Raw genomic sequence first — 288,358 nt, 5'->3', positions numbered from 1 at the left:
AAAAACAAACAGAACAAACAAAACTGACTGATATGTTACAAATCCAGAATCATAACAAACAGACTGCAAACACAGAAAGAAAAGGATACAAGACAGCAAGGTAAGGAAGGACTGCTGAAATGCAAATACCATTGCTAACTAAAATAAAATGTGAAGAAACAATGTCTATATCTTTCTGTTTGGTAAAAGTGATTTAATATCAACATCCTACAGGGTTTTTTCCTTTTCACATTTGATTTAAGTTAGTGACAGAGTCCTACCTGTTCAACAGAATTTTTTTAAAGAAAATTAAGAATTTTTCTAGAGGGATATTAATGATTTTACATTTTAAGGCACAGCTCTTGATGTTTGCATTTCTAGAGCCAATGGCCAACACCAACTTAATTGCTCTCTCTTTAATAAATGTGTATGTTCAAATGGCTGGAAACCAAAACTAAAGGGAAAGAGACAATGGTGACCAAGCATGTATAATTCAATTAAGTGCAAAATAAAGTGAACTATCTCATTTGTCAAGTGAACTGCTTAATTGTGGCTACTTGCATCAATGAACACAAATACTATTATTTTATAGTGCTTCAGAGCACTGAACTCTGATTGTAGAATTTTTTAGCTTGATTAATAGCTCGGTATTGGTCAATAACTCAATACCTTACAATTTTAATTATTTACATATGAAAATCTAACTGCTTTCCAACAAGTTTGAAAGAAATATATAAAAGCTGTGGGAAGGTTACTTAACCTAGATGATGTGGCCCTTAAAAAAATACATGAATACATGTAAAATAATATTTTAATAAAAAAAATAATTACTGAATATCTGTTTCTCTTATTGAAAGACAAGTTATAGTGTGCCCAGTCTTCTCCCTTGAAGTGCATAATTAATTTGCACAGAAAATATTTATCAAACTCACCATGAAAATTCAAGTGCTGGTAAAACAAAGATGATTTGTGAATGCAGACTTATTTATTTGGGTATTTTCAAATCAAACACTTTTAAGTGAAAAGAACATATTAAGATATTCTGGATCCCAGAAACATTGATTTTTTTTAATAGTGAAAGGGACCATTAACATCTGTTAGCCTCTGGTTATCTATTTTTAACAGCTACCACAATAAATGATACAACACTACATAAAACCAATTAATCTTTTATTTTTTTAACAGTCAATGTGATTAATTTCATATAGTGAAAAATCACACTGTAACTTGTCTGTAAATAGTCAAAATTTCAAACCAGTTATAACTGAACATTGTGATGCCAAGCAAAATATTTTTACCCCCTACACTGGCTCAAAACAAATTTCTTGTTTACAAAGGATATAAATATATATATTCAGAATATATTTCACTGGCTGATGCTCAACAAAAAGAGCCCTGTAAAAAATCACCTACTGTTAGATCACTTTGACTGTATTTTTTCCATTCATCTATATCTTGGGAGAACTATTAAAGAAGTTACCTTCCTCTTTGCAGGGGATGCATTTCTCCAGCTTATATACAGGTGATTCCGACTAATACTAAAATGGGCAGAACAAGTAATTTTTTCTAGATACATGGTACACATTAAACAAAGCTAGCTCATTTTAAAAAGAGCCTATAAATGCATTGAAATACTATAACAATTTTAAAATGCTGTATCTAGTTTGTATAACTGCAGATTCAAATATGCTAAATTTTGACAACTTTTGGATACTACTATTTTTTCCAAGAGCAAAAAAAGTCATTCAATAAGTATTAAAGTTATCATTTTGTTCTCTGGTATCCATTTTACTGTGCTCAGAAATTTTTCTTGGCAGAAAATAAAATCAATATGTTATTTTGAAAAAAAATGAAAGTGGTGCAGAAGGACTGAACACAAGCAGTACTCGGTTCAGTGAGTAAATTAACACAGGCAGAGCAGCCTTGTCTTTGATGTAGCCATTATGTCTTCTGCCGTCACTTTGGTCTGCACTGGGATAATGAATTAAGATGGTGACCTCTTTATAGCAGAGGTTTGTAGACAGAAGGAACAGGTACGTAGTGACAAAAACAGTGGTCTTCATAGGCTGTGTTTTCAAAGATGTGCTACTAGACTGAATGTAGTCCCGGCCCAGAAAAACTCATTTCCCCTGGAATAACTGAGGACATATTGTACCTCCTTGAGCTCCAAGGTATCTATGTGAATATAAGCATAGCTGTGTCACTGCCCAGATGTGTACTGATGCTCCAGAAAATTAATGTTCAAAAAAAATGGATGTCAGTCACTTCATAAAAGGCCTACATAACTAAACTATTCCTTTGCAGATGTACAGGCAGATTTGCAAGCACAAAAATAATCAGTTTGAAGAAACAGGGGCCTCAAAGTACATGCTGACTATCTGAAGAAATACTTTTTTCTATAAAAATTTGTTCTCCAGCTCTCATGTAACAGAAACAACATAGTTTTGAATGTCTTCATCATTGCATTTTCTACAAAGGATCTTGTAGACCCTTCTAGATGTAAATCAAGCCTGATCAAAATATTCTCATATAGTATTTTTAGGTTACATTTAATAACAGCTAAACTGATGTATAGCAATGTGCAGATGAGAATGATGTACTGACAGCCATCAAAAGCAGTTCTAATGCTCTCCATTAAACACCTAGCTACATATTTTTAGTTGTCTGTCTTCCTGTCTGAGCTTAAAGAAAGGAAGTTTACTTATCTAGAGGCAAACTCTTCTATTAGAAAAATTATGTTGTTGTCATTAACCCCATGCATCATCAATCAGCTATATAGGTTTACTAACTTGTAGAGTCTACCAGCTTTTTCTAGAGACTCTAATTTTACAGTCCCTGACTATATCATGTCCCATTATAGGAATACAGGCCATTTAAAGTGAAATTCAAAGAGGAGTGACTGTAATGTAATAGCTGCAGGTTTTGTAGTTATTTAGATTTTGAGCTTTTCCAAGTTTTTAAATTAATTTTCAAAAAAAAACCAGCCAAGAATACTTTATTCCTAATTTAGACAACCTCATGAATGATTTTGCTGTTTGGTGATGTTTTTTCATGTTACAGTTTTCTCACTTTTGTAGCTGACTTTTTCTGTGTGAAACTACATCACATATAGGACCAGTACAAAACCAGTGTCCTCTGTGAGGCTTACTGAACCTCACCAAAGCTCATGCTTTGTGCAGGGGAAGGGGAACCCTTAAACATGCACAAAGCATATTAAGGGATAACAATAGAAAAATCCGTATCTTTGCACCTGGAATAGCTGCTGACAGACAACTGTACGTTTAGATTGATTGGTTTTAGATTTTAATTTAGCAAAAGTGACATAGCCTTTCATTATTTATCTTGTACTGTTCCTTTGCTAGAACAATATATGTTCCAACTCCTGAATCCTAAGTTCATCCAGACAATACAAACTTATTTTCTACATCCTAAATAATTCGTGGTCAGAATTATTAGAATCCTGAAAAATCTTACAATTATTTTGCACTGAATTTTCAAATTCTTTCCTTTATGATGGACAGGTTTCTTAGTGAGGCCTCTTCAGAAGTGAACTTGCTGTTTTCAAGGGTCATGTGGAATCCCAGAGCAATCCTTAGAAGAGGAATTGCTTGTAATTGTCTGCTCCTGAATACCTGTACCCCTATCATTTAAATACTGTCAGATCAGATAGACAAAATAGCACATTGCTGTAATTTTTTCCCCTTAGAAAAACCTGGAAAAGCTGAAAGAAGAGAGACTGGCATGCGGTTGAAAGTGCATTTCTCCTTGTTGAGGACTAAGAAGGGAAAAAACAACTTGATTGATGTCAGGATCTCAAAATGTGGGTTTCACGGTGTGACAGGGGGAAAGCTGTCATACCACAGCCTCTGAAAAAAAATGAAATCAGGGCACGTTGAAATGGGGCCAGAATCAGCTTTCAGGGTGAGGCCTTCATACAACACACAGCATTAAGAGTGCAGCTGCAGTCAGAGGAGTTAGGTCAGAGCTGTCCTTAAGTAAAGGTATTTTGGAGGGATGGCACCTTCTAACAAGTTGAACTAAGAGGCTGGAGAACAAAGTGACACCTAAGGATACTGGTGACTTGTACAGAGAAGCATTCACTACCTCTGGACTCATCATCCCCTACAGTCTTAGTGTTCCCCTTCTGCAACACAGCTACTGCCCCAAGCACTTCAGGCACCATGCAGCAGCAGGGATGACAGAGCTGGACCCACTGGGAGTTCTGGGATTGTATCTTACAAATATTTGTGGAGAAACTAGCCAAAGCAGAAAGTTAGAGCACTTGAAACATTTTCAAACTTCTGAAGCTGTCGGGGAGAGGTGCTGCTCTGTACACCCTTATTTAGTATCAAGTGAGTACTGAAAGTTTGTAAATTTTTGTGAAAAGATTATGCAGGAACAAGCATTAAATTCAGCATGATATTTATTTTAATTGAACAATATTGCATAGCCACTCTATAAACAGAAATAGACAACTCTTGCCTACAACATTTACTTTTTTTAGGTCTGGTTTGGGAGATGTTTAAATTAATTAATGGACTTGGGGAGAACATCAAGGTCAAAGACACAGAACTGATAAAGATAAACTCAAAATGGGCTGAGTCACGATTTTAGAGAAAAGGATCTATTAAATTGGCAACTTTAAACTCCAAGCTCCTGTTTTTAAAAAAACCTCACAATTTAATATTGAAATGCTACAGCAAAACATGAGTACAGTATCTTTTGAGTAAACAAGAATTGTGAGGCCAGATAACACCCACAATCTATCAGTCACAGACACACTTACAGAGTGGGTTTTCCCTCAGATTATCAGTTTAAATACATGGCAATCAATGAGAATATATATAGCACAGAGATATACATATTATATATGAAAATGTGCCACAGACAGGTTTTAGGAACTACAGCCATCAACACGAATACATCCTGAATCTAGTGATCATAGTGAGAAAGACGAAAGTTGTCTTGAAAAGAAACTGCATCATCATCAGAAAAATGGTTGCTGTTAAAAAAATAAAAAATTTTAAAATATTGCTCTAAAAATGTTTCACCGTGATCAAAGGCTTTTGCTTAACCCTTTTTGAAGCCCCCCCAAATAGGATTGTTAGGAACTTCTGTAGCAGGGGGAAGAAAAAAACAAAACAAGACAAATCCCAAAAACAAAAAATGGAAGACAAAATAAATAGTTCCTCAAAGAGCTGCTGCCTGGGCAAGGCTTAAAAAAAGTCCCAAAGGCTCAGAAAGTCCCAGAATTCAAATCTTGATAGATTTAAATCTTCACCTACCATACCAAATCCAGCTCTAATTACAATTAAGTTCAAAGAGGAGACCTACAAAATATAACAAGGTAAAAAAAGCTCGGTGGAAAGGGAGAAGTAAACTCTAAGTAAACCAGATTTAAATTTCATTTTAATTTAAATTAAAATAATAAACTTAATCTAACATAAAAACCACAGCAGATTATTTTAACAATTCTCCCTATTATGGATTTATCACTTTTTAAAAATTATTTTTAATTATTAAATCATCTGCTTGTTAAATAGGACCATTTCTTTCCTACTGCATGATGGAATTAAGTGTATTTTGGCCTTTTTTTTATGTCTGCTGTCATCCAGATATTTTCTGAGCCTAAGTGGCTTTAAAGTAATTTTATTTTTTTAATTTCTCAAGCCCCAAGTAGTCTACTTTTCTCAAAATTCAGTCCATGAATTGGACTCCTGTAGAGATTCAAAGATGTTTTCTCTGCCTCATGCTGTAGGTAATCAGCATTGTTGAAAAACAAATACCAAGTCAGAACAGATAGTCTAAGTCATTTCCTAGAGAAGACAGGCCTTGCTGCTTCAGTCACATCAAAGATACAGTGGCTGGTGTGCTCACAAATTGCTGACAATAAACGGGGAGCTGTTTATCAGCTGGAGCAATGCTGCAGATATCATTGAGAAAATACAAACCAGAGTTGCACCCAGTACTTAAGTCTGGCAAGCAGGTACTCTTTCACAAGTCATACCCTATTTTCTTCTCTCCAGGAAATTTTGTACAACACTTTAGGAATATTTTATCTGGAGAAATCCAATATGTTTACGAAACCAAAGACAACCCTTTTCTAGTCACTGTATCTCTAAATAGCTGATATACCGGTACCTGCTAAAAGACAAAAAGCTGCCTGTGATATAAGCTCAACCTGTAATGATTCTAACCAGGGATATAAGAACCCAGATCCTAGGGCAGTTATGACCTGCAGTAACTACTGGTTTGGTAATTTCAAACAGTGAATGAATTACAGTGAGATTAAACCGATTCATGTGACTGACGTCCCACATAATGCTGTAAAGAAAACCTATTGGGAAATGCTTTTACAGCAGTTATGTTGATGACACACCTCACAGGAACAAAGAAGGCTTTACAAAACTGGCCTCCACAAGGAGTCTGCACAATTTATTTTATGAAAACAGATGTAAGCCATTTTTCAGTACAGAGGGAACACAGGTGTCACAGAACAGAGCACTTCAGTACCTAGTATTTATGCAACAGATTGATCCTAAGTGTATATTGCAACCTCATTTAGGTTCTATTCTCTCTATTTAAGAAAAAGTTTCTTAAGAACGGGATCCACAACAAGCCAAAGAGGAAATCAGCTAAATTAGCAAGTACCAATATTGAGAAAAAGGCATTAGCTATTATGTTTTAAATCTTCCTAAAAGCTTCTGGGATTCAACACTTACAACTCAGAGTCTTTACTTACCTCCTCTCCACCCTGCTGAGTCCTTTCTTTAATCACCCTTTGCTTTCTTTGCTCCTGGGAGAGCCAACTTGTCTTCTGATCTAGATAATTTTCCAACTATGCTAAGAAAACTCTACACTTGTTGTTGAAGCTGTTCTGCATGAACAAATTAGGTAGGCACAAGAGAGACAAAACAGTAAGACATCATGCATCAGTAACCTGCTAATGAGGGTGTTCACTTCTAAGGGGGAAGACTTCAAATCCAGCTTGTGTTGCAGGCAATATCTGACACAACATACTTAGGAGAAAATAAATAAAAATAAATTTAAAAAAAAACCAAATCTCTCACCTCCAAGATGACAGACCTAATTGTAGGATAGTCTTTTCCTCATTTCTCTGGCAAAATGAATCTTTAACTATACCTTAGAGCGCAGAACAGCCCCATTAGGGGAGACTTTTCTTGCATTAGCTATTATCTGAAGCTTGGTTCTTCATAAAGGAAGACACAGGTTCAAGTGAAGGAAAGGGTGAAATGTAGGTGTCACACCTTGTTGGATGAATCACTCAAAAAAGTATGTGGGGGAGCCTCACAACATACCTCTTCTAGACTCCCTGACACAGCATTTTATGTTTTACAGTATGCTTAGGATTCTTTAATAAGGGAAACATAAGACTCCATGAAACTTAGGAAAGTGGACCTTTCAGGACCTACATTCTACTTTGTGGCATTTAACTTGGCAGTTGTGTCATACAGCTTCCTTAGCATGGTGTTTGTTTCTGTTAAGGCCAACATAAAATTCAGAAAATGCTGAAAGGGCTTATTTGCATTCATGGTATTATCAACTCTTTAAAATCTATGAAGATTTGCATGGAATCTAGTTTGCCCCTAGGATGCTTGACATTTCTTCCTGAAAAACTGGATTTATGTTCCAGTATCTTCACACCCACAAAATCACACAAGCGGATGTGTACACATAGATAACCATGTACACAAAGAGACATAGACATGCATACAAACACATGCACAGAATCACTGTTGACTCTTTTTCGGTAGTGTTTTGGTTAAATATAATTAACAATTAAATGCTGTTTTTTGGAACATCTTTCCAGGGATTCAGTTGTTCTGCTCAAACTTTCTTCACAGCTGAAGAAGACAAAATTGCAGCCTTTTTTATTGAATTAATTTGATTTTTGTCTTTTGTCCTGCCAGCTATCAAAATTGTCAAATAAACCAGCTTTGATTCATAAATAATGGTTCCATTATATTTACTGTGCCACCGGTCAGAGTACCTGAAATTTTAATTCACTTGTTCAGCTAAATTTCATCCTCAGTTCACGGCCATAAAATTCTGTATTGACAAACTTTCAAACCAACTTTGACTCTGAGGTATCTAGTCAACATTTTTCTTCTGTGTGGATATTAGTTTATTGAATAAGTGGCATCTGTTTTCCTCCACATCACTAGTGGAGTAGGTATTTCCTTTTGACAGCTTTGCACGATTTATGGGTTTGTATGCTCTGAAGAAAAATAGTACTAAGCAAAAAATTCCAATTCATTACCTCTTAGTACTTAATTAAGTTCATACACATTGCACACTATAGGTGAACCCTGAAATGACTGTGACAGCCACTGAGCTGCAAGTTAGATTATCTTTGGAAGACATAGAGACTTTTAATTATCTTGAACTCATTTTTCCATCTATGATATTCATATATTTTCCTTCTATTTTGTTGTCTCCATCAGATGTACCAAACCATTCCAAAACCAAGATTATATCCTTAGCTATTTCCTTTTATCTGCACATTTAGGCACCAAGTGTTTTTACAAATAGTGAAGTCAAGCAATGGTTTTTATCGGCTTACTTCACACAGCTGAAGATGAATTATGTCGTACAGGCCTCTCCTAATAATGGTTTGGTTTTGGAAATGATAACAGCTTGATAAAAGAAGAAAGCAGTGGATCTGGCTATCAGTAGATACAGAAATAAAGAGAGCCTGGGCTTTACCTGTCAGGGTTCTGCGTACACACATGCATCTGTAAGAGGATCCGCTGGGTGAAAGTCTTAAAGCATTGCCCACATTTCCAAAGATGCCAGTCACTGAACTCAGAATTTAGTTGGCTTGTTGAAGTTGGGCTTGCAAGAACTCGTTGGTTTTTGACACTGATCTGGTTAAATCCTGACTCGATGGACCCAGACTTATCCAGGAGAGAAAAATTTCTGCTACACGGAGTCTGTGGAAATACTATGGATCGCTGTGGAGTGGCAGGGGATAGTTTGCTACTTTTATTAAATGGCTGTAGGGTGTCTTGTCTGGACATGGCCTCCATTACAGTCGAAGGGACATTCACTGGGAGAAAACAAGAAAAGTAAATAAGATCCTTTTTATGCCTTTTTAAAACTAATACAGTGTTGGGAGATACCAAAAAAAAATACCAACATCCATTTTCTTGACACTAGAATTAAACAACTTTATTTTAACAATGCACAAAAAATGGGCTTGAATGAGACAATGATCTGAATGGATGATGTTGATTCTGTGACACTGAAATGAAAATTCATGTAAAGGGGCGTCTGAAACTGAAAGGACTCAGAGAAGCCTGACCGTGATATACATTTATTGCACATGGGATTTCCATCTGAAAGAAAGTGCTGCTGCACTTCTGATACCCTGACTCTGCATGTTGCAGTCAACATGTCCGATTGTTATATCACAGACAAGCATGAATTTTGAGAGCATGGGAAAAAAATCCTTGCTCCAACACTCCTTGAGATACAACAGGGCTTAAATATCTACTGCAGCAATAGTTCTCTATCCTTTTAAAGGGCAGCCACTAAGTATATTATACTATTATATCTCACAAATGGTCACACAGCCAATACAGTACAAAGCCAGTGACTTCACTATGTCTTGTATGATTAAGGCTAATAATAACAGTTGGATCACCACAAGACAACACAAAGTATAGGCAGAGATATCTTTGTGCATCAATTTTCCACCTACAAAATAGGAACAAAAATTGTTTCTAGTCCCATGAAGGTCTGACAATTATCAATTAACTATGGCTTATGAGGCACTCAGATATTTCAGCAACAAATGCAATATACTGTTCTCACAAAGAAGTGATTTAGTGCTGAATTTGAATGTTGCATGATAAAGAAGGCAGAAGGCCAAACATATAGAAGAAAGTTGAACAGCTGCCTTGCTCCTTGAGTACCATCTAGATAATGCAGTGAATGAAGCAAGGGTCCTATGGAAAAATGGGGTCAGCTAATGAAAGATTGTACCACAATGCAAAAAGAAATGTAATTTAGGTCACCTGGGTCCAGTATCTTCTCATGCTTTCTAATGTTGTCATGCTCAACCTCATGAGATAATCTTTTAATCAGGATTTTAAAATTAAATATTGTATGCATATGTCTATGTCTACATATGTTCACACATTTAGTTACTGTCACAAAGTATTTGTATGTACATATCCACATATAGGTACATAACACCTACTAAACAGGTGGTTAGAAACTGCGACTCTTTTAAGGTAAATCATGATGAAATATGAGAATTAAATTTCAGTTGTGAGCTGGAATCATCCAACAGTATTTAATATACAATAAAAAAGTAATACATACTAATATTTTGGTAATATGTTAAATAATGAAAGTTACTTCACAGAGTTATGTTCTAATATCTTCCATCAATCATAATGACTCCAATATTGTAATATCACATGCTATGTAATTTACTTATTGTTGAGGTCCTTTCTAGGCTATTCTTTTCTGGAGTATCTGAGGACCTGATTTCCAAGTATAGTTACATTGATGGGACTGCCCATCACAAGTTTCCAGACCTATAATGCATCATCTATGTCTCTTCAGTACAATGGACAATTTGTATACTTTCAATTTGCCCCAACATTCCCACACAAGAAGCAGATCACCTTTTTTTGTAATTGTGTTCATAAAAGTCCAGAGAAGCAATAAGATCAGGATATTAAAGACCTAAGTAACAAAAGCAGAGTTTGTACTGGGTGAAAATACCTCTATGCAGAAGGTCTACTCTGAGGGCTTAAGTGGCACTTAACCCAGTCTGCAGTTGGCTCAATGCTCAGAGATAATTTTCATCTACTCGTGTCAGTCTCTCTGTGAATGAAACTGTGGTTTCTCTCACAACAAAATAGCAAATGACAATATTTAGAGATTTTAGCCATAAGGTTTTGCTTTTCAAATAAAGGTTTTGTAAACTTCAGCTCATAAAAGAAAGAACAATATTTCTATATCGTACACTGCAAAGCATGAGTTTTATCAGCAAACATTATTGTCAGTAATTAAATTTCTTTTAAACTTTTCTCAAGACCAACAGATTTGAAAACTTAAGATGAGAAAGGATGTTTATTTTTGACAGTTTAATCCCTGCTATCTTGCTGTTTTATTGCTGCATGGTTCAGTATTTAAGTTGTTACAAGACACGAGTTCATCCTAGCACTGCTGTTTAAGTATCCAAGTACCTGACCAAAAGAATACATTGATTAAATTGATTAAGCATGGTCAGCCACAAGGTTACTTTAGACCAAAATCAATCAGGCATCCATTATTGGTTTCTTCCACCACGTAGATACACATAGCTGTCAAAATGGAAGAGAGGTCTTTGATGCAAGCTCTAATCAAGTTCCATACACAAACAGTGAAACTGAAGGGCATGCTTGGATCACCCATTCCCGTTACAGACAAAGGTATCCAGCACTAGATTGCACTGGGTCTGTGTTATGATACATGTTTAATTTTGTGATGATTCCTAGCAAACTAAAAATAAAATATTGAGAAAGGATAGAAGAATGGATGGAAATGGGGATGGCCAGGATGGAATGGAGGTTCATTGTAATTTCAGGCTACTTACACTCAGTTTATATTTAGAAGAGATGGCTTTTACCTTTTAACCACAAGGATCTCATCTCTACAATCAGTCAGACAAAGTTTTTCTCTGCATACTCAGTGGTAATAGAATGACGAATCACTAACAGAGGCCTCGTGGACCTGCAATACATTACTGGTTTGGCAAGACAGTGTTCTGTGATAGATCTGATAACAATGGAGAGGGCAAAGCAAATTGGTTAAGAATAGACTAGGAATGAATCCCTTATAAGGAGGAGTGATTCTACACACTACCAAGCTATGTGGGGCTGCCGTGGTGGGAAATCTGCTATTTATTTGCACATATCTGCACACTTCCAAACACCTCAATTTATTAGATAACCATACGATGATTTTGCACAACTTAAGTGTATCAGCTTCAGGTTTTATTTTGTACACATCAAGCTTACCTTAAACATATAATACTTTCATTTAGTATGTCTTAAAATACTCTAGGAAAATAGCTGATTGGATATGAAACAGGAATTCTGTTTTACACAGGTAGAAATGCAAGGAAGAACTTACAATTTTCATCTTGTGCAATACACTGGAGAGGGATTCCAAAGAAAGATGTGTAGCTGTCATTGTACCACACCAACAGTTCGGTGCCCCTGGGGATATCTATACAAGCACGATAGAATATATTTGACCTAATCAAGAGAAAAATAAAAAATTGCCTAATTTAGGAATAGAATGTTCTCCTCTTATCATACACAGTATTGCAGTATAAATCCATTGTTTTGGAAGCATTTCTGCAGATAACTAAATGAAAAACTTACTGATTTAAAACCAAGTCTATCATTAAGGAAGGACTTTGCTCCTGTAGCACAGTCTAACAAAGGGCTTACAGGCACTTTGTACCTAACATAATTTAAACACTAAGATTTTAAAAGCACCAAGATTTTATGACAAGACAGATATTTTCTTGCAATGTGCCTTTTAAAGTGATTTTAGAAATGCTACATTTTTTCACACAGTACAAACATCAGAGTGGTACACAGAGTTCACTAAGTTCAGCCATTTAAACAGCTTAGCATTTGTCATCTAAGCTAAAGTTAACATATTTTAGGGGTAAATAGACAACAGTTCTTTCATTTGAATAAGTTCTTTTAGCAAGAAATTTGTAGTAGCATGATGTGGCCTTTCATTACAGCAATATACCACCAGAGAGAGAGATATCTTGGGTTGTTGAGTAGAATAGACTTTGGCTTAGGGAAATAAAAAAACGGGGTTAATCTGCGCATGCCACCATAAGATCTTCCCCTGTATGGCATCAATGTAACATCAATGATCCTTCAGTAAGTATAAATTACTTTTACCATAAATGTGATATCTTACCACATTGCTCTGTGGGAAAAGACTGTGGATATTCCTAGACCACTGAACTGGGAGTTGAGGGAAAAAATAGGAAAAATCCTAGATTCTCTAGCATAAAAACAAGAACCTTACTCTGATCTTGCACTGATGTAAATAGCTTCAGAGTGATACTTCTACAGTGAACAGATTTACATGCAGGCAAAAACTGTGTAAGGTTAGAATCAGGCACAAGATAAAAGAAAAATGTTATCAGTTTGTAGCGGCTTTCCCTTAGGCTTCACATGGGACAGTAAAAACACACTCCTGTGAGATGGATAGAAATTCAATATATACAAGAAGAACACTCCAGTCTCACTGAAGAATTACATACCAAAATGATACAGTCAAAGTACCAAGAAATGACCATTTTTTATAACAGCTTATGTAAGGCAGAAAACCATCTATAGACCAAAAAAAAATGTTAGGCCTCAACCGGTTTTCTGAGTGAAGAATTGCTACAAACGTTAGCCTGAAGTTCAAGATAAAAGTGTTTAGGGTTGGTAGGCCTTAAATTTAGACTTTCTATAAAGAATTGGCTGTAGCGATGCAATTTGTTCCTTGTATAACACTGCAGACATAAGGAGAATCTTTTACCACATTTTTCATGGCAGTGAGATATGCACTTGTCAACATATTTTGTCACCGCAAAGTGGCTCTTGGCAACAGGATCATAAAGATCAATAAAAAAGTGCAGATTCTCAATATTTTACTAGCAGCTGCAAAAATTTCATTTATCTTGTTATTTTCCTCGCTTACTGCCACCCTGTCTCAGGAGGGCACTGCTAGCTAAGCAGAACGGTTTTCCTACCCTTCTATGAATATCTGACAAAAACTCTCCCCTTTGTGCCTCCCCCTCTCCTTTTCTCCTCCTTCTCCTCTCCTCTTCTCCCTCTCTTTCTTCCCAGAGCTGTGCATTTCATTAATTCTTTCCACTGTTACACAAAAATGAAAATTGGAGCCATGCTATAAATTACCAGCATCTCCTAACTTGAGAAAAATTGAGTCTACTTTGTACTTCACCCTTGTAACATTTCATCTCTCAGTTTGGCTTCCCTTAACATAAACACAGCAGCCCGGCAAATGAATGTGCTAAAACCAAATGACACACTTTGCCGCTGAAAGAGCAGAACTGTTTTTGAGCAATGGGTGGTCTGTGAGGCTTGGAGTAGGCAGGGAAAAAAGAAGTGTAAGCGTACACCATCCCTTACAAGCGTGCAGAGCTTCCAAAACTCGCAGAAATCTCTGCATGCTGAAGTACATCAAAGGGATTTTTCCCTTTTCGGATAATATTTCCTTTGCTGACATGTATTTAGTATTGTGGTTGGATGACTCATAAAGATAGCTTCATGGCGTCCCAACGCAGTTGAAGCAGAACACATGCCAACAAACATTATTGTCAGCCTCAAAATAAAAACAAAACGTTCAGCTAAGGGTCAATCAATCAAGAGCACTTTGAAGAAAATTCCATTTAGATATTACAAATCATAACAGAATGAATTTAAACCAGCTGACTTTCTGTGAGGAGGACGTCCATGTACAATAAAAATTAGGCTGGTTTTTCAGTATCCAACTTTTCTATTTTCTTACACTTGGATGCAGTCACTGGTGATGGATGCCAGTTTTTTAAATTGTGTTTTTGTAGTTCATTTTATAAAGATCTGAAGTAATCGAAAACAGATCAACAGAGGGAACTCTAAGTAGAAACTCCATCATGAAAGGAGAGTTGTAAAATCCACTTAATATTGACAGATGTGTAATGGCTTTCTCATGCTCACTTTTCATTTAGGTTTGTCATCTATATATGTGTACTCATTTTTTTTTTCTTATTTTTATATATATATGTGTGTGCACACACCACCACACTGAGGAATAGTTCACAAGATACCTACAAAAATACTCTTTCATCGCGGCAATCTTTATTCATTATCCAGCATGTTTATTTAAAATCCAATGGGATTTTAGCTATAGATATCAGATATTTAAGGGTATAATAAAAGATTTGTAATGTATAAATAGTATTGTTAATTTTTAACTGAAGCATTATTCAGTCAACTGGCCAGAGAATAAAAAAGCTGAAAATGCAATTGAACAATTTCACCATTGTTAAATTGGAACACTATGGGATAATCAAACTTTATATATATTTCATTTTAGCTGGCTTTTGTATGTTTTATTTTTAATTTTAAAGGTACCTGAAATAAGTTTTCTTCCTAAAGAAAAGAAACTCCACTCTCTAAAGCAACCAGCAAAAATCAGGACTGCTCACTGCAACTGGCAAGCCCGGGGCATTCTTTGATGTGCTTCCTACCACATTTAATAAAGCCAAGCAGTTGCTTCTGATTCTGAGGCAAAAGGTTTGTTTATAGCTGAGATCATGTATTTATGTAATGCATTGTCTGGGTTTTCTGGATTTGTTTGTGAGTACAAAGTAAAATGCACCATAATTTCTTCACATTTTTCTTCACATTTTGACCTTCTCTAGCCAGCGACATAAGGAGGAACAAGCACTAGCAATCTTGGCTAGCAGGTGCACTCAGTGTATAAGCTTTAGGTGTATACATGTCTCATGACGGACTCCCAGAAAGCCTTTGGGTTCAAAACTCCTGCCATTTTTACCCTTCCTCTAGCACATGGCACCTTTAAGGGCAGAAGATTGCTTGTGTTGGCCTGCTTCTTATCAGACGGTTTGAAAATATGCAGAGGGCTCTGTGCAGTGTGGAAGTCACACGAGTAGCCTAGGGCCATACTTGTTCCCAGAAGCTCCGGGTCCAGCATGCTTACTACAATGGCTTCAGCTCAGGGCAACAAAACTTAAACTCATCTTCGCTACACTCTGTAGCTTTTGTATTGCCCCAACCACATTCACAAAAGCTCTGCTACTGTCTTTGCAACCAAAGGCAATAGTACTGGTGACAACTACAGCCTGCCTTTTCACTAAAAATATTTCCGGTTTGTTGCATTGAGTAAATCAAAATGTACCTTACCTGTACTGAACGACTGTTAAGTTCTGTTCCCCGCAGTGCCTTGCACATCGGATATACCTCATCCAGCTTGACTTACTGGGTTCTCCACCATCAATAAAGTGCTGCAGTGTCCCATCTTGGTCATATATCTGGGGGAGATGTCACAAGGTCAAGTAGTTAGAACAAATCATCAGCAATCATTTTCACTGCTCTGCTGATGTCTCTCTGTGCCTTTTCCAGGAATTTATTGCCATGAGATTTGTCATTATGTACTGAGGCTCTTAAAAATCTACACGGAACAGCAGAAGAGTATTTTGAGTGATGCAAGTTTATCATGCTTCTTTTATCAAGCCAATCTTTTTGTATTAAACATATTTGTGGTGTCTCAAAGATGTGACTATGTTTCCCAAAGAATATTTAACCTATTTTGACAGGCTGGCCTTAAATAATGAACTGCCAGACAAACAAGAAAATCTGGATGTAAAGCCTGTATTGAAATGGCTGAAACATCTGAGCAAGGGGCAGTAGTAACCCCTAAACAAGTATCCTTTTCCTCACATCTCAGTTGCAGCAAGAGCATGTACTTCAGCAACCTCACATGATACATTAGGGAGTTATACGATTCATAATACCAAAACAAATGAGACTAGAAGGAAAAACAGAGTTGAAGATGCCTTTAGAAGCTCCCCTAAGACATATAATTTTTGAAGTAGTAAATGAGAAATCAGTCCTGAGGGAATCAAGGTCTTTCTAAACATTATATCCCTGCTAAGGACATGAGAACCAGTTACAGTGATTTTAAAAAAAGACAGAAGTAGTATGTCGCTATTCATGGATGGTCTCTCTGAAGTCAAAGAATAAAATTGCTCTGATGGCTCTGAAATTAAAAGATACATGTTTCATGCATACCTGCTCTTCTGACTGCTTAAAAAATATTATCTAGGAAGTGTTATTCCTAGTAAAAGCACATGGTCTAACAAGATATTTACCTGTTATGCAACTACTTTGTTCAACTTCAGAAATGCATCTGAACAATTAGGTGCTTATCTGATGCAAAGCTGTTCTTCAGATCTTTTGCCCCTCCACAGACACCATCTGCTTTAATGATCTTACCCCCAAAATGTTATCCCTTTTGAAATTGCATAAGCCTAAACCAATGTCTTCTTGAAAGTACTAATTCTGCTAATTAAAAAGGAAGCACATTTATTACATTGAATTGAACATTTCTAGAGCAAGCAAATTAAAAATCTTGCATTTTTATTTCAATATCAAGAGAATAATCACAGAAATTATGTGACTATATTCAATATTTCTGATTTATTAAAAGAATGTTTCCTACAATGCACACAAGAACGTACACAGGAATCGAAATCCAGTTCTTTACTCCACCACATAACAGTCTCAAATTCAGAAGACAGCCTCGCTTTTGCTTTTGACCAAGAGAGACTGGGAGTAATCAGGAGCAATATATCCATTGTTAAAGAATGAGAGACACGGAAGTGTCCACAGAGATACTTATCGTTTGTTCCTGAGTGACTGTGACAAGGACCAGGTGGAGCCTGGCCAGATGCTCCTGTGTTGGAGAAGCAAGATGCTACACCAACATGCACTGACTGATGGAATAAAGTCAGAGAAATCAGAAGGGGTCCTCAGAGGCAAACAAATGTTGCAGTATGAGGGATTTAATTTACTTTTTATATATAGTAGCTTGTTGATTATCAACAAGGACTTATTCTTACGTAAACATGTTAATGTATGTTGAATATACGAGCAACATATGTTAAACAATAAAAATTTATAATGGAAATGAAAAAGTTTTACAGGAAATCAGCCTACAGAAAGGAAGAGAAGGAAAAATTAATGACTAACAGTGCTTGCTTGGCTGGGACCATTTTGGCAATATCTATCCAAACAGTCTCAGCACAGTGTTTATTATCTATTCATTTACATGGTGCTTACTAACATAACAATATATGGCTTAACGTGAGGCAAACACAATTCCCATAAATAAAGAGCTGATAGCTTCCTAATCCCCAGATGATATGAAACAGGAAAGACAAAGAAGACTGCCATAATCAGTACTGACAGTCATATCTAGACACAGGGACCTACTCAGAACTTTGTGTATATGGACGGTCATGAGCTGACAACAGAAATTAAAACCTGCCATGAAAATGCAGGACTGGAACCTTCTCAGGCCTTGGCCTGGAGTAGGAAGGACTGCTCTACAAGCAAGACTAAATATTTTCAAATGCTTTATTCTTGCAAGTACTGATGGTTAGATCAGTGACACTATGCTTTCCTTCCCTGGGGGGCATATTACTGACATTGCAAATTAAACTGCATAGTCAGAATCCATCCCACAGCGTTCTCATCCCTGCTCTTACAGGAATGAAAACCAGCTGTAAGGAAGCAGAAACCCTAACCTTAGAAGGGAAATAGCAACACTACATTGATTCTGTTAATTTGTCAAATTGCATAATACAGGTTAAAATCTGAAAAAACTTAACCGATGTGGTTATTATTATTCATATTACCATCGTGCACCATTTCTTATTCATTTTACAGTTGCCTAAATCTGGCAACCACTGTATAATTGCCTGAAGAAACTATCATGAGGGAGCAAACCATGACCTACCATAAGAGAGGAAAAGCAAACCTGTAGCATAAATTGTGAAACCAGGCATTATAACAAACTATATGGATATACATATTTGCCTGCATCTGTGTTACTTAAACACTCACAGTATTATTTAAAAAAACTACTGCAGAATCTTGTGATAAACTAATGTAACTGAAAATCTCTGACTACCTCACTAGATCACTACATCCATCTAAAGTGGCATAACTTTTAACACATTGCAAGAGCCTCATGGCAAAGTAAAATACCATTTCTCCAAATCCCTATGGAGAATGTGTGCATTTTTTTCTGTATCTCACAACAGTAATTGGTCTAAGCAGTGGAAACAAAACTTTTTATTTCATTTTTCTACTTTGGTTACCATGGAAGTGTTACCTAAACTGCTCACTGGATCTTTTCCCTCTTCTGACCCAAAATACTTGTTAACTGTTTTTTTGCTGAGTTTTAAGGGGCTTTTTGTTTTTCTTTAAGTGTTTCAAAGCTTTAAGTGGTTTTTTTTTTATGGTCTGTTCCAATTTTGAGGAATGCACCAGACTGCTTGCAGAGACCAGAGTCTGATAAAAGAGGACCACACTCACCTTCTCATTTAACATGACTTGCGTTCCTCCTTAGCAGTTCCTATATAATTAATTAACTTCTTAACAGGTTCTTGACTATTTACAAGTAGTTCACTGGTATGTTACATATCAAGAGACTCAGAATGTGAAGCATATTATTATTCTGCAAATGTCATCCTTTGATTTCAGAATACAACAGAAACAGTTTCATTTTCCAAGAAAGTAATTCCAAAGTATAACCAGCACAATTCAAGTCCTGTCTTTTCCTTTTTTTATATTTCTTTCCTTACAAACACCCAAGACATAAATACAGAAAGGCATGAGGTATATGATGAAATTTCTTACAGGGTACCACCAATACTCATGACCTACACATGCATTCCAACTGGGAAATATGAGAAAAAGCAGGTAGGATACGAATGTACTAATACTGATCAGGTTCATCTTGTAACAGTGTGCAAATATAAATTAAATATGAAGGACTGGATTTATTACCTGTTGGATTGGTTATTGATAATTATTTGGAGGCTCTAGATACTGAAACTTATCATGACAATGATAATAACAACACATAGTGGCAATAATAATATAATTTCTAAAGCACACAACATCTCATATAAGTGATGCTCTATGAACAACCATTACTAAGTAAAATAAACAACAGTTGCTGGAACATCTGTCACTCTGGCAACATACCAAGTCTAGGTAGGACCATGTAAGATTTAAGTAGTATTAACAGATAAGACAGAGCGCTAAAGAGCCTTCTGAGAACTCTCAATTACTTCAGTACTGACATAGTCAGTCTTGCTCCCTTGGATAGATGGGGGCAAAGGTAATTCCAGTAATAAAGACTGTTGTTCCAGTTTCTGGTACAGAAGCCACAGAATTTTAGAATAGAGGAGCCCAAATGTAATAGCACAGCTGCAGAGAAAGCCAAGATATGAAGCTATTAAAAACAATTTCACAGAAGAGACAGGGAGAGCAAAAATGGTTAGTTTGTTGGAGTTCCTTCCTCTCTATCTGTTGCTTTCCTTTGTTCTCTTTCCATGGCCTGCTAAAGGATTGTGTCTTTAGAAATTCTGCCTGCATTCTATTTTTCCATTTAGTCAAATAAAAAAGGTATTAGCATACAATTTAATTGACCTCTCATTCTCCTTCCAGACAGAGGGAGAAAAGTCTGGTCCTGAAAGTGGAATTTTTCTTTGCATGTACATTTGTATTGTAAAAGTAGTTATTAGAACCATTTTTTATGTTGCAAGACATCAAAAGAGATGTGAAGAAAACCACAAAACATGCATGAATTAATTCTTACCATTAGTAGACAATCTTGCTTTTTGCTGTTCACTGCTATTCTCATTAACGTCACATACATAAGGTCATAGGATTTTCAAATCACTCAGCATTAGCTTTCTCCTCCCACAAGAAGTTCTACCCTTGACTTCAGTGGGAAGAGTCAAGATAGCAAGGAGTACTTCTGATGAGTACAAACATTTCATAAATCACCAACTGTGCATTTAAAAAACACAGATGTACTCTAAACTACTGAAAATACAGAGAAAACGGTTGTAACAGTCTGATGAAACAGACTGAATTGTCAGATGTGGTAGGATCCATACAAGTTATATTCTTTCTATAACAATGTATGACCCTACAAGACTCAGCAACACTGAAAGCTTCTTCCTTCACTGGCTTGTATATCAGAACTGAATAATCTCTACATTAGGCAAATCTCACTACTGTGAAACCTTGCTTTTGACATAACAACACTACATCCTCTACAGGTGACTGTATCCTAAACAGAAGTTGAAAACAATTCCAGAAAGAGCAATGGTTATAAACCTGGGTACTTAGCTGACAGTCTGTAAAAGGTGTGCAGTTATGGAAGATTACAGTCTAGACTAGACCTATAAAGCCTATTCTTGAAGCTAGAGAGAGCATCCCTGCTTTGTCAGAGCCAGCGAGACCCACTGCCTGACAGAATCTTTCTGATGCATCCTAAACATTGGGGTCCAGTTTCCTCCCTATGGCCCATAACTCTTCAGCCTCTCAGGCTGTGTTTCTCTGTCTATTTGTTCATTTGGATATGTGGAGAAGAAAGCTTCAGGCAAAAAGGCCCAGGATCTGTGTGTCTGCTATAGTCCTCTTTAGACTGGTTCCACTATTTGATTATTTCCTTTGAAGGAAACTGACATTTCTTTATCTTCCCCCCCCCCCCCCCCTTTTTTTTTTAATTTGCTTTACAGCATTGTATTCATCCCCTGGAATAAACTAGTACTGTAAGTAAAGTTGAATACATATATGCTTTGATAGACTGGGAGAGACTGTTCAGTGGCAGTGCTGGTAGAACAGAGCTCTACAGCCATCTTAATAAATGTCAAGGAAGGTTAGTTCCTTGGTAAAGCAGAAGAAATAGCAAACATTCACTTTTCTGAAAAGGTCTGAGACTCACACAGGTAAGTGCACAGTAAAATTCAGTGATTCAACTTGCCTAAGGCAGTGATTGTTAAGCAAAATGCCAATGGATTCTAGTGTTTACTATGACATGTGTACATTATTTATTTGTTAGCATTTCTAATCTTGTCAAACTGAAAGCAAACTGGATTGTATGCATGACTTGATAACTTACTCATTTAAGTTGGATTCTGTGTAGTACATTGGTGCCTAGCTCCCTCTGAATCAACACACTGCCAAAGGACCTCATTATCTAGAAAGTTTGAAACGTTCAGAAGATGCTGCAGGAACTGAAAGAGAGGAGACAACTGACAAAATACCCTGAATAGATTACATTTAAGGAGCATAATTTAGGCTCAAAATCAAGCTACAGCTGGGTTCGTATTTGATAATAACAACTGTTTGAAGAATGAATGCTTTTAGACTTCAATTGTCTTTAATATTAGGAGCTGGGCATCTGGTTTAGAGGAGGAGGGCCCTTCTGAATATGCATCTTCTCCCTCTTACACATTGAATGAGAAAGCTGTGTAGAAACAATCATGCATTTAGCCATCACATCTTTCTGCTTTCATTCACTACCTTGGTGACCAAGTCAGGCTGTTCAGAATCCATTTTAAGAAGTCTTAGTGTCCCTATATAATAGAAATTATGAAATATAATGAAACTCTCAAACAAACTGCAATGTATGGAAAAGTCTCCAAATATAGCTTAACTAAAAAGAAACACTGACGTTGATAGATAATTATAACATTATATAATCACATCCTTTACAAAGACCACATCTCAAACACTGAAATACTTTGTAAATGGCATACTATCCTTTAGGTTACCTATACAGTAAAGAGGCAAATTATTCTTAACCAGTATAAAGAAATGTGTATTTATCACATTGTGATACCTCTAACTTTGATGTCTAATAAATATTACTGAATCTGTAATAACCAACTACACACATAAAACTGATATAAAAAAATAATAGTATACATGTCAGCAATCTCATTTTACTATAAGCTGAAACATTTGGACAAGTTCCCTATTCATCTGTATGGACATTATTTCTGAAAGACATTCATTATAAATGCTTCTCATATATTCCACTGTTGCTTGATAAGACTAGCGGATTTGTTTTGCCACTTAAAATATGTCTTCAGATTTTATATGGACAGATATCAGAATCAGAATTATAAATACAGATAACATCTAAGCTTGTTGGTGCATGATGAAATAAGAATGCTTTATTTTTATTATTATGTAAATAATGAAGGCTAGTTACTACAGTTTTTACATGTATGTGAAATAAATCTATGTTAATAACTAGTTATTTACTTCAAAGTGCTTCCATTTTTTAAATAACTGGATAATATTTTGTTGCCATGTATGAAATGCAACAGTTCATTTAAAGAATGATTTTTGGTTTTGCAATTTTTGTAGTACATGCAAATGGTGTCAATTTCTTTATACTTTGAATTAGCATGAACTTTTCCAAATGTTTTTAAATGCACTGAAGCATTATGAACTGTTATAAACTATTAACAGGATAGAAATCTGAAATAAATGAGCAAGGAGGAAATGCCAGAAGGTCTCACTGGTTAAAATCAGACTGAAATGTTCTCCAACATTTGTTGGCAATAATCTCCCTGGGATGCAACACCTCTGTGAAAATGCACAGAAATATATCCTGACAGCCAATGGTCTTTAACTGCTCACACTATTCAAAGCAATTTTCTACAATTAGCCATATCTGATATGGAGTGTACATCTTATAATATCTGCTTAATGTTTCTTCTCTTTAATCTAGCAGGCATCATCTAGCAAATTTTATAAAAGAGAATACTTGCCAACTAATATTAAAAGCTATTTAGTTTTAATGTTTCTCAAAGGATTATAGCATATGAAACTATAAACATTGTTTTGAACTGTCTGTGCTAGGTGAAAGGCTTCATCTCTCACTTAGACCCCAGTCCAGCAAACACTTACGCACATGTTGTAGTCCCATTGATCTCAATGGGACTACTCGTGTCTGAAATCAAGCATCTGTGTAAGCGGTTGGAGGACTGGGGCCTTATTCCATAAAGTGTCATGAGAGCAATGCCCTGCTGATTATGTGGACTTCATTAAATTATTTTTTTTTTAAGTCAAGTCTCAATGGTTTGTTTTGACACTAGCCCATGGAGGTCCTGGAATAGGGAAGAATTACACATAACACAAACCAGTGTTACTCAACACAGGGCAAGAAGGGGAAGACACAGAGCAGAAAAAACACACATGAAGGAACTTTGCACACATGCAAACAGGTCTGTAAAGGACCGGTGCTCTTCCAGTATGCACTGGCATAACATGGTCCCCTCAGTGTGAGCTTTTGCACTCTACTGACAGGTCCAGTGATAGGGCAGAAAAAGCGGTGGTGCTCTGGCCATAGGCCATTATGCAATGGAGACATGTTTGCTTGGTGTTGATATTTCCACCCTGCTCACCGCAGTGCATTCCCATGCAGCCTTAGCAGCAGAAGATCATGGGGAGGCAACAGACTGAAGTTATTCTCTGCAGTATCATTTATGTGGGACATAGAGCATGAAGAGAAAAATTGTTGCCAATGTATGCTCAGTATCCAGAGACCAGGAAAAAAACAGACTAAAAAGGAAAAGATTGTTTAAAAACAGGGAGGCAAATGATCAAAGCTGAAATAACCCAAACAGAAGACTCTCACACTAGTTGGCTGGTAGATGTATATCCCAGTATGCATATCAGGGAGGGAGTTACAAGAAGACTATAAGGGTCTGATGCTGAAAACTCTCACTCATCTGGAAAGCCTCACTGAACTTACTCAGTAACAAAGCTCCTAAAATGATATTCTGAGCCAGAGAATCAAGACAGTTGTGACCTTTGTTGCCCCCAGTGCCTCTGAAAACATGACTGATTCTTTTGCAAGGTAATGAAAGAGCTTTGGCCATTTTCTTGCAGCTTCTCAAAACCTTTACACATTACAAAGTAAAATTAAAAAGTGTTTGCTTCGTATTTTTTAAAGCAACCAAATATTCCAGAAGGGTCCTCTGTCATTCAGCTGAGATGTTCTCTCAGCCTATTTCCATATAGTCAATACACCCAACCAGTTGGGCAAAGAATTAAAAGGGTGAAATAGCTAACCATAAACATAATGTGACAGAGCACAGCACTCCAAAGCAGCATGTACAAAAACAAGTTTTGGCAGATTTCATCACTCAGCATCAAGCTAGGCAATGCAGCTGAAACAAGTGAGTGGGTACATAGCTCCTAAGGTGACTTACTGATAACTCGATGACCTTAGAGAAATCATTCAGGACCAAAAGTCACTAATAAATGGAAATAATTCTAAAGTGCCCTGATTTAATATGTGAGAAGGAAGGAAATTGCAGGAAGAGTAAGGAAGGTCTGTTGTTCCAATGTGACTCGGGGCTTACCTTACTACTGATCAAGAGGAAGTTGATGGCACAAGGAGAGAAGAGTTTTTTTATCCCTCACTCCTGTAATTTCTGTTGAGTACATTTTCAAAACATGTTTTCTACCTGTGTTTTCACAGCTTTGTGCATAAAACTGCATCTGTGTGTGGATTAGCACTTCCGGGAAGGTAGCAGGTTTTAGATTTACAAATCCCAGCCTCAATGCTTAGCGATACTTTCAGACATGTTAAAGTAGGGCACACAGAATATATGGCACAGTTATTCTGTAAATGAAGCTTGCTAGATCAGGGCTTTTGTTTGTTTTCACTTTGAAGCACTTGAGTCTTCTCATTCTTTTCTTTAGGATTTTTTAAAGCTCCAATACCATATCAACATGAGCATTTTGAGAACCGGTTTAGAAATGTACGTATCTTCTCAAGCACAGAGCTTCTAGAGACACTCCCAATCCTGTACTAAAACAGGCAAAAATCCTTCAGCAAGTTAGACTTAAAACTGCCACTGAAGCCAATAGGACTTACCTGGACACTTTGGAGCCCTACATCCCTGTCTGCTTTTTAGGCAGGTAAAAGCATATATAATTTGCTCTAACTTTCTAAGCAAGACTTTTTGCCTTGAGAAGGGGAATTCTTATATTTCCTTCGCATGTGCCATGAGAGACTATGGTCTCATTTAGTGTCAGGGGCACTTCAGGGAACTGTGGGATCACAGGGGTTGGAAGGAACGTCTGGAGATCATTTTGTCAGCTAACAAGATAGTAATGACCTCCACCACCTTCACTCTGAAATTCCTGACTCACAGTCCATGGACATTCTATGAGAAAAAAGGAACTGAAAAAACCCCCATAATTCAGAAACAAGTTACATGTAAAAAAGCCCTCTGAAATGAAAGCCTGTCCACAAGTAACCTCACTTTCAAGCAATGTCAAGAACACTGACAAAACCATTTCTGCCTAGCACAATGGTTGTGACCCACTGATAAGGCTTGACACTGGACTAGGGTGCAAATTTATATTCAGGTGTCTAAACTTCAGTTTCCCCTGGCCCTGAATATCCTGCTGAGCCTCCAGTGACTGCTCCAAAAGGAAGGCATATCTCCTTAAGTTCTGTGCTTTACCTGTCAGCCCTGTCTGTGTTTTAGATACTTTCCAGGATTTAAAATGGCATTAGAGCATCTCTATTCAGACACTGGAATTCACCTGGGTTCAGCCCCAAAAAAGGTTTGTCACATGACTTACAGCAAGCACTTAAACTGTGTATCTTGATCCTGCGGCTGTAGAAAACAGGGGTTTTGATACTTTTTTTTTGTGCACCATTTGTTTATCTTTACTCTGAGTTCATAAGTAAATATGGGCAGGGAATGTCTTTACAGTGTATGTGTAGAACATCTATCTCAGCAGAGCGTTCATTTACTACTACAGTATGGACTCCACAGACAATTCTTTCAATACTTTTTTAAATGTGTCATTAAGGCTCGCCATAAATGAGGCATTTCGGTAAAAATGACATATTTTAGAAAATATACTTAATTTCTTTGTGAGTGTTAAATAATGAGGCACACTGATCTTCGTTTGGAATATTTTGGAATGTCTGGAATGTTAAGTTCCCCAGATGATGATTAAAAGGTCAAGTAATAAAGTATATGATAAACTATGCCTGAGATTCCTCATAAAACAAGTGAGTAATGGCTGTACAAACTGTGTCACCATGTTTTTATATTGGAAAAATGCTTATGCTCTATTATTCCTTCAAATCTGTTAGATCATAGGATTGTCAGGAAACCAGCATGGTGATGGTTAGTTTGCAATTGCTTTGGGGCTGAAGTCAGAGTAAAGAAGCAGATGAAAAGGGTGCATTAAGGACTAGTACTGGTGTTGCTAGTGGATGCATAGTGGAGAATGTGAAGTGTTTTCTTTTCTTGCCAGAGTGCAGGTCTGGTATTGGTAAGTATCATGTTAAGTTTCTTTGGAAGAGAGTTTGTTTCTGTGAGGATTATAACATTAGATTAGAACATTGCTTGAGTCACAATCACAGGAGCCCTCCAGAGCTGTTAAGCATTTGGCATATCTCACTTATCTCTAAGGGTGGCAGGGGCCATCAATACAAAGTGGACCATCAATCAATCTGGGGTCTTCTTCAGACATTGCCTGTCAGCTGATCAGAGGAAGACTTTAGGGAATCAGCTTTCCATTATCAGGATTTGGTCTGTGATCAGAACAAGCCACTGAACCTTTTACTTTTCACTTGGCAAAAACATACACACTGGAAAAAAGTCCTGACAGTTCATTCATTTTGCTCCATCACTGGAGCCAGATGATGTTTGACTGGGGAGACCCACCCTCTTTGATGTTCTGCTCTTTTGAGAGTGCCCTGCTGTGAAAAAAATTTTCTCCTTCCAAATTAAAGAGAAATATTTCTGCGTCCAGCTGTTAAATGTGACATTTGCCATTTTTCAGTGTGTTGGCTTTATGCCATCTTGCAGGCTGTGTTTCAAGCCTATCTTTTTCCCTTCTCCTCAGCAGCAATATCCACAATATGTTAGTGTCTCCAACTTCTACATAACATCAACACCAAATGGGAAAATACAAGTAATGCTCTGAACTACAGCAGCAATATTTGCGCACGTTTCTTCTGATTTTTTTTAATTAAACCCAGGAATCATTTTATTACATGAAATGAAGGATAAAACCCCTAAATACAATCTACCTATGAAAAGTCAACTTCAGTTTCATTCTGGTTGCAGCAGGCAAACCATGCTGAAGCAAAGCCTGTGCAGAATACATTTACTGGTTAAATGAGTGTGGATGTTATTAAAACTTGTTTCATGTGTACTGAGTCCACATCAAAAAAATGGCATCCGTTCAGCAGCCCTAGCTCTGTTTAAATTAAGACAAACTTCTCATGAACACTTGAATAAACATTTAGGCTTAAGTAATCAAGAAAACCTGTATCTTCTCATATTTATTAAGTGTAATTTTTAGTTATAAAAGCCACTGTCACGAATTGTGTATACTGTAAATAAAGGGTGGACTCATCATTACAGTGTTTTGCCTATCTATTGAGGTGGATGAAACACAAGAGGTTCCAACTGCTCTTCAGCTCAAGCTTTCCTTCATCCTTTTCATTTCCATATTTGCTGACATGCAAAAAGATCAATGTTTGATAGAGTCCATTGTTGTAAACCTATGTTTTGCAATTAATGTCAGACTATGACCAGCAAATCTGAGTAACTGCCTATGTACTCATCACATCTTCACTCTGTGAAAATTAAAACCTGACTGAGAGCCTCAATGGATGAGAATAGAAGCACTTATTTTGGAAAATTATGTGAATGATAACAAAAATAAAGCATTTCCCCTTTAGGTATCCACCTTCTAGATTCATAACAATAAAAAGAACAGTCCAGACAAATTTGATCTAGAAATAAGCAGTAAAGCTGTAGCCTGCTCTTTATTTGAACTACATGTAACTCATGAACTCAGTTTTAAAAATTGTAGAATGATACAGATTTACAAATAAATATAAATTAACCTCTCTCCAAGAAAGGAGAGCATGGAGCCAAGCTACATTCTGCAGGGCTTCAGTCAGTTCTCAGAAGCTATCTGGTATCTAAAAAAGACAGTACTGGGACTGGAGATGTCCAAGCAACACGGACATGCTGACAGTAACAGTGTTGGCAATTCAACAGGAGGCATTTTTCCTTGTTCCTGGAATGAATCAAACACTGCCACTCCTAAAATTATATACAACACATATATATGCTCTATAAATGATTACATTTGGATCTATGTGTTATGCTGTTCCATGACTGTATAGCACCTTGTTACAAAAATATCATTTATGCTATTATGGTTCTCCTCTGCCATTGTTTCTAAATAGATTAAGAAACATTTTTCTTACTATTAATTCCAACGTTCTTTTCTATATCTAACCACTGTGACTCAAAATTCTCTTTACTTGACTCTAGTCTCCCATCAGCCACTGTCTTATCATGTTCCTTTTTTCTGTCCCTGATTTTATTAAGGCAGCAGAAAAACACTCAAGAATGCCTCATTAGAGTGAAAACCAAGGACTGACTGCAAAGGTTTGTGTTCATCTTTTTCTCTATTTCATTCTGCATTTTTCTGTTTCATCTTTAACACTATGCATCTTACCTTTATCCTTCCAGCCTTTGCAACTCTGTTCTCCGTGCCAAAATAATTTTAGGTAAAAGGGCATTTTTTTTGTCCCAAACATTTTTAAGTGAAAATATTTAGACAGCTTATGTAGGCTAACACAGATGCAGTGGGTATATCTCAGAAATAAGAGAGTAGTTTGAGCAACAAGTGCTGCCTTAAATGCTGACTTTTTTACAAAGGAACTCAAAGCTGATGAATTAATTAGAAACCAATAAAATCAGTGATTACAACCCATATCAAAAATTTTAACAGTAAAATTATTCATCAAAAATGAGTTTTATTTTTTCCCCAAGTCTAAATTCTAAAAACAAAGCAAAATAAACCAGTTCTTACTTTGATTATTTTTCCCACTATCCTCAAAGTCTAACACAAAGAGGAAATTAATCACTATTTAGCAGAACCGCATACAAAATTATTTTACTGGATATAGCCAAAATCTCACAATGTTTGTAAAGCAATAACAATAACAAAATGTTTTGGAGGAAGGTGGTTTTTTAAAAAAAAGTCATTTGGATTATTTCAAGATTTTATAAACCACAACAAAATGTTTCATTATAAGCTTCCTGAACTTTAAGTCTGAAAGTTCTGAACTGAGAAATGAACTTTCTGTTTAGAAAATATAAGAACAACATGTTTAGATGATTTTAAACCATTTTCCCCAAAGTTTTATTCATCAGAACTTTCTCTGAAACTGACATTTTTATGCAAACAGTTTCAGTTTCTCAGCATTCTCTGGAAAAAAACCTGTTTCCTTGGAAAACCCCAACAATTTGTAACTAGTTATCTGTTGTACACCAGTGATAGTCTATTAAAGGCATACATAAAAACAGTCATGGCACCTAAGAACGTGCAATCTAAAAGACACAGATAAGACTAAATGAATTGGGAGACCCAGAAAATGTGACGAAAGCGTAACTTTTCCCCACTCCTTTCTTGTCTCTTCTCCCTCATGCATAATCACAAAAATTCTCTGCTTAAATACAAAGAGATTAATAGAGAGTGCAACTTCACAGTTTTCCCAAGCTACACACGAACTGCTGCACTTCCCCTCTGCCAGAAGAGAAAAGCCTTGGGTTTCCCAGAGGGGTACAGAGCTCTACCAGCTCTCTCCCATTCATGGAGAAATTAAACCCTGAATCTACATGCAGACAAATTACAATCTAAGCCCTTTCTTGGCCTGTTAGTATCCTCTGGCTGCCAGTCCATAGGGAAGGTAGGTAAGCCATATATATTAGCCCATACATTTAAGCGCAAAGGGAAAGGGGAAGGCATACTAAAGAAAGGGCAGGAGAACCTAAGCAATGTGTGAAATAAAAGAGTACATTTGTATATTTTGTGTAAGAGGTTTCTCAAGAGGAATATATTCCTGCTAAGCAAGCAAATGAGCCCTTGTTCAGCTTCTTTTTTATGCCTCACAGACTGCATACTTACTGTATGGTGCTGACTTTCTTAACTGGCTTGACCACTACACTTGTAAAATGAGATAATATTAAAAATAAGTGTGTGTTGACTCTTAACTATCCACTCAGATTAACTATTTTCAAAGAATTTGACGAAGCTCTATTAAAAATCAATTTATCCATAGAAAGAAGCACTTCTTGTTCTCAAATGGCAGATTTATGATTTCATGCAAACATGAGTGTCCTAGAGCTCACCCTTTTTAATAAGGAGTCTTTTAAAAGACATAAAATATTTGTCCTAATGAAGTAATGGTTTTCTGAGGTTTTGCTTCTTTTCTGAACTGCCTACAGTTTTATGTCTTTGTTGAAATGTGTCACTTCTTAAGTTATGATGTTTTCCTAAGTCTACTATATTCTTTTTCTAACCCACACTAAGAAAGCACAATTGTCAGACATTATGTTTTGAGGGCAAACTGACCTCCAATGTATTGTGGATAACATAAATTTAATATTTTATAGTTATTTTGAAAACATTCCTAAACTCAAACTCTTCGGTTGCTTAATATCTTGAACTCACTCCACCTAACAACAGTAAACTAAAGAGGCCAATGTTTTCAGCCAAAAATTACAGTAAAAGGTGAGAGAAGAAGATGAAAAAGTACCTTAGCATTAGGGAGTCACTGCTATTAGAGAGTCATGGCCAACTTCAGATAAGACACTGTACTGAGACAGCCCAAACAGCTGCTGCAATCCCAGGACTGTCATCTTAGCCTGTTCAAATTTGTCTAAAATCTCTCCAAGAAACTGGGAGTATGGGAAGAGTGAGACGGGAGAGGTTAATGCACTATGTTTCTAGCCTCTGCTGAGTCATCCTGTCAAAAAATACCCAGGATCATCCACCGGAATATCATAATATGTCACTGTGGAAGATTTTGCTTCTTTTTCTCAAAGACTTTTCAGCCTTCAGTAGAAAGAAGAGAAGGATGTGAGTTACTCCAGGCTTCAAAAGAAAGACATTTATTTTGTCCAGATAAGTAAATTGTCTAGTAATCCCATGTGGCATCTGGGTAGGAAATATATTATACTTACTAGAAAATTGAGCAAATTCTTGGAATCAAGGATGAATAAACAAACTGACTGAGAGGAAAAGACACTTACCAGAGGCTTAATAATGAGGTACATTCAGGAGCATTCCATAATTTAAAGGCTAGTTGCTCAGTGAGCAGGACTAATGAAGCCTGGATTTAGTATAGATGTGTGTCTTTTGTCCCCAAAACTTTGACTGCTATAATAATCTCCAATTCTACAGTGATGTCAGTATATAACACAGATATCTAAATATTTTTCAGTTATTACATACTTAACACTGCTGCTGATAGCACTGCAAGTTCAGCACATGGAAGAGCAAAATGTACAGTGGAGTCTTTCACCGCAGATGCAGGAGAAATGGTGTCCTGGGATAGCTGGCCCTGTGATGTGTAAGTAGAGAAGAAGTATGGTGGTGACAAAAAATGGTCACAAAAAACCCAGTAACTTTTGCTCGACAGTGAGATATAGATTGGGTCAGTGACCTTAGCTGATCCCCATTAATATCCATCTGCATATCCAATAATCTTCTCAACAGCATTCCAAAAGCATATAACTACTTTTAGAATTCACATCATGAAATGTGAAGTAGCAAGAAGTTGAAATCTGGAACAATGCTGGACAGAAAAGTCATGGTTCACAGTCTGCTCACACTCAACAAACCTCATGTGTTGGACAAACTGCACAGAGAATAGGTCCAGATGCAGTTGATGTTTTCCTGAATCTCTGGAAATTTAAGCTGCTGCACCTTTGGAAAAGCACAGTTGTCATGACAGTACAGAAAAGAGTGTGCCCTGTATGCTTTTCATTTTCACACCTCGATGACTGGGTTCAGTTTTGGGCCCCTCACTACAAAAAGGACATTGAATGACTCGAGCGTGTCCAGAGAAGGGCAACGAAGCTGGTGAAGGGTCTGGAGCACAGGTCGTACAAGGAGCGGCTGAGGGAACTGGGGTTGTTTAGTCTGGAGAAGAGGAGGCTGAGGGGAGACCTCATCGCCCTGTACAGCTACCTGAAAGGAGGTTGCAGAGAGCAGGGGATGAGCCTCTTTAATCAAGTAACAAGCGATAGGACAAGAGGGAATGGCCTCAAGTTGTACCAGGGAAGGTTTAGACTGGATATTAGGAAGCATTTCTTTCCAGAAGGGGTTGTTAGGCGTTGGAATGGGCTGCCCAGGGAGGTGGTGGAGTCCCCATCCCTGGAGGTGTTTAAGAGTAGGGTCAACATAGTGCTGAGGGATATGGTGTAGTTGGGAACTGTCAGTGTTAGGTCAATGGTTGGACTGGATGATCTTCAAGGTCTTTTCCAACCTAGACAATTCTGTGGTTCTGTGATTCATATTTGATTTCACTGTGTATACAGGATATCCTGTATTATACAAAATGTCTGACAGTCCTGAAAGAAAAAAATAACATTTCCTGTTGTCATTTACTTTTTTGCTACTTCTTCCAAATTCCAGGAGATTTAACTTACATACCTATTACATCAAATTTAGTGAAAATGAAGGAGGGATCAGTGTCTTCCTAGCACTATAGTTATGACTATGAATTAGATCAATTCCAGTCACTACAGGCAAATAATTAGTAATAACATAGTTCAACTGTAGATACATGTCATATTTATCAAATTTAAATGTCATTTTGGTGACATTTTATCAATCTAAAATGTGATTTCCCTAAAAATGTTCAAAATCATCAAATACTAAAAAAACCCCCTTGGCTTCTAATACAATTTTTAACATTGTAAATAAGATCTGAATCAGACTCAAAATCATACTGACATGAGAAATTCTTAACACAAAAAATTCCATGCAAGGACTATAAATAATGTCAAAAGGCATCATGTTCCACAATGCAGAGCGTCGGTGCTTCAGACTCTTAATTACGGTGTAAGTCCTCTAAAAGTCAGTACAATAGGAACCAGCAGCAAAACAGACAGCTTGCAGATTTTTAAATGATTGTGGTGATGGTAGAGAAAGAGCAGGAAGTCCATACCTCACTTAAAACAAATGATTGCAGTACTTTTCACCTGTAATATTACAAAAGGTACGTATTGCAATTCACATTTTACACCTGAGATAAACCATGCCATTAACATTGTAACTCGGCTTAAACCTCTGTCAACTTTAATGGTACATCTGCATATACTACACACATAAATGAGAAAAAAATCCAAACCTCATCAAATACATCATTCACATATTGCATACAGTCAGTCCTGAGATTTGTATTGATTTAATATCTTTGGGAGCAGAAATAAACAGGACTCAAAAGATCCATCATGATGCAATTATCCAAAGTTTTTCCTTTAAAATTCATCTGTGTTTGGTCCCAGACAAAATAATTTTAACTGTAAATTTGAAAATGTCTCAGTTATAAAACTGCATGGATATGAACTACAATAGTTAAAGCTCAACTGTTTTATAAATACATTTAAAATATGACATTAATATAAAAATCCTATAACACACAACCAAAACAATTTAATATAACTTGCTATGGCAATAACCAGATCATTTTTTCAAATAGATAAACTCCACCATGTCATTTTGAACTTCTTCTGACCTTCTGATGGCTACAGTTTGGAATAAATGTTATGCAAGAAAAATATTGGTGGCTCTGCGTTTGCAAAACAGAGAAGGTTTAAATTAAGCAGCCTTTGCTTTATTAGATGTATCAGATGCATTGCACAGGAAAAGACACCAGCCCAGTTCTGCTTTCATAAATATGAAGTGTAATCACAGATTAAATTAAATTAAATCTACTGATTTAGAGCATGTCTACACTGCAATCAAAGTGACTGGAACCGATGCAGACAAATCTGTTCTCTAGGTGTAAATTAGCTATCTGGGTCACAACAGCAGGGCAATCACAGCACTGTGGGATATACTTAAGGCTATTTACAATGCTTTACTGTGAGTTTTGCATCCCATGGTAAGCTCAGTATTGCTGGAGTTACATTATTTATAAGGCTGAAATAATTACCTTGATTAAAGCTAGTTGGCTTGTATCTGCCCAGAGGTGCAGACACATCTTTGGCTGCAATGTAACATGTCCTTTGTGAATTTACAATAAGGGAAACTGATGATAAATACTGGGGCACTATTGATTATTTCTTTGTTTACATGCAGTGTAAAATGAAGTTTGTTAGTCATTTGAAGGTAGGATTCATTTCACATAACATTTACCAACTAAGGTTAAGTATTTAACCTAACCCTATTATGCAACGTCCTTGTAGAGACAATGGAGAGAAACAGGCACCATCAGATAGCAATACATCATAAGCAAGGTTAACTGACTTAGACCAGATATTTGCTGGTATTGAATATCCAGACTGAGAGTGCAAATATGATCTGCTATAAATTACCACACCCTGGATGGAGTTCACTGAGGCTAGTGCTCAAAAAAGTCAGACATTTTTGTATTCCTTTTATATTTATCACTTTCTCATGCTCTTTAAGCAAAAAAAAATAATTGTACAAACAATTTTTATGATCTTAACATTTGAGTGTGACTGTTGTAGTGTAGTTTTGACTAACAAAACAAGAATAGCTTCTTTATATAAATACATTTATAAGTAAATGTATAGCATCATATCAGTCTTAAAAATTCTTAGCCTCCATTATGACTGAACTATGAAAGCATGCTGTCAACCAACCAGGAGAAATGATGCAAGGAATATAAATATTTTTTCCTTTTTTTTTTGGTACAATGAACAGCAGCAACAGCAGCTTTTAGGAGAGCTGTGGTTGTAATGTTGCTGAAAGCTGCTTCCCTAAAATGACCTTTCCTACCCAGTAAATGATTCCAGCAGGGCAACTCAAAAGTAAAAGAAAAAAAAAAAAAAAAAAAAAAACAGAACCATTTTTGCCATATTGCCCACAAAACTACTGTGTTGTGAAAGCTTTTCAGACACATGTTTAAAAGTGAAAAAAACCCCAAACACCTAAAAGCATGACACTTCCACTCAATTTTAATTTCAAGATTTGGCTGGCTGGGATGCCTTGAGATAATATGCAAGTGGCAAGAATATGGATATGTCTGGAGCCTGACAATAATTGCATACCACTGCTTGCATTGCAGCAAAATCCTGAAGTTGCAAATGACAGCATAAAATAATAGAGCCTGGTGAGCCTATTTCTACCTTATCAGATGGCAGAGAAAAAAGGCTTTACTTAAGACCAGAGCCTCTTATCCCCCCACCAGGTGAAGTGTCAAGGGAAAGCATAGTTTCCACATGAAAGATGATAGTGGCTCCAAACAGTCCATCACTCCACAGCAGAACCAGGTTGAACTGGGAGGGCAGGTGGGCTTCCAGTAAAGCAGCTGTGGCTCCCCTTGCTGACCTGCTCTCTCCAAAGGCACCAGACCAGATCACCCAGAAGACCCTTTGACACCATAGCCTTGTCCCATGGTGGACATGAGTATCTTCTGAGTTCTCCGAAGGCAGAAGTCTTTGAAGATCTCTTTCTTAACAAAGGAAAAATCATTGCTGTCAAAATCAGGTCTTTGGGATACAAATTATGTTCAGTCTTGTCCAAAATAAAGGACCAAATCTGCCCCTCATCAAAGTTTAGTCAGAAAGACTTAATCAGACAGAAAATAGTCCTGGTACTAGCAGCAGTATGAACAGGAACTGAAACACAGGAGACAGTACAGTGTACCTTCAAAGACTGAACACAAGCACTAAGAAAAAATATTGCATGAAACTATGTAACAGTGTCATCTAGTGACTCTTGCCATAATATTGTTATTCAGACAGTGCAACCAGCTGCAAGAAAGGCCAGTTTTGACCCTGATGAATAAGGTGTGCCCATACTCTATATTGACACTTGGTGTTCAGCTGTGACAAGATTTCACGGGCAAACTGAGTGCCCACATAAGCAAATATGACATTTGCAAACAAGTGTCTGATGAGCACATGGACATCCTTAACTGCATATGTGGAAATCCTAGTGGAATGCCAGGGCATGGTGCAGGTCCTGTCTTGTGTCAGGGAAAGCATCTGTCATGATGGTGCTGAAATACAGCTCATGATTATACCACCTAGTGAGACTCCTTTGAACTCAGTCTTCCATGTAATCTGCAGAACATTTTGCAAGGGCCTGCAGACCACCAGAGAGCCATGGACAACAGCTTAGTAACCTCTGGTGGAAGCAATCACAGGTACGAGTAGGCAACTTGGCCATTTTCTTTTTTTTAACGTCTGACCCTAACACCAAGGATTATGTATCTATGACCAGTGACTAAATCCTGTACCATACTTCCTTATTTCTAAGCACACTCACTGAATGGGAGCTAATCTGTTCATAAGGCTCATGAGAGCCCATTAACATGACACTGAACGAGACATTTCTTTGGTTCTTGTTTTTATTCTTCTTGCCTGAAAGTCTGTTTCCACATAAGAAAGCACATAATAAAAAACATTAATAAAAATTTAAAAACTTAACTAATATATTACATTCTTTCCTTTTTGGAGTTATGAAGTTCTTCATAAAGTGTAATACTTGCCAAAGAATACAGCTAAAGCATGAGCATTTTGTTATATTTCCATTATAATTAATTAAAGTGTCAGAAACATTGTCCAAAGAGCATTTAGTCTGACAAACTTGGAAACTCTGGAAAATGTAATGCAAGTGTGACACTTGTCTGTAATTCATGTACCAGTACAGGGGGAAAAAACACACTGCAACATTTATTAGCTGTTTATAAATAAAAATAAAATAGAATAAAATAAAGTTTAACAGAATTAGATTTTTTAGCATATACCTTCAGTTTCAAATCATATTCACCTCCTTCCTTTGCTTTACACTGCAATGCTTAAGTGCTTTAAAAGTTACACATCAAAACTTAACATAAGCTTCCAGAAAATTAAGCACAAGTTTTGTCACTGGTTTGATAATGAATTTTTATAATTCTGCTGTGAGCTTAACACTCAAAATTAAGCTTAAAAAAAAAAAAAAGCAATCCAGTTTCAGATTTTCTTCTTTGAAGTTTGCACATACCATGTGCCTGAAAGATCTGTGGCATCTAATTAGAGGCCATCATAATAAACAGCTCAGCACAACAAGCAAATTGGGATACTTTTTTTCCTTCCTAGAACACTAATGTCTTGTATTCACTCAAATCACTGAGCGCTACTCAGAACATCGATCACTGATTTGGGTAGCACCAGGAGCAGAATCTCAAACCTCACTAACATTATGAAATGCAGCCTAATGGCTGGACACACTGCAATGATGCATCCAGGCTAACAATATTGAACATTTACCTGTATTGTGCTATGCAGGTGCAATAGCTCGTTAAAAAACAACTCAGGCCAACACTTGATTGTAGAGGGTAGATATATCCTGTGTGACCAAAGGGCACTAACATCTGATGACCGTGACTTTGCTTTTGCTGGTATTGGCTCACCTCCATCTGGGCAAGTGTCTGTAGACTGCAATCTCACAACTAGTTCTAACTGATTCATTGTTGGCAGTCCCAACAGAAAAGTCAAAAAAAGAAAAAAAAGGTGTGTGTGGGAATATTTAAAGTAATGCTTTTGGAGCAAGGTTATGGCCAGTTAAAGGAATAAAAAGGAAGAGACAAGTTCCCAAATATGTGAAGGAGGCTCTTGACTTAAGCACTTTACTTTGCCAGAACAGTCTTAGAAATAATATAAGCACATATAAGCACTTTGCTTTGCCAGAACAGTCTTAGAAATATATAACAAAAGAAGAAGGAAAAAAAAACCAACAATCTAGCAGTGTTTCATCTCAGAAAAGCCCTGAATATCCTTTCTGTATGAATAAAAGAACAGGCTGCTCTGCTTCCTTTCCCAGACCTGATCCAAGGAGCAGCTTTCTGAGGGACCCCAGGGCCCAGGAATAAGCTTTCATCAGAGCTGAACCAGCACAGCCTGTTCTCTTTAGGAGGAGGTAATCTGAAGGTAACATGAGCTGTTCTCAGGTCCCTCTTCTCAACGGGAACATGAGAGCCAGCACTACCATTTCTTCAGCACAACATCTCAGGACAGCTCATGTCTAGTAGTCTCCTTGTGTTCCTCACCCACAACACTCTTGATTCCTCCTTTCTCACACTGCCTAGATCCAGTTCTTCCTTTCCCCTACTTTATCCTCCCATTCTTTCTTTTTCACCTTCACACACCCTTCTTCTCTCTCAGGCTTTTCATCCTAGCTCCACTCCGCATTCCAAATGCACCCAAATGCACTTTCTAAAACAGTGAAGCATTTGGATACCTCAACAATTTGACAACATGCACATAACAAATCCATGAAAACTGTGTAAATTTTGTTCCCTGAAAACTCATCTTCTTTATCTGCTCTCTTCCATGATTTCTTTTATGGCACCGAAATGACCATGTGCTAGCTTTATGTTGGGACAGGAATTATTTATTTCTGAGGCACATGACTTCAAGGTGCTGAAAAAAAACAATAAAAATGTGAGATTGAAAGAGATTTTTCTACAATAAGTTGTCTTAGCTCTTAGCCCAATTCATGAGAATATAATCTAATAACAATACAATGAAGCTGGGAGAATTGTCTGGAATCCTTCAGCATACGAGTTTGGGGTCCAGTTTTACACAGGTAACACCCTTGATATAGCCACATTTGGATTTACAAGGCATATCTGTGAGGACAAGTAGATTGACATAATTTAATTTCAGACAGTATTTTTTCTTCATAACTGCAAAGAAAAATCACATATGAATGATGTTCAAAGATATATATATGATATCCTCATGAAGCTAATTCTGACTTAGAATTTGTATAGCAAAATAGTGCAAGATTTTGTATGTGCTGTGTAGCCTCATTTGTTAAAAAAATACATTTAATAAGTGACAATCCCAAGTGAAAAATTTTATATGGTACTGGATAAACCACCCAAGTAGTTAAATCAATTCTTTTCTGTTTAATTTTGCTATTTGTTTTTCTATCTGAGCTGCCAATTTTCTAACATATTAGAGAAGAAGTAGGAAAGTCTTTTTGATTGATAACAAGCTCAGATTTTTGTGTCAGATCAGTAGAGTTTTTTTTCAAAGTAAGAATTCTTTATGTTGCTCTTACATTCTTAGACAACTATTCTAAAAAAATTATTTAAATGCTCTTTTTTTAGCTGCTTTGACAAGAACACCAAAACAGTTCACATCACCCTTGACCTGCAGGGTGTACATCATCTTGTCAACATATAAACAAACACATGATGGGCTGTATTTTAATAGATTCTGTAAATATCAAGATCCAATTTATCAAAAGGTTTGCCAAAGTGACAGCTGTGGGGGTTGTGGTATATGATTGCATGTCCATTCAGTGTTGTTGCAATAGAATCATTGCAAGAAAATTCAGTTACTGTTGCTCTTTTTTCCATATTACTATTTCTCTGGAGCTCTGGGTTAAGCTGCAGTCTGTATATGCCACTTCATGTATAAGGGAAATATGCAGACTTCCGGGCAGAAGCCACATGGCTGGCTTTTATAATAATCCCTCTCCTCTCTCCCCATCTTTATCAGACAATTCCTCTGATGTGCTGCACTCTGTCAGAATAGGAGGCTGAGAGGAATTTGTAAGCACAGAAACTCTTACTTGGGAGAATGAGCAGAGCTCAGTTTTGATAAGATTTACACAGACACAGTAATTTTTCTTGGTTGGCTTCATAGCTTCATGGATTTTAAAGCCAGAAGGGACTGTTCAATCATCTGCTCCAGACTATACTTCATAGGCCATTAGCTTCCATCCAGGAAAAGGTACAGAAAAAAGGGAGAGGACCAGTGTGCCATGAGAACCTGATGGTTCCATAATGGCAGGGAATTGCTAAGGGAAGAAATGCACAGAGGAACCAGCAAGCCAGGATGGCCACTTCTGAAGCTGCAAAGATCATGACAAACCTGAAAGGTCAGTGGCAGGAAATGCCCAGGGCACAAATATGCTATTGTGAAATAAAAGACTACCACATCAAACCATTGCCCCTGGCCCCAGTCCCTGTAGCAATTCTCTGGCCCCACAAAAAAAAAGGCAAAGAGAAAGCAGAATCTATCTGGACAGCCGAGGGAATAAATTCCCAGTAAGTGCCCCACTAAAGATGAGACCCTTACACAAAGTGCTACAAGGAAGATGCAGGCAGTCTTGCTCTCCTCGTGTACGGCCCAGCTGGTAAAGCAAAGGGTTTGGAGTTTCACAGACCATGAAGGCAAAGGCTCAGATCATCCAACCCAAAGATGCAGAACTCAACACATATAATCACCTTTTAAAGAGTCAGAGTAAGGTACCTGCCTCTTTTAGTAAGATATTATTATGTTTAACTACTGCAAAACATAATTACCACTTTCTTTTGAGAGGCATTTTATCTAACTTCAGCTTCTAGCCATGGTATTTTGTCCATCCTGTTTCATCCATTTGAATAGAAATATCCATCTGCCAAGTTTTTGTTTTTTTCCATATGTAAGTGTCCATACAAAGAAGTCAAATAAATTCTAAACTCTTCTGTAATTAAGACAATATATTAAGCTCTATTAAGAATTCCATGCAAAGGTGCTTTTTTCCAGAAGGTGATCACCTCCACAGTCACCTTGCACTTTCTTTTCTTTTCCCACAGTTCTTTGATTGTCAGCTCTATACACGAGGTAACTCTTCACAGATATTTCAGTCACATGATACTATTCATTTTATACAACTTATAGCTACAGTAACCCTTCTGCTGGAGAGATAAATGCTATAATGCCCATGGGCCTTTCCAACAGACTCCTCCAGGATAGAAAATTTAAGAGACTGATCTATGAATTTAGAATATTTGTCCTCTTTGAAACTCCTACCATTTTTGTTTTGCTGGAATGGGGAGTAACGTTGGAGTCTTCTTATTCACTAGCAAGTACAATCACCATGAAACATAGAATGAAAAGACCTAAAAAATCATGCAACCTGACACTGGGACAAAGCTCAGGAGTCCTGATCTTGGAAGCCACTCCATGCTTTCTGTAAGGTCTTTGACACCACCTGTTCCCAACAAAGTTGAAGGGAGTAAATGAAAGCTCAGAATCATGCAGTGACATTGTGGTATAAGCTTACAGCACCCAGGCCTCCATTTGTACTATTTATAGCTGTCATGCACACAAGAGATTACCCAGCTGATCATAGTTAAGCATAGCAGTTGTTTGTTTTGTTTTGTTTTGTTTAAATAGTGAAGTTTACTAGGAGTTTTAAAGTCATTAATATGAAACTATTCAATCATATGATTTGTGAGCAGTTTTAGCAAATGTTAGTACTGACTTGGCTTGTGTGTATGCGCAAAACTGCCCTATTATAAAGCACATGTATGTAAGACCTTCTCTGGCATTCGCAATTGTACCATTTGCTCATGACTGACTTGGAGCCGCTAAGAAGCCCTGTCAGTATTACTGCTAGGATAAATCACCTGGAGCCAAAGTGGAAGTCTATCTTGTCTTTATGTTTTCAGAAAATCTAGTAAGGTGTTGGTCAAATAGTCACAAAAATCTTCCCCAGCAGGCACAGGATAAAGCCATGTCAGAAGGCACAGATATCCAGCTCATGCTAATCATAACAAACACTGTCTCGGCACAATCCAATTTCAGCCCATAAGACAATTAACCTTGCTAGGACTTGTTCCCTTGCTAGCAGACACACTCCCACATGGCTTCCAGTCCACAGCGGGCTTCTGTCTGGTCAGCTTAGACCACAGACATAGCAAGCTTGTGCCCAGTTGTGCCTGTCCATGGTCCCTCCTTGTAGACACTAGGAAATATGATATGCGATATCATATTTCCTAGTGCAGTGCTAAGGACACACTAAGAGATCTCTAAGAAAAGCTTTGCAAGCTCAAGGATATTCACAAAGCTACTTTTTGTAGCACTTGCAAGTTTTTGAAACCTTAAACTAGATAAAATATTTAAATTAATCAACAAAAGATTGGGAAAAATCCAGAGCAGAAAACCATAAAAACATGAGGGAGAAAATTATTAATTCCAAATGCTATCATTTCTTAATGTTTTGCTTGTGAATTTCCGTGGGATATCCACAACTCATCATTAGATAGTGTCAGCTCAAAAACTGAATAATAGATAGATCAGCACTGTAATGCTCATGAGACAAATCTAGGCTGGTTTGTGAGAGAGTGGTAAAATTACCTGTAATCTTTGAGAACAAAGAGAAAGAATGGCAGTAATCTTCTGCAAGACTCATAGTCTGAGAGAGCCTTGGCTCTTTCTACAAACTCATTGGCACTATATTGCCTCACTGTCCTATTCTCCATCTCCTTCAAACACATTGTTTTAGCAGCCTGCATCTGTCTGTTGCCCCAATTTTCCCTATGATCTAAAGGTCTGCTTTTTCAGACTCCACAGATACATGAATTTGCTGAGGAAAAGTGGAAGATAAGATATCCGGCTCTCTGATTTTTATGGTGAGACCTTCAAAGAGTATAAAGGAGGGAGAAATTAAGTCAGACTTTCAATCTGTGACAATCTGATCCTTGGATGCTGCACTCCATAGTCTTTCTTACATAGAAATTTCTCAACATTACTCCATTTAGAGATTTACCAGGTAAGTTAATATCAAGTTGCAATGACTAACTGTAGCATTATTTAAATAAAGCAATGGAATTAACTATCAAAATATTAACGTACATCCAGTCCAGCTTTGCCTATAAAAAAGAAAATGTTTTTTCCACAGTTAATGTGGGATGACAGCTAGAACTAGAAATGAATGCTCCCAACAGCAAACTTACTGCTAATTCTCCAAATAAATTAAATCACCTTCCACACAGAAAGGAAATGCCAGAATGTTTGCCCTCTTTGTAGAAAGCACTGAGACAAATCCATATCTTTTCAGAAATCACAAAAAGCAATTTTTACAGTAATAAATAATAAAATAAATAAGAATTAAATAAAAATTAAAAATAATTTTAAAAAACATAATAAAAAAGTAATAAAAAAGAAAAAATATACAAATAATAAAACAAAAGTAAGAAAAGGTAAATAATAGTAAAACAAACATCACGGTGGTCCGTACCTTCACTAGGTTGGCTCTAGTCATAAATTATTGCCAAGACATGGAATTGCCTTGGCTTAACTCTCACGGTAGCTGGCTTTTTTCTCCATGGATGCAGCAGCAATTTTAAATTCTTGATGTTTTTCATCCCTTAAAACAGATGATCTGAAAGTCAAATGTGACAGAGAAAGGAGCATTTTTCCTGAACTACCCACCAACCAGCGTCTGGGTGCAGTATGGGAGCAGTGTGCTGCTCAGCTTCAGAAAGGGGAGAAGGCCTTGTGCAAATTTCTTCAGTGGCTATCGTTGTTATTTCAAATTGTGATTGATAGCATCCTGAGAGACATTGTTAGCTATTTCTGGTTATAAATACAGCCACCACAACATGCAGGCCATAGAGTGGGAATGAATAGCATAAAGTATATAGTATGTGGATCTGTAAGATTTCAGAAGAGATAAGTATGGAATACTTATGGATAGAAACTCAGAATGAAGGATTAAACAGATTAAGACACTACAAAGTCCTTAAAGTGATCCAACATGACAGTTGCTATATCTTTAAAAAAGAAGCCATCTGATTTGGCTTGGCAACAAACAATGAAATTGTACACAAATTAGCCTTTCAAAAGTAAAGGGAAAATCTATTTCAAACAATGAAGTAAAACTTCTGCAACACTACTGCCTCTGGGACATGTCACTCTTAGGTAATTAGGGCATAAAAATTAACTTTTTATTAAATAAACAAAAACCCACAAAGGTTAAGAAAAGAGACAGACAAATGTAGTCTTTGGAAGAAAGGGAGGCTGCAGACCTCAGCCTGACCCTCAGCCATCTTTTGTTGGGAATGGCAGACCCCAAGGTCAGATAGCTACTCAGCCAGAGTTACTGTCTGAGCCCACCCAAGCTCAGATACATAGCCTACTCTAACGTATGTTCCACCATATGGTGGGCTAGAGATACCCCTGAGCCCAGACCATGCTGTTTCTGCTGGAGAACTCTCACTGTTGGAAATTCACCAAATCCCTAGACTGGGGACACAATAGGTACTATTCTGAACAAACAAGCAAGTAAGTTAATATTTCTGAAAAACTACCTTTTATTATAAGTAACTTGCTTATGATCCTGGTTTGATCAGAAAAGAAAAGAGAATGAAATTCAGATGACACAACATTGATGAAAATATTTGAACATCAATATGGTACCCATTTTCTTCCTAAATGTCTTCAAAATTATTGTGTAGTCTAAGGAAATGTCAACGTTCATCTTCCCTTTGGTTATCTTTGTGATAAAACTGCATCAGAAATTGAGCTTCCTAAAGTCCTTACCTGACTTTTAAATGTGTTGTAAGATTCATAGCAAATTAAACTCTACTGTGTTGGTATATGAACAATAGAAGAGGTTCAGTTGGGGGAAAAGTTTTGGTCCCAACACAGAAATAAGACCTCATTTTCTCAGGACACACCTCTCACCAGCAAAATGCCAGACCCAGAGTACAGTACTTAGCAATTTGCAGGTTTGGGACCATGAAAAGAGAACACTACGGAAAACACAGCTGAGGTCTTAGCTTGGTACACTTTGACAACTGCCCCAAAGGGTTACAGAAGCTTTAAGTGAAATCTGTAAGTCTGTGTAACTTTTTGCACATTTCTGTGAGAGGTCATCAGAAACTAATCTGCAACCTCCACTTTTCTGCACGAAAAAACATCTTGTTAAAAATCATATCAGTTTTGCTTAAGTATTCCAATTATATTTTTACATTAGTTGCAAAGAAACATTTATGTTGATTAAATGTTAGTGACCATTCCTGAACTTTCCAAATGCATGCCATCTAGAGGCACCTAACCAATCTATACACATTTTCCTGCTCTAAAATGGAGAATGGCCCTGTGTCATGAATGAGAATCAAAATTTTTTTTAAAGTTGGGGTTTTTTTCCAGCAAATGTCAAATCCTTCTCAGAATGTTTGCTCTGAAAGACAACTCATTTTTTTTTAGAGGTGGACAAATGTCACTTTGCTACCACAGCTGTCACTGAAATCTTGCTGGTCACAATAAAATTAATTAACACAAACCTAGGGCTCAGCAAAACTTCACATCTCCAATTGGAAATGAACATGTACTTTATTAGTAACTATCAAAAGAATATACCCGAGTCCTTCCCATTTTTCTCTGAGTAAATGTGCATCTCTTTCATCTCCTTTTACTGGAGCAATAGAAATGGGGAGAGAATTTGAGCCAACTTAAAATAGAAACAGAAATAGAACAAAATATAGAAAATAGAACACTTTTTTAAAAATTCTTTTTACTTCAGTCGTGAGCTCTTTTTGTAAAATGGTGGTCTAAAAATAGTATCAGTCACCAATCTGTACTCCTATAAAAGTTCTTTTGACTGATAAAAACTAATACCCTGCTTTCTTTGGTGAATGCTGACATGGCATCAGGCAAAAAGTACATACAAACCATTTTTTAAAAAAATACTGACCTTTACACAACTGGAAGATAAGCCTAAGTAAAAACAGTGAACCCTAGATTTGCTTATTTCATTTGCTTTATACATGACACTTCACTTAATGCAGGATTTTTTTTCCAGTTTAGGACTGTAACAAATACTGACCTTTACTTCCAAATTCAGGGCTCTGCTACAGGTGAACAATATGAAGAACAGAGCCTTCATATGACCTCTATTTCAGTAGGAGGTTTTTGTACTCATCAAAAAACCACTTTTCTCTACTTTGTAGTTCCACAGATGAAATCAAAACATCTTTAGAAATGCCCTGGGGTCACTAAATTTGCTTGCTTATACACCAGTAGGTCTCTACACAGAAAGTACCAGGTTGAATTACTGTTAAAATATGGAATTGTTTATATACCTCTTGCTAAATCCATGCAACAAATATGCAATGTAGTACAAACAATAAATTTATGAGTTACAGATTTTTTATAAGATACCAAAAAAAATGTTTTTCTTTGATGCTAATATTTATCTAATGAAATACAATGCAACACTACACAGTCACTGGCAATGCAATCCTCCCTTTCTTCACAGTAAAATATTATCTTTAGGTCAAATGAATGCATTTATACAAGGGTACCTTTATGTTAACTGCATGTTACTCTTGTTGTATGACAGCGGCAGACAATATACAGGTGGCTCTGTGGTTCTGAAAGAATGATTGGTCTATCTTGGAAAAAAATGGATTTAAGAATTGTGATTAAAGTGATACTGTGCTATTCAGTCATGCCTGAAGACCTCATTAAATCAAAGTTCCTAGTGACATCAATGGCTATCTTGTCTGAGCAAAGACTGATTAACAACTGCAGGACATTAGTCCTGGAAGCTCATGAACTCCATGAGGCCTATCACAATTAGCTTGTTGCCAGTTATAACTGGACCTCATCTACAGTTTGCAAAAAGAATCTCCTGTAATCACCTGCATTTTAAGGTTTAGCATTTATAGGTTTTTACTGTATATATTGTTTATTTTCACACAAGTAGAAAGCACTGTAGTTTTGTGGTTGGTGGCTAGCATTTTGTGGCTTTATTGTATTTGTTTTAATATAGGAAAACTTCTAGAGCATATTTGCTTTGTGACATAATGTCTTTATTATGTCTTGCAGAAATAATTGACCCAAATCTACTTAATATACACTATATCTATTGGTTAATTAGAACTTTAAGATGCAACAAATAAAACACATTATTGACTTTTAAATCCTCAATCAAATAAATATTCACAGCTGCAATTTGCCAAAATTATTTACCTTTCAATAATGGATCACAAAGAGAATATGCACTACAGACTCAAGTGAATGCCTTGGCCGCCACAAACAAATTACGAACACAAGAAAAAATAAGTGTTCTGGCTATCATTACAGTCTATAAATAGCTGATGTGGTCCTCCTTTAAAGATGTGTGATCTTCTACTTTAGTAGACTTTTTCAGTGCATAATTGACCTTGAGATGGAGAATAACCTCATAGTAGAGTGGCTTTTCTTTTAGGGAACAATGAATATAGATATTAAAGGATGTGCCTGTTGTCAATGATCATTGCTGAAATCTGCCTATACCACACTGGGACAATCAATTTTGTAAATGATTGCAATAATCAAGGAAATTGCCTAATTTATAAATCCTGGCATACAGCATTTTAATGGATTCCTACATTTTAATGCTGATGCTTTCAAAGCCAAATGAATTGTTGTCCAAGCTGTCACTACACAAAATGATAAAAACATTCAGTCTTGTGGGTAACTACATCTCATGGATATTCAGACCATCAGGCACATAATCACTCATTAGTGAATTCTGTGATAGTTTCCAGTTACAAGTCAACAGCAAAAAGCCACAGTTTCCTTATGAAAAAGCCTCTGGCACCAAGGACTAAAAATAATTGAGTATTACTGAACTAATACATCAAAAAAATTTCCTAGCCTTCCTGGTCCAGGCAAGACAGCATACTGTTTCACTTTTATTTTTTCCCCAGATATATAAAAAGAATAATCTGATTTCTATAACTAAGAGGCAGGTGCAACAACTTTTTGACCATGAATCACATCAGTGCAGGCACCATTCATATGGAAGGAGAACAAATGCAGTGTTTGGTTCCATTGCTGTTGCTGGTGGGTAATTCTGCCTAATCCTCTCTCCAACTTGCTCTCCACAGTTAAGCTGGTTCTACAGACATAGTTATACATGGATTGCTATTCTCAGTTAAACCTTAAGCAATTGATTTCAGCCAATAGTGGGCTGCCAGTACTTTACTTACTGCTCAATCTCACTAACCTGACATTTATGGTGTACTGATTGGCCTCTGTCAGTGGTGGTGGTTGTAAATTCACTTTGAAATGCTTTGTGTTAACAGCCTTCAACCAGGCTCTGAGACGAGTACGAGCAGGCAAGCTGACAATTGCTCGACCTCCTGCCCTTATTACAGTGAGTGAATCAGGCTTTGAGCCATTAGGCTGGAGCCCGAGGCCTACACAAAAAGGATTGACATGACTAAAGGTCAACCTCTGTCACACATGTGTAACAATTTGGATAATGGAATTCTGTAACTTATCTGAAAAAGGTGCCAAATGAGTGTAAAGAAAGTATACCCTGGGCTGAATTTTCCAGCTTTTATGTTAAGGGATTACTTAAAAGTCTGCATTTTAAAGTCCATGCATGTTTGATGCCATGAAACCTTGGGGACCAAAGTGCATAAAGCAGTGATTGAGACAGCTCTGCAAAATATTGTACATCACTGCCACCCTGAAAAGTGTATGCTGCAGTTTCAGCTTATCAAATCTATAACCAATGTATTATGGGCATCAGGTACGCAACACATTTTGGATATCCATCTATCTCATTAAAATACTGCCTTTATCCACCCACTTTTTATCAAAAGTCAATAGAAATAATTCACTGTTAATGGTATCATAAATTAAGAGTAACTTCAGGCCTTACAAACTAGATTTCATCCAACAATGGAAATTGCTTTTACTAACTAATAAAAAAGAAAGGTCAAGAGTTTCTGTAATATCGGTGATTGGATCAGTTTTGAGCAATACGGAAAGGTAGTCGTCAAATGAGGACAGAAATGAGCTTTTATATTATTGTGTTCCATTTCAGTAATTTTTGCATATTATATAATAGAATCTCCAAGGTGAGATTACATGCCATGGAAAAACAGACAGTCCCTGCATGATCTGGCAATTTAGAAATACTTTTTTTCTGGGAATAACGTGTGTCCGGACACATGCATGTTCTGTGCAGTCCATAGAATTATTGTTTTCAGTAGCATTGTTGAGATTCTGGGGCCGTATCCAACTCCCCACCAAAGTTTATTCTAAACTTCACTTCGTTAAATAAGCAGAGAATCAGTCCCCATCCCAAATTAGATTTATTTTGTTGCATGTGTGCTTAGGCTTATTTATCTGCTCAGACATAAAATCGATACCTGGTGTACATGGAATAAACATACCAAAGACTCAGAGATACATGAAGATAAGGTGTGAAGAAGTCTTATAAAAATCACAGAGTTTCTAAAAGAAAGATCCAATTTTAGTTTAGCTTTTCTAAGAATAAGAATTACCAAACACAAAGTGCCTTTTATATTTGAGATGAAACTAAGTTTATATTGACCCTAAGGAATCTATAACTTACAAAAGTTATCTGGAAAAATGTGATACTAAGTGATACAGAAATACTAATAAAGCAAGTTGCTTTATAGCACCTTAGCGCAATTTTCTTCTAAGGTACATAATTAAAGGAGCTGTGGTGCTCAGTGTGCTCTTACTGAACTTTCAGCTTAGCAAGCTACTGAAGAGAACATTAGGGATATTTCCGGTAGGCAGTCTGTGAACTTAAAATTCATATAAAAATAAAAATTATTGTGCTTTTTTATAGAAAATAAATCCAAGGGTGGTACACCACACAAACTCCTCAGAAAAGGCAAAACAAAACAACAGAATGGTACTAGCTGTTACTCTGCATAATTTAAGATATAATAGTAATATAACTAAGGGGTTTTTTCAAGACAAAATTATTTGAATTTCATGAACATGACATATTTGAAACAGGGCTGTCAAGCAGTCTAGAATACTAGATGATGGATTGCTGAGAAACATAATTTTCACTTTAATAGAACTATAGCATGCACATAATTCTATCCCCCAGTGTTTTGCTATAACAGCGAATTTAGTCCAAAACTACAGCCTTGAGAATCTGAATACAAATCTATCACCATAACTGGAATGAGTGTTTCATTTGAAAGGTAAGGATTCTCTTTGCATATTAATTTGTACAGAAATGTACAGCACTGCTGCATAGACTCTGGCCAGCATGTGTCCCAGCAAAATGCCTGTTCTTGGTCCAGATGAAGTCAAAGATGGTGTTTTCTTTGACTTCAGTTGAGGCACGAAAAAGCCAATAAGGACCCAAATGGTACTTTATTAAAGTGACATGAACGCTTCCTAGTAGTGCCAGTTAATCCTGTCCATTTAAGGGGAAAATCAGTAACACAGGTTTAACATTTTGTAATTACTAATGGATGCCCTACTATATGTATATTTTGCTCATCCCTGTAAAAAAAACTAACATATGAAAAAACATTTCTTCCAGAAAAGCAAAACTTAAATTAAGTCAAGTTAGAATAAAGTGAGATAATATATTTGACATTCTTGGGCCATTCAAAGAAAGAAAAATCTATTTGACCTCTGATGAAAAAAAATCAGGAAAGACAGCAATCTGTTTTTCAGGCAAATGAAGAAAAGGAAACTGTAAGATTCTATCCTTTGACATATCTGTCAGTAAAAGTTTTTTCATCTAAACTGCATTTGCAGAGGAAAAGGCCATTTAAAATTTAGTTGTTTCCAGAATCACACAGAACCAATGTTCGGAGCCTGAAAAACTTTGACTACTAAAATCCATAAGCCTTTCTAAACTTCTGTATTTTATTCTAATAGAATTTAAGAGTATATCGTATACATTCCGTAAGTCGACTCTTATTAAATTTTGATGTTAAACAGAAAGGGGAAACCATGTGGAACCAGATTAATTTATCTCCAGGGAGTAAGGACACATTAATAATTGAGATAATGTTTTCATATACGTTGGAATCAAATGTGCCTTTTCACTTCTTCATTAGAAAACACATTAGGGGAAAATTATCTCATTCTCATCAGTAAGACCTAATTGCTGAGAAAGTCTCTGTTTTCTTTGTAATAACAAAAGGATTGTTCTCATTACTTCAAAATGGAAAAAAAAAAAAAAAAAAAGGAGAAAAAAGATCTGAAATATTATCAAGCAGTGCTGGAATAAATGCCTGTATTACCAAAGAGAGTGTTTACTTAATACACCCAGTCCTGTTTTTGTTTTAAACAAATCAGAGTTTATTGTATTTTTATAAAATACAAGCAAACTCTGGATTGGATAGAAGTGGGCCAAAGGGGGGAAAAAAAAGAACTACAGCTGAAAATGACTAATATTTTTGGCTTTCTGAAGGGCTGATCTTTCTGTAAGTTATAAAAAATTATCTTGGCTGATTGTGAGAGAACTCTATAATTTCTCATGAACACCCATAGGTGTCAAGGCCTGTTGTGAGGTAATGGAATGGTATGTAATTTACTCTGAATCGCTCTGCATTATGCTGTATGGATTACATACAAAGCAAACATTGAGTGCATGGTGGGAACACTTGTGCAGACAGACTGAAGCATATTTCCATAGCGTTGAACTATACATCAAATGCAGTGCTTCTGATGTTTCCCACAACAAAGACAATTAAAAAAGCGCCACCAAATCAGTAACTATGCTGAAGTCTTTGCAACAGCCCTTCTATTTAGCTGATGTACACTGAAAACAAAGAACAGTAAGTATCAACTTTACTTTGCAGTGCTGAGAGAAAAAAAATGTTAGAATGTAATTTACAGTACTAAGAAAAAGAAGTTCTCTCTGTAAGGTCCATCAAGACCTGATGCTGAATAAGTGATCTGTGGACATACTTGTATTCACAGCTATTTGAAAAGAGCAGTGGGAGAATTGACTAAAGCCACAACTTTATAAAGGGACAATGATGAGACATTCCTTTAAGGTTAACAGTGATTTAATCCACACTCCTGTACCATATAGACTAAAATACAGACTGTTCAGATACATACTTTCGATTGATTTATTGTCATAGGTCAGCTTTGTAAAATCACACACACATTCTAATTACTTTCTTTTGCTATACTTTTTCTTTATCAAATATTAGTTTTCTGATAGATAAAACATACCAAATTGAAAGACAGAACAAATGAGAAACGGCCAAAACTTTTCTCTAGAGCTTAGACTATGCGATTCTTAGCTAACAATTTTTGCCATTAACAAAAATAATCCAAGACCATGAGCTGCCCACAATACCTCCCCCCAAAAAACCTAAGTTTACTTATTATTTTTAAGATAATTCACTTAAAATACACACACTCATTTTGCTAGCCAACAGGAAATCTGTGTTGTGTGTTAAGAACAGAAGAGCAAACCCACACAAAAACTCAGCTGACAGCCATCAATGGCTTGAATCTGGAACTTACATCTGTACTATTTCTAATTTTTACTTAACATGTTTTGGTTCTTTGCTTTTGGCTTTCCCCCCAACAACTTCATTGCTGCAAACCAATGTTTATGTTCATCTGAAATTAGACTAAAAAATTCTTGTCTATTTAAAAAAGATACTATCAATATTTACAACTTAACTTACATAAAACTGATTCATAATAATAATAAAAATAATTAATATAGTAAATATTTAAGAATAATGTAAAATTCTCTAACTCCATTTATTTTAGCTAAATTTTAATGTTTTATGTAATTTGACAATCTGGAAATCTTATTTATTTCATTATTTTATATTCTGTTAATTAGCACAATCTAAACCACAAAACACCTCTTAACAATGCAAATAAAGCCTCCAACATCATTATAGAATGTTCCGTAAAAAAATATTTTATTAATAACATATCCCAAAATGATCTCATTATAATCACTGGGCTTTGGTAGGCACAGATTTAAGTCTGATTTATTAATATCTGCTATACAAGAGAAATTCCATCCGCACTGAAGGCAGCAACAAAACTCCGAATGATTGCAAGTCATCCAGTTGTACTGAGTACATTTAGGTGTGTTCTGAGGCTGATCTTTTACTCTTTAATTTGAAATTCTCCCACCTGCCACGTTGACTCTTTGGGGTAAATACTTTGAGACAAAATTTCTTTGAGACAAAAATGTGTTATTTACTATTTGTTTGCATATAGGAAATGCATAGGAGCTCCTACTCATAGAAAGAAATCACACATATTAGGTAGTATGCGAAAATAGAACATACTGATTAAAAGACCCGAGGATCTGACAACCTAAATATTCACAGGTTTTCTGTGAACAAGTGCTATACACCACATCCTGGCTCCATAACACCAAATATCTTTTAAAAATTCATTCACTTTTACTATATACCCACTCAAGACAGCAAAAGCACTCTTTGCACCATCATGGACTCGTCAGGTTTCTAACCAGCAAGCACACCCCCTTATATTCTAAAGATTTGGATTTGGTCTAGATGAGTAAATGTCACTTGCAGATGTGCGGGCACATTTCTACCGACTCTCCTGACCAGTTAGTCTTGAGGTGAGAAGAAGCTGCAGCTACTGAGGACTAAGCAGAGTTAAGAAATGACACCTTTCAGCACAAAGCCAGTAAGAAATGATCGGCAAAATCTGTTTCTGTAGGCTGTTTCTGTAGATAAGAAGTACTGACACACACAGCGATTATATGTGTTCCTTATTAATTATCAGGTCTGTGTGTAAAATGAGCATATACTGTCTTTTCCTTCTAAATCAACACAAGATGCTGTTGTTAGCATCTGCGTACAAACTATACCTAAGCACAAAACTCCAGTGCTTCACTGGAGAAAATGTACATGGTCATGAACAGTAACAGCCATGGATGTCCCTGTACAGCCAAAGGAATACAATGGCGGGTTTATGATCCGTTCTGCCAAACCAGAGTCAGTGTTCATCGCAAAATAAACCACTATCACAGTCTGAATGTTTTCATATCAATTATCACCATTACCCTTTCTAAGATGGTGACAAATACAAAAAAATAACATCTTCAGAGAGCTGAAAGTGGCTTTCACACAAAAGCACTGAAAGCATCGTTAGGGGAATGCATGGTCGGTGCAGGACCAGAGTCGAACTAAATTGTGAACAAGCACTAATAGCTTCACTGTGCAAATAGCAGGGCTGTAGAATAGCCTCCTGCACTTGGTTTAGCAGCTTTTGTGGACTGTCTGTAGGCCACAGCGATGGTGAATACGCAATCTCAGCCCACATATTCTGCTCAGACTAAGATGATACAGCTGGTACTGTGCCCTGAGAGCTCTGTCAGCTCTTGTTACTCAGGTCAAAATGTAAAGAGCACCTTGTGTTGTAGCCTTCAGTCTTCTCTGGCCATGTCTCTCAATTCTGCATTACAGCACCTGTAACAATCTGCTCTTCCTATTGAAAACAATTGGAGCTTTGAGGTGTCCACTGGTTTTCTGGCTGCCTCCAGTGCAGCTAGGCTTTTGCTTGCACTGGCTACATTTTCAAATCTGCTGGGTCAGCTTACTGAAATTGTGGGGTTTTTTTCACAGCTAGTGAACCGTGCTAGTACTACCTACAATCACACTCAATGTCTACTTCAAAAGAATGAAATTTGACAAGGAAAGAAAGATGGTAACTTACTTCCCAGAGATGCTGAGTGTTCCTGATGGCTCCCGCCTGAACCTTCTCCGGCAAGAGCAGGATTCCCTGGAAGGGCCCAATCCAGGTGCCCTGCTGGATCCGCTGCGCCGCACAAATGCCGTAGGCCAGGCCAGGCACTGTGCTGGTGCACAGGCACACCTCCCGGGGCAGGTCCCGGAGCCACTCCGGGATCTCAGGTGGCGGGGCTGCTGCGGCAGCACTGCTGGTGCCCACCAGACGGCGCAGGGAGTGGAGGGGCCCGTGCATGGGGCACTCGCCGTTGCGATTATCGGCACACATGTCACATCCTGTGGGGCAAAGGGGGAAAAACACTATCAATGCGGTGCTGCTGGCCACCACCATGACCACTGCCACGGGCAAGATCATGCAGATCCCTCTACCCCTCCTATTACTTCATGGCAGCTCAGCACTCATACCCACCGTGTGCTTTTGCATGTTGCTGAGGATGGTTTTCCTAATCTCACCAAAGAAATCCCAAAGGCTGAGCAGAAACCCTGCAGATGTTTTGCAAGCCTGGTGTGTTCACAGACCTGCCAAGACTCATTTATTTTAACACAGTTTTTAAGGTTCATTTTTTTGCTAGTATAAATAGCACATTTAAACCGTTTCAGTGAGACATTTTAAAACACAGTCATAACGCCTTAGAAGTCCCCCTCATTTGCCTTACCACAGCTCAGCCTAAGGATTTAATTGAAACAGGATTTAACTTCATCCTTATTTTAAATGAATATTTGCTCTACTTTTCACATTAATGTGTGTTCATGCCTGCCTGTTTAGAAAATAAAATAGCAGAACCTCATGAATGACAGATGGGAGCATGCATGGACATTTACTTTCTTATAGCTGAATCGAATTTTTATATTGAAATTATGCAGCAAATATTACTGATTCATAGCACACATTTGAAATTTTTTTATTGAATGGGAATGCATGTTCTTTGCCTGCTACGTGTAGCTGAGGCTAATAACAAAACCATCATGTCTGGTTTTGTGACTAACTGCCATGAAAAAGACCAGTTTGTAAAAATGTTAATTTCCCTAACAGCTCTTAATAACCAATTATGCTTCTCTATTTTGGGAAGAGCCTACTGTGATTTTTCTTTTTTGAGCAAAGAAAATTTTGGTTGAATGTTTCCGCTGCACACTATTGCACATGCCATGAGCGTACAACTTCCAGGAAACTATTTCATGCTTTAGAAAATCCATTTCTCTGGAGGTATGCTGAGTTAACATAACAATGAATCTATTGAAATAGGTTACCGTCTTCTGCACATTTCACTTTTGTAGCACAGTAAAATTTTTCATATAAATTTATTCCAGAAATACAAAGAAAAAACCATAACTATGCCATAGTACTCAGGTAGCAGTCCTAGATCTTTCCCCTAATACTTTTCTACAACCTACACCCATTCTTAGAAAAATAAAGCACAGTATTCACTATAGAAGCTGGAGCTTCTTGGTCTAAGCCACAGATTTAGACTTGCTAGATTGCCTGTAACCACAGTTTCAATCCTCAGGGGGACTGACTCAGCTGTTCTTCTTTCCGAGGTGGTTATAGTATGTATTATGCAGGCCTCTTTCCTACAGAGCCTTCAAAGGAAAACGTTCAGTAAAAGCTGCTACAGGATAACAAAAGCTGCATTTTCAATACGGCCTCTATTTGCATTCTCCAACTTTAGACACACTGTTTCCTGTTGTCCTCTTTTAAATTGTACCGTACAAAAATGATGCATTCAGCAATATGAAAATATTTGAAAGTTACACGTGAAAGCTAATTTCCCTCAAAATCATTACACCTTCGAGTCTTGAAGGAAATGCACGCATCCCTACTCGGTGCTCGTCTGTTCAAGTTCTCCACCCGTGACACCGATTACAGATTTTAGCAGACAGCAAGCCAGCCAGCCCTGCGATGGGTGTTACTCTGATGGGTGCCCCTGCGGAAGGTGGCCTGCATGCGCAGGTCGCCCCACGCCATCCCCTGCATGCCGCGCCGGGACAGGAGGGCCGGAGGGGGGGTCCCTTGCCGGCAAGGCGGTGCAGTGGGAGGGCCGCGCAGAACAAAGCCCCCTAGTGGGAACCGTGCTTAGATTGGCCCAAAAAATGCCTTTTGGCTGGAGGGTTAAAACCCGCCCTTAACAATATAATCCCTGTCGCAGAATGACTCTTTTGCTGGGTTAAGCCGCAACTGCAGAGGAGTTTTGCTCGCTCAGCCACATCAATTAGAGGTGGCTAGAGGATGAGATTTGCAGGACCCCAGGGAAAAGGTTTCTGGCTAGTCCTGAGAGAAGATTATTATGCAGCAGATATTCCTACAGCCATTCCCAGACATGATGAATAAAAGGCAGCAAGTACATGCCAGGGTTTTTTGTTGTTGTTGTTATTTCCATAGCTAGTTTGGAAAGTGAGGTATCACCACAACATCTTTTCTTTCCTCTTCAAAACCAGTTATCAAGAAACCCTGTGGTTTTGACATACTCAGAAATTTCAGGGCCTGCATTGGAGTTTGGCATTGGAAATCATAAGGGAAAAGATCTCACATAGGAAAAAAGAAAAATAAAACCCAACCCCAAACAGGTTGGCATGTGAGTATGCTTTAAACAAATCCAGCATTTTATCATGCAAAGCTAGAAAGAAAACATCTGAGGGGAAAACTGAGGGCTTAAAGAGAGGATGTCTAACATGATGCCAATTAACACTCAGGGCAGGCCCTTGAATCCAACCTGTTCGCACTCTTTGCCCATCCTCTAGAAGCATAATTCTCCTTCCAAATACCTAATTATTAATTACTTTCCTAGAGACACTGTGCCTCTGTATCAACTTACATTAAACATGCTACAGCATTTTCATTACTCCAGCCAGGCAATTTCAGTGTCAATTTCCTGCATCCTGCCACCATATATATGCATAAATTTTCATGCGCACAGCTTTTAGTACCTGCCTAGAACAAGGATTTCTTCACTTTGTCCTGACAATATGTGCGCATGAGTGTGGATAAAACATTTTATTTCTACCTCTTCAAGGAAAAGAAATGAAGAAATTGACAAGGAGTATAAATGAACCCTGTGTCACTGTCATTTACTGTTACAGAAAAGTCACACATGGTGATATTTATTTTCCACTATCCAAAACCACTGGTAATGTCTTAATGCTTGGCAGCAGCAGTATCTGATCTCCTGCTGTGTTCCTTTCCTTTTGTCCTGCCAAAGCTGAAAATTTGGAAAATGGGACATCTTCTGAAACTGTTTGGCTTATGGTTTGTTGATGAGAGGCAAGGAGTCTATCTTTAATACTAAGCAGTACTCAGAGTACTTAGTTGCATGTTTTATATATCTATCTAGTTTTTATGCAATTGTACAAATAAAATTTTTAAAATTCCTCATAAATGTTATAAGGACTGGAAGCCCTATAGACATATTTTACCAGGCCTTGAGTAAAAATTTACCGTGCATCTTTTCCTCTTCCATGACTAACTTTTATGTAATGATACATGGAAGGCTTTGACCCAAGCACACTTTCAGTAATGTTATACCAACCCATTTAAAGACAATCACTGTTAGTGGATTCCTCTGCCTCAGAAGACAAGGGAAGGAAGTCCTTAATATCAGATATGGGAAAAAAAGCTAGAATTTCAAGACTTGCACACTACCCTGCCTCACAGAAAGGATCAATGGCATCATCTTCACGGATACTGTCAAGTAGGATGTAATATAGTGCACCAACTTGCTTAATAACACGTGGAAAAGAGGAGGGGGTTGAGAGGGAGAGTGCTGTGGTCCACTGACATCACTAGAGTCTCCAAACTAGATGGCAACTATTAAGACCCACACAGGTGCAGGAGGTTCATGTAAAAGGGATGTGGTGGGACAAGTGCGAGCTTTCCAGAGGACTGCAACACAGAGCAACAAGGAGAGACATACTGTGCCCTTCCTCTTATCTTGGCCTCAGAGAGCAGCTGTGTGAGTACAGGCCTCATCAAAAGACTGCTGAAATTAATACTTCCACTGGCTGTAATATCGTCAGTCAAGCCCCAAATCAAGACAAGAAGAAGCAAGAAATGTGAGAAAATTGAGGGATGTGCTGAAAATGGAAAAAGCAAGGAGGACTACAGCCAGAGCAGAGCATCCCCTGATAAAATCAGGAGACATAGAAGGTAAGGTCAGTGGGAATGCTCTATTGAAGGCCCAGATGCAGCCAGACTCTTTGGAAGGAGATCAGTTTCTCACTTTATACCTTCATGCTGTATAGACGGGAGGATTAAGGCAAGGAAGAAGTGAGAAAAAAAATTAAACTATTTCCTAGTGGAGCTGTTTGGTATGGCTCTTTTGGGAGGAGTGCAATATGTTATCGTTTATTTGCCTCCATAAAAATGAACACAGTGTAATGACAGCACTGTAACTCCATGTGAGTACACTTAAAAGTACTAAATCCAAGCAAAAACGAGAGGACATGCCATTGCCCCCAAAATATGATTCTAAACACTCTCCAACCTAAATAACACTACTACTGCGTATTTTAAAGGAAATCTGAGAGAAGAAAGCTTGTCAGTGAAAGGTAGGGTCCAACATAGTGTTTTAACCAGCAAACCAGCTGTAACAATAAATGAAAGAAATACATTTTTGTCTCGGCAATAATATGCTTCAAAGGTGCAGTTATACTGGATACCTGCAGTTTGCTGGTATTAAAGAAGGGTGGCCTCTGACCCGCTGCTTCATAATTCACCGCAAACATGCAGGTATCCAGTGTAAGTGGCCATCATTTCACACGGTATTACTCACTTGCGAGTATAAATCACTGCAGCTGGGCCCGGGTACCCAGCTAAGAGGGAGGGTGGGCGAAGTGAGACAGTACCCGTTCGTTTCCTGAGGGCCGGAGCTGTCCTGGCGATCACAGGTTCCTCGCGCCTCAGTTTCCTCATCGACGAGCTCGCATCAACTTCCTTTGGCGAAATTAACCGCCGTTTCTCGCAGACTGCCCGACTTGAGGCAGACGTTCGGGGGAACGGAAGACAGACGCCCTCCCCACCTCGGGTCCCGTTTGCTTATTCGTTTGTCTATTCTCGATCCGCGCGGCAGAGAGCGGGGCCGAGCCCAGCCTGCCGCCCCGGGGGCAGGATCGCGGCGGGGGGTGCGAGCGGCCGCCGGCGGGCGGCGAGCCACGCACGGCCGGCACCGGCTCCCGGCCGCCCCCGCCCGGCTCTGCCTGACCCTTCCCGGGGCGCGACCCCTCCTCCCCGGGCTTCTACCCCGTCGCCTCGCCCGGCCTCGCCCTCCGCGCTCGGCCCGCGCCGAGTCGCCGCCGCGGCGCGGGGGAGGCGCAGCGGAGCCGCCGCCGCGCCCCGCCGGCCTCCTGGGCTGTTGCTCCCGCACCAGCGCAGGGGCCGCCGTGGGGTCCGAGCCCCCGGCCGGGGGGTCACGCCCGCCCTGCGCCAGCTCCTCCGAGGACGACGGTGTGAGAGGGCCCGGTGTGAGTGGTTTCGGGGAGACCGTCCCACTTGCGGAGCCGCTTTCGGGCTATTTTTGCGGGGCGGGTGGGGGGCGGATTGGGAGAGGTGGGTTTGATTTTCTCTGCCTTCGATTGAAGGTATGAATGAATTAAATTTCCGTGTCAGGTATGAGAAGGGAAGGAGAATATTGCGTGTAGATAAACCTTGCCACCCCCTGCCCCTGAGAGACCCCCATATACAATGTAGAGATGATGAATAGGTTCTGGGAGAGGAGATCGAAGTTCAGTCCGCACCGGCTCCACTCTCTCCTACAAAACTATAGGGCAATTAATTGTGGCTTGTCCCCTCATCCTTCATCTCCTGGTGGCACATATCGATGGAGATTACTGCTGATGGACCATTTTATCACCCTAAATAAACAGTCACCACCTTCTCTAACCTCAATCTAATGTATGGCTATCTGCTATGTTTAAGGGTGCTGGGTAACTAATGATGTAAAATAGCTAAATCATACAGGTTACCAGCAGCCTAGAGAAAAAGATCAAAATATTCCCCCACACCGATCCACTTCACAGCATGTTATATATACACTGTCTCCCGTAAATTGAATGGGAAGAGGCGTGCAAACTGCTTGCTTGTGTGACACTTTAGTTTTACACAGCATATTTATTACAGTGGCAGGTTGGCGCTTTCTAGTGAAGGTAAGAGGAGTCGCGGACTTCGCACTGCGAAAGCCTCTCCCCAGCGGCGAGGGGCAAAGCCTACACGGGAGCAAGCCGGTCCCGCGCCCCCCAAACTCACCCTAGGAGATCTCCTCCTCGCCACGCAAGCGCCCCTCCCCCAGCGCCCAGAAATACCCTCATCTTTCCAGGTTCAGAGCTAGGAAGAAAACGGTCCCCAGCCGCCTGCCACATTATCAGGGCTTTAACATAATCCCCTTTACTTCACTGGGAGTAAAGACTGCATGGCCCTAACTAGGGGTTTGTTTCTCCGTTGGATATCACCTCCCGCCCCCCAACGAAACCCCTTTCAGTTTAAAACCATTACATACAGACACCTAATCCACATCTCCTTGGCGGCCCTCGCCCCCTCCCTCTCCCAAAACCGTGCCGTATTCATTGATATTTGACGATCGAGGCGTGTGTCTGTGGGGAAACCGCCGCCCATCCATCTTCCCACGGCGGCCGCCCGGCGCCCGGCCGGGCCGGGCCGGACGCTGGGGAGCCGGGCCTAGCGGGGCGGCGGCAAGCCGGGGCCGCCGCAGCCTCTCGGGCTTTCCCGGCGCGGAGGCGGCAACTCCCGGAGAGCGGCCCGGGGCGCGGAGGAGGTTTGCGGACCCCTCTCCCGAGCGGGTGAACCCGGCGGGTGGACCCGCCCCGGGGAGCGGCGAGGACGCGGCTTGCCCCGGAGAACAAGGGGATGCTCGGGGCTGGGGGCTGGGTATTCAGGAAAGAAGGGGAGACGGGGCACTCGCTTGGTTTGCTGAGGCAGTGCGTCCCAAATTAAAACTCGAGAAACAGCAGCAGCCAGGGGCCTGCCGCCAACCCCAAACCGGCAGGCTGCAGTCGGGCAAGGCCGAGGCGGCGTCCCTGCGCCCCGCGCTCGGGAAGGGATCGGGCCCCGAGGGTGGGCGCCTGCGCCAGGCCGGGGAGAAGCCCCTGCCCGCAAGGCGCCCGTTCGTCCGCCTCGGGTTTTCGGCGGGGCTGTCCGGAGCTAGAAGTGCAGCAAGCAAGTATAACTCAAACTAAAGTCGATCGCTCCTCACCTCACCCGCAACCCCGATCTCCTTTCCCTCAGGCGGGCACCTCCGGGGCAGAACTGGGAGCGAGGGACGAAGACAAAGCGGATGAAAAACCCGTCTGCCCGCGGACTCCTTGCGTGACCCCCGAGACACTCAGCGAGCCGCGCAAGGGGAGCCAGGCCGGTGCCCTGCAGCTTGCTTGGCGGCGCCTCTGACCCGTGCGAGTGAGCGGAGTGCGTAGCACGGAACCGACGGCAATTCCCGTACTCCTTTCTCACTTAGAGTTCGCGCTTTTTTTTTTTTTTTTTTATTTTTAAGAACGTGTTGCCCAAAGCGAACGCACCTGGTCCCAGAAGGTTGAAACACTCGGATTAAAAATTTTGCTCGGAGACAACTAATAACCGCTGGAGCGAAAGTCGCCTCGTAAACAAATTCGATGATAACACTTTTACATCTCTCTGCAGGAAAAAAAAAAAAAAAAAAAAAAAAAAAGGAGAGGCCGTGCGGACAGCACCCTGCCCCGTCCTTCAGACGGTGGGCGCTGCCCCGTCCCGGCCGGACGCGATTCACAAGCCTACTTTCTGCAAGCGACCCGTTTGCTTTCTCGACGTCACCTTCAATATCGCGGTTGGGAAGATTCGCCTGAGACTCTGCGGCGTGCTATTATTCCACTCACTCCTTAAAAATGTTCCCCCCCCCCCCCCCCTGCCCCGAATCGCTTATTTATCTTCCTTTCTCTTTTCAAAACCTTTAGTTTGCAGATTTACAGAGCTACTCCGCGAAGTAAAACATGTATTGTCTGAACGGTTCGGATGGCGATTAAAAGTGCATTTCAGATTCCATTAAGTGCATGTAATTTATGAGATCACGTTTTCTGCACACGAGAGTAGAAAATACACTAACACATTTCACTGCAGGGTAAAACTAAGCATGAGGGAGTCGCTCAAAACAAAGTCGGTATCCAATAGAGAAAGATTTGCAGTGTTAAGAAAGGGGGGAAAATCCCCACCAACTCAGACTTAAGTTTCCTCTCGCTCTTTAAGACGTACGTACAATGATTAAGACTATGCTAGCATTCACGCAGTTTAATTAATACACAACAGAGTTTCGTGGAAACTTTCAAAACAAACTGCGCATCTGAAATGAAATTAAACGAATCTGCGTTTTGCTTGGGTGTGTGCTTACGGATCGCTGGTTTGGGGTATTGTCTGTCTGTTCAACAGCCTTCCTTAAATAGACATTTTGGGGGGAGGGGAAAGGACCACAAAAATAAAGAATTTTAAGAAAACTTATGATAAGAGAGGGTGCTTGAAGCAATGGGGGAAAGTGCACACGCTACAGCCATGTTCCAGTGTTTTAACAGGGACAGATCTGTGTGCTCTGACTGTTAGTAATAAATCTGATGAATTAATATGGTTCATCTAGTTATTTTCACCCCGTGAATTTCCTTGGTTGTGCAGTGTAGACAGATACAGGAACAAAAATCAGGCAGAACCAATTTCTAAAATCACAAACTTCTAGTCGATATAGATGTTTAATAATAGGGGCGCCTTCCTCCCCCCCCCCTCCACAAAAAAAAAAAAAAAAAAAAAAAAAAGAAAAACCCTCAAAAAAACATACCACCAAGCCCTCTGTAATTGGCAACAGCAGTATTAAACGTATTCTAACCACCAAGTCCTAAGTGAATTCTGACACTCAAGCAGACGACCTTTTTCGTCCGGAAAACTAGCTTTTCCTATTCAATGACCATGTCATGCTTTTCCGTGGGGGTAAAAACTAAAACGAGGTGTTAACGAGGTCTGAAAGGAAAACGATACTCCGAGATAAGAGGGAGGAAAACTTTGCCCTAGTCCATCTGATGAAAACTGCAACTTTTCCCCTGCCCAGTTCGCAGGAGTAATTGATTTCTGGCTATTCGGCGAAGCCCGGGCTTTCCAGGCAGCAACGGAGCGAGACAAGAAAAGCGAGAAAGGACCAGATCTATAGGAAGTTGCTCTGAACCATTTCTGAATTCTTTTTCCTAAGCAGCTCCCCGCGATAAATTTACCCCCACACCAACCTTCCCGGTGAAGTGTGCCTTCCGGGCCAGGACCTGGGGCTCCGACAAGAAAAGCTATTACCGAGGGGTTACCTCGAAAGCACTGGGAACAATGCAAAAGCAGCTCAAGGAAGGGAAGGGCAGGGCGGAGGATCCTCCTCATGGAGAGAGAGGTGCAGGCACCGACTGCGGTCCCACCACTCGGAGCGTCCCCCGGTGCGGGGAGGGGCGGAGGATGGGGGGCCGGGGACTGCGAGAAGGGGCACGATACGTACGGTTGTTGGGGTCACTGGTGTGCTGATTCAAGGGGATGATCTCCATGCGCTGCTGCCCGTACAGGTAGTAGTCCAGCTCCTCGGCCGTGCACCGGAACCGAGCGGCAGCGCGCTCGCCGCATTTGCTGCCGCCGCTGCCGGCCCCGCACAAGTCCTTGCCCTGCAGGGGAGCGGGCGCTCCCCCGGCCGGGGGCTCGGAGCTCTGCAACGGTCCAAAGACCGGGAGCTGGGTCACAGGCAGGGAGGTCAGGCCGGCCAGGGAAGCGGCCGCCGCGGCGACGCAGGAGGAGGTGGAGGAGGAAGACGGAGTGGACGAGGAAGAGGAGGAGGAGGCGGAGGAGAGGGAGGCCGGGCGCTGGCGGAGGCTGTCAGCCGGAGGCTCGGCTCTCTCGGGCGGCTGGAGCTGGGCAAGGGCCCCGCTGCTCTTGAGCTGGCTGCTCTGCGGGAAAAGCTGCTGCCAGTGCTGCAGGTAGGCGGGATCCACCTTCAGGAACGCGGATCCGCCGGGGTCGCCGGGCTTCAGCATTGCGCTGCCTGTGGAGCGGAGAGGAAGGGGACAGCAGACGTGAGACCCCCACCCCGCCCCGGCCGGGCCGCCCCGACCCTGCGGCTCTCTCCACGCTCGGACACACCAGCCCACGCGTGGGCTTCCCGCACCGGCTGTCCGGGATCGGCGGCGGGACCGTCTCTGTCCCGCTCCCCTGCCCGTGCCAGGCTCGGCAGAAGAAAACCTCGTCCCGAAGAGCCCCGGGGCAGACACGCGAGAAACGCGCTGGCCGGGGCACAAGGCTTTCTCCGCACGCCGTCTCCCCCGAGGCGCGGACAGGACGAAAGCGGCGGCGGGCAGCACCCCACGCCCGCGGCCGGGCAGACAGCCGGCCGCCCCAAAAGGCGGACGGCCCACCCCGTCCCAGGCGCACGCAGAGCCTTTCCCTTACATTCCCTGCCCTTCCTCCTCGGGAGCGAGCGGCTCCCAAAGTTGACAACTGGGACGAGGTGGGGGACGGGGGGGGGGGGCGAACTTCAGCCCCACGCACACGCGCGCGCGTCCTCTCTCTCCAGCCGCTGATGCTTTCCATCCACACCGGCGCTTACAGGAGGAGGACGCGGCCCGGCGGGACCCTCCCCCCGGGTGGAGGCACCCCGCGGCGGCGCCGGCGGGCCGGCTGTGCCGGGCGAGGCGGAGGGACCGCGGCCGCCCCTCTCCGGGAGCTGCCTTACCTGAGCGATGTGTGCCGGGGCGGCAGCTGCGGCGCGGTCGGCGTGCGGAGGTGTGGGCAGCCCCGGGAGCCTTCGAGCCGGAGGTGGGCTGAGAGGAGAGACTTCTCCGGTCTTTGTCCGCGGGGAAGCAGGGTGATCCTCTTCCAGGTGCCGGGGCCGGCTAGCTCCGAGCCGCTGGGCTCCCTCTGCCGTGGCTGTGCATCGCAGTCGCGGCCGGGCTCTTTGCTCGGCTCTGGCAGACTCCGGGCTAAACACGTGGGTTTTACGACAGCGCAAAATACAAGTGTGTGTGGTGTGTACGAGAGGGAGGGGAGGGAGCGGGAAATTACCAGCGAGCCTGAACGCAGGGTCCTTTTTTTGGCAACTTCCCCCACTTTGTTCCTTGCTCAACTTTTAAAGGTGTCCCTTTCTTTCCTTCCCTCCTTCTTCCCTCCCTCCTTCTTCCCTCCCTCTTCCCTCCTCCCTCCCTCCCTCCCTCCCTCCCTCCCTCCCTCCCTCCCTCCCTCCCTCCCTCCCCAGCTCCTGGCGCACAGCGCCTCGGGAAGAGCTGAGCTTTTATCCTGGCGGAAGGGAGCAATGGTCCGGCGCAGTCCCGAGCAGGATCCGTGCCACTGCGCGGTCCCCAGCGCCGGGCTGCGGGTCGGCGGCGGGAGCTCCCGGCCGGCGCCGGCCCAAGCCAGCGAGCGCCTCGCACCCTCCCGGGCTCCCGGCAGCCGTGGCCTTGCCTCATTGCCTTTTGCCCCTCGGGGGCTGAGGTGGATTTTAGAGACCTTCCTGTCCCGTTTCGCTGTCCTGATATTCTGCCACCTACTTTACATGTCTCCCAGGACGACCTGTCTCCCGTTCCCCTCGGCTACCTGGGATCTGTCCCCGGAGGTCCCAGCACAGATGAGGGAACTCACCGCCCTACAACTTCTCCCTCCTCAGACCTTCTCCCCTCGAGCACCAGCACGCCTCTCTCCTGCTTTCCGTGCTCGGTTACAGAACAGAGCCAGAAGCATACAGACGGAGATGCAACCTGTGGCGAGAAACTTCTCATCTCTAGAGACTTTTTCTCTCCACTTTGCTTAAAAAATGGCTTTTTTCGCCCTGCTAATCAGTTGTTGAGCTCACATATCAGTGAGTATGTAACAGTTCTTTTCAGCCTCTTTCCTACACCGTATGAAAAACTCGAGGAGAAGTGTGATTTCTCACCTATATCGCATGTACATACTGTCCCATGCATTTAAGACAAAATACATACACAGAGTGTTTATGTCACCAAAACATCTCTCTAGTGTCAGGAAAGTCGCCGTTATCAGGTGTCATGCTGCCACTAAACGCACACTTGCTTACAAACATAACGTGTAAACTGTTTTTGCCATTCCTCCCACCGTTTCTAGTTTATTTCTTTCCCACCATTCTCACAGAGCCTGGGAAATCTGCTGCTGTTTAGACTTTGTCTGTGTCTAAGGCAGGACATTTTAACACAAATTTGAACAGGGCTGGGGCAAAAAATGTTTTGACTGGCGTCATTTTGACAAGGTCATCCGTCATCTGCTGTATAGATTGATAACACCTAAGTTAAAGACAAACACGACTAGGAAAAAACCCGATTTTTATGGGTTATAAAGTTGGCTGTAAAAACCTTCTTTATGTCTTAGATCAATTCCATTGTGCAACATATAATGATTTTTCAGCCCTCTCGCTCTATGAATTCACGTTCTGAAGTTCCGAAATACTGCCGTTCAGCTGAAGGACAGAGGTGTGGGGCGGGAGTCTGCACACTCGCTAGTCTGTGCATAGCGCGTTGTTGAGTACACTCATCTGAGAATGGGCGCGCTTAGTTTTCTCTGTTTTCACCGCATTAATACAGTGTCTCGTCCTTGGCCAGCTCTTCCTGGTGACAATTGTAACCTGCCCTTTCCGACTTTTTTTTTTTTTTTAAAAAAACAAAACAAAACAAAACAAAAAAACCCAACAAAACCGTGCGCCTCTGCGTTATTGTTGTTTTCCTTACTGGACGTCTTTAAAAAGACTGAATTCCTTTTAGTGACAGCAATCTCTAAAAATTCGTTTCACGCTAGGAAAACTTGATGAAGTGGGGAAAAGCTCCTAGCTAATGTGCTTAAGTACATTGTCAATATCTGCACTTGCCTTGAGTAGTTAACAGAAATACTCCATGCGGGCTCATATTAGGAAGACTTTAATCTGTTTCTGCGTTTTGGGGTTTTGTTTGGGGTTCTTTTACAGAGAGAAAAGTAGCGCTTCGGGGGACCGAGGTGGCAGAATAAAATTTGCAGACCCCCTGACACTTTGGGACCCAGCCTAATCGGAGGAAAGATGAAGAAAGAAGTACAAGGCTCGCCGCCTTCGCTCGTCCTCAGGGCCGGGCGGGCAGCGGGAGACGGCGGGGCAGGCGGCGGGCTGAAGGCAGCCGGTCCCCGCGGGCAGCCGGTCCCCGAGGCAGCCCGGCACCGCGCCCGCCACCTCTGCCCGCAGGTCGGGGCGCTGCGGCCGGGCAGCACCGTCCGGCGCTCCCGGACGCTCTGGGGGCGGCTGGGGCCGGCGGACCCGATGAGCCTGGTCGCTCGGCTCCATGACCTTAACGACAAGCACCCCCGCGGCGCCGGGTTGCCTCGGCCGGCGCTGGGCAGGGAGGAGCGCGGCCGCGGGGCAGCTCAGTGAGCGGCGGGGCAGCGCCGGCGCCCAGCGGCGAGCGGGGGAGCGCTGCTCCCTGTGCGGCGGGCCGGCGGGGAAGGGAGCGGCGTGTCTCACCAGGACAGAAAACGGCTCCGGTCCCAGCTCCTCCTAAATACCACCGCTCCCGGCCCCTTCAGCCCCTCGGAAAGAGCGGAACCAGCAGATCCGCGAGCTGGGTTGCTCTGCCCTGAACCTGCCCCTCCCCGGGACGGCTCCAGCCAACCCTGACCTCTGGTCTCGCTTCCCCAGGCAGAGCGGTTCAACCGTGTCCCTTTTGTCTCCCCCGAGTTTGTCTACGGTCTATTTGTTACTGTTTCTTGGTTGTTTTGGGGTTTTGTTGTTGTTTGGGTTTGGTTGTTGGGGTTTGGTGGTGTGGTTTGTGTTTTTTTTTTTTTTTGGTCTGGTTTTTTTTTTTTCCTTCCCTCCTGGATGTGACTTCTGCGTGTAAAGATACAGAAAAAAAGAAAGGAGTTTTTAACTGCTGCCTCCTCCTTTCCCTTCTCTCAGGCTTTTTCATTATTTAGAGGACGAGCACTGAAACAAATCACATTGACCGTTTAGAAAGCGATCAAACCTTTATAAAAATCCATCGCCTACAAATCGATTGGTGAATATTTGCTAGAGATTTGTTCAAAAGAAATAAATAAGGAGGGTAAGTGTATTAAATGCAAAGGGGGAACACGGTGGTGTTTTTCTTCATTGATTAATGACCTCTGAAATAAAACAAGCGGGAAGAGGAGCCAAGATCGATAAATTAACTACCCAAATTCATCATTTTCCCAGCTTTTTTTTTTTTTTTTTTCTTTTGGGTTTCTGTTTGTTTGTTTGTATTTTGTTTTGCAAATAATCCTTAGGAAGGACGCCCGTCTCTCTGGAAACTCGAAGGTTTTATTTTAGGCTGGGGGTAGAAAAGGGAGCTAAACCCCTTTTAGGAAGGGATTGAATCAGGGACACCCTATCTGATTTCGTTTGACACACAATTAAAAAGTTTGCCTTTCATATTAATTAATTCTCCTGATCTGGGGAAGACAAATGGTCGGTTACCTCTGACAGGAGTCCGATAAAGGATTCAGCAGCTTTCCTTCTTGCCCTAGGCGTCTCCTCATTCCAGTTTTAAGGTCATGAGCGGCTGAGTTAATAATTCATTAATATAGACATTTATTCAGAAGGGATTCACGGGGATTCGCGCTCTCCTACATCTCACCGTTTGGATTCAGTTTCCCTCGAAAAGAAGAAGAAGGGGGGGAGGAGGAGGGGTGGAGGAAGGCTCTACACAATGCACAGACCTATTTCTACACACGTGGTTAAAACGTGGAGCCCGCAGCGAGCAACCGCCCGGAGGAGGTCAGCCGGCCCCCCAGAGCCCCCCACGGCCGGGCGGTCCCCGCGCCGCTCCTGCACCCGGCGCCACTGCCGCGGCAGAGCGGGGCCGCCCCCGGGCCTCCCCGGGCAGCGGCGGGCGAAGGGGCGGCCTGGCGGCACCCGCCACCTCCCGAGCGTTCCCTGAACTGAAGCCAAGCGCTTCCCTCCGCCTTCTCCTTCCCCGGCATTAGAGAGCAACCAAAGCGCGGCAAGAGTGGGCAACACCGACCAAAAAAAGCCGCTTCGTCCGTGCCCGCCCATGGCTGACAGCACGGCCCCCGGGTCCGGCGAGTCCTGCGGAGCAGCAGGGGCCGCGCCGGGACGACGGCGGCAAGCACCGTGGGTGGGGACAGGGCCGCGGGAGGCGACCCCGCTGCCGAAGCGCGGGTCCCCGGGCGGCGGTTGGTCGAGCCCCCGCCGAGCTCCCGCCGCCCCGCCCCGCCCCGCCCCGCCCCGCCCCGCCCCGCCCCGCCCCGCTCCCGGCGCGCTCCCTCCGCCGGCGGGTTCGCCGCCCGCGGTCAGGTGAAGGGGCGCGCCCCGCGCGCGGGAAGGGACCGGCGGGAGATGCCGCGGCCTCGGGGCCGGGACCGGGGCCGGCCGGAGGCGCCGCGCCGCCCGCGGGCGAGCACTCGCGCCCCGGCGGGGCCGCGAGCCGTGCAGCGGCCGGGAGGGTCCCCAGAGGGCGCCCGCGTTCCCGCCGGCGGGGCGAAGCCGGGGCGGGGGCGCCGCGGGGCCGGGGGTCTCTGCCGGCGCCGTCGCTGCGAGGCTCCCCGCCCTCCCCACTCCCCCGCGGTGGCAATGCGAGAGGCTCGGGAGGGGGGATCGGGGCTGCCCCCCGTGTGAGGCAGCTGGAGCCCGTGTTGCCCTCTCTTTGGGGTGCTGACGTGAGGCAGACCCGGGGCAGCGCTCGTCCCCGGCCGAGCCCGCGCTGGGGTGTCTGGAGGTGAAAGGGTCCCTCAAAAGGGGATTGGGATCCTTCCTTGGGAGCAGGTCGCCGAGGAGATCTGCCGCAGGCCACTGCTTTGGGGACAGCAGAAAGCACCTGGCCACGTGGAATTGGACTGAGATTATTAAATGATTTGGCAACGGCCACCAAGCAGATGCCAGCCAGATGCATAATGACTTTCTGCCACTATTGACCTGATACAGACGTGAACTAGTGACCCTTGAGGTGAAATGCTCTATAGTCTATTACCAATTCCCCGAGCCACCAAGTCCCACTCACAGACAGATTCAAATATTTATGTCCATCAACAAAACAAAACTGCTCCAAGCAAGGCATGCTGCAGATAGGATGAGAAAAGGAATTACTCAATTGTAAAGACCAAGTAAAAATAAATCAAGTTTAGAGTAAAAAGTTGAACTTAAACATGACAAATCTGGGTTAATTCCATTCCCCCTCTCACACACAGCCCATCTGAAAGTATTCTCTCTTGAGAATGAAATTAACAACTTAAATACAGGTTTTGTCTTCGGGCTTTTTTTTTTTTTTTTTTTTTTTTTTTAACCAAAGACACAGTTTAATCTATAATGCAGTATATTCAGATGGTCTTCCAGACAGGATTATACAATTTAAAATCCATTCTCTGGGTGGTAACAAGATTAATTGACAGAATACTTTAAGCACATCTGACATCTTTAAGTACATCTTTTGTGATTTTTTGATTCCTGCATGGATGAGTGCATGCTCTTATGTGCATTTTCATTCACCATAGTTTCGGAAATGGTGTAAGGGAGCACTCTGAAAGGCAGACCTCCTTTACAATCCCTGATGTCAAGCTTTCCGAAACTAAGCAACTCAATATTTTGCATGCTTAAGCAACACTAGGTGGCTACTTCAAACAGCAAAACATAGTCTAGAGAGTTTTCCTGCCCTTTATCTAAAAATAGCTCTCATAAATACGGAATCTATTAAATATGATTGTTTGCATGTGACATGAGAATGATAAGGTCTGGATAAAACTCAAGAATGGTAGCATTTCAATGGTTAGCATTGTCATGAGAATGCTGCGGTTTTACCATAATGGAAATTATGGGGTTCTTTTTCAATTATGGCTTAGTGTCACAACCATGACTCAATGTTTTGCAACAGAAAAAACAGAAAAACCTCACACTTTATGTTTCTCACTTAACTGCTTTTTCACAACATATACTTTTCTAACATTTTTCTAGGCCTGCACTCTCACAGGTTTTCCCCTTTTTTTTTTTTTTCTTCCCCCCTTCATAAATCACCAGTGACTCTATTGATGAGGAAAGGGAAAGACTGACAGCCCCAGGGAACAAAAGTTCAAAGCAGGGACCATGTCTTCCTTTGCCTTGTGTACCATGTGGTAAAAGGCTGCAAGAACATGTCTGAAATACCTGCCCTGCTAATGTTCTTCGTTTTTTGCTGGACTATGTCTGGTAGATGATTTTTTGCTTAAAATAAGCCCATATGTGGGACTTACTTCAGTAAGTCAAATTCTGGAATACAAGTGTTCATTCAGGAACAGCTGTTCTGGTAAACTTTCATGTGTAGAGAGGGACTTGAGGAGTGGATAATAGCTCCTTTGGAAGACCTGTGTGGTGTGTACCGTGCACACTGTGAAAAACATCTGGTCACAGCTTTAGCATCAAGTAGAAAACTTTGGTTTTAATACTACAGCAGTATTAATAAATAGCACCTCATGACCAATGGAGTTTACTAAGTAAATGAATAATCTGGATAGCATATGAAGACAAACTATCAAGAAGGAATATCTAAATCAACAGTTGATATAACTAAGTAACTGCAGTAGAGTTCTTGCCACTCCACAATAGTTGCTTTAGTTCAATTTCTGATGCTTTACCTTTTTTTCAGTTCTTCACGTGGTTAAGTAGTTCCCATAATGTTATCTAAAACTATGGGTTCATGGCAACTGAAGTCCAGAACTGAATTCAGAAACACAGCTGCTTAAAGAATAAATGACATAGATAAAAAACTGTTTTTTCCATAGAGAGCATCATACAGCACTTGGTAATTTTCTGCAGCAAGGCTTACTTTTTGACATCCTCCAGCACAAATTGTTCATGGAAAGGGAGCCAAAACCAAAACAGCTGATGCATGGAAATATATGGAACAACCACACACCTTAGGCTAGAAATCTGCCTAAGCACCCCATTGTGAAATCCTGCACTCTTCCCTTCTGACTAACAAGAAGCAGTTTTTCTAGTTTCCTGTTTGTCTTCTGGCAACCACACTGGCCTTATTATTTCACCTTGTGCATCCCTGCTAAATCTAAGCCAGGAGCTAACTCCCTTGTTTGGAGAAAACAAGTAGGCTCTCTGTATCCTGTCACAGGTACTTAGCCTCCATCCAGCTGAACAGACATTAAAAAAAGACAACCCTAAAACCCAAAGCTCTTAGAGATACATGATTTTGTGAGCTATTCCACATTTTGGCTGGAACAGGTTAGGTGTTCTGCTACACTGGCAACGCAAGCACTGATTCTTGGGTTTAGAAAGAAGAGATAGGAAGTGTAGCTGGTCACAGAGTTCACTACTCTGCTCGAGTGGTGGTGGTTTGACCTTGGCTAAATGCCAGGTACCCACCAAGTCGCTCTATCACTTTCCCCCCCCTTCCCCCTTTTTTCTCAACAGGGCAAAAAGAGGGAAAGAAAATAAGATAGGAAAAAACCCCAACCCTTGTGGGTAAAACAAAAGCAGTTTTAATGTAAGCAAAGCAAAGCAAGGGTCCACACGTGGAAGCAAAAAGAAAACAGATTTATTCTCTACTTCCCATTAACAGGCGATGTCGGGCCTTCTCAGGAAGCTCTGATACGTGTAGTAGTTGCCTTGGAGGACCAAGGGTGACCCCACCCCCTTCCTCCTTTTTCCCAGCTTTATACTCAAGCAGACGTCATATGGTCTGGAATATCCCTTTGGTCAGGTCGGGTCAGCTGTCCTGGCTGTGTCCCCTCCCAAGATCTTGCCCACCCTGTCCCACTGGGGGGGAATATGTCAGAAAGAGCCTTGGTGCTGTGTAAGCACTACTCAGCAGTAGCCACAACACCAGTGTGCTATCAACACCCTGCCAGCTCCCAACATAAAACAGCACCATGAGGGCTGCTACAGGGGAAAACCAATTCCAGCTCAGCCGGACCCAGTACAACTACACTACCATTGCAGACAACTGTGGAATAGCTGTTAAGTCCAAAAAAGTTAAAAAAATAAATCCCTTCTTTCTACTGTATGCTGTAAGAGCCCTACCCTCTCCTGCTGCCCCCCAAAATACCCTACAATAAACCTGAGACTTTTAAAAGACCGAAAAAAAAAATCTTCAGAATATAAAGTACTACAGGCAAAGAAATGGAAAGAGAAGGGATGCTATGGGCCTCTGCACTGGGAAAGGAATCAGTCATGTGAAAATGGCCAGGGGACCTTAGAAAGTGAGTACCCCACAGGGAACCGAGGAAATCAAAATGTGTCCAGCAGTCACTGACAACCACAGGGAAAAGTTCCACTAGATGAAAACATAATGGTCAGTTTTATCTCATAAACATAAGAAAATCTCAACCAGGTAAGATTGAGAACCCTCCAAGATATTAAGCACATCAGCATGCTCACAGAAATTCCTGATGCTTGACAGAAAGACAAATATAGATAATTTTTTTCTTATAATCATAAGAACACAACTTTATATCAAGAAAAAGTAGAAAAGACACAGATAATCTAGAAAAGACAAACACAGATAATTTATTTCTTACAGTTGTAAGAACATGATTTTGCATCAAGAAAAAGTAGAAAAAGCAGGGCCAACCACCCCATTATGGTATATAAAGATACAATGGAAGGACAAAGGAAGTGGGAGCCAGCTTGTAGGATCAGGTAACACCTGTGCTGGCAGTTTGGAATAACCATTCAGGAAAAGGAAGGGTCAAGAATCAAACAATCAGCTATAAAACTCCATCTAACTTCTGGACAACAAACTAGGCAGGAAAGCAGCAGAGACTTAGGCATTGGCTATCTGCACCCCTGCTGTGCAAACTGTCTACGGAACAGCTAGTGGCTACGAGGAGTAGAAGGAACTTGACCAGAATGTGAGGATTCAGGTGGCATTCACTGCTGTGCCATGTGGATGACTGGGTGAAATGGCATGAATAAAAGTTTAAGCTTCTGCCTGACAACCACTGTAGACAAATCTCTGGCTAAGCCATGTTCACTTGCAAGAGTGTTAAATCTATACATGTAATTCATCCCTTGCAGCCACTGCTGTGATCACAAGACTTTGGTTTTCCCCAGAGCCAAGAGCAAACCTTGGAATGCTGTTCCTCCCACACTCCACTTCTGGTATGCGAACAGTTCCTCTAGCAACAGGTATGGGATATCTCCTTCCACTTAATCCCAAAAGGATTACCATTGCTACTTTTGTTCCAGTGAGAGAAGCCCACTACAGAGATGTTAAGACACATTAATCAGTCCTTCACAACAGCGTAGACTGAAGATCTTGGAGTTTGCAAACTATAGAACTTGATTTTCTGATGTTCTTTTATGTTGTTTATTTAATTTACAGTATGAGAAATTTTAAAACAGGTTCAACAATTTATACAGGACATTTACAGGGCAACATGGAAGTAGTAAGGTACAGTTGTTTCATGTTTTGGTAACCTAACCACAGTATCATGCTTTCACTTTGGAATTTGTTCTTAGAGCATAAGATACTATTGTCCTACAATAACTTATCACATACCTTCTGAAGCTTACAATCTTCAGATGGAAGTAGGAAAAGAGATCACACCCTTATTCATTCCGTATCAGCCAGACTAATGCAAAATATTCTTGGAGGCAGCTTAATTTAAGTCTTGGGCTGAATGGAAGGGACCTCCCACACTATTTGTTGTGCTGGCTGAACATGCTGTAATTTTTAGCTGTCAGGTGATAAAAAGAAACCGTGGTTGGCAATTTCTTCCCACTTACAGCTACATTAAGAAGAAATTCTGTGTATGTTCTTTGTGTGACACTGAAGGCTGTGATATACACCGCCTGTATCACTTAGAGAAGATGGGTCCTGGAAGAACTTGCAAAATGACCACTACCACCCTACCAGAAAGGCATTTGGGATAACTCTAACAAAAGGTCTACTAAACAGAATGTGCTTAGTGTTAAACTTGAAAATTTGCTTATTGCTACGCTTTCTAGTCTTATAAATGCATTTATTCTTTCATTGTAAAGGTCCTGATAAGGACTGTTTTTTCCACTACAGCCTTTAAGATTTTTAATTTTCCAAAAGTTAATATTTTCAACCTATTACATTTATATTTCCAGGGAATATAAAAAAAGTCAAAGTCATGTTGCCAGTATAACGTATGATTAGAAACTTGAATGACAAGCACTATATGAAGTTCAACAGAGTTTTTTCAAAGGTCAGATTAATCATTACTTGTGTTGCTTCTTTTCAGACACACAAACCCAAATTACACTTCTTAAATATGGATGCATTACTGTGCTATTTATCTGAAATGGATTCATAACATTCTGGAATGTTATCACTACTTTTGACATGAAACCACCCATTTCTCTGTTAGAACAGACTTTTAATGTATGCCAGGCAAGTCAATTAACCTAATGTCCTCTGGCATTCAAAATCTACATTTCAGAATAATTTCCTATCTATTCTGCACCTACGTGGTTTATTAAAACATGCCACACACTTCAATACAATGGCACTACTTAAGACAAAATGCCCTAAAAACCACTGATAACATAAAAACATTAACAGTGACTTAGCTTATACTATTTAATCACTTAGGGTACAAGTGATTAAATTGCAGAGCTTCATTGCAGAGATGAAACAGACTCATCACACAAATCCAACCTAATTTAAAACATGACCTGTCCTAGCCATCTGAATTAAACCTGCAATATTTTTAAAGTTCAGAGTGATTTTAGCAAGAAATTAAGTTTACTTTCTCTGTTGCCAGGTTGTTGTTCTTTCAGTTTCTGAACAGCAGATTCTAGTTACATCTCAAGGAGGTGAAGAGGGTACACTCCTGATCTTACTCTTCTGCTCTGTTAAACTTCCCTTTCCCTGAGTAACCCTGGCATGTACCTTTCAAAATGTATTCTTCCTGCCATTTGGACTGTTAACTTGGTTGTCCATCATGAAGTCTTGCTCTTCATGGAACTTCCTGAGAATTTTTCAGATTTGCGAAAAAAGGAGTCAGAAGAGCCGAGTAGCTAGCAAGAAAGCCCAGAGACACTTCTTTCAGAAATAAGCATCAGAAAATTTAAAGATACAGAAGTAATGTACAGAAATAAGTTAAAAAAAATAGTACAGATAAAGTTTTTCTGAGCACCTCTTTGTTCTTTCAGGCCCTAAAGCCTCAAAACAACGGCTTTACGGATTTGACATAGAACTGGAACATTAGATTCACAGAATCACAGAATCATCTATGTTGGAAAAGACCTTGAAGATCATCTAGTCCAACCATTGACCTAACACTGACAGTTCCCAACTACACCATATCCCTAAGCACTATGTTGACCCTACTCTTAAACACCTCCAGGGATGGGGACTCCACCACCTCCCTGGGCAGCCCATTCCAACGCCTAACAACCCCTTCTGGAAAGAAATGCTTCCTAATATCCAGTCTAATCCTTCCCTGGCGCAACTTGAGGCCATTCCCTCTTGTCCTATCATTTGTTACTTGGTTAAAGAGGCTCATCCTCAGCTCTCTGCAACCTCCTTTCAGGTAGCTGTAGAGGGCGATGAGGTCTCCCCTCAGCCTCCTCTTCTCCAGACTAAACAACCCCAGTTCCCTCAGCTGCTCCTCCTACGACATGTGCTCCAGACCCTTCACCAGCTTCATTGCCCTTCTCTGGACACGCTCGAGTCATTCAATGTCCTTTTTGTAGTGAGGGGCCCAAAACTGAACACAGTCATCGAGGTGCGGCCTCACCAGTGCCGAGTACAGGGGCAAGATCACTTCCCTGTCCCTGCTGGCCATGCTATTGCTGATACAAGCCAGGATGCCATTGGCCTTCTTGGCCACCTGGGCAAACTGTTGGCTCGTGTTCAGCCGGCTGTCAATCAACACCCCCAGGTCCCTCTCTGACTGGCAGCTCTCCAGCCACTGCTCCCCAAGCCTGTAGCGCTGCTGGGGGTTGTTGTGGCCCAAGTGCAGCACCCGGCATTTGGCCTTATTGAAACTCCTACAGTTGGCCTTAGGCCATCGCTCCAGCCTGTCCAGATCTCTCTGCAGAGCCTCCCTACCCTCGAGCAGATCAACACTCCCACCCAACTTGGTGTCATCTGCAAACTTACTGAGGGTGCACTCGATCCCCTCATCTAGATCATCAATAAAGATGTTAAACAGGATTCCCTTCAGTGCATGCAGAACAATGTAAGTAGTACAGACCATAAGGAAGTGTTATATTAAAGCATTTTTTTAATGATTATATAAATAGTTCCAAAGCAAAAATAATAACGCTGGGAAGGAAGGAAGGATGTTAAGCAAAGACAAAAGATGCACTTTGAGAAGCTCCCTTACTATATAATTTCTTCTCTTTTATTTAAGTTTTTTGGTAAGCAAGAGTAATAAGAATGGGTAAGTTTTGATGCCATCAGCATATCCCAAATCCCACTGATTTCAGCAGGACAAGTGCTATAATGAACACTATCAGGCACTCAGAGTACAAAGTTCCCATTTTTAAATCAAGTGCTTATCGTCCATCTTACCATTACTGAAAAATAGTCAAGATTTGCATGCTTTGATCAGATACTTTAGACAGAAGCAGTAAGAATAATTTTAATATAGATTTATGCCATGGCTAAAGATCACTCTTGAATTGGAGGGAAAATGATTCCTCAGCTAAAACCACATGACCTGAAGAAATAACAGAATCATTATTACTTCTTTTTAACTTTGCCTAATCATGGTCAAAGGGTGATAACATTCACAGACTGAATTCAGAATAACCTGAGAACCTCTTTCAGGTTCAGCAAGAGAATTCAGTTTTTCCACAAAGCCTTTTTAGGCTTTGAACGATACAACATTCAAAGACACAATTTTCAGACTGTATCTTCCATGGAGTGTGCTCAACGGGTATATTCTGCAGTATTTTTTATAAAAGAAAGTTTTCCAGAAAGGGAAATGGTATGCTGATGTGTGGTAGGCACACATAGCGTCCCCTGGATACAATTTGAATTTGAGCTACAAAATACTTATCCCCATTAATTTCTGTTAAAATCTGCACATATGGACAGATACAGAATTCTGGAAATTAATCTGACAGCTATGTAACATGTACCTTTGTATCCTAAGAATTAGATTACAAATCAATAGGGGTTCAGTCAGAAGGAATAGATTCTGCATAAAATAGAGTATGATACTGGATTTATTAGATCTGGTTTACTGGAATTCACTGGAATTTTGAAACATATTTGCACTTGACAAATGACCAAGGTAGTTATCTGAGAAAAAATTAAATGCAGTCACCTACTAGCTTGAACAAGTATGTGGAAGTTACCATTTAAAAAAAAAAAAAATTTAAAAGTACTTAATTTTGGCTTATTCAATGGGAAGTTTACCCTGTACTGAAAACAGGCTCCTAAGTCTTTTACGCCAAGATTGGTACAATTGTATCTGTTTAAAATCAAAGTGTGACTGTGGTCAGCAAAGTGGCTATATAAAAATGACACCCTCCAACAACCTTACTCCTGGCCTGCATTAAGTCATAGCTGCTTTTCCTTCTGTTTTTCTGTGATTAAAATATATTTTTTACCACTTTTAATTCCTTGTAGTTGTGTAGGATCAACACAGCTGTGGGAGAATGAGCTAGATACTCTTCCATTTATATAAGATAAGGAGATTTATTAGCTAACCTCTGATTCTTTAATCTTTATTATCTGTGATATGGTGTGATCAGAAAAAAATCATCTTTACTTTCAGAACACAGGTTAGGTTTTCAGGACTGGCTGCATTGAAGACCCTCAAGAGAACAAATGCAATACAGAAAATCTAAGAGACAATGAAAAACACAACCTCCATTATGCTATAGTTACAGCCACTTAAAAGCCATATTTTAAGCATTTTCCCATGTAAAGACTGTTGAAAAAAATCACTAGTGTTTAATACCTTGAGTGCTTGATTACTGGATTCATCTAAACAATATTTTTGATTAAATACACCCATAATATTTCATATATTCTTACAAATCTTGGAAACAATGACCTAAGATGAATGGAATTAAGATTTAATTTTTCTAACTTTTAAGTTTTCACTTTCTAGATGAGGAAAGTCAGACCACTTACTGAAATATCCCAGATAATTTCAAAACATTCTGGAGAATAGATGTTGATATTGAGAGGACCTGACTATATAAAACATTTAACATAATATAATCTACAAAGAGGAATGAACCAGTATTTTGGCAGTCTTTTCAAGAAACACAACAAATGCCAAACATAACCAAAAAAAAAAAAAAAAGCCTGAGAATAATACCTATTAGTTGTCTATAAGATAAGAGTTGGTAAAAAAGGGCATTTGATTTATGAGGCAGGAATACCTGGAGCATCGATGAAGAATGCAAACGAGGAAACTGGGTGCAATTCCTTTCTGGAACCAATGACTAGTGATTTAGCTTTACATGCCTTTGTTTTACATTTCAAGAAAAGCTGAGCAAAAGACCAGTGCTAATAGACACTGCCCTGCAAAGTGAAGTGATCTAACACCTGAATACCTACGCAGACCTGCCAGACTGTATTACATCTGGGCAAATGAATACCCAATTGACAGTGCTGTGCATGTAAAATGTCCTTGAAATGAACATTTTTGCAAACGTACAAGATTTGCACTGAGACAGATAGAGACTAAAAGAAAAAGGACCTAAATCTGTTTATATCTTGAAAAGTATGCACAAAATTATGTCATATAAATAGGTTGAGACAGGATGGCTGAAAAACCATGAGACTTCAGTAATGATACCCCTTTCTTCATGATACTATATGCTGATAGTTTGGTTTCTGTTCCCAGACTCTCCCCAATAATATAATAGGCAAACTTTCCTGTCTGCAACAAGTGTCTCTATCGAGATACTAGTTCTTACCGTGTCTTTGTAAAAAGCTTTCATACCTTCTGATGAAAAATGGTGCTATGTATTACATCTATTAATTTAATTACATTGAATAAACCTACACATTGGCCAGGAGAGTTGATTATTAACTGTCAAACCACTTCTCCTTGCCTGCTTTGTGCTATGGTATGTACAAGATACTCTTAAGTCTGTGTGCCCACGAGTATTAGTGTGAGAGAGAGGGACTGAAAGAAAAAGGCAGAATGACTTATGTGCATAATAGCTTTCAATGAAAACAAGAACTAAATCAATCTGGGTTGCCAAGAGACCTAATATTCTATTATGATCAAAATAATGCCAAAGGAAATAGGTCAAGCAGCAGCAGCAAAAAATTCATCATCGGTCAGGGTATGAAGATCAAAAATAAACTCTTAAGAATATTGTTTCACAGTGCAGAGAACAGGGTCCAGCCTGAGAGGAAGCCAAGAGACCTTCTTTGAAAGATATGCCACATTTGCAATGTGTTACAATCACTAAAATTTAAAAAAAAAAAAAAAAAGATGATTGAATATTAGATGGCAACATGCTGGATCTTCTATTGGTTACAGATTTTTTTCTTAAAAACTGGACTGATAATTGTTTTACTTTGTGGCATTATTGAGAAGTTCTCCACCATCAAAGAAAGATTAACAATGTGAGAACCCAGAGGGATTAGAGAATCAAGAAAAACTGTAACTGTTTAGACCTAAGATTTGGCAAAACATAATAGTGCTCTGAGGTGTTGGAGCATAAAATGCCAAAAGTATTTGTAGCTTGAGAACTGTGACAGGCTCAAGATTTGGAATTACAGAGTTGTTAGTGTTGGCAGCTTCGTTAGAGGGCAGCTGACTCACAATGATCTTAATTTTGTTCTCAAAGTGGGATGTGAACAGTTCACAAAGTTCTGTTGATGGAGGAAGAGGCAGATTAGTCAGCTTCCCTGCAATAAAAGTTACAAGAGAGTAGGGCAGTCTGCCCATTCAGCAATTAAGTTGGAATAATAAGCAGATCTGTCTTGTTTCAAAACATCTCTGTACACATTTATATGCTCCAAGTAAGTGTACATGCAGTCAAGAAGTCCTCACACAGCCTTTAACTTGCAGCCCAGAACATTCACTTTTGAGTACATCTGCCAAAAGGAAGTCTACAGAAGTGGTATGCCCTTTAGGGCATTATGAGGGTGGTTCAGCTATTATATATTTAGGATAAAATCTGGAGCTTCCTGAAGCAATCAGTAGTATAACAGGAAGCTGCTTTTGTCTAGCAGACAACTATATTCAGTTGAAAATTAATAGAAAGGTAAGGTATCACAAACCTTATTTAAGTTTTACTCAGACTTTTCTTTTTTTTGAATTTGGCCAAGAATAAATGATAGGAACAAGTAAAAATAATTAGTGACAATTAGCACCTCCTTCACAATTTTTATCTACAAAGCCTCTTATCAATATTACTAACATAGGACATGGCTCTCCTCCAGATGAAGAAACCAAGCCCTTGAAGAAAAGAGGTCTTGGTCCTACATGGAGTAAGTATGGGTTTAGACTTCATATATAAAACCATATTATTTTAGATCAATGAAACAAATGTCATGTGAAGAGCTAAGCATATGCGCAGTATTTGGGGGGCTTCTATTATTTGTCCCAGGACACAAGCATAATTGTTACAAAACACAAGTAGGATACTGTAATCTCCTATTGCTACTGCCTCTGCCTTTTACAGCCAACCTCAAATAGAGATTGCACTGTCACATTTCATTCCCAGCAGCTGAAGGACAGATGACTATAAAGCACTGTCCACACCTCTGGCACTTCTGAGGTGACAACCTATGTCAGAACAGCTTTATTCATATTGTTTTCCTTCTAGTGGGCTGTCTCAAAAGTTGCTTAACTGATGTTAGCAGTGTTAAACTTTAAAGATAAAAGGGATGAGAATTATGAACTGCAAGGGAGAAATCAGACATGATGTAAGAGTATCTGAAATTAGCTCAACAATAAGTGGTGTGTGTTGTGTAATAACAAAAAAGTTAACCTGCCCTACAGAAGACATGAAGAGAAGGTTCATGCACTGTATGGGAAGCAGGCTAGTGCCTAGACAAGAAACATGAGCAGCAAAAAGTTAGTGCAATGCCTTATAATGATACCATTGCTCATAGTGTAGGACTGAGGCAGACTGACAACACAGTAAAATGGATCTGCTTTATATTCCATGGCTGCATCCTCTATGACATGTCTGTCCCAAACGGCTTGTGATCTCAACTGATCTTTCAGGAAGACCCACAAAGACAATTTGATTTAGACTACAGAAAGCTTTGGAGGCATGTTCTGTAAAGGAATTCTGTGCTGTCAGAGAATACTGTAAAACCTGTAACTTTAACATTCACAGTGGTTTCAGTTCTGTGCTTCAGCTATAGCCCTATTTCTATTATGGTACTGAAGTAACCAGAAAGCTTAAACCTGGAAAATAGACAGCAATCTATATACATAAGACATACCAAAAATTGTTCCAACACAGTAACAGTGCCTGTCACAAGGGGCATGAGTCTGGGAGGCAAGATCCAAGAGTCATAGATATTCTTCAGCTATCCCTGCTTGTTGATATTAAGTATGTGGTGTGAACATGTCATAATAATTCACGATGAACTAGTGACAATCATCTAGAAAGGATGGAGCACAAAGACCACAGCTTCATCTAAAAGCCTGAGGAAAACCATGCAGTGGTCTTATCAAATTGCAACTGGTAGTAGCCACAATACTGCAGCATTCAGACTGTTTATTTTAAGAATTTCACAGTGGAAAGTCATTCAGTGGAAAGTGGTCCAGAAATGAATCGATCTCCTTTGCCTGTGCCCTTAAAGTTGATGAATAGAGCCTTTGGTAAAGCTACTTAAAGTCCTATTCGTGGCAGCTAGATCATGGAGTACGTTGTTGTTCTTGGAGCTAACTCTGAGAATGGGATATTTAAGATTTGGGGGTTTAACTACATATTGCAAAATCTTTCCTAAATTGCCTCCACATTCATAGAAGTTTTGCCTTGTTTCTCTTATGCTTTTTTCATATTAATTACTAGCAGAGAATTCTTCAGTTACTTCGCATGATGAAGAAGAGGATAACGTTGCTGTTTGTTCTATTTTAGGAAACTGAGCAATTTGCTTCACCCTCAATGGCTTTAGTGTTTATTTTTGTAAGATTAAAGACAGAGTGCATATGGCAGTAATTCTGGTATTTTTTCTTGTGGATGAATCATACAGAACAGTTGGTCATATTGGGAAATCATATTACTGTGTATTTTATCATCAGAAAGGGTCATAAGCAGTAAGTGATAGAAGTTCAGACTCTCAGTAAAAATAGGTTAATAGAATCATGGAACATGTGAGACTGAAAGAGACAGCTGGAGGTCATCTGGTTCAACTCCCTGCTCAAGCAGGCCAGTTGCCTAGGACCCTGGCCAGGCAGCTTTTGAATATCTCATATGAGGGAGACTCCACCACCTTTCTGGGCAACCTTTGCCAGCACTCGGTCACCCTCACAGCGACAGAGTGTTTCCTGATGTTCAGAGGGAACCTCCCGTGTTTCAATGTGTGCCCATTGCCTCTGGTCCTCTCACTAGGCACCACTAAAAAAATGCAGGCTCCATCCTCCTTGTACTCTCTCTTCAGGTATTTATATACATTGATGAAGACTTCCCTGAGCCTTCTCTTCTCCAGGATGAACAGTCCCAGCTCTTTCAACCTTTCTTCATAGGAGAGATGCTCAAGTCCCTTCCTCATCCTCATGGCCCCTTGCTGGACTCTCTAGTATGTCCATGTCTCTTGTACTGGGGAGTCCTGAACTGGGGTCCTATCATCCAATCCAGCACTAAAACTGCATTAAATAAAAAGTTTTAAAATTAAAATTATGGCAAATAGTACCTGGTTTTCCTGATTTGGTATGTTAATTAATAATAGAAAATAATAATAAAACTTTCAGTGATGCTACAGGGTGATGCTACGGTGATGCTTAGTCAATTGCCTTTGCAGTGCTTTGGAAAGAAAAACACAAAAGCATTTACGTATCTGTTGAGTGGATAGGAAATAGGTACAGAAGGATCCAATAGACTATGAGATCCTAGAATTTGGTCTGTCCTAGATAGCTATCTGCTATTTTTCAGGGTGCATCTACATGTTCTGTTTAATCTTATGTAACAGCAGGCATCTCTCTCTATCCCATTTTTCCACTCTCTGTCTTTCCTTCCCCAGTGTAAAACTGCATCTGTTAATTATGAGGCTTTAGAGTGAGCTGTTCTGGTTCACCGATCCACCAGATAACTAATCTACAAAAAAGAAGACTATGTTCTCTATCAGATCAGCAGGTTTATCTGGCTCACTGCATAGTTGTATGATTATTTCACATGACATAAAGGACTGGATAGAGTTTGCCATTTGCGATTCATGGGAAGAGAGAAGAATGAGATCACATCTTTTTGGCAGCAGCCCACAATTAAGTCAGATTAGGTGCAACATCAAAGGGCATCCTCACAGTGCAATAAATAGTTTCTGAATCTGGCTTGTCCTGTTGCACCCATAAGGACTCCCATCAGTTTGGTTTTTTTGTATCACATCACAGGCCCTGCCTCCCCACAGTCAGACTTCTTGCTGATAGTAGCATCTCATGGGCTATCTCCTAGGTCCTGTACCATCTCTAGTTTTTACACACGATCAGTTCCCCTTTTCAATGAATGGGGAAAAGGCCTTGAAGAAAAGCAGATTAAGTAGTGTAGACTATGAAACAATGAAAAATAATGTGTAGCTCCATTTACAGAGAAAGAGGGTAATCTTCTCATCAGTGTTATTAATTGCCTAATCCTCAGTAACATACAGTAACATGCAGAGGCCTAATGTAAAATGGGGAGCTAGTATTATCATTAGTGAGTAGTCAGACTTATCACCTTTTCTTCTCCAATTCTATCTACTGTAGAAATCTTTTGTTGAAAAGTTTTCTGAGTAAGTATGAGTAAACACAAAAGGTCTTGATCCAATGCCCCTTCCCCTGAAATTCGATAGGAAATCCTTCTTTGATGTCCTTTGAATGTAATGTTATAATAACAGCCTCACAACTGCAGATACGTTAAAGCTACATGTTGGACTGATAAAACCATGAGAACTTTTGGGAACTCTCATCTTGCTGAATAATCATGGTTCTTGGACCCTAGACATTACATTCAGAAAGGGAAAAAGAGGTCTCTCAGACAACTGTTCTGCCATACTGGAGAAGAGCAAGGTAGCTCTGTTATTAGCTTTTAGGTGTCTCTTGACTGGCAACTTCGGAAACATCTGCTTCAGTCCTTCTGCAGAAAAAAATCCTTTGGTCTCCAAAGAGTATTCCCATCTAATCAAAGTGATTTCTCCCTATTTCTCCACATTTTTCTCAAAATCCAATATTGCTACTCCTATTTCCTATGTGGTTGAACCAAGGCAGGAAAATGCAATTAAATAAAAATTAAAATAATGGAAATATGCAATCTATAACTACATTCACAAAAAAGGTTATGCTTACATGATTCATACCAATAATTCTTGAAAATAAAAGCCATATTCATCCTTGAAACTTTATTTTAACCTCTTTCTTTCTAAAACAAAGTACCTCAGCTGTATCCTATCAACTAGAATTTGAGTAAAGACTGATTTTTATGTCATTCCTTCTGATCCTTACTCCTTTCAGAGTCAATGGTAGTAGTCACTAGGGCTATATGTTGTCACTGGGAAACTTTAATAACACTTTTCCTTTGCCTTCAAGTGAAAAAGGAAACAGAAGGCAGGACTAAAAATATGTACTTCTGAGTGTAATTTGACCTTGTTCTTATTACTTTCTTCAGTCTATCTTTTCCTTTTTGCACTGCTGGGATTTCTTGGGGGGGAAAAAGCATACAAAATAAACATGAACTGCTTGCCTTTTCACTGATTTTTCTCTCCATAATTATACCCTATAAACTACAGTAAGTCTGTTCTCCAAGTCCTATTGAATATACCACGCTGATCAGGAGGTGGGCTAAAAGTGATGCATAGTCTCTTAAGCACACAAGCTTTGATGTCATAGAATCATAGAATGGTTTGTGTTGGAAGGGACCTTAAAGATCGTCTAGTTCCAACCTCCCTGCCATGGGCAGGGACACTTTCCACTAGACCAGGCTGCCCAAAGCCCCATCCAGTCTGGCCTCGAACACTTCCAGAGAGGGGGCATCCAAAATTATCTGGGCAACCCGTTCCAGTGCCTCACTACCCACACAGTGAAAAACTTTTTCCTTACATCTAATCTAAACCTACTCTCTTTCAGTTTAAAGCCATTACTGGTTGTCCTACATGCCCTTGTAAAAAGTTGTAGTTGAATATAGTCTTTCCTGGTGTTGTGGTGATACTAGTCTGAACTAGGTCGTCATGCAGCTCTTGACACTAGACTCCTGATTTAAGGCCTCCTGAAGTCAGCAGTAGCTTTGATGACACCTGAAGTCCATAGAGGCTTTCACCACTTCTGTTAGCCCGCTCACTCCTACGTGCATTTTCTGGCTACTTTTTTTAGACAATTTCTTTTAGTTTCTTTCAGCACTTTCCAGGCTGGTACGTAAAATTCTGAGGCTGTTCTGAAAGCCAAATCGTCAAAATACCAAACTTTCTTTTCAGCTGCTGATATTTTTATGAGAGAAATGGAATGGCCACTGCCTCTTCTGAGCTTTTATGAGTAGTTGGGTCTGGGTCAGAGATGGCTGTGACAGTGTGAAAAGCCTTTTTTCCTACTCCTCAGTCACAGAGCCCTCTTACATGGATTACACTCATTTCTTCAGCTCCAGGACTGGCAGCTGCCAACAACTAGGGTCTGCTACCCTTTAAAGTTTGTAGAGATAATGTTCCTAATAAAACAGAAAACAGCTCATGATCTATAGCTACCTATAACCATATACGCTCATTTCTCAGTTCCCTGAGAAGGGAGTTGTAGCCACATTCTTTGGAAAGACACTGGAGTATCTAAAAGACCTCTTCTTCCCTCCCCAACCCAATTCTGAAAAACACTTCCTTGGGAAGCTCAGAGTTCTGTTAAAAAACAATCCTATTATTCTGAAATACGATGCCTTCCAAACACATCTCTTATTCAGAAAACAAAATACAGATAATTTGCAACTGGTTAGTGGACTACAATTTTAGAATCAATCAAGTAATTTAATTAATTTCCATTATTTATCCAGAATCCTGAGCATGTGCTCAGTCTTATAGCCATCACCTGCATGATATAACTGACAGCACATGATATTACTGACAGCAGCTGGGATTACTCATGCCAGAAGCTTGCTTTTTTTTTTCTTTCCCCCAAACCACCAATTTAGCTTCTTTAGCTTTGAATGCCTGAGAAAATCCTTTGAAAATATACTCTCTATTAAATTTGCTTGTTTTGCTGACATTACTGCTAGGTAGATACAGAAAGGCCACATTAGTAGGTAAGCACAGGCTTAGGAAAGGACAACTGCTTTCTACCTCATGCAACTCACACAGCCAATTCATGACCTTGAAGATGATCCTGTTGGAAAAGTGGATGCAAAGCTGCTTAGAAGCTCAGTGACTGATGGGCTCCTAACAGCCTCAGCCAGCCAGCCAGCTTCAACTGAAGCAACTGAGATTTGTTAAGGATCTCAACAAAATTCACTGTTCGCTTTATTAGGTCCTTGCCTGGCAGGGACAGACAAAGTTTCCAGGCAAGCTAAATGTTAAACAATGCATTTGTAGATACTGATGCTACCTGGTTATCCAGTTTCAGACAGCATGCCAAGGCTTCATAGAGTGATGCAGAAATCTGTATACTGCTGGAAACAGTATCTCAGAGAGGTAGTCAAAGCATCATCTCACAGCACTATTTTGACCTTACTGTGATTCAGGATGAGCTAGCTGCACTTGATTTTTTGTCGGCATCCTGATGTCTTAATAGCAAAGGCGATAGCATCCACTGGAAGATAGAGAAACAGTTGTCATTGTACTGCTGGAAGCTGCTCCAGTGAAGACTCGTCACTTACTCTCCCAATGGTAACTTATGAAAAATACAGATGGGGCCTGCAACTGAGCCACTGGTCTCTGTGTAGAGATCATCTCAACTTGCCACAGTATGAACTTGTGCCTATCTTCTTAGCTGCCCCTCACAGATGACCTGCCCCCGTTCCAGCTTTCACAGAGGAGTTCTTTCTAACGAATTGATCTGAAAGCCACGGTCATCTTATTTTCCTCTAGAAATCAAGACTGGGACACCTTACAATTTTGCTCATTCAGGTCACGGCTCAAATATGACTTGTGATAATATCTGTAGTCATGCAGACCTATTCTATGTCTGAATGGAAGCGCATGAATCATGCCTCTATCTTTGAATTGGTAAGAGGTTCAGACACAACTATGGATAAGTTTCATTTAATCAGATCATAGCTTGGAAACATCTCTTCTACCACTCATACCTTCTGGCAGAAAAGGCTGCATGTGGATACTCTTAGTCTCACTAGAAAAATGTCCTTAGCTAAGTTGTGATCCTTACAGGCTGCCAAAAGTACAAATCCTACACTACTAAATGTAAAAATCCTATTCAGACAGAAAATGCAATTAATGGGGAAGCATCACAGACAGAAGACAGAGAGAAGAGAAGGTCAGCCAACAAGGACACCCCTGCTGGAAGGCTTCACCATCACGCTGTTCACGTGCTCTTGAGAATCCTGCTTTGACAGAGGCAAACACCACTTTGTAAGAACTGAGTTTACATTGATGCTAAAGAGGCAGAAAAAGAGATCCAAGTTCTAATTTACATTTCAAACACTCATTTTGCTTTTCTAAATTGTTTGAATCTAATTTCCTAATGACATTATAATTTATGAACCATGTCATTAAAAGACAACACTTTAGCTGTGGATGACATTGTTTATTCTCTAGGGAAACATTTGCTGCATTAGACATAATATACATAGTCAACGTGTCTACGAAATAAGTACCAATTTTGTCTTCACGTTCAAGAAGATTTATTGATTCAAATTTACAGATTGGTGTCCTAAGCGTGAAAACAGTAGTTTGCATGTCACTTGATATATCAGTCTGCTTTTATAGCAACATATGAGCACAACAGTTGTGAATAAACTCAGAATTTACAACACCACTGAGGTCTTCTACAAAAGAATACATATAAAACTGTCACTTCCCTGGCTACGCTGTCTGAAGTTAGAGAATTTTGACACAGAACATTGCTAAATCTAAGAAAGTGCTCACTTTCCTGTCAACTGGGAGAGAGACAAGGCATAGCCCCAAAACGAAAAAAGCTTTCCTGGAACTGAATTTTAAGTATTCACTGTAATCCCTCGCCTTCAGCAGCAGCCACAACTGGCAATCTTAGAGGTGACTTTTTTCTCACTTGTCAGGTTGATGGAAGGAAAGATGTGAAGGAAGAGATCTGTAAAAAGTGAGTTCCCTAGAAGCCTGCGGTGCCAAAGAAATCACAAGAATGCTAATGTTTAAAGAAGCCTGAACATTTTGGAACAGAGCAGTACATGGACTTTATCAATCTGATGTTTTAATGAGGAGAAAAATGCCACCAGTAGTTTGCCAAGCCAAAGTTTCTCAATTTCTAAGAATACCATTGACATATCCCTAGATACAATCAGAGAAACATCTGCTCTGTTTCTACTCTGCCACTGCTTCTGCTAGAAACCAGGGCTGTATTTTAAGATATGTAAAAACTGGCATAAAAATAAATCATCTTCCAGGTATCATTTGTGAGATTTGATTTAAATCCACCAAAGTCTATTTTGAACTGAAAAACAACAATCAATGTAGGGCTCTTGGGCCTCTGATGAAGATTATCTAGAATTTAATGGATTAAATAATATAAACGAGATTCTGTAATTTGTTTCACCATTCAAATCATTACTTTGTCAAACAAAACTCTGTGAGATGTGCCACTAAAAACATTATGTAATTAAGGTATGCTTCCAGACATTGAGAAAATACGGCATCCAGCAAAGTATAAGCAATCTAAAGACTGAAGAAATAACAAAACTTTCAATGGTGTTACAATTACACTAAGCATTTCAGCATATAAAACACAATGTGAAGTCATATTTCTGAAAGCATTTCCCAGTAAAATGATATTAACACATCTGATCCTGGAGCTCTTTATCCCAGGTTCCTTTGCTCACAGTCACAAACTTCATTCCTTTTCATAGAATCACAGAATGGTTTGGATTGGAAGGGACCTTTAAAGGTCATCTAGTCCAACCCCCTGCCATGAGTAGGGCCATCTTCAACTAGATCAGATTGCTCAGAGACCTGCTCTGTTTATTCAAACCAATTTAAATTTCTCAGACTGTTTCTACTTTTTCTGACATGTTACAGTGCTTCATATCAACGGGTGATAAAGCAAAAAAACAGTAAAATATTTAATGGAATTGTACTAAGAACAAACACTTACAGTTAAGGCTTAGCAGTCTTGCCTCACAGGAAATACAGAGAACACGAATGGCAAGTGGAAAACATGTCATCAGCATCAGTTTCTGATGAATTAAATATTGAGAAGTGACAGCAGTATGAATCAATTGTCATTCCAGACAATTGCATTTCTATGCATTATGTATAGTCTATGTATTTTGTTAGAAGTTCTTTTTTTAAAATGCTTTGTGTAGTCTTCAGGGCTTAGGGGGGTTGCTGACACTTCTAAAAAATCTTTAAAATGCTACTCTTCTCCACTAACTTAACCCTGTAAAGTCTAAAAGCAATACTGAAAAGTTCCCCAGTGCTGAAATCTCCTTTCCTAAAGTGAATGTGTTTAAAATCCTCAGCTTTTCATGTTAGGCTTCTTGATTCCTCTTTTGATAATGGGAATTCAGTGCTGGGATCCTTCAGGCACCTCTGAACACCTGACTTGTAAATATAAAGGTGTAAATATAAAGGTCTGGCTGAAGTGGCGTTAACTTTCCCCATAGCAGCTCTCATGGTGCTGTGCTTTGTACTAGTGGAGAGAAGGGTGTTGCTAACACACCAGTGTTTTGGCTGCTGCTGAGCAGGGCTTGCACAGCATCGAGGCTGTCACTCCAACGTCCCCCCTCACCAGTAGGCTGGGGGTGGGCAAGATCTTGTGGGGGGACATAGCCAGGACAGCTGACCCAAACTGACCAAAGGGATTTTCCATACCATAGGACATCAGCTCAGCAATAAAAGCTAAGTGAAAGGAGGAGGAAGTGGAGGGGGCATTCATTATTTATGACACTTGACTTCTGGAGCAACTGCTACATGTGCTGAGACCCTACTTCCCGGGAAGTGGCTGGACATTGCCTGCTGAAGGGAAGTAGAGATTAAATCTTTTGTTTTCCTTTGCTTCCGTGTGTGGCCTTTGCTTTTGCTTTATTCAACTGCCTTTATCTTGACCCACAAGTTTCTTCTCCATCTTATTTTCTCCCTCCCAATCCTGCTGAGAAGGGGAGTGATAGAGTGGCTTGGTGGGCGCGTGGTATCCAGCCAAGGTCAAGTCATCACAAAAGGGTCCTGCTGCAATCAGTGCAGATCTCCAAAACTTAGATTCAGAATTATTTCCAAATTATCTAGAATTCCTTTCTCAAAAATAACATGCTTACATTACCATTCACTACCAAGCACTACAAAAAACCCCTGTGATGAAATATAAGGGTGACTGCTGTAATAAGTTACGGGGCACAAAATGTAGAATTTACAAAGCAATCTAGAGTAAGTTTTTTATAAAATAAATCACTTAGAAATGGGAGAATCAACTTATAATGGATAACGGAGAGGGAAAGAAGAATAGCTTCCATGGCATTCATTTGAATGTTGTGAAATCCATGCAAACACCACTAAAATGTCAATACATGCAGAGTTATTGCATCATGCTAGTCAGGACACTGCTTTTTTTTTCAAGTGCAAGAAACCATCATACTTTCATAGATACTGTGACATAGAAATTCAATGAGGATCAATGTACAGGAGTTTACATATGACTGACCATAACACTGTTCAAACAAAAGATACTAAGGAAAAAACCTAACTATATATACTTGCCTACAGCTGAGCACTTACTGCTCATCATGTAAGCACCACTTATGGCCTTTCCCAGATCCTTATTTAATCCTGGCAGAGTTCCTTTAGCCATGCACACATTTAATGTACAAAAATTTATACAAAATTATTTTATATAGACAAAGGATGTATTTCTCAGATATTTGATCTCTGACTGGCAACACCTCCATGAAGAATATTACAGCTCTAATAAAATATTTTCTATACTTCAGTGTATATTTTCATAATGATCTGAAATATGCAACAGATAGTGTGATATCTAAGTCCAGTGTACACCAGCAACTGCATATGTATAAGTATGAAACCTCTTTCAAAGTTAAAAGGAAATAGGCAGGTGAAGAACTGGCCCAAAATCTTTGTAGGTAGCTTAAGGTATCTTTCTTATATAATGAACTCTGTAAGATAGTAAATTAATTTATCTTTTCAGTAACACTGCATTTTACTGACTAGAAACCTACTAGATAGATGGGATCCTTAATCACACTACTTTTAGCACGGTAATAACAATGCTGAACTTCAGAGACACTGAAATTACACATACATGTTTCCTCTGTATCTTCTAAGCCATATTTACTGGACTAATGAAGCTAACTTTGTATTTCTGTCAGCACAGCACGCTCGAGAATGAGTTGAAGAGAGAAACATTATTTATTCTCACCTTTCACTCATCTTGAAAAAAACCACCAACATATTTTTGTCCATTCAAAACCATCCTTGAAGCAGCCTTCTCCCTGGTTCTAAATACTTTTTATATAAAAGCTCTCTAAACATCTGCCCACTTTCTTTATGACTCATAAAGGAAAAACTCATACTTCTCATTGTTACTTTCTCCCCGAACAGCTGCAAGCTCTACTTTTCCTCTTGACTACTACAATCTTCTCTGGTATTTGGAAGGTGGGGACCAATCCCATTCATATGCCTTCCCAATGCTGAGTGTGTTAGTCATCTGAGTGTCACTTCTGAGTTGCTATTTACCTCCTGAACAATTAATGAGCTTTCCCTTTTTCACTCTTCCTATTTCCCTCTTCCCCTACCTTTCTCTTGCTCCCCCCACCCCCCAACAACTATATTAATAATAATTAAAAATATCACATGCAAAGAGAAAAGCATGATCAATTCTTCACTATAGTCATGTGATGGGATGTTGCTTCACAACTTTTTCAACTTCCCATTTGCATTAAGGAAGGAATTATCTCCTTTTTTCTCTTAAGAGCCCAGAACCACAGGCTGTATATCCTGATTTGCACCTCTGGGCATCATCAGGCTAGAAGTATCGATTTCTGACACTTAAAAGTTATTGAAAAAGGCATACTTTTCAAACATATTTATGCTTACCTTTAGGTGTGAGTAGTTCCATGGAAGAGAGACCACAGACATAGTTAAGGGATGTGCAAAAGTGTTTGAAGAACTAGAATCTTTATTGTAAGGAATAATCAGAGAAAGAAAAAAACCACATAATTTTAAGATGCTATGAAGTTTTAGCTTTTTTAGCTAAGTTTTAGCTTTTTTTTTGCCTTGAAAACAAAGAAATGTGGCTGTATGCTTCCTTACAGCTAGGCTTTACTGCTAGTTTTTTTTCTTTTCCCCTAAGGAATCTTATGCAACTGCAGACATGAATAACAGAATTCAAATGAATGACTATGTGCTAAATGCTCACTGCAGTGAGATGTGCAATTACAGATAGCTCTGATATCCTGTAAACAAATGTGCTCAAAGCAAAAATGGTTCTGGCTCCAGCTGTACTATTTTGAAAACACGTTGCTAGTATCACCTAAATAAATGCTTTGACCATTAGAGTGGAAAGGGTGACACTTCAAATTGTGTTTGGATACAAAATTTAAAAAGCTTAAAAACTATTCACCAAAATGAAGACACTTATCCGGAGCATAGGACACATTTATTTTGGGTAAGTGCATCAGATGACAGGAGAAGTCTAAGCCATTTTACAACTGATTTAGTGGAAGAGACAGCACATATGATACACTCCATCTTTCTGAAGTCACATAAAGGAAAAGACAAAAAAACACGAAACTCCCCATAAACCTCTTTCTTCATTATTCATGAATCCATATATAGTGACTTACAATTTGTGAACCTTAAGTTGCTTTTTCAACTATGGTCTCTTAGAATTATATGCAATCACAATGGCCCTGACAATTTATAGCTTTTAACCATTTTATAATTCAGAGAATGTGTAAGATGAAGCGGTGTCATTTGTTAGTCTTTATGGGATTAAAGTTCGTCTTTAAATATATACTTTATTCTGCCAGTGATACATTAAAAACCCAAGAGAAGTAATACGATGGCATTGTAAAACAGTATGGACAAAGATCAAGCCTGGGAAAAACAACTCACTTTCAGTGATTCAGGTTTGAGAATCGAAAACCCATTTCCAAGTGAGGAAATAAAAAATAAAAGCTCAGTTACAGCAGCCTTACAGAACACCGTGCTTACTTCAAGTTTTATTCTGGCAGCTGTCAAGCAGTTAACATTGATGAAAGTACCTATAGAACCATAAAGCATTATTATTACATACGTCATGGCCAGAATTCTTTTTACCTGTATAACATGATATACTAGAGCAATTTGTATATGAAATATTTCTATATCAGTACAATAAATCATAGCTCACTAAAATGCAATAGTGCTCAAAGAAGTGGTAGAATTACTGCCAATGCTAGCACTACTAGAAATCAAAATCTGTCAGATGCTATACGCTTAATATAACTCTCTTCTGTACCCATTTTAAATTGTAAAGAGCCCATCAGAAGCAATGGAACACCTCATTACAAATACTATTACTTAAACTGAAGACCATCAAACAGTAGCAAATTATTCTTTTAAAGGCTTGATTACTTCAGCAGACAACAAGCACCAAAATAATGCATGTCTGCTAGTTCTAAAATGCAAAATGTCCTGTGCACCATATTACAAACATCAGATAGTTTGAACATACTTTTTGAATGGGCTACGTAATTTTTGTCGCAATAGTCTCACATCACTTGATCTATTTAAAAAAGAAAATAAAGCAAGAAGTGACAAAATGTGCTTATCTGTAACTTCTACTCCCATTCAAGGATAAAGGTAATATTTCAACCAAAAACTGCACAGCCAGATGACGCCTGCTGTAATATTTGACCCATGTGGAAAGATGGAAGGAATTGGGGTTGTTTAGTCTACAGAAAAGAAAACTGAGGGGAGAAATGATAACAGTCTTTGAATCAGCTGCAGCAAAGAGGTGAACAAATTGTTCATGGCTACGAAGGATGGAACAGGAAAAAATGGTCTTCTGTTGTAGACCTCTCCTGATTTTGAACTTTTTTTTAAATATAAAGAGACTGCCCCTGTGCAAAGCCACAGTGAATACAGTGTAGTTCTCAGCAGATTCTACTCAGTTTGTCTGTGTAAAGAATTTGCGGAGACCTCCAAAATCTTCAAGATAGTTATGAATAATTAAAACAGAAAAATGAAGAGGTCATAACAGATTTTTAAATATGATTCCCTAGTTTTATTGTAAGGATTTCTTTATTTTCACAGTTACTACAGTAACTTTACAGTTTGTCTGGCTTTTGTGTACTTTCAGTTTGATAGTCATGACATCAAATTCCTACAAAAAGAACATGTACTTCTTTCAGCATCAGGAAGAGATTTTCCATGTAAAATTAAATTTTCATTGAACATATTAAGTTTCTGCCTCTTTTTGAGATTTCTTCTTTAAACATTGTTTTATCTTCTTCCAAAAATTATTTAGCAGCATCACGAATATGCATAAACTTTCCAAAATAATGTAAACCAGATTCTGTCTCATCTTGCTGTTTTTAAATGTCTTCAGTGCTATTTACCACTCGTTTCATTCTTCCTGCCTCATACTGCCGTCTTGCACATGGATGAAACATATTTATACTTCAATAAACAGGGAAGTCGTCTTTGCAAACACCAACATATTTGTTGAGAGAGAGTGAAAGGGAACTCTGGGATTACTGTGGATAGTACTGTTCAGCATACCTACACCGAACAGGCTCTTCTGTATTAAGGAGTATTAAATTAATACTGGCCTGGCCAGACCATCTTTTCTTGTCTTCCCACCTCCTTGCTTGTTCCTCCGCACCTCACGATTTGAACCAGTGTACTACTCTGTCTGAACTGTTCTGAGAAAATACAGTCCCATCAGCCAGTATTTGTCTTCTTTCAGTTTCAAAACTTAGAATTAGTTATGGCTCCACCTTTTCTACATTTCTGTCAGCATTCACCTTGTGACTTGCATGCATCTGGAGTATCAAAAATGCTCTGTCCCACATAGGTCCTTCCCACTCAGCCCACATGCCCTCATATATGCTTCAAGAAGAACCTTTTTCCGTTTTCATCATATTCCTCTGAACATCCCACAGTCTGTAACATTCCTTGTTTAGTGTAAGCATAATGACAACAATTTCAATGCAGACAAATACTGAATAAGTAGCTGTAATAAAGGTAGATTATAGTGATGAAGAGAGATGAAAATGCTAAGTTTTCACCATCTGGATTTAACTGTTGAGATTTATGTGATTAGGTACATATGTCGGCTGTAAAAGGTTTCTGTGAGTATTTAGTTAAAAACCCTAACTATTTTCTAACATATTTGTACAATAATACAGTCAATTTACAATTTATACCCAACTATTGCAACAAGTCAGTGTACCTTTGGATTTTGTTATATTTCTGCAGTAAATCTTAACTTCAGAGTGAGTCAAACACCATTATTATGTGGTGATGCAATGCAAGGAAGGCAGCTGAATCATAATTTTAAATTCTCAGTACCTTATCAAACCAGCAGAGAAAATAAACACATACTCAGTTTATTCTAAGTAAACTCTCATACTCATATACTCGCTGAAAGTGCATTGACATATCAAAGAATCTAGCATAAGAGACAGTGAAGTTTTGGGCCTGCTTTGATATTTAAAGAAGAATGTGGGAATGTGGGTGTGAAATATAGCCACCACTAGCAACAGGATCAAAGTACTTTAACCACCTATACACACATGAGCTAGTTTTGTTTCAGCACTAAACCGAACAGATCTAATGAACTATAGGGAAACTGGATAAATGTCTTGAACCATTGCCTGAAGCTCCACAGCTCGCAGAGCTGACTGTGAGTCTCCACAGGCAGGGTTTCGGTAAAGTCTTCAGTTTTACGAAATGCCAGCACATAGGTCACTTGTCAAAGTTAAGCCCTAGATTAGTCCAGGTGGTTCTCTGACCGAGGAGCTACAACTGCAGATATTTTACACCTCTTGAGGAAAGGGGATCTACTTGTGTCAGTCATCAGTTAAGCAAGATGATAATTCGGTGTTTCTGCTCATGTGCTATGTAATGTGGAATCACTAACCACCATTTCCTGCTCTGCCTGGGAAATGAATTTTTACTATAGTCGCCTGATGAGAAATCTCATTGCACTTAGATGCACTAGTGTAGGCAGCATATGGGGCAGAATGGGTAACTGCAGAACAGTGACATCCCCTGCAAAAAACAGTCTATAACCAATCTAGTCAAAGGTGTGCATTAGGGTATGTCTATGGTGTGTTTTAGTTTGAGTCAGAAATGCACTTTTGAAGTGAATCTCTCCAACAGCCACACTTACTGTGCTTTGGTTCTCAACGCAGGGAGGTCTTGCCATGCACAAATGAGATTCCTGCCAGACGAAACTACACCAGAAATGCATCCCAGGAGCATGCCCAGCACTCTTCAACTGCTACTGGGCATTTGGTCAGCTGGACAGACCACCAAAAGCACACAGTGCAGACAGCAACTTTTCAGCACCAACAATTGTGTCTACTACTTGCCAACGGAGGCACAGTCTCAAACTGAGAGGCTCAGAAGCACAGATAGTGTAGATGTGGCAGTGCAGAGTTTATTCTCCGTTGGGCACTCCACCTGAGCTCTGGGCTGGCTTTGCAACCAGCACCAGTCTCTCTGTGTAGGTGCTATGCTGTCTACCCAGAAACACAGTGCTGCTGTGTTTAATTCCGAGTGCGTTTACTAAATCACCACCTTCTGCTTCCAGTGTATCATATCTACTGATAATTCTTTCTCCATATGCTGGCACTTGGGAGGCCACAAATTTCGCTGTGTGGTACCATTTGCAAATTTTCTAGGGACTGTAGCAACACCACCATTTGGGACAGATCCTGAATGCAAACAGTTTTTGAGCAGAGAAGGTAACGGGTCAGTGTCAAATGTAATTTGCTAGACTGGGATCCATCGTCTGTCTCGCTAGGCAATGGCTTGGGAAAGACATTTGCATGGGATGAATTCATTTGGTGCAGCTCCTTATTGTTCAAAGCTTGGGGTGCTGACATGGGTGCCAAGCAGTGCACCTCTACTGCTAAGAATGGAAACTCGAAGTTCAACAAGCACCTTACAGGCTCGTGTTTCTACTCAGCACATTAAATAAGCCAAAGATGAAAGACCAACAACCCACTTTCAAAATCCCCTGAACATCTACTATTTTGGCTACTTCATCCACTTGTGGGATCTTCAAGGAGCCCTCCTGTGCCCACGGACTGGCTGAAGCCAAAAGCAGGGCTATCTGGCCCCTTCCAGCTCCTGCCTGGCGAGGCCGAGCCCCCGAGGAGCACACATGGCTTCCCGCCGCCACCCCGCGCCCCCCACAAGGCACAGGCACCACGATCCCCGTTCCCCCCGCAGCATTTGTAACCACCCCAAACCCAGCCTGGGGTTTGGGGCTCACCCTAGAAGCGCGCCGTGCCCAAGAAGTAGGAAAACCCGCTCGGAAGAAAGCCGCGGGGCCTGAAGGCGGGCGGCTGTCACCGCGCCTCTGCCAGCGCCCGCCTCGGCCCAGGCAGGGACCCTCGCCGCCGCGCTCCCTCCAGGCTCCGTGCGCCTCGCCCCTCCCATCCGCCCGCCACAGCCAAGCGGGGCCAGCACCGCCCACCGCTCGCCTGGGCCACCGCCCTCCCGCCGCTGGCCCCGGCAGCCCCCCCGCCACATGGCGCGGGAGGAGCCGCCCGCCGGCAGGCGCAGGCGCCGCAGCGCTCGCCTCAGCGCCATGGCCCGCGGCGGGCCGGCGGCGTTCCTCAGCGCTGTTGCTTGCCTTTGCTTCCTGGCCTCGGCGGCTGAGGGTTTCCAGAAGAGGGGACCCAGCGTGACGGCTAAGGTGACTCTGGCCCGCGGCCGGGCCCGCTCCGCCGGTCGGGAAGCCTCCCCGAGGCGAGTCGGGGTCGGTCGGTCGTGAGGGGGCCGCGGCGTCTCCGGAGCGGGCCTCCAAAGGGGTGTTTTCCCTGCCAGCTCCGCGCCCGTTGTCGGCGGTTACCGAGAGGCGGGGGCCGCCGGGCTGCCTTTTACCGCGGTTGTGTCGTGTAAAGCTGGTCCTTCGCTCTTTCCCCGAGCCGGATTCCGGGCAGACAGGAGGCCCCTGCGGGGGTCGGGTTTGGGGAAGGCTTGGGCAGGTGCCTTAACTTCTCCGTTTTGTAAGTGTTTTGGTTTTTTTTGGGCATGCCCCCTTCCTGTAGGCGCTGGCACACCTCAAACTCGCAGTTAGCAAAGCCTGCCTCAGGCTCACAGAAATGGTAACTTTAAAATTCGTAATTACATTCTTGCTTCTGTGGTCTCTGCTGTTGCCACAGGCAGTTTGGGGCTGCGTGCCGGTGTCCGTCCAGCGCCGAGCAGTGGGGCTTTAACCACTCCGGGGCTCACTTCTGCTGTATTTATTTTTTGCCCTCCCCGCCTTGCTGAAACTCTTGGTGGTGTGAACTGTCATTTTATCGCCTCCTTGTTTCCCGCTTTCTCGTAGTTCCTGCCATCGACAGGCTTGGGCGCCTGGGGTGAGTTAAAGCCTACCCCCGACCGCCTGGGGCTTCGGGCGTGCTGCCAGCGAGGCCGGGACCGGCGGGCAGCGCTCGGCGTGTCTCGGTGTTGCCGGGCTCCTCCGTAGGCGGGACGGGGTTTGTGCCAGACGTACGGGCGGTAATTACAGATGGCACCGCCCAAGAGACGGACTTGGGGGCCGGTGCAGCCTGGCACGGGATGGGGATGCACCTGCGTATGGCAACACGCCAGCACCTCTTTCCAAAAAGTTTTTGCTGGTGCAGGAAGTGCGATGTGTAGCCCGGCTTTGGATAAAGTAGGGATTAAATATTTCTGTCGTCAAGTACCTTTCCACCTACACTCAAGAGGAGTTCCATTTTCTTGGTGAAAGATGCCTGCACTCGGAAAGCGTGACAGGGCAGGACAGGGGCAGAGCTGCTTCCTCTGGCACAACCTCAGCTTGCTAAGCCTTTGTCTGTGAACTCCATTGCTGTTGTTGTCTACGACTGTCTACGGTTTCATTGCTATGGACTTGTAGTCCATGAATGTGATTTGGGGGGGGCGGGGGGGCAATATATTCCAGTTTAATTATGCATGAAGTACTTTGCTTCTTCAGACCTTCTGCTTGGGATTTAATTTTATGCCCTTTTCTGATTCTTACATTCTGGGACACAGAGAATTGCAACTGCCAGTTTTTCTTGTCTAAGCCAGTCATAACTTTACAGACCTCATCAAATCACACCAGTTTGGGCTCTTCCAGCTTGCATAGTTTTATTTAATATTTCTTCATAGCAAAGGTATTCCAGACCATTGACCATACGTGCTGTCCTTTTCTCTAACTTTTTTAGTTTGGTTTTATCATTCTGCAGTAGAGAAGCCAGAATGACATGCAGCACTCAGGGTGTGACAGCACAGTACAGATGTGTACTGTGATAATTATGCCCATCTCTTGTCCTTACCCATTTTTAATTATTTCTAACATTTATTTTTCTTCTCTGACCTTCACAAGTCCAGAGCGAAACTTTTCATCAATCTGCTCAGGGTGACTCCAGATGTCTTTTCTGAGTGGTAGCTAATTTAGGACCCCTTGTTGTGGCTGTAATAGTCCTCTTCCAGATGCAGTATTTTGCATTTATCAGGAGTTCCTTTGTCATTATATTACCTGGTCTCTAGGAATCATGTGATCTTTCTTTCACAGTCAACTCTTTCTGCCCCCCCCCCCCCAAAAAATTGAGTACTTTTGGCTGCTTTTTAATTTTGATATACACCATCTTGTGCAAATTATATGTAAGTATGTTCATGAGAACCAGCCAGTCTTACTGGTGCGCTCTTTTTGATTTCAGTCTTGAAATACTTACTGCAAATTGTAAATAAGATTACATGTTTACATAAATACTAATAAGACTGAAAATTTATAGTATTTATTTGCTTTAGGAGTTTTTGGTGAAGACTCTGGCCAGATGTTTTTTGAGATTTGAGACTGAGGTGTTGACTAGCTCACTAGAGTCTACATGCTTACTGACTTTCCAGAGAACTTGAGGAAATATGCTTAAGAGAACATGGCTTCTCTACGCAAAAATGACATCTAGGGCTACCAAATATTTCCGTATTTGATTTCCTGGCCAGAAATATGCAGACATGTTATGTGCAGCATAATTAGGAAGCGCAGAGCTTTCCAAAAATCACCAAGCATGTAGCACAGGTATGTGAAGTGCTTACAGGAAACCAGGAATTTACGGGTTGTTTGCAAACGCAGAATAAGCTGAAACAACGCTTTCGAAAGTCCTGGGTTTGCTGCTTAGGTGAGCAGCTCTGCCACGAATTAAGCCTTCTGGTTGGGTTAGGTTTACAATATATGATGGACTTTTCTCCCTGTGCTCTGTGAAAGTGTTTAACATTACCACTATCTGGGGTCATTGTTTGGTAGCCTTGGTTGTGTTACTTATATATGCTTATGTTTTCAGGCAGTCCTACTAGAACAGCATTTCCAGGCAAAATAAAGTGCATTTAGAAAATGTGGGTAGCCAATACCCTTTACCTAGATAACCCTGGCGGCAAAGTTCAGAGAGATATGTTTATAAAAATGTTAAAAAGTTAGTGAAATTGTGCTGTTAATACTTCGAGAGCCACACATCTAAGAAGTATATAATTTAGTGCCAAGTGCCAAGGAAATGAATGAGGTGTATCAAAAGGAATTTTATTTTCTTTATAGAGCTTTTATAGGGTTAGCCAGACGTTCAGCAGTTCCACATGGAAGATCAAGAAAAATTTAGAAGGGGAGCGTGAAAGAGGCATTCACATTGGAGAGACTGTGGTCATTTATTATCATCATTGGACTAATTTCTTAGCGTTACAGACAAGTAATATCTGGTTGAGTGCCACAAGGAACAGCAAATACCACATCATAGGAATACACATTGCTGTTTCCTAGAAGCTGTAATAGTCTTTATGTAACTTTTTCAGAACTTCAAAATGCCTCATTTCCTGACAGCTGTTCCTATTTTCAGTTATTGTTGGAACATTTTTAGACATTCAAATATGCATTCATATATTCTGAACTATATTAAAATGCTTTATAACTCATTAACCTTTTTGAAATTGCTTTTTAGCAACATCTACATTGAAGCTTTTAGGCAGAATAATGTAGCCTGGTTATGTCTTTATCAGGTTTGAATTCACATTTAGGAAAGAGACTCCTTGCTTGAGTCGTAGGATTTTCTTCCTGCTCTTTGTTGGTTTAATGAAATTTAGGCGCTCTTATCTATGCTTAATCCCATACATAGTAATGCCTAGAACTCTGAAGATTATGAGTGGATACTGAACTATTGTTTGTGGGGAGTGTCAGTACTATAGTTCCTTGTTATTGTTTGCAACACTGGAATGGCATCACTGTTCTTCCTTACTTTAATATTTCATCTTTTCTGTACAGTTTAAAAGACATGCGTGTCTGGGAAAAATCTTCTTGAATGCTACCTTCAGACTTGGGATACAGCAGTGTCACTGAGACCTTTAAAGCAGTAAGAATCAAAATGTATAGTCACCAGTTCTCTAAAGTTTCCTGCATAATTTGATTTTGGTAGCTCTGAAAGGATTTTTCTTCAACAGCACCTTCAGGAATTGAAGGATACTATTACTACGGATCAGCCAGAAGCAGTTTCTTACCTCCTTAAGCTTTCAAAAGCTTGGACTTTTTGTTGTGCTTATGTTTGTATCATTGTTGTTCTCTTCACAAAAATGTTCAGGTGTTCTTTGATGTGAAGATTGGAGACAAAGATGTTGGCAGAATTGTAATTGGATTGTTTGGAAAAGTTGTCCCAAAGACTGTGAAGAACTTCATTGCACTGGCAACTGGAGAAGTAAGTTTGCTGTTTTCTTCCAGTGTGTACTCAAGTTTGGATTGGGAAGTAAATATTTGTTTAATGCTGTTTCAGTTGTGAACTGTCAATTTTAATTCAATGGAGCCTCTGCAAGAGTGCCATCCCCAAGGCTCTGCACTGGTGTGTGTCTTCTCAGGTCCTTGGGGCTTTGTTTGCAAGATGTAATTATGAGATGTTGGATATCACCACCTCAACCTGTCCCTGCCAAGCAGACCTTGCGTGTAGAGGTACTGTGGTCAGATACCCATCAAAAAAAGACAGTGGCGTTGATCACCTCTATAATACCTGCTTCGTGGCAGTGCTGCCCAGCTGTATTCACCTGCATCTCAGTTTAATTTGTTTCTTGCCAGTACTTGTCTCCAGTGGTGGTATATTCTGTGAAATCTGGCCATTCACCATATGTGTATTTCCATATGACTCTGTAGAACTGGATGTTATATTCATTTAAATACTTCATTTTCTTAGAGAGGATATGGATACAAAGGAAGTAAATTTCATCGTGTGATCAAAGACTTCATGATTCAAGGAGGAGACTTTACAGCTGGAGATGGATCAGGAGGTAACATGCTTAGTATCTTCCAGGTTCCCTTTCCTTTCTTTAAATGTCTGCTGGAAAGATGGGCAAACCAGCATATTCCCTCATTCTTCCAGCTCACATAAATGAAAAAAAACCCCATGTGTGTTTCAGAGCATCTAGTACTTTTCCAAGCATTCTGGAACATAAGATGCAGTTATTTGGATTACCTGATTATAAGTATGTCTAGAGCTTCCTTTGTCCTCAGTTTTTTCAGATAGCTCTTTTCTGTCTGTGATTTGTCCCCATTCAAGAGGCATGGCTTTGCGTGGTGGGCTGGAGCCATGTGACCAGCTGAACTGCTCCTACAACAGACTGTCTCCACAAGATGGATGTCTCTGCCCTTCCCCTGCTCTGGCTTTGCGACAGCACTCCTTACCTGAGCCACTCATTGATTGCATGTGTACGTGAACCAATTCAAGTTATCCAGCAGAAAACAAAACAGGGAAAGCACGTAGAGGGAAGGCAGGTAGGGAAGAAGTAGGCTGTCCTGTCTGCCCTCAGCTCAGCCAGTTCTGTGGAACCTTCTGAAATGTGCTATGGGAGGGAATTTCAAAACAGGGGTAGAGAAATTAGAAAATTAAGGTCATGCCCTCTCCCCTTTTTTCTCTTACTAAATTTAAAACCATAAACTTACTGGTGGTGTGAGTTGTGGCTGTGTATATTACTTCTCACTCCTGAGCCTCCAGAAGACCAGCTCAGTCGACTAAGGAGGGCAATCCCAGTGCAGCATCTCTTGCATTGCATGCATTCTATCTTCCGATTTCTTCTCTTCCTTTACACGCATATTCTTCATGTACTACGATTTGAACTGTCCCCATACAATGTCAGTGATTTCCCCACTGGGACAGAATAGAAAACACACATTCTTTTTTCATGCAGTGAACTATGGGGAAAGCTAAAATACCAAAGACACAGTTTTAGCATTAAAGGTAGACAGTGTTTGTTTGCCTGTTAATACTGTTTATTGGGACAGTCTCTGGTGGTGTTGGGAGCAGTGTCCTTAATGTGCTAGGCACTGTACAAATCAAGAATGAGACAGACAGCCTCCTCTTTTCAAAGTGATGGTGGTTTAAACATAACTCAAATGATTTCTCTGCTGAACTATTTTAGAAGTATCCTTATGTAAGGATTGTACAAATTTGCACCGAGTCTTTTAGGCTAACTTCCATTTGGTTTTCATATATTTCTAAACATGTCTAAAGCAACTTCTTATTAGGAGGAAAAGTTTTAAAAGTAAAGGCTAAAATTGTCACAAAACGTGGCAGCCTTATTTCTGGTGGTCATAATTACATAATTTAAATTTGTTGAATAGGGTGAAGTATGCTGTTGTTCAGTGGTATATGTAAGCAGGACCTTTGAAGGTACTCAATTTGCTTGTTAAATTCAAAGGATAAAGCATCATCAGTTTTAAATATTCTCTCCTATGTGGTGTTTTAGCTTATCTCTTTCTTTACACACAAAACGCTTTTAGTTACGGAATCACTGATGATGGAACAGTGATGTTGCTGTGCTTACTCAAACAATTAATCTTCAAGTCCTGAATTTATATTTCATTTTTTCCATTTTTGAACAAAAAGGTGGGGTTTTTTTAACTTTTTTTTTTTGCTTGCTTATTTTCTTTCATAGGAAGAAGCATCTATGGAGAAAGGTTTCCAGATGAGAACTTCAAGCTCAAGCACTATGGAATTGGGTGGGTTAGCATGGCCAATTCTGGCCCGGACACCAACGGATCCCAGTTCTTCATCAGTGTAACAAAGCCTTCCTGGTTAGATGGAAAACATGTAGTCTTTGGCAAAGTCCTTGATGGAATGGTAAGCAAAAAGTAGTGGCAACATTAATTCAAGAAAATACAGACAAATTCTGCCACTTCCTATCTATGTAACTTACACCGTTGTGTTTCAGAACAATTGAGTGTTTATCTAATATGTATGTGGTAGAAAACAATTGTGAAGAGCCCGGAGCTGGATGATTTAGAACTGAAGTAGCAAATGGCAACTGCTGAAATAGAAACTTAAATCATGCCTTTGGCTTTCACAGTTCTTGTTTCAGACCACTAACCACTGAAATCAACACTGACACCTTTGCAGATTAGAAATGGACTAAGTTCAGGTCCCCCTCTGACTGCTGCTGTTAGCCGTGAAATAATTGTATTTCTACAAGCTAAAACATAATTTTGTAGCATGTGCTAGTTATGGATAACACTTGCACTGTTAGGGTTTTTAGAAGCATGTGAATGTAAAGTATACAAACACATATACTCAGATCTGTTTAAAAAGAAAAAAAATCTAGTTAATTCTCTCAAGCTGTGCACAGCTGCAAAACTGAACTTCCAACTGATTATACTTTTAGTAGTCTGGCTTTCCTTTTAAATTATTCCATTTAATCTGTGTTTTGAAATGAATGGGGGAAACATGAACTGCTGCACTGACCAATTCTTTAACGAGTTTGAAAACCTCATCAGACCACTTGCCCCCTACTCCCACATTCATAGTGAATTCAATTCTCATGAGCTACAGTAGTAGCTGAAAATTTTTGAAGAAAGACTTAGACTAAGTTTTAGTTTAGTTAGGTTAATGTACAAATATCCAAAGCCAGGTAGTCAGTATTCCTAACTGAATTTTGTCCTTTAAGAATATTACTTTAATTAGTTGCCTAGCATGAGGCCAGTAGTTTACCTGTACCTGTCTGACTGGAGGGCATGGTACACATTTAAAATGTGTGTGTGTTATACTAAAGGCAAAAGCACTCATCAGATTTCTTGAAACACAGTTATGCTGTATGATTAAAGGAATTACTGCTTATCCTTTATGATCTCTGGACTGACTTTCTGCTCATAGGCTACAGAAAGACCTTGTATGTGCTAGGTCAGTCTGCTGAAAGGATATTTTCAGTTGTCCCCTCATAATATTTTTGTTGGCTGAAAGTCTTTATAGAAAGGCAAACAGCCTTCCATGTGCTTCTGTCAGCTGTGTGTGGATTGCAGAGTGGCACAAGTGTTAATGTGGAATAAAAAAGTATGTGAGAACTCAGTGGTGTAAAGATATTTGTTCAGAAGTTGCCTAATAAATAGTAATGCTAGGAGCACTTAGTTGTTTATGTGGTACCGCACTTGAGACACTGGAGTTTCCTTGGTTAAACTGAACTCTTTTTTTTTTTAACTTTTTTTTTTTTTTTAACAGTCTGTGGTGCACTCGGTAGAACTCCAGCAGACAGATGAACATGACCGGCCCCTTCAAGACTGTGTGATTGTGAACAGTGGCAAAATAGTTGTAAAAGAACCATTTGTAGTTGAAGTAGGTGACTGGTGAGACCAAAAGTCAGAATGGAAAGTAAAACTTTATCACTTTAAGGCCTGTTTTTGACCAATCTCAACTATCCATTGAGTTTTCTCCTCAAAACATATGAGGCTATATTTAGACAATAGTTATCTGCCAAATACATAAAATATATGACCATTTCTATAACAAATGGATGGAGCTGTCACTCCCTGAAGTTCAAGACTTACCCCACTAAATCCTAGATCTTGCAGAAAAAGTCTTTCATGAAACATTTTAGAAGTACTTTTATTTTTTCAAGGTTTGAAATACAGTCATTTTGTTCTCTTTGGAAATTTTTGCAATATTTCTACCTTTTCAACTGAAAGTATTATTTTCTGTAACAATATCAGCATTTTTAAAAATCAAAAAAAAAAGTAAAATACAGAAGTGTTTTGAATAAATAAACTTTGATTTCAAATAAATGCTTAATGAAGAGCTTTCTTTATCCCCTCCACCCCTGCAAAGCCTTTTTTCTCACCTCAGTTGATTCTGCAAAATATGCAGGGGGTGCTGCTTTCCAGGAAATGAGGTTGTAGGGTTAGAGCAGGGATGTTAAATTTCTCTAATCTTAAGGTGTCAGACAAAGTCCCTGCTGTCTTTCAAAACATCACAGAATTCAGATAAAATACTGTAATGGAGGAGGAGCAGCTCTGTCTATCATTAAATAAGATCATCAGTTAGAAACCGATTAAAATAGAAGAGTCCTTGTGTTACATAACAGTGAATTTTATAACACCTAGCTAGTGTTATGATAAAGCTCAAAGACTTTTTCCTGAAGTTTTGCTGTATGTCAGAGATGCAACTTTAGGTTCATTATTTTTTGTAGTGCTTCTTAAATAACTGTTAAGCTCACATCTTAACTGGTAGCTTTTAAACAAGGTCAGCGTAAGGTACCACTTAGACAGCCGTGTTTGTTAGGTTCTTTAATGATCATAGTACTCCACAGGGAACAGATGTGGGTTTTTTTCTTGTTTCCAGTGTTTCAGAACTTGAGATCGAAGAGCTGATGCCAAGATCTGATGAAAGATTCATCCACCTGCACACCAGGCAGGACACCAATTACCTTTGTAGTCACTAGTTCCCTGAAGGGTGTCCTGGAGCCCACATGAGGTATCCAGACTTTGAGTGGCGCAGTGGAAGAGCAAGTACTACAGCATAGAGCTTTTAGGTACCTACTGGCACCCCCCTCACAAGGAAACAGGAAAATGCTGTGGGCTGGGATTTACCTCAGGTCCTCCTGACACATCATTTGTAGTTACAGGGGTAAGTCTGTTGGTTCACTGTCCACAGCCCTGGGGTAGGGTAAATACTGACACTTTTTTCAGAGACCTGTGAAAGGATTACTGTCCTCTTTAAGAGCTAGAGGAGAACTTGTTGAGGGCCTCTAAATTTGCCTTGTACTAGGCAATCAGGCTTCCATTTTACCCCGTTCATTTTTCTTTCTACTAATTGTTTGAAGTAAAATTCTCTGAAAAGCAGCACTGGGAAGCAGTGTTAGGAAGTAAGAGTGAGAATGCCTCAGACTCCCTTGCCCAAATAGCTTTCTGCTAGTAGCTGAAAACTTTCCTGGAGGTTGATCCCACAGTGTAGAGAGTTCTGCTACCTGAAAAAGTGTTGCAGTCCCAGGCCTACAAGTCCCAGCTTTTCACTATCCCCAAGCAGCTTTAGTAGTTAGCAGGAGGCAACCCATGTGTCTCCAGGATCAGACTGCTGTTTGTATCTAGCTTTGCCATTACTGCTTTTGTGCAACATTCCTTTCCTCTGATGAACCTAATGACTTACCGGCTGTTCAATCACACTGAATTTTTTCCCCTCAAGACTTACATTCTCATAAGTCTAGCATGTTAGGATAGTGTGGTGCTGAGAGTTTTAAATGAGCAGACAACCAGGTATTTACTCACACTTCATGTAGACATACCTGTGAGACCCATCTCTGATCAAACACAAGTTCAGAGAAATGTCTTGTTTGAATAGAAATGCACAAAAAATACACTAAAGCAGTATATTCATGTTCTAGTAATTTATTTTGTAATGTCCAGTAGCGCACACAAATTTCCAGTTAAATCTGAACAAGTATGTGTATATATATGTATCAGTTTTAGTTTTATCATTTTACTGCTTAATCATATTCTTGCTTTACCTTACCACAGAGTTGTATGCTCTTGTGATTTACATTAAGATACAGAATACAGTCTGCAAGTTGATGTGAAGAGTAACCATACACACAGATTAGATATCATAACTGAAGGGAGATGCATAAATGCCATGTAAAATCTCCTGATAGATAAAATCCTTTCAACTGAAATCTAGACAATTTCCTGAGAGCGAGCGATGTATTTCAGAATGTGGAAGCATGTTTTCGAATAGAAACTCTCCATATGCCTACATTGGCTCTTTTCCAACCTGATATTAAGGAGCAGATTCAAAATAATTTAACAAAAATGAATAAAATACTTTTAAGTTGTTCTCAATTTATGCCTTTTTTTTTTTTTTTTTTTTTTTCAATTTAGCACACATTCTCTTCAGTGCCAGCACTTTTAATCCATCCACTGCCAGCAATGGGTTATGTGCTGGGAAAAATCCTGGTGCAAAAAGGTTTAGTGTAATTTATGATAGAAATTGTAGAAATAATTAGTAAAGCTTTCAATTCTTTTCAAAGGTTAGTGTAATTCAGTGTATGACTTTCAGCTTTTAGTGTTAAATAGAGCATGTCAATATATAGAAGGTATAAATAACTTCAATACTGTTGTTTCCATATAATTTTTTTAAAAGCAGCAATTGTAGTGACATTGATTTTATTTAAAAAGACATAATTCTTGAATTTAAACTGAGGTTGTGTCTCTTGCTTCTGAGCTTAATTTTCACTCACAAAATTTTATTTCTGTTAATACCATTAAACATGACTTGGAGACTTGCTTCAGCTTCTTGTAGCCATGCATCACTTCTACCTAGGCAGTAAATGAGGATAAAATATTCCATGTAGAATGCCTTCTATGACTACGTTTGGAAAGTCATCTGAAAAAAAAGAAAAAAGGAAAAAAACCTTGCTTTCTTATCTATGTCAGTACAATATAAATGTTTTTGTGAAACTTAACTAGGTAAGGCCTCGTATAATGTGGGTTACTGCACCACTCAACTGTTTCTCCGTGTTGGGGATGTGCTATTAGTAATGCTGTTTCAGCACTAAAGCCACTTTAGTGTAGCACTGGGCATTGCATGAATGCGCTGCCAGATTTGTAGCTTATTGATTTAAAGGGATGTTCTAATACTTAATGCTGCTAGGCTCCGGCTCTTTATCTGAATCTTTTCTCACAAGGAAGATGGATTACACTGGCAATTCAATTTCTAACAAAATCTCAATATACTTGAAGAAATTCCGAGATTGCTACTGGGAATACTTCAAAGCTGTTTTTCCATTGTGGTTTACAGCCGTGTTTAGACTAAGAAGACTTGAGGATGCCTGTACAATCAGCGATGATTATTTGAGGCAGGAAAATTTCAGGCTGTCTAATCAACGTAAAATGTCACGTGTCACAAAAAGTCATCCTATAATATCTGAAGGAAAAAACCCCACTGTGTTCTTGCCACAGATGTAGAGGAAACTGGCACTTAAATTTTCATGTTAAATTTAGGATGAAAGAATTACCTGATAGAACACAGTAATAGATCCACGCAGAGGAATGGCAGGATGTACATTACTGAAGTTAAAATATTTTTCAAATGCACCAACTCCTGTGTTTTTAATGAACGGTTTCTTAAATCACTGGGCATTAAGAGTAAGAATTTCTGATCATATCTTATCTTAAAATTGCTAGTACACTAGGAAATGTATTTGTCTAGAAGAACGGACTATTTCTGATACAGAACTTTCCAAACTAATCAAATCCTTCCTTCACCTATCAGCCTACAGTATGTTCAAAAAGGGGAGATGCAACTTCTAAAAATCATTAGATACTGGATAAATTAAATCACCTAATGTGGGTGGAATTAGGTTTTGCCCCTAATTCTTTTGCTGAAATCATTTTGGAGGTGAAAATACTGAGCAAAAAGCAGATTTGGACTTGGTAAGAAAAAAATAATCATCCTTATTAGTTTAAATATGTTATAAACAGAGATATTTTAGGATGGTTTAACAAACTGCAACCTCCACCATAAACAATAATTAAATGCATAAATGCATCATTCCCCCCATATTTTCATAGTAAGTCATCATTATAAATTACTTGTTAATATTTTGAATCCAATAATCCTCAAATCCTGCAAGCTCAGCTATCCCAAATCATCCTGGTAGAATAACCGTATGCTGTTGTCATTAATGTTATTAAAAATACACTTGTATGGGCAATCTGATGCCTTCCTTCTAAAATAAATACTGCAGTTCCAGAAACCAGTTTTTACTGGTTCTTCTGCAATGTACAGTATATATAGGAAAATGAGTATTGATTAAAAAAATGATACAACTTTACAGCATCAGATTTACTGTGAGGCTTTGTTGCTTAAAAAAATCAAGCATATTAATTTAAGTTAAATGTATAAATAAACCGAGGCACAGTCTTACAGATCTATGATACTTACATGGCTTAAAGAGTCGTCAGAACAATTTTCAAAGAAGAGATAGTAAACCTGAGATTCCATTTTTTAGCTTCTGAGGTATCATTTTCAATTTGCAGCATTTTAGATTTTTTCTTAATTTTTCTTCAAAACAGTATGCAATTCCTACCCCCCCCCCCCAAAAAAAAGTGGCCACCTTACACAAAAAGTGATATGCTTATGCACTCAGATACATCATGAAAAAGTGAGTCTGAAAATCAATGAGGTTTGTAACCATGAATCTTACTTTTGCAAAGTTGTCTTGCAATTCAATATGCTTAAAGTCCAGTCATTAGAATAATGGCAAGACTACATCTTACAATGACAAGTAACAGTGCAATGGGGGGGGGGGAAATAATGTTCTTGGAGTATTATGTTCCAGAAAGAACTATTAATTTCATTAAAAAAGCCACAAATACACAATTTCCTGTTTTATGGGAAGATGTTAACACAGGCATTTCTGATTCCAGGAAAGACTAATTCCACTTCTGATCCAAACAACTGTCACAGTTCACCTTCTTCAAAGAGTACATGCAATGAATAGTTATTTGCTAATGGACATTTACTGTTGGTCATAGTTTGAACAACCTTGTCTGCTTTTTACAAAGGAATTGGAGTCTATCAAAGTAAGAACTGATCCGAGAGAGAAAATTTTAGAAACCTCATTTATATTTTCTCTGTGCTGCAAACTAAAAACAAAGAGGAATTAAAAGCAATGGTAGTTGTGTAAAAATTTTGTTTCTTTCTAACTAGACTTGAGTCAACTAGTAGAGACTTGCAACTTGGTTTTCTTCCTTTTCTAAACTGCCACTCACATTCTGATTTGTGTTTTAATTTGTTAAGTCAAAGAATAACTTGCAAATTAATTTGATGTTTTAGGGTGTTCAAATAGAAAGAATATTCACCTGCCATATGAAATTCTAAATACTTTGTGTCAAGGCCAAAGCCTGAAAAGTCCTTTGTTTCAGATGTCATTAATGAGGCCTACTTAATATTTAAACATGTCATGCATTATCTTAATCCAAGTAAAGCACTACTTAAAGAGTAGTTACAAAATTTGTTACAAAGTTCCTAATGATTTCAAGAAAAGAAAGCTTAGCCTTACTTGGAGTACACATTAAGGAAGGAAGATTAACTTCACAGAACTGCAAAATCTTGAATGGAGGTCTTGCAGCAAAACCTTACACGTGGGCTGGAAACATTAAGCACTGTCTTCATTTTTGAGGATAATTATATGAAATCCATTTTCTCTCTCAGGAATGGTGTGGAATTAAATGTTGTTTGTAATTTACACCCTCCTCTCAAGGAATCCAAGTTTGCAAGTAAGAGGAGCATTAAACAGTAAGATTAAGACAGGCAATGTGGCTCACTAAATACTAGTATAGGAAGCATCTGGACCAACCTCTAGACAGCACTCTGTGGCTGCTTCTGTGTTGCTGTTGTCACTTGGACCAGGATTGACCTTGTAAAGTGACCATCTCCCCTTACTGTGCTTCAGTTCATGGATTTTGTGATTTGCACTCCAACCTCAAATGGGCATTCAGTCTACATGACCAGACTAGTGCCAAGTCAAAATAAAAACTGAATGAGCCTGTAATGTGTCTTCTAACGGAGGCCTTGGTCACACAGGACTTCTGCACGCAGTTTCACTCCAAAACTGTAACTTCTAAGTTCAGTAAGACTCCATAGGGTCAATACTGTTGGGTCAATACTGTTGGGCCATACTACTAGTTAGAGTGGACACTGTCTGCAAGAGAGACTATTTAACTCTTTCAAAATACATGAACCTAGTCCCTCTGGTTTTGAAAAACAGCTTGAAAAAACAACAGAATCACAGAATGGTTGCAGCTTGGAAGAGACGACTGTCAGTCATCTCATCCAACCCTGTGCTCAAGCATGGACACCTAAAGCCAGATGCCCAGGACCATGTCCAGATGGCTTCTGAGTATCTCCAAGGATGGAGACTCCACCAGTGTTCTGGGCAACCTGTGCTAGTACTTGGTCACTCTCACAGTGAAAAAGTGTTTCCTGATGTGCCTGATGTTCTTGTCCTTCCACTGGGCACCACTAAAAAGAGCCTGGCTTTGTCTTCTTTACACCCTCTTTTCAGGTATACATATACATCTTGAGAAAGTTTCAAGGAAGTACACTTCCTTGGCTAAGAAACTACAAGCAAACAAGTGTTCTTTTCTAAATTTACTCTTTAAAATTTCATTATTTTCAAGGCAGCTCAAGAACCCAACTCTTGATTTCAACACAGTATTTTGTAAAATCAAACAAAATGCCACATTAAAAAAAAAAAAATCTTAATTTGCAGCTCTGGGAGAAAATTCTGCCTTGAAAGTGTATTATATTTTTAATACAAAATATAGTAGAAGTAACAGTTCAAACAAATAAAAAGGAAGAACACATGATTAAAAATGGTATCTTTTCCTGCACACATTTAATTTAAGACAGTAATTCGGTAAATTCTCCAAATTAATAATGCAAAGAACTTTAAAAAAAAAAACGGTTTATAACAAGCTATTTCAAACACTCTTTTGAACCATATATTAAGAGATGAAGGCTAACATAAATGTCCTGTGAAACACATCAATTAGAGTATACATTCTTTCCCCCCCCCCCAAAGAGCTCTGGAGGTTATAAATGATAAGAAGTAGTAATAATCCAAATGGAGATACAAACATGCTTGCAGTAGATCGACTGGTGTTTAGGGAAAAAGCACTTACAAAGGACTAGGCCTCTTAAGTTCAAATCCTTCAGGGAAAACAGCCCAAAGGGTCAAAAACAAGAAAAGAAAAGCAATGTTCTTCATCTTTCGATTTGAATTCTCAGTAGGTTTGTCTGAGAGAACAACTGGGGGAGAAAATACCACCCTTTTATAAATCATGCACCCCACTTAGTGTTTTAATGGTTTCTCACACAAGAACTATTGTTTTATTGGCAGGTTATTAGATTTTGGACCAGTGTCATTTGATTAGGCTGGTATTAATAATAATGTGGTTTATGCGGTGCAGGGTCAGATCAGTAAAGCGCTGTTAACAGATGACAGGTTTGATTACCGTTGGCTTTAGGCAAGACATATGGATCCCTTAGGAACAGCAGCACAGGCTGGTGGGACAGTTTGCTGGAAAGGTCAAGAACAGGGATGTCAGTATCAAGGGACAGCAAACAGAATATTCTACAAACTAGCTTTGATAAAGTGGTTGAGCTGTGCAGGAGCCATGCACTTCTGCACACCAGTGCTGCCCAAAAAGGGCAGGCTCCATCTCCCGGGAGCAGAGCTCGCTGCTCCTCAGCCACACAGTGAAACTGTCAATGTGAAGTTGGAGGTGAAGGGGCTGCGTCCAGGAGGGGTGGCTTGCAGCTGGCTTTGAGACTCTGGATCCTGCTCTGCTCCCTGGTACTTGGTGTAATGCAGGCTACAAGATCTCCTACAATCAGGCTCCATGGTCTACAGGCATTTCAGGCCACCAAGCAGACTCAACATTTCACCACATTCTTACAGCCCCCAAAGTGGTTGCTGTATACCTCACCCATAGAGAGAAAGTCCTTGAAGCCTCTCACAGGGCTGTCTCCCACCCTGGTCACAATACAGACATCCTCCCCCAGCCAGCGCCAGCCCTCTCTGCACTGCTCTGAACATGCACGTGTCAAGGAGCGCAACCAGATCCATACAAAGCTCTATCAAACGCATAGGGGAGAACCCAATCCTCTAATTCCTTCTGCTAAGTCTACTTGTTATGAAAAATACACTTCAATGGGTAAAAAACATTCCCAGGAATATCTCAGAGCTAGCAGTATTCTGTTAAGGTTTTGTAAGAAATTTCTCAATACAAGCATAAGAATGCTTAATTCATACTACAAATGGATGGATCTAGCACAGCTGATGAAACCAGCCATAATATTTAACAAACACATCTAATTTTAATGTTAAAATGCTGCTGTTTTGTTAACTGCAAGGAACCAATACAGTAAACGCCAATAATTTTAAGTGGTTTATTAATCTGGTACCCTAGAAAGAGTAGGAGTCAAGCTCACCTTGATTCTTCAGATTCTGTTTCATCAAAAGAGCTGCAAGTAAAGTGTCAGGAAACTTTAGTTATAAACAAAATTAACTCCGCTATAAAAAAACCCAACCAAATCCATTAAAGGAAGCAACCTTTTTCTGGTCAGTAGCTACATAATGCAGTGTTACGAAATGAATGTGGGAGATCGTATTTTACAACAACTACGACTTGGAAATGACAGCTTCCCTTTTACTGTAACAGGTTCACAAGCATCTATCTATCTGCTATGAAGTGATGGGGTACAGTCCCACTGAGCATATTGGCTGATGTCATTAACTACAAGTGAAAACTACAAGTCTGTTAGCCTCTGAATCACTCTGGAGATGGCCCTGCGCCATAGACACCTCTGAGTGTAAACGGACCTCAAAATTATCTCCACTTTCTTTCAACTTGCCTTCTCTCCACTGCAGATCCACACAGCTTTCCTTAAAGTCGAAAAGGGCGGGTACCTTTCTGGGAAGCAAGTTCTGGTAACACTGCTGGACTATCAACTACATCAGCTTGCATAGCAAAAGAAATTCTCCCTACAAAGCTTATAGCTGCAGATGGTAACAGAGATTCCAGTTACACTGGGTATTTCTGTAGTCGTTACATTCTCAATTGTACTGAGATTCCCTTCCCCCACCCGGATCAAGAACCCTTCCCAGGGGAAGGGCAGTGGGGACATTGGGGTAGATGTCATCAGAAAGGTAAAAGACCCCATTTTCAAACACACAGAGGGAGATCATAAAATGATGACAGAATTAACTTCTATTTTGTGGAGATACTATGACCATAAAACACACGTAAAGGCTTTCTATGCAACCTTAGTGAGTATTTATGAATATCTTACATTTCAGTAGATACTTCAAGATCTATGAGAAGATCGTATTTTTCTCATCTAAACTCTCCTTTGCTTTCCAAGAATACCACATTAAAACTCACTTCTGTCTTTGAACAGACTGGATTTATTTTACCATCTTTTGGGGATATATAAACATACTTAACATGAACCCAATGCCCATTATATTTCATAGTGTTAGAGTTAGCAGCAAGACCATTTTAAGTCAATGGAATTGCATCAGCACTGAGTGGATATGGGCCTTTTGGCCTCCATGTATTTTTCAGTAAATGAGAGCTTACCCACAGCTTTCTGCTTTTGGCAAGGTAGGTACATGGCGAATGTTCAGGAAATCAAGAAATATTTTAGGGAGCTCTTCATTTTCTAAAATGACTGTCTGTAAAAGAAGAAAAAAAAAGGCACAACAGAAACCCAAGGTTTTTTAGTATTTTAGATATCACACACTTTTATTCTAGCTACCAAAACATTTCCCACTTGCAATACCTTTCAATTCTTCTCCTTTTTTTTTTTACACCCATTGTTGGAGGCCTTCATTTCAAATAGGAGAACCACAGTTCCTAATGAATCACATACAAATACCTCCGGCTCATGCTACTACATCCTTTTTCACCTGCTGTCACTGGTGCCAAGCTAGATGCCTCTCAAGCAGAGACGTCTGATTCTGGAACTAAATTATTGCCATGCTCATTTGTGAATAAAATTCTGTTTATTTAAAACATAAAGTAAAGCAGCTACAGCTCAGTGCTTTCACGTTCACTGCACAGAAGACTCCTGCCTGGCACATCGGTGGAAAAAGGAAGTCTCCAGTTTGTGCAATTTTATTATTGCATGCCTTGGTACATGCTAACAAGGGAAACTCTTTGCTTGGCCTGACAGATCAGCTTACAACGTACTCCTTAAATCTGTGCTGTGACTCCTAATGACAAAGCTCTGACCAAAGAGCTGCTGGCTAGACCTGCCACATTCTTCCGCAGCAATGGCATAATGGCCAGACTCTATCCTCCTTTGTTTTTCAATTGATGATTTACAATTTTCAGTAAGTTAATTACAAGTACACTTAAAAATATGTACAAAACAAATGAGATGCTTAGGTTCCTGTTCATCATGAAAGAATGACTTTTAAAGGAAACAATAAATCTCTTGACAGTTTCATAGAAGCAGACCAAAAATAATCGTTGATCTTTAATTTTCACAAGGCAAACAAAACAGTTCATAAATTTAACCTATGTCTCACCTGAAACATTAAGCCCTTATTTATTTACTATTCACAGTGTCATACATTCTGATAACACATGTACATCACAGGCAAATGAAAGCCACAAGCTCTTCTCTAAAGAGCTTTCCTTCACAAAGGCCTGATCCAGAGTAAATGTATGCATGGAAGAAACTTCATTAGATTTATAAATAAAATTACTTGTAAAGCTATCCATGTTCATCCTGTTCATTTTCACACCCTATGTTAGTAGAAACAAACCTAAAGAAACAAGACTAGTGATAGGAACAAACATTATTCTCCTTACATTCAGGAGGTAACCTACTCCTGCTCGTGTATTCTTTTACATTACAATATCACTAGGGAGACACAATAGTATGTAGAGGATAACAGGATCACAAAAAAAATAGGTTGGAAGAGACATCTAAAGGTCATCTAGATTTTATAGCAGGTTTTTATAGCAAATGGCTTGGTTATTTGTTTAATGAAAACCCAGTTAGTGTAAAAATTACATAAGATGTACATAGACTTAAAGAGAGAAACACATTTAAAAACAAAGATATTTGAGAACTGGTTCCTTTTTTATATTACGTTTGAAAATCTGAATTCAGAGTCTACATTTCTTCAACAGCTGAGGACATCACTAACAAGTCTGAAAAAAATAACAGAAAAATGCAGCTTTTGAACTTTTCTGTTCTAGATTCTAACGGATGTAACAAACAGGGAGGTCTGAAATGTTGGCAAGTGTTAAGCCTTTCAGTTCACCTCTATATGAAGATGCTGCATTAAAAAATGCCACTTCATTTGCATTCTGCAAAATCAGCACTTTGCTGCTGCAAAATTTATCCTGTTCTGCATTCAGGTTATGTATGCACAGAAGGAGGGGTGGAGGAGGATGCATATGCAGAGTGTGTGTGAATTGCATAACAATGTGTATGATTTGCTAAAACAAAACCATCTAAAAACTAATTATATGCAATGAAGAACTGTGAAAAGTTGTATGAAGATGTTTAAGGGCATCCAATGCTTACATTCAACCTCATACTTACACCTCCTGACAGCTTCTTCCAAAAGTTAAGCTGCCTGCTGAACAGAACAGTGATTGTCAGGGAAGAAGAGAAGGATACCTCACTGTATAAAAGGAAAACTTCTGACAGCTCTTACAAACCTATTTGTTTCTACTTCCACTCTCTCTAGGTTAATATCTCATTCTATTATTTTAGGTTTTTTACATGACATGCATCAAGTCAACACAAGCCCTGCCCCAACCAAATATATTTCACAAAAAGATGTAAGTAAATAGCATCTGGTTTAGTGTGTTAATCCATATAGTTTGTTATCTGTCAATAACTCTGCTTTGGTGATCAATAAATTTGAAAATGTAGAATTTGCAGAGAAGCAAAGGCAATTTTGCACTGTACTTTCTTGGATGCCACCTCTGTTGACTGGAAATCTTGTCATTTCCAGAATTGTATGAAGGGAGGAATGACTGCATTGAAGAAGGATTTTGCAACTGATGTAATGTAATGTGACATGCATTTTAAGGAATTAAAAAATAAATGAAGGTACAAGTTAATTATACTAATAAGGGGGCAAATTATCTTCTGGCTTGACTTCATTGGCTTCGATGCAAAACAGGGCCAGAACATACTCCAGGCGTTTAATATAGATGGTACAAACCAAAGGAAAAGAGAAAAAACCTGGGGACAACAGAAAAAAAAACCAGCCACACTAGATTAGGTGTGTCTGTCTTGCTGCACTTTCTACCTCTGGTGGTGGCCCACAGTGGATGTCCAGAGAAAAATAGAAGCATTCTCAGCTTCCTATTTAAGTTGTTCAAAAAATACTCTTAAATCAGAAATAAATGTCATTATAATTGGCTTAATTTACCTGGAACAACCCATAACACAACAGATTTTTTACTTCTGACTGAAAACCTGTAAGAAATACTCTGCAAACTTGATGATCTTTAAATAATACCTGAGCAGAATAGGAACCAGCAGGTAAAGTCTCTAAACCCCTAGGTATAATTTGTGATGTAACATCCTTAACTGTAGTCTTTGTTCAAGTAAATATATGCCATTGCCTTGTAAACATGACTATTACCTTGTTTGCTCTGCAATCAGAAACAAAGATATATATACATATTCAAAGAAATAAAAACTCACAATTAGTTTGTCAGGAATGTGAATTTCTAATACATCCTAATTCTACCAAGATCGTAGCAATGAGTTTCAAATATGGGCCCCAGAGTGCTAAGTAGACTAATTTAAGAAAAAAAACAGCATGTGTATTTCCTTCCTAAAATAAATAGAACAAACCCCCCAAACTAAAACACCTAACACAACCTCTGGCAAGTGATTTGGGAAGTGACTCCAGAAATACATTTTTTAAACTCATTGATTTCAGCTGAACTAAGAGTATAAGCGCCATATTTTCTTAGAAAATCGTAAAGGGTGTTTATCTGTTACTGTCACACTTTAATGAACTACTCTGTGCTTCAGGAAAAAAAAAAAACCACAAGGGAAAGCCTGATGTTTACATCAGCAGAAATGTCTTTTTCATCAAAAGGGTGCAATTATTATTATGTAACACAAATCACAAAAATCCCGATTTTTCTACCTTATCAGTTTCATAAAATCATGTTCCCTAAGGATGTCATTGATTAGTTGCACATGTTCTTTCACTGACATCTGAAATACTTAATTGTCGGTTATCTTTTCTCCTTCAGCCAGTAAAATATAGTCACAAAATTGCAGAGGGACTTGTTCTGCCTTAACCTTAGCTAGATGCCATCATGCAGTGGAAAACAGTGCTAAAATATCACAGGATAATGCTCTCCAACAAGGGAGACATATAAACAGCATAATGATTTCCCACGAGTTTCCTTTTTAGAAAATTGTCACTAAAGCCAGGGTAAATGGTGACATATCTTCACAGAGGACACTGCGAAATCGAACACTGGCATTCTAGTTAGGTCCAAACCTACTCATCAGCCAATTATAACAGTAACCGAACATCTTGCTGAAAACCTGAACAAGACCACTTTGCTAACCTTAGGAGATCATGCCACAGGAATGCATCGTTTTCACTGTTTTTTATTATTATTACTGTTGTTGTTTTTAATGAAAAAAGATTTAAAAATTAATTTCTTACAATCACCTGTCATGCTTTCTCAATGTTGTTGGACCAGCTGTTGGAGGGGGAGAAATGAGAGTGGGGAGCTAAGTTACAAGGTTTTTAGGAGTCCTTACAGACTTTTCCATTCAATTGTGTTTACTTTGAAATGCTGTACTGTTAGGGTGAAAAAGTTCATGACAGTTTTTCCTCTTTTCACAGGCAAAGATGCTTCACAATACCTAATTCACTGGTGCAGCTAAAATGGGGGAGAAGAAAATCAATACATTCCAGCTACAGTAGGTAGGCTGGAGTGTCAGTCTCCACTGGGACCAAAACCCACATCTTTTAGAACACTTTAGAGTCTATATTCTTCTATTAACCTGCTTTTCCTGAATTGCTTTACACAGTCCCATGAAATGATAAAAAGGTTACCAAAAGAACACATTAACTAAAAACCAAGTAGACGAAGGAACAAGACTTTAAGAGCAAGCTTTTCTTTTTTTAAAGTAATAGCAGATACAATAATGTTTTGTATTACCCATTGTGAAGAACTATTAAGAAACTCACTCCTTTCTTCAGTGAGAATGTTGTTATAGGTTACTAGCAAGAATTATTTCTAAATAAGTTGTCACTTAAGTTGTCATAGTAAGGACTCTCCACTTTTCATTACTACCAGAAACATTCACTGATGGGCAGTTTTGTAAGAACAGGAGGATGTTATCAAACACACTTAAAACTCTGTATAAAGATACAAGAAACATGCAAACACACATACAACAGCACAGAAGGGATGCTCCATATGAAGTACCAGCTGACTAACACTCCCAGTCTGTGTATCAAAGGGAAGTCAGCAGTAAGAGTGCCAAGGGGAGCTTGAAACGGAACAAGATACTGACTGTAGGTGTTATATGCCAAAATACTTCCAAAAAAGATCCGTAAGTTACTGAAAGTTAATGTAAAGTCACAAAAGTTAAAAAAAAAAAAAAAAAAAAAAAGGTGCCGAGGGGAATCACACCTCTGAACCTCAAGACTGGAGAAGAGTAGAAAAATTCCTGCACCAACTTTCAGATCAATTTGTTATACTTCCAGTGAGCTTAAAACTCACCAGATATCTCCTGAGTGACAAATCCATCTATCGCAGCATTCTCAAGCTACGCAGAGGATAAATGAACTAGATGGAAGCCCAATAAGTTAAATGGCTGCTGGATCATCACTGAAAATATGTATGCACAACTTCATGACAGTGTCTTTAAGCTAATAACATTTTTATTTAACTATTACCTAACATACCTTTAAAGCACTTTACACATTTTGATTAAAAATACTACCAAGTAAGTTTAAAGGTAATGAGTACTTTAGCTAGAAAGTTAATTACACATTTACAGTTCCAACTAATATTTAACTACTAAGTGCAGAGCAGATTGACTTGAGGCTAAGTGTACAAATATAATTGATTTGATGTGAAAAATACAATATTGATTTTTTTTTGTGGAAAACTGGGAACATAATGTAGTGCAAGCAAACAGTGAATCTCTCTGCAGCAAAATAGGAGACTAGCCCTTGAAAGATTAGAAACAAAGTATAACAGACTACAGTTCCTTTGAAAATAGAAATGAAAGGAAGCAGTCAATATAATTTCCTGAGATACTGCTCAAAGGATTGGAGGTTAAGACAAAGCTGAATGAGAAATGAAGAAATCAACAGAGCAAAAGTAAAAGAAACAGAAGGGCAGGACGATTTAATGATATTTAAAAAAGTTAGTAGAAACAAGAAAGGCTTTTAAAAATAAGTAACAGGAAGAAGTAGTAGAAAGTAAGCAGATCCATTATTGACAAAGAAAGACACCAAAATAAACGATTTTAAAATGGCTGAATTGAAGGGTTTTTTAAAAGTCAATGGACCACTAAGACAACAAACAATTAACAAGTAATTAAGAACATGTCAATAATGCTGCTGATAACAACAGGTGCAGGAATACCTTAGACAGTAATATATATATATATATATATCAATCAGTAGATCCAGAAAACATACATTCTAGGATGGTAAAGAAATTAAGTAGTTATGCTTGGAAAAGTTTTCTCAAGAGTATAGGGGAAGAAGGTTTGGAAAAAAGTAACCACATTTACAATCCACAATACAACAGGTAAAGCAGAAGAGGTTTAAACTTGCAGTACTGTTTTATGAAAACTTAAAGGAACTAAATACAAATATGCTGTAATGAAAAAGAACTCCAACATTCAGGTTGCAAACTATGACACCTGGAAATTTTGGAAACCAGCAGGTTTTTTGGTTTCTTGCACAGTCAGATGCTGCCCTCCTTCTGTGCTGATCCTTGTGCACTGAGGAGGAGGCTGAATGGGAAAAAGAAGCAAAATCCAGCAACAGTATCTGATCAGGTAATTAAAGACTATCATAAATACATACTCCAAGGTGAATAAAGCTGGTACTGAAAATGTCAGTTCTAGATTTTCCAAATTTACAAGTGTTTCTTCTTGCAGTCCTAAATTTATTCCTCTAAATATCGGGGTTTAGTGCATGTTCCTGTCTTCTTAGTATGCAATAACCCCTTCTTAGAATCACAGAATCATTTAGATTAGAAAAGACCCTTAAGATCAATGAGTCCAACCATAGAACTAAAACTACCAAGTCCACCACTAAACCATGTCCCTAAGCACCACATCTACACATCTTTTAAACACCTCCAGTGATGGTGACTTAACCACTTCCCTGGGCAGCCTGTTCCAGTGCTTGATATCCCTTTCAGTGAAGAAATGTTTCCTAATATCCAATCTAAACCTCCCCTGATACAACTTGAGGCCGTTTCCTCTCCTCCTATCACTTGCTACCTGGGAAAAGAGACTGACAGCACCTCGCTACAACCTCCTTTCACGTAGTTGTAGAGGGCGATGAGGTCTCCCCTCAGCCTCCTTTTCTCCAGGCTAAACAACCCCAGTTCCCTCAGCTGCTCCTCACAGGACTTGTGCTCCAGACCCTTCACCAGCTTTGTTGCCCTTCTTTGGACACGCTCCCACACCTCAATGTCTTTCTTGTAGTGAGGGGCCCAAAACAGAACACAGTATTTGAGTCATGGCCTCACCAGTGCCAAGTACAGGGGTAAGATCCCTTCCCTGTCCCTGCTGGCCACACTGCTGGCTCATATTCAGCTGGCTGTCAACCAACACTCCCAGGTCCTTTTCTGCAAGCCAGCTTTCCAGCCACTCCTCCCCAAGCCTGCAGTGTTGCATAGGGTTATTGTGATCCAAGTGCAGGACCAGGCACTTGGTCTTGTACCTCATATAACTGGTCCTGGCCCATCGCTCCAGCCTGTCCAGATCTCTCTGTAGAGCCTTCCTGCCCTCAAGCAGATCAACACTCCCACTCAACTTGGTGTCATCTGCAAACTTACTGAGGGTGCACTTGATCCCATCAACCAGATCACTGATAAAGATATTAAACAGAGCTGTCCCCAGTACCCCTGGGGAACACCACTTGTGACCAGCCACCAACTGGATCCAACTCCATTCACCACCACTCTTTGGGCCCGGCCATCTAACTAGTTTTTTACCCAGTGAAGATTACACCCAAGCCATGGGCAGCCATCACCAAGTCATCAGCATTCATCACTGCCAGATTTAAACTCCGAACCCTCAGCATATACTTTTTATTTTCTTTTTATTTTTGATCCTCTTCAAAGGATATCTCTAACTGAGGTCATAAAACACACAGAAGAGTATTTGCTTGTTAGAGTAACAGGTCAACAGGATCACAGAGTATTCCTCCAAAGGACCTAAGGGAACTCACTGATGAATTTTCTGAATTAACATTGGTGCATACCACATTGTTTATAGCTGCTTTAGAACTGGAGGACTAAAAAAATTACAAACATAATATATATAAAAAAAAAGAGTACCATGAGAGAACTGATGATTTATAAACTAGTATGCCTGTACCAGGGAAGTTAGTAATAACTACAATAAGGAGAATTAGTGGGCACATGGATAAATACATCTGGATGGAAAACAATCACAGGGCTGCTGTTAAGGGAGACCCTGTTCCAAAACTTACTGTGACCCCTGAAAGGATCAACAAGCACAGATAAATGTGACCCTGTTGATAGAGCCTACTTTAATTTCCAGAGGGCTTTTGACAAAGACCCCCACCAAAGGTTTTAAGGCAAACACAGCAGCCATGATCCTTGCAAAGATAAATAAGTAGTTACAAGTCCTGAAAGAGAGGTTAGACCACAGCTCAGTGATGCATATCAGAAAAAAGTAACAAATGATGGGCTTTAGACTGATGATTAGTGATCACAGGAGATGCTGGGGCTACAATATATCCCTCAAAAGATAAGCTTGCTATCCAGCAGCAATTTAAAAAAGCAAATCAAAAGTCTATTAGAAGCTATTAGAAAAGGAATTAAGAAATAATTGGAAATTATTATTATATATTATTATTATTATAAAAAAGGAGGGGCTTTAGACAGAAGGATGGACTTCTTCATGGAACAGGTAGTTGACACATGGGCCACAGGACATTGCAGATGCTGAAAATTTATGTGTTTAAGGAGAGACTGAATAGATTGATGGAAGAGGAATTCGTTGAACTGAAAATGCATGGAAATGGAGAGTGTATTAAGGAGGAATTATCAAAGCATGTTCTCTCTGTTGTCCCTCATGTACCTGCTCTTGAGCACTATCAGGGGCAGGCTATTCTCCCAGAGGAACCTCTGATCTAATCTGCTTCAACTATTATTTTACACTATGCCAGCTGAGTTACAGGGTTAATTGTAGTAGTCTGCAGTGGCAGATGGCTCTCCCAGAGAAGGAAGATGGAGCATGGCGGGGACATGGCCAATTCATTCTCTCCTCCCTCCATTTCCCTTATCCTTTGTGCCATTGAGGTGGTTGGAAGAGGCTGCTCACACCTGCCAGCTCTCACCAGCAAAAAAACACAGCGAAAGGTAATTTGTTGGCTTTTGTGCACCCACAGCTCCTCTATCTCATCTCCTAGCATTAGTGAGTGTGGAGATTTGCTGAGGGGACATGGGAGCTCTGTTCTGCTTTATGGATCTCACATGAAGGACTGCTGGGGACAGAGGACTGACCTGGAGGCTGACCCAGTGGGCAGCCATCGTCCCCATTTACACACAGTGAAGATGAAGGGGTGATGCAAGGATGATAATCCAACACTTCTTTCTTGCTGTCAACTCTGAGAAGTTTTATTTTAGAAATATGCACATTTCTTAAAAGATTTGCAAAGCCAAATAATATAAGAACAAAACAAAGATAAAACAGAAAAGAGTTAATGGAACACAATAAATATTTTAAGAAAACTTAAAACATCACTCGGAACCAAATATTGTTTGCTTTGTTCTACCTGTATTGAATACAAATTACCTGACAGAAAATAAATATCTGAATGTAAAACAGAAGTGAAATGACCGTTATTTCAATTCACTAGAAGTTTTATGTAGATGGGCTGTGAGATATATTAAAGTAATTCACACTTCATTAAAAATGTTGTTTGACAGAGAATACAGTTTTGACTACAGAATGGCTGCAGTGTTTGTAAGTTTACTTTCTAGACATACTAAAATATATATAAAATATTTTTTCTTCTGTTACTATTTTTCATTTCAAATGAGTTTGAAAAAAATTGTCACATATTTCTGCACATAATATGTTTACTATTTTTTCCTGCACTGACATATTTTCTATCTACTGTATTTACTATGCTTGTAAATAGTCCTTTATAAGGCGGAAAGCTATGAACAAGCCTGAAGAAAAGGCAGCCATTAAAGAACTAAGCTGTATTCCATTCCTCAGCATGAAATGCAACAGAATATTACCTCAGCAGTCAGAGAAACAGAGGAGTAGCTCTGCAGCATGACCAACTTTCTCTTGATCCTAAAAAAACCCCCATTCTCTGGATAACATCACAGACTATTCTGTTAAGACGCAGATGTTAGATTGGATTTGGATTTTTTGGTCAGACAATGTGGTTTTGGTCAAGTAACACAGCTTCTAGAGAACTGAAAAAGCCCAGAAAAATACTGAAACATTTAAGAATAGCCTTGAAATAGCATTTTTACTTCTTTTTTTGCTTCGTAAGAAATGATCTACAGCACTAACTCATTTTTCTGGGAACAAGGAAAAATTCAGGTGGTTGATGAAGACTGAGGAAGTCAGCTATGAAAACAAGTCTTGCTCTTCACAAGAATGACTATTTCATGTAAATGTCATATCAAAAAACTAGAAATCATCTGAGGATGATTTCCTCATCTGCATTGTTTCCACAAGGTACTGAAACAAAAATGCTATTCAACTCTATAATAACTTGTTATTTTGTCTCCCTGATATTTTCTTGTAAGAGGTTTTGGATCAGAGTAAACTCTTGAGAAAAGACTCAACATTCCCTTTGAAACTAATTAGACTAAGCAGCAGGCACCCACTCCAAAGTCCGAACAAGAGAATGTAGAAAGCACAGGGAATTCACTACTCCTGGGGTTAATGAACATATTGTGTCATTTTTACAGTGGTAAAGAAGGGATAATGTAGCAGAGCAAATATATTTAGATTTACATGGTGAGGGTTTTTTGGGTTTTGTTTTTTAGTTTTGAGTGTTGGTAGCTCTTTCAGCATAAAACGTGGTGTTGATTAAGGACTCTAGGCTATTTTGCAATGTTGGAAGAGTAACTGTAAGAAAATTGGTAAGCTTAATTTTAAAATTCTGAAGCTTACATTAAATTTTAATCAGCTTAACAAGAAAATACATGTTGCAGTTGCAAGACATTTACTTACCTTTATGAGCAAAAGCAAGGTAAAAATCTGGTATTTTTTTTCTTGAATTATTAAGATACTAACAATTTACACTGATACCCTAATTCTCTAGTTAATGAGGTGGCTGCTTACATAAGGGCAAAGAAGCACAAAGTAAGTTTTGACCACTAACAAACTCAGAAATGAGAGAGACAGTGCTGAGAAAAACCAGACTCAGTCCTAATGGTATAAATAGATACCACAGGAATAGAAGAAGAATATAAATGTATTTGTTTGAATTTGTGAAAGCAACTGGCTTTCTTGTAGAACCATGGTAACAGAGAAAACCCTGTTTAAAAACATGCACTTTTCCAGGTCCCATCAAATCAACTTCTGTTTGTAATAATTCTTATGTTTAAAACATTTTCCTAGCCCCACAGGACAGCAAGACCCAATCAGGTTAGAACAATGAGGTAAATGCTGTGCCGACAGCATTAGCCATTGATTCAAAAGCATCTGTTTTCTTAAAAACTCATCAAGGTTTGTTCTCTTTGAAAAACATTCATAAGAAATTTCTACTCTGGATTGAAGCCAACAGGTTAATGTCAAAGATTCAGACAATCTCTTCTTGCCTGCTTATGCTACATAAACAGCATAACAAATGGTCAAGATGTAGTGACATCTAACCATATGGATATTAAAAAAGCTTAGACAGCATTTCATAAATTACACAAGCAGGTTGGAATCAATGTCAGAGAACAGAAGTTTGAACAGATGAAGTAGGTCAATTTTTAAAAGACACTCATATGCACATTTAAATTAAATTTTTGATAAATAACTAGCTACTAAGGATGCTGTGAGAATATTTTGTCAGGTGTCATAATTCATGGATTATTTTCATTAAAAAGGAAGGCAATATAAATGACGTGGAGGATAGCAGAACAGTCATAATGGAGTAAATTATTTCCCCAAACAACATCAGAGCAGGAAAATGCTCAACACTGTTCAAAAATCAACAGTAAGCACTTCCAGCAGTAAGAGTCACTGCAGAACAGTCAGGTGGGCAAGGAAGACTTTAATATGTATTGTCAAAATATTTAACAGGTCCAGTTTTGTCATCAAGAGGCTGAGTTTGTTAACTCTCATATTATCACGCTTGTGGATCTTGGCGGATAGGTTATTTCTATGTTAAAACAGACTGATGTAGGACTGCACCTCACTTCTCAGTACCACCCACCATACTACTCTTCCAGAAAAAAGACTTTAAATTATCTAAAATGTTTTGTCTTAGAACTACCATTCCTATGCTTTATTTACTGAAACCCTCTTCTATCATATATCTACATTTCATTAAAATCTGTCAAGCAATTAAAGATCTTGCTCATGTCAAAATTCTGCATTAAACAGCCTTTCAAATAAACTTTCAGAAAAAGTTATCTTTGTCCCTCTTCCCCCCCCCCCCCCCCCCCCATTACAGGAGAGATCCAACTGCAAATTATTAAGTTCTTTACTCATCAGTGAAATGAACTGTTTGCAGAATCAAGCCCAGCAAACTGCTGTATGATTTTGTCTTGCTAAGGAGTCGACAGTCTTTACATCGGTAGAAAAAAAATGTATAAATAAAAAATACAGCAGCTAAGAAGTGCCTGCGATGCTAAATTCTGGATGCTCTTTACAATCTGAAATACTTGCTTGCTCATGGATTCAATATGCAGTGGGAATGAATGTTACCAAAAGTGCTAGAACTAGACAAAGCAACTCCCTTTCTCTGCAAGGATACAAACCCTGCTTTTTGCTTGCATAGAGCTGCTAACAGAAGTTGCAAGGTTTTCCCTGTTTTTTCTTGTAAAAAACCCTAACCCTGAAACAATCCTCAAAACCTCATCATTCCTTTTTCACTCCCACCATCCTGGCAAAAAATCCCACCTCTCTTCAGAGAAATGAGCATGCCTTGTTACATGCTGCTCTGTAACTATAGGAGCAAATCAATAGCAGCTGAATGCCATCTGCTTCGGGCAGCAGAACAGCACCAAAAGTGTGAGCAATGCATCTTCCCTTATTGAAAGGTTATTTTATGCAAGTAAACAATTCATCGTCTTCTTGCACGCTTGATGCTCATTTACCACTTTTGATCAATAAAATATGCAAAACAACAAAAAAATTGAATCCTAAGAGTAGTTCTGATGCCAGTGTGATAGTTAATCAATATCAGGTCTCTGTTCAGTAAGGCAGGCAGCAGGGTAACTCCTTTATTGTATGAACCTGGGAAAAAGTGTGGAAATGTGTCTTGTTGCCTCTAAAATGCAATAAGAGAGTGAGAAACACAGCTTTTATCCTGCAAATTAAACAAAGGAGAAAGAAACAGGAAGCACTATTTTAATTCTATATTTTTCCCCTCATTATGCAAAGGGTCCTCATGTCAGCTTGCCTGATCATTTGTTGCAAAGAATATGTCGCGATGCTGTTGATAGAGCTATACTATCATAAACACAGATATTTGGTTAAATTGTAGCCATTACAAGACATACTTTGGACAGCAACCCACTCTGTTTCCTTCTACCTTATTAAGTCTTGGTTTTCAATGTATTTATGTTTCAGGTGAACTCAGTTTTTCTGTTAAAAACAAACTGCTATGGGAATTTCTTTTGCACAGTGTTTCTCTTAGTCAGACCACAAACTGCCTTATTACATTAAGTCTCCTGACAATTGATTCAAGTAGAATACTTCTCTCCCAACAAAGAAAACGACATCATTTTTACAGATATTGCAGAACAAAACCTCCAATTTAAACAGTTTCCTGAAATAACACAAAATACTTGAAATAACAGTTGCTACTCATAAAGGCTCTCTACTCTAGTGAGCCATATATTCCAATTTCAAAAACAACAAAAAAAAAGCTACTCTCTCACTTTAACAGCAAATTTGCAGATTATATCACAAAGATAAAGCCACAAATTTAGTTGCATGCTGTATGTTCTGATCTGCACTTAATACTGCATTTTCTTCATTGTTCTTTCCTGCTTGCATCTAGAAACACAATTATGATGTGGCCTTTAATCACTTTTGGTTATTTGAGCTGAAAAAAAGCTTGGTACACTTCTGTAAAAGAATATCTTATGCAGGGCTTCCATTTAAGAGAACTACCAAATACAAGACTTAAAAAAAACCCCAACGTTTTTCTCTATATTTGCCACTTTTGACACTTCCCAATGTACTGGTCATGGATTTCCAGAAAAGATTTATTACAGCAAAACCAAGCAATACTGAATAAAAAATAATTTCACTATCAGATTAGAACTAAACACTAACTGGCAGTCAAGCAGCAGCACTTATACACAGGAGAGACAGAAAATCTCTTGGTCATTGTTCAATTCTCATAATTCTGACAAAAACAAGACATTTGGAAGAACATATCTATAAATCATCTTGTATGTAATTTTTAAAGTAATTACTGGTAATTAACAAGGCACACATTCACACATATGAAACAAGTCCTGACCAATGAAACTTCTGAAATGTAAGATAGGTTTGGGTTTTGGGTTTATTTAATTCTGTGAATTAGAGGCATATTTGTAAGCAGCAGTTCAAAATTTTTCTTTTATAACCTTGTAAGACCCCAAACATTTGTAGTTATAATAGGCAGCTGCCCCTTCTACATAACGATCAAGCTCCTTCTGCATGCCGCCTTCAAAAATGCTTATGAGTTTACATGAACTCCAATATATGGTTTGATCACATTTATAGAAGCCAAACCAATTTTGATCAAATTAATAATACAGGACATAGTAGTAGTGAAAGTGCAGTAGCTTTGAGTCAATGACCCAACTAGCAGCAAGGGTATAATTTAAAGTCAGAAATTTCCAGTGCATGCACCGTTAGCCACAGTGAACCTGTTACTGCTCTAAAGGGAATTGTTTGCCTCTTATTAGATTTTCTACAGCACAGCCATAAGTGATAAATGTACTGCTGTACTCACTGTCAAGTTAATCAATGCTGCCAAAGTTTTGTTGACCTAACAGTAATCCATAAAGTGAACGGCATTTTCTCTATCCCTATGACATCTTGGTCCTCCGTGGGGATACAAATCTTACAACAGCCTCTTAAAAAAAAATGAAAAAACAAAGCAAAGCAAAGTAGGGGGGAAAAAAAGATATTTTCAAAATTCTGTCTTTAAATTAGCAGCCTGTGAGAATTCCTTGCCCCTCTGACAAATTGCTTAAAAATGAGAGCTATGAAATGGATTCAGTTTGATAGTTAAAATACTAGCAAATGGATAACTTCACAGAGGATAAAGCTTTGCCTCCTAAAAAAGAATTTAAAAAACTTCAGGAGTCTTCCAAGGAGACAGTTGTGAACACAATTTACTCATGACCAGATTAGTGCACTGGTTCAAACAGAGCATGGTGCAGCAATTCTGAAGGCAGCAATGTGAAAACAACAATAAAAAATCACCACCAATAAAACTTGTCTATTGCTGCATCTAGCTGTGATTCAGAGTCTGTGAGAGGCATCAGCACTTAAAAGAAGAAAAAGTCAGGAAACAATCCCTGGTAAAATGAGCTGCTCTATAAACAAACTGCTGCCATGCTCTCACAAGCAATTATAGACATATGAAATATGAATTGCCATTGATTTTTCTTCTAGAGGTCACTCTGCTCCATGTTTTACGTACTCTAGGCATTTATTTGGGTGGCAAACTGACAAGTTTTTACAGAATTAAGGGAGCAATGTAATCCTTGCTCAATTGCAGGTACTTCATTATGGTTCTGTTCCTTGACACTTGTCCCTCCCAAAACTCACTAGCAAGGGAGTCCTTGATAAAGGTGAGGAACAATGCAATTACTTGTGAAAAGAGACTATCCTAACTTGGTCAGCAAATGCTTATTTACTTCTTCTGTGCTGATGGCAGACAAGCAGCACCAGCGAAGGGCTGCATTTATCACAGCACGGCAATTCTGCAGATAATTTTCTGATTTGGCTAAAACTCTCCACTTTCTTGTTATTGAAATAGGGATGACTTCTCTGGAAAGGAGAAACAAGATTGCACATTAGCCCCCTAACAGAAGTAACACAGCTATCTGGATTGCTGTTAAAAATTACCATAACATTAAAATACTGCAAGAATGCCAAGCTGCTCTCTATAAATGTTGTGGTTTTGATATTATCTTCACACTTAGCAATTGCTTGATGTTTCTTACTCAGCAACCAGTGAACTACTTAATTTTGGCCAGTAAAGTCCACAGATGAGGTTGAAACTGAAAATCACGAATTCATGAATCATATATTCTGACATTTTTAGACAGCAATATTCTTTACTTCGATTATTAATTTTTGGCACAAATACTTGGTCTCTGGGTTTCCCATGCAAGAAGAACTTGCAAAAAGACTGTCTTGCACCCTTCCTTTCCAAGGGTTCTGTCCCTGAAGGCTCTGGTTTACCCTACAGGTAAGCCTTGGCATCTGAAGCTACGGTTAAAACGTTATTTTAAGTCACATTTCTTGGTGTCTCAATGAAAGGACAGAACTGTACTATAATACTGTGCTACCAAGAGCTCAGTAAGACTCTAGACTCCACGGTAAGCCGATAAAAGAGAGTATGCCATCAGTACAAGTGAGTCTGGAGAAGTGGTGCCCCAGAATCAAAGTGGATGTGGATACAGTATAAGGGTTCAGAAAGAATTTATAATAGAACTAAAGTCTACAAAAATCCTTGCATTCTCTGTTGACTGAAAACAGAGGTGACCTTCTACACATGATCAGAAGACAACGCTATGACTGATACGTAGATTGAATAAACCAGTCAAGAGGACAAAATGAAATTTCAGGGAAAAAAAACCAAACCGAGAAAAGGTAGGAAGATGGTAGGGACATATGAAGTTCAAAGAATCTGCAATAGATGTAAAAATGATAACATGGTAGTTGAGATAACATATAGATATAAAAAAGATAACATACTGGTTATAACTGGTAAATATACTACAGCGAAAATTATTTAGAAGTCCCCATCCACACATTAACAAGCCCAGCTTCTCCATCTGTCCTGCATCTCAGCGTCATTCATTGGTCTGACGGTGGACTTCTCTCTGACTTCCTTGGTGAACATCACCACTTTATAAAAATGGGCAAAAATAATTGACCAAAATAGAGCAATGGCCACATTCAATTTTTTTTGAGATGCCAAGTCTCACTGCTAGACCTCTTCACTAAAATGCTCTCTGTACTTTTACATTAATAATACTGCTCCTGAGTATCTGCACTGGACCACAGTTACCAACAGCCTCCTGCACCATTAGAGCACAAACTGATCACACAACCCACTAACCTTTATTTCCAATACTACAGGAAGACCCCAATATCCTATAGTAATTTACTCTTGCAGTACATGTGCTCATCACTCCAGCATTTAAAGTTGGATAACTGATTAAGGTCACATGATCAGACTTGCCTGAATTTGATTAATAAACAATCCACCTGTAAAGAAGGTAAGCACTACTGTATGACATATAAATACAATGTCATTGCAAAAAAGCAAACTGCTTCCTAATCCTGAAGTTATACAACTGCTGCTGTTGGATGATCTTCAAGGTCTTTTCCAACCTAGACAATTCTGTGATTCTGTGATTCAAAACTATTAGAATGTATCTCCACTGCATGACCTTGACTGAATCCAAATACACAGCGAAACATCTGATGGGATAATGTAAAGACAGGTGCTTAAATGCTGGTGGCTGCAAGACTGTTGATTGTGAATCCTGTGCACAGTCTTTGCTCCTCTCTCATCTCCTGTTGCTTTATGAGTGCTTTTGAATGTTACGTTAGGAATCTTCCCCACTGAACCAGGTGTGAGAGCTGGAGCCCATGCTGAAAAGTGCACTTGGAGAGCTGGATGCCCTGACATCTGGAGAAACAGGGAGAGGTTTCACTTGTTTAACTTCCTCATGATTTCCTGGGGACATTTTGAACATTTTCCAGATGCCAACATTACAGGAAAGCTGCTCATAAAACCAGTTACTCAGAATACAACTGTGATCTTGTAGTGACTTGCCAGAAAGATTACCAAAAAAACCCAACTGTAAATAACCTGTGTTCAACGTGCTACATCTGTTGCAGCATGTCTGTTATAATCAGTTTATGAGCTGATAAGACACCATACTGTCACAGTTACGAATGTTGTATTTCCCTACTGATGATGATATTCTAGAAATAAAGATGCTCAAAAAATGGAGGATGAACTCCCCCAGTCAGATACACATAACTGGAATGACATTTTCTCAGAATGTTTTATTGGGAAAGTTATCACTGACCTTTTCATTTTCCTAGAATAGACATACCCAGTGGGTTGCAACAGCATAAGAAATAAGATTTTTATCCAGCCATTTCTGTAATTCTACAAGAGCAGATTCCAGCCACATTGCTGCTGTAAAGGCCAGGGATGCACCACGCAAACTGCTGTTCTAAGAGAGCAGTTTTAAAAACTGTGGCAGCTGGTATATTTGTGCTGTCAGTTTACATGAGTGATGCCAACATGCACAGCAGCGATACAACTTACCTAGTCAAGGTAGTTCCATAAAAACTGACTTAAAAATTAGTCTGCTTAGTGTGTAACAGACTATGTGTATCCTCTCCTGCCTTCTTCCTGAGGGAGCACATTACTCGAAAGCCTTATATACACAACAAATACCAACAACTGAACCAACATGCAATCCTTTCTTTGAATATACTAATACTCAAAGCCCAGAAAATTTATTTCAGTATCTAAGGTGACAGAGAGGTTTTCTCCTCATGCTGATGCACTCATTTTCAAAAGGTGAAAGGCTGGCACTTAAGGGTGAGTGTGGTTTTCCTCCAGTTTGTCATTAAGGGAAATATCCAGAGGACCCACGTGCAGAATGATGCTTAGACTATGTGGGTCAATAGCATTTGGTATGCACAGACAACTGGAAGAAAGGAACACCCATCAAAAATGTCTAGATACATATCATTAGGGACACCCAGCTGTATTAAAGAGGAATCAAAATCCAATGTGCTAGGCTGAAGTCTCTACCAAACACACAGGTTACTGGTTATTAACATAAGCAAGCCACACTTAAGAGATTACTATGTCCACTGAACAGTAACAAACACAAATGCTGTACTATAAGCAGGGCTTTCTTGAGCTTTAGATGCAGTTGGAGTAAATCTTGTGATTGGCTCTGAATTGTAGGATCTGTGATTTTCCCATGTCTGTTATTTTCTGCAGCACGTTGAAGGAGAAATGTACAGAGCAAAGGTGTCAAATATAATTTGACATTCTTGTAACAGAGGACTTGAAACAGCTTTTAGTGCTTTGTTGTGAGGAGAAACAAGCAAGACTAATTTCTGTTATCACTGATAAAATTTTAATTTGTGCTTAGTGGCTACTCTCAACTCTATTTTGTTGCATCAGTGCTTCTTATTGCTTTATGTAAAATTTGCATTCATTGATAATGTTGGTTTACTCTGACTGTTATACTGAGCTTTCAACTAACTGCTCTCAATTAATCTGTTCCACTCTTTGATAGCTTATTTATCAGATTGGGAAAGATAGATTTAATGGTGCTTGCTGGAAACAAGTTCTTTAATTGGAAACACCAGAGTGTTTAGCTCACTTCGTGCTCTAGCAATTAAGGACAATTTGGAAAAGCGTTTTTCCCCCTACTATTGTCTCCTTGATTAGATATCCAAAGAAGCAAACAAAACAAATGACAATACCACCTAGCAATATTGGTTCAAATAAAAGCCCAGCAGCCAAATTACTTACTATGAGAAATGTGAACCATCCCCATCAATTCCAATGCTGTGTTACATTCATTTTGCTGTATCTTTGCCTCCCAAGTAGGTAAATGGCAAAATTTCTTTCAAAATGCATAGCTCTATGCCTGCCTCTATACAATTATCCCTTTCTACAAATAAGCCAAATCAACAGAAGAAATTATTTTTCTTGATTAAGCTCCCACATTTCTCTTGGGATGAAACAAAACAAACAATTAATCTTTCCTTATTTGTTCTCAGAAGAACCTGCATCCCTTAAATGTACGATTACCAGGGTACCTGTGGCAGGCAGTCGGCAGCAATTAGGCTTGTGCTGAAAATGAATGGACTAGAGTCAGAATGCCTAATCTGCTGAGAGTTTCTATAGGAGGGCAAGGTTAGACCAGGAAAATTCCCTTGTTGTGGAAATACTGTTAAAAATTACCACTTGACTTCAGCATAATTAACAAGGTTTGGGAATTTATATGAACTGAGTAATTGAAAAGAATTAGCAAGAGATATATACATTAATCTTCACCAGTTACAATGTGCCTAATGAAATTAAAGGTTCTACTTCTACTTCACACTTTGTTTCTGCAAACTTTTTTCATCTACAGAAGAAAAAGTAGATAAAGACAATTATGAGAAATTAAAAAGAAGAAACTGTATCACAAAACTCAATTTTTATATCAATACTTCTTGGAAGATTTTTTAATATAAGTCATAGCATTTATCATAAGAAACTCTATGAAAGTTTCTTATTTTAATGTCCATGTTTTTAAAGTCAACAGGAAAAATCCCTATCAGGATTATAAATCTAGGCATCATTCAGTAATGCGTATTGTTTTTAAATGTACTTGGACTTAAATTCAAGCCCGTCTCTGTCAAGACATTGTGCAATCAACAGTTTCAGTAAAATGAGCTTTTATACACATAACTAAATCCATACTGTATTTGGATTACAGAGACAATAAGCAGGTGAAAAGAAAAATAAAGGCAAGCAATGCTGATGTGTGTGGAGATACACAACATTAGCAGAAGATAACAAGCATTTGTATTCTCTTAGGCTACCCATGAGCACAGAACGTTCTCCCCTTAGTTCACTCCGAAATCCTTCAACATATCCTTCAGAGAGGAGACATGCAAGATTGCATAAAAGCCAAGAATAGGGAACACACAGAGGGAATTATATCTAATGCAAGAGAGTCCAATTTACTGCAGGACCAAAGGCAAAGGCTCACTGACCACCTTCCCACAACCTATCTGAGGAAGACTAGTCATCTCGTCCTCTGCTCACCTCTCTTAGCTACTGATGGACTAGCTCTTACTTCTTGCCTAAGCAGTCCTTGCAAAGAATTTTTCTGTTGCTGTGCTCTTTCCTTGCAACATCTCTAAAGCAGAACTGCTTATTTAATTCAGTATCTTCTGGTAAAACCCTGTGATTAGTTCCACAGTTTATTTGTTTGGTTGTTTTTTTTGTTTGATTAGTTGTTTTTTGGTTTGGGTTGGGTTTTTTTGTTGTTTTTTCCTTTCCTTTTTTTCCCCTTCAGAATGGTCTACACTAAATGATAAAACAATGTTAAATAAGAACATTAAAGTTATTATGGCACACTTCAAAGTGAAGAGTTGTCAGGTTAAGTTGGTCAGTAAAAACTTCCTTATGTGTAAGGATTTATTTAATGTTGCTTACATATGTAGTATGTTCACATACTACTTCTTCCCCCCAGAATCAGTTCTTCATCCAAAGCACAGAATGGATGGTATTCAGTTATTCAGCATATATTCAATATTTTGTTTTATTCTTCTCACCTCCAAATGTGGTCTCTTTCTTACGTGCAAATTCAAATCATGCTATAAAGACAGAATTATTCCCTTCATGAACTTTTTCCCCCAGCCCTCATGTACAGTTTATAAATGCATAAAGAATATTAATGATTGGTCTTCAGTCACACAAAGAGTGTAGGCAAAAGAACACTACCAATTTGCATAAAGGCAATGACTTGGCAGACCTCAGTCTAAACTGTATGCTAATCTAGTGCTGTACACTACTGAATGACTATAACAGACCATAGTGTGTTGCACTATACATGCAATAATCAAATACACTTTCACTAGAAAATAAGTTTTTCCCTTCATGGCAATGAATTAAGTAACTTTGCAGATTAATTTTGAAGAGAAAGCCCTTAAGACTTAACTTGCCTTGAAAGTCCAATTTTAAAAAGTAATAGTCATTTGTACACCAAAAAATAAGAATTAGCTTATGTAAAACAACAGAGTATGAAACAAAAATGTGTTTAAAATGCTGTAGATTGATTAGAAAGATGGGGGAAACTGAGTCTTTCTGCCATACTTCAGATAGTGATAATAAAGACTCTTTGCAGGAATTACATTTCCTTCCTTCCTTCCTTTACTATAATGGACAAAAATGGTTTGACTTACCCTCCCCTAAAGAAGTTCAAGCAAATCTATTAAATATTTGTTAAGGAAAAAGAAAATTTAATGCCCACACATGAAATGAGGAGTTGCCTTCAGGATAAGGAAGGTGACCGTTTTTTCTTTCATCATGGCTAAACGAACTAAGTATCTCACATTTTGTATTGCTCTAGAAGGAATCATGGCTATTGGAACAGTCGGTCAACAGCAGATTATAGTTGACTATAGCAGTGCGCCAGCACTTGAGTTTTAATATCCCTAGTTCTGCTTTAACAGGCAGTGACATCTTAAGCAAAGAACTTAATTTCCTTCTCCCTCCTCTTAAAATATCTTACAGTTATTCTGAGCATGTGCAGGTCATGACAGAGACCATTTCTCACTGTATAAAAGAAATACACAATAAGTACAGTTTGATGTTCATCTTAACTTGAGTGAAATTATGTGATACAACAGTGTTATGGTATACAGTATAATGAAATGAGAATGAGCACTTAAGACATGGTTTTGAAACCTGTCATGACTTCAAATGTAAATTCTGCTTTTAACTAAGTAAAATCTATTTTCATCAGCTCTAACATGTAAGAATGAAATGAGAGAAGTTCATGCAGCACAATTCTATACAGCAAAACCAGATTATTGAAGATGAAGGAAAAAATATGAATCATAAACCACAATGTAACACCACTTGAAAAGCAAAAAATGTAACTTTTAAAACATAAACCAGGTAATTTTGCTAAGCATGCTTGAAAAATGCTTGGAATATTTCTGCAGGAAACACCTCTGCAAACAGACACTCTTAATAAATAGCTCTTCTTTGAATTATTTTGCTTTCCTGTTTCCTCTTGCTTTCCACCTCTTCTTAACAAATATTCAAGCCTGCATGTGTCAAGCACAGTTCTTTAAAATCCACAGCCATCTAAAACCATCTGTGTATCTGTACCACCAAAGAAACATGTATGCACAACAGAATCTTAAAAAAGCTGGTCACAGCAATGATGGATTTAAGTTATTAACCGATCAAAAAAAGATGGATGGTGGTCTGCTTTTCTTAATCTACATCATCATCTAGATCTATCTAAAGATATGTGGTACACTAACAAACTTAGTTAAGGTTTCGATAAAATCAGTAGAATAATCTGCCCTGTTACATTGAGTCTGTATCAATCAATAAAATCACTTGTACTAGGAAAGTACTGTTAAGTACTGACAATCCCAGCCATTAATATTATTTAACACTCTGCTCACAATCTTTAATGAGGACAAAGAACATTTTGCCTTTTTACACTTATCATACCATTGCTTTTAGAGCTCCTCACAGGTACAGTTCAACCTTGATTACTGTAGAGTAAATGGAGTTAGAGAAAGAAGACACTGAACAATTTTGGAAAATGGAGAGAATTTTCAGTGTGATTAATAGATGTGGGTGATTCAACAGACTTTCCAGCAAAACAACAGTTAAATTTTATTTCACTGAATCCAACTTCTACTTGCAACTTTCTAACGCTAGACTCAATCTTCCCAATATATTCACCTGCATTTAAAATAAAACTGGTTTCCAGAAACAGCAATCAGGAAGATAAGCATCTGTTCTGGACTTGATGGGAATTTTTTCTTTCTGCAAATAAGCCAATTTGGTCTTAAATTAGTTAGAAACAGATCCCAACAGTGAATGTGTACATAGGACAAAGGGAAGGACTGCCTCTGCAGAAATCTTTGAGGTGGTTAATGAATGACACAAGGAAGTCAAAATGGTTTCTGTCCAGCTCCTGCTCTCAGATATGGGTAATGGTTAAACAGAAGCTGAGTGGGAAAAAACTCACAGGTCAGGAGGCATGTACAGAATAAGGCAGAGAAGAACAAAAACGGACTGCATTTTACACAGAAGTTTTATAGCTTAAAATTTCTTCCTCTGAGTTCAACTTTTACATATACAGCCAATTACCTCTCATGCATAAAGCATTTGGTCTTAAAAAGCATTAGCCTTTACAAGTGGCTTTGCACAGTGGCATCTGACCTGCATACCTCTTCATTATATCAATATGACTCAACCATATCTTCTCAGCCGTATGATTTAATCTTTTTGCTTTTAAGAATAGTGTTCATGATACATACAGGGCTCAGTTCATCAAAACACATTAATATTTAATCAAATATAATAATAAGCTGAAACACAAGTACGTGTTTAATTACTTTAGGGACTACATAAGAAAGATCATAATGGTTCAGACCATGTCTCCAAAAATGGCTAGAAATGGATACCAGGGAAGAGTATAAATGAGCAAGACTAACATATGAGACATTTTCCTTCAATACTCTAGCAACCTTGAAAGTTATTTCCAGCTCGAGGACCTTCTACACTTGATATAAACTGCTCTTCCATGAACCTTTCTGGTCTTCCCTTGAATCAATTTTAAATTTTGCACATACAACACTCTGGCAAAGACACACAGGTATAGCTAAATGCTTGATCCAGCATGCATTTCTGAGAATATAAAGGAAGAACAATTGTAATGAATATTAGCACTGTCAGAGTGGATAAATGTGATGAATGTGAATGGCACAGAAATAAAATCTGAATAGCTGAACAATCATTGAATATTTCTAAGATTATTTTGCCATTCCATTTCCAGAACTAAATAGTAACCAACTTGATTTATTTTTATTGGGCAAAAGCAAAAAAATGTTTCATAGAAGCACACATATCACACACAGAGATCTCAATATTTCTAAACAGCTCCAACAGCACTGGTTCAAAAATGCCTGCCTCTACAGACATTACATTCTATTTCTTCTTTAATTGATAATGAAACGTCAAGAACTGTTACATTTAGAAAGCACTTATGGATTGCTTCTGATCCTAGAGAAATATGCCAGCTTCAACCAACCCACAAGCCAAGATCTCCCTGTCTTTATATGAAATCTGAGCCTTTGGTCTGCCTAGCAGAGCTCAGGCTGACTTTTATGTACTACCATGGGACATTTTTTCCTCCACTTCACAAAGAGAAGAGAAAACGGTGAAAAATCCTGTGCATCACCAAGGATTTGTTTTCCCCACTTGTTGATCCTACCTCCAGCCAAGACAGCGCTGAAGCAGTATTTCAGCTCAGTTACAGAGGAAGTGTATTCAGCTACTGAAAGGCAAAGCTCTAGCCAATGCACAATGTGGAGTACTTGCAGACTGGCATCAGGAGTTTAGATGGCTTTTCTTAGATCAGAGACCTCTCCAGTCTTCTTGAGGATGGACAAGGTTATAAATTACTGAGTTCACATTCCTCCTTGTTAGAATAGCAAGAGGCCAAAAGAAATTGAATCAGTTAAGCAGTGAGGAACTAATGAAACTTCCCATTAGGTGATGGAAAACTCTTTTTCTTCACAATTAGATAAAAAACCCTGAGAAATCAAATTATCTCACTCCCAGAATGATTGCAAAAAGGGGCAATAACTGACACTCAAAGAAAGCAGAAGATTCTTATCCTCAGTTGCAATATGAAATGCTGTATTAGCTCTGAAATGCTCTGCAAGTTTCCAAATAAACAAAAATATCCTTTCAGTATTTTAAGTTTTTTAATTGAATCTAAAACTTTTATGAAACAATAGCACACAACTAGATCAACTTAAAATAAGATAGTTCAAAAGATTTAGAATCCAATTTAGACTGATGAATAAAATCAGAGGGATTTTTTTTTTTTTCTGGGGCTAAGGAAGGTTTCTTAAACCTTTCATCCAGATTTACTGATTTGTTCATACCCATTGTCCAGTCAGAAAAGGCTATTTATTTATTTATTTAAACTTTACCACAAGGAATTTAGTATCAACACTTACTGAAGTAATAAAAGAAAATCATCATGGTCCATGAAGAAATGACACCTTGGGCCAAATTTTCTCTAAGGTATTTTTCCTCCTGCAGTCACTAAGTGCAGAAATAGCTCATTTGTCTTCATTTTTTTTGTAGTTGCTGTTGAACTGTTCTCCAAAAAAGAGTATAAAAATGCAATATAATAATGGGTGATTTTCTCCTTTATATTTCTGATGAACTTACTTATAAAGCAATTACACATCACACCATCCACTGTTTTCCTAACTCCACCCTGCTGGAAACTAAGACAGCTAAGGAGTATAGGATTGGATTCTACTTTCTTAAGAGCAAAATCATAACAGATATGGTTTTATTTATCTTCTTCAGGAAGGACTGGTAGTTAAAATATTTTTAAAGAAATTGCATTTTGAAGAATACTGAAATATATGTCAAAGTGCTTCTCAGATCTCCAGATTATTTCCTTAAATGGAAAACAAATCTCTAGTCCAGTTTCATAAACTCTGTAATTTATTTTGAAGATTTGGATTCCTGAAAGTGCTGGAATGTTGAAGTTCATGAAGTCTTCAAGTCTCACAGCCAAGCAGCACTTCAACCAATCTTATCTCCAGGAATCAGGACTGTTCTCTTTGTAAAAAGTTCAAGAGTAAATAAAAGGCAAGTATGTTTTCTTGACCTCAGCCAAGAGAAAAATATTAGCTCTACATATTAACTCTGGTTAGAGACGTGTACGTACAGACCCTACATACAAACAGAGCAATTCAGAATATTTACAGCCCTCTGTTTTAGTCTTGCCAGTCACCAGAAGAATTCCTTCAGGTCACCCAGACCACAAGAAACGAGTTACTATCCTGAAGCTCATAAAAAATATGGGCCTCCTCAAAAATCTCTCTGCATAACCAAATCATTTCAGTGAAGACTAGCAGCAGCTACATAGTCTCATGCTGAGGTGTGGGTGTGACTTCACAGTGAATTCTGTTAACGATGCCTGTTATCTTGTTGGACTGATGATATCAGCAAATGATGAGATTTCTTCTGCCCAAGGGGGTTAGAAAATATCTATTCCATTGAACTTTAAAAGGCAGATCTGTCAAAGGGCAAGTCCCTGGGGTAGAGAGACTGGATGGCAATAACATTCAGTGTCAGCTTACTGGGACAAGGATATGACCTAACTCCAAATCCGTAGACAGCAGGTGGCTAGATCAAATTCTTCCCCATTACCAATTCACTGGAAATAAGCTCCATAAAAACTGCTCCTCCAAGAGTACATCATATAAAATCTATTTGTAACAAATACCGATCAGATTGACAATGCAGCTGTAGATGCTCCGATAACCAATTAGATAAGGTCCCTCAGTGCTGCCCTTAGGAATCCCAACAATGTCTTCAATGTCCAAAATAAAACTCCAACTACCTGTTCAGTTGGTCCATCCATAAGATGACTTATTGAACTCATCCACAAGAATAACTGAGTAAGAGGGAGTATTTAAAGTGATCTATATCTCCTTTAAATACACTTCCAAAGCAGACTATATTTCTGTATTGCTTTGTGATAAATGGTCATTCCAAGATTATACAGTGGATTAAAAAAAACAAATAAACAACCACCATCCAGAAGCTACAATGATGATTAACAGCCTGCCCTATCATCTTCCACACTTACTTTCACTTTCTGGTACTTTCAAGCAAATATATTTCTCCAGGCTCACAAATGTACTATCAGGAGTGACAGACTTTCAACACAAGGTTCAGTTGGCAGCCCTTCTCAAATTAGAGGCTACCTACACAACCAACTACCCCAAATCTATATCTTCTATCTTTTCTTAAAACCAAACTCTTCAGGAAACATATCAAGAGAAGACATTTTGTAACCACAAACAAATCATAGCTAAGTTCAAATCTTGCTGTAATGTAATACTACTATCAGAGAGATTTTTGCCAGCAATACTGTAATCCATTGATTTATTTTACAAATTTTAAATCAAAACCACCTGGATTCTGATCTCTGCTGTATTACAAGCTACGAGCTCAGACACACAAATAAGTAACTATTAAATCAGAATTTGTATCACACACTAATTGATTTATGGTAACTCTTAGTTGATAGCCACCTCAAGGTAATTAGATTTGGTTTAGTCCTCTTCCACTGTCAGTTACAGGCATTTTCTTATTTAGCAAAGACTAAAACAGCTCAACTTAAGTCCTGTGTGCTGTAAGTTAAGATCATGCACAGAGACAGTTACCATGGATCAGCAAAGGAGCAATAGCTTATTGCTTAATACAAATTTGCTTGAATGTTTGAGGTCACACTCTGTCATTCACTTATCTTTGCATCTGTTTCTTCATTAATAAATTAAAGATAGTCTTTCTTTCCTCTTGTCAGTCAGTTGATTGTTCTCAGGATTCATAAGGGCTCTGTATTATTATTATACATGCAGTTGAATTACCACACATACTAGTGCTTACTAGTCAATTGTTCCACAGTATTAAAAACAAAAGTTGTAAATTCCAGTCACACTTGTAGAATAAGAAAGACACTTAAAAATAATATAAATAATTCTTACACAATTCAATGAAAATTGGTCTATTATAACAAGAAAAAATCCCCATTCAACCTTTCAAAAACAAGAGAAAAATAAGCCATCTGATGAATAGTATCTGACAGTGGATACTGATAAATTTAAGAAAATTACTATTTGCATCTCATAAATTAATAATATTTGGTTTATTCATAATCTTGATATTCTTCAGAAAGATATAATGAAATGTTTCTGAGTTCCTGCCATCCACTCCAACAACCTGTGCTGAAAGGATTTAAGAGGGTGGTTTCATCATGATAAAGTCAGAAAAAAATAACAAGGTACTGGCAACTGCAGCACCTTCCGGCTCAGAGAGGGGAATTTCTTGCCTACTTTACTACGTGATACAGACTGATTCTACTATTCTAGTTTCAAATAATTATTTTTATCTTCATTTAACTATAGAAGACTACTTAACTAAAAATATATTAAGAACATGATATAATTAGACCATGTCAGATACGGGTCTTTATTTGACTGCTATCTGCATGGCATGTTACTTCTTGCCTGTACAGGTTTTCAAGGTGCAAAGTGCAATAATGAGAAATAAGTATGTATTGCATAAAACAAACTATTTGAATGTAACATCTGTGTAAATGCTCAATCTCTGAATGAGATTCTCGGTGGTTTTGAAAAAACAGTTAATGACTACCATGACTCCATAATAGTTTACCAGCAGCACAAATGGCTGGCTACTAGTACCACCACTGACTAGTGATGATAGCAGCCAAACTGCCCTTACAGATTAACTCTCATTAGTATCACCTAAAAATATGTTTGCAATATTTTATATGCGTGATGTTAAATTACAAAATTATCATGTCTTCTGAAACTGTAGCACGTTCCTACATTGTGTCTTGAAAAATGTTTGGCACTATTAAAAACCTTCTGATAACTGAAGTGCCTTAATATGAACTTTTAATTGTCTAAAATCAGACTTTCATTATTCTAAAAATTAAAATTTCACTGATTATTAGTTTTGCTTTCTGTTATCAGAAACAGAAATTAATGACTTTGGCAAGAATATTACTGTCATTTGTTCTTGTTTTAATTTAGTATGTGCATTAGCATGGACATAACTTAGACGCTTGTCATGTTTTAATCAGATGACATCCAGCAGTCCCTTCCAGCTTAAACCATTGTTCCTATGATAGCCAACAGTGATAGACAAAGGGAAAAGTTAATTAAATGTACAAGACTGTACAAGAACAATAGCTGACTAACTCTTCCAGTAGGGGGAGACGTTCTGTTAAAGTTTATCAGCAGTTAAAAAGTGCTAACCAATTTACCCCTGTATCTTTTTAACAATATCAACCTCATAAGAGAAATAGGTACATGTACCTTAGTAGTGATATTCTCCAAAAGACAGTGTATGAAAATCAGAAAGAAAAAAAAAAAAATCACAGCAAAAGGCTGTAAGAGAAAAACACACTGATGATGGAGCAAGCTGTGCTGATAGTCATCAAAACCAAAAAGGCCCTATTCCTTTTCAAAACTAAAGTCTCTCCAACAGTAATGTTTTTTCCACCTACAAAATAAATGTAGTTTTAGATGCCAAAGATCCTATAAATATCATAAAGCAAGAAGGAAAAAAGTATTGAATTTTTGAATTTTACAATACTAAATACTTAAAAAATAAACTGTGTTGCCTGAAAAGCTCCCTATGTCTCAGAACAAAATATGAGCTGTGTTTTCCTCCTTATTTCCAAATTTCTTTTTAAAATTTTAATGTCAGAAGTAATACTGTCTCATGTCACACTACAATTCTGTTCTCCTCCTTAAGCAGTTTCCTTTTACAAACCTTCCTGAGAATCAGGGAGGTTCCTGAGTGGTGTTGATTACCATATATTTTCTATGAATGCAGCTCACTGTCCATTACGTTGTAGTTCACCATTCTTCCAGCTGTGTCACTGCAACTGTGGGTAATGACATAAATCAGATTTCTGAAATTTTTACTATTTTTACTACTCTGATTTGAGTAAAAATAGAATACCCTCACTCTTGCCTTCCTCCCAAAACAATTATCTTTTGACTTAGATCATTTCTATGATCCTCTTCAATAAAGCAGCACTTGCGTCAGTCCAGCTGAAGGTGCAGTAAACTGGGAACATGTCTAGAGGAACACCTTAATTTGGCTTTGACATCAGAGAAATGGTTGTGAAACTACACCACAGGACATTTTTAAAGCAATTATGGTGAGAGTAGAAATTGCATTTATTAAAAAAGGCTGGGATTTATCACTGGTATATTTAAATGTCTATATGTCTGAGTCATTCCTGAAGACTTCTTTTACAGTCTATAGCAAAATCAGAATGCAAATAGGTAGAATTAAATGCAAGTTTCCAAACTGACTGAGATGAATATTGGATGACGGATGACTGTTTCAACTAGATGAACAATTCAGATACAGACATGCACAGTAGAAGGATATTAATTAGATGAGCTGATTCTTTCCTAGTCTGTCTAAATAGAGGGGAATTAAACAAGGCCTCCTTGTATCTCCACTGCAACACTTTTGATTGGTATGGTCAGAACAACTTTGGAAAGAATAACATTATTTTTCCCATTTTTGGCATAGGAGAATGAGGTACTAGTAGGTTCACTAAAGTCAGCAGCTTTTGTGAGAATCGGCAAAAAAGATGCAAAACAGTCTGGACTTCTATCTGCTAGTCTTGCTAAGTGAACAGAAATCATCGCTGCTGTTAAGTATCCATCTCATTTCCCACCTCTAAAGTTGCCTATCAGTAAAACACCCCCCTTCATACATTCAAAAGCTTTGAATACTACCACTTTGAAAATGGATGCTGCTTCTACTTTAAAAGTGCTGAGAGGAGACGCACCTGCAAGTACAACTCCAAGCCTTGCCGCCGCTGCTCCAGGACCTTGGGGACCCAGTTTCTCACGTGCTTTGAAGGGATCTCTGGAGTTCTTATGAACTTCTTGAGCTGCAAATAAGAAGAAATGCAGATAGAAAAAAAAGTATAATAGCTTTCCTTTAAAGTAAAAATGTTTATATTAGAGATGATGAAGTACAGGTAAAATAACCACACATAAAGGACAACAGCACAGCAATGAAGTTACTCACCATCAGCTCAATGAAATTAACAGCAGACTTCATACCTACAGGTTGCAGTTAAAAATCTCCACATCTAGCTGCCCTGGACAGTGAAGAGGAACCTACTAACAATTTGTTGTTACTAACAGCCTTAAAACGAAATGGCAACAACTACATGAGAATACTTGAAAGGAATTCCCCATTAGTCGATCTAGGATGACGCCTCAAAACATCACTGCAACGTACCCACATACTACCTTGCTAAGTGCAGTGATAAAACACCATGACAATTGCTAACTCTAGATTTAGGCAACTATGAATGGGTGGGAGAAGTATATGGAGGAGAGCTAACCATTTCTCTGGAGAGCTGGCAATCAAGAGAGCAAGATATCCATGCTCTGAATTTGCACCAACAGATTGACAGTTGTGTTAATATCTTATACAGAGAAATAGCAAGTTTGACATTGAATATATTTCCAAGAGAGCTCTGTAACTATTCCTCTAAAGATTCCCAAAAGAAAGCTTTTAGAGATATATACAGAAATGTGTATATGCATACATGAGTACATACATATAGACACAAGAATACATTCTGACAACACTAAGAATCCTCTTGCTGGAGCAATGTATTTTTTCAAAACCAAAAAATATTAATGTTTTCTTCAAAACTACAGAGCAAAATTGATAACTGGAAAAGACTCCATTGCATTTTAATAGAAGGTGACATTAGATATTCTTTCTGTTGGATACTGCCTCTGAGTAATCCGAGGCAAGGAATGCAAGTAAAGAAACTCAAAATTGACTTTGACATGCACACCCATGGGAGACTGAGAATTTACATTTCATCTTTGAGCTTGCTGAGATGTCACTATAGGAAAAAGCAGTGCCAACATATCAACGTCTCTGCAATCACAAGTAAGGAAGCTGCAGCAAGGAAACCTCAATTGCTTTGGAAACATTTTGCAACTTCCTTATTTCTTAACAGTGCTAAACTGCAATTAAACATGAAGTGAGAAAAACAATCCACCAAAACAAAACCCCAAATCCATGTACTTTTACTGACTGATCTTAAAGCTAGAATATAAAATCCCATTTTTTCCTCTAAATTAGTCAAGCATGTTGGAGAAGCTATGGTCACAGCTGTTGCAAACTATGACAGCACCCGCAGAGGAGTAACAAATGAGAAGAATGCTCCAGATGAGGGGAGACAAATCTGAAACAATACAAGCGTCCACCAAGGCCTAGATGCTTACAAGATAAGTACTCTGTGGCTGGTACCTCAGCTGATGATTAACAATCCTTTTGTGCTTTGTGCTTTGTTGCTTCAGAGTGCCAGCACAGGTCCTATGTGTAAGTATAAAGCACATGCTATACAGATGTACAAAGATAAACTCACTTTCTTATGCTTACAATAATCCAATAATATATTGCAACAAATAATTATTATGATGTCAAAGAATATTAAGCAAATCTAGGTATGTGTTAGTATATTGCTTCAGACCTGTCCCTACATAAGAAATATTTCTCTGATGACAATTATTGTCTGTAATACCTTCCTGTCCATAACACTGACCTAATGCTTATTTGACATACTGTAGTCTCTATTTTCTGCAAGACCAAAAGATGGTTCAAATTGTCAGGTAAAGAATTATTTGTCCAAGTGTGAAAAGTCAGTACAATTTAGAAGGTACACTAATTATTCTAAAATTATAAATAACTTGCAAAACAACATGTATAGAACTTCAGATTTTTGCAGATTTCACTGCAGTAGTTGTAACACTGCCACCTTCTAGCATTCTGATGCTTAAAAAGAACTATCAATATTTAAAAATGTAAAGAAAAAAAATAGAAAAAGGAATTAGGGAATAAATATGAATTTGTATTTTTAACTATGTTATACACATAGAAAGAACTTAATTGTTTCTAAAAAACTCTCCATATGAGAATAATAAAACTTTTGTTTAGACTTGAATACAATACTGTAATGTGAATGGTGCATAGCCTGAAAGGCCTGGTTTGTCATTCATAATCAGGGCAAAGTATAATGGCCTCTGCTAACTATTTCAAGGGAATAATTTATGCTCCTGGTGTAGCACAGCAGTCTTGAAAAGATTTTAAACCTTTTCCACTACAGCACAGTAAGAGGGGCTTTATTTTTTTATAGAACTGGAATGTAAGAAAGGTTGAACCCAGGAAGGAGACAAATCCATCCATGTTCTTGGAAATGGCTTTATTGAAAAAAAAAAAAAAATTATTCAAAGAATTAATTGGTATTCTGTGAGTGAATAACGTCTTATATGAGCAATGGAGCCCTCCTTCCTCCATACAGTGCTCGTGGAGCATGTCCTTCCCTGGCAAAAGTCACAACTTCCCCTTCAGCCTCTATTCCCATTTTCTATCACAGTTCTCTACAGAAGCTTTGTTTCTCCTGCTCCCTACAGACATCTCCAGCACTACGGGCACCTTGAATATGCAGTAAGTCTAGAGAAACCTTTCCAATTGCCATGTACTCACAGCAATTTAGAGTGAAACATATTTTAAATTAAAGGGAAAGAGGGAAACCAAAAATAAATAACCTAGCTGGCATGCTGAAAGCAAACTGTTATCTGGACCTGAGTATAGTGTCATGGGATGTGAACAAATTGTTCACAAAGAACCTTTAAGATACAAGTTCAAAACATTCCTCTCCAGTAAAAACTGTTCAAATACACACCCTACTTTTTAAAAAAGTATTGAGATCTTCTGCTCTAACACATAACAGAGAGGTGAAACAGCATACTGTATTACCAGAGACTGCTTTCTCCTGGATTTCTGAAAGCACTAAGAAAGGTTCAGAGCATGAGCTGTTCAACCATGTTCACTAAAATTTTACAACTTCAAAAAGTAAGACTTAAGAAAAGAGGTATATTGTTGCTGAAATATACTGGGTGCTTTGCATCTGTACAGGGCAGAAATAAGAAAAAGTCACTAACAATTTTGCAGAGTAATAGAAACAGACAGCAAGCAGATGAGGAGTGAGATGAAACAAACTGAAGAGTGCACAGTGTCTGGTTAGAATACCTGTTTTTCAGGTTTGTTTATTTTGCTACTATTTCTGGAGAGAGAGAGAAAGGGACCATCATTTATGGTTATTCTGATGTTCTAAGGAGAAATCTCTGCAAAGGGAGTTACTGCATAGAAAGCAGTGTACAAGGAGACAAATCTGACAGTGAGACTGCAGTCATTCGTGACTTTTGTGTGGACTAATTGTGCAACTCCAGAAATTACATTGAAATTAGACAACAACAAAGTGAAGAAGAAAAAGCAGAGGCATTCAATGTTTTTTTTGCCTCAGTCTTTAATAATACAGACAGAACTTGGGCTGCCCAGTCCCTGGAGTTGGAGGACCACAAGTGGGGAACAGTACTTTCCACTTGTGACACTGAAATTGTAAGTGACCAGCTGTAACAGCTGAATGTTCACAAGTCCGTGGGCCCTGATGGGATTCATCCCAGGGTACTGAAGAAGCTAGTGGATGTCATGGCAGGACCCTCTTAATCATCTACCAAAGGTCTTCAGAGTCTGAGGAGGTCCATGCTGACTGGAAGCTAGGCAGTGTTAGTTCAATTTACAAGAAAGGCATGAGGGAAGACTCAGGGAACTACAGACCTGTTAGTCTAACCGCAGTTCCTGGAAAAATTATGCAGAAGACTATACTGGGTATTACCAAAAAGCATTTAAAGAACAATGCAATCATCAGGCAATCAACACTGGTTCACAAAGGGAAAGTCCTCTTCAAATAATTTGATATCCTTCTATGATAAGGTCATTCACCTAGTGGATGAAGGGAAGGTGGTGGAGGTAGTTTTTCTGGATTTTAGTAAGACTTTAGATACTGTCCCTTACAGCATCCTTCAAGTTGTTCAAAAGGAAGAAGAGGTGGTGGGGTGGCGCTGTATGTTAAGGACTGTTATGATTGCTTTGAGTACAAGTGTAGTGAAGACAGGGTGGAGTGTCTTTGCGTTAGAATCAGGGAGAAGGCCAACAGGACAGATGTTGTAGTAGGAGTGTACTATAGGCCACCCACCCAGAACAGAGAGGTGGATGAAATATTCTGTAGGCATTTAGGAGAAATCTCATGATCACTTGCCCTTGTTCTTGTGGGAGACTTTAACTTCCCAGACATCTGCTGGAAATACAGCACAGCAGAGTAGGACCAGTCCCGGAGATTCCTGGGATGTGTGGCAGATAACTTCCTGACACAGCTCGTGAGAGAACCAACCAGAGAAGGTGCCCTGCTGGACCTCCTCTTTGTGAACAGAGAAGGACTGGTGGATGATGTGGAGGTTGGAGGACAACTAGGGCACAGCGATCATGAAATAATAGAGTTCTCTATTCTGAGAGAGGCCAGGAGAGGGCTAAGCAGAACTGACATCCTGGATTTCCAAAGGGCTGACTTTGTCTTGTTTGGGCACCTGCTTGACAGGATCCCTTGGGAGGCGGTCCTGAAGGGTATAGGGGTCCAGGAAGGCTGGACACTCTTCAAGAAGGAAGTCTTAATGGCACAGGAGCAGGTGGTCTCCAGGTGCTGTAAGAGAAGCCAGCACCAGAGAAGACCACCCTGGCTAAACAGGCAGCTTTGGCTGCAAGTCAGGGAGAAACGGAGAGTTTACCACTTTTGGAAGAAGGTGCTAGCCACTGACAATGATTACAAAGATGATGTGAGGCTATGCAGGGTGGAAATCAGGAGGTCTAAAGCCCAGCTAGAAATTAATCTGGCTTCAGCAATCAAATATAACAAGAAATGTTTCTGTAAGTATGTCAACAGCAAAAGAAAGAACAGAGAGCCTCCATATCCTGCTAGATGTGTGAGGAAACATGGTAACAAGTGACAAGGGAAAGGCTGAGGTGCTTAATGCCTTCTTTGCCTCAGTCTTTAATAGCAAGACTAGTTGTATTAAGGGAATCCAGCCTCCTCAGCCAGAAGACAGAGACTGGGAGAATGACCCCTCCGTATTCCAGGAGGAGACAGTCAGTGACCTACTGCATCACATAGACATACACAAGTCCATGGGACCAGATGGGATACACCCGAGGGTGCTGAAGGAGCTGGCTGGGGTGCTCGCCAAGCCGCTTTCCATCATTAACCAGCAGTCCTGGCTGACCGGGGAGGTCCCCACAGATTGGAAATTGGCCAATGTGACGCCCATCTATAAGAGGGGTCAGAAGGATGATCCAGGAAATTACAGGCCTGTCAGCTTGACTTCGGTGCCTGGGAAGCTGATGGAGCAGCTCATCCTGAGTACCATCACACAACAGGGACAACCAGATGATCAGGCCCAGTCAGCATGGGTTTATGAAAGGCAAGTCCTGCTTGACAAACCTGATCTCCTTCTACGACAGGGTGACCTGCTTATTGGATGAGGGAAAGGCTGTGGATGTTGTCTACCTTGACTTCAGTAAGACCTTTGACACCGTTTCCCACAGCATTCTCCTGGCAAAACTGGCTGCTCGTGGCTTGGATGGGCACACACTTTGCTGGGTTAAAAACTGGCTGGGTGGCCGGGCACAAAGAGTTGTGGTGAACGGAGTTAAATCCAGTTGGTGGCTGGTCACAAGTGGTGTCCCCCAGGGCTTGGTTTTGGGGCCACTCCTGTTTAACATCTTTATTGATGATCTAGATGAGGGGATCGAGTGCACCCTCACTAAGGTTGCAGATGACACCAAGTTGGGTGGGAGTGTTGATCGGCTCGAGGGTAGGGAGGCTCTGCAGAGAGACCTGGACAGGCTGGAGCGATGGGCTAAGGCCAACTGTAGGAGTTTCAATAAGGCCAAATGCCGAGTGCTGCACTTGGGCCACAACAACCCCCAGCAGCGCTACAGGCTTGGGGAGGAGTGGCTGGAGAGCTGCCAGTCAGAGAGGGACCTGGGGGTGTTGATTGACAGCCGGCTGAACAGGAGCCAGCAGTGTGCCCAGGTGGCCAAGAAGGCCAATGGCATCCTGGCTTGCATCAGAAATAGCATGGCCAGCAGGGACAGGGAAGGGATCTTACCCCTGTACTCAGCACTGGGGAGGCCGCACCTCGATGACTGTGTTCAGTTTTGGGCCCCTCACTACAAAAAGGACATTGAATGACTCGAGCGTGTCCAGAGAAGGGCAATGAAGCTGGTGAAGGGTCTGGAGCACAGGTCTTATGAGGAGTGGCTGAGGGAACTGGGGTTGTTTAGTCTGGAGAAGAGGAGGCTGAGGGGAGACCTCATCGCCCTCTACAACTACCTGAAAGGAGGGTGCAGAGAGCTGGGGATGAGTCTCTTTAACCAAGTAATAAGCGATACGACAAGAGGGAATGGCCTCAAGTTGTGTCAGGGAAGGTTTAGACTGGATATTAGGAAGCATTTCTTTACAGAACAGGTTGTTAGGTGTTGGAATGGGCTGCGCAGGGAGGTGGTGGAATCCCCATCCCTGGAGGTGTTTAAGAGTAGGGTCAACATAGTACTGAGGGATATGATATAGTTGGTAACTGTTAATGTTGGGTTGATGGTTGGGCTGGATGATCTTCAAGGTCTTTTCCAACCTAGACAATTCTGTGATTCTGTGATTCTGTGGGATGAGTGGGTTCACAGTGTGCTGGGTGAAGATCTGGCTGAAAGGCAGAGTTCAAAGGGTTGTAAGGAGCAGGGCTACATCTGGCTGGTGACTAGTCAGCAGCGGTGTTCCTCAGGGCTCAATCCTGGGCAAGTTCTGTTCCATATTTTTATCAATGATCTGCATGCAGGAGTTGAATGCAACATTAGCAAGTTTGCTGGTTACACCAAACTGGGAGGTGATGTTGGCTCTCTTGAGGGACAAAAGACTTTGCAGAGGGTTCTAAAGAGATTTCAGCACTGGGCTGCATCAATGGCATGAAATTTAACAAGTCCAAATGCCAGATTCTGCATCTGGAACAGAGTAACTCTGGGCACAACTAGAAATTGGGAGAGGAGTGGCTGGAGAGCCGCCCTGCAGAAAGGGTCTGCAGGTGCTGGTTGACAGCAGGCTCAGTGTGAGTCAGCAGTGTGCCCCAGCAGCCAAGAGGGCAAACCTCTGCATGCTGGGGTGCATCAAACATAGCGTAGCCAGCTGGTCAAAAGAGGTGATTATCCTGCTGCATTCAGCGTTGGTGCAGCCTCACCTTGAGTACTGTGTGCAGTTCTGGGTCCCATGATTTAAGATGGATGTGAATGTACTTGAATGCGTCCAGAGGAGGACTGGAAGGAACATCCTATGAGCAGAGGCTAAGGACCTTGTGTTTGTCTAGTTTGGAGAAAAGGAGGCTGAAGGGCGACCTCATTGCTCTCTACAATTTCCTGAGGAGGGGAAGTGGAGAGGGAGGTGCTGAGCTCTTCTGCCTGGGATCCTGTGACAGGACACATGGGAATTGTTCAAAGCTGTGTCAGGGGAGGTTCAGACTGGACACTAGGAAGCATTTCTTTACTGAGAGGGTGGTCAAACACTGGAACAGGCTTCCTAGAGAGGTTGTCAGTGCCCCAAGCCTGTCAGTGTTTAAGAGGCATTTGAACAGAACCCTTAATAACATGGTTTAACTTCTGGTCAGCCCTGAAGGGATCGAGCAGTTGAACTACATGATAGTTGTAGGTCTCTTCCAACTGAAATATTGTATTGTATTGTATTGTATTGTATTGTATTGTATTCTACTCTATCCTATTCTACTCTATTCTATTCTACTCCTATTCTACTCTATTCTATTCTATTCTATTCTATTCTATTCTATTCTATTCTATTCTATTCTATTCTATTCTATTCTATTCTATTCTATCTACAGGTGATGGTCTATTTGGGTAGGGTGTGTTTAAAGCACATAAATCCTGATTTCCCCCTTTTAATGTTTCCCAACATATTTAGTTGTATGATCTCTACTCACCTGCCTCACTTGAAATTGCAGGATTTTTCTCACATGTAAAATAAAGCACACATGTGTTGCAAGGCTTGGCGGTGGGTGAGTTGAACTACTGATTCTGACACTTGCTCATGTTGCATCATATTCAATGTGAACACAATGGGAAAACACTGACATGTGAAATAAAACAATAAGCAAGGACATTAGTATTAAAAAGTGGCAGATGATACCACAACTGGGGCAAAAAAGGCATGAAAAGTAAAAAAGGCAAGAAATACTAGCACATCTTAATTATGGTGCAGTAAAGCAAAATGTCTTCTCATTCTTTGGACTTTTGAGGGTCAACACACAGATGGGTCAATAGTTGCTTTTTGTTGACCTAAGTTTGCTTATATCTATACACCATAGAAGACTGGCAAAATCCACCCTCTCTGTCACCAGGATAATTCTGCTTCCCTGCATGAGATGATTTCTGAGCTGATTCAGGGTCACCAGCAAACATGCTGGTGTGGATAAACTCCTCTGACACTGCAATGGCCGGAGCTGTAAGTGCCTGTGCTCCCCTCTGACGTTTGCAGAGGAAGCTTTTCCATACTGAAGGCAAGTAGCACCAGTCTAGCAGCTGAGGGTGCACACACTCCACTGCCACTGAGAGCTATAAACTAACACACATTCAGTTGATCAAGGTCCTAGGAATGAAGGACTGAAGCTCTTAATTGGAGCCCCACTGCTGGCAATGGGATACAATGCTGTTTCCAGAGTTCTCCTTCACAATACTTGGCCTCCATAAGGCAGAAAAACCGTAAAACTTGCCTTTCAGCTGCACAACTGTATAGCAGCATCCACTTCAGCTTGGAGAGGAGAAATCATACGTTTCCTTTAACAGTGATCAAAACAATGTAAAGAACAATTAGTTGATAATCAATCTTGAAAATATTGAGTACCCTTCTATATATTACTAAAATGATTCAGTAGACAAGCTTAGCAGATATTTCATATCACATTCATTATATGAAGAGCAGCAAAGTGAGATGGTATACTCAGTCTTTCCCATGTCTAGTTTCCTAGTGTATACAAATTGTTTCCTCAGCTTTACAGATAGCAGTTAGCAACACAATTTATATATATATTTGCCTAACTGGATAAACACACACAAAAATATATTTATTTGCTATAGGATCGTGTCTTATTTTGTGATTTTACAACAAGAAAAAAACATAATTACAGACAGCATTTTAGCAATACAGCATGTAAAGAATAATAGAAAAGGAGAGTTAGTAACATCTGAGAAGTCATCATCCCTTTCCACAAAATAGAGAAGAAACTGCATTAGTTGGGAACTCATTTCCAGAGACATGAATCACAAGATGTATTTAAGATAAACCATGTATAGTAACAATTTCAAGAGAGAGGAAAACATTACAACTAAGACAAAACAAAGTTACATCTTATAAAGAAAGAGATCACTACCTTTTTATGAAGTGCATGGAATTCACTATACCTCTTCTCCACAAAATGTTTCCTTCCACTCATTAGCACCTCTATTTTAAAGACCTGAAAATGATACATAATAACAAGGAGATTAATGTTATGCATGTCTGTGACTGCACATTTTAACACGGTCATTCCAGTAGGTGGTCCCAAAAAACCCATGACTCACAAGGCACAGAAGTACAACAATGATTAATGGAAAGCATAGCTGAATATTCTGTTAACAAGTTTGTTCAACCAATGTACAAAAAGACAAGTTAAGCTTGGACTGTATACTGTACATCAAAAATTAAGCATTAAAATATTCCCTTTCAGAAATATTTAATACATTTTGAAGTAGTTAAAAAGATTTTTAAAAAGGATGGTAAGAACAAAAAAAAAAAAAAAAAGAGAGAAAAGAAATAAAGATTCATTCTTTTTGCCCTCTTACAATACGGCATACTAACACAGTCACACATGTTCAGTAAGAACTGGATAACAGATGCAGTATGTTATGCATAATAAAGAAATAAATGCAAACACTGTATTGTAGGTTAATTTCCTCCTTACCTACAAATTCATCTGTAGTCTCAATTGAGCTTGTACTACTATTTACACTTCAGGAAAAACAAAACAAAACAAAACCAAAACAAACAAACAAACAAAAAAACCCCAACCCACAAACATGGGAAATGCTTGTTTTCTTTGTATGATACATGTGACAGCTTTTGTTGCTGCCTCTGGAAGGTTGAAAGGGCAGGAGAAGAAGCTCTCTGGATCCACTAATTAGCAGTCACTAACATGACATTTTCTTGATTTTTAGGTTACTGGGTCAGTTCTGAGGGCAGGTGATGAGAAATATTTTGAAGTACTCAACAAAACATGGTCTATTAAATGAAGACAAAATCAGCAGAAAAGCAATACAGAAAAGGTGCCTGGTCTATCTAGTAGTTATTTTCTGTTTTGCTCAGAAAATGCTGGAAATAATTATTTCCAGGACATTGAGAGATGATGTTCAGGACAGATGATTACATCAAGGCCCAAGACTTAGGCCAAATAAAAAGTTCTTTGAAACAAATTTGCAAACAATGTTTATGCCTGAATGCAGAAAAAAGGGATTTCTGTCACAACATGCCCAGCTAGCATTGATCAGAACAATCATACAAAAACCATGTTGGATAAACATTTTCTGTTGTCCACTAGAACCTGCCTTTCAAACAGGTCAAAATGGTATGGTTTACACCAGTTAGCCAAACCACATTAGAAACAGACAGCATTTTATTTAATTCAGACTGAAATGTGTCTGATTGCACTGTTTGAATGCAGCGTGGATAGGACTGCGGCCATTCCACACCAATGTTTACATTACCAAAATTAGTTCAGATTGTTGTAACAACTTGTGCTACATTCTACCTCTTTGAAAAGGACTATTTCTGTGTGCTAATCACTGTGAGCAGACAACCTTATATGGGTGCATTGATTTCCTCCCCTGCCCACCATCTATTTAGACTATTTTGGGAGAACAGCTATTGGCTATTAAACAATTTTCCTCTACACGTGAAAAAACTCCAAGGCACCCTTAGGAATATGTTGTAAATTCAGAATTGTAAAGAGAATCACATGCAAAGAAAAATCAATGTAGGCTTTTTTCTTTAGTTGAGAGTTAATATCCTAATTATATGAGAGGAAAACATTATTTACATCTTATTTTCTACCCACTGTATGAAACGAATAGATCTGCAAGGAACAAAATGCTTTGGATTGCAGAGGAAAGCCCCTGCATTGAACGCTTTACTGGGTAAAAAACTGGCTGGATGGCCGGGCCCAAAGAGTTGTGGTGAACGGAGTTAAATCCAGTTGGTGGCTGGTCATGAGTGGTGTCCCACAGGGCTTGGTTTTGGGGCCACTCCTGTTTAACATCTTTATTGATGACCTAGACGAGGGGATCGAGTGCACCCTCAGTAAGTTTGCAGATGACACCAAGTTGGGTGGGAGTGTTGATCTGCTCGAGGGTAGGGAGGCTCTGCAGAGAGACCTGGACAGGCTGGAGCGATGGGCTAAGGCCAACTGTAGGAGTTTCAATAAGGGCAAATGCCGGGTGCTGCACTTGGGCCACAACAACCCCCAGCAGCGCTACAGGCTTGGGGAGGAGTGGCTGGAGAGCTGCCAGTCAGAGAGGGACCTGGGGGTGTTGATTGACAGCCGGCTGAACAGGAGCCAGCAGTGTGCCCAGGTGGCCAAGAAGGCCAATGGCATCCTGGCTTGCATCAGAAATAGCATGGCCAGCAGGGACAGGGAAGGGATCTTGCCCCTGGACTCGGCACTGGGGAGGCCGCACCTCGATGACTGTGTTCAGTTTTGGGCCCCTCACTGCAAAAAGGACATTGAATTACTCGAGCGTGTCCAGAGAAGGGCAATGAAGCTGGTGAAGGGTCTGGAGCACATGTCGTAGGAGGAGCAGCTGAGGGAACTGGGGTTGTTTAGTCTGGAGAAGAGGAGGGTGAGGGGAGACCTCATTGCCCTCTACCACTGCCTGAAACGAGGTTGCAGAGAACTGGGCATGACCCTCTTTAATCAAGTAAAAGGTGATAGGACAAGAGGGAATGGCCTCAAGTTGTGCCAGGGAAGGTTTAGACTGGATATTAGGAAGCATTTCTTTACAGAACGGGTAGACAGGCGTTGGAATGGGCTGCGCAGGGAGGTGGTGGAATCCCCATCCCTGGAGGTGTTTAAGAGGAGGGTTGACATAGCGCTGAGGGATATGGTGTAGTTGAGAACTGTCAATGTTAGGCTAATGGTTGGACTAGATGATATTCAAGGTCTTTTCCAACGTAGACGATTCTGATTCTGTGATTCTGTGAGTTTCAAGGATAATTTGGTGAGAAGAATGGATAACAGAATATGAAATTAGTTAATTTAGAAGTGATAATGAGTCATTAGTCACAGTTTTGCAACAGTTTTGAAATAACTTGATATTAAATCTCCAGGAACTATGAGCAACTCGTAATACCCACTTACACTTCAGTCAGCTAAGAGCCACAGCACCACTGTTAGTTTAGCACTTCTGCTGGCTACAGGGTGTGCCAAGCAATTTGGAGAAGTCTAAGGGGCTCCTGCCTTAGCTATAAGCACTCCCTTGACAGGTAACCTTGTGAATCATGGTTTGGCTTGTGCAGTGTCATTTTGGTTTTAGACATATATGTACCACTTCACACAAACATCTCCTCTGAAGTCTATAAACCCGTCACTTCATAAAGGAGAATAGTTAGAATATGTGGAAGAAAGAAAATATAAATCTCTCTGTGGACCTACTTCTCAAAGCATGTATCTATTTTGTTCTGTGTTTCACCACTGGTTAAGGAATTACAGAAATGGCTTCAGAACACCAAAAAATATGCAGCATTTATTCATACTTCTTTTTAATTGTAGCAAAGTTTTAATCACTGTTTGATCATTTTTGCTAATAACATGAAACTAAAGAATATATTTGCCACTCTCTTTCGCAGAAGACATGAAAAGAGAGTACCACAGCTTCCTGTGCACAGTGATGTAATTTCCAAACCCACAGGTGTTCTACCTTTACAGCCTCAACCAGTTGTACCAGTATAGAGGCTTTAACTTTGCCTTCTACTGTCCAGAGCCCTCGGATCCAGCTTTAGCAGCCATTTAAAATTTACAAAGCTGAACAACAGATCTGCTATGGATAAGGTTGAAAATTACTGTTAGAAAACAAAACTCTGCAAATGGCATTTCTAATCTACCCACTGTGGCACCCATGTTTCAGAAATATAAAGCAATTTGTGATAAATAAGTGGACAATCTGTAACTGTTTTCATTTAAGGCAAATCTAAGCATGAAATTGATTTACAAAGTAACTTATAAATCAGAAATGCAAGTGAAATAACATATATTGCGCTTATGAACTTCATATTATTAAACAACTTGATTTAGACAGCATAAATTCCAGGTTTGCCTCCTCACTGTTTACCAGATCACAGTTCACAGGAGCAAACTAAAAGCAGTGAGTTTCTGTTCTAAAAACATGGCTTTGAGTGAAAGACAAAAAGATACATTAGCTTACGAAAGAGATAGGATCTCTTCATGGATTCAAAATAGCTATAGACAAATCTCACACAAATTTAACTGAGCAATTGCAGGCCCTGACAGAAAAACAATGTAAGGAAACTGGTGAACATAGATGAAAGTGCCAAAATAAAGATGGAAGAACTATGGGGGGAAAAAATGCAACATTGCAAGGAAATGACTTTTCTTGTAAAAATATTCATGTTCTATGAACAGATAACTCTGAAAAGACATATGACTTTTTATAAGTGACAGTTAGCTAAATGAAAAATGCAACAATTACTCACTGAATAAGACAAGTAAAATGCTTTTCCCATAGTCACTGAAATACCAGAAATTACACAGCACTGACAGATTTGCAGCTCATCCTGACTAGGACACAATGGACCACAGATATGAAGACACCAATTAGAAAACTCTTCATGAGTACTCTGAGACTAGAAATGTCTCACCTTTCTTGGTTACTACCACAACAGTTAAGGATGTTTGCACAAAGTCAGAAGATCATTATCCATTAAAAGCATTCTTCCAACAGAATTTAACCCACATGTATGGAATAACACCTTTGGATTGGATATCAGTATGAATAATGTTGATCTTCTGAGTAGCAGAATTGCAGATCTGCCATTGCAATTCATAACCATCAAACCTGTGAAGGAAACTCTTCAAGAAGAATTCCTAAGGTTTTTGTTAATAAGACAGTAAAAACCTTCAGGTCCGACTACAAAACAGATTTACATATGATTTAAAAAAAACCACACCCAAACTTTTGTGTCTCTTTTCTTTGCCCACACTGTGTTCCAATTATATGGATTATATTCAGAATTTGGAAACCATTTTCTTCATTTGTTATTGTTAGCAAGTACGCCTAACTTTGCTGTTTTCTTGAATGTATCTGTTTCTGCTTGTTAGCAAACCTCTAACTGAATGATCCCTTTCTGCTATTTTCAAGAATACTTAACATTTCTCTTATTGCTGCAGAAACTGGACAGTACCACATAGTCACTAAATTGGATTATATACAGGCAAACAATTGGTACTGCATCACTGTGAATTTTCAAGACAGAAAGCACAGATGGAAGAAAACAGTTACCAATAAGACATATAAGAACCGCCCACACCTTCCTGTAAGCCCATTGGTGTTACAAGTGCACATCAAGAACTGTGTGGTAAATAACATTGATACTACCCTCCTTCAGTTCTTACCTATGTCAAATGCTTACACTGGATACAAAAGGGCATCTTCTATCTGATAATTTGATGTGAAAATACACAGCTCCAGTAACTTTGCCTCAAAAACCCCAGAACCATCAGTTTAACAATAAACAGACAAGAATGAGAAACATGACCAGAAGCAGGGAGGAAAACTAAAGAGAATAGTAACTTCTCAGCTTGATTTTCTATTACATGAGAAATACATAGATGGCACATTCACTCATGGAAATTACATTACAGGTTATAATTATGGTATCATATTGTGTATATTTAAACATGGAAAAATGAATTGTAAACTATGAAAACTTCTGAAAAATTACAGTTGAAAAAGAGATTTGTGGCAGCCTTGTTTAGAATGAGGAGATTCAAAAACCAGAAGCAGCAAAAGAGAGGTTTACAAAAAACCCAATACATTTGTCTAACATTCATCAGGAAAGAAAACCCCACAAAATTCTAGTACTGTGCTTTTCTCTCTCAAGACCAAGCTTACCAACACTAATGCTTGTAATGTTAATACCAACACTAACACTAATATACTGCTCACAGAAATAAATACATCCCTTTAGATGATTCAGTATGCTTGACAGACTTTTGTCTGAGAAACAGCTAATGCATTCAAAGCGTCAAGAAACTCAACCTTAAACCTTTGTCATGGCCGTATGGAAGAAATTCCAGATCAAATGAAGTGACAGCTACGGTCCATGAAACACTAATAGGATTCCCACATGTTTAGTGTTTCATTATTGGTCAGAAAATGGCACATTTTCTGTCTCAGTTGTGCTATGACTAGAACAAGATCACAACATATAGGACAGACCAAAAGATGACTTTAAACCTATTCCCATCCAGCTGATGCAGGGAAATAAATATTCCACATAATTAGTAATAGAACCTGGGTGGTGGTGTTAACCAGAGCTGCATGTAGCTGCAGCAGCAATTTGGTATCTTAGGGGTGTAAGTGCTTCATGGCAATGCTCCATGCTTCTGAATGCCCTCCACAGCAGAGGCAGAGATGAGGACAGTATTCAGAGCCAACTCAAACTTCAGAGCAGCCTTGATAAAACTGAATCTCACTATCCCGCAAATGAAAACAAATTAACTTATTCTGACTTCATTCTTTGGAAGGGCGGGCAGCAAAATTCAGTTCTGCAGTGGGCACAGGGCAGCTCAAGGGCGCAGAGATAGGCTGAAATGGGTCACGGAGTCATGCAGCCACAGAAATCTCCCCTCTTCTTTCCTGTTCAAACACATTCCCCCCAGTTCTCCCACTGTTTACTTTGGGTTATCCCCATCATATCTACTTGCTGAGACTTAAGAACTTCAGTGTTTCAGTAGGTTACTGATAGTCTCATCCTTGCCTCCATACACAACTCCATGGGACCGGACAGAATACACCCAAGGGTCCTGAAGAACCTGGCTGGGGTGCTCACCAAGCCGCTTTCCATCATTAACCAGCAGTCCTGGTTGACTGGGGAGGTCCCCACAGATTGGAAATTGGCCAGTGTGATGCCCATCTATAAGAGGGGTCAGAAGGATGATCCAGGAAATTACAGGCCTGTCAGCTTGACTTTGGTGCCTGGGAAGCTGATGGAGCAGCTCATCCTGAGTACCATCACACAACAGGGACAACCAGATGATCAGGCCCAGTCAGCATGGGTTTATGAAAGGCAAGTCCTGCTTGACAAACCTGATCTCCTTCTACGACAGGGTGACCTGCTTATTGGATGAGGGAAAGGCTGTGGATGTTGTTTACCTTGACTTCAGTAAGGCCTTTGACACCGTTTCCCACAGCATTCTCCTGGCAAAACTGGCTGCTCGTGGCTTGGATGGGCACACACTTTGCTGGGTTAAAAACTGGCTGGGTGGCGGGGCACAAAGAGTTGTGGTGAACGGAGTTAAATCCAGTTGGTGGCTGGTCACAAGTGGTGTCCCCCAGGGCTCGGTTTTGGGGCCACTCCTGTTTAACATCTTTATTGATGATCTAGACGAGGGGATCGAGTGCACCCTCAGTAAGTTTGCAGATGACACCAAGTTGGGTGGGAGTGTTGATCTGCTCGAGGGTAGGGAGGCTCTGCAGAGAGAACTGGACAGGCTGGAGCGATGGGCTAAGGCCAACTGTAGGAGTTTCAATAAGGGCAAATGCCGGGTGCTGCACTTGGGCCACAACAACCCCCAGCAGCGCTACAGGCTTGGGGAGGAGTGGCTGGAGAGCTGCCAGTCAGAGAGGGACCTGGGGGTGTTGATTGACAGCCTGCTGAACATGAGCCAGCAGTGTGCCCAGGTGGCCAAGAAGGCCAATGGCATCCTGGCTTGCATCAGAAATAGCGTGGCCAGCAGGGACAGGGAAGGGATCTTGCCCCTGGACTCGGCACTGGTGAGGCCGCACCTCGATGACTGTGTTCAGTTTTGGGCCCCTCACTACAAAAAGGACATTGAATGACTCGAGCGTGTCCAGAGAAGGGCAATGAAGCTGGTGAAGGGTCTGGAGCACATGTCGTAGGAGGAGCAGCTGAGGGAACTGGGGTTGTTTAGTCTGGAGAAGAGGAGGCTGAGGGGAGACCTCATCGCCCTCTACAACTACCTGAAAGGAGGGTGCAGAGAGCTGGGGATGAGTCTCTTTAACCAAGTAACAAGCGATACGACAAGAGGGAATGGCCTCAAGTTGTGCCAGGGAAGGTTTAGACTGGATATTAGGAAGCATTTCTTTACAGAACAGGTTGTTAGGTGTTGGAATGGGCTGCGCAGGGAGGTGGTGGAATCCCCATCCCTGGAGGTGTTTAAGAGTAAGGGTCAACATAGCGCTGAGGGATATGGTGTATTTGGGAACGGTCAGTGTTAGGTTAATGGTTGGACTGGATGATCTTGAAGGTCTTTTCCAACCTGAATGATTCTGTGTTTCTGTGATTCCTCCCTGTAGCAACTGCTCTCCCTGCTCTACACAAGTAACCCCTACACAAACTCCTGCAGAGTCTTCCTGAAAGGGCTCCCTTCCTTTTGCAGATCAAGTTGGGGCACAGAAAAGAAAGAAGCAGAAGAGCCCTGAAGAGCTCACTTTGCTGCCTTTGGTTTTGCTGGGGCCCTGAGAAGGGATGAAAGCGGCTGTAAGAGGCAGTAAAGAAGTGAAAGATTAGGTATTAGAAACTGAGAGTGATGAGAGTGTTGCAGGGGAGGATGAACAGGGACAGAACTGAGAATCATTTGCTCTTCCTATTAGCAGTCCTCACACATGCCAAACCCTTTTTTCTGATGGTCATGAGAGCAGGCAGAAAGCAGAAGCTGCAGACTAGGTCAGCTAGCACTGGTCCTCACAGGCAGGCAATGGGCCACAGCTACCTCTGCCTGCCTGCTGACCTGGGCAACTGCTTGTTGAGCCTGTGCTTTGACCTCCAGCATCACAGCTCTACTTAACACAAGTGTTAACTTAACACAAGTGTTAACACTTTTACTGAAGGGCCCAAGGAGATCCATTTCATTATCCATTACAAGATGCACTTATTTTACCTAAAGTCAGCTCAGAAGTTGTGTTGGACCCACAGACAGTCCCTTTCCCCTACCCCAAGCACTGTCATGTTTGTTATATGAAATCAGACTGTTTCACTTAGTCACAATAACAATGTACAATATTAAGTTACAGCACAAGAAAAAAGCACATAGTATTAACTATGGAAATCAAGGCTTGATAGTATACAATTACGATGTTGATTTGTCCAGAGTCTGTGAAGGAGACCATGTCAGAGAAGTGAAACATTCACTGCAGGATTTCCAGGGAGTATTTCCAACAGCTCCACCCTGTGTGAAGCAGTTATCTGACCCCTCCTCACCTGGAAAAGCAGCCCTACTGTTTTTATAATACAATAAATCGATTTTCTACTGTGACATAAACCCATTGAGAGGACAAGTATGTTGTTTCACTGACTCCTTCTGTTAAATTTCATGTTACTGCTATCTAACTTGGGCCTTCATTACTAAAAAAAATGTGTACCCAAGAACAATCAAAAGCACATGTTCTTATAAACATGGCTCCTACTTCAAATGTCTCCTTACTAATTTTATGTAACCTTCAGTCATTTATTTACTGAAAAAGCTGTCTCTTCACTAACACTTACCAGTGTTACTGGTACCAGCACTTACCTAAACCAGACTACAACTCTCTGAGAACGCTTCAGCACGCAGTCGGTCTTTCCTACCAATACTACAAAATAATTAAAAGATATTCCCTCTCCTACGCTCTTTTGCAGTGTGGGCCTCCTCCACTCATAAAATGGCAGTGTTGATAGGAATTACGTACAAAAGGCATGCATAGGACTCAGTGGTATTCTTTTTGAAGATGGCCTTTGAGAAGTGTATGTCATATTTATTAGGGTTTAGAAGAAGAGGTAGTAAAACAATTTATACTGCAACTCAGTCAGACAGTTTTGTACTTCCTACAACATGGGAAGCTCAAGGGAGGCTTCTACGGAGCTGTCACTGTTGAATGAAAGAGTACCTGACATATAAGAGTAAGTAGTTTTCTGATTTTTTCAACTCTCTTTAAACCAATCTCTTCCAAACACATGGTTCATAAAATCCCATAGGAACTTCTCTGTCACTTCCTGAAAAACAACTTACTTGGCTTTCCAACCTAAAAAGCCTCTCCCTTGCCAGTGAAACACTGACTATAGAAATCTAATTTGTAACCAAATCAAGAAGGTACAAGATCTGACTTGCTTTTGATATTTTTCTTTATTAGCTGAAAGGGAATTTCATAGCCCTGCAGAGCACTACGCACAACTTTTACCCAGATGACACCCCTCTAAAATCTCATTGTCACTGTGGTCAACTATTTGGCTAGCTTCCTTAGAATCAAACTTAAGGAAAAATGTGTTGATCTTTTACTGAAAAAGGAAAAAATTCCTAACACATGCTAATGCCTACAGACAAAAAAATTAGCCTGCTCTGCTCTATTTGTCCATCTGGACCATCTCAATGTTTCTTATCGGAAGTGTTCTACTAATAGAACAACCATGAGCCTTGTTCTGGAAAAGATGAACTTTCCAACAGAAATAGTACATTGGGATAAAATACTTGAATATTGCAAAAAATGATGGCAAAAGCATATTTACATGGAACAGATGAATTCTAAGTTTGATGAAATGTAAGGACTCTTCTATTTTGTTACAAAACCTTTGGAGAGTATATAAAGAGTCCTCTTGCTATCCAAGGCAGGACACAATTCCTAACCACAATGAAAGTGACCCCATATTGCAGCCAATTACCTGCAAGAAATTCGTTTTTGCCAGAATCCAGACACAAGAGTAAGTTTATTCTAGAAACTTTAAGTCTGTGTTACTTTGTTTGCACTTGTATTTGCTGTCTGGAGCACACCTGGACCACCTAAGACCTACAAAGCACAGATGTTTTGTTTACAAACAAAAATGTCAAATGGTGTCAAAGAACACATAAAAAAAAGTATACACGCACCAGGGTAATAAGCATTACACTTCAAAGGAGTTGGCTTTGTACTGTCTCATATCCCATGGTGTGTCTACCATGTTATGTGAATTTAGCCTTTTCCTCTGCTAGTGACTAACCAAACACATATGAACATGAAACAACAGTATTTAGTCAAGTTACAGTATATACAAGCTATTAAAAATCAGCTCCACGTTCCTCATTGCGAGTAAATACCAGGGGAAAGAAATACTGTATAACCATCTTTTCTTACCATATCTTTTCTTACTAAGGTCTCTGCAGTAATCCATCTGAGAAGACTCTGCTCCTCTTTACCTGTCAACGTAACTAGTTCATTCAAATAATTTTTCAAGAGCAGTAGACAAAGTAGTCAAAGGAGGTTGCTCTTCTAAATGTCTGTGCATCTCAGCAAAGATCAAAGATTCATATATTACATTTAAATATTGGGATTAGCCTGTCTTCAGCCCCAAAATGGAGGATTCAAATGCTGTTCTGTTAAAAACGAAGATGAGCAGTCAGGACGCATACAACATTTTCAGGCACTTCCTTTCAAGGAGTTAACTCATCCAAACTTGCACTAAATTAGCATTGGTCTGCTTTCCAAAATGGAAACCTAATTACCCCTGCTATGGCCTGCCATCTGCCTTATTCTTACATACAACTCACAGCTATTTTAAACATCAGCACTTGTTTCTGAAGAGTCACTGTATCCATTTAACAAAGAATCCCATCCTGCACCAAAGGTTTCACATGCCAGGTTAATCTCTAGAATGGTAATTCAATGTGGGACAAAGAAGTAAGCTCAAATAGCTGTAAGGCAGTTTCATTTCTTACTGGACTAAGCCTGCTATGCCAAAGACAAGACCTGAAACAGGTTACCACGATGTGGTTATCAATACATCCAACTGCAGAAAAACAAATGGTTCTTCACATACAAGGAAGATGGAGAGGATGGAAGCAACAAACTAAGCATAACTACTGAAGAAAATACAAGAGCAGCTATCACAAACAGTGCCGGAAAATAATAAAATATTGTGCCCAAATTAAGATTTAAGTTTTTAAGCTTCTGAATTTACATGCTGTGACTAAGAGCATTCATGTTGTAGTTGGCTTGTTGTCCACAGTGAACGCAGATATTCCGAAACCAGATTTAAACTAGTTCAGGTACTGCTGGCAGCATAACAGTACCAGCAGCATGGGCAGCACCAGCTGCAAAACTCGTGGCAAAGTCTGGACAAAGCTCAGTGCCAAGGGGGCCAGTAAAGCTCTATCCCGGGTACATCTGTGGGAGCTGCAGTCAGCGAGGTGCAGGTGTCCCACAAAAGGGAGCAGGGTGAGTGTGAAATTCAGAGGGATGCCAGGTTCAGATTTGACTTAACACAAAGGAAGAATGCAGGGAAGAGAGAAAAATATTTCCTAATCTGCTTTCCTTAGTTACAGTATAAAACACAGCAAGTAGCTGAATCACAGATGCTTCAGGCAGAACTGTACTGGCATTAGTGGAAGAGCTGAGGCAGCACAGAATTTGACTCAAACACTCATGTCTGAGAAAAGGCAACATCTAAACCGTTTATGGAGACTACATCCAGTACAATTATGTCAACATACTGTATAGGTTCAAAGGCAGCAGAAATACTGATAAGAACCAATATCCAGGATAATATATATAATTAAAGTATCTTATTAGCAATTTCGAGATACAAGATTGAATAACCTATCAGAGAACACTGGTTGGACAATTAAATATTTATAATTTCAAAGACCATGAAAACTGATTCAGTAAGAATTATGTTAACTTGCAAGTGGCCTCTCAATCACCTGGAAGATAGTGAGGCAAACATCAAGTAATTACATGCCTGCACATGTATTCAGCAAGAATTTAAATAAATTATGAATTGAGTCTGATGCTGGAAACATGGAAATAAAAGCATGAATACTGCAAACAAAGCAACAGGCAACGGATGATTGAAAGTTGTGCTAAATGTTTAATTGCTGACTTTTGCTTGAACTGAAAAAAACACAATGTGCCAATGTCTCTAAATGTTAACCAGAAGTATCAGAGTCAAAAAGTATCACTCACAGGTTTAAAAATCTGTGACTGTCTTTTCCTCAAAGAAGAAAAGAATTAAAGACACAGCCAAGCACAGACTACAGAAGAACTAACTTGGCTTGAACATTTCAGCAATAAAAACTAGTAGATTCCTAAACACGGCATTATAAAGAAACAATATCCATATACTACTTTTTAGCTGAAATTTGAGAGTCATGTTTCATGTCCTGGTTCTTGGATGTGAAAGAAATCTTCATTTACAGTACTAGAAAATTCTGGATGTTCATCACCTGCAGATACAAACCAAGTCCCCTGTTTAAATACACACAGACTTAAACCCCTTATTCAGTTGGACAAACTCAGAACTGCTATCAACAAAAAAAATTCCAGATAACAAAAAGAAGTCATTACAATGTGATACTGCCACAGGTATCACTCCTTCCCTCATTCTGAGGCTTCAAATTTTATTTTTGCCTTATTATGAACTTAGTGAAAACTTCACTCCCCTATGCAAACCTCCTCAAAACATGGCATTTTCCTGGTTCTCACCTTTTGTACTGAATATAAAAACTTTTGACATTTCTATTCACACAAAACACTGCCATAAATAACTTCTTCAAATATTTTTTTTGTTATGAAGTCTCTATTATTGTGAGTCCCCAGTGCCTCCCTGCAGAAGGAATGTAAACTTTGTTTAGTTTACTTTAAGTTCTTAGTTGCAGCAAAAGTTGATTCTTCTACGTATTTGCAGAAAGTGCCATTTCTCTACTTACAGCTCAGTGAAAATGCAACTTAACCTTATTCTATAAGTGGAGGAGGTGCCATTTTATCTCCAACTGCCTCAGCAAGCAACTCCTCATTTTTCTGTACAGCCTCTGTCCCTACTTGCCTTTTCTTTCACACACATACGTTTTTTACAGGCAAGAAATCTGAAGGGGTAATGAAGGGGCATTCACCTTGCTTCAGCTGATTCCTCACCTTTCTGTTTTATGCTGCAGCTCACACACACTACTGCTATTTTTAATTAATATTTCAATAACATTTGAAGTTAATTTAATAAAATATATTATTGGAGTTAATGGCAGTGATAGGAGTAATTAGAATAATCTAATATTTTCCATTACAAGACTGTTGTCAGTTACTTGTAGTTTTGCCAACCTTTAATTTTTGGGCTTAGATTTTTCATTCCAGGTATGTGATTCAGACAGAAAATATTTTTAGAAAGTTACAGTTGAGACAGTCCAAACACATACTTATAAAAAATATATTTCACTTTACCCATGCCAAAAAACCCAACCAAAAACCCCCTATCCAAAACCACACCCAAACTATTTCACACAAATTCCCCAAGATGTGGACAAGAAGATGAGCAAGACAGCTAGGAGGCAAATCTGGGCAACCCATAAACTTCTGGAAAAAAGCGTAACTCCTAACAAAACTTTGCAGAGAGTATGTGCATAATGCAGGTTTTCTAATGGCATCAGCACTGCTGATGCTTTGTTATTTTTTTACAGGGCATCTGTACTGACTGAAAGTTTATGTCATCTCCACAAAATTAGGGCAAATTTCAGGGCTACAGAGTACTTTTCTATGGTTCAAGGGGCCACTGTGGTATTAGGGAGCAGAAAAAAGATTGAGAGATGTTTTTACGTTTTTGTAAGAAAGAGATGCTGGTCAAGAATCTATGCTATGCACAGGGGAACACCACCTAAAAAGACCATACTGCGTTACCGTTAAAATAAGCTGGACAAGGAAGAGCAGGAGAAGGGGTTTTTAGTCTGAACTACTGCAGCTCCTGCAGCTGTGAAGAGAACGCACAATTTTGTCGTGTATGAATCAGAAAAGTATGTCACTGCATCTGCTTGCTGTGAAAACCCATTGGTATCACATGGTATCCCTCACCCTCCACTGCTGGTGGGGCAGCTGGATGACAAAAACTCAAGCGCCTCTTAGTCGAGAGGTCTATACTAGGGACCTAAAAGCTCCATGTCTGCCCATCACATATTTGGGGCAGTACCTATCCAAATGATATATTCCCTTCCCTTTATTCCCAGTCACCTGCTCAGGGGTAAAAAATAGAAAAAAGAGAAAGCCATTAAGAAACAATGGTTGTGAATTTAAGTACTCATAGTGTCATTTAAGCTTTTCACACAATGCAACCCAGTGTCCCTGCACATACTTGCAGTAGTCAGTCACATGCTACTTTTCCTCACTGAGTGTCCACTTAGCTCAGCATGTGGGACTAACAGTGTTCATTTGTGGGAACAAATAAGCAAAGGACAATGTCCTTAGGGGCTCCTTCCAGGTAAGAGCTCAAAAACATTTAAAAAGGCCAGAAAACCATACATATGCAAATATGACCTTGAGATTAAGGCCAAGTGGTAACATCGCGGTTACTTTGGAAACTTTAGATCTAAAATTCAAGTACTTCTGCAATGCCAAACAACTTATTTCATGCTTTTTCCTAAGACAACCTACTTACAGCATCCCACTTGGGCATGATTCAGAGGCCCGAGGTTAAAAACTCAAGCCCTCAGAAACCCAGCAGGTGCAGAGCAGAGATGTACAACATGCTTACACTCATGCAGACAGCAAACACATTCCACCTCGCACTCTGTTGTACCAGTCCCTACTTCACCTCATTACTCACTTCTTGATTTTGTCAGGAAGGATTTTTAATAAGGTTTGCATGTAAAATGTGGAAGGAAAAAAACCCAATAAAACCCCCAAAAACTCCACCACCAAACCTGGCAAGTGCACACATAAGCCCAAATATCTCCTAGTCAGCTCCTCCGTGCAGGGACCACTGTTGTTCTACATGTAGATCCAATATTTCTCAACTCCTCCTTCCAAGGTATATTAAGGAGGTGGAAGAGGAACTAGAAGAGCTGTGCCACAAATGCAGTATTGATTTTTCCACCTGAGAAAGAGACCCTCAGTGAAAAAAATATTTCTTTGCTCCTCTACCTCATGAGAGAAGAAAAGTCTCAAAAAAGACATTAACCTGCAAAACCATGAACCACTGCAGAATTTTGTTCTAGCCAGTGTTTTTGGCATATGTTGATACTACGTAACAGAAAAATCATTAAATAGTATTCATACTTCGGATTTCTTGAAATATATAAAAGGAAAAAAGTTATTTTTTCTCCAAACTTCTTAATCATTGCAATTGCTAACAAACACTGAATGAAACCAGCGGAGGATTTTTAAGCAGAACAAACTCCTCTAATTATTCTTTAAGACCACAGAAAATGGAGCAAATCAATTCATTAAAATGTGTAGGCAAAAAACTGCTAGCATTAAAAGGTTGACATTTTCTTATTCCTATATTAATGTTAGCTTTGTAAGATCTTGACATTAATTTTACATGAAATTGTAATGCCCTACTAAAACTGAACATAACATTTCTGACAGTAAAGACTGGTAGCATTTGTAATGGTCTTAAAGGAAGATATGAAGTATTATTGTAGTTTACAGCGACAATAGTTATAAAATCATTTCAGAAAAAAAATAGGACTTGAATGTTTTTGAACAGTTGTTGTTTTATGTACTTATTACCCAACATACCAGGTTTCAAAAAATTCTTCCCCTGAGATGTGTCACCACATCAATCTGCAAAATAAATAGTTTGTAAAATTCTATTCATCACAAATATTAATATTGTAAAATGTATAATCCTATTCCCAGATCTTTTTTTTTCACTGAAAACAAAATTTTCTTTCTATCAAATCTGCTTCTATCAATTTTTTTAAAAGAACCAATAGAAATTTAATGCATGCAAAGCTCACTCGATTTTTCTAGAAAAGTAAGACTATCACCAGATGTAGTGCCAAATCTGGCCTATTTAATAGTTTCATGAGAAAGTATACGTTAGATAAACACTGGAGCTGGGGCCCAGAGAGGTAGAGGAGAAAGTCAAAACATGATAGGACAAGACCCTGTGCAATCTGATCTATGTTGGCTCTGCGTTGAGCAGGGTGGGGGGTTGGGGGGGCGGTGCCTGGACCTCCATGGGCTCCTGCCAACCAAAATGACTCTATGATCCTATGAAAGCTCCTTCCAAGTCAGGAGAAAAAGTAAAAAGAAAAAAAACAAATCTGCTTCCTTTTCCATGCTCATTTTTTTGGAAGACAGTTAGAAAATGCAGTTATACATTCATGACTTTTCCTCTGTCAGAAATTTGTACAGTTTTGGGTTATCAAGCAGTAATTTGCCCTTCACATTTACAGAGTAACTACCTTGAAAAGTTAAATTTATTTTGATTTATCAGATGATATCCTGAACCTGTTGTTTCTGTGAAGATCCTGTTGCAATATTTTGAAGGTGTGTGGGATGGGAGACAACAGGTATTCCCATTAGCTTCACACTATTTCTCTTCTTAAGAGCCTTTCATCTTTCCCACCAGGTACAGGGGGAAAAAAAAAAAAAAAGTCAGGTCCAAAAATCATTGTTGAAACAATAATTTATTCACAATTGACAAAATCCTTCCTAAATTACAAATAATGCTAGTTTGCCCAAACGGCAATTCCAGAGAGCCAGGAAGGATTCTTAAGCATGCCTCACCTTTGTGATTCTCTCCATTTCCTCTGTGACTCTGGCAGTGCTTTATTATACATCCATTATTTCCATTTCAAACAAAGATAATATCAGCTTTTATGGGTTCTACAAACAAGAGCGAAATTTCTCAGACTGCTGGTGATCTAATAGTGTCGTCTTCATTGTTATCACTGAACAGTACAGCACACTGCCTCAACAAAGGTTCAAAAGCTAACTAGCAACAACTGGCGCTTTCCTTATGTCATAAAAGTTGCTGGATTAATGATGAAGTTTATCAGAATACCAACATGTATTAATCATGCATTTAAGTTTACATACTGAGACGTATATAACACAATGAAGGTTACTACTTAAATTGTATCTTATGTGATTAGGATTTAAGATAAAGTTTCTAGTAAGAGATCAATGTTTTTCTATGTTCAAAAGCCTTCAAATCATCAACCTATGTTCAATGAAATACACTGAAAATTGAAAATTAAGCAGCAATTTTCAGTAAAATTAATTTATTATCCAATAAATGAACTGTAAAAATTTACATAAGCAAGTCTCTTTTTCCACATTTATTGAAATTGGTCCAGGTGTCAAAAAAATCACAGGATTTATGCTCTATGGATCCACAGTAATCCAAATCTCACACTCAGACAAGACATATGCTCAATTCTGTGAATATGTCGTAAAAAGCAGCAGAAGAAAGCATTATGCTGTCAAAGCAAACTACTATTAAATGTGTAGCATGTAAGTGGGACTGTACTGTTGGGTAAAAAAAAGGGTCTCCAAAAATGCTGAACATACTAAAATAACCTTTGTTAGGAACAGCGCCTCTTTAGCAGACAACTGAAGGAAAGCCCAATCTCAAAACACTACAGAAGATGCAAAGATAGCTAAATGATCTTCATCAACAGAACAGCCCAGTTACTACTTGAAAAGGGAAAGGATGTGGAGACAGAACAGTAAATAAACCTGTTTAAAATACAAATCTTGAAAGCACAAAAGTTTATATCCAACTAACCATACATAACTGTGAGATGATCTATTTACACTGCAAGATCTATATACATTTTAAAGTAATTTTGTTTGGGTTTTTTTAAATCTTAAGGTACCACAAAACATCCATTTATTAATGAACACACTCCGTTTAATAAATAAATAAATAAGAAAAAAATAAATACATTGCCTGCTTGTAATAAGAGGCATTTAAAATATTCAACGTATCAGGAATAGAAGTCTGAAAATAGTTCTCATGTTTTTGCTTGTTCTTAAAATGGGAATGCAAATGCCTTAAATTTTTGGTGAAATGTCCCAGTAATGATTAAACAATTACCTTCTCTCTTTTACCCCCTTCAGAGGAGCTAGTTCACAGTGCTGTCATATCAATCTCTAAAAAATTCTTCCACAGATTATGGTCCAGTCTAAAATAAGAACTTAAAACATGTTTCCTCCCTCCCTCACCTCCCATTTCAAGGTATTTTAATCAGTGAACAGTTGTATTTTCTAGACTTTTTGTTAATACGAAGAAAAAAGACGTTCTCTGACTGAAAAAAATGAAAAAACCTCAAGTGACTTGCTTCCAAATCAGATTTGTACTGTCCTCTCTCAAGACACCTATTTACATGAAATCTCTTACAGTTTCTCTGCCTGTATAAAATGCAGATGCCACTGCACATCAGGCCTGTGTTTGCCTCTTTGCACAGACAGTCCAAAACAGTTTTCCTGATCTGTTTCAACTTGAAATGTTGTCAATATATGGATTGTCTTGCTTTCTAATTCAGTGAAAAATCTAGTTTTCCATTAGTCTCTGCCTTTCTAATTTTCGATACAGCTTTACTAAATGTAATTATTAAAGGCAGATTCAAGAAAGCAATTACTGAGCTACTGGTTTGTATCTCTGAAGTCTTAATAAGGAACAAGAAGTTGAAGTGACAGAAACACTGCAAAATCTGTAAATAAAAAACCCAAAAATTAACCTGGCTATGTGTTTACTTTAATACATATAATACACAGAGAGAAAAAACAGAATGGTGTGGAAAATTGCTATGATCAGTATATGTTTGGGGTAACCACCCAATTCCCTATTATCATAAATGAGTTTTAATCTTTATATCACTGTGAAGTGTATTAGGACTGCAAGTATATTTCAGAACTATCAGAGAAATAGCTCTAGAAATAATTTTTTAAATATCATATAAAGACTAGGACTATGAACAATGAGAAAGCAGCATTTTACCCTCTTCATTTGGGGATTTTAAATGTATTCTGGAGGGTACATTATCTGGAGGGATTATACTGGACTATGAGATACCTAATCTCACTTGCCAGTACTAGCAATCAAGTACTCAAAGTAAAATAAAGGTGATTTGTAAAAAAATAATTAATAGGTAGAAAATATGCCGTAGATCATTTAAACCTAAAAAGTATCCTAAAGCACAGGAAAGCACTGAATTGCCACAGAGCCCTCTTGTTAGCTTCTAGAAAATTTCAATAACCATTCTTAAGATATTTGAGATCAGACACACATGACTACAGCCAGAATATCTTCCTTCTGTGTAATGATCTCCTCCACCCCACAAGTCAATCATTTTCTCCCACAAAAGAGTGGGTAATATCCTGGCCACAGTGAAGTCAGTAACAAAAGTCCAGCTTAACAGCTACACCTTGACACCACTCTGTTTTTATGACAATTATTCTACACACACTAATGTTGCTGTAAAATCACTTTGGTCATTTTAGGCATCAGAAAGAGTGACAACATTTCTCATTGAGAGGCAACAATATTGGCTCTGAGTGAGTTCATAAACCAAATCAGAAATAAATTCAAAATAATTTTCTGATTTAAAATAAACATCAGCCTACATGGAGCTTTCCAGCAGCCTCCCTTTTATCACAATAGTTCATCATATACAGTAAATTAATTCAAGTATGCCAGCAGCGTAGCACTTAATGACTTAGCATCACCTACTTTACTTTCCATTGTACTCATTACAAATGTATAATGCCAGATGAGCACCTAGCCATTCCTTGTATACAACACAAAGTTGCACCAAATAAGTAATAATATAAAGGAAAGGTAGAGGTAAGACCTGATGTCTGAGAAAACTGAGTTAATTTAGGTTGGTTGGCTATTCTTAACCAAGATTCATGTCCTTCTCAAGAAACCTGGTGTAGATTTTGCAGCTGAGGACAACTATTGTTTGAAACCATGTAGAAAACCCCTTAGAGATGTAGAGGTGATGGTAACTTGAGGGCCCACACTGAGGAATCCAGATGTCAATGGGAATCATGACTTCTGCTCTGAGATCAGGTCTTTCAGCTGAGACATCCTGGTACTCACAGTCAGTACAGCGAGTGACCGGTGAAGACCAAATCTCCAGTATATAAGCACTGGCCACACGGCACATGCCCAAAACCTGCTGCAGTGGAAGCACAGTATCAAATCTCAGGGCTTTTGAGCTTTTTTTCATACAAATTACACTTCAGTGTAACAGATCAGAACGCTAAAGCATGATAATATTATTAAGGTAGTGAAGACTCAACTGGATATGATAGATGGGTAGCTTCATTACACACCTGTATACATATGCATGTACCACTACACAAAGGTAACACCCCTATCTTCTCAGCCGTTTTGCCAGTGGTCAGGAGAGCAGGATGGAGGGCAATCTGGTATCAATGAGACTGCTGTTACAAGTAGGCTAGAGTACAGATGTCTGTTAATACATCAGCAGGTGTTACTTCAGATTACTAAAACAGATTTTTTTAGAAACAGATTTCACTGTATTAATGTATTTACTTTCTCTTCAAAATCATGACTTTCACGTTTTCCTTCTTCTGTGGTAGCAAATATGGTAAAGATGTTTATGCTGCATAGGAAGGATTAAACGACTCTCAGGACAAAAAGCCAAATACCATGCTCCTGTTCAAACAGCTTAAATGTTTATCTAGCTCCAATTATCTGTCATAGAATCTCGCTCTCCTCCCAGGAAATTGTGTTCTGAAACTTGTGTCATAAACACCCTATGGTAAAATTGGAGCAAGAGTCTGTTCCACAGTGTAAGACCCATAATACAGCAACTATACAAAAAATACTGAATAGTATTAAACTCTCTCCACTTTATACTAACTTCTGTGGCAGTTGATCCTTACTGGAATCAAAAAGTATAATCAAAAAAACCTCAAATTTATTGCACATTTCAGCTACAATTCCACACTATGGGTATATAACTATTTTCATCTTTACTCTCCTATTGTTAATTTTGAAAGTTTTTTAAAGCTTCTTCACAACTGAAAAAAAAACCTAATCAACCAAAACCCCTTCATTTTTCGATTCTGTGGTGAAATACTGAGAAGTGAGTTCTCTAATGCTTTGAAAGAGTTTGCTAGCCTGAACAGATATTTACCCATTGTACGCTGCCTGGAACATTTTCAGTATTTATTTAACCTTCCTTCATTTTAACAGCAAGTAGTACCCAAGATTTAGTATCAAAAGACAAGAATAAAGTAAGAGGTAACTTTTAAGTGGGCCATTTAAAACCTGTGTTCAGTGTTGCCCTGTAATATAAAAAGCCTCTTTTTTCTCTTCAGTCTTTTTGAATGATTTGACTTGTACAAGCCACAGTCATTTTGTTGCACGCTTACGGAAAATGAAAAATCTTGTCTGTAGCAATATCAAATCATTTATACCAGCAGACATCAGCTGTCATTTCTGTCTATCACAGCAGTACACCCCCCCCCATTCTTCTCTTTAGACTAGGTGAGCTGTCAAGTTTCTAGTTTCTGACGTGTATTTACATCATTCAATGACATCTGACAGTAGTGAAAGGCCACAGAAAACTGCTTATTGATCAGAGCAAAACTAGTTGACGGAACAGATGAGGTTGTATCACAGAAATGCAGCCACACTCAGGTGGTGACATTTTGCTCCCTTGTATACAAGTGCTTAATGGAATACAACTTCATTATATCATGCCACTAGCGCTTAAAGAATTGCACAGTTCTCATGAGTGTTTTGTCTATGCGTTGATGAGGACAATCTATTTGTACTGGTATCAATGTATTACTAACCTGTTTCACTCATGAACACTTGCAAACTACCAGCCAATGTGTCCTGATGAATATACTAAGAGACACTGAAGACTCAATCTTGCCAAAATCTAATTGAGCTGACCTTTTAAAAAAAGATGGAATTACCATTTAGGGAGCCAGATCTACTAGAGATTTAGTTCTGCAGAATTCTGTGCTGCTTAGTAAAGACATTTTAAATGACCATTTTTATGCTTGGGACTGGTACAGTTTCCCAATGGAAGTGATAACTGATCATTAGTATTTCAGAGGTTATTATATCAACTTGTACGAGAGTCTTTCAAACTGTATTGATTTAAATGCTTAAGAGTTCTTGGGCAGAAGCTCTCCATACAAACTGTCCTGCATCTAAAATATTCATTTTCTTATTTTTATTACTTTATTCTTTTTGTTATTTTGAGTAGGAAACCATGTCAATGTAAATTTATTTTCCATAGAGTAACCTGTAAGGCTATAATTACAGTATTCGATGATTTCTTACAGAATCTATGTTCGCATTAGCAGTCTAACTGGAAAACTCATTGCAGTTTTAGCACAAAGTAAACCGCAATGATTCAAAAAAGCCAGCATGTTGCAACAAGTACCTGATGAAACTCCTAGGAGTACACTGATCATAGCACAGACCTCAGAAGAACTTGCTTTCCATTTCATATCTTACAGTGGACAGAAGCAGTAGGTTTTTGTTACAAAGAAAAAAGAATCTAGAGGCCGAAAAGATGCTGATGGTCCAAAAGTCACTCTTCACAATGGGTAGGTGTGGCTCAGCCTTTCTAAGTTAAGCCTTGCATTCAGGTTAACTACTTGTAATTGAAAACAGTTTTCAGATTGAAAACAAAACTATTGGCCACCTCCGACACTCAGAAAATTCTTTCCATTTCAAGGGGAAAGAGATAAAAGACTCAGTTCTCAGAGAAGGCATTTCCTATCCCTTGACTTAGACAAGCAGCATGAGACCAGAGGTTGACTAAATCCAAGTCATCCACAACTAGAGAAATCCAAGCTTTAAAAGTAACAGAGAAATGCAAGTGAATAATGTCTTAAACAAGCAGAGTACATGTTCTGCTATTTCTCAACAGAAACAACATGGACTATCCTATATACGACTTATTAACAACAAAGGAAAAAGATAGCAGTCTTGCTATCTTCAGTTCAGTTGTATCACTGAAACTTCTTTCAGACAAAATGAATAACTGTTAGAAGTGTCTTGTTCTTTCCTTGGTGTTCTTGTAATGCACTTGCTGCAAAAAATCTAGAATTTTTCTTTCAGACTGAAAAAAACCTTGGGGTAAACCAAGATTTTCAGCAGCCATCTGGCTAAGTTTGGATCAAGTTTCAGGCACAGAGCAATTAATTTTCCCACTAATAAAATCCCACTCTAATAAAACTTCCCAATTTCTACTCCAAAGGAAAAAAAAAGACAGCAGCAAAACAGTTACAAGACTGAATTTATTTTATTAACCCTGGCAAAAAACTTCTTTCCCTTTGTTTTTTTCTCAGAAGCAGATGAATTGATCTCACTGAAACTGATGAAGGATTTCAATGTGTACTAATTACTTGTGATGGAAAAATTCAGCCCTGAAGCCAATATTTACAATGATGCAGAAAAATGAAACCAAGGACTTGGTTTCATTCTTACCAAATGGCTTTCAAATATATCTTCAACATCCTCCGTGTCAAACTTGGTATACATCTAATAGAAACTGTCATCTCAGATACTATGGTTAGCTGTCAACATTGGTTTGCACATACACAAAAACTTGCATATTTATTACATATGGATCTAAGGGGAAAATGGAAGATAAAGAAACAGTCACACATCCAATATATGTGATGCCAAACATCTGAAAAGCAAACTCTGTATTCTTCTTGAAGTTAGTGGGAAGGGAGAAGGAAGTACTCCAGACAATGAACAGTATAGATGGGATGCTATTTTATGTATAAGAAACTTATTTTAGCACTGACTTTTTTTAAAAACAAAGAAAACAAAGACAAAGAAGTGTTCTGCATTCTGCCATGAAATTCTTTACTACATAAGCTTTTCAAAATTATCAGGAAGAATATCTTTAGACAAGAAGTTGCAGACAAATTACATTTTGTCCTTTCCAAGTCTGGTTCTTGTACTTTGTGCTTATACGGAAAACAGGAAATTCTCTTCATCTCAGTTGTCTGATATGCATAAATATCTGGGCTTAAAGCCTTGACACTGATACTCATTATGGCAGCAATTCATAACCAATCATGAAAAAAAAAAAACCCCAAACTCAAGTAACCCTACTTTTAAATTAACCCTGGATCTAGAACTGTTTGCTTTATTTGGATCTAGAACTGTTTGCTTTATTTGAAGTGCAAGGTATCTTTATCTTTCCAAAGCATGAGAAACATCTTTCTTCATTCAATGAAGTTAATCTGAGCCACCCTGAAAATCAAGGATACACTACTCAGTATTAATCGTTCCAGAATTTTGCTGGACATACCTTGGAGTGAGTGCTCTCAGGAAAATTAAGAAGCCATACATTTCCACTGTAATAGAATAGGAGCTAAGAAGACTGGAAACACAGACTGTATGACAGGCTGCTGACATCTGAATGCATAGAGGATGTGCAGAATTTGAAAGTGAATTATAATAAACACACTTTGCTTTTTCAATCTTTAGATAACATGTAACAACTTTCATATCTGATAACGTTACTATGTAATTCCTTTTAGATTCAGCTTTCATTTTCCTAAAGCAGATCCTAACTGCAGCATGCAGTAATCTAAATTGCTTGTTCATATTTAGGGCATTATTTTAATATTCCTTTACTTCATTACAGGAAAACATACATCACAGGCATTTATTTCCATTTTAGAAGAGACAGAAGAGTTTTTCTTCCCCATGAATAATTCACAGAAAGCCTACATCACTGCATCTGACTTCAAAAGAACAGAAACTGACTCTTTATGACAGGGATATATGAACTGGGTAAATGCCCAAGCCATTGCTCAAAGCATGCCTGTAGCAGTATCATTGCTTCTTTCTAGATAGGCATACTAAGCTGAAGCAATGACTTTTCTGTTTTCCTAGTTAAACTCAACGGAGTTAAAGTCAAAGTCAAAAGAAAAACTAATATTTGGATTCATTATGCATTAGAGGCATCTTTCTTTGTTGGATAAGTACAGATTTTAGTGCTATAGGCTATTGTCTTATAAAAGGTTTACAACAAACCAAGAACCTAACATTTTTAAAAGGAATCCTGAAAGACTAAGAAAAACAAATGCATGTACTCACAAACACTTACAATGTTTACTAATTTGCAGTAATTTACAGTTCTCTCTCTGATACCTTGAAACCAAAGCATGAGACAACCTGAATCACATAACTAGATCTTTCCAATGGAAAACATGTCACTTAAGAGGGCTCCTTTGAGCAGAGGTTCATCTTTGCAGTGAAAGCACACCATTCAAAAGGGTCCCACAGTGAGGATTTATGAAAACTTCTAACAGTGCACTTCCATGTCACTTTTTGCTCTCTCCTTCTGCTTCAGACTTCTTACTCTGCTCCTTGGCTAAATGACTGAGTTTTGTTCTGTACAAAGTTCTGTGTACAAGTAGTAACTTCCAAAACCAGTATGACATTTACTACTGTACGATGTAACAAGTCTTTTCACCTTCCTTAGGTGGCTCAACTGTTAGCAATTCTCAGTTATATTACTAATTGTTTGTGCCTGTGAACTGTTTTCCTTTTTTACTTTTTTACTAATTTCTACTTTTTTTACATTAAGTTTTTTATGTTAAATACACGTATACCTGAAAATGAGATTGAGTTTTAAAAATCACTACATATGTGATTTAAGAAAAAAAAGCCTAAACAGCATCAAAATTTAGAAGGTATGTACAGAAAAGCAGTACATAAAGAAAAAAAGAATTACACATTCACTTAAAATCACAGAAAAACTGTTTCAGTCACTAAAGGGATAAAATATTTTTATCTTCTCAGATCCTGGAACCTGGTTCCCTTTATTGGGTCTGAATATACAAATTAGGTGATTTTGTGAACATACTTCAAAAACCATTCTTTGGATATATTTTGAAGAGAGATGAGCGTATGTTTCCTCCAAGGATGAAGAAGCAAAAGAACTTCTTTTTTTTTCCTAGTATCTTGTTCACCAAGTTGCTGTTTGAAAACATAGTTCAGTATGCTGACATTTTGTCATATTCCTAATTCATATCAAACTGCTGAACTCTCACAGAGAGCCTCATTTCAATCTACCTTGGAATGGGTAGCTTTTTTTAAGAAAAAATTGCTAATAGTAATACAATTAATCAGTGAGTAATACAACAATCATTTGCCCTAACCAAATATTCCCTTTTAAAAAAACACGTACTATATCTACCAGTTATCACTGCTCATTTATCATTAACCATCAGAATAAATCATACGTAGGTCATGTTAAGCAGTACATGCTATTGTAATTATTAGTATTACCTAACTGAAAGTAATAAACTCAACTTGCTACCATGTTAGCAACATATCATTAACTTGAGCCACTGCAGAATTTTGCTACATACCCATCAGCTGAAGAGGTTTGGAAATATTCACATGTTCAATCTTTTAAAATTTTGATAACATAACAGATGAAAATAATGTATGTGAAATGAAAAGGAGAGCAAGCTTTTGTTTCAAAGATCAGTGTTGAGGGAATAAAGGCTATATAGAAAGGTGTTAAAATATGTTAGGCTTAGGTGACCAGAACAACCTGGGGGCAGAGAGAATCAAGAAAAGCCATGATTCACTTAAACTACAATGACTTCACTGAAGATGTAGAGAACAAACATTAGAAGAAGGAGTCTCATGTTACACTAAAAAATACTTACACAGAAGCTGAAGTAATTTTGTTAATTCAAGTAACATTTGCTGAAAAGATGCTCCTAGTTTTTTATAATAGGATTACTAAATTTGTTATTCTATTCCAATGAAATATTTATTGTAGTAATTTGAAGACACTTCTCTGCTTGTAAGATATCACTTTTTAGACTACTTAATCAAGCAAAATACCAATTTCATAAAATAAGAATACAAGGAAAAGATATTCTTTTCCACCACTTGGTTCTCCACCATTCCCTCTCTCCCATGCTATGCAACTCTTAGTAAAAGGACAACAGTTAAGGAAAGGAATAAACAAATATATGCTTTATTATAATGCACAAATTACCAATATAACTAGAATTTCAACCAATTCACTGAAAAAAAGGGAGAAAGACAGATTTGTGCAGGTCTTTGGTTCTCTTGTTAGAGTGGAATATGTGCAAAAGTGATCAGCACAAGTTTTCAGATACTGTTCATCAATCAAATTAAGCAAATCTCAGCAGGCACAGAGAAACAAGCAATGCTGCTGCCTACTATCTTGCTATTACCTCTTTGTACTCCCATCTGCTATTGCACCAGTATTATAGAAATTAATCACTTTATCCTTACAGGCAGCCTCTGAAGCAAAGACTAGGAGTATTACAAATATGCTCTCTCTATCTCAGTTTCACCTGACTTCACAAGGTTCTCCATGTTTTTCTGAAGCAAAACTATCAAAACACTGTGACTTGCCTGAATCAGAAACTGAACTCTCAGGTCCTGGATCTCTGCTATGGCACCAGACTGGGGTGTTTTTTCCTGGAAAACAGGGCTTTCTCCACAGACCACTTACAGTGAAGATTCCTAATGGCTTCAAAATATTTTGAAATAAGGCTCAAAATCCATATGTGAGCTCCTGAAGGCAGAACAATGGCACAGAATAACACATGTACAGAAACTACTGCACTAAGTGTGGAAGAAGAGATCATGGGAAGGATATGAAAATAAACAGCATAGCTAGTTCCATTTAATTATGTGCAAAGCATCCCTCATTAAGAAATCCCAGTAATGAAAGTATTACAAACAACAAATCTCAGTGTTCATATTTAATTTAAAAATGGGTAAGTGTCCCATTTAAGAAAGGATTAGGATGCTATTGTCCTTTCATCTTTCTTCAACCTTACACAGAAAACATTTCAAATCCTAAAATACAGATTTTAGGGGAGGGCAGGAGGCAAAGAGGTACTTCACAACATTGCCACTACAGAAAAACTGGAAACAGATGGATCTTATACACTGGTTTGAAGTGATCACATTGATTATCAACTAGTTGCATGATTAACTGCCCGACTTAGAAGAGCAGGGTATTATCAGCCATCTATTTCATTTAATAGATGCACATTTTAGAAGGAATAACATGCTTGGTATCTTTCTGCTAGACTTGTTAAAATGGCCTTAAAGTTTATTTTTTTGACTGAAATATAAGAAAACATTACTGAAGCATTTACATGGCCCATTAACCTGCCTCACTGGACTTTCCACTCTCTTTTATAGTATTATGGCATGAAAATACGGCAGCTCCAACCAGAACCACTTTCTTTTCAGCACACTCCATTTTTCAGCAAGCTGCGAAGACTCTTTCAAAGTCAGATCCTCCTGAAACTGTATCATTAAACATCCAGTCTCTGACATATCCACACTTTGCACTTAGCTTATAAAATGTTAACTATTATATATGTTTTGAACAGATACTTCCAACTCAAAGACAATTGAATAATATAATAAATAATGAGTACAATTCTCCTCTAGGATTTATTAAGTTCAAGTGTGCTAGCATACACAATTAAAAAACATAATTAAAATTACTTACGTATTTCCTAAATTCAATGCATAGAGTGACCCCTACTGGTCTGTTAGGCACCCCAGCAAAGACACAAACTGAAAAAACCATCACTCCAACGAGTGAACCTGAGCTAACTTACATGGACAATCATCAGATAAAGAGCATGCATACCTTATTCAAGTTATGGAATGACTAATACTAATAACTCAGTAGAGGCAAAAATACTCCAGTGCTTTCTAGGGACTTTTAAACATTCATTCTTCTTGTTATTATAAATAACAAAATAATCAAGTGAATGGCTTGTAAAGGATGCTTATCACACACCAGTATCTGAGAGCCACATTGTTATGAAGAGTTTCAATTTTTTCCAAAAATTTTCTTAAAAAACACCCAGGAGAAACCAACTTCAGTCTACTAGAGGTTTTAAAGGAGAAAAAATGTGTACTTCCTTTACATTCCCAATTAAACATGAGTAGCACTTAACAACAATAAGCCCCCATGAATCAGACTGTGCTTACTACTCTTTTTTATTTTCTACATAAAAAGCAAGGTTACAAAAGTATCTAATTATTTGTCTAAATATGGTCTGCTTTAACACACAACTAACTAATAAGCCAGGTAACCAATAATGTGCTCTATAATACACAAACTTTATCACCTAATACACAATTTCATCAATAGTAGCTGGGACCTGGAGGCAGATCCTGGACCTCGGAGCTTCTCAGTGGTCACCAGCAGGCTGGCCTGTGCCCTGTCTCTTACTTCTGACCACTAGTCAAAGCTGTTGAAGCAAACAATTACAGCCAAAAGTTATTTTTAAAATGCACTCAACCAGCTCTAACTTAGAACACAGAATCCCTAGAGCCTTCAACAGAAACTCAACATTTTATAGAGATTTTATTTTTGGGAGCCATATTTAAATATTTACAATGTTACACAAAGGAGAATAAAAGAAAAAATGACATGCTATAAAACATTTAAGCGGTTTGTAACTGGGCGCTTTTTTTCCACAACTATACAGTGAACTTTGCTATTGTTTTCACTGAAATACTGAGTACTATAACATTCACTGCAAAAGTACAAATCTAGACATGTATTATGTCAAAAAATACAACAAAAGAACACTGAGGTTAAAAGTCAAGCACTCCAAAGTCAGGGAATTCAAGAAACAGTGCTGTCCATGTATAACTTAATCAATCCCTTTGGGCTTAATGTCTCAAGAGATACTTAAAAACTTATTTCTCAAGATCTTGGCACTATTCAGTGAGCAAGAGTTCTAGCATTGTTGTGGTTGGTCTTGCTCATATTTGATCCCAGGACTTCTGAGTGCCATCTAAACACAGAACTGAACCAAACACCAAGCTGAGTGATGCAGTTGATTTGCTCAAAGGATGGGATGCCATCCAGAGAGACCCGGACAAGCTCAAGAAGTGGGCCCATGTGAACCTCATGAGGTTCAACAAGGCCAAGTGCAAGGTCCTGCACATGGCTTGGGGCCATCCCTGGTATCCATACAGGCTGGGCTATGAGTGGATTGAGAGCAGCCCTGTGGAGAAGAACTTGGGGGTACTGGTGGATGAAAAGCTGTGCATGAGCCAGCAGAGTGTGCTTGCAGCCCAGAAAGCCAACCGTGTCCTGGGCTGCTTCAAGAGAAGTGTGGCCAGCAGGTCGAGGGAGGGGATTCTCCCCCTCTACTCCACTCTCATGAGACCCCACCTGGAGTACTGTGCCCAGCGCTTGGGGTCCTCAGTACAAGAAAGACATGGACCTGCTGGATCAGATCCAGAGGAGGGCCATGAAAATGATCAGAGGACTGGGAACACCTCTGCTGAGAAGAATGACTGAAAGAACTGGATTGTTCAACCTGGAGAAGAGAAGGCTCCAGAGAGACCTTATTGCAGCCTTTCAGTACTTAAACGGGGCTTATAAGAAAGATGGGGACAAACGTTTTAGTAGGGCCTGTTGCGACAGGACCAGGGGCAACAGTTTTAAACTAAAAGAAGGTAGATTGAGATTGGACAGAGGGAAGAATTTTTTTAATGATGAGGGTGGTGAGACACTGGAACAGGTCAGCGGAACAATCTAGAGAAAGATGTCCCTGTCTATGGCAGGGGGTTGGACTAGATGATTTTTAAACATCCCTTACAATTCAAACCATTCTATGATTCTACGAAAGGGGTCTCCTTATGTTTCCAAGCTGTCTACACCAAGAGAAGGGCCCTAAGCTTATTAGAAACCCTGATTCCCTCTCTGTGGTAGTAGAAAGAAATGAAACGCCAAAGCTGTTGCCAAGCCAGCTTCAGTATCAGACATACTACTACATCAATAGGCTGCTCTGATCAAACTACAGTTTTTTATCAGCATTAGTTTCAAAGCCCTGATCTCTGTACAGCAGTGCAAAGTCATGCTGTCACTGCATGTGTTAAGAGAATATTTGGCTGACTTGGGGATTTCCACACTCAGCTTCTTCTCAGAGTGTGCTTTCATGGCACTTGTCTATTCTGCCCCCTGCTAGTGGCTGGGCAGCCCATGCACACACCGAGCTCTCAGGTTAAAACCACCGTGAGTACATTAGTCAGTAATCAAAGTTAAATATTTTGTCTCCAGTGTTTGAGTGATCCAGCACTGAGGCCTCCAAAAGGCTGACAGTCAATGGATGTCAGCCATCAGACAGGTTATCTGCCTACTAACTTGCCTTCCCTGGGGAATGATAAATTAGTCCCCAATGCTCTTCTGCAAGTCTGCACATAATTTGTAAATGTAATCATGTTTTACTATCTACAAACCAGAAATTAAGAATTGTTGCAATGCAGGAGGTAAAAACAGGATGTAACTGGGGACAGAATAAACGTTGACTTGTGTTGCCTGCTTATCACACTGTCTATCATAACCTCATCCTGCTACTTTAAGAAATACAGAAATTGTCTGCCTGAGACATGAGGAATAAAAATTTTTCACTGTAATCATGTATCTTGTTAGTGATCATGATTCTTGCATACTACGGATTTTTATATCAGTTAGCATCAAACATCCTGCTAATGTCAAGGACAGCAGTGAAATACAAGGTGTTTACATTTCGTGTTGAGGACAGAGGCACATCACCATACTGGTGTACACCCGATATTTTGCACCAAGCCTTCTCTTGCACGAGCTGTAGAAGATTCTTTGATCATTTCCTTGGCATTAATGGCAAAAAGCTGTATCTTAACATGAGCAGTAAATTAATTACTTATGTCAAGAATTAAGTGAAACTAAACTATCTGTGGATGTCTGTGGCTAAGAGGACCAAAAGGGCGCTAGAGTGGCAGGTGGCAGAGTACTATTGTACTGCCTCACTCTGTTTGCAACTTCTCCAAAGTACCCAGTCTGTGATGCAAGGGAGCACATCAGTGCCCTACAGAAAGCACATAGGAACAAACACAAAACTTCTCTGAGAGTCATCACATAATGCCTCATGCATCAGGGCAGAGACAAGGTCTGCATCTGCATTACTGGTGAACATGCAAGAAACATCAGGAAAAGGAGATGACACTGATATTTGAGCACTGAAGCACACACTGACAAGCAGCAGCTCATCCCACAAAGTTAAACATATGTGCCTAATTCATTAACTAAATGCAACATTAGGTCATACCTACAGTTTCTGCATAAAAAGGTATGTAACTTGGCAACGATGGTTGCCCTAAAAATCCCCCTGAAATACTATTTTAAAAAATAAAATTCTCTGATGGGTTCCTGAAAATATTTGGGAGTAGGTGGCAAAAACTCCTTGGTCTTTGCTCTGTTATGTCTGTCATTAGTAAACCTGAAGAGCCTTCTAACTTTCCAAACTTGCACAATCTACCTTTGTGCCTCTTCAGATGAGACGGGATTGAGGTGCAACACATCATCACAGAATCATCACAGAATCATCAAGGTTGGAAAAGACCTTGAAGATCATCTAGTCCAACCATTAACACTGACCATTCTCAACTACACCATATCCCTCAGCGCTATGTCAACCTGACTCTTAAACACCTCCAGGGATGGGGACTCCATCACCTCCCTGCGCAGCCCCTTCTCGAAGGAAATGCTTCCTAATATCCAGTCTAAACCTTCCCTCGTGCAACTTGAGGCCATTCCCTCTTGTCCTATCCCTTGTTACTTGGTTAAAGAGACTCATCCCCAGCTCTCTGCAACCTCCTTTCAGGCAGTGGTAGAGGGCGATGAGGTCTCCCCTCAGCCTCCTCTTCTCCAGACTAAACAACCCCAGTTCCTTCAGCCGCTCCTCGTACGACATGTGCTCCAGACCCTTCACCAGCTTCGTGGCCCTTCTTTAGACATGCTTGAGTAATTCAATGTCCTTTTTGTAGTGAGGGGCCCAAAACTGAACACAGTCATCAAGGTGCGGCCTCCCCAGTGCCGAGTCCAGGGGCAAGATCCGTTCCCTGTCCCTGCTGGCCACGCTACTTCTGATCCAAGCCAGGATACCATTGGCCTTCTTGGCCACCTGGGCACACTGCTGGCTCCTGTTCAGCAGGCTGTCAATCAACACCCCCAGGTCCCTCTCTGACTGGCAGCTCTCCAGCCACTCCTCCCCAAGCCTGTAGCGCTGCTGGGGGTTGTTGTGGCCCAAGTGCAGCACCCGGCATTTGCCCTTATTGAAGCTCATACAGTTGGTCTTAGCCCATCGCTCCAGCCTGTCCAGATCTCTCTGCAGAGCCTCCCTACCCTCGAGCAGATCAACACTCCCACCCAACTTGGTGTCATCTGCGAACTTACTGAGGGTGCACTCGATCCCCTCGTCTAGATCATCAATAAAAATGTTAAACAGGATTGGTCCCAAAACCAAGCCCTGGGGGACATCACTTGTGACCGGCTGCCAACTGGATTTAACTCCGTTCACCACAACTCTTTGGGCCCGGCCATCCAGCCAGTTTTTTACCCAGCAAAGTGTGTGCCAGGAGAATGCTGTGGGAAACGGTGTCAAAGGCCTTACTGAAGTCAAGGTAGACAACATCCACAGCCTTTCCCTCATCCAATAAGCAGGTCGCCCTGTCATAGAAGGAGATCAGGTTTGTCAGCAGGACCTGCCTTTCATAAACCCATGCTGACTGGGCCTGATCATCTGGTTGTCCCACATGTGTTGTGTGATGGTACTCAGGATGAGCTGCTCCATCAGTTTCCCAGGCACTGAAGTCAAGCTGACAGGCCTGTAATTTCCTGGATCATCCTTCCAACCCTTCTTATAGATGGGCGTCACATTGGCCAATTTCCAATCTGTGGGGACCTCCCCGGTCAGCCAGGACTGCTGGTAAATGATGGAAAGTGGCTTGGCGAGCACCCCAGCCAGCTCCTTCAGCACCCTCGGGTGTATCCCATCCGGTCCCATGGAGTTGTGTATGTCTATGTGATGCAGTAGTGCTCTTCAGGTGTTAATTCTGGGAATAGCTCCTGCAAGGCTTTCCCCTTCTATAAAAATGTGCTTGGCTCTTTTTTTAATAAACAGATGAGGACAAACAGCTGGACTGGGGTTGGAGACCCAGAGCTCTGAGCAGGTCTCCTGTCACTCCTGCCCCTGGGCTGCTTTCTGCTTCACACTCAGCCACCAACCTAGCCACCTCTTAATAAGCTACTCTTCTAGCAATTCAAACATTCAGAAAGCTTTAATTTTATGGCAGATATTATACACAGTAAGAAGTGTACTGAGGTAAGTGTGGCACTGAACTTTTGCAGTTTCTTGACTAGCTTATAGAGAAATGTTGTCCCTAATGTTCTGCATCTCTCCTCATTACTATATACATTCACAGTTATCAAAACAGATACAGGTGGTCCAATTCTTAAGTACTAAACAAGGTGCATACTCAACACAAATGCTTTACTGAATAATATTAGCAGTGTTTAAATAAAGGAAAAAAAAATCTGATATGACAAGTCCACGTCAAGCACTGCTGTCATCTCATAATTTAAAGCTGAGAGCAGAAGAGATTGGTTACCTTGCAAAAGGCTCTCTTGAGCAAACTAACAAATGATGTTTCTTATCCTGCATGCAGAGACAGAGATGGAGAAGCTCATGATTGTTTCAGCAACTGTTCCACTATGAGAACAGAGCTACTTTAGGTGAACTCTCAAGAGTTTCAGATAGCCACAGAATTTATAAGTAATAAGAGGTTAGGGTATGGATACAGGTAAAATTTTTGAAATAATGCAGAGGATAATTGCCAAGTGTCAAGTGAGTCTCACAAAAAGAAGCCTGAGGAAGACTTTGCTGGGAGATGGCCAGTCAGAACATCCACACAATTGCTTACATGGGTTTTCTACATATTATGTCCCAGTACTGAAAGACCTCAGGTCTATTCTGGCTCTATTTCTGGGAGTTATCTGCCCCACCCTGCTGTCTCCAGGCAGGACCAACTACTTACTTTTGGTAGAAACAGTTAAGCCTCATACAGATGGCGTTTCCATACCCTACTCCTAAAGGGTGTTCTGGTGCTGCAGTATCTTTATTATTCAGCACCATTTCGTAATTAGTCTTTCTCACTTCTGGTGAATAGGACACGAAATTGCACAGCATAGGACCATGGCACCTCCAAAACACAGACTGACGGCCTCTTTTCTTTTTTCAGCAGCCTTTTATGTTACTGAAGATTGTCAAGTTCCTGCTCAGTGTTTTCTTTCTGATCTTAACAGACCCTGGTGTATTTCATTCTTCACACTGATCAGAGGTCCAGAAAAAAAGTGTAACATGTTGTATTTTCTCCTACACTGCCTTCTCCTGTGAACACTTCCATACACTCACATGTTTCTTAGAATGCAGTACCTAAAATAGGATATGGTACTCCATGCTTAGTCTACACTCCTCATCATTGACCTCTTTTTCATATTCATTTTTTGAAACCCCAACATGCATTTGCCTTTTCTGCAACAGCATGACATCAGTGACATGATCATCTTGCGATGCACAATAAGCCCAAGATCCTTTCAGGAATATCTGTTACTTGATCTGTTGGATCTTACTCTGTGCTAGTGATTATTTTTGATAAATACGGCACTTGGGACCAGTTCCTAATGAATTAGTACCCCATTTTCCTTTCTTAAATAATCTTTCCAATTCAACAAAATTATTTTTAATTCTGGTCTTGTTTTCCATCACATTCACAGTCACTTCCACCTTGGTGTTGATAGCAAATTTAAATAAGGACACTCTTATTCCATCCAGGTCATTAAAATATCAACTCATACAGGACTTCAAAGTGACGCCTCTGCAATACAACTCAATATATCCTTCCATTGCATGTGCTTCTGTGGACCTGCATACACATATGTAAAAACAAATGTGTGTTCATGCGTGTCTATGTTCTGCCCCTATCTGAATATAAGGAGGTTACACTGACCACAGTACTTTGTTGGTTTTAATGTTTGCTTAGTGGCACCTGATTTAGATTGCCTTCAGTAGAAATAAAACTTGTGTTAACACCACGCTGGATTCACCTAACTTGTACTTTCCACAACCAACCACATTTTTAAACTAGAAAATAAGGCAGCATTGTTTTACTGATGCACAAATAACATACACATAAGCTAGCACATCACAAAAATCCACATTGTGATAGAAGTCATCCTATAAAAAACTTCACCAAGATATAAAAGCAAACATACTTTTAAAAGCTGGTCTACATGAAGCTTAAAAAGAAACCTTCCTTCTTTCTTTTTATGTGCAATATTGAACAGTGAGTTCTGATCCTAACCCAGAATTTCTCTGAGGAACTGTATAACACAATAGTATTTTTCTGAATATATTTAGAACAGAAAAAGAAAAAATGCAGGCTCATTTAAAAATTCTGCTTAGCTGTGCAAAACTGCTACACAAATGTGGAAGCTACAGTAGGAAAGAAAGTGGCAAACTTGCTAGCGGGGTGCTCAGAGTTACACTGCTGTCAGAAATTCCCTAGGTAAAACTAAAAAGAAATAGATTGTGTTCAAGCATTTTTATAAATTCCTCAGAGATACCATAAATATTAATAAGAACATATTTTAAAACAGTCTGTTAAATATTAAGGCATGTGCACATATGTTATACTAATGTAGAACAAATGAATAAAAATCTGTTCTTCCCACAGGATTCACTAAAATTTCTTTTTTTTTTTGGCTCTCCAGAGAAATCCTTGCTAACCCAAACTAACATGTCCAAAATAACAAGATTCAATGATCTGGCCGTTTTTAAGAAGAGATTACTGACATGGTTTTGAACGTTTCTTGGATGAAATCACTAACATTAACACCTTCACATTAATCAATTGGTGTCAGCAGAATTCTGGAGAGCTATGCTGCAGGCTCCAACACCAAAGTAGTAATCAATTAAGGAAGTCAGCTGAAAAAAATGATGCAAAGATCAGAGTTGTCAATGGCAAAATAATCTCATCTCAGTGGTGTCAAAGGAAGAGTAAAAAAATGCCACACACTTACTTTATAATGCAAGAAAACTATTCCAACCAAAGATTTAGTAATCCAATAATTGTCAAATAACTATTGCAATTAAAATCTATGAACAAATTCTTCAGGAATCTGTATTCTAGACCACATGTATGTAATTTTATACAAGATACATTTCAGTATAATTTGTAAAAGCTTTTTTTTTTTACAGTTTTAAAGAACATATTTGCTAAAAAATCCAGTGATTTCAGTTAGTACTAAAACTCAAAAGATTAATACAGAGTTAAATACCAAGAAAAAAATATATACACTTTAGTTCCTGAAATTAATTAACATTTTTGCACTTTTGTTTTTGAACAGGGAGAAAAAAAAGCCACTGAGTTTTGGCTATATGTTCCATCTATACATAACTCTTAAGCACAAACAACACTGCTTTGTTGAGCGGCTATAAGTTCTTGAACCTGCTGAGTTAGCAAGGATCTCCACAGCAGGGTGTTGAGAAGGGGAGCATTAAATACCACTCAAAATAGGGTTCCCATTTCTCCATACTCTTTGTTTGGCTATCACCATCATGAGGGCCTCTACCATGCTACATGCCATAGAAAGCTACCTGACACAATCTGTAGTGCATTCTTTACCTTCCACAAGCAAACCATCAGAATCTATTAAAATTACTTTACGCTGATAGCACTAGAGACATGACAAATCACAGGCCAAGAGTCAGATACCAAAGAATGTGTCTCAGGACGTCGGGGCCAGGCCCATTTGCAAGCAAATGATATTGTGTGAAGCTGGCATGCTCAGTGCATGACAAACTGATGCAATTTCAGTACTGTCGGAGAAGCTGGGTGAGATTTCTCTGATGCTGGCTGTGGTTAGTGTACAGAATTGTGCAGAGTTCCCAGATTTGAATCACTTGGGGCCTGAGAGGGCTTCACTTGACAAGCCACAAATAATTACACTACACTCTTTCTATTGTACTCTATTATTTTGCCTCTTATCTCTAGGCTTTGAGCACTCATGAACAAGCAAGGTCGCTTCTATTTTGACCATGATGCAACAAAACATTGTTCTTTTGTGATATGATAAATAAAACACAGCTCTGCAGACTAAACATTTTTATCAGGTCCATTTTCCACTTTTATAAGCAACAACAACTTTGGGAGCTTGTTAGAAGAGTAGAGGTTGGAAATAACCATACAGGCAAGTTCATGAGCTTTTCACTTAGGAGTGTGAAACAGTTATCTCGTTACTGTAAAAACTCATTTGAGAAATGGGGCATTACGTTCTTAGCTCATAACAGATAACAGTTATATCTCTTATTACTTTAAGCAAGTTTTTACCCCCCCTTCAAATCAGAAATTTTTGACAATTTAGTTGGCGAGTAGCAAAAACTAGTTTTGAATGTGCCGCATGTTGCCAGTTCTTTCCCAGACACCAAATACACTCCAAAACTAAAGTAACTGCATTTTCTGTATCAGTTCACAAAATGTATTATTTAAGCACCTAAGCAATTAGGAAGGTTATGTGTTAGTGGTATTACCCTGGCCACTGAATTTAAAAAGAGTAATGACATTCATAACATTCACACTAAAAAAAAAAAAAAATATAAAAAGGGCAAAAGAAAAAGCAGTGGCTTTCATGATTAAAGAAACTAACTTCTAGTCATCTTTTCTTAGTTTAGAGCACAATTTAATCTTTCAGAAGAAATTCCCTTCTTTCTCCCATGGTCTAGGCAAAAATCAGGCTTTTAATTTAGAGTTCCATATTACAAACAGATGGTACCAGTTTTTTTCTGGCTTCTTAAAACTATGTTTAGAGGTTTTCTAAAGCTGCAATTAGATACAAACCGTCTAGTAGTAAAGGAAAAATTCAAATACGAAGACTAAATGCATGTAGAGAAAAAATGATTCTACCAGTTACCCTAAAACTGTTTCTGATTCCCATTAGTGTATTCTCCTTATGTATATTTTCCACATAAATACATAGTAGCAAGTAGGCACCAAAAGGTAAAGAGAAAGTTAAAGGACTTCTCAGCTGCAACTTGTGAATTTAGGAGTATGTTCTCCTATTTTCTCTCTAATTCAGGCCAACATAAGGATTGTTTTATTTGAGAGGAGACAATTACTATCCTCAATAACACTCCTAACAAGTTCTTACCAAGTTGTTTTAAAACACATTAAAACACAAATTTAAAAATTTCCCTCTTCTCAACTGGCAATAAGACTTTATGGCAAAACATGGAAGCCTGACTGTAACATTTCTGCAAAAGGAAGGTAAAACCAAAACTACCAAAGGAACAGATTTTGATAAAAAGGAGAAATATGCAAAGGAAATTAAAAAAAAAAAAAAAAAAAAGCATATTCAACTTCAGAATCTACTTGAGCTTTGTAATCTCTGTGTCAAACAGGAATTTTTAAAACATGCAGAGGAAATGTCCTGTACTTGGCACTGGGGAGGCCGCACCTCGATGACTGTGTTCAGTTTTGGGCCCCTCACTACAAAAAGGACATTGAATTACTCGAGCGTGTCCAGAGAAGGGCAATGAAGCTGGTGAAGGGTCTGGAGCACATGTCGTACGAGGAGCGGCTGAGGGAACTGGGGTTGTTTAGTCTGGAGAAGAGGAGGCTGAGGGGAGACCTCATCGCCCTCTACAGCTACCTGAAAGGAGGTTGCAGAGAGCTGGGGATGAGTCTCTTTAACCAAGTAACAAGCAACACGACAAGAGGGAATGGCCTCAAGTTGCGCCAGGGAAGGTTTAGACTGGATATTAGGAAGCATTTCTTTCCAGAACAGGTTGTTAGGTGTTGGAATGGGCTGCGCAGGGAGGTGGTGGAGTCCCCATCCCTGGAGGTGTTTAAGAGTAGGGTCAACATAGTGCTGAGGGATATGGTATAGTTGGGATCTGTTAATGTTGGGTTAATGGTTGGACTAAATGATCTTCAAGGTCTTTTCCAACCTAGACGATTCTGTGATTCTGTGAAATAGTGCAAAGATTGTACTCCTACCAATCACACATCCACATTGAGCACTCAGCAAAAGGAAAGGCCTGTAACATTTTATAACCAATATCAAAAATAGATGTTTTCAGTATTTACTGACTTCTTATGCTCCCTCACTACAATGTAAAAACAGAAGTTAGGTCTTTGACTTTTAGGGGGAGATGGATCTTTAATTAAAACCTAGCTTTTATATGTTCTTTTAAGAATGGAGTGTTTTGGAGTTTCATGTAGCATATGTCATCATGGGACATAAATTTTCTTAGAAATCAGAAAAGCAATAGGCTAATATATTTTCTGATTCTATAATGGCATAGCATTCAACTCCAAATTTGGTTTGCAATTTTTTCATGAACATCCATTTCTTCACATCTTTCAAGTAAAGTAAATATTTTTATAACATTCCCTGGCATTACTATAAATCTATTAGTCCATTAATTTATGATTAAACTGAAGACACGTTCCTTATGTTTCCACATCTCAAAAGAACAAGAAAGTTAGATTGTAATTACCATCACAGCTTGACTTCAAGAAAGATGCGTGACCAGGGAGTCCTATTCCTGGAAAGAGCCTGATTACTAAGTCAAGAGTATGGAAGGGAATCTATATGCAAAGCAACAGAGTCCTGTGCAAGACCAGAAGTAAAAGCAGTTTGCTGAAGTACCTATGGTCACTTTTCATAAAAGCAGTTCGCTGTAATCAATACAAACTTGCTGCTGAACAATTGATTGTTTCACCACATAATCAAGATTCTTTGTCCTTATGTAAAAGATGATAGGAAAGCTTTAGATTTCATTATTTTCCAATTTGGAGATACTGCAGCACATGAATACCTTCTGCCCTGGTATAAAAAGGGAATCCATTATAAAAAATGAATCAATTACAAGGAGAGAGAAGAAATATAAAAAATAAAATAATGAAGACTGGTAATTCTTATCTCACAGCTTTCAAGGTAGACTAGTGGGAGAAAAGACTTTCACAGAAGTTTTATACCGTGTTCACTATATTAAATATTTAGTCAAACAATAATAATACCATTTTAGATAGATATTACTTTTCACAGCATCTCATCAGGCAAACAACTATTACCAAGTGTAGACATTCCCTTTCAGGAGTGATTTTTGAAAATGTGTACCACTTACACAGTTCAACAGCTGTCACCTAAAGGCCCTTGTCTTAACTGGGACCCACAAACTGTGACATACAAATAAGTAACATAATAAATGGAAGATGCAGTGGAGGTTTGGCTGTCATTTCTTATAAATTAGATAAGCTACACTGCATCTCTAGATACACTGGTGGCAGTTACAACATCCAAAAGCATCTTCTCAAACTTCCTATTTACAGATTTTCAGAACTGAAGGTTGCTTTGAACAGGAGGTGGAGCTCTCACTGCACCAGCAGAGGAGGAATGAGAGGAAAGATTGTTTAAAACCTGGAATGGAGAAGGTACTCCTTTCTCATGTTGTGCTCTTTCTGTTCCATCTTATTTCAATGTCTAAAAGTATTCAGGTATTACTGTTGTTCCTCAAATACTTTAAGAAAACCCCAACAACCATACAGTGTTTACTGGTTTATGAAATGTTTAATATTTATAACATGATATATAGGTTGAAATAATAACTAAAAAAAGACTGTTCCTGGAAAGACATTATCTGTGTTCTAACTACAATATCTTTATTATCAGGACACCTAAGAATAAATAGTTTGTTAACAGACATACACTTCTCCTTTCATTTCCCATTAAAAATACAATGCCACTTTCAAAGGCAATGATGACACTTCTGCTTTGTCATCAAAATCCCCTTCCAGAATGCTCTGCAAAACACTATTTTAGCCTTCTGAAAGCCACAGAAAATTCAGGCTTATAGAAAACTGAAAATGAAAAGTTGATGCAAGTCCTCATATAACTCTTATAAACAGGAGAAATAATGGTTGCTTACAATAAGCGTATTCAAAATGCAGTAGCTGGAAAGCCTCCATTAGAACATTTGCACGGTGCATACCTAATGTAAGTACTTCCACTGTTCCCAAATGTAGCACTGAAATTCTACCACCAAGCGTTCTGCCACACAAGCCTGTCTTCTCTATGTTCTCTTCACTGTCAGGGCACCAAGAGGACCTTTCTCCACCTTGGCAGAACTGGGTCAAGACTGGCTAAACTTTGTCTTCATTGGCCTATTGTGTAAGAAATGCAATTAGGTCACTAAGCTGCAGTAAAAAGTCCCATAGATGTCTTTCCTATTTCTTGTGAATTCAAGATAATCAATAAAGAGTCTCTAAGATTTACATATATTCAGCCTCCATACAAGCAATCCTTTAAACTCCCCCATATACAAAATTCACAAAGGATCTTAAAAAGAGAGACAGCTAAGGCCGAGAAGAATGTGTTCATGTAAATTAGCAGTACAGACAACATTCTTCACAAAGACCACAAAAATTAAAATCTATAAGTGGGTGGATATCTGGTGGTATTTTCCAGTGGATAATTTTGAATTGTAACAGTTTGAAGAATTGTCATTTAAAGTTTCTAGTTATTCTAAAAATAAATACCTATTATTAAAAAGACAGCTTTCTAAAATTGCTCCTACAATACTAACTTGATTTATTTAATAACCTAGTCTCTGCTGTAGATGAAAAACACATCTTCAGCTTCTTTAGGACTCACCAGTCTCCTAACATAAAAATGGTATCATGTACTGAAATTCCAAGATAACTTCATAGATGCCATGACAATGTTGACTAATTATCAATTAAACCTGAAATGAATCACATCAGGCATTAAAAATTTCAAAGACCAATTAAAATGTGTGTTACAGTAATTAAGAAAGGGAGAGGTCTATTACATCTTTCCTTGTGTTGTGTTTTAAAGCTCAGTGTGTTCTCATTCCTCAGAAGTAAAGAATGTACATATGCTTAACACTATCTTTGTTGACAGGATTTTAGAAGTCTCACAACTTGATGCTATATGGCCAGAAAACACCAGCAGGAGCAGTTGAGCATGAGTCCTCTAGTGATATAATTCCACTGCCAGTGTTATTTTATTAACAAAGTTTTACCACTACTACCTCTCAAAAATTCAATGGAATTCAAATATATCTTTATTGTGATGCACGTTTGAATGCTCTGCTACACCTCATCTTTCTGAAAATGTAACTTCCTCATCAAAACTGCAAATCAGTAGATCTTGGGAGAGAATTGGGTAATGGATGTTTTGCAGTTACGGTTTACTGACAGAATGTGTCAACTTTTGGTCTTTCAGATAGTAAATTGATATAGGCAATCATGCTGCTGTTTCTTTATCCTACTGCTGACCCCCTTCCAGGAATATATCAAAAGTGATTTCTTGCTCAGAGAAATCTTACATGGCCCTCTCCACTAGGATTTCATGACTGTGAATCAGAGGGGTCTTGAGTGATTGCACAACAAATAGAGATCACTGGAGCTATATGTTTCTGTCTAGATGCAGATTAAACACACAAAAAAGGAAACAGTTTTAACTGACTGTTATGTATACATTCAGTCAGTTTTTCACTTTGGTTTTATCTTTTTACAGTTTCTGCCTTAGCTGCCTTCATGTGCACTGCGAAATACTCTGTCTCTTACTTTATACTCTTCAATTTCCCACTGCATACCAAGTGGTCAGTTTCATATCACTGACTTAGAAGTCAGTCAACAGAAAAACTGACCAAAGGAAAGAAATTTAATCATCACTGCTGAAAAATACACAAGTTAACAAAAAACCAAACAAAAATGTATTGTCAATAACAACAATCTTTGGCCTAAGTTATCACATCTTCCACTAATACACGCTTCTCCATTGGAACGGAAAAAAACCCCAATAGTCAAAATAGCATTTTTATGACATTACAGAATTACTAGCATCTGTCAAATTATCTTTATCCTCTTCATCTTCCCATGTTGGAGAGACAAGTGTCTGTACAAACCTACTCTGACTCCCTTGTGGAGTAACCAGGACATTTAAAAATTCTCTATGAAGACACTAAGACAATAAAAAAGTCTTAACTGATCTAACAGATCTAATATGTCTGTTTGACTTCCTTGAACTTGGAGTAACCGGTCTGTCACTGATTTCAACAGGACTTGTGACACAAGGTAGCATGTGGTGAGCTTGTACAAGTCAGACTGGTAAGGAAGAAGTCTCTATACCAGCAGATATCATACTTAAGGCATGCAGAGCGTGTTCAGATTTTTTAAAACTACCAAGTTCACACAGTCCAGCAACTCAGTGAAAGGGTTAGAATAGTAATACTTCAAAGTGTTTTTACATAAACTTATTCACATAATTACTCCCTCCATGCTTTATAACTACAATACTTATAAATATTCCCACTTTATCTTTCACATTTATCATTTGCTGTTGTAGCTTACTCTTAGGCTTCATATGGAAGAACACCTAAAAACTTCCCTTTTTGACTCTATAGACATTTAATCTAGAAATAAAGAATGCCAAAATACATAAGCTATACCAAACTTTAAGTTGGTGTAGCTTTATACTTCCACAAACAAGAGTATAGGCTAGTAATGAAACTGCTTCTTCTAAAGAGGTAAAGTCTATGGACTTCCAAAAAATCCACAGTACTTTAGGATCTTACATGTCATATTTTACTTCCACAACATTTGCAACTCCAGGAGCAATCTGGAGAGTAGTATTGTAAGTGTTAATTAAAAACGTAGTAAGCACATGTGTCAGTCAAGTATGCCCTCTGCTCTACCACACATTTAAATGTATGTCACCTTGACCTGCAATATACCACCGTAAAATTTTTTTGGTCAATATAAATCAAATGTACACTAATTTATTCAGTAAGTTTCCTAGCATCTGAATCAACATTAGAAATCTAACTAGTATTTATTATTCTGTTATTGACAAAGGGGGCATATTTAAATGATAACAAGAACACATGGGTGTCATTTTGAAGTTGAATTGTTCCCTAGGGACTTCCTTAGTAAGCGTCTACATTTAAAGGTCATTCACTGCCAAATTATGAACAACTGTTGCATTTATTAGCACAGGCTCAATAGTTTGGAAGCTAGTGTCATCAATTTAAACTGACAATGAAATCTAATTGTCCACAAGGAAAACAGACATTTTCCTTATTCTGCGTTTTGTCATTTTATGTATACCCTAAACAGAACTGGAACAACTGCAAGTTGGGGTTTTTTTGGGGGGGTGGGGTGGGGGGTGGTGGAAAAAAGGCTTTCAAGGTTTTATAACAGAGAAAGAGTGCTTTAGTAAAACTGAGCTCCTGAAACAAAGACTGAAAAGAGCATGTTTCCCATTTACTCTGTTGACAGAGCCCTATCTCAAGTGTAGCATTATAGACTTTTCCCTCATTTTTTTTCCTAATCTTTTCTTTCCCTACTGTGATGGTTTAGCCCCTGCCGGGGTCTGAGACCATGCGGCCGCTGCCCCTCCCCCACAAAGGGAGTGAAATACAAAGCCCCGGGCTGAGATAAGGAAAGGTTTAATACAACAGAGCAACAGCAACACAACAAACAATAACAATAAGAATAACAGTGATACCAATGAACAGAGCAAAGTATATACCGATACAGCAGTGAGAGAACCGGCTGCGCCAACCCACGCAATCACCGATTCTTCCCGCGCTGGCGCCAGGATGTGAGGTCAGCATGATATATGAATAAACCGGCTAGAGCTTCCCCCCCACTGCTGGGGAAACTTAACCCTATCCTGGCTAAATCAGGACACCTACACTGGTTGAGACCCCACCTCTTCTATTTCTTAATTTCTCTGTAGTTTTCCCTTTGAAGCTAGGGAGAAGTTTCCAGTTTCTGTGGCAAGTCACTTCCACCCTCTCCCCAGAATTGCATTCTGCTTCTACAGCTAGTGGTTGATGGGTCTCTGTCCATTCCACTTTTCTAGTGCTGCCTAGCTGTACCAAGGGGAAAAAGAAAATAATCTGAAACAACAGGTTTCCAGGAAAGCAAGGTGAAAACAAACCAGTAACTTGGCAATGAGCTTCCTAAAGAAAAGGACAAACACTCTTGTGTCTTTCCTTTCCAGGCAGTGAGAACACACAGCTGCAGGCTGAATTCAACAGGAACTGGATTCTGTTCTGCTAAAGATAAGGAACCAGAAACCTGGAGATGTCAGGGAAGTGTGTTTTGGTAGCCATGCAGAGTCATTGTGCAGAGAAAGAAGTCTCCTTCCAGTCTCTCATTTCATGCATGAGGTCATCACTATCAGTTTCTAGCAAAGAAACTAGGACCACCATCACCACACTTCTCAAAAAACCCTTCTTCAACCCCATTTCTCTGCAATGGCCCCTGACAATCACAGTGCAGAAGATATCCTCTGTAATCCCCTGGCATGTTACTGGGCTGGTGGGAAGTCAGCATGAGAGCAATCTTCTATCTGCCCCAAGCTCCTTCATCATTTTCTGATATTAATCACATCATCTCCAATAGTTCTTTGTTTCAGGTACTCCAAGAAAACATTTTAATTCTGAGCAAGTTAGCACTTCTGGGAAAGAGAATAATAAAAGATCAGCCGCGTAAAGTAGCACTCCTGTGATCACAGAATCATAGAATAGTTTGAGTTGGAAGGGACCTTTAAAGGTTATCTAGTCCAACACTCCCTGCAATGAGCAGGGATAATCTTTCACCAGGTCACGTTGCTCAGAGCCCCATCCAACTTGCCCCTGTGAGGGAAGGGGCATCTACGACCTCCGGGCAACCCGTTCCAGTGTCTCACCACTCTCATAATTAAAAAAATTCTTCCCTCTGTCCAACCTCAATCTACCTCTTTTAGTTTAAAACTGTTGCCCTTGGTCCTGTCACAACAGGCCCTGCTAAAACGTTTGTCCCCATCTTTCTTATAAGCCCCCTTTAAGTACTGAAAGGCTGCAATAAGGTCTCTCTGGAGCCTTCTCCAGGCTGAACAATCCACCTCTTTCAGCTGTTCTTCTCAGCAGAGGTGTTCCCAGTCCTCCGATCATTTTTGTGGCCCTCGTGTTGGGTTTGTGCATGTGGCAGGGATTTTTGGTAGTGGGGGAGGGGGTTACAGTGGTGGCACCCTGTAAGAAGCTTCTTGAAGCTCCCCCAACTCCAAAACGGACTAGTCTCTGTGACATGGCCAAGCCAATTAGTGATGGTGGCTGCGCCTCTGTGATAACATATTTAAGAAGGGGAACCTGGGTGAAAGAGAGAGAGTTGTGAGGAGGAGTTGCGAGGAAGACACCTATGCAGACACCAAGGTCAGCAGAAGAAAGGAGTAGGAAGTGGGGGATATGCGCCAGTGCAGAGGTCCTCCCTGCAGTCTGTAGTCAGATGGCAGGGCCACCCCCGCTGAATCCATGAAGGTTCATGGTGGAGCAGATGCCCACTTGCAGCCCGTGGAGGACCCCATGCTGGAGCAGGTGACTGTGCCTGAAGAACGCTAGGACTCTATGGGAAGAAGCCTCTGCTGTTGCAATTCAGTGCTGGAAAGATTGCAACATGTGGGAGGAATCCACACCAGAGCAGCTCTGGAAGTACTGCAGCTGGTGGGAAGGACTCATGTTGGAGAAAGTTCATAGAAGACTGTCTCCTGTGAGAGGGACGCCATGTTGGAGTAGGGGAAGAATGTGAGAAATCCTCGCCTGAGGAGGAAGGAGCGGCAGAGACAAGGTGTGATGAACTGACTGCAACCCCATTCTCTGTCCCCTGCACAGCTGAGGGGGAGCAGTAGAGAAATCGGGAGCAAAGCTGAGCCTGGGAAGGAGGGGTGGGGGGAAGGTGTTTTTAAGATATGGTAGTGCTTCTCACTGTCCTACTCTGTCTGTTAAGTGGTGGTGCTCTTAGTGTCGGAATTAAACTGATGTTCTTTTTTCTTCCCTAACAAGTCTGTCTTTTGCCCACACTGTAATGGGTGACTCATCCCTCCTTGTCCTTCTCTTGATTTCTGAGCCTTCTGCTTTATTTTCTCCTTTCCATTCCTCATAGAGAAGGGACGAGTGAGGGCTGGAGGTGCTCAGTTGCTCTCTGGGCTCAAACCATGACACCCTCCTCTGGATCTGATCCAGCAGGTCCATGTCTTTCTTGTACTGAGGACCCCAAGCGCTGGGCACAGTACTCCAGGTGGGGTCTCATGAGAGTGGAGTAGAGGGGGAGAATCCCCTCCCTTGACCTGCTGGCCACACTTCTCTTGAAGCAGCCCAGGACACGGTTGGCTTTTTGGGCTGCAAGCACACTCTGCTGGCTCATGCACAGCTTTTCATCCACCAGTACCCCCAAGTTCTTCTCCACAGGGCTGCTCTCAATCCACTCATAGCCCAGCCTGTATGGATACCAGGGATGGCCCCAAGCCATGTGCAGGACCTTGCACTTGGCCTTGTTGAACCTCATGAGGTTCACATGGGCCCACTTCTTGAGCTTGTCCGGGTCTCTCTGGATGGCATCCCATCCCTCAGACGTTGTCAACAGCTCCACTCAGCTTGCTGTTGTCTGCAAACTTGCTGAGGGTGCACTCAATCCCACTGTCTATGTCACTGATATTAAACAGTACTGGTCCCAGTACGGACCCCTGAGGGACACCACTCCTCACTGATCTCCATCTGGACTTTGAGTCATTGACTACTGCTCTCTGGATTTGCCTATTCAGCCAATTCCTCATGCACCAAACAGTCCATCCATCAAATCCATATCTCTCCAATTTAGAGAGAAGGATGTTGTGGGGGACCATGTCAAAGGCCTTACAGATACCCAGATAAATGACAATCTATAGCTCCTCCCTTGTCCACTGATGCAGTCACTTCATCACAGAAGGCCACTAGGTTGGTCAGGCAAGACCTGCCCTTGGTGAAGCCATGCTGGCTGTCTCAAACCACCTCCCTGTTCTCCATGTGCCTTATACAGCTTCCAGGAGGATCTGTTCCATGATCTTCCCAGGCACAGAGATGAGGCTGACAGGTCAGTAGTTCCCAGGGTCCTCCTTTCTACCCTTTTCAAAAATGTGTGCAATGTTTCCTTTTCTCCAGCCACCACAGATTTCACCTGACTGTTATGAGAGTTTTCAAATATTATGGAGAGTTTTTTGGAAACTACAGCAGCCAATTCCTTCAGGATGCTGTGATGCATCTCGTCAGGTCCCAGACATGTTCCTCAGGTGGTCTCAAACCTGATCTGTCTTACAGTGGGAAGGAATTTGCTCCCACAGTCCCTGCCTTGAGGTCCATCCACTCGATAGGTGTGGAAAGAGAGGTTGCCAGTGAAAACTGAGACAAAAAAGTTAAGTATCTCAGCCTTCTCCTTGTCTGTTGTTACCAGTTTGTCAGTTGTGTTCATTGGGGGGGTACTCTTTCTTTGACCTTTATCACCATACTGTTTTCAATGTTAATACTATATATAAGCCCAGTGATGCAAAATAACTGTAATTGAATTACCTATATAATTTCATAGGACAAAATCATACTTCACTCAGATACACTGCACTAGTCCAGGATTGCACCCATCCCCTTTAATTTGAAGGTTACATTTCAAAAAGATTCAATACTTCACAGTGTCACTTCCTCTGCTTATCTCAACTTTTTTAATTCATCAGATTCAGGTAGCACAGAACTGGTGAAACATCTACTTAATCACAAAGTCTTCAACACCCTGCAATCCCCGTATTTTATAGCAGTATCTACCAAACCCACAGCTTCTGACTGTTAACCCCACATAATGAGGTACAAAATAATGACAGAAGATGTGGTCTGGACACAGAAACATTCAGAAGCTTCAACCATCCAAGTGAAATCACATTTTTGCTCATACAAACCGATTCCTATGTTACTCTCCCTACACAGTACCTTCCTAGCTAGTACAGAGCAACAGTAAGCTCTCATTAACCTCAGTTTTGCTGGAGGGAGGGCTTACAGTGTACTCATTTGCATCGGCCATGAACTTCTATGCTTGGAACAATACTTATGCAAATTATTTAGCAATGTAACAAATTGACAATTACATTAGAATAAGCCTTGTTCATGCATAGTCCATAAGCTCTTTAAAACATAAAGGAAATATACCATGTTATTATCAGAACAGACTTCCATATCCTCTCCCACAAGCATGTCTGACCCAGAGGAACTTTAGCTATGACTTCTAGTATAGTTTCACAGTCAGGGAAATCCTTGAACTAATGCATCTGATAGTGTAAAGCATGGTAATTTTTGTATGGGATGTGGTATAGAACCCCCTCATCTGATTAAAGATGCAAAGTAATCACGCAGGAACAACTACCAATCTCTACTGAGCTACAGCAAGTTTCAGATGCATGAGTTTGACTCATCACCAGTGATCTGAGAGGAACAGTACTGTAATAACCAACAGTGCTGTAATAACCAAACATTTTCACCTTCATGACAATTTTCTTTAAAGACTTCTAGAATGACAGTTTCATTTCTGATTTCTTTGAAGCTTACACAGCTTAACATATATAAAATTTAAAAACCCAAATCCTCTAGATCACAGGATTCACTGACAGAATTACTATTAAAGAAATAAAAAACACACTAAAACTAAACACTAAATATATATATATTGCTATGAAAAATCCTATTTGTGTGATATGCACATCTTAGAAATCACTGTCACTTCAACTAACCTGCCAAATGTTTTAAAGTTGGTTTCATTCCCCAAAATCACACAGACATGTTGTAGGGGACAACTTGTGTTAAAGTTCAGCTAAGAGGCAGAAATATTAATACAGTTGCACTTCCACAATAACACTTATAAAGTGGTTTACAAGGCTTGTAAATAGTTGCCAGGACTGACGGCCAGAGAATATAAAGCATCAGGTAGTTGGACTTGCTTCACGCAACTATGCCTACATGGATCAATCTTCTGGCAATTCTACAGGATTTCATTTTTTCCTGGTACTTCTTAATAGCTCGGACCTACTGAACAAGTAGATTTAATAAAAGACGCTAGCTTTGAATATCCACCTTCAGTCAAACACCTTGGGCTTTGGTCCAGAGCATCCTGTCTCCACACAGCAATACATGTTACAGCCCAACAACTCCATGGGATGAGAAAACCACTGAGACTGAAAATTGTGTAGACTAACTCCTCTGCTCAAGCAGGGTCTGCCCCAGCAGGTTGGCCAGGGCGATGTCTAGTCAGGGTTTGAGAACCTCCAAGGATGGAGACTTCATGGTCGTCTGGGCAACCTGTGCTGGTGCTTAACCATCCACATGGCAACAAAACAGTTTTATCTTATGTTTAAATGGTATTCCCTGTATTTTGATGTGTGCTTATTGCCACTTGTCCCGTCACTGGGTACCAACGGGAAGAATTTGGCTCCCTCTTCCTCATTTCCTCTGCTCAGATTATTTGTAGAGTGATAAGATCCCCTTGAGCCTTCTTCACGCTGAACAGTCCCAGCTCTCAGCCTTTACTCCTGCAAGAGATGCTCCAGTCCCTTCATCGTGTATGGCCCTGCACTGGACTTGCTCCAACCTCTGCACTGTGGAGCCCAGACCTGGACCCAGCGCCCAGATGCGCCTCTCTCAGCAGGGCCGAGCGCCAAGGAAGCACTACCACTCCCCACCCGCTGGCCACGCGGCATTAGCCACGGTCGCTCCCGCGACCGCTCTACAGCAAGAAGCTCGCGTGGGCAGGTGATGCCCGACGGGCCGAGGCCACCCCTCCTGCGCCGAGGGGGGCAGGGCAGGGCAGGGCAGGGCGGGGCGGGGCGGGGCGGCCGCGCCTCGCACCGCACCGCACCGCGGGCCCCTAGGGCCGGCACCTGCACGGCGGCCTGACTCCCGGCGCGGCCCCCGCTCGCCGCCTTTACATCGCGCTCCCCGAGGTGCGGGGGTATCCCGCCCCGCCGCCCCTCACCGTGTAGCCCCGCTCCAGCTCGCTCTCCTCGTAGCGGAAGGAGGGGATGTACACCTCCATGCCGGGCCGGGGGGCGTCGGCACCCCTCAGGGCCGCGGGCGCCCGGCGATCGGCGGCGCCGCCGCGGCCATCTGCACGCAGCACGTGACGCCGCGCACGTGACTCCGGCGGGGCGGGGCGAGGCCCGGCCGCTCGGCTGCAGCCGCTGCGGCCCCGCCTCTCCCCTCCCCTCCCGCCCGGGGCCGAGGGCGCTGGGCGGGCCGAGGATGGGCGTTCGCACGGCCGCGGGCGGCCGGGAAAGGGCGGGAGGAGGTGGGCAGGGCGTACCGGGGGGCCAAACCCGCTGTTCAGCTGTGCGAGGACATGGTGCCGGCGGGGCGAAGGGAGCGGGCGGCCGCCACCCCTCCCGCCCCGCCGCCTTTCCCCGGGGTAGGCGCGGGGCTGCCGGCCGGGCAGCGGAGCCGCCGTGCCGCCGTCGCAGAAGGTCCGGTGGGTGGGGTGTGAAGGAAGAAGAGCGGGTGTGCCTTTGAAAACGCCGTGTTTTTAAAAACAAGGTTTGAGAGCACCTGCTTTGATGTGCCGGGGCAGCAGTGTTGCTTTAGACCAAAGGAAAACGGGAAGAAAACAATTAACTTCCAAAGGGATTAATTTATCCGGTCCTAAATTTAAACCACGGCTCAGACTACTTCCTATGCCTGTTTAGTCAACAAGCTCCCGGTAGCTGTACAAATCTAGTACCTTTCATAATGCTTGTTGTGACCTGATACATAAAAATTAGGGGAAAAAAAGTTTAGCGCTGAGAAAAGTTGCTCGTATTGTGGCTATTCCCGAGAAGGTGCCTGTTACTTCACTATTTAACAGAGCAAACCAAAACCATTTCAGAGAAGTGCAGATGATTTCAAGTCATTGGGGAAATAAAATAAAACTTCTTACTCCCCCAAATAAGCAGCTGTGTTGACTTAAAAAGCGATGGAAGCAGAAGATGAAACACTAGATGCGTTTAGCAGGCAATGCTGTCACACAGGGTAACACTCCCACCTCACACAAATTTGCTAACCCCAAGCTTCAAGCCATTGGGAAGCACTGCAAAATGACAAGGCACAGCTGTATTAGATGGCAGTACCTTAAAACTCACCTTGTAAGTTTTTATGAATGCTGGAGAGTCTCAGAGGCTAAATAGTTAATACGTGCAATTTCAGCATCTCTCACTGATCTTTTAAAGAGTAGCTACCATTATAAATTCATGTGTATGCAGGGTTTGATTTTGTGTAAGCAGAGTCAAGTATAAAAACAGACCTCAGAAATGGACAGAAAACAAATGATTACTTTTATCTGACCTCTGTGGTTATGCTATCTCAGTGCTTCTAAGATGAGCATTTTGAAATGTCTTCTGAAAACTAATTTGCTTCTAGACTAGCAACATCAGGGGGACAAACGTTACAAGCTCTTCTTCCCTCCATTTATTTGTTTTACTGCCAACTAAATTTAATTGTATTTTGCTCTAAGCAAAGACCTGTGACCGATGAATTCAAATACAAAATATAAGGCTTTTGGTTAAAACCAAGAGGACTGAAGCAAACTAACTCCAGTTCACTTTGCTAAACTAAAGCAAAGTAACAACCATACATAATAAAAAATGAATTGAAATCAAAGCAAGATAGTCCTTGGGCATTTGTTTCTGCACAATGCTGCTCACTCCTGTGCCAGTGTCCTTAACTGCTGATGACCAGCAGGAGAGTCCCAGCTCTGCTCTGTGCTAGCGGTGAAAGAGCAAACAGGTTTCCAGACTCTGTGTGCTCTTGCTGCAGGGACCATGTCCTTAGAATACAGTGATGACTGAAGGGAGTGAATAAGGCATCCCATTTTCCCCCAAAGCATACCCTGATAAATGCATTATAATCATCCCAAGGAAAGAATAGTCCAATCAGTCTGGTAAATGCGGGCATGCTAGAAAACAATTACCATGTTATCATTATTGTTAGTTTCTGGTTAAGACTCCAGTCTTTAACCTTAGTTTCTGTTCTTCCCCTAATACAAAATGGATGGACAACTCTAATGACACCATTTATGCCATAATGCATTTATGCTGATGAGAAGCCAATAGAATTTCATAGGGGCACTATTTGTGATTGTTTGCAATCTAATAACCAATTATTTCAAAAAGCTACTTTTTTCCCTAACATCATACAACTTATTAACAAAGAAAAGTTTGAGACATTAATCTGGTTTCAAATTCAATAGTACATAATGGAACTTTTGGCTGTGCATCAGCCAAGAGGAACAAGGAAGATTACATGGTGAGCTGAATTCAAATACGTCAATATGTTTTGGAATGTTAAATTCTTAATTTGCACAATATATCATCATTAGTTGGCTGATCTTTAAAGTTACATCTAAAGAAAAAATAGGATTTCTCCACATGGCTGACTGGCCATGGATTGTCTTTCTTTCTCATACATTGAGGAGCAAAAATTTAAGAGACATTAACTCATAAAACGCTATCAATGTGCATTGAAAACCATCCAGGATTCTTGTTTTTGAAAGCTCATTGCAGAAATGACACAATGATTCCCACAAAAAACAAAGCAAGGAGGATGTATTTTAAATGTAGCTTGATTTGAGCTAGCGTAACATGTATTAAAATCACATTAGTAATCTTAAAAGCAAAATTGTAAAAGGCTTGAGCTCTACTGGTGACAATTACCCAGGCAAAGAAATGTATATAAAAATTCTAATCAAAGTGGTAAGTACACACCAAAAGAAGAGGCGAGAGCAAACAAACAAAAAAAAAGAGATAGTCCTTAATAATATCACAACCTCAGTTTGCTGATTTTTCAGTTTGCTACCAGAAAGTCTGGTTTTAAGTAAACTTGCACCTCACTGTACTCCTATAGATACTAGTCTCCTAGGTAAATAGTAGCAAAATTCAACATATTTGATAAAACTTTTGACTAAAACAGCATTTGCTTTTTAAGGGGTTCATGTCTTTCTCACTCCTCTGAAGATTTACCTGCATTTTTTCTTGAAGTGGTGTAGTTGTTTCTAAAACATCACAAAGCACTTTTATCTGCCAGTGAAGTACAAACAAGACCACTTGGAAAGACGACAGGCAGAATCAACTCCAGAAAGGTCAGCTAGTTTTCTACATGGGTTCACAAAATCAAATAAAAACCTCACTACTTCTAACACCCACAGTATTTGGAGGTGGTAAGTAGGTAGTTTTCTGAACAGCTTCAGTGTGTGTGCATACGGATGGGTGGGGCAAGGGGGAAAAAAAATCAGTGTCAGTATGGCATTAAGATAACTGCAGGTATTCATACAGTGCAGTGCTCCTCCACCCTACTAAGACCTGCCCTGGAAGTTCCACATTAGATGTGAGGCTAAGATAAAGCATTTCCTTTCTCATGATTTGTGCTATCTTCCTTCCTTGTGCTCTTATCTTGATCTCTAAATCACAGATACATGGTTTATCTCAAGTCTTTTCTCACCCTTCCATTTTCATTGCATATTTCCTTTACTTTAGTTTTCATACAAATATTATGCTAGAAGGATTCTGCCTAAACTGCCTTGCATACTCTTCTGAGACCCTCTTTCTTAATGACAGATTTTTTTAATGACAGAAAACAGATTTGCGTTATTTCATATCCCTTCCTATGTTAGTCATTTCTTCACTGATCTGGGTAAAAAACCAAAGACATTTTAGCAGTGAAGTCAAAAGTTATTTTACTTAGTAGCAAGCTCACCCCTCATTCAACTATGGAAGAATTTTAAGAAAAGGAAGCTGCCCCTTAGCAGGTAACAAGTAACATTTTTAGCCACCTGAAACTTCAGCTCCTTACATGTTTGAACATTGAATTTTTTTTTCCTCACATGGTTGTAATGTTTTGCCAGAGATTCAAATTACTACACAGTCTGTTCTACTCTAAAGTAGAAGGACAGAAAAAAAGGTGGTTTTTTTTTTTTAAGACAATCATTTCACTGTACACATAATTTTAGTGGATGTTGGCTGTTCACTTAAATGCATTAGCCAGCAGCTCATCTCCACCAGAATCTGAAAGAAACTGACATATCTGGGGCATGAACTCCAGAGATGCTGAAACACAAACTCTCATTTGAGGCCTTCAGAAGGAAGTAACTTAGGAGAGGTAAAAGGAGGGATAACTGATAGGGAAGCAGAATATTGCATTTTAAAAGGGACAATGACTGAAGAATCAGAGACTTACTGTAGACTGAATGTCAGTTTAAAAAAGAGGTAACAATGTCTTCAATTTGAGACACATCACGTCATATATTTTTAATTCAAAAAAGCACCATGGACATGATGGATACAAGAATGGGGACGATTCAAAATTGCTGTAAACATTTACAGAGTTTATTTTAACCCAAAAAGTAAATTAGACTTCAGTAGCACCTTGTCTTTTATACAGTATTCCAAATGTAGTTCACCATTTTGCAATCATTCATTTTGTTCATGCTAGTGATTCCTCAGTCGTAGGCTGGCTTGGAGTTTCAAGGAAACACCACTTAAATTCAGTACAAGATCCTGTAGTGAGCTCCACCAGAGAAAATAGTTCAGCAAAACCTCCATTCACTTGGGTTTGAGAAACATCTGCTAATATGGATGTTAATTGTACTAGGAAAGCCAATAAGCAAAACAATGTAGGGGAATATACACAAAATAAATTAACAGATTCTTGGAACAAGAGTTTTATGCTTGCCAAATATAGCAGCTGACCTGGGTCTTCTGTTCAAATTAACCTTATGATGCAAAAAAAGACTACATTTTTTTTTGTATTAGCAACCCTTTGTGACACTGAGCTCCAGAAATGCTATTAACCTTTTGTTCTCCAACAGGCTTCTGGTTTTAAGTAAAAAAAAAAACCTACACAACTCATTCTTTTCATTTGTCTAGTATAGACAAAGTCACACTAATCCCTGCTAGGGGACTAATGTGAAAGCTATTTCTCATTCTCTCATCACAGACACAAGAAACTGGATCTATAATTCAACTGATTTCTAATCCTGATAGATGAGAACAAAATAAAAATATTAAAAGCTAAAAAAGTTGGATAAACCAAGAAAAAAGATCATGGAAGTATATGTTTACCCATTTTGAGCTCTGCATGTCCAAACTGAGTCTTTTATGGAAGTACCCACTTTCACTCTCACTGGAACAAATCTGAAGTTTAATGTTGAACTGTCAGTCATTTTTCATTAGCACCAAGCAAGCCAAAGTCAAGTATATCTTAACACTTAGTAGAGTGTTATGCCTAGATTGATTTCTTCATCATAAACCTGTTGCATACTCCAGCTTTTCAAAAAGAAGTTACAAGTTAAATGACTTAATAAACACTGATACACAAGGTGTTACAAGCTTAAGGTTTTTGTATTTCACCATTTAAAAAGATCTTTGATAAAGGCTTCATAAATGTTTTCTTAAAATAAGTTTCTGTACTAGTTTTCTTGAAAACTCCTAGAAATACTGAGGCCACAGAACTCTGTACAGAAACAACAGGAGACACTAATCTGGAAAGATTACATTAATTTCGTTGCCTGAATCAGAGCATAGGATCTTCCAGCTGAATTTAGGTTTCCATTCTGTTCAGAGATAATATTGGGTGCTTCTTTATGCTTGACCACAAACAATACAAATTCATGGGCTTATGATTAGCTGAAAGCAACAGCTTTTCTTGTATTTTATGATTAGCATTTGTCTAAACTTTGTTAATATTGATACATCCCATTAATATTAATACATGCCATTGACAAGCTCAGTATGTCATTAAAATGACAGAGCAGCACATCCTATGTTAATATTGTGTATTTCAGAAAAATGTTTTAGCTGCTCTGATTTCTTACAGAGGATATAATCAGTCCCCGCAAATGTATTTGCTCCAAGTAGAATGCTAGACCTTACAACTAGCTCACATTCAGCTGAATTACCTACTTTATTCTTCCCCGATTACCAGAATTATTGCAAGATTCTTTTTCTTTTTGTATCCTGAGACCACCGAAGACAATTCATGAAATTTATCAGTCCAGTAGGACATCACTGTGTGACCATGCAGGTAATCTTAACCCTTCAGAAGCTTTGTAAAACACCTCAAAGATATCTTGGTTTATGCCTGTCCACTGCCCAAGCACGAGTCTTTTGACCCTATGAGTATTAACGCATTACAGTATACCAAGGCAGTGATAACTTCAGGTGAAAAGACTACCCGTAACAAAGAGATTCAGAATTAAAACCAGAATAATTTACCACAAATACTCGTTTGTGGATTTTTAATACCATCTCCAGCATTCTTTACTAAATGTTGTTTCTGCCTTTATATAATCTCAATTTATTCTAAATTCTACTTCTGAGAACACCAGTGAATATCTACAGACACAAAACCAGAGCATTTAATGTTTCACAAGGTACATCCCTTTATTACTGTAATCACAAAAACATGATTTTATACAGGAATGTTTAAGTGAACATTAATCGATGCAATTAAATTTGTTTCATAAAGATCAGATAAACATACTACAGAACATTGTATTGTAAAGAACAAAAATATCAGCTTTCTGGCCTTGCAGTGCACATTTTAGTGCAAGTATTAAGACACAATAGTGTTCAATTCAGCAATGTATTGCAGAACATCATGCCACAGTCCACTTCAAAGAGGGTCAGGACATGCAGCTTGTTAATAAAATGCTGTAGTATATAAAAAAGCCACATGTTAATTCATAAAATATATAGTGGTTTATTTGGATGATTTAAAATGATTTCACTGTGGAATTTAGTTTTATCCAGGACAAACATCCAGACTGTCTTGTCTTTTGGAATATTCTTTTAGGCAATGGCTTTGGCTTCAGGTAGGAATGCCTCCCAGTATTTTATTAGCTTAAAGAGAAGGGAAAAACACTCATTATTAAGTACTAAATATTGAAAAAGAAACATATATACTTTCCTCCTCTTGTAAACTTGTCTCCACCAGACAAAGAACATAGGTGCTTTGTATCATCTATCCACATTATTACATAATGCAAGAAAAAATACAAATAATAAATACACAAATCTGCTCACAGCAACGGAGTTGTTACCACACACTGAACACAATGCTACAGAATACAGTTACACAGAATTTGTTTGTTAGCTCAGTTTACTATTCTTACCTCCAAGGTCACCTTTTTTTATTTTTTAATTAAGCAAAGCCAGAGGGGTTATATTCCCAGAAATGAACAAAGGAAAGACTCCAGACAGTCTATTGGGAACAAGGTTTACTTCTGAGTCACTGGAAACTGTTTTACTGCTTTAAAATATTCAGTAAAATTTTATACTTTTTAAAAAGATCAGTAAAGATTTAAGTATTCAAGTTTCTCCAGTAAGTCTAAGTACATATTCTTTACAATTTACTCCAATCTATAAGTGAAAGTATTACTTCAGTTTCAGAAGACAAGATCCTCCACTTGCCCATATACCTCAGGGAGCTTTACCCTTGCTTCCCTGAATTAGAGCTGTGCAAGGGAGCACAGCAATAGCTAGGAAACTGCAATCACTATGTTATTCTCCAATATAGTACAGACTAGAAATAGTTTATATAAGAAACTGCTATACTTAAATCCTGTCTTTTTTTAACTAACCTAATATTGAACATATTAAATATTAACTTGTACAAAACTTAAAATTTATCTTACCTGCTGTTGTGTTTGCACTAATGACTCTAAGTACTCGATAATAACAGTTTTAAAGTCTTTCACTCGTTCCTTCTGTTAATAAATAAATTACGGTATATTAACCTCTTAACCAATGTTACTTGGAATGTCAATATCATCTAAAGTAAAAGTGTCATTTACTTGGACAAAATTATACGTGCCTCAAATCTTCCCACTTCCTTGCGAATGGTTTTGGAGATCTGTTCAAAATCTTTTTCCCCTTGCTGAACTTTTGTCTCCCACTGGCAAAGGAAAGACATGCAGATATAAGACTTTGTGTTGTCCATTCAGTCTATCAGTATCTGAACTTTTTTTAGTATATCAGTGGTAGTCATTCAAGAACTGAAAAGGATCTATTTGGTTTTTCAGCATACTCAAGGGAAAATCTTACAATAACAATTTCAAAGTAACAACTTGCATAGTAGGATATGATCAGATTAGTTAAAATAATGGTATCTCTAAGGTAAAGCTATCTCTAGTTCAAATGTAAAAATATCTTAGTAATGCTATTAAGGAACACTTAATAACATTTTTAAAAGATTCTTTAGAAAAAGGATCTCTAAAGCTGTACCAGCTATTCAGTTTACAAACCCCACTATAAAAGAAATCTAAATCTGAAAGCTTTCTGTGACTACCTGACCAACCAAGTGTGGAAAAGTCTCAAAAGTTAGTTCCCTAATCCCAGAAGAGATGACTAAATCTTCATATCTGGCTATGGTAAAGTATATGATTATCTCTATCATATTTCTGTTGCAGATGATAAGCTACTGAGGACTTGTTTATTGGCTTTCCAGGAAGAATGAATGTTGCTTAAGTGAGCCAAAGCACATGCTTTCCTGTTCAGTGGGATCTGTTTTCATAGAAAGTGGGAGTAGAGAAGTTACTGCAGGTAAAATGAGCACAGAAGGAAAATTCAGAGGAAGCAATGTTGCTTGTGGGGTTTTGCCATATTCAGAGCATGGCATTCATGTAACAATACATGACACTAGGTTATGTTTCTCCTCAGTTTATGGGAAAAGATATCCAGCTATGCAATAATAGATATCATCATCTACATTATCTTATAACTATTTTACACACATTATATTGTTAAATTTAAGCTAGCTGTGTAGATATACTATGAAAAAAAGCTATCAGCCTCACACTTCAGATGCGTTCAGGCTAACAGATATTTAAAATGCAATTTTATCTGTTAATCTCAACATACTGAGTCACGCAGTCAATATATCCAGTAACACTTATTTTTCTCAGAAAAAGGCAGCAGGGAAGCAACATATTTCAATATAGCATATTCCTGTTAGCAACCCAGTGGTGCTATTTACTCACAAAAGCATTTTGTGGTGCAGTGTCAAGTTACTATGGTGATAAGAGATGAACATCATCTATGTTCCAACAAATTTCTCTATATTTTTTAGTTGATATTTATTCAAAGTCCTCTTATTGCCTTTTCAGATACACATTATGAAGCTATCCAATAAGTCATAATAGGATGTCCTTCACAGAAGAACAGCCCGAAGAGTTATCTATTAACTGAAACAATACAAAACTCAGCCAGGGGAAGGGTAGATTAAGACTGCCTCTGTGCCCTCCCTACCTCAGCAACTAGAGGTGCCTGAGACTTCAGCGAAAGCCTCTACAGGCCTAATAGATCTAACATCCCAGTTTCATCACGCCCAAATGCCAGGACCCATACAAATTATCACTGGATAATAGTCTGCCATGTTATAGTTTCTGACAAGGATAAATTCCTCCTTATTCAATAAGGTATTTCTAGGACTGTTCTTTGGCCTTTTATCTGCAAAATGCAAGCGAGTCATGGACAAAGCTCAAGCTGGGTAGGCTTCTACTCTGCAATTTCTCTGCCAGAAGGACTACTACTACAGAATTCAGCAACTCTGAACATGTTTCAATGGCAGCAATAACTTTCAATCACATTCAAATTGTGGGTTTACTAACAACCTTCTCTAATTATCCAATAAAGTAGGAAAAATAAATCCTTCAGGAACAACATAATTAATTCTTTTAATATTGGGACTGAGAAAGGATCACTATTTTTCTACTACATCCAACACTCAGGAAGTATTTTCAACAAGGAGTTCCAGCTCACTTGTATTGTGGATGGATGGGTGACATCAAGAGAGGCAACCAGCAAGAATGTGGTCACACAAGATTGACACTAAGTTTCCCAGTCAACAAAGGCCTTTCTTAAGAAAAAGAAAGCCAAGTTAATGAGTAACTTCAACACCAGATGCAAAATATATTGAAGGGCAGAAAGAACAAAGCAGCATGTGGTTAGTGATCAATGAGGAAGCCAAACAAAGTAACTGCGTAAGAGCTTGAAATCTACAATGATGTTCTCCCATTATTTAATGGAAGAATACTGGTGCATAATTAGAATGCATTAATGTTAAATAATTAAGTTGTCCTACCTCTTGAATTTCCTTAGTGAAGCATGATAGAAAAAGTGTATAAATTATGACACTTCAACATGTTAAGATTTATTTTTACTGAAATTACACCATATATACATTCATATATATATATGGGTAGATATGCTGTATAATTAAGCAAAACATGGGAACAGTTCTCTATTAGTTGTCTTAGCTGGATTTTAGCTTTAGAAGCCAAGAGATGCTCCTCTGCCTACCCAAGTGATCTGTTAACAGTTAAAAGCATTAACTTGCCCGTGTTCCCCTCCTCCCATCTCCCAGACTCTGTAGAGACAGCATTAACTGCCTTACAGATCTTACAATGAGTAACAATTGCACACATTTAATATTTTAAATAAACTCCTTTTAACAATTTCAGTAAATATGGAAAACAGCAAATGAGTGATTTGTAAATAAAAATGGTATAAAGTAGTGCATTAATGCAGAATGAATGACTTAATGCAGAAAGTCTGACCTCCAAAATAATGTTTGATAACATTACCTCTTTTATCTCATCTTTAGCTTGCTGCAATTTATCAGGTTTGTTGGCAAGTTGGAGCTTTGCTTCAGCTTCACGTTTTTTTTGTAAAGTGACTTGAGCATCTTGCCACTTCTGCCAGCATTTCATTCGGTGATCAAACACACCCTGTAAGGATACACAAACTTATTAAACAACTGGAATTGTTAGAGCTATCTAAATTTCTAGTAAGAAAAGGTAATTCTGGATAAAACTGGAACAGGTACAACTCAAAGAAACCTCACTGTGTCTACCACGTCTTTTTACATTTCATTTGACAGCATGCTTGCACAGCTCAGTATCTTTCAACAAATAACAGTATTCAAGAAGCATTTTCAGAGCAGACATCTTAGTGGCCCAAACCATTATGGTCCTCGTTTCATCAAAACACAACCAGAACAACCACTAGAAAGTGCTCTATTGTGCCAATACTTCTCTAAATGCAGATTCTAGCAAACCTTTCATGCATATGGATTACAGGCATATTCAGCAATACATTTTCATTAGCCATGGACTAAGGTAGTAGAATTAAAGTATAGATATTAAAATAAAAAGAAAGAAAGAAAATAAAAAGAAAAATATATACTCCCACCAACTTGGCAAGTTCAAAGATATTTCTGGATAAAATTCATAGATACCCCTTGCCGTGTCAAAACATAATTATGCTGTGCAGCATGACTTAAACCAAAACTGAGTATTTTCTTTAATGAGATGCAGATCCACAAACTGTATTTGTTTCTTATTTACAGAAACTACTGGCTATCTATCAAATATGGTCAAATTATGTTCTAAAAGATTTATAAGCATACTGTAAAAATAAGTAACCTGAAAGAAACAAGTACAGTATAGACACAGTAGCGTATGGTGTCCCAAATACTTTACACAATTAGTACTGCTCAAAGTAGATGACATTCACCATTTACATTTTGTCTCTTATTAATCCATTCCCATTTTTCATCACAACCATTTTTATCATTGGAATAACTGATCATGGATACATTCATTTTACTCAGCTGGAACTTCAGGCAAAATCTTAGTCTTCTCTGTATTATGACCTGAAAATGCACACATTCATTTACACTAAATCTACAAGTTGAGGAATGTGACTTTAAATACAAAAATCAGCATTTTTCCTAGTAGTACTCACTTTTACTGCAGCAATGAGACGAATGTAGTCACCAAGCAGTTCTGAGAACACATAGAAATCAGCAAAAGCTTGTTCTTGATGCAATTGATCTATCTTCTCCTCAACCTCTGCAAGCTGAGACAAAGCTCTAGATAGAGCAGTGTGGTCCTCAGAGTTACCTAACATGGCAGCACTTTTAGCAAACGCAGCTGTGTTGGCTGAAAGCTCTGAAACACAGGAGTAATACTCAGTACAATGTAATTTGTTATGTTACTCTGCAGCACAGATCAGTAGAGCAGAGACCTCTGCCCTATTTCAGCCCTAACTTCACCAACTGAAAAATATATGCTGTATTTCCTAAAGCTCATGGTAAGATACACAAGGACATCACTGTGAACCCACATTTAGGGAGACAAACTCCTGCACAAAATAACCCTCTCCATCAGTAAATGTTTTGCTGAGTCTGTTAATGCTTCCTCTGTCTAGCAAAAGACATGGAAAAAACTGTCACTTCAGTATTATCCAACTGCCTGGTTCAGAGAAAATGCAAGCCCACAAAACAAAAGCTAAGTCACCTACAGAGCAAATTCAAAACAATTTTAACAGGTCTGTAGCACAGTTGTTCCATGCAGTTCAGAGTGGAAAAAACCCCAACTACTTCACAAAACCACCACCCCCATAAGTGGAATTTATTTCTGTTGGACTGCTCTGTTGACTAAAGTACCTTTAAATGTAATGTATTGCCACATTCTGACATGCCTTAAAAGAGGAATAAAACCACAATACACATACCAGTATGGCTGGCACCTATGAAGGTAAAGTTTTGAGCTTATTTATTAACAAATACTAGGGCAATTGTCTCATCAAATCCCATGTAAGTCATCCTGTAAAAAATTAAGTCCTATGAAGGACCCTTGAACGAGTATTTAATCCAAATTACGTCAGGATTAAAAGTGCAGATTTGTTTGGAACTGTGTCACTTCTGTGGAATCATCAGAACACCAGAAATGTTTGTAGAAGCAAAATGTCTTCAGATATTTAAAACCCTTACACAACTCTTTAAAAACAAACAAATAAAAACTTCTTCAAATCTATGAGCAGGTGTCAAATCAACAGTAAACGAACACTTCTGTTTTCCATTACTTCTTAAAATACTTTTTAATCTTGAGGACATCTGGCCAAAGATTTTTTTACTACAGAGAGTACTTCCTGATAGAGTTATGAGAAATCATATTGTACACTGTCATGTACTTTTGAAAGTAGAGCTGAAAGGTGACCCCCTATTTTCACATAATACAGTAGTGTCAGAAGGCACATTTATGGTCTTCCTTGAAGTACAAATCAAAGTTTTGGTGTTTTGTTTTTTTAAAAAATCATCTGATGGAAAACAATCTTTGACAAAAGAGCAACACAGGTGACTAAAGTATAAACTTACAGGCTTTACTTCTTTCTAAAATAAGTAAAACAAAAGCTGATATCCTGAGACTATGTATCCTTCCAGAAAAGTTTACCTTAACAGTAGCTTGATGATGTATCATTATGTGGACCGAATTAAGAATAGTAAATTCCTGTTTAAGAGCTCAAACTCAGTTAACAGAGCAATACTAAGACAAAAGATGTTTAAATGGATATATGCAGCCACTTTTTGTTCAGGAAATAACTCTTGCCATGAGACCTAGAGATACATCTATGGATATCTACTGTAGTAGAATCACTTGCTATGTATGATATTCAATCTCTGCAAGAAAAAAAAATTATGATAAATCAATATGGTAACTTCAGGAGTGATAGATATTCTGGTTAAAATTAAGATTAAAACCAGGTATACAAAAATGCTAGAGCAGTTTAAACTAAAAGGTACAATTAGAAGATTTTTGCATTAAAATATACTGTATAACTATTAAATAGGTAAGAGCTCTGGCATACTAAGCTCTTGTTTCACCACCATTTCCTAAAGTTCTAAGCACCTCAGTTCATGCAGCCACATAAAAGTAAAGTTACCTTTTCTGTGGCAGACTAATGCTTCAACACTGGCATGAAGTTTTCTAAGTTGCTGATCCAGATTCTCAAATTGTTGCTGTTTTTCTTCAAACCACTGACAAAAGATGAAAGACTCAAGCATTACAAATTAGATTACTGACAACATTTCTGATTTTAAAGAAGCAAATTATCCACATACTGCCAGGGTGGTCAACTGATATAGCTAAGAATTCAAGACAATAAGCAAATTAATAACCCATTTTCTACTTCTACAGCTTTAAAATGCAATTGTTGAGGTTCATTAATTCGTCTCATTATTCAAGCCAAAAAATCAGCTCTTACTGCATCCGATTCATTCATCTTGATTGTCATTTTGTTGACAGCGTCGGCAGCCTTGTTCACCATCCTCAATATTCCTGCTCCACTCAGAGCCTGGGTGTTAACCGCTCTCGGCAGCTGGAATTGAATGACAAATAAGGGCAAACAGACTGCTTAAAAGGATGGAGGTTTAACTGCGCACAAGGGGGAAAGAAAAGGATATAGTGTTTTCTTTACTCCTATGTGTTTCAATATAGTGGAATCTAATTTCTCAGATTTACTACTTTTACATTCTCAAGAGGAAAACTTAAAAATATAGACTATTTACTTTTCTTCTACATCCCTACAGCTAAATGGAACAAACAACCCACTTGTCCAAAGTTATTATGAACTAGCCAAAGGTCCTAACTAGCCACCTATATGCTACAGAGAACAAAGTGCCACTACAAGAACAGAAAAGCTTAGATTTACAACAAATTAAATGAAAGAAATTCTGCAAAACATTTAATTGTAATGCAAGATTTGCACTGTGTGCTGATTATAAAAGGTTGATGTCTTTTTGCTTTTTAGTATAGGCCAGATTTCAAAACCTAACTCATGTGTATCAAGAGAACTGTGTATTTGTTTAGGTACTTAGAAATCCTCTGGGGTAAGTTAACAAACTTTAAATTTAATTGATATTTTTACTCAGGCTAGTCTGGATATGTCATACAAGGTGGTCCCTGTGTCTGACCATCTACCCTTCATGTGATGTTTTGTCTGTCAGCAGCATTGACAAATCCACTGAAAGTTATCTACCAACGATGCTTTTGTCAGTAGTGAGGTCTCTGTGACTTATTAGTATAACCAAGATCTTGACATTGGTCAAAAACCAGTTCAGTATTACAGTGAATCCACTATGCACATGTATAAAGAGATATTATGTATCTTTAACAATATATTTAATGCTGTGAAAGGTGCCAGATTACTAGCACGGATAGCTGAAGTTGTCTATTCACAAAACATCTAGCCTGACCACCAGCATTGCTAGCGTTTTCACATTATCCTACCAATACACCTCAAGTTGGACTCCTAGAGGCAAGAGAGATGCTTCCAAGCCAGTTTAATTCTGGATCTTACTTAACAATCAGTAACATCAATTATGGATTTTCACCATGTATGACAAGCTTCACTCTGAACTGGACAGACCAACTCACTGGAGAAGTCACTGAACAGCAAGCAATTAGGCTTTGGTCACTACCACTCTAAGTTTTATCAGAGGCAGTGGCACACCATTAAGTAGCCTCTGCCATTCTGTCCCATGAAAGGTACAATCCAATTTAATTTCATATGAATTTAGAGGATTAGATCTCAATACAAAGAGAATATATTGCTTTGTAGGTTACCCTATCTAAAAACAAATAGAACTTAAAAGAACTTAAATACCTCAGAACTTTCCAAGAACTGTCTTAAATCTGGATCCTGTAACAAAGTTGGGTGCTTTACTGTTCGCTGTAGATACCTATGATATTAAAATTAAAGTATTAGGTAACAAAACAGATTTAATATGACTGACAACATTGAAAAGTGTCCTTCATCTAAAGAACAGGTACAATGCAGTGCATAACCTCCCTCATTATCTAATGGGGCTTGAACAATCTTAAAAAGTCATTTCTGAAGGGTCAGATGATAGTTCAGTCTCCATACCCCTTCAATCCTTTGCCTCTCTGCTGACTCCTCAAACCAGATTTACGCATTCTGTCACCTTCCTCCAACAAACACTCAGGCTAAGTCTTACACAGTTACAAGCTAGGACCACTAAGTCATTGAAACATTCACTGAAGCCTTACTCCAGTAAGGCTGCCACAAAACCTGGAACTTCTGGCTGAAAGTAAATACCATGCATACCATACCACAACATAACAAAGGTGTGAGCAGTGGTTTCTAACATCATTTGATTACACCAGAAACTCCTTAAGGTGGGACGTGGCATAACTGTACACTGCACAGTGATAAAATATTATACTTCATATTTTCAACAGCTGAGTGAAGTTCTCCTCCTCTAATAACAGCCAATTTACAGCAGAAAAAAAATAGATGACCTTGTTTAAACATTCTTGTACAGTGCAGTGGACAGGCTTTTTGTTACAGATAATTCTGGCTGACTTATTTTAAGATTAAAGAAAATCTTGAAGAGGTGAGCTGATTATGTTGTAGATATGACTTATTTGTTTGCTGGCTAGACTAAAGCCTTCAATCCATATTAATTCTAAAGGAGTCATCCACCCAAAAAAAAAACCCACCCCACCAAAAAACAATGCAACTCCTTCCCTTCACAATTTTTTATGTTTCTGCTTAGATCCAAAAACTGCTGATTGAACAAATATGGGTCAAAGAGAGAAATTTCAATTCCATTCTTCCCCTAAAAACTGCTGCAAGTTGGTCATAACTGATTTTAACATTACATATTAACAGAAAGTATGACATTTACATGAATGCTTTATAGAAATCCAGTACCTCAAAAGATCACAGGAATATAACAAAGTATGTGTTATTACCAGTTAAGATGCAGTGACAGAATACTATCAACAGCAAAATCTACTACTTGCAAAGCTTTAGTTTTGCTTAAGCCTCAGCTGCGAAATACCAGAATAGCCCTGTCACATTCACCAATTGCTTAGAAACTGTCCTAGAAAGTGATGTGGGCTGGGACTTTTAACTGAAAGTCTGAGTATATTGATATTGTAAGTGTAATGTATTTTTTCCATCCTCCACTAGGTATGGCCACCAGATCCTTATTTTTCCTTCTATTCTTCTGAAACTATTTCATACATTAGATTGCTCAACTCTTCCTTGCTTGTTCTATACTCAGTAGCAAGTACAAGTTAAAGTTAACGTGGCAAGTAGCCAAAGAGATTTTTCTTTGGAAATCTGCCTTTACTCCAAGGGAGACTTCTAACTTTTTCACTGGAGACAACCAGCAATGTGCTTGAGGACAACTGGCAGGCAGACCTGTAGTATGCAAGTTCACTATTTTAGAGCATAAATTTTAGTGAACTCGATTAACAAGGTACGTTGCTTTCCTGCCCACTTTCCTCATAGTTCTCTGTTCAATAAAGAGCAAATTGAAGCAAATTTCTTTGGTCTGACTTTCTGGGGAACATTAATATGTTTTCCTCAGGTTTAGGCAAGAGCAACGGGACCTAAAATACCTCTAAATACCATTTGACCATCTTGGTAGGTAGGTAATTTTTTCATTCTGAAAAGACAGCTAAAGTTGTCATGATGAAAAAGTTGCTCTTTGACAGATAAGATATAGTCTTTCTGAAAAAAACAAATGGAATATACTGTGAAGCCTTCCCAACATTGCCAAAAGTCCTGAGTTCCATTCCCCAGTATGGGAGGAGTGCTCAACATCCACTAGAAGTGGTACGCTAATGAACTCCTTTAACAAATAAATGAAAAAGCAGCACTTAATGCACGCACGCAAGCTTGTGAATTAAACTTTTTCTAATTCAAGTAAGCAACCAAGAGAGAAACCAGACATCTCTATTACAGAAAAAGACCTGAAGTTCTGTGGAAGTATCTCTTAGTTATCTAAGCCCAATTACTCTAATCCCACCTGTTATTCCAAGCCTTGTATCTGACAGCACCACTCCTTTAGCGATAGACTTGTATAACGAAAACATGTTTCACAGTTTCACTCCAAGTGACAGAACAACTTCAGTAACTTCCGTGCACAAGTTTAAGGGGCAAATGTTAAGCTATATGCCAATTTTCAGTAAAAGATAACTAAGACAGAATAACCTATCAGTATTTTGGGGTTCAATATAATTTCAGATGTTCTTCTGTTACTTAGGAAATGGAAAGATACTAGCAACGGAATTCTGAAGTGATATTTTTTGTTTAAGATTGGCTCTGGAATTCCAGAAGTTCAAGAGCTTCATACATTATCTGTTAGATACGTCTTTCAACATACAATCTAAAACCTTTGACTTCTGTTAATTTTCTAGTTTAACTGAAACTGTTATGTGGTGTATTGTTCTCATATGATGCAAGTGTATCACAGCAATGGGCATTTTATAAAATCATAACAAAATTAAGGCTGTATACTTGTGTAAGTTCTACTAGTTGCTTTCTAAAGGCTTTACTAGTCATGTCAACAGCAGGAAAAGATGCAGCATATCAGTGACAGTACCCTTCCACGGCAAAGATATTTGAACAATATTAGTTGTACGGCAGTGCTGGGTACAGAGATACATCTCTTGTATCAAAATTCACCTAGTTACATCAAGGTACTGTAAGACGTTAGAAGGCCATTTTACTTTCAAGTGACTAAAGGTCTCCTTCACCCATCTCCCTACCCAACAGCTGATTTTCTAAGGAACAGGTATACTGCTGAAGTGCCTTAATTCCTTAAACCCTAAACCCAAGTAAGCTGATGAAGAAATTTTTACTTACTGAATCTCTGCAATCTTAATTTTAAGCATCAGCCAGTTTGAAAAGAATTAGCTCTAGAATCCTCTCTATGAATAAGGCTACATTTCCCATTATTAATGGAAACTACTCAATTACTGTGTTCAGTTTTGGGCCCCTCACTACAAAAAGGACATTGAATTACTTGAGCGTGTCCAGAGAAGGGCAACGAAGCTGGTGAAGGGTCTGGAGCACAGGTCATACGAGGAGCGGCTGAGGGAACTGGGGTTGTTTAGTCTGGAGGAGAGGAGGCTGAGGGGAGACCTCATCGCCCTCTACAGCTACCTGAAAGGAGGTTGCAGAGAGCTGGGGATGAGCCTCTTTAACCAAGTAACAAGCGATACTACAGGAGGTAATGGCCTCGAGTTGCGCCAGGGAAGGTTTAGACTGGATATCAAGAAGCATTTCTTTCCAGAATGGGTTGTTAGGCGTTGGAATGGGCTGCCCAGGGAGGTGGTGGAGTCCCCATCCCTGGAGATGTTTAAGAGTAGGGTCGACATAGCGCTTAGGGACATGGTGTAGTTGAGAAAGGTCAGTGTTAGGTTAATGGTTGGACTAGATGATCTTCAAGGTCTTTTCCAACCTAGATGATTCTGTGATACTCCGTTTCTACACAAATATTTGGCAGTTCCATACAGTCTCCAGAATTCAGCTAAGTCTAGATGACCCAGACACCAATTACAGAGCCCATGTAGTATATTACAAGTCATTATGAGGTTAAACAAGTTTTAGTGAGATACATACATTACCTTTCTAAAGCTGCTCTTCTTTTCTCTACAAATTCAGTAGATGAAGAATCTTCCTTGCCTACTTTAACCTTGGTCATGCCTTTGAAGAAAATAGCATCATACTGATTTTATTTTATCATAAATAAATCATTAACATAACTGATGTGATTAGAAGATAAAGCTCACCTAATTTTATGTATTCAAGTCAAATTACAATGAAAAACACTACAAAGGAATACAAAAAACATCAACATTACTTGCTGCATGGTTTTGTGGAAGCAGCTCTGTGAAATATGAAATTTCCTGTAATATATTAATTGTGACTAAAAGTTACACAAAACTACTTTAATTTGCATTTATGAAGATAATCTAAATGAAGATCAGAGTCTTACTGGTCACTCATGTTCAGAAGAAAGGAGTTACCCAAATAAAGCAGAAAGGAAAATTAATCTCAGGTTTTAAGCCTATGAACTGATAAGTTTATTACCAATATTTTCATTCTATTTTTTTTTAAAAGTTCTAAAACTAAGAGGAGGTTTTCAGTCAACTAAGGCAAACTAACCAGCTATGGAAATTCTGAAGCATACAAACAACTACAAACTGAATGGAAAATCAAATGTATGCAGCTTTATATCACTTCCTCTGTCCAAGTCAAGAGCAGCCAAAAAACGACGATAGGAGAGCCAGAGCTACATATCATAGTATGGGAAATAATTCAGCAACAGAATAGCTCTAAAACTGCCAGACTGAGGTCAGTATTTTTCACACTAAAGACCCAAACTCAAGAGATTTTAGGAACCTGAGTCCTATCAAACACACCATGAAACACTGAACATTCATAATCATTCTTATTTTCTAAAACATAGGAGAGGTATGTTATGATGCAGTCCAAACATCTTATTTCCACCTACAACATATTCCTGCTCTCTTAGTTCTGTGCCTCTGCAGCTAAAAGTCTGAGATGATGAGTATGTACTCTGTGACCTGCCAGGTCAACATCCCCCAAAGTTGTTCCTCACCCGATCTCCCTTCTGTCTTTGGAAGTTTCACACAGTAACCCACGGAGGGGACAAACAGCATCTTTACAGGAACAAGGAGGGACCCTTAACCTCTTAGTGAAGTCTTAGTTTTTCCCTTCTCTGTAACATGATGAAAATAAATCTGACCAGCATTTTTTCCAAAGGTATACTATACAGTCTAACGTAACTGTAAATCCACAAGTTTATCTGTAAAATTGAATATGTATTTAAGTACAAGGATTCAAGTATTCAAACAAAGGTGAGGTAATTCACATGCCTCATCTTTTTGCATTAGAGTACTACTACTCATTAATATTTCAATGCAGAAAGCATGAAATGCTGCAGTTTAAAACAAAAGATCCTTCACATTTGATTGCTACAGATATTCATAGAGAAAAAAATGAATATGTAATCAAATGACCAATATGAGCAATTCCTAACTTGTCATATTGACAGTTATTTCTAGATATCATGTCAGGTTTCTTTCTCTGCTAATATAAGCCTATTTAAAAGCAAGTGTAAAGGCACTTTCTGTAGCCCAAGTGCTCTAATCCTTCACAGGAAATGATCTATGACTTCATAGATTATTTTCTTAGAAACAGAAAGCGTGATTTTCCAGCAAACATATTAAGTAATGAGGCTGTTTGGATGAATGTCCAACTCTAGGTCACCACTGACTCAGTTTTATTCTGTTCCACAGTCAGTAACTGACCACTTCAATTTGTGGCTAGAGTCTGAAATGTCAGCTCCTCCCACCCATCACCAAAATAAAGTTGGACCTTAAAACTCCAGGTGTTATCAACAGTGTAACAGAATGAACAGACTAAGGGCTTTTGTACAATACACACTGCACTGAATGTATGATATTTTGTATTAAGACTTTAAAATAAACACATGTAATGTAAACACAATATGTCATCTTACTTTCAGCCATTTTGACAGATCTCTGCTTTAAGATGCCTCATTTTAAATCATCCTAGAATCCCTTATTTTCTCCAGAATTAGAAATGTATGGACTACATATTTTTGGACAGAACTAAATGCCACCTGTGCAGTGAAGTTCAAGTTTAAAGCAAGAATTTCATGCTCTTTAGAAAATGTGCTACACAGTCCATGAGTTTTCCCCACTTATTGCAGCTTAACTAAGTCTCTATGCAAGGATCTGGTGACAGCCAGTGCTTGCTTACACTGCAATAAGTCCCACCATTTCACACACTTCCAGGTGTATCAATATTTATGCTGTTTTTGTTCAAGTGGTACCTCAAACCAGTCTAAGCTTTGTCTTACAGATGAATTTGACTGTGATGCAAGTACTATATTTCCATGTAACTGCACACTGCCATAAATGTCTTAAATGTTGTATCATCCAAAAGACTTGACTAGAAGTCTCATTCTATCTTTATAAGCCCTGTTAGCATTTATAATTAAACTTATTTTTGTTACATGAAAAATTGGTTACTATAGAATCATACATTACTTTCAAGAACTACTAAAAATTCAGATCAAATTTCAATCTTACAGACTGAAAAATGCAGTGCTTTTTCACAGAATTAAAAGCATGATTTTCCAAAGCTTTCTGCTGCCTACATCTACTGCCGATGCCTACTTATATCAAAAGCTGCTGCTCTGATTAGCTTTACAGACTGCTAAACTACTGAAGAAAAAGTCCTGCCATTCCCTACATATCAAACAGCATTTTAGAGTCCAATCACTTATTCATATGGGTAAGCCATAAGACTTCAACAGGTTTTACTGTTTTAAATGTTTAGCTATTTTGAAAGAACCTCTACTACTTAGAGCTCATAAAACTGAAGGTGCTTCAGTGCATCAGGCATGCTTCTTACTTCATGAAGAAAGATTCTGATCCTTCACAGCATCACTCAAAAGTGTTTTCTGAATTAGAACTTCGAAGAATTGACTAGAGGTTTTAGTGTTCACCATGACCAAAAGAAACACTAAAGTATTAGAGAGGTGGAGTACGTATGAAGCTCTGTATATTGCAGGCAACTGATAACAGCACAAGTTAAAAATATGCTTTCATTTAAGTTCTTTGTTTTGATAGACTAATCAGCTCTTGAAGGGCAACAGTGAAGAAAGAATGACAGATAAGAAACAGAAGGCTATGTATCAAGACAAATGTCCTTCTTATTATCAACACTGGTTTGAGTTAGGAAGAGGCCAGTACATATGTTTCCAATTTAACCTGAACTTTTTTAAAATACAGAACAGGAAGAATATTTAATAGGTTGGACCAACAGATAAGAAATAATACTTATGCAGAAAAGTATTTCTTTTACAAGCCAAACAGATATTAAGATACTTAATTTGTATTACAGTACTTAAATGACATGCTGAAATTCAACCTTACAGGAACTACACTTACCTACAATGCTTTTTTCTGGAGCTGGAGGCACAATGTAACCAATATGCATGTACTTTGTTGCTAATTTGCTGTGCAAACCAAGAAAATCACTGAATCTTCTTTTAACAGAGAATTCATTTTTGTGGAACATGGAAAGTGATGTCTTAAAAAAAAAAAAAACATTGTTATGCATTATTGATCCATCTACTCAGCTATGATACAAAGTTATCTGTAAATATTTGTTGCACTAGTTACCTTTGTTGTTACTCTGTATGCCATATAAGCATTCATGCCATCTCCTGTAAGAAAATTAAGATACTTATCCTAAAGCAAGTTACTTTAATCCCTCCACACGCTTTTTGTTCCAAAACATACATTAAACAGCTTTCCATTTTATATACTAAAAACTGCCAAAAGATACCTAAATAAGAAATCATGCTAAAATAGTCTTCAAGGGAAAAGACAGTCTACCATCTGACTTACTAGGCTCAAAGAACTTACCAACTTTCTCTGGGTCTGATACATTGATTTCTATATCAAACAAATCTCCATTTGCTTCCTCTTCAATCTAGGAAAAAGATATGCCGTATTTAACATGGTAACATGCATTCATACTATGTATGGTTACAAGGGTAAGGGTATAAGAGGAAGGAGAAGGAAAAGTCAGTATGTTTGTATGATTAAAAACCCCTTTCAGACTCACCATCCAATGTTAAATGAATATAATATCTAACATTGATTGTCACTGCACCAAAATTCATGTGATGGACTTGGCACTGTTAGGTTTACGGTTGGTTTCAATGATCTTAAAGGCCTTTTCTAACCTAAATGAGCCTATTCTATGATTTTAGTTTTAAGTCTTCCTGCAAAAGCTTTTAGTATGGCAGACTTTTCTCAGGACTTGCTGGCCTCAAAATTTTAGAAATACTTACCTTAGGGGTATGTTCATTGTATCTCCTACAATGCCAGCAGATACTATGGTTCAAAACCCACTTTCATTTGCAATGTTTCTATATGCCTCTAATCAAAGGATAGATATTCCTTTTTATTAATATCATCTGTAGCAGAAGAACTTGGGACCAGAAAAGTAACAGATAGAGAATTTTCTGATACTTGCCTGAGCTCTAATCATGCAGAGTTTTGAAATCTTTCATATAATAATCATAAGTTTGATAAAAACAGAGATCTTAAGAAACACCATGGCAGAAGGGACCGTGTACCAGGGCTGAAGGGGGTAAAACTCAGAATAAAATGCCATCTTGTGGTATCTGGGGAAGCAGCCATCGACTCACAGACAAGTCTTGTTTGCAAACTCATTTAGCAGAACCACTGTCTAGTAAGAGAACAGTCCAGAATGAATGGCATTTAGCAATGCCCAGGCTTTGAATGGAATGCCAAATGTAAATAGCAATGTTAAAAGTACCATTAGCCTCAGCTGTTTGTTAGTGTGCAGGATAATGCTAAAAACTGCTTTCTCCATTTCCCTACTAACAACAGCTTCAGAAATCCAAGTTAAAACCTGTAACATGCTAACATGAGTAGTTATACATGATTAACAGTTCTCTTGTATCAAGTTCACTGCTTGCTCCTACATACACTTTTACAGTATCTATTCTGAAGGAATGGAACTTCTTACTCCTTACACTACAGGTCTCCAGTATAATCACCAAAGTAATGAATTGTTATGGTATTTTCATGAGTCAAATTCACACTAAACTTTATACGCAAAGTAAACAGATTTCTTTTACATCCTTCTCCTTAGCAAAGGATGATCCCATGAGTCAACATTTAAGTACTGTAATTTTAAAAGAAAAAATTTCAAAAAACAAACAAGGAATTTAGAAGTTCACTACGTACCTCTTCTCTGGATCTATCAAAAATCACAGGGGCTGTTACACTTTTTGATTCCATTCTGGGAGCTACTAACGTAGTAGGTGTTATAGGAGTGATTGCGGGAGTAGGTTCCGGTGAAAGTATTGGATCTCTCTCTGGACTGTCCAATGAAACTTCTTCTGTTGCTTCTAGATAAACATTCTGAGTTAGCAAAGCAGCTTTTGTGCAGTAGAGGTAGATATGCATCACAAAGATAACAAACACACACAATAAAAGATGACAATATACAAGTTTAATAAGATCACCTGTAAATAGCACCCATCTGTGCCAGATAATTTCTTTCAATACATAGCTAAAACTAGATGTGACATTTGAGCTTCTAGTGCATAGTGGGTTAAAGTAAGATTAATATTGCCTTTTTTTTTTTAAGTATACTGTTTGATAAAGAGTCTTTCAAAGTAGTCATAAGTGATAAGTCATTTATTTCTGCATGTGATATTATGAAAACTAATGAAATTTCTTTTATCACAGCAGCTCTTTTTCAGCACCTGTACCAATTTTAGTTTTTGCACTCTGAACAACAGCTGATTCAGTCATATAAACCAGTAACTGAACAAACTAAGACATGTGTTAAATGAAGTTACATGACCATAATACACTCTCACCACTGCCAAAAGCCCACAACCTGTAAAATATTAGAACATGAGACACTCTGACTAGTAAGACTTCAGTCTCTATTTATCTTCAGTCTTTTGGGGGCTTAAAACAGTTCACTAGAAACTGAATACTTTGTTCAGATTGTAGCCAGTTGATCTATCATTAAAAGGGAATGTAAACCTCTGCTCTACAAATACCACACGCTTCCTCCACTAACTGGTTTTGACCACTGGCAAACTACTTCCTGGGTATAGAGAAGTACCCATTCTAGTTTAAATAACAAATGCTGTGGTTCTTGCTAAACATGCATTTTCAAGAATTCTAGTTCCTTAATAGGTAACACTGACCACAGGACAGACATTTGATACCAAAATTGACTTCCCAACTGGTCTCACATCTTGTTACAAACTAGACTTCCCTTAGCAAGTACTTTACCAAGCAAGTAAAAAGGCACTAAAACAGATCCACTCTGAGTTATACAAAGTTACCAAAACATTCACTACGCAATTTGGAAGAGACCTATGCTTGCAACTTCTGTCTATATGAACCGCTGAATTTTTGAAAGAAAATATACCATCTTTCTTCCAAACTTTTTAAACCCTGGTGCATATAATGAATGTAACTAGTCCTTACTCAACAGCTAAGAAAAGAGAAGTTTTAAAGATCAGATCTACTTTAAAATTTATGAAATAGTTACACTGTGTGTAAAAAAAAAAAAAAGTCTCATTTTTGTCCCATGTAGGATTGTTTGCTTCTCCAGAACAGCCTCTAATCTACTAGCAACATAAAAATAGAACTGGAAATAGCATCCAATGAACCATATCATTTACTGCTGCAAAAAGTAATATTATGGTCTTTCATAAGCAACACATCAAAACCATTCAGCTTTATCCTTGCTGCCACTTAGAAATATTCTATTAGCCAATTCCGTTTCCCATTCTTCTATAAAACTTTTTTTGCCAACCCTTGATGTTTTTCATAAATGAACAAAACCACACTTCTCTACCTCAGAGTTGAAAATGACTGTGTGCCTAAATTGTTTGATATTGCAGCTCAAAATAAATTGAAAAAACAAACTTCAAGGTCACTATGCCTTAACCTGGTTTGAAGCCTCATTCTGGCTTGAGGCTGACCAGGTTTGCTGTTATTACGTGTTCTGGAGTGTATCACAGAATTGCTGAGCATCCAGATGGGTTTTGAGCATCTTCAAGGATGGAGAAAGCACCTCCTCCTTGGACAACACATGCAGTCCTTGACCACCCTCACCATTAAAAAAAACCCAAACCAACACAAACCTCAACTTTTTTTCTGTCCTGGGTTTGGCTGGGATAGAGTTAATGTTCACAAGAAGCTGACAAGGGGCACAGCCAGGATAACTGACCTGAACTAGCCCAGGGGATATTTGATAACATATGATGTCATGCTCAGTATATAACTGGGGGAACTGGTAGGGTTGGGTGCAGAGGGATCACGTCTTGGAAATGGGCTGAGCATCAGGTTCCAAGCGTTGTGCATCACTTGCTTTATATACTCTTTTTTTAGCATTACCATTATTATTCTTCTCTCCTCGTGTTGTCTGTCCTATTAAACTGTCCTTATCTCAACCCATGAGTTTTTACCTTTTTCTTCTGATTCTCTCCCCAACCCACCAGGGCTGGGAGAAGTGAGTGAGCAAGCAGCCATGTGGTCCTTAGTTGCTGGCTGGGCTTAAGCCACAACATTTTCTTATATATCATCTGTATTTCAATTTGTGCCCATTGCCTCTTGTCCTGTCAGCTGGCACCACTGAGAAGTCTGGCTCCTTCTTCTCCATTCCCTCCCATCAGGGAGGATTCTGTAGGATTCCCTCCAAGCCTGCTCTTCTCCAGCTGAAGAGCCCCAGCTCTCTCAGTCTCTACTTGTATATTGTACATTTTATGACCTTAATCATCTTCATGGCTTTGCACTGGACTCAACTGCAGTCTGTCCATGTCTCTTGTATTAGGCAGCTGAGACCTGGACTCAGCACTCCAGATGTGGTCTCACCAGGGCTGAGCAGAGTGGAATGATCACTTCCCTCAACCTGCTGGCAATGCTCTTCCCAATTTCAAATTACAGATTTCCACAGTATTTTCAAACTAAACTTAAAAGCAAGCACTTTTTGGTATTTCCCATTTTTAATATGAACAAAGATTATCTAAAAGCTTTCTTTGAAAACTTTTTTTTCTACCATTGCTTTGTTCTTAAAGCTAAATCTTTCTGAAGAATCCTGATGATGCCTCCTGCCCTCGAATGCCACAGGAAGGATACTGCATCTTAAACTAATAAAGATCTTTAATTCAAAACCTCAGATCAGGTGGGAAGTTACACTGAGGCAGTTGCAAAAAAAACCCTTTTAGATTGGTAGAAGAACAACATAAACATGGAAAAGAGGTAGTCCTCTCCTTCAGTGGCTAACAGCATTCAACATGTATGTTATATGTTACACAAATGACTATTTCACAGAAATATTTCTCAGAACATATATATACATATGTAACTTAACATGATATAGTATAAAATATAAAAAAATTATAAAATGAAGCCACTCCGATCAATTATTAATTTTTCTATCACCAGCTATATTCCAGCACATGTGTTTAGAAAACAAACCACTAATCATCATTAAGCACTTCTCTGTACCTTCAAATTTTAGACAGGCTTACAAAATAAATCATGAAACAATTCAAAGCACACAGTTTTCTCTTTCATCAGCTCAGAAAACATTCCTGTTACCACAGAAGTATGAATTCATGAAAAAGGTGTGAATTCAACGTAAGAAACCAGCACTGCTATCAGATGAAACAGGAGCCTACTCCTTCCCAGCACTCCTCTTTTTCAGGCTTGTATCCACACATCCATTAGTATCATGAACTCCAACCAGGACTAGCCCCCTTGCTACTGTTCAGCAGATATCTGAAGCTACTGCTAAGCTGGTGCATTATTTCTGTAGAAGAGAAAGCAGCAGGAACAATCAGCTGGAAAGTCAAGGAGGTTTCCTTTCAGTAAAGCCAGCAACACTAGACTTCATCCACACCAGTATTTCTAAAGCTGTGCAACCTCAGGTTGGTTGGACATGAGCAAATTTTTAAAGGTGCTGCCTACTAGCCCTCCTTTTCTACTTTCCTGGAGGAATTTACCCAGAGAAAATAGTATCTGTTTGATAGCAGCAGGTCAGTTCTTTTAGGAAGAAAGGAGAATTTGTGCCATCCTCCCTCCCACTACCTCTCACCCTCAGCTTTGCATGCATCCTGCACATTACATAAATCTAGAAGAGTGAAAAGGAAAAGACAGTAGAAGGGAGTGATGGGACAGAGCAGAACAGAGACAAGGATGTTGTACTTTTTATTTAAAACAAAAGTATTTAAAAAGAAGTATTAGCTTTACATAAAACAGCAGGTTCTTATACTTTCTAGCTATTTTTCTCCCCTCAGAAAAGCAGTCTTTGATTAGTATATAAACTGAAGATCTATTTCCCAAGAAACAGATTTGTGCTGATGAACTCTGGCATTTATGCTTCTCACATACATTCTTTCACTTTGAGAAATCCAATGACGTGGTCTAGATTAAAAGATTCATTGACAATTCTTCTGTTTGTTTTGTGGCTTTTTTTTCATGGAAAGGTTAATTTGCGACATTTCAGAGTAGAAACTATGGCACTTTCAGAAACATTTACTTGATTTATTCATTTTCTGTTTTCCCCTGAAAACTTAGGTAATAGGTTGTGGTTCTGTGTGAGATTTTTGGTGGGGTTTTTTGTTGGTTCTTTTTTTTTTTTTTTTTTCAATATTCTGTAATAGTATTTGTATGAAAAATGAAATCTACATGTATTGGTTTCCTGGGAAGTTCTCAAATGCATAAGTTATTCTTGCACAAACAGAGGCAACTGCTCTGCCCAATTTTTAGAAGGAAAACATTGAGATCCAACATTCACATCAGCTAAGGCAGTTACCAGTACATATTAAGCACTCCCACCAATCTAATGCTCTAAGACTTCTACACATAAATACCTACTTATAATCCATAAACAGTCTTTGTTATGGATCACTGTCAAGATGCTTAACTCCAGAAGAACATGAAAACATCTCATCCTGCTGCAGAAGACATTTATGCTTAATTAACATTCTACAGCCAACTACGCAATGTTTCTATCAGCACTCGAGCATAGGGCTCAATCTCAGCATTAGACAGCTCTTGTTTCTTTACTTTTCACTACTAGCATTTGTCAAACATCATCTTAGAAAGTGCAAGTTTGCAACTCCTCACTAGCAGCTCACTTCAGCTGAGTAAGTTATTTTTCTAAATTTCAGACCTCTGTAACATCCTGACATGACTTGAGTGCTTAAATTGGCTTATCATCTTTGAAAGTTTACTCAGGTAATCACATAAACATGGAAGTAAACTAAAGTAGAAACTGCTGTCCACGACAGGGATCAAACTATTAAAAAAGGCTTCTCCAAGTGTAGCAGTATTTCCGAGACAGGTACCCTAACAGAACTGAGAGAACTACTACACCTAAGCCACAGCCCATGACCCTTACTGTTATACCAGCAGTACTAAGAATACTCTTAATGAGAGCAGAAATAGTTTTAACAGAACAGTCAGCCACTAATAAGGCCTTCTTCTTACTTCAAAACTGTAGGTTCACATGCTTTTGTGCATTTGTTTTTTGCAGAAGAGACTCAGAACTGAACAATCAGCTTCTAAAAAGCAGCAAGACATCTGCACCAAACTCTTCGGATCAGACACACCACAAGACAACAGCCTGACAGACACCATCAGCTGGTAACTTTTGCTGTTCAGCTAGGCTTAAAGTACATATCTTGTCTGGTCCACAGAATTAGCATCTCCTTTTCTGTATCAACTCCCAGGAAAAAAGTCTAAGACGAACCTATCACAACATGAAGAAAAGCAAAACAAAAACCCAATAAAAACAAATGTCATGCCCCCACCCCTCAATGCATTGATTTTTCTCCAGGACACAGTAGCTAGATGCTTGCATAAGATGATCCATTCCCAAACACCTTTCAGAGCTGAAAAAGCAAAAGAATATAAAAAGTAATCTTTTATCAGACTGAGAGGAAAAATTGTGATTTTTCCATTTTTCTGAAAATGGTGACACAGCACTGATACAACTTCACAGACATGCTCATCATCTATGAGCACTAGAGGCAAAGGGCACAGATAGCTATATCCTACACAGGCAGTCCACAGCACGTTTCTGCAGCTACACACAGAATTTTAGGCCAACATTTTGGAAGACTAATTCAGTATCTAGTTCTTCACTCTACAGTAAAAGCTTATGGACAGGCAAGTTTTAAGACACACCCCAAAGCTCCTCAGGATACTCTTAATGCTACCCAGTTTGGAGCACTGACCATTACGGTCTCCACACGCAAGAGTTCTACAAAGTAAGATAAACTAATTCTTTTTTGGCCAAATAATCAACACACTGACTTCTATTCTAAGGGTGAAAGGGCTTAAGCGGGTTTAGCAAGACAGTTTGCTTTTTTACAGAACCAAGAATCACAATACTAATGACTGCAGCAGCAAAATTTACTGGTCTCCAATGACAGCTGGTAAACTCACGGACTTCCACCTTTGAAACCCAGTTTTAATAGTTCATTTATGAGTCACCACAAAGTAATGAACATAAACTATCCTGTAACTGCTGCAGAAGCACAAAGAGGTTTTAGGTATAGTCAAAAAAGCCTAAAAAACTCCCAGGTTCTGAACTGCAGTAAAACAGCACAGGAAATCATACAATTTGTTCTCCCTCACCTCCTTTTCCATTAGGTTGCATTATTAGATGGAACAATGAAGATATATCAAGCCTACAATAGGCACACCATCACAGTTTTTACAAACATGTCTGGAAAACTAGAATTGTTTAAGCCCTCCTCCTTTCAGAAGCCACCCATAGGATTTCCTTTACCTGGATTTTACAGTGTCTAATAATTCAACATAGAGTAACAACGTAAATTAGAAAGCTGTAGAACTTCATTCTCTTCCTCTTCAGTTAAGTGTTCTTATAAGCTGTGACAAGATAGGTTTCTTTGGAATTGTAGCATGTTGAAGAAAAAAAGCCCAGTCACACTCACTTGTAAATTAAGTCCTGCTTTCATAGAAAACCAGACTTATGCAATCATGCTGGAAGCAATAGAATAGATATCTCATGTTGCCTTCTCACATTTTCTATTTATTGCAAATCAGTATCAGAAAGTTAATCATATGGATTAACATAATTGTCTAGCAAAACAGTCCTAAGAGAGAAAAAAATAATTATACTTCTGAGTACACAAATCAGACATAGAACAAGAATGCCTATGCTGACAGCGATACAAAGACAGAAGTTCACCAGTAGGGTACAACTGTATTACGCAAACTTCCTGTGTAGAACAGGACACTGCGAAAGATCTTGTCTTAGGCTCCATAAATCACACTTTTTTTCCCCCTATTTGAGTTTGTACTAGCCTCAGTCTGTATATAAATGGACCTTTTAAAGACTAGTATTAGGTGTGTTAGACATGCAGTATGTTAGATGCTTTCAGTTCAGTGCTGCATGCATTTAAGAGAATGTCTTCCATAGCAATACTCATACTCATTAAATCAGTTCTGGGTGTTTTTCTCACAGCATTCATTTCATTTGAAACAATCTGGCTGCTACCATTTGTTCCTTCTGTCTGGTTCCCCTCAATATTTACTCCAGCCACCTTTTTTCTCAATATTATCAAAAGGAGAGTTGGCTTTCCTAAAATATCCATTCCAGATAGCTCTATGGTTACAAAAAGCCGCTTTATACACTGAAGCTAAATAACCAAATTACTAGTACTAGAAAGCTTCATTACTAAAGCACTGCTGGTCTCTATAAGTCATAAGATCAGGTAATACAAATACAAAAAAAGAAAGACTACGTCTCTACTCTTTATTCTCTCTCTTCATACACTTTTAGAGTTAGTAAACTAGTCAATACATTCTAACACTGTCATGAGCAAATATAAGTTCAAGTATATGCAAACAGAAATTTAGCAAATTCAGAACAAATGTAATGGCCATGCGTATACATGTATCTATACAAAACAGTCCAGAACTAAAGGCTATAAAGTTTCTTTTTGAATGATTACATCAGGGAATCAATGAAGATGAGATGAGGAGTGTATTCTAAGCAGACTGCCAGCTGCCAACTCAGTATGTAGCAATAGCAAAAGTGTTAGTATTAAGAAGCAGCATTCAGAACCACCTTTTGATGTACGTAATATACTCCAAATATTACACCTCCTTTCCTGAATAGTTAATGCTCCTACATGTGTAATTGACAACAACCCTAACACATGTTAGGACAGTCAAAAACTAACAGTGACTGATTAATGAAGCATTAGAAATCTGTCACCTATTGACTGATTACTTATCAGAACTTTCACACACCTTTCTCCAAAACATGCAGTACTGTCAAGTATCAGAGACAGAATCATTCACTAGTGAGACGATAGGACTGGTCCCATGTGTCAGTTTGTTACCTTTTCATTATGACAAAAGAGTCTTAAGAGAAAGGAAATACCCTCCAGCTTGCCATATGATCTGAATTATTTCTCCTTATAATTGTAAAAGACTGGGACAGCTTATGTATGGTTATTGAGTAGAAAACAAGGATGCAACTTAAATCATGTTTTTATACACAGATTTGAATATTGTTAATTACATAATGATAAATACTGTTATTACTGTCAGCAGAACACGTTACTAACCAGCTAACACTGCCACACTATGCTCTGACAGTACACATCACCAAGAAACTTGTATTTAATAAACAAACTTATGTTATACAGTACCACAACAAAAACCTGTACATAACTGTCAAACAACTTAAAAGGCTTTAACCCCCCTTCCCAGAAAAGCAAGTTTCTTTCAGCCCAAGAGCAAAAGAGTTTATGCTGACACATTAGAAGAAAGCAATTACCAGCAAAGAGGTCTTCTCTGTCATCATCTAACATGATTTCTGCTGGCTTTGGACCATTGGAATTTGTGCTGAGGTCTTCTGCAGGAAGACTTGCTGGCTCTGGAGATGAAGGACTTGACTGTTAAAAAAAAAAAAGTGAAATAATTAGCAGAGAACCAGTTGCCATGTGTCATTATATAAGAATTATTGCAACAAACATTCTTTCATTGCAAAGAAACAAGGCAAGACATACAGAAAGGAAACCCTGTCAGCTATTCCATTTCCTACTCCTAGCATGGGAACAATGAACAAAGGATACAAGCTAGTCAACAGCTCTTTTCATTTCTTTGTCAGAGAAAAAAAAAGTCATCCATTTCCTCAGGTTTAATTAACATGAAAACAAAAACTGCTACAGAAATACCTAGAGTAAGTTTATTAGTATTGCAAACTGTAATTTGATTATTAAGTTCCTTTTGGAAAGGCCTGGATTTAAATCTGAGTTTGTATACAGAAAAAAAACCTAACAAAGAAATCTCCAAGTGCTTTATACCAGTTTTTTCAGAGATTAAAAGAATGCATTAATGCTATCCAAACAATTCAAGGCTGCTTGCAGCCATCAGAAATTTTGATAGCTTTGCAACAGGTTGAATTTGGAGATTATTGCCACAGCGGGTCACACTGTACTGTACATGGAAGCTAGGCTTGCCATAGATACAGTTTCTTTAGTTTACTGAAGACTGAAAATTGCCCTGTGAAAGAGCAACACTTAAAGACACTCAGGAAAATTAAAGCAATCTGAAACTGGGCTACCAAATATACAGCTCACAAAATAAATACACACCTAACTGAAGATCAGTGCTTCAGCTAGAAAATCCTTGTTGAGTAAGTATCAACTATGTTTACTGCCATAGTACTAGAAAATTTGCAAGACTCACTTCTCAAAGTCATCCAAAATACCTAGCTAAGCAGTTTTCAACAACAGCATATTTATTTATGAATGCATGCACTTTAAAAGGAGCATCCGTAAATTGTGTCACTACTTGCTTCCGGGTTTTTGCATACAGTTGTCATAATTTAAGTTCAGAACCACAATTCAAAACAGATAGTAAACATTTCAGGCTACATTTCAACAAATGCCACAGGCTACAAAAGACTTTAAAAAGCCTGAAAAATACTCAAAAGCCACTGAAAAAGACCATCCAGATTGTATTTTCACATTCATAAATGTAGCAGAGGCAACAGTTCCATGGGAGAAGCCTTCCTTATAGCTTGCTTTTACTTCAAGCAGCACAGAGCAAGACCCCAGCTCCCATATCTATCCACACCTCAGTCACCTGAAATTCTGGTACAGAGGAAGTAAGCAAGAAACAGTAAAAATGCTGCCAGACAAATTCAGACACAATACAAAATAGTTTTTCAGGGGACACATGAAATCAAGACTCTCTCGACCCAGAAAAGGTGTTAGCTCAAGGTTTTCCCTGCTGAAGACAGATGGAAAATGAAAGCAAATACAAGAATACTAAAAATTTATATTCCTATAAACCAGATTATGGTTGCAACAAGGAACTGCTCCATTCAGATGGCAGAATAAGTTATATCCCCTTCACTTTGCCAAAGACTGTCACTCTGAAAAGGCCACATATAATGTGGGGAAACCAATAAACAAACCAAAGTGATGAGCAGCAAAAGGAGCAGCCTTTCAAAGTGCTTGTTGGATTTTGCTCTAGAGCCTGCAAAGAAAGTCAAAGCAGAAGCACTCAGGAACTGTATGCAGGTAGCAGAGTTTATAACCTTACAAGGAACCAATCCGCTAAGTCACACATACACTTCTCATCTCATACTAAACCAATGCCAAAATGATTCCACAGCAAATAAAAGTGCCCAGGGGTAATAAAGGTGTACTTGTTCACTCTGTGAAGCATGATCCTGAAGTTGTATCACAAGACTTGCAACTAATTTAGACAAAATTAACTATGAAATTTAAGAAAACCTCACTGCTTGACATGCTTCATTCTTCTACAAATGACAGTATAGACAGTATGTGTCACACATAATAGTCAGCAATTTTAAGTGATTTCAGAAGTAGCATATGCTGGAAGAAATGGTCTGTCTCTCCAGGCAGCATTGCGTAGAGCTGCGAGTTCAAGATCCTTTACTTCAGCTAGAAGAGCAGAGCACAGAAATGCTTGATAAGGTTCAAGTAGTTTAAAGTTTTGTCAGCAAAAGCAATTCTTCATGAAAATACTACAGATACTCATTCCAAAACATTTTTGCTGCTACTCAACTTCAAACAGCAACCCACTTACATTTTGATAGATCTGAGGTTTAGGACATAGTGAGGAGCCCACAATACCACAGATACGGAATGGCACGCAGTTCATGTTTTCAATTCACCTCCATGAAAAACAGCTGTAATATGGCCAGGTACAGGGAACAAAAGCCTTCCAGAACATTTGCTGCACATAGCAGAGGGCTTTCCACTTTATTCCTTAATTGTCCTCTTGGTTAATGAATGAGTGGAAAAGAGCTCTTTGAGAATACTCACATCTTCAAGCTATTTCCTCAGTCTATCTTCTCAGTTTTATCTGAGGTAGCTAATTTAATTATTGATGACTACACCTGGCTTCGAATCACAAAAAGAAACCCTACCAGACACAAAATTCACCCTGAACGCTTAAACCTGATCAACTTACATCATGATATGAAAAACCAAGTACTTACATGCCCAGAGCAACAAGTTAACCAGAAGTCAATACAAAGCTATTCCCACTTTGAAGAAAGTAACAGATTCTTCCTAGGATAGCTATAAATACATGCCATCAAGTCCTAGTAGGATTATGGATCTCTTCCTGAGCTGGGAAAGATCCTGTCCATTGCCACTGCTAAAGAAAGCCAAGCACTCTGCACAGGATACCAACTTTCACAGCTGTAGTTAGAGTACCAGTTACAGACAGCTTTCTCCAAATTTCATATAACCTGGTTTCCACTAACCACAGCTGGAGAATACCTGCAAAAGAAGACTCAAACAAACCTTAGGGGCACCTCAGAAAGCTCAAGAAGCAAAGTTTATTCATGCAGGTGGTATAATGTGTATACAAGACACAGAGTCTAGAAGTGACTCTTATAGGAAGATTTCCAGTGAAACACAAGTTCTGTCTGGGTGTTATTTTATAAAGATATAATAAAATCATATTTACTATAAATGACAAGTTCTATTTTTAAGAACAGTTGAAATTAAAGTGAAGTTTTGTGGATGATTTACAGGTAAAATGTCTTTTCTTTAAAATAACCTTTCAGCTATGTGCTGGTTTGGCATTTTCTTAATAATGGGTTGTATAGTTCCATGGTTTGGATTTGTGACCAAAACAGTGTTGGCAACACAGGGATGTTTTAGTTATTGCTGAACAGTGCTTACACAGCATGAAGGCCTTCTCTGTTTCTCACTGCCCTGCAAAAAATCAACAAATTGTCCAGACACACAGACAGCATAGCTGTTCAGAAATTTTAAACTTACTTGATGTCAGCAATTCACAAAATGTCACAAACATGTCCATTTCCTGAAAGCTGTGTGCCTGTGAAATTTCTGAGTGACTTCTGAGCTGAAAGAGTCAGGCAAAGCATCCAACAACCAAGATGGTCAGGACATTCAGGTATGCAGGATAGTCAGGATTCTGCTTTACTTGTTTTCTAAAAAACAAGTTTCTGATGAGAGGCCTATGGGTCCATTTTAATTTGCAATGGCAATAACAAGCTCAATTTTCTCCTCTTTTATTGTGCATTATGTTTAGTGGCAATAACTAAGTATTTCATAGCTTTGATTTAGGAAGAATCAAAAACAAGTTCCCATGTTTTCTGTTGGCTGAAATTATAGTCCTAGATGTTTGGACATCCTCCCTTCTCTTAATAGTAGGGTCCCCCCCAAACCAGTTCAACTATTTGTCTGAGCCCCTCCTAGCCTCCTTCAGTCAGAATACAGTAGGTTGACAAAAGTTGACCATCAAGTTAACCCAGCTAGTTGTCTGAAATAGGGTTACAAAATCTCATAAATCACAGCATGGGCAGAGAGAACAGACTCAAAATAGGACAGTAACATTTCCAGCAGAAAGTAAGAGGACACAAGCAACCACACTAGAATGAACGTTCACATGCTTCCATTACAGCCTGGATTTAACACCAAGGAACAAGACACACATTTCCAGTAGAATTACACCAATTAATCTTGGATACAGACTTAGTTTTCTGCAAAGGTATAGTACAACATAGAAGGACTTAATATTTTCCTCTCAATGGGCTCTTTATTGCTTCCTCTATAAATGTCACTGTTAAATTCAATGGATATCATTAAAGACATCTGGACTTCTGTGCCTATCTAATGTTTTGCCTTCTGTGTAAAAAACAAATGCATATTGCAGAGCTTTGACATAAACTGATAAACTGGCAATGAGATTATATACACACCCTGACCCAAATGACAGTCTTTACTACATTACCTCATCCTCTGCTTACTCATTGTTTCCAAGTCCCTCCATGTATTCTTCCATTACAAAAAAAAAAAACCCAGGAATATAAATACTGGTTGAAATGAATAGATACTTTTCATTAGCTACATGTTCACATGGCACCTGCTTTACAAAACACAGAGACAGGCAATACAGAAATAAGTGAGAAGTTTAGGGGAAATGAAGAAGTGGCACAACAGATAAACAAGGAAGGTGGTAGATAAACAGACTAGGGCAAGGAGAAAGGAGGATGAAATGATGAAATGAGAGTAACACTAGCCATACCATTTTTCAGAAAATCTAATGTGCACTTTTTTCATATATGTTGCCAAAAGTGACTTTCATACAGTTGTTTGCAGTCTCCCCTAATAGAGGCAGAGGACACCGACAGCAAATTAGCAATTCATTGATTACAAACTTACAACAAGGGAGGATTCGTCTCATAATGCACAGTTAACTTCCAGAACTTCTTGTTGTGTGTATCAGGGACACTTTTAAAAAAAAAATAAATAAACAAAAAAAATGCATTTGGAAATTTAGCAGCTAGCTAAGTCCACAGAAGATCATTCATACTGTAATGATACCTAGAGCTCAGAAAGTCCTTGAGCTACAAAAACCTGGTAGCTGGGAGAGCACTGCAGATGACTATCAGCACACAGATATAATCATCAGCAATATTAATCACACAGCATCCACCACTGAGTATAGCTGTAAACGCAGTCTTGGCTTAGACCATTTGTCTGATTCAGTCTGGCTGTTCTCATTGATGAAAGCAATTCTGGCAGCCAAACGGAGACCACTCAGTGACCATGAATTTCATGGAAGCAGCTCTCCAGACATTGCAGTATGGTTGGCACAATGAAAACAAATAATCATTCTACTGCTCTCAGGCACTGTGGATATGCGATGAGGAAATGAGCACCCCACTAGCTCAGACAAACTGCTGCTCAGCCCAGTGCCCAGAGTTCATAGGTGCCCAGTGCTCACAGAAAGGGCAGCATTCTCACTCTCTGCCACCCAGCAAGTTTTCAAGTCCTAGAACGTGTTCCCACCACACCCCAGAAATGCTAGGTGTTACAGTTCAGTGTGATCTTTTAACATCCTACATTCTAGAATTAAAAGGGTTTAATTCAAGGCATTAACTGTATGTGCACAAAGAAAGTTAAAACTCCAGCTTCTTCACATCAGAGAATTCAACTTGAAATAAACAGTAGTCTTAATTTAATTATACAGATAAGTCACTGAAGTCAGTAAGCCTTCTTGTATTCAAATATTTCATATTTGTCATTCATAATATACACTGAATTTATATTTTGTCAGAAGAAACTTAGATGAGTTAGCATGTGTTTTCTAACTTGAGACTTTGTTAACATGGAAGCTATTTGGAAGACCTACTAGAAATCTTACAGCTTCTCCACTGCACAATCAAATCAAAGGTAGGAAAGGTATAGCACGCCTTTTGGGAGTTGCTAAGAGAATGAAAGCAAGAAAAAATAGGAAGGACATTGAAATTAATCATGCAAAAAGCAAATGGACAGCTCCAAGATAAAGCAGTTGGGAATGCTTTCAAAGTACCACAGCCTCCGTAAGTTGGCTTTGGACCTCACTGTCCCTTGCTGTGCTCTATCCTCTGGTATCAGCAAACAAATACATGACCAACTATAAAAAGCATGAAGCCATTCTATTGTTACTATAAAACTTCCACGGGCATTTAGAGACAGCTACTTCATAACTACTTACAGGATTAAAACAATACTCACGACAAAACTTAACGAGCCCCACACCATGAGATAATTGTTCCTCTCTGGACTAAGGTGTCCTATACACTTGAGTTAAATGATCTATGTTCAAGCTAGTGAGAAGTTCAAAGTCAATTTTCATGACCTCTTCCTTCCAAGTTTGCAGGAAAATCACAAGATTAAGGCTCCTCCCTAAATGCTGTAGCTGATTAGATGTCAAAAAAAGCTTTACTTGACAAAGCTTTTCAAAGCTTCTCTTTAAGCAAAGAGGCTTCCTCTTTCTACTTACCTACTTTCTTCCAAATAGACTGTCTACAAAAGCAAGCAGCACAACGGAACCATCAGACAAACCACCCCTTACAAAGTTAGAAGACTTTTCAGTAAATATTTTTAAGCATTAAGGTGACGATTTCTTTTTGTAACTGTGATTTAGACACTAAATCTATTTCATCTCTTGCAGCTTTAATTCTAGACTGTATCAGTAAAGACCTTATTTATGTTATACTGCAGTCTTTCTTAGTGCACAGAACAAGACTCAAATAATACACACTGTATCACACAGAGATGCCCAGAAGTATATTAATACAATTCTCATCAACTGTAGGTTCACATCATTTGCTATTCCTTCACAGCATTTTTCCACAGATCTTTTTCTACCAATGCCCAGATTATGCATCTATAAAAAGAAAAAAATAAAGTGACTCAAGAGAAGGCAAATGACTTTAAAATACATTTAAGAGCCTCTTTGTACACTGGCCTTTCTTGTTAAGGACAAGCAACAGCCAGAGCAAAACAAAGAAATATGCACTGATCCTATTACCGTAAAGGTCAGGGACAGGAAAGTCTTCAGGGAAAGAGGAACAGGAATAATTTTCTTTTTCAATGCGTAACTGTGTACAGGAAGAACAAAGTTCTTCCAGAAGATACTGACAAAACACACAAGTGAAACATAACGAAAACAACGCAGGAGGAAAAGCTCCCACTATAATGAATGAATACATAAGCATTTTTCAGAATGAGGGCCTATTTATGCATTCAGTTGTTCTGGGTTTGCGGTTTGTTTTGAGTTGGGTTGGTTTTTTTTTTTTTTTTTTTTTTTTTCCCCATTAGACTCCTGACATGAAAAGCAAGCACGGTTTAGAGATGTATCTCCTACAAGTTTTCAGATCCTCCAGACTCTGATTTCTCTGAACAACTGCAGGTTTCGCAACGCCTTGCACGCATGCATGCCTCCCGCCTTCGGTCGCCCGTAACTGCTCGTCACGCTGGGAGGCGAGCGCCGGACGGCGCTGGGCAGGCAGGGTCCCGGCAGCCGCGGGGCGCCAGGAGCCCCCCGAGCCCCCGCAGCCGAGCACCGCGCCGGCTCCGGGGGAAGAAGGCTTAGAGAGAAGTAACTTTCTCAAGGTTTTTGCAAACTAGAAGGGGGTGAAGCCTCAGAAAGAGGTCAAAGAAAGGAAAAGGGTTGTTACTTATCTACGCAAAGTCTAAGAGGGGGAGGACCAGCGAAACTGGCGTCGTGACAAAACGAAAGGTGTAAATACTTAGTACCCCGGCAGTACAAGAGGGAGGTAAGACGAGGGAAAGCGACGACCTGGTATAGCGGTACTTGGAAAAAGAGTTTTCGGTTTCTTTTGGCAGAAGACCTCAGGGCAACCACCGAGCCCCCTCGGAGCCGAGGCCACTTGCCCGTCAGGAAGGAAGCGCCGAGGAGCCGTCGCTCCCGGAACAGAGGCAGGTGGCGGGACCGCAGCTGGGGGCCGGGCCGCTAAGGGCCCGCGGCCGGGTGGGGGGCCGGGGGCCCCGGTCAGGAGCGCGGCCTGGCGGGGAGGGGAGGGCCCGGTGAGAGCCGACCCGGCCGCGGGGCTCGGAGCCGGCGGTGGTGGGCGGGCTCTCACCTCCAGAGTGGACACGGTGCTGGTGAAAAGGTCCTCGCCGTCCTCCAGCTCCTCGAAGTCGGCGGGCCGCGTCTCCCCCAGCGGCGGGGGATCCCTCTCCGCCGCCATCTTACCCTCCAGCCCGGCCGCCAGCCCCGGCCCCCCGCACTCACGTGACGACCGCTCCGCCCTCTCCCGCCACGTGACTGGAGGGGGACGGGAAGGCAGCGGCGGCGGCGGCTGGAGCGCGCGCGCACGCACCCTCCCTGGCCGCCGGTTCGAGGCTGGGCGGGGCCGGTGGGAGGGCGGAGGCGGCGTCGTCGTCCTTTTCCCGGGGCACTGGGGCAGCGTGGCGGGGCCTGCCGGGAGGTCGGGCCGCTGCGCCGCTGCTGTCACACAGTTCAGTGAAGCCGGTCTATGTCCGCGGACCCCCGCAAAGTCTTCGCCCCATGAAGGCAGCGTCCATGTCCACGCGTGTCTGTGTTTTAGGCAACCCGTCCTGGCGTGGAATGCTGGCTGTCCCGGGGGTCTCCCTGCTTGCAGCGGGGTGGCGTGGGTGCAGCCTCGAGTGAATGTCAGCCTGCGTCCTGGATGTGAAGTGCCTGCTGCGAGCGAAGCCGGGGAACGTTCCGCTCCCGCTGGAGGAGAAGTCCTTTGCGTTCCCCGCTTCTGGCCCGCCCATTTCCCACCTTTTTCCTTTGAAACATTGCGCGGCACTTTACCTTGTCTTCCTTGCGCGAGGGGTCAGCATGGCGGGGCTGACACTCGCGCCCTTACAACCCTCCACCGTGTGCCTTGCACCGTAGAGTTGGGAGGAACTTCAAGAAATTTTGTTTTCCGTTTCATGTCAGTCGTTGAATTAAGAACTGTTTTTCTGTGAGGAAAATCCACTCATTACACTGTTTCTTCCTCAGGGAGTGAGGATTAGAATTAGCATGCCCCACCCTTGCAGAGCAGTCGTTTGGTCAGGTGCAGAAGTATTCATAAACACTGAAGTCACATGTCTCCTGCAAATAAAATATTTGCAGGCCCAATTCCCTAAGTTATTGTCTGCAAATTGCTTTTGTTCCCCTCCCTCCACTTACTCCTTTCCCCTTACTCTATTCCTAAACTCAGTCCCTTGCTGCATATCACATTCAGATGTCTTTTTAAGATTTAAAAATGCAGAGTAAGAAACTGAAAAAATCAGTTCAAAATATGCAAATATTTTCTATCCAGAAGTGCAGTTCTCTGGCATCTACATTTCTGTGGATGACACTATCATTACATTCTTACTGTCTTCCCAATTTCTTGTAGTATTCCCGTTCTGCTATGCTATTCCTGGAAACGTTCTAAATAACAGGCACATGCACGCTTTATCTAGAAATTATGATTCAATCACCTCAGTGATAGTTCTGTGTCCTTTGACATTATACATTATGATGTCTCATCATTATTTTATTTGCTGTGATTAGAAAGATCATATAAAATGTATTAATTTTTTTAGATTTCTGTCAAGCATGCTAATCTAGCATAGTTCTTAGGTGTTTAATAATTTTCCACTAGACCATCAAGATTCACACCCATGCCTTTAATGCTCATGTGGCTATACTATAAATCAGGTCTGTGAAATATTTTAAAGTAGTCATCTATCACACCAATCGAGTATGCTACAGAAGCAGAATAAGATGAAGAGCAAACAAGATGTCAGCTGTGATTTTTTTTTTTGGTCATTCATTAAGAAAAGTATGTAAGGATTTTAGCTTCTCTGGTTCAAAGTAACACTGTATTTATAGGTTGGGTTTTTTTTTACTTAACTTTCCAGTGCTTCTGAGACCTGTGGCCGCAGAAATGTATTACAGATATTTTTGTGGCAAAGGGGTCAAGGAGTAATACAAAGGTAACTAACTACAGGACCTGGATTTTTAACTAATTGAGATTTCAGTTTGAAAAACTGTGGATTAGTAAATCTGAGTGGAAAAGCAATCCAAAATAGAGAAAACCAATCAAGGAAATAAATTGGAAAGCCACTAATGCTGCAGGAAAACTTAGGATGATTGCAAAAAGCCAAACACATATGAGATTGTGATGTGTTACTGCAAAAAACAAAACATCAATTTAAAACCAAGACTCATCACCGTCAGTGTGAGTATTAATATGTGTGTCATTCAACAAATATGTAATAGCTGTCAACTCTACCTCATGCTACTGAGTCAGAATCTAAGGGAGAGGAGAGGAAGATACTCGCATATCCTAGTGGAAACTGCAGCCACCTCTTCCTTTGTAGCCAATAAATCCACCTCTGTAATGATATGTGAGAATGATATTAAGGTGCAAAGTCAAGAACCTGAACTTGAACCTTGAACCATGAAATACCAAGGCTCAGTTTAGACATGGAACTTGTTTCAGCTCTTTGTGATGTGCCTGCTTTAATTACCTGGTTACATTCTAACATTTCTTATAGGATCCCTCTTCCCAAGGAGCATTGACCACATGGTTACTGTTTTTCCTTACTGTTTCCTAACAATTATCTCTGTACTTATTATACACACTTCCAACCCTACTCTGAAGACAAAAAGATGCATCTCCTCACGGGTTTTTTTCTGAGCCTCATCACTACCTAATCTAGGTGTTTCACAGGCACTGATTAATTTTATCTTCAGAGTATTTCTGTGGGAATATGTTGCCCATTACACAGGCAGTGAGCAGAGACTGGAAAATTAAAACTTAAAGTATTTACTCACTTGGATGTCCAACCTGAGGCATCTAGGATTTGTTTTTTTTCTAGAACACCTAACATTTCAACAGTTTCTTCACCTAGGCAGCAAGCCTCAATATCACAGTACTAGCCTTACCTACACCCATTTTCAGGGGTGGACTTTTATTTCTTCCTTTCTCCATTCTGTCCCTTCCTTTATTTTTGTCAGCCCTTGTCAGGTCCCATACTTTCCTGATTAGCCTTGAGAACCCTCCGAAAATGGTAATTTCTGGTTTTGGCCCACCAGCCAGCAGTTCCTCCAGGACAATACATTTGCTGCACAAAACTTTCCCTGTACCTCTCCCATGTCTGCCCACAGCGTCTGTGAGCTCCACAAGCCTTTGCAGTCCAGATCTTCAGAGGAGACAGGGAAATCAAAAATATCTTCTGCATAAACACTACTGGGAGTTGTTATGCAATAAAAAAACTTCCTTTTATCATGCAGAAACAGGTTTCACTAAGGATTATAATCTTGTCGATTTAAAATGGCTTTTAAAAGGAACAATACCAACAGTGCTAGGGCTCCGTGTCATTTCCTTAGTTCAGGTTACAGAGGTACTGAAGTGTTGAAATAGTCACTAGAAGTTATTTGGGTATGGGCAATATACTACTTATTACTTTGCTTGGATATACTTCTGTCTATCTGTCCAAAACCAATTAAATTAGATGCAAAATAAAGATGCCAAAGTTCTAAGCAATGTGAATCAAGGTTTTCTAATCAAATATGTCAGATTTTTGAAACTTCTTGGATAGGTCAGACTTCACTGACTCTATCTTAATATTGTACTAATGTAATAGCCACTGCAGTATTATGTCAACTCAAGACTAAGAAGCAGCTATTTTGGAGAGAGTGATAGTGAGTTACACAAGTTCAAGGTCAACCCCTGTGGTTTGGATAGACAGGGAGCCACAGGAGGTTATCTAGTCCATTTGCTGGAAGATATTTGTCAAACCTTTTCTTAAACATTTGTGATGATGAAGACCCCAAAATCTCTGCAGGCAAGCTGCTTTAAAGCTTTGCTATCTAGCACCAGAAAAGATATTATTCATGCCTAACTTAAAACACCATCACTATCCTGCCAGTTATACATCGTCGTATGAAGTATGACTTTGTAGCAACATGGTGCTGTTGGGGCTCGTTCAGTTTATGATCATATTCAGAACTGATAGGGTCCTCATTTTGGATCTCTGAATTGGTTTAGTCAGACTTTGGAGTAAAATCTCACATCCCCTGCTGAATTTTGTCCTTCTTTTTACTGACATTTGCTCAAGTCTGTTTTGACCATTTTGAATTCTCTTGCTATGCTACAGCTGTTTGGTATCACTTGCAAATATAATATGCATTATCCCTGTTCCATCCCTGATGAGAATATTAAATCATATCAGGCCACTGTCATCTTTCATTCAATGCCTCCTTCCTTAAAAATGGTAATCACCAAAAAATAGTATTTGATTTTGTTTTCTAACTAGTTTTGTACCTAATCTATATGAGATTAACATATAATGTTTCATTAGCTTCCTTTTGAAAATGTCATAAAAGATAAATGTTAAAGAAATACTGAAGGAATATTTCCTCACAAAAAGATATTGTAAGAAAATGGCTAAGTACAGTGAGGGAACAACAACCACCAGAGTACTTAGATTTAGAGTAGATGAGCTTTGGAAATTTGATTTTTGCCTTTTATAAAATGTTAAAGAAGGAATAATGTGCTATTGTGTAGTGCCTACACCTGCACACAGAAGTAAGGCTCTGCAGTGAGTCAGCCTTCCTAAGAAAAATTACAAAACACAAATATTTACGAAATCTGTGCATTTGACACATGTGCCCACTCATCCAGTCAGCCAAATGCACATTACACTTCAGATCATGATGACTGTTCTTCTGTGAAACATATGCCTTCTTTCCATCTGGGTATTTAATTTCATATTTTCAAAAAATTCTTGTTATCTTTGTTTTATTCTTTGTCAGTGAGTGGTAAATGTTTTCATTTATTAGAGAAAAATAATTTTTATATATGTGAAAGAGACCAGTTCTTTTACCAGTTAGATACTTCATTTGCCTTTGGAGTAGTAACAGATACTGCCCTCAGTCAATTAATGGAATGAGAATTTCTGTTCCCCAGTTCATCTAATGTTGCAGTATACTAAAATATAAAGCTCTAGGAGTATTAGCTGGGTACATTTACCCTGTTACAATAGTAACATGATGCAGGAGAACAGTAATTTTTTTGATCTTCATAAGTACTAATGGCAGGCGAAAACTAAGCAATAAACATTGATTACTGTGATATGCATTTATCTGCTATCAGGATTGTCTTGTACTGCTTATGCTTTACAAGAGAGAGAATGCCTTCCAGCAAAGCTTTGCTTTTATTTTGGCACTACTAGCCTTAAATCTAAACTGGGCCATTGCAACTTGATGAGAGACACACAGCAACCTCTGAGATATCCTGATTTGCTTTGGGCTTCAGTCACCTTTTCATTGACCGCTGTCTCTCAAATCTCATAAAGACGTGTCCCAATACAGGAGTCATGCTGAAAACAAGTATAAGGATGTTGTTAACAGGTGGTAGACCTGAAGCATCCCTTGCCAAAGTAGAAGCCATGCATCTAAAAGGCCCAGAATGATTGGGGGTGGGACAATAATTGGAAGAACCATCATAGGCACTTGCCTGAAGCTAACCCTTCTTCAAGCATCTGCTTATGGCCACAGAGAGGAGCATAGTCTTAATCACATTAAAGAGAGCTAAGGGTTCATAAATGCTGAGTAATTATTTGTTCAACTACAGTCCAGTAAAACTTGTGGGTTGTGTAATAGCAAGCCCATGGTCCATGACTAAGTCAATTTCATTCATTTCTGTCTTGACCTGCTTTCCTACTTTCAGAGAAGGTCTGCAGCTGGTCCCATATAAGGTATGAATATTTGCAGCATTTTATTAATCAATTTTAACTCATTTTATGAGGGATAAATTTTTACAAGATTTTTGACAACAAATCAATAAAGTCAACATCCATTTGTTACTATTCTCTAACTTGCTGGGACATTCAGTTAGAGGTAGGAGCATCAGAAGTGATCAGTCTGCTTAAAGACTGATATATAATCTTAGCTGCTGAGTGATATTCATAGCAATTCATTTCAGTGCATATTCTTTGACTCCCTTTTTAGAGCTATCTGTTTATATCTCCTTTATTGGATGCAGAGGGAAACATAGTAACAAAGGATGAGGAAAAGGCTGAGGTGCTCAATGCCTGCTTTGCCTCAGTCTTTAGCAGTGGAACTGGCTATTCCCTGCACACCCAGCCTCATGAGCTGGGAGATGGGGAGGGGAAGCAGAATGAGGTCAGCACAATTAAAGAGGAAGTGGTCAAAGACCTGCTACATCACTTGGATGCACACAGGTCTGTGGGACCGGATGGGTTACACCCAAGGGTGCTGAGGGAGTTGGCAGATGTGCTCGCCAAGCCGCTGTCCATGATTTACCTGAAATCATGGCTAACTGGGGAGGTCCCATTGGACTGGAGGGTGGCAAATGTAACACCCATCTACAAGAAAGGCAGAAAGGAGGATCCAGGAAACTATAGACCTGTCAGTCTGACCTCGGTGCCAGGGAAGGTCATGGAGCAGATCTTCCTGAGTGCCATTACAAGTCATATAATGGACAACCGGGGGATCAGGCCTAGTCAGCATGGGTTTATGAAAGGCAGGTCCTGCCTGACAAACCTGATCTCTTTCTATGATAAGATGACCCAACTATTGGATGAGGAAAAAGCTGTGGATATTGTCTACCTGTATTTTCAAAAAACATTCGACACAGTTCCCCATAGAATTCTCATAGAAAAACTGGCTGCCCATGGCCTGGATGAGCGAACAGTCTGCTGGATCAAGCACTGGCTGGATGGACGGTCCCAGAGAGTGGTGGTCAATGGAGTTAAATCCAGCTGGTGACTGGTCACAAGTGGTGTTCCTCAGGGCTTGGTGTTGGGACCATTTCTGTTTAGTATCTTTATTGATGATCTCGGTAAGGACATAGAGTGTATCATCAGTAAGTTCACAGATGACACCAAGTTAAGCGGGAGTGTAAATCTGCATGAGGATAGGGAGGCACTACAGAGACAGTTGGATAGATTGGATCGGTGGGCCAACGTTAACGGGATGAGCTTCAACAAGGCCAAGTGCCAGGTCCTGCACTTGGTCCACAACAACCCCGTGTATCGCTACAGGCTTGGGGGGGTGTGGCTGGAGAGCTGTCTGGAAGAGAAGGACCTGGGGGTTCTACCTGACAAGCAGCTGAACATGAGCCAGCAGTGTGCCCAGGTGGCCAAGAAAGCCAACGGCATCCTGGCTTGTATTAGAAATAGTGTGACCAGCAGAAGCAGGGAGGTGATAGTCCCCCTCTACTCTGCACTGGTGAGGCCACACCTGAAGTATTGCGTCCAGTTTTGGGCACCTCAATATGAGAGAGATATTGAGGTGCTGGAGCGAGTGCAGAGGAGGGCAACGAAGCTGGTGAAGGGCCTGGAGAATAAATCCTGTGAGGAGCGATTGAAGGAGCTGGGACTGTTTAGTTTGAGGAGGAGAAGGCTGAGGGGAGACCTCATCACTCTCTACAACTATCTGAAAGGACATTGTAGAGAGGTTGGTGCTGGTCTCTTCTCACAGGTAATTAGCAACAGAACAAGAGGGAATGGCTTTAAACTGCAACAGGGGAGGTTTAGACTGGACATTAGGAAAAAAATTTTCACAGAAAGAGTGGTCAGACAGTGGAATAGGCTGCCCAGGGAGGTGGTGGAGTCACCATCCCTGGATGTGTTTAAGGGTCATTTGAATGTGATGTTGGGGGATATGGGGGAGAACTTTGTAGAGTAGGGCTGATGGTTGGACTCGATGATCCCAAGGGTCTTTTCTAACCTGAATGATTCTGTGATTCTGTGATATTGATGTTTTGAGTTGTCTTCATTCTTTTAGCCAAAACTGGATGTTTAGGGGTACCTAGAAAGGGTACCTAGAAAAACAGAGCAATGTGGGGAAGGAGGCTGGACCTAAGGCACAGTGTCAGAGACAACTAAGTGCACAGTCTCTGTTGGTGCCATCCCTGTGTGGCACACCAAGAGTTACCATTTGAAAATCCTTCCAGTCAGAGAAAAGGTTTCATGTAGCTATTATGCAATTTTTCTTTCATAGATTCCAAGTTTCTTCAGCTGTGGACCATTTTCTTTTCCTCAGCTGGGAGGCACAGTCAGAGGTGATCCTCTTTTTCTGCAGCTAGTTTCTGGTACTGCGTTAGGAACTGCTCAGGAATGCCTCCTAACTCTTAACATCACTGCTTCACCAGGGGAGGATTTAACATTACCGTTTATTTTTATCTAATTTCTCTGGGGAAAATTTAATCTAGTGAGAATCTTAGGGTCAGAACCATAATGGAAACAGTTTCAGGGGGAAAAAAAACCCCAACAATCCATTTCCAAGTGTCCATTTTTAGAAGAAAAAAAAAAAATCACCTGCTGAGAGCATACACTTTGTTAAAAAAAAATCTTCTAACCAGACCTGCATCTCAGTGTATGTCTTTCAACCAACAGTACTATCTCTATCTAGTGTAGGACTTTGTAAGATGAGAGCTCAAAGTAGTTTTGTGTTATCACTTGGTAGGTGAAGAAAGTTTATATTGTCTTTCACTTTCAAAGAGTTACAATTCCCAGGTTAATCTTAGTTTAGAAGATTTGAGGAGAGAGGGATGGAGTAAGGATGAAGAGGAAGCTTTTCACATGTGTGAGAACGTTATGGAGAATCATGGCAAAAGCCTGAAGGTAGAGAAAATGGCAGCATGGAAGAAAATGGAAGAGATGTGCAACAAAGGTCAGTGTAATAGACTCTCCAGTTCACCTAAACCTTGGGAGCACTATATAGTTCTGCCAAGTCTTGAGCCAGTGGGAAGGAAGCTTATTTCCCTGCTTGCTTGGCACAAAGCAGAGGCAGTAATACTCACATAAAGCAGCCTTATCCTGTGCTGTGGGATCCCAGTGATGGGGGCCTTGCTATCTCCTAAGGTGATTGAGAGTTTTCAGTTGTTACTATAAGAACAAATGCAGGTTTTACTGATCACAGGATTTTTCTGAAAGAAAATCTGCATTCTTAAAACATTAAACTACAGTTCTGGCTAATTCATCCATTTATAAAATGTGGATAAAGGCAAGGGTGACATTACAACTTGTTCTTTGTGATAAATAAGGAGTGGTATTTGTTATTTATATTCCAGATGCTGGAGACAATGTATTTGGTATGTTCTCATGACTTTGAAGCCATTGCTAGGAAGTTGCCAAAAGGGTCTCTAAAGAGCTTGTGGAGGGTCAGGGTTTTGGGTTCCAGCAATTCCTCTGCTGCAATTACTCATGTGCAAAAGGAGGGAGGTGTTGCATCTGCTCTTACATAGGTGTTCAGTGCTTTAAAATAGTTTGTCCCTCTCAGCTTGCTCTGTGTGGTTGATTTGAGATAATTCACTTTGATTTTAAAGCAGAAAGCAAGAGAATGGAAATCTGCTCTCAGAGACCACTGTTGGAATTTTAAGAACGTGCATATCCAACATATACCTTCAAAACCCTGCGCTTCACTTCTCTCTTAACATTTTCATATGCATTTTGGGTACAGTTTACCGCTCACAACTTTAGCTGGCTAAAAGGCAGGAATCTAGTCTAAGTTATTCAGCTTAATTTGTAGGCTATAGAAGGAGATCGTCATAGGAAAAGATGATTTCTCTGGAATCCTACCTTTCTTTAACTCTTATGCTAGGATGAATTGCCTGATGAGTGTCTATTTCCATTGACTAGAGAGGATGCTTATACAAATACATAGATAAATGCGTGACTTTAGGACAACTGCAGCTAGGTGACAAAATCTTCTTCAGGAAAGCATATGCATATATTCTGAATTATAAACTCTCTAAATTATTGAGCTTTAATCTTAAATGTGACTTGTTGGCTGATTATGGTATTTATCATCATAAAAATTATAAAGTGGCTGTTGAATTAACCTGACTCAAAATACTATTAAAAATAATCCAAAATTAGTCTGAGAAGAAATTACTTCCCTTCCCTCCAGATGCACTGACACATGTACTGCTGTTTCTTTTTGAAAAAAAGAGCCCTAAAATTAAAGAAAACAAAAACCACACCCAATCTTAAAAATATCTCTCAAAATGTTTGCATTTGCATGGATTAAGAGAGCTAGGCACCAGAAAAAGTTGTTTCAAATGTCTCCAGTCTTTTTTTTCAGGGCATAATCCACGGAGATTTTTTTCCCACTTTGTGAACATGTAAGGTAAGGGCATGTGAAAGCAATTCTTCATTGAAAATTGCACAGTGAGTATGCATGAACCAGTATTTCCTTTTTTTTCAAAGTTCCACAGCCCAAATGCAGCTGTAATTTCCATCATTTGCAATTTTGCTGTAAACTGGCTCGGGGCATCTGTCTACATTACGTCCAGACCAGGCAAAAAATAAGTAGGAAAAATGAAAAACTCCTAACATAATTGATTTCTACCAAATAGCACTGTCTCTGGTTGTTATAACAATTAGTTTATCAATTTAATGTTCATTATGGCTTTCCCAATAAGTAATAGGAAATCTTGCGAACATCCACTGAACAGCAGTGCAGAAGAAGAGTCTGGCGCTGATGCCACTAGAGCTAATATTTGTTTATCTAATACAGTATTTATTTTTCTTTAAGATATTTTCAGATACGTTAAGCCAAAATCTGTCTATACAACATTGTCCTTCTTTGGCAAACTTTATTTCATTATGCTCCAGCTAAATTTATCCTGTGGAGGCGTAAGTTTGGGCTTGCAAAAGATACCTATTTCCTTCAAGTTTGTGCTTCAAGTGATAAGATGCTAAACATGGAGTAAGAAGAAAAGATTAATCTGTCAAAAGCATTGAGAAAGTAATCAGCATATTGTCTAAATAAGTTAATAGTCACATTCTCAAATTTCTTTGTAAGAAAATCGCTTCAAGAGCTCAGGAAAGTGATTAGAGGAGCATGCAGTCATAAGATAGTGAGGAATCCATTGATAAAGGGATGGGAGCTCCAGAAACAAACCACTGAGGTTCACTTGATGTCTTAGAAGGGATTTTTTAAGTGCTTGACCTGCATAAACTAGAAATTTAGCTACAGAAAAGTGCATGCAGTTTTCTAACATTTTATTTATTTAGTTTATGTTGTATACTACAATATATTTTCTTTTCTTTGATTAACCCAGTATTGTGTATGTCAAAAACCAGGGCATCAAGCATCTTATTTCAATACTGTAGGTTACAAGTATGATTCTGCCAGTAAGTTTGTGTAACCACTGAACCTGTTCAAGGTGAATTTAGTGTGAACTTAAAGTGATACTAATTAAATTCTTCATGAGCATTCCAGAGTGGCACATGGTGGGATTGTCTTAACTACATCTAACCACTCCTCCTTAAAAAACCTAGTGCTACTGTAAGGAGGGACTTTCTATCCTAGGCACATTTTCCCTTTCAGATAAAGACAGATTGTGAAGAGCTTTGTCCTACCTAATTTTAAGCATGATATTAAATTTTCTTTAATGTAAACATCCTAATTTCTGTGTTCCCTAGTTGACAAGAGATACACACCATCAGAGAGAAATTCCAATTTACTCTAGATTATCCCCACTTATCTCCCTTATCTCTTTCTATTGACCATACAGGAAACCTATAGCAAGTCTTACCTTTCCTTTGGCCTTTACCTTGGGCAACTCAGGTGGATGTCCTCTTTGACACAAGCTATCTTTTAGCTTTTTTAGCTTTGATCTTTTACATACAAAATATGCAGATCCACATGGAAAAAGCCACTATAAAACAATACATAGAGAGTGGAAGGGTGGGAAGAATATATATACATCTGTATGTATGTAGATAGTTTTTCTATAGAGAGATATATATGGTATATAGAGGCTACGTATATACTCTATATGTAGACTATATATACATATATCAGTGTGTATATACATATCTCTGTTTTTATATATATGTATCTTTCTCAGTTTTTATATATGTATCAGTCAAACGTTTGAGAAGCAAAATTTTAGTGTATAACAAAAAAAGTTTGTTTTTCCTGGAGATCACTAAGTTGTCTCCCTGTGGCTGCTAGTATACTGGCACATTAATATAAAGATAGTGGACTGGTATCTCAGTTCCTCCTTCTTGTTTGCAATTTTACAGATTAAAATGGAAGAAGGAAGAGCAGCCTCCCACTTCCTGCCTAGAATAGAGATCATAAACAGCTGACAAGCTGATTTATCCAGAACGACACACAACCAGTCCATGGAATTAATTATTTCAAGGTATCTGAGCTCTTTGAATTATTCTGAATAACTTCCTCCAACAAACATTCCCTCCTTCCTCTTCATAGACTAATTCAGTTTCTACAAAATATGTGTTATTTTGAAGCATTCATTTTCAAAAGATATTCAGATCTGTGGTGTTTCAAAGCTGTTTTCCCACCTGCTCACCTGGCTGTCCACAGTCACTACTCACCACAGCAGACCTGCCGGCAGTGCTGGTGGGAGTTATTGCTGTTGGAAGCCATAAGATGAACGGCCAAACCAGTAAGATCAACAAGGTGGGAACTGCCTGGTGCCAACAGGCAGTTGAAGGCGTGGGTTGAGAGCAGGACCTGCTCTGTGCAGATGGGTCACCTGGCTCTGGCCAGAAGTCTCGCCCTGTTCCCTCTGTGTTAGCAGAAGAGGCGATTGTGCTCTGTTTTTTGTAGCCCTGTCCTACAGGAGATTATCACTGCACTGATCCTCCAACCAGCCAGCTGAGATGAGCAGTCAGAAGTGATTTTGTCAGCGCAGGCAGGATCCAGCTGTGTTTGCAGTCTGAAGGAGCCTGGCTGATTTTGTCCCAGGTGGCCTGGAAACAACTCCTACATACTTGGTGACAGAAACACATGGCTAAAAATATTAAATGTGTCTTGCATGGCAAATAAGTAATGAATAACACATGTGAGAAGTGGTGAAGAAAACATGATGATTTTGGAACAATAGTTAAGAATTAAGTTTCATGTTTAGAGGATATTTGTTTTCTCATACCAAATGATTGAACTATTATTCAATTGCAGTACTTTTTGATTTATAAAAATTAAATAAATCTGGTTCAGTACAAAAATCTGAACATAGACATGGTAGCTGAAATCTTGAGAAAGGCTGAGACATTCATATGGTGTAGTGTCACCCATAGTTAAACTAAGTTAAACATTTATAAGGTTAATTAGCCTTCATGTTTTAAAATATAAATTATCTGCTTCTTGACATTTGGAAGATTTACACTATATTCATTTTATTATGTGGGAGGATAATTTTTTTAGTGATTGGGATAGGACCACAGTTCTGCTTTGTTGTGTTGATTATTCTGTTCCTACTTTTGGTTAAGTTTTGTCAGCAGAGTAGGTAAGAAGGCAGTGCATACAGCTCTGATTTGCACAGGCATCCAGTGAGACCGGCAACTGTCTGCATGCTTTTCATTATCTAAAAATTTACTTCACATCCCCCAGATTATTCAGGTGCCTGTTTCCTAACGCAATCAAAAGGGTTGCACACTTGCACACCTGTGTGGATAGAGCTTTAGTTATTCTTTGGCTTTTACTTAAATACTCCAGAGACTTCCTAGAAGTGCACGCTCCTGTGCTAGCAATAGGCACCTGCTGGGAACGTGCCTGCCTCCATCAAGGAAAAAATCCACTTGGGGCTCTCAGTGCAGTAGGAGCAATGACCAGAGTAAGCAGCTGCCTCATATATGCTGTCCAGAGCAGAGGAGATGTCCCACCCCTTCCCCAGATGACAGGGATGGTAACATGGAGCAAGAAAGGGTGGAGCACAGCCCATGCAGTGACAGGACACTGTCTGCCCCCATGGGAGAAGGTGCTGGTGCCTGTAGGTGGGTGGTCCAGAAACAGACTTCGGGGCAGTCTGTGTGGTCCTCAACACCACTGCTGTCTCTGACAGCACATTAACAGGAGTATACATCTGGCAGTTACTGTTTATTCATTTTCTGACCCTGGTATGTGCTCCAGCACTTACTATCATCGAGCCAGTCTGTGTGCCAGCTTGACTGCTGTGTACCTATTCATCAAGGAAAGGCTGAAAAAATTGTCCTGGCACATCCTTTTTGTGGAGCAGAAAGCTTGTAGCAGGGCTTGTCGCAAAGGCAATATTATCTGAAGAACTGGTGGAGACTGGGAGTACTGGGAGAAACACAAGCGCAGTGCTGGCACCAATGCTTTTGCATTGTTTGCAGGTGTTTAGGCAGCAGGAACCTGTGAAGACAGATGTTTGCTGTACTGTCTGGTACATGTTGCCAGGTCCAGGCACTGACTGGTCATGGAGAAAGGATGAGAAAGGCTGAGCATCTCTCAAAGAACTGGATCTGACCCCTGCTCATCAGTCTTCCCCTTCCAAGCTCCAAGAAACAGTCTAGCAGTGATCCTTACATCCTTTCACTGGGTACAGAGGAGGGGATGGGGATTGGAGGAGGGTGGCATATATTGAGGAACTGTGTATCCTCTCCCCTGTATTTGTGGCTTGCTGAGGATGCAACTGGAGCATTCAGGAGGTACCTTGAAAGCTGGAAAGGAGATATTTAAAGATATGGCCATTTGCTTAGTTTTTCCATATGCACCAAGACAATGTGGGATTCAGGGTAGAATTAAACGTATTTAATATATCTTCATCTTTCAGTATAATCTAAACAATTTATGCATACAGAGTCAAGATCATGATTAGTGTAGCCCATTTTAATGTTATATGGGATAAATTCCTTTACATTTTTTTCAGGGTCTTATGCATTTTTACTTAAGCCTTTTAAAATATAGAGGAAATTGAAGTCTTCTCTGAGGTTCTGATGGATGAAAAACTTAAATGCTGACATAGTAGTGCTTATTAGATCCAAGAGTTAGAATATCCAAATTAAATCAAATGGAAAACATTAGTGGATTTGTAATTATGACTTCAGTATGATGGGAATGCTTTGTGGGTTTTCTGGTTTAGAGAGCAAATGTTATTTAGAAGCCACTTCTCTTAAAAAATCATGAACGTAAACCATCAACCTTAGGAAGTTCCCATACTGTTATTTAACCAGAAGTATAAAAAAATGAAGCAAGTGTTATTTTGGACTAGTGAGCTTTTTGTTCTCCTATAACAGCTCTAAGCTATTGCCAAGAATATATTTCTCTTCACTAAGTCAGTATGTTGACACGAAACCTATTATTTTAGATGAGCATGTTACTTCTGGAAAAATTCGTTGGTCTCAGTCAAAGGATTTTTTGTTTTTTCTTCCTCTAAGGAAAACAATGGATTGGATTTCATTTTTCCCAGACATTTATGTCAAATCTGGCATAAGCAGCATGTTACTTTATGAATTCAGTAAATTAAGAGACTTCTTTTTCTAACACAGGTATTTAAACTACACTTGGAAACGCAGTTTATACCCAGAACATACTTCAAGATTGCCACTCATGTCCTCATGTTCTGTATTCTCAGACTTTCTTTTAAAACTCATGGTCTGAAGTAGTCCTTTTCTTGTGAGATGAGAGTATTTTGTGTTACATTTGGAGCTAGGTAGACTCCCTCTGGTGGCTAACTTCTAACCTCGACTGTCCAGGTAATACCATTTCTCTAGGTTGATTAAATAGCTACATTGGCAGAGAACTATGTGCATCAAAACTTAGTGTGAAAGTAACGTGACACGAGCCTGTCTTCATGTTTCTTTACAAAGTGGATAGCAAATTCAGTCACAAAAGTCACAGGGATGTACACCAGAAAAACATCATAACACCTGTGCGTCAGTTATCCAGATAAAAAATGCTTCACACATTGTCCATCCAAGAAGATGAGGAATATATGTACGAACAATGGCTTGCAATATTGAAAAATGCTAATCTACTGAATTAAAGCCATTACACATCACTGACTGGCAAGCCTAAGTAGTTTGTTGTCTTTAGAAAAACTGTTTCACTTGATAGCTTTGAGTAATTACCGTAATATGCATTTTCAAAGACACATCTGCTTCCCAGAGAAGCTATCTGAAACTGATGGGAAGTGGCAGCAAGTTGTTGTCTCATCCATCTACTACAACAGGGAGTCAACAAGCCATGTCAAAAAGGAATAGTCAATGCTTCACAGCCAAAATGCAAAGATGTTGTAAGCTGATACCACAGGTATCTATTCTGGGTCACTCCTTCAATTGTGATTTAGTTGATGAACAGACTGAGATTTAATAAATTTGTAGATACTTTATAGATAAGTGAGAGTAGCTGAAAGAGTATTAAATTCTGAAATTAAAGAACTTGAGAATTGTGTGTTAGAATTTAAAAAATAAGTATTGCAATCAGGAAGCAAATATGAAATGCACAAATACAAGACAAGAACTAACTGATGAGGAAACAAAACTGCATCAGGAAATTGAGAGTGTAGAGCAGACCACAAGTTGATCCTGAGGTCATCACCTGCAATATAGGCAATTTTAATTTTGTGAATATTAACAGAAGCATTTTACATGAGGCATGAGAGACAGTTTTTTGGTTTAGGTTTTTGGTTTTTTTTTTTACTCAACTCAAGAGGTCAAGAATATTGTGTCTGCAGAGCACAGTAAGAAAGATGTATACAAACTAAAAGAACTTCGAGGGACAGCAGCAAGAAGGATAAGAGGTTAAATAACATGATCTGTGAGGAAAAGCTGAGAAAATAGTGAGGGTCATGATACTAATCTAATATATGATAAGAATGGTGGAAAGAAAAGTGACGGTGAACCATTCTGCATTTCCCTCGTAATGTGGCAAGAAGTAAAGGCTTCTTTGCATATGGAAAAGTTTGGGGCAGATAGTAAGAAAACTTTTTAATACGTGCAGAGTTGATCATGTGTGGATCAACTCTTTCATGAGACACTACACAGTAGTCTGAACAATGTCTTTCAAGGGTGGTCTATGTATATGTGATCTTAGTCAGAATAGGGAGCAGATTGGGTTACTTCCTTTCTTCTAGGTTGAAGGGTGGCATCTGTTACCTCTGGACCTACACAGCTTCTGCAGACTGATTCCTTTTGCTCAGTTTTAGACTGTAGTCATAAATGCAAGAACCAACATTTGGATTCTCTCATTGCACTGGAGATATCCGTGTTTTATGGATTGTTGAAAAATGCTTATCAAGAGGCACAAAATTAAGCTCTTATTTTTTCTTGCCTCTAAGTTTTCTTGAAAAAGGTGACTAGTGCGTAAAGCTTCTTGTAAAACATATTTGTTATGTTTGGCATCTGGTGCCACTGAATGGTACCAGGGAGTCTGGATCTGTTGTTTTTCCTCCTTCATCCACACTTCACATAATTTTTTCAACTTTATTTATATCTGAAAAAGAAGTCACAGGGAATTTTTTGAAAGGGAAGCATCCAACACAAACAAGTGTTTCAATTCATGTGAAGTAAGATAGTAATCCTGAAACATAAACCAAAATCACTTAGATCATTATGTCACAATATAAATCCTGCATACGGTATTTTCTTAAGAATTCTTTAAAAAAATCATCTTGTCTCTCACATTTGTTCAGCCCAATCATTTATTTTTGCCAGTTACATATCTGTCTGTGATAACGTTCTGCCTTATCATGGAATCGTAGGAGATGGAATTGGAATGAACTTCAAGAAATTTCTGGTTCATCCCACTGCCTTATGCTCATCTGTCTCCTATCTGACAAAATGCAGGGTTCCATTTTTAGAACATACAATCTTTGGTTTTTCATTCTAATTTTTGGAACAAACTGAGATGAAAATTTCAAATTAGAGGGAAAAGTACTGAATGCCTAAACAGAACCTGGGACAATATCGTGATTCTTCCTGCCTGCCTTCCAACATTTTCCTCTCTTAACTATGTGATTTGTTTTCCTTTTCCTCCTTTTGTTATTTTACAGCTTATTTTTCTAGAATTGTTGCTTTTTAGCTTCTGCCTTTTCTTTGCCCTTATTTCTTCTGTTATCTTCACAGATGATGGTGCAAAGAGAACTGAATGAAATGACTTGCTATAGAAGAGCCATCAGCAGCACGGTATCTTTCCATTGAAGAAAATGGAAATGCAATAAGCACAGAAATGATGCTCCTAATTGTTGATTATAATCTCAAGACTTTCCCAGTCCATATTTCCCTGCTCTGATTACATTTATGTTGTGGTCTGGACATGCTACATAAGGACACAATGATTACTCTATGTAGCATCCAAGCAGCTCTTTCCTGCCTTCGGTTCTCTGGCAGCTGCTTGTTGTTTCCCCTGGACATCAGATTCCTTTCTCTGCTCATTCAGCATGGACCTGATGCCAGCAACATGACTGAAAGCCAGGCCAAAAGTGATGGCTGACCTCCCACCTGGGTACTTCTTATGGGAATCTGATCTGTTGGTAAAAACCTCCCAGAGAAAAATCCAGCCTGTTTCTTGGAAGGTGCTCACACACCTAATGTAAACCTGAAGGCAGAAAATAACTCTGTAAAACAGAATGTTTTTTAAAATTAATGAAAACTGTCTGGAGAATGGAATCCCATTTTTTTAAACTCCATGATGATGCAGTACAGTCTACCTATGTGTTACCAAAACTGTTTAGATATGCTAAAGTTGGATTTCAATAATTTAAATTCTTGCAGAGTTTCTTGTAATCAATTTTCAACCTCCTTTGTGATATTTTGTTTTCTCTTACTCTCTTTCAGTAACTCTTCCTACATCTGCATTGTTCTGCAGCTAGTGCCATTGTTAGGTTAGGGATCAACAGGAAGAACCTATGACAACCTCTGCTCCAGATGACCTGCTCTCCTTTCCAGTGCTGTTCTAGAATGGATCCCCAAGGCTAGCAGCTGGATTGTGAAACTCCAGTTTATAAAATGATTTAAAATGGAAAAGAAGAAAAAAATTTTATGCACAAAGAAGAAATGTCAAACACTGCGTTATTTGTATCATAACTCATTAGGCTTGGACTTTTATGTTTAATATTATACTGTATTTGCAAGAAAAAGAATTAAAATAGTTGAAAAGCATCTTGTATTTCTGAATGTCTGATAGCAAAGATTTCTTTTCCCTGAAAAGAGGGAACAAGAGAGTGTTTAACAAACATATAGTAACTTGCAATGTGACATTTGCTTGTACAAATGGAAGATATATGGTGATCTGCTCTGAGCAGTTTTCTGGGTGACACCCATCTATTTCAGTGAGGAACCTGGGAAATCTCCCCAAAACATTGGGACTTATGCAAGCTACCTTTCTTTTCTGTAGGCAAGAAAAGTGAGCTGAAGGGAACTCCAATAGTTACCAGAAAGAAAGCATGCAGATCCTTGAAGAAGACAGATTAAAAAAAAAAAAAAAAAAAAAAAGTTTAGCATTTCCCTGATTTAAAAAATTCACAGGAATTCTCTTTATATGCAGGGGCTCCCATCATTCCTAGGAGATGAATCTGTTTCAGAGCTGTTAGTCAGCTTTGATGCTAAGGAAAGGATTCTTACCAGTCTTATACTGTTTCCACAACATCCATCCCAAAAGATCTTTTAATATACGTGCTAAAACAGAGGTGAAGATGAGTAGCAGAGTCTAAGGCTCAACTGATGGAAGTAATGAGCTAGTCATCAGAGAGCAGATAGAAATACAATATTTAGTGAGCTTTTCTCTAAGAAGCACCGTGAATTGACATGGAAGTATACTCAGGACATCTACACCAGTAGTGCCTGTGAATCAGGATTTATTTCATTGATGTTAGAATTAAAATTCAGTTAGGAGAATGGCTCCATCATCCTCTCATTGGACACCATGGGAAAGCAGATAAACTTGATAGATTTTGTGTTGTACAAATAGTAACAATCTCCAAGAATTCATTAACTGATGACCTAAAGGTTATGAAGAGAAACATTACATTGTAATTCCCAGAGCAACAGCTGATGTTATGACTGTGCAAAAAATAAATTCAGTGAAGTCCAAAACTAATGGCAAATTTGGCTTTCATGAGCTGATTTTCCCTAGCCACATTCTCATATCAGTTTGGGTTTATTATTCCAATCCTTTGAGCATGTCATCTCTTTGCATGGCTTCAAGTGTTACGAAACACAGAAGGGACTCAGGGGGGACCTATAGGCTGTGTTCTGCAACATCAACTGTGTGGTATCTGGGATCCCAATTCACTAGAGAATTCGGAATTGCCTGGATGACTCTACTGGTATTGAAACTAGTCTCCTTTCATTCCTGCAAGACCATCATAAGGTGAAGTAATCTGCTGCTTCTTGTTACTGATTAACAGCATCCTAAGTACTTGAGAGTAAGGGTTGTGAAGACTGGGGACATACACAACTTTTTTCTCACCTTCTTTGCCTTTGACTTATGTGGCTTTATCCCTGACTCAGTACTCTCGGTAAGCTTTTTTTTTTTTATTAGAGAGAATTCTAAATCCTTCACTTACTCTTTGATTTTGTGAAAGCACTACAGAGCTGAATATTTTGCTTTTGTTTCATTTATGAGGAAAAAGACTTGGACTGCATTTTGCACTATGAAATTTTGTGACCTCAGATCAAGAAATCAGGAAAGCACATGCAAACCATATTAATGCCCTGTAAACACAAAGAGAAAAGAGTACATTAACAAAAGGGGAAGATCTATTCACGTAAAATGAAATAATGCAGTGCTTTCCTGGAAGAATAATAGTAAGCACTGTCTGAACATTAATTAGCAGTACTGAAGAAAAAAAATTACAGGATAGCTGGAACAAAGGGATATTTGCCACAAGGGTGCTGCAGGGCCTGCTGAATGAATACATGTGCAGTGTTTTCTGATCCTAAGCTGCTGGGTGCTTGAAGAGTTAGAGACTTTCTGCAAGTAAGCCTATTAAGTAAATAAATCTTTTACTACCTATAGCATATATATTTCATAAGAATAGATCTCTGAGCTGTCCTATATAACCTGCCCTGTGGATTATACAAAGGCAGCACATACATGGTTGTTATGGCACTTGGCATGAAAGCAGCATATTTGTCATGTCTCTAGATGTTCACCTGCCAAAAGTTGCCCATATCCTGTTACCTGATTAAGTGTCAATAATATACCTACCTTGGTTGTCTACAGTTAAATGAAGTCAGTCAAGTTTCCAGGGAATATAGCACTGTTTGTATGCTATGAAAAGACTGAAAGGAAATTTGGGTGCATTGAAAGGAGGTGAATGTATACTTTTAAACTTTCTAAGTCATTCAAGCCTAATAATGTCAACAAAACATGCCCGTTATTTAAACAAAAGGACCTACAGATAAGAGGAGAACTCATACACTGGGCAACATCTAAAACACAGAGTGCCTAACAAGATTAGTATTTTTATACATGTTCCATTTTACTTTGTATAAATATCTTATATGTGGGAATGTTGTTTGCCACAAAAGAAATGAACCTGTTAAAACTCAAGAAAACCATCTGATGCCTGGAATTACACAGACATATTTAATAAGGGCGGTACATTCCAGTAGTGAGAAACTCAGAACTCAGACTGATATCCTAAGATGTTCCCAAAATGGTATCTGAAAAAAAAATCTCAACACTGGTTTTCTGGTAGTCCAAGCTGATAAGTGTCAGGATGCACCATGCAAGGACAAGGGCTATTTGCAATGGCTGTGGGAGAAGTTCTGTGGTCTCCCCTCCAGCTCGGGCAAGCACTGCAAGGTCAGCAAGGCAGAGCCCCTACAGTATCTGGAGACCACTGAGATACTGGGTAGTGCTCTGGACAGATTTGGCAGTGAGCAGTTGAGCTGGATCAGTGCAAACACCTGCACTGTATCTGATCTGCTAACTTCTGAAGAGGAATTTCTCCTAATTGGTCTGTGTAAAGAAAACTAATGCTGGGTGGGGAAAAAAACATATATTGGTCAGAGAGCGGATAAGAACCTCAGTCTGACCCAGCTGTGTCTTGTCTGTGACAAGGAAAAGAGAAATAAATTGCAAGGTCATTGCACCCTGCCTGTATCAGACTGTCTTTGATATTCAGTAAATGATGTGTGATTACAGTAAGCAGCTAGCTTTGGGGGAGTATATTTTGGCAAGGCCTCTCTCCTCACTCTTCAGCACTGGTACTATGGCTTTGTGCCATGGTATCCTCCTACCTGTCAAAATACTTCAGTCTGAACGCACTGGCTGCTACTGAGTGAGGAGTAAGCCTGGCGTTAGGCAGCCGCCTCTGGAATGCGTCTCACCAGGGCAAAGTCTCTGGTCAGAGAGGTTGTTCCACCCATACCCACAAGGGTCATTCTGATATCAACAGGACTTCCCTCTCCAGACCAGAAAGAGGAGCTAACAGGTTATTTTGTCTAGGTCTGTTTGTGGAGGATACAGCAAAGTGATTGTATCCTTTGTCTATTTTCTCTTTTTCCCTCTCCAAAATGACTCTGTCAAGATGCGGTGGGTTTTTTTGTTGGTTTGGTTTGGTGTGGGTTTTTTTATACTTAAGGGTTGTTTATTTCTCATTGCTTTCCCTCAAAAGCTCAACATTTAAATTTGTTTCTTTTATGTATAGCATAAACTGAAGACAGATTTTGTTTACTTCCCTTTACTGAACTTCTCTTGTTAAAAATGACGGATGTTTGTTTATCCCCCCTTTTGTGCTTTGAACAGATATCAAATCCCATGCTTTGAGAAAGGAATATAGAAGGGGATCATGAATTCATCATCATTCATCATGCACTTCGATGTGCATGTGTGTGCCTGCACTGCAAACTGAAACCGTAGATTAATTTGTTTGCTTTCAATGAGCTGTAATAAGACTTCTGACTAGCTGGAAAGTCACTGTTCATTACACTGCAACACTAGAGAGTTAGATTAACTTTTTTGGAGGCTTTTCAAAAGGACCATTTGCACTTTTTGGCATCCACTGAATAATAATAATAATAATATAACCAAATAACTTCTTAGTATTTTGTGATGCAATAGCATATATGAGCCCATGTCATCAACTGGGAGCCCACTGAGTTAGGCCCTGTACCAACACTGTATGTTTTGGCTCCATCCAAAAGGTCTTATAGTCTAAGTGAGCAAGGCTGAGCCAGAGAGGGCTTTTTCTGAGGCTGTCAACTTCCCATGTAACTCTACACCCCCTGGTACTTGCTGCATAACTATGCCCCAGAATGTAAACAGCATTTGAGACAAAAAGTCTCATTTCTCCTTTACAGTAGATGTCCTTATTGCTCCACTCCCAGTGCAGTTGGCTTCCTAAAGGCAGATTTGTCTGCCACAAGTGGAGTACCCCAGTGTAAGCACCATCTGGCAACACAGAGCCAGCAGAGCAGCTCTGGTGTCAGCTTCTGGCTGACTCCTGGCACACAAGGATGGCCACTGTTTGTGCCCACAGCCTTTGGCTACTGTATTCATCCCTAAGGTCTGCTAAGAGCTAATTCATCTTCAAAAAATACCAGGAGAGAAGACTGTTAGGTGCCTGGTCCAAAACACGAAAGTGTAGAAGCCACTTTAATGAGACCACCAGCTCCTTTGAACCAGTGGGTATGGTCTTCAGCCGCAGTTGAGGATTTAAACCTGACTGTCTAGTCCTTGAAATGGCATAGATAACCTTCCAAGCCTGTGCTGTATATAACAGATGCAAATACGTACTCCTCTGCAAACATCTTGCAGCAGGAATTCTTCTAAGACAAATAAAGTCCTTAGCAGCCTTTAATTGGAGGGGTATTTACCCCTGTAACAATATCAAATTCTTACCTTTTAGGCTGAAATATGCTGTTTTCTTATGAATAGTCAGTTTTTCTTGGAAATTTGAGCAAAATCAATGCAAGCACTTTTAAGAAGAATACAATAAAATTGTATTTCTGCTGCTACTGTAGAGAAAACACTTCGATGTTCTTTCTTACCAGCTTTAACATGAAGCCTAGGAAGTCAGAAAATGTACATCTAGCATAGGAACACCTTTAAAACACCAGTAGTCTACTTCAATGATCAGATAAAATTCTATTTTGATCACTAGAGATATCATATTAAAAAAATTCTGTGTATATGCAAAACACAACTGCTAGGAACTATTATTTAATTCTGATTTTCTAACAGTGCTTGTTTGTATAGATACATTGAATGAGTTTTGAATCATACTAAAAATCAATACAGGAATTTTTGGTTCTCAGTGTGTAAGAATTTGTGTCTGTGTGTGAATAACTGAAGGGATGTAGAGAACAAATCAGTCTTCCTAACAGAGGGAAACTGGACAGTACAGCTACAATACCTTAAACAAAGCCTCAGGTTTAATAAAGTCTACTCTTCCTCAGAGCTGACCCTTTACAATTTCTTTAGCCAGAAATTATGTCTACAGCAACACTAGCCCCTTGACACCATCCAGAGGTGTTTTTGATGTCACAAAGACCTTCAGAAAAGCAGTTTTTAATGCTTCTATTTCTGTTTTAATGTTTCATGTCTACCAGGTTTACTGTACCATTTCATTAGCCTTTTCCATTTGTTTAAACCACCTATTTTTACTTGTCATTTTTAAACTATAAATGTCTAAGGGCAGTGGATATCTTTCTGTGCTGTATGTACTTATTCATTGCCAAAAAAGCTGTGACTTGTTATCTGTCACTGGGCACTCAAAATGCTGTAAGATACCTTTGTGGAAGATTTGCTGATTCATATAGAAGATACCTGGTTGTTACAGAACTTGCTATTAGAGGGACTGTTTTACTACATCATGGTAATGACTCCTTCCATGCTGAAAAATAGTAAAAGTATAATGAAAACTAGTATGCTGCCCACTTTAAGATATGAAAAATGAGCTTGAAATCCAGCAAGAAAATGTGTATAGATGCTGTGATTTCCACCGGAGGAGAAGAACCTACTATGCTATGCTTGCATTTCTGTTGTTTAGTATGGGAGTGAAACCCTCTGACACAGAATAAGGTATCTGCCTACAGACAGACTCCTTAATAAAAGGTTCTTAGAGAGGCTGGGTGTTGTAGAGCAATCTAGAAATATCCTCTTGAACATTTTTGAAAAGTTTGGCTATACTGGAGAAGAACTTGGGATGTACACACATGACAGAGAAAGGAGGATCAGCATGAAGGACCATGCTGAGGAGCAAGTGGACACATCGGAAACTACTTGCCGTGTCCCATGGGAGCTACAAAATAAAATGCTCTTTTGAAGTTTAGAGGGGAAGATCCTCAATTCTCTTCTATGAGTGGGCCAGGATCTGAGAGCAGCTACAGCAGCAGCAGCAAAATGTGGTGAAAGCCTGCCAGGAAGGGCCAGACTTTACATGGAGCCAAGAGCCAGTGAGCTGCAAGCACCTACAGCTGCTATTAAGTACTCCTTGATGGTACAATGTATATGCATGCCTCCCAGATGACTAAGGGAGGAGTGACCATAAAAGCATTGCTTATTTCATGGAGTTTCCCCTAAATCTACTTATGATTCAAAAATTACAAAACTCACTCAAGTAGGAAATTGTTGAGTTCAGTGTTTAAGATGCCACAGATGGAGCAAGTGGCTGTTTGCAGTACAAGTGGATGTAAACAAGCTTTATCCCGCTGATTAATTATCTTTGAAGAACAATGGTAATTAGGCCTAAATTTTATTCCTGGATGTCAGAGATAGGAGGAATTAACATGTCTTATTTCTTTTGTTATAATAGGCTAAGTAGCAAAATCTAGAAGTTCAAAGTTCAGTATCTATACATTTTTTCCACTGATCCTAATGGGAATGGGTTCCTCAGTTTTAATTTTGTCATTGCTAATGACTTACGCTGTAGTTAGACTTCACATGTCACCTAAGATAATTTTACACCATGCCATCACTGTAGTAGAGGTACCATTCATTCCTGTCACTCACAGACAGTGCTAGTTGTGCAGCTGCAGCATAAGTCTGAGCTCAGTCCCATGATATACTAATCTGATAAATCACTGTATTTGGTAGTAAGCTAACATGCTTGCACTGAAGCAGGGTCTAAACACTAAGACAGTAAAACACTGTTCAAGGAGAGCTCAGGGAGCCCTTCTTGCCACTGCTGAGCTGCCAGCTGCCTGTGCAAGAGACTGCAGCTTGCCGGAGGTCTGCCAACCCTGTCCTCTTTGCACTCTCACAGTCAGAACTGAAAATTTGGTTTCACAAATGGAGCTCTAATTTTAAACTCTTTATGTACAGCTTTTTTGCAACTTAACTACAGCTTACACACATACAGTATATGTTAGATACAAGGCTTGCAAATGTATTTGTACCAGAACATGCTGACTGCTCATATGGGAATACCCTTAGCAGATCAAGTAACCAACAATACTTTAAATAAACCTTCTATGTCATGGAGCTGGTAGTGCTGTTTAGGCATTTCAGTGAATGTGCCCTACTTATTACTATTTTGCTTCAGTAGTCCCAGAAAAATCTTTGTATATTCAGGGAGGAATATTAAATAGTCTGTACCAAATAGAAAATGCAATCAATTTACTCCATAGTTAATTCAAGCTTTTTCATTTGTCCAATGTGTTTTATTGTGTATCAAATTATCTTCATCTTATCAATATAAGAACAAATTCTGGAGAAGGCATATAGACAAATTCTGGAGAAGGTTCTTTGGGATAGGACATAAAACATGACATGTGAACAACAGGTTTTTCATCTGTACATTCTTTTTCAAATATAATTTCATTTTTCCTATTCCCAGGAGACTTTGGAAGGGGTGGTAGGAAGTTCCTTAAATATTAAACATCCCTTCCATAAATATTGACCATCCCTCCATATTGAACATCCCTTCTATAAATAGCCACAAATGAATATGAAAAAGGAGTGCTGAAACCAAAAGAGCTGGTTTTGTGTACACACAGAGATTAAATTTTTGTATGCCTCCTAGACAGGCCTGTGCTGAAAGATAAGATTTAGATTGCTTTAGATCTACATATGTGGCACTTTGCTGGACATTTTATATTTGATTCTGGAAGATTTAGTACCTTTAGATCTTTGAAATACCAACTGATCTGAAAGAAAAAGATAAGATTTTAAGACCAAATATTAAAATTGTGAAAGCATTAAGCATGAATAAATCCATACCTGTAAACTGAATGTAGGTATTTAAATTATTTCAGTTGCAGTGAAATCAAGTATTCATACAAGCTAAACACCAGAAGAACAATCTGTCCCACATTTCATACCAGAAGAACAATCTGTCCCACATTTCATAACCCAAACTTTAAAAATCCTAAAGTTCTTCTTACCTCTTTCACAGTCCCCAAATTTTTGTTACCTAATTTAGATAGTAATCGATTTTCAAAGAGACTTTGTCATCTTCAACAAAATGACTGTAATGTGATGGTTTATCCACACCGACTTCATAGGGCAAGCACTGATAACAATAAGTCATTGCAGCAGCACAGTCTTAGTGTGTGCTATCAGAAAAGAAACTCTCCAGGGACCCTTAATTAAATTAGAAGCAGTACACTAAGATGTGGTACAACTGCACTTTCCTCAGCAGACATATCTTTACTTTCTCATCAAAATCACCAAGAAGGTTAAGAGCACAAATCTTTATTGACTGTCAGTAAAATTTGTTATACTAACTCATTGGGGCACTTCATAAGTCTTCCTCTAACTTATCTTTACAGGTTATACATATAATAAATATTGTCTTCTGTCCATCTATCAATCAATCAACAGATGGGGTTGTTTGAGCTAAGGATGGACTAATGGTATACTCATGGTTCCCTCTGGAAGAATAAAGCATGCTTCAGCTTTGTAAAAAATAATGGTTCCTCTCTTGCTCTGAATATGATAACTAGGTAAAGCATACTATATGATACCATGCTCTAAGAAAATACTATTAACTACCTTTGTATTAATAGGGGTAGCTGTTATCAAGAATCATCTGCAATCATCTTTCTTTCTACATTTCATTCTGCTGTTATGAGAGCCAGACATAAATTGCTTTTTATTTTATGGAGAGCTTGAATTTGTGTGTATGTATGCTGTATTAACTTTAGAATAACTTCTCCAAGTCAGTCAAGTATGCCTTCTTTTATGTACATAATCTGTATGGCCTGAGTTCTGTTCTTCTGTTCAAATAATAATTTGTTAATTTCTCTTCCCGCTGAAGACTTACAACAGCTCACAAAACCTGACATGAAAACATATTTTAAAAGCTCTCAGTAATTACTGATCTAAACTCCAGAGAGATTGAGTGGCATTCCTGTAGGAATCCTCTATTGCAAAGGAATTGTAATGTAGAAAACCTTCAGGTGACAAAAATAGTATTTTCATTCTTAACAAATATCTCTAGATATAATGCATAGGTTGCAGACATGCAGAATAATCCTTAGAAGATCTAGGGAGTAACATTTTAGACTACACACCTAAATGAAATAGGATTTCACATTCCATTGCAGAGCTGATTTAAGAGCTGATGGTTTTGTCAAGAACATGCAGAAAAATCAATCTGAATTAACTTTTAAAATGGATTGGCTAAACCACATTAAATTTCTGTGTAGCCAACTCTCATTTAGAATGTATTAATTTACTTTGGAAGTAAATGTAGTTAAATCGAATTAGGGCCACTTTAATTTTGAATGAGAATGTGCACATAATGCAGTTAAAGTAATCACAACTTTAAATTCACACCTTTAGTTAATTTGAATTAGTTTTCTTGAGTATTCCCACACATATAAACTCTAAATCTCACTGAAGTCAATAAACATTTCTTCAGATGTGCATTCTTATGTATCCAAATAAAACAGAGCAAGCAAGACAGCCTAAAGGAGCATGTTCTTACAGCCAATAATGCTGCAGATTCAGGGTAAAAGTAGAACTTCCTATCTAGTAAAAGCTATGGTGAAAACAACTGTCTCTTGTGAGTGGTATCATCTGGTACCCGAACACTGAAAACATTTAAAACCACCTACTGTCAACATTTCATTATATCTGTGATAGCCAAATTTTTGATAGGGAAATAATGTTATCAAAATGGGCTGCAGTGGGTTGCTACTACTTGACAGGCAACATCACCTATGACAACCGAGAGGCATTTAATGAACCGTGGGTGTTGATTACACATGCCAAGTTCCCCGCTCTCCCTGAAAACTGCAGATCTTAATGACCTGGTTTGCTGTATTCCTGATGGCCACCCGCTGCTGGGTACGCTTGCACTATGTACAGCTTGCTGCTTCTTCAAAGAGCTTCAAATGAAAGAGGCTGAAAGAGCATTTATTTGAGCTATTGAAAAAACAGTAGGAGATATGAAGAAAGAAGACAGGGATAATACAATCTCTAATAAAACCATCTTTACTCTTAGAATGCAGATTAAAACTTACATAACAATAACCAATGTGCCAGGTGAACTGCAGGATTTCTTTCCAGAATCTCTGTTCAAAGGTAACAAAGTGCAATGGCTGCGTGACTGAGAAATCCCAAGGTACGAAGGTGAAGAGAATCACTTGGTAATAGCTGCATATAGATGAGCAGACTACTGAGAAGTGAGAGAAACAGGACGTCTGGCCATCAGAACTGGGCTGATTGAAATTTGCTTTTGTGCAGGTAATGCAAAAATGCTGCCAGACTGTAAACCTCAGAATTTAAAAATCAGAAAACAGGATGACTTGCAATGAATTTAACTATTTGTGATATTTCAATAAAAGAGGAAGTTTTCTAAATATGTTTAAATAAAAAATTACCAGGTTACAAACACAGATATTTTTTGGAAAGGAGAAGTTGAAGGTATAAGCAATTCTGATGAACAAAATTTTGAGCAAAGTTAATGTTCTTCATTTCTGCATCATCTTACTTTTAAATGTGGTATTTTAAAAAGTTGTGTTGAAATAGACTATTTCTCTTTCCAACAGATACATCAGATTTATAATGAAGACAGATTTTTAAAACTGTATTAGCTTCTATCCTAATCTTACATAATAAGAAACATGACTCCTGAACTTTCACATTTTTAACACATACAAGCCACCTGACAATTTCAACTTAACTGTGCACCTACAATGAAATGAAAATTTATAGCAGGTTCCCATATAAATAAAGTATAACATTCTAAATCTACACTTAGACATTTAAATATATAACAGCCTTGCAACATTATTATATTTGTTAAAAAAAAAATCAAACTGTTTGGTATTCATGGGCCTATGGATAATGACTTGTAAGTACATCAAGCTTGCTCATTCACAGAAGTTGTTAGTGAGAGTCAGGAAAAGAAAGAGAATACAGCTGATAGAAAATAGAGTATATACATATGATGCAATGCATGACATTACAGTTTTGCATTTGTTGTCACAATTTTGAATTTCTGCTGAAGTATCATTTTAGTTATGCTCGGATTCTAACAAATTTCAAGCCAGTAACAAATTTCACTCATTAGCATGAAACAGGTTCAGGATATGGATGGCAGGCAGCTTGCTGCTGATTTTGAATGTTGTAAATCTGTGATCCTACTTTATAGTTCTATTCCAGTTAAAAACTCCTAATGAATCATCAGGCGTTTGTGTCTATGAGAGTATGAGCACTGGACTGTGCTGAGCCCATGGCATCCTTTCACAGGTGTGCCTCCCACTGTCTCCCACAAGAGCTGGCCAGTTAGAATCAATGCTACTGAGTTTCAGTTCAGCTGTAGAAATGAAATACATTGTCACAGAGATTTCCCCTGATTTGACTAAATGTTGTTTATGCCATCTTCCTCTTGCAATCAGTTTATCAAGAGAAAATGCTCAGCAATCTTTTAATTCAGAAGATGCATCTCAAGGTAGAAGAACCTCCATGTACTCCATGGCAAATCATAATGAAAATTCCAGGTTTAACAACATCATTTTAATGGTAAAATACTGGTTTTATCCTTCTGAATTGCATTTAAACCATGGGCTTTCTATTATGATTATTTATGGTTATCATTTTGGCTGCTCTGAGCAGCAGTGTCTTGGCTTAGTTGTCTTCTCTGCTGAGGATGAAAAATGAAGTTTGAAAGAATGTTCATTACCTTCACGGCATGTGTTGACTGCACTGATTCTTCATCTGCCAAACTGTATATGCTGGCTTCTGTCTCATCTGGAGACCTCTGGAACTAAAAGTAATTGATCAAATTAATTCTAATATAATCCCACACAGACCCTGCTACCACTGCAGCTTGTTAACCTTATATGCAAACAGTTTATTTAAACTATCTGGATGACATCATGAAAACTACCTTCAATACATCAAAAAAAGTATGAAATGAAAGACTGTTTCAACATTTTTTCCAAGATATGGCTTGGTTTTTACTTTTTTTTTCTAAAAAACAGAATTTGGAACCTCAATACTTTCTGAATTAATTTCAATTCAGTTGACCATACCTCCTAAATTACTGGATTTTTTCCTGCTCTTAAAAAAAAATCCCACAAGAACTTTAAAATCATCAAGTTCATCCCAATAGCTTTGCATGTAGTACAAAGGAGCAATTGAAGAATCTTAGTAGCAGTTTTCTGAACAGTGCACTCCCTTTTCTTTCATGCTGATGATTCTTTTTCTTGCATTTTGTGGACCCTTATGTCTAAATCAACTCACTGAGAGATTTCTAGCATTCCTTATGGACTGCACTCCACCTATTGCCTCCCTATAGCAGCTACAGTTTTTGGTTATGCAAAAAATTAAAACAGTTCTGATCAACTCTAATAAACCGGGGAGGTCCTGACAGACTGGATATCAGCCAGTGTGACGCCCACATATAAGAAGGGTTAGAAGGATGATCCAGGAAATTACAGGCCTGTCAGCTTGACTTCGGTGCCTGGGAAGCTGATGGAGCAGCTCATCCCGAGTACCATCACACAGCACATGCAGGACAACCAGATGATCAGGCCCAGTCAGCATGGGTTTATGAAAGACAGGTCCTGCTTGACAAACCTGATCTCCTTCTACGACAGGGCGACCTGCTTATTGGATGAGGGAAAGGCTGTGGATGTTGCCTACCTTGACTTTAGTGAGGCCTTTGACACCGTTTCCCACAACATTCTCCTGGCAAAACTGGCTGCTCGAGGCTTGGATGATCGCACGCTTTGCTGGGTAAAAAACTGGCTGGATGGCCGGGCACAAAGAGTTGTGGTGAATGGAGTTAAATCCAGCTGGCAGCTGGTCACGAGTGGTGTCCCCCAGGGCTCGGTTTTGGGGCCACTCCTGTTTAACATCTTTATTGATGATCTAGACGAGGGGATCGAGTGCACCCTCAGTAAGTTTGCAGATGACACCAAGTTGGGTGGGAGTGTTGATCTGCTCGAGGGTAGGGAGGTTCTGCAGAGAGATCTGGACAGGCTGGAGCGATGGGCTAAGGCCAACTGTAGGAGTTTCAATAAGGCCAAATGCCGGGTGCTGCACTTGGGCCACAACAACCCCCAGCAGCGCTACAGGCTTGGGGAGGAGTGGCTGGAGAGCTGCCAGTCAGAGAGGGACCTGGGGGTGTTGATTGACAGCCAGCTGAACAGGAGCCAGCAGTGTGCCCAGGTGGCCAAGAAGGCCAATGGTATCCTGGCTTGCATCAGAAATAGTGTGGCCAGCAGGGACAGGGAAGTGATCTTACCCCTGTATTCGGCACTGGTGAGGCCGCACCTCGATTACTGTGTTCAGTTTTGGGCCCCTCACTACAAAAAGGACATTGAATGACTCGAGCGTGTCCAGAGAAGGGCAATGAAGCTGGTGAAGGGTCTGGAGCACAGGTCGTACGAGGAGCGGCTGAGGGAACTGGGGTTGTTTAGTCTGGAGAAGAGGAGGCTGAGGGGAGACCTCATCGCCCTCTACAACTACCTGAAAGGAGGTTGCAGAGAGCTGGGAATGAGCCTCTTTAACCAAGTAACAATTGATAGGACAAGAGGTAATGGCCTCAAGTTGCACGAGGGAAGGTTTAGACTGGATAATAGGAAGATTTCTTTCCAGTACAGGTTGTTAGGCGTTGGAATGGGCTGCCCAGGGAGGTGGTGGAGTCCCCATCCCTGGAGGTGTTTAACAGTTGGGTTGACATAGCACTTAGGGATATGGTGTAGTTAAGAAGAGTCAGTGTTAGGTTAATGGTTGGACTGGATGATCTTCAAGGTCTTTTCCAACCTGAATGATTCTGTGGTTCTGTGAAACTCCTTTACATTTGTTTCCACTGTCCTGTGTACTTCCTACTTTCATACTGGCTGTCAGTGGTAGGGCGCTATTGACACCAGTAGTAAATGGTGCCCTCTGCAACAATCTGGTATAATGTGTGGAAGACAAAATGTCTCTGATTGCACTGTCACATCAGAATATATATATTTGCTATAAAAGTAACTATTCATAAACCATCAGAAATGCCAGGGGTACCTAAAAAAGCAGAAAGTCAGTCTCATAACAAAATAAGACTGAGGACATAAGTGTGCACATGACTGGTCATGATTTATAGGTACAGAATGTTCCCCACTGCTTCAGGGTCCCAGCTTTAACTAGACACAACATGGTGAATTAAAGATAGCACAGCAGTCTGAGCTTCAAGATTTCCTATAATTTATCATGTTAGACCAAGCACTTAGCCATGATGATGTCATATATATATTAAATTACTTTGCATAATGAAAAAAAAATGAAAAGCAAGATTAAAAGGTTATAAAGATATTACCATGATCATAAAAATGTAAAGTAGTATCTCACAATCATTGGCCCTCATCACTAGTGTTTAGCTAGGTAGTAGCCAAGAGCTGTTAGACTTACCAGTATTGACTACCTCAGGGAAAATATATTTAATACTTATTAAACATGGCTTCTGAATGGGGATGATGAAGACTGTCATGAGAGCACTCCTAAAAGGATGATACACTATCATCATGTCTTGTGATTATTATGCTAATTAATAAGCAAAAGTGTCCTTTTCAGGTAAACCGGGCTGGTTCTCATAGGCTTTCATGACAGCTTTATAAATTCTCTGGGCTCTAACCTAGCAGGCAGTTTTCCCAAAACTCCACAGTTGTAGTAGAAAGGATATAACACTAATTAGAGTCAGTTTCTTCTAAAGTTGCTATGCTATATAGTCTATTCTGTATTCTAATTAGGGTTAATTCACAATATTTCAGTAAAAGGTTTTTCTGAAAGCAGACACCAAGATGTGAACTTTTTACAAAAACATCAGTTTTTCAGTTCTAGGATAAATTTTACAGTCAAAATGAGAGACATAATTCTGAAATTATGCTGCTGTTCTGGGACATGGGAGCCCTAAATTAAAGCCCCACCCTTGCAGTAACTTAGGTGACTAGTTCCACCATTTTGACAACAAAGGAAGATAATATCATCCTGGTTGAAAAAATACATGATTTGTTAAAAAAAAAAAAATTGTCTTGTTTCTGAAGTTGTTCATGCAAATAGCTGTAAAGTGAACACAGATATCTGGCAATAATGATATGCATAGTGCACTAGCCAATTTTTGAGGATATCAGGATGTGAATGTGATGTAAGGTGGTTGTTTTTTACCTTACATTAAGCAAATATCAACAGTGGGGAGATACAGCTACATTTCATGTATCAGAATTCCCAGATCTGGTTTGTGTGCTGGAGTGCTACTCTATTCTTTATTTCTGGTTGTATCAACTTATCTAGTAAAAAATTACGACATTATCCCACAGACCTTCCTCCAAATACAGACATTCAGAGTAATCCAGTGATCCTTTAGACTGTTACACAGGGACAAATTCCCTATGACAGTATCTTAAAAACAAAGCATATCTGTTGGCAAGCATAGTAGTTTGCCTTCTCTTAAGCTTTCAGTAATCCCCAACAACGATCATCTGTTGCCTAAAGAGGGAAGTGAACAATGCCAGTTAGAGAGTTAGAAAAAGATATCCCTCAGGTCACAAGCCCAAGGGACTTGTGGTGAAATTGTGGGTGGGAACCACAGCTTCCACCTCAGAGGTCCATACCAAGGTCCCTGCAACAACAAGGTTAAAACAGGCTGATGTGTAAAGCATGGAGCACACCAAAACTAACTAGCCTGTAGGAGAAGTAAACCCAAGTATTTTCAGTCTTACGAAGTCAACAGGTCACTCTATCTGTTTTTCAACTGAACATATGCACAGGCTAACAAGTTCCTACTCTCCCAATGTTTCTTGATTTCTTTTCAGACAGCTTGTAATTCTATATTAGTCTTTCATAAACAGTTCATGGTAGGAACAGGCACTTTCTGTTTATAGCTAGAGATGCTTTAATGCTGTGTGTGTGTATAAATTCCTCTCACTTTTCAATTCTGAAAGGAAAGCTAATCCTAACTGAAATTATTACTGCAATAAAAAAGTAACAGAAGACTATATTTATGGCCACATCAGTTTCAAGTTTTTCATAGATCAATCAAGAAAAATGTTTACAAAACCTGCAAGAAACAAATAAGATTACATTTTAATTTTTTGTTTAGAAAACAGAAGCAGTATAGACTACTGTTTCTGAAAGTGCCACTGGTTTATGCATCATTGCAGTTAATAACTTATTCTAGGTATTAAATCTGTCACATTCCTTTGACTTAGAATAGAATTGAAGAATTTACAGCCAGAGACCCAAGTCTGACCTAGCAATTTGAAAGCATAACAGAGATATGAATCCAATTATTCTCTGTCCAAACACTGACACACATACCTTGTATCAGAGAGACATCTGAACAAGTTGTATTTAATATCAGACTGAAATGATTAAAAAATGAGAGCATGAGGATTATTAAATACTTATTTGCTGAAGAGACCTCACTCCTGAAAAAAGACCATCAACCAGCTTTACTTGATAATGTTAAAAGTCTCTTCAAAGAACAATAAATTTGATCTGCTCTTAATTTTTCACATTCCATGCCCTCACATTTTTAAAAACACCTGGTTTTTTAACTTAATTTAAAAAAAACAAGCCCTCATCTTCACAGATATCTTTGTGACAGCAGCAATATTAACAACCTATTAGTAAGATCCAAAGGATTACTCCCAAATTTGGGAAGGTTGTTTTTTGTTTGGTTTTGGGGTTTTTTTTTATGCAGCAGATAGAAAAAAAGTGAAAACACAACTGTGGAAATCTCCTTTTACACTATTTTTCCAAAAAGAATTACAGAGCATCTTTTCTCCTGCTGGGTTATACCAAATTTTGCCAGTTGCAAGAATGACTTAGATATTATGAAACACTGAGAGCCAATGGCTTCTCTTGAAGATGTTAAAACATCAGACAAGGGATGGAAGACCTTCCTGCATCATAGTACCACAAAGAGGTGAAATTAGACATGTGTGCAGTTGCAGCAAGGCAGGGGAATAACCTACCAAACACACTTGTGGTCATCGGGGACCTTCTGCTTGAGCAAGCAGGAACCAGAGGAGTGTGATGGAGAAGTACATGTGTGGGTTGGGAAGCCTGGTGAAGGCTTTTGAAGGTATGAGCTCACTTCCCAACTTTTTTGTCAGGTAATATTTTCCATTCAGGAACCGTGGAAATGCTCTTGTAACAATAAACACAGGGTCAGGTCCTCACCTCCTTCCCAAACAGCGGTGGGAGATAGGGCTATGGCAATAGCAGGGAGCATCTCCTCCCTCTGCATACTTGCTGGGTAGGTCCCAGGCTGTT

General features: G+C 39.2%; 4 protein-coding genes across 5 annotated transcripts in view; 1 reads left to right on the top strand and 3 right to left on the bottom strand.

The window, feature by feature from the left end:
• Positions 1 to 64,959, bottom strand: part of PRDM6 (PR/SET domain 6) — a 72,985-nt gene extending 8,026 nt beyond the window's left edge. The window contains exons 1-5 of the mRNA XM_074854946.1: positions 64,434 to 64,959; positions 54,917 to 55,224; positions 15,948 to 16,075; positions 12,133 to 12,257; positions 8,707 to 9,049 (exon numbers count right to left, since the gene is read on the bottom strand). Of these exons, the coding sequence (XP_074711047.1) occupies positions 8,707 to 9,049; positions 12,133 to 12,257; positions 15,948 to 16,075; positions 54,917 to 55,224; positions 64,434 to 64,959 (1,430 nt within the window). The remainder of the gene's footprint in view (positions 1 to 8,706; positions 9,050 to 12,132; positions 12,258 to 15,947; positions 16,076 to 54,916; positions 55,225 to 64,433) is intronic.
• Positions 64,960 to 99,826: 34,867 nt separating this feature from the next.
• PPIC (peptidylprolyl isomerase C) lies at positions 99,827 to 108,337 on the top strand. 2 transcript variants are annotated; one of them, XM_074854943.1, is made up of 5 exons: positions 99,827 to 99,994; positions 103,887 to 104,000; positions 104,487 to 104,580; positions 106,225 to 106,409; positions 107,778 to 108,337. In XM_074854943.1, the coding sequence occupies exons 1-5, from the start codon at positions 99,827 to 99,829 to the stop codon at positions 107,904 to 107,906; spliced, it is 690 nt and encodes a 229-aa protein (XP_074711044.1). In that variant the 3' UTR covers positions 107,907 to 108,337. The 2 variants fall into 2 exon arrangements, with proteins under 2 accessions (XP_074711044.1, XP_074711045.1); XM_074854944.1 differs by lacking the exon at positions 99,827 to 99,994 and adding an exon at positions 101,191 to 103,661.
• A 1,583-nt stretch (positions 108,338 to 109,920) lies between these two features.
• Positions 109,921 to 211,014, bottom strand: SNX24 (sorting nexin 24). Its single transcript, XM_074854945.1, has 7 exons — positions 210,866 to 211,014; positions 158,508 to 158,591; positions 148,946 to 149,050; positions 117,698 to 117,792; positions 116,547 to 116,579; positions 115,568 to 115,632; positions 109,921 to 110,930 (listed from the first exon to the last, which is right to left on the bottom strand). The coding sequence occupies exons 1-7, from the start codon at positions 210,923 to 210,925 to the stop codon at positions 110,860 to 110,862; spliced, it is 513 nt and encodes a 170-aa protein (XP_074711046.1). The 5' UTR covers positions 210,926 to 211,014; the 3' UTR covers positions 109,921 to 110,859.
• A 6,252-nt stretch (positions 211,015 to 217,266) lies between these two features.
• SNX2 (sorting nexin 2) lies at positions 217,267 to 252,229 on the bottom strand. The gene is made up of 15 exons (XM_074857278.1): positions 252,075 to 252,229; positions 243,963 to 244,080; positions 235,355 to 235,518; positions 233,999 to 234,065; positions 233,753 to 233,796; positions 233,519 to 233,660; positions 230,138 to 230,216; positions 226,359 to 226,434; positions 224,958 to 225,071; positions 224,637 to 224,730; positions 222,657 to 222,862; positions 221,495 to 221,638; positions 218,725 to 218,805; positions 218,546 to 218,617; positions 217,267 to 217,751 (listed from the first exon to the last, which is right to left on the bottom strand). The coding sequence occupies exons 1-15, from the start codon at positions 252,180 to 252,182 to the stop codon at positions 217,701 to 217,703; spliced, it is 1,560 nt and encodes a 519-aa protein (XP_074713379.1). The 5' UTR covers positions 252,183 to 252,229; the 3' UTR covers positions 217,267 to 217,700.
• Between the last annotated feature and the right edge of the window lie 36,129 nt (positions 252,230 to 288,358).

The sequence above is a fragment of the Strix uralensis genome, chromosome Z (genome assembly GCF_047716275.1).
Source record: "Strix uralensis isolate ZFMK-TIS-50842 chromosome Z, bStrUra1, whole genome shotgun sequence".
Lineage (NCBI taxonomy): Eukaryota > Metazoa > Chordata > Aves > Strigiformes > Strigidae > Strix > Strix uralensis.
The sequence above is the reverse complement of the archived record's forward strand: the minus strand, read 5'-3'. Positions and strand labels throughout refer to the sequence as shown.

Bases quoted from the DNA above. Each gene is read 5' to 3' on its own strand.
- SNX24 (XM_074854945.1), bottom strand. From the start codon at position 210,925: ATGGAGGTGTACATCCCCTCCTTCCGCTACGAGGAGAGCGAGCTGGAG. The intron at 149,051-158,507 runs GTAGTGATCTCT...TCTTATTTGCAG, and splicing joins TCCATGCACTTCATAAAAAG to CTCAAGAAGTTCATAAGAAC. The intron at 110,931-115,567 runs GTAATCAAACCT...CTTTTTTTTCAG, and splicing joins TGTCTTGCCTAAAGCCAACG to ATGACTTTCCAAACGTAGTC.
- SNX2 (XM_074857278.1), bottom strand. From the start codon at position 252,182: ATGGCGGCGGAGAGGGATCCCCCGCCGCTGGGGGAGACGCGGCCCGCC. The intron at 244,081-252,074 runs GTGAGAGCCCGC...TTTTTTTAACAG, and splicing joins GCACCGTGTCCACTCTGGAG to TCAAGTCCTTCATCTCCAGA. The intron at 230,217-233,518 runs GTAAGTGTAGTT...TTTTCTTCAAAG, and splicing joins TCCAGAAAAAAGCATTGTAG to GCATGACCAAGGTTAAAGTA.
- PPIC (XM_074854943.1), top strand. From the start codon at position 99,827: ATGGCGCGGGAGGAGCCGCCCGCCGGCAGGCGCAGGCGCCGCAGCGCT. The intron at 104,001-104,486 runs GTAAGTTTGCTG...TCATTTTCTTAG, and splicing joins TTGCACTGGCAACTGGAGAA to AGAGGATATGGATACAAAGG. The intron at 104,581-106,224 runs GTAACATGCTTA...TTTCTTTCATAG, and splicing joins AGCTGGAGATGGATCAGGAG to GAAGAAGCATCTATGGAGAA.